Source organism: Corella eumyota, chromosome 6, assembly GCF_963082875.1.
Source record: "Corella eumyota chromosome 6, kaCorEumy4.1, whole genome shotgun sequence".
Lineage (NCBI taxonomy): Eukaryota > Metazoa > Chordata > Ascidiacea > Phlebobranchia > Corellidae > Corella > Corella eumyota.
Genome location: NC_137495.1, coordinates 12568810 through 12804840, shown reverse-complemented (window position 1 = coordinate 12804840; position 236031 = coordinate 12568810). Strand labels below are relative to the sequence as shown.

Sequence of the window (236031 nt, the reverse complement as noted above, 5' to 3'; positions counted from 1 at the left end):
ATTAATTTCAAACAACTATTTATCCGATACATATTGAATCAATAAATTTAATTGTTGTAGTTATTTTTAGTAAGTGAAGTTAAACTTTAAGTTTAAATAAAATAACTTAAACTACTAATTAACATAAATTAAAAATAATATTAATAAAATAAATTCATTAATACTCTTAAATTATACCAGAAATTTGATAATAAAACATTTTATTAATTTTAATTATTTCAAAATAGGAAAAATACAAAAAATAATTAAAAAAAAAATATTAATGGATTGTAACTTAACAATGACACATTGTTAAAGTTAATGGGCATTGTGACAATTTTTACTTCTTGTTACAAAATTGAAAATAAATTTGTGTTTATATTTTTATAAACTAAATAAAAAAGTTTTGTTTTTACATAAAGTAATTTTAATAATAAATGTTATTTAAATCTAGTGCTTGTTTAAATAATTAATCTTTAAATACCAAGCAATAAAGTAATATACTTACATTATTCGTTAGTTTTGAACAAGCTCTAGCAATGGCCAATCCACCAACTTCTGTGATGTTACAATTCCAAATATCAAGTTCCTCAAACTTGTCAATAACCTCACCCAGTAATGTTGCAGTTTCATCACTAATTTCGTTCGATGATAAGTCCAACTTTATCTAAAACAAAATTTATATTTTACTTAATTTAAAGATTACTTTAATTTAATTACCTAAGAAAAAGTTTTAAAAAATATATTCTTTATAAAATAGTAATTATTAGCATTTTGAATTTAAATAATAATTACCAACATTTTAATCCTTATTTAAAGCTAGTTCAAATAAATTTAAAATTTAGTTTTGATAACTTTCAGTAATTTAAGCCCAGATATTTATATAATAATACTTCGCAATTAACCCAGTGAGTACAAAAATATTTAGGGGTAATAATAAAACCCCCAGCAATAATATGGGGGTAAATATTATTTTAACCCAATTTTTTAGTTTATGAAACAAATTATTTTAAGCTTTGTTTGGATCAATATTTTATGAGAGTTTTTTTATGTGAAACAAATTTAAAGTTAACATCGATTTCTGTTTTCTTTGTTATAATTGTAAATAATAAGACTTGTTACGTAAACCTAAAATATTTGTTGCTATCGACTGTGTTAATCAATACAAAAAAAAATTAAGGATGTAATTTTATACATTTCCCCCCTCTTGTTAATTTAACCCCAGTTGTTTTGTAACCTACCTTTATAGTAATATAAAGCTGCCCGCTTTAAGTAGGCATACTAAATACTAAAAGTTTAAGTTTTTACATTATTTTTTATTTAATATTCCAAATTTATTTTGTATTCAGGTAAAGAATGTTGAGTTTTGCTTTCAAAAATTAATTTAAACTTTTATTTATTGAATAATGTAATTTAGAGAAAGTACAAAATGGGGGATTGTATCTCACCAATGGACCATTGTTAAACAATATGAGCATTGTTATAATTTTACTTTTTACAAAATTGCAAATTACTTATTCAAACAAAAAGTTTTATTATAACTACAGAATTATTAAAATTATATTGAATACAAATCTATAAATTTTGGTGATTTTATCAACTTTAGTAAATAAATTTCCTGTGTAAATTAAACCTGGGCATCATATTCAAAATACCAATAATGTTTTTGCTTACCTTCACTTTTAAACCTTTAAAGATACTAAGTAGTTGAGATATGTCATTTGCATAAAAATCAATCCTTAAAGAAAGGGGTTTGGTCAAGTGTTCAAACAAGTAGCCAAGATGGATGTAGTCACTCGGCAACAAAGTTTCCTCAAACTTAAGTTCTAAATAATCAGGTAGAAGACTTAGAACAGACTGGTTGAGGTCATCATCGTTGGATTCATACAAATAACTGCTAAGTTCAATAATAGTTGATGAAGAATTAACATTTTTACACAAATCTTTAGCATATGTTTTTAGAACAGCTTGTTTCTCATCATAAGCTGTTGAAGAACCAGATTGAAATTCAGACAAATCCTTGGAACTGTAAAACTCAAACAGAAATTTTGTGACTACTTCCCATCGACTAGTGGAAAACTTAGGAACACATTTTTGAAATTTATCCAGACTTGCCCATAAGAATAAATACATGGCAGCAAACAGTTCTTGCCAGGTGAGATGACTGAAGTTGCTTCGTTTGTCTCCTTCTAATATTTTGACTTTCATGTTTGAAGAATCATAAACAAAAGTGTCAAGAAAAGTTTTAAGCATTTCTTTTGTAATTCCAGCCTTTTTAATGTCTTTTTGATCAAAAATAATTTTTTTCTTCTCAAACCCATTCCAGGCAAGATAAGCAAGACATTTAAATTCGTTCTCAGGAACTTCTGTGTTGTCAGGAAAATGATCTAACCTCATATAATGCAATAAAGAAGCAAGCATAACATTTGTCATAGTTTTTAGATTAACCTCTGAACCAGACAAAATTGCTTGATTAATGCATTGCATGGATAGGATACAGTTGACAGGAACATAATTGTAAGCATCAATATCTGGATGATCTTGTAAGAAGGTTAAGACTTTAGGTGAATTTTCCCCACATATTTGCACGCAAATGTTTTCTTGTGCTTTCTTATTGAAACCAAGTAGTTTTAACACTAAGATAGGTCTGCAAGAAGGATGCCACTCATACATTTGCCTTGGTCGAGAAGTAATAAACTTATAAGCATTAGGAAATAACTTTCCATTAAAAATGTTTTTTATAATTTCTTCAGGAAAGCCTTTTGTAGATGCCAAGTTTTTGGGTGCTTTCCGTAAGGTAGTACTATCAGCTTCATCCAGTCCATCAAAGATGAGGATAGTGTCAGAACTGTTTTTAATGCAATTAAATGATTCTACATCAGTAGACTCTGGTTGATTCCAATCTATAGATGAATTTGCAACAAGAAACCTGAAAATTGACATTTCCCTACGAAAATCAACTGATCGCAAAATAATGCAGAATATAAATTTTATTTTCTGAAGAAACTTGTTATTATTAGAAAAAATGTCCTGAATCAGAATTTTAATAAAAGTTGATTTGCCAGTCCCTGCGTGCCCAACAAAAGCCACGACTTTAGAATGTATTTTAGTAAAGTCTCTTTTTTTCTTGTCTAATTCAAGTCGTTCAGCTTCATTTTCTGTCGTTTTAATGAATTTTCGTTTAGCTGCTGCTTCAGCATTTCTTTTTGCTAATTTAAATACCTCATTCACCTTAATCTTTGTGCCAGGGTGAAAGTCAGGTTCAGTTAACTTGGACATTCTTTCAAATTGTTCATTTCTGGTATGAAAGTGATCAACTGAATCTAAATCTTTAATATCAGTGGAAGAATATTCAGCAAGTTCTAACTCAACAAATTCTAATTGTTTGTCTAACTGGACAGGAGAGCAAAATTCATTGGCAAAACTACTAGCTTGCTCAAAACACTTAATGGAAAGTTGTTTACATAAAGAATTATCTAAAACGATAAAGTATTAAATGTAATATATTCATATGAAATATTCATATTATGTATATATTATAGAGTAGTGAACTTCTTTGTTAAAGCCCATCACAAAATAAAAATCTGCCCAAGATTCTATATTAACTGTACTGATAAAAATTACTCAGTTTTGTTACAAAGTTATCAAAATTAAAACCTCAAATTAAATAATAACATATAAATTTACTAAGAATATTTTTTCTTTTACCTTTTTCTGTTAGTTTTGAAAAAAAATTTCGAAAACGTTCGACAAAAGATTTGGATTTTTTAGGAGTTAGCTGAAAACATAAATTTAATTTTCAAAATGTTTAAAAATAAGTAAACATTTATATCTAAAACTTTAAAATTCTTGCAATAAAGCTTAAATAATTTTTGAAACATCTCTTATAACTTTAATTAGTTAATTAATTATACTTAAACTGTGTCTCTAATGTAAATATGACACAACTTTGTAAATATTTATTTTTTTGACAAATTTAAAGTTAAAACCTGATTTGAAGCAGAGTATCTCGGCTGTACATTTTCATTCAAACTGGTACCTTTAAAGTTAATAAAGTTCGTTTTTAGGATATTGAGATTTAAAGGTAAATATTGTGTATAGAGAAAATCCCTACGCTCGCGTTTTAATGGTAAACTTTGCTTCAATAACACTTAGATGTTTGTGTATTTTTGTAAGTGTTTGTAACCGTTTCTGACTGGTAAACTTTTAAAACTAACAACATAACCTTAAATTGTTAGAATATTTCAAATACAGCCTACCTAATTAAAATACTTTAAAGGTAAAAAATGTCTTATATAATATTGCTAAATATTGCTTTTTATGTTAAGTTTGTTTCCTGCGAAAAAATTTAAAAAGATACAACAAAGAGTTAAAAAAGGGTAAAATAAAAATATTTCCCTATGTCTGCCAGCATATGAGCTAACGACAATGATGTCGTGCGTCATGTGACTCGCAAGCACAGGGACTTTTTCTATAGACAATATTCTTGAAAACTGCGCGACCAGTTTTCAAAATAATGTTTCCTCGTGCAAGTTGGAAAAATTCGAACATAATTTAAAAAAACCTGCAACTACATAATCTCTTAAAACAATCAGCGAAATAAACTTTACTAAAATAAAAAAAGGAAATTAAACTGAAGTCAAGTAACAACAGCCTTACTATACTAAAAGTAAAAATAACAAAGACAAACACCACCACATTTTTGTTTGTAAAAGTTAGTTAAACTTACTTTCATTTTGCCTTCTTCTTAGTACTGGAAACTCCTTTTTGTAAGTTTTTGCTGCAGTTAGTGAATTATCAGCATGTTCCTTTAAAACAAATATTTAAGTTTAGATTGATTTTATTAGACAAATTTCTTTAAAAAAATATTAAAACTGTGTTTTTCAATTTGAACAAGCTTAAATTTATTGACAACTTTATAATTAAACCTGATTTAAAGCAGAAGATCTCGGTGGTACACTCTCAGTTAAAGTAGAACCTTTATTGTAAATGAAAATGAGTTAGATACAGGTTTGCTATATACTTCTTGTATTACATATTAATAAATATAAATATCAAGGGTCCCATACAATAAACATAATTTAATTTTGTTAAATTTACCTTCATTTCGTGTTTTTCTTGGTTCTGGATCAACCTGATGTGAAAGTTTTACTGGAGTTTGTGATTCTTTAGGTTGTTCCTTTAAACAAATTTTTTTGTAAAATTAAAATTTAATTCAATAATTTTTAAAAACAGTATTAAAACTTTTTTATTTATTGTACTTATAATAAAACTTTATTGATATTTCTAATGTTAAAACCTGATTTAAAGCAGAGGGTCTCAGTGGTACACTTTCCCTGGAAGTAGAACCTTTAATGTAAACACTTATGTTAATATAGAGTATGATTTCAATTTTTAAACTTATTTTGTTACATTTAAAAAAAAAATTTAAAGTATAAAGGAAGTTAGCAAAGAAAAAACTAAATTCATGATGTTCTATTCAACTGGCAGTTAAATCCAGATAGCATAAAAATTAACAAAAAAGTAACTTTTAAAAGTATTTTAACATTTATAATGCAGCATTAAACTTTGCATAACAAACAAATATCTGAGATTAAGTAAAACACAATAAATTAAAAAGGCAATATTCAGTAAGAACCATAACAGTTGACTATGCATTTATAATAAAAAAAGTCATATGATCGCCCGACTTATTTTAAGTCAGGCTATACTTCTAACTTGTTTAAAGGTAAAAAAATTAGAAAAAATATCTGTAAATAATATTGTGTTAAAATACAGTAATTTTTACTGCTAGGATTACAGTACAAAAATATAAAATATAGAACTGAAAAGTCTGAGAGTTTTTTTAAATACTGTAAAGTACAAGTAATTCTAAATTTATTCTTATATGAACACAACAAAGCCCATCACAAAATAAAAAACAAAGCCCATCACAAAATAAAAATCCGCCCAAGATTCTATATTAACTGTACTGATAAAAATTACTCAGTTTTGTTACAAAGTTATCAAAATTAAAACCTCAAATTAAATAATAACATATAAATTTACTAAGAATTTTTTTTTCTTTTACCTTTTTCTGTTGGTTTTGAAAAAAATTTTCGAAAACGTTCGACAAAAGATTTGGATTTTTTAGGAGTTAGCTGAAAGCATAAATTTAATTTTCAAAATGTTTGAAAATAAGTAAACATTTATTTCAAAAACTTTACAATTCTTGCAATAGAGCTTAAATAATTTTTGAAACATCTCTAATAACTTTAATTAGTTAATTAATTATATTTAAACTGTGTCTCTAATGTAAATATGACACAACTTTGTAAATATTTATTTTTTTGACAAATTTAAAGTTAAAACCTGATTTGAAGCAGAGGATCTCAGCTGTACATTTTCATTCAAACTGGTACCTTTAATGTTAATAAAGTTTGTTTTCAGAATATTGAGATTTAAAGGTAAATATTGTATATAGAGAAAATCCCTACGCTCGCGTTTTAGTGGTAAACTTTGCTTCAATAACACTTAGTTTTTGTGTATTTTTGTAAGTGTTTGTAACCGTTTCTGACTGGTAAATTTTTAAAACTAACAACATACCCTTAACTTGTAAGAATTTTTCAAATACGGCCTACTTAATTGAAATACTTTAAAAGTAAGAAATGTCTTACATAGTATTGCTAAATATTGCTTTTTATGTTAAGTTTGTTTCCTGCGAAAAAATTTAAAAAAGTACAACAAATGGTTAAAAGGGTAAAATAAAAATAATTCTCTATGTCTGCCAGCATATGAGCTAACGACAATGATGTCGTGCGTCATGTGACTCGCAAGCACAGGGACTTTTTCTATTGACAATATTCTCAAAAACTACGCGACCAATTTTCAAAATAATGTTTCCTCGTGCAAGTTGGAAAAAAATCAGCAAAATAAACTTTACTAAAATAAAAAAGGGAAATTAAACTGAAGTCAAGTAACAAAAGTTGCTTTGACAAAAACGCGACAAAAGCCTTACTATATTAAAAGTAAAAATAACAAAAACAAACACCACCACATTTTTGTTTGTAAAAGGTACTTAAACTTACTTTCATTCTGCCTTCTTCTTGGTACTGGAAACTCCTTTTTGTAAGTTTTTGCTGCAGTTAGTGAATTATCAGCATGTTCCTTTAAAACAAATATCGAAGTTTAGATTGATTTTATTAGACAAATTTCTTTAAACAAATATTAAAACTGTGTTTTTCAATTTGAACAAGCTTAAATTTATTGAAAACTTTATAATTAAACCTGATTTAAAGCAGAAGATCTCGGTTGTACACTCTCAGTTAAAGTAGAACCTTTATTGTAAATAAAAATGAGTTAGATACAGGTTTGCTATATACTTCTTGTATTACATATTAATAAATATAAATATCAAGGGTCCCATACAATAAACATAATTTAATTTTGTTAAATTTACCTTCATTTTGTGTTTTTCTTGGTTCTGGATCAACCTGATGTGAAAGTTTTACTGGAGTTTGTGATTCTTTAGGTTGTTCCTTTAAACAAATTTTTTTGTAAAATTAAAATTTAATTCAATAATTTTTAAAAACAGTATTAAAACTTTTTTATTTATTGTACTTATAATAAAACTTTATTGATATCCCTAATGTTAAAACCTGATTTAAAGCAGAGGGTCTCAGTGGTACACTTTCCCTGGAAGTAGAACCTTTAATGTAAACACTTATGTTAATATAGAGTATGATTTCAATTTTTAAACTTTTTTTGTTACATTTAAAAAAAAATTTAAAGTATAAAGGAAGTTAGCAAAGAAAAAACTAAATTCATGATGTTCTATTCAACTGGCAGTTAAATCCAGAGAGCATAAAAAATAACAAAAAGGTAACTTTTAAAAGTATTTTAACATTTATAATGCAGCATTAAACTTTGCATAACAAACAAATATCTGAGATTAACTAAAACACAATAAATTAAAAAAGCAATATTCAGTAAGAACCATAACAGTTGACTAATTTTAAGTCAGGCCATATTTCTAACTTGTTTAAAGGTAAAAAAATTAGAAAAAATATCTGTAAATAATATTGTGTTAAAATACAGTAATTTTAACTGCTAGGATTACATTACAATAATATAAAATATAGAACCGTAAAGTCTGAGAGTTTTTTTAAATACTGTAAAGTACAAGTAATTCTAAATTTATTCTTATATAGACAGTTTTATATTTACAGCCTAATTATATAGTTACTTTTGTCAGTAAATATTTAAAATCTTTTTTTCAAAAAATCAGCCTCCTTATTAAGCAAATAAGTAAATATTAAAAACACTTTCATATAATAACATGATTATATTTTGTTAAATTTACCCTCATTTTGACTTTTTGGTTCTTGATCAACCTCAAGTGGAAGTTTAACTAAAGTTTTTGATTCTTCAGGTTGTTCCTTTAAACAAAACTTATTATAAAAAAAAATTTAATTTTACAACTTAGTTTCAATAATAAATGCCTAAAGGTTTAATGATAACCATTTAAATTTAAAAAAAAGTTGTCCCTTCAATTAAAAAAATCTAATTTAATATTTTTACTTTATTTGTTAATGTAAATATTTAAACATTGTATTGACAAAAATTTAAAACCTGATTTGAAGCAAAGGCCTGTAAATTTTCATTTGAAGTTAAACCTGTAAAAATGCTGGTATTATGTAACAACAATTACTATATTTATTATATTTAAAGTTAAATATAAATTGTTTTAAGTCAAGGTAAGAAGAATTTTCAATCCTCTTTACTTAACCCCTTTTATTATTGTATATTACTTCCACTAAATTTAGCGACCAGATAATATTGCGTTATAATAAACAGCTAATTAATTTTTTAGTTTAGCAGAAATAAGTATTGTAACAAATATAGACCGTTGTTATCTATTACAGCGATGACATGTTTCCACCTTTACTTGTTTGTTATCTTTATTTTAAGTTTTGTCACTTTTATGTAAGTGGCGCAGTTGTAATGAGATCTTAAGTGTTATGTTAAGTTTTATTTGGATAAGATTGTTTTTGTAAAATATAAGCAAAAAAACTTAATTTTGAATATAGAAAAGAATTGCTTGTAGCATCTTATTCAATAACACTTCGACATGTAAACAGTAAAAATCAAACACAAGACTTTATGTAGTGATATAACCAGTAGTTATCTTATCAGGTATTACCGCACAAGGTTTAAGGTTTAATTCCATCTGCATCTATCTTAAAGTGTTATTTTGTTGGTGACAAACTTAGTCAAAATTACCAAACTTAATAAAGACATTTACATTCGATGCAAGATTAGACTGTGAAGTCAGTCTACTTATATCAAAGATAAACATAATTCTTACCAAAAACACTTCCATATTATAAACAAGATTTAAACTTACCTTCATTTTGTCTTCTTCTTGGTTCTGGATCAACCTCATGTGGATCTAAAGTTTGTGATTCTTCAGGTTGCTCCTTTAAAAACATTTAAACTTTGGTAACTACCAACATTTCTAATGATTACCAGTCATATTTTTGTTAAACAAGGTCTTATGACCCAATCAATATCAGTGTTTAATTTTTATTCTTTAGAGTAAATATCCCAAAATCTTAAGAACAATTTTAAAGTTAAAACCTGATTTGAAGCAGATGATCTCAGCTGTACATTTTCATTTGAAGTAGAACCTTTTAAAGTAAATAATATTGGATTAAAATATTGTTTCTTACAGGGGGTATTATATTGCAATAATATAATACATCTATATATATATATGGATTTCTAAATTTTGTGCGTTCCATTACGGAATAACTACAATTAATTGTGGCTCGAGTTTTTGCCTATAGCTGGGATATATGTTCTTCTGTGGAATTGGCTTATCACTTTTTTAATGTCTTATGATAGTTAGCCATAATAAGCAAAACTATATTTTAATTTGCCGCTACGTTTCTTTCTATTATCTTAAAGAGAACGAGAAAAATGTAAAAAAACGATCGCCTGCGCTATTCTTCGATCGCATGCACTAAAGTGAATGTAATTTTTCTCTTTAAAATTTCGCACCATTTTTTTTTAATATCACGATAGAGAAGAAAAAATCGCCTGCAAATAAATGCAAAAAAGGAAAATTAAAAATTTGAAATTTTTGACTTAAAAAACATGTGGAATGTGCTCTGGTGCAATTTAACAATTTTTAAGTGCGCATTTATTCCATTATGCTAAGTACAGACTGAGTGAACAGTTAAATGAACAAATGGGACTGTCGTTGAACAATTTTATAATTACTTGCATAAAGAATAATATTAAATAAACGTGAATAAAAGTATACAGTATTTGGGCATAAAACATGTATACATTTTGTATAGTTTTAAGATTTTGTTCTAATAAAAAAAAATTAAGATCTTTGCTCTAATAAAGCAATTTTATAAACTTTTTTACACATTGCCTATAGCTTTTAAATCGGACTTATACATGACAAAAAAAAAGTTTTACATTGCCGTTAAATGTTATCTTAATTTTGTTATTTAGTTTTAATTTAGGTTTCGCACGTTTATGACGTAACACTTCTCTTGTTCACGATAATTAACCGCCAAATGTCAGCTGGTTTAAATGTATGTAGTAATGAACTAATAGCAGCAGTGGAGTAGTGTCGTATGTTTAATGATATTTTAATCATATTGAAATATTGCAATAACTAAATTTTGTTCAATTTAACTATTGGGAACATGTCTAAACGAAAGTACAGTCCAGCCTACATGAAGTACGGGTTCATAGCTATTGAACACAATAAAGAATCCCTGCTGCAATGTGTAGTTTGCATCAAGACCCTTGCTAATTCAGCTATGAAACCAAGCTTACTTCAACGGCATCTTATCACAAATCATCCCGGCAAAAAATCAAAATGAGAGTTTCTTTCAGCGACTCGGCGAGCATGTGAAGAGACAGCGCTTGGACAAGACTGGCACAATTTACCAGAGAAAGAAGGGCGCTGTCAAGGCATCCCATGAAGTCGCTCTCCTGATAGCCAAAAATCTAAAAGCACGCACAGTTACTTGTGCATGTTCGTTATACACAAGACAATTCTGTAAAAACTGAGTTACTGATGAACAAGGAACTCTGCGGTACCACAAAAGGAAAGGATATTTTCGAAGCTTTGGACAATTTTTTGGAACTAAATAAACTGGACTGGGGAAAGTTGATTGGCTGTACAACAGATGGAGCTCCATCAATGTTAGGACATAAATCGGGCTTCAAAGCTCATGTAACAGCTGTGGCACCAAACGTGATTTTTGTTCATTGTTATATTCATAGATTCGCCCTTTGCGCAAAAGTGCTACCACAGATATGTTATCATGTTTGAACCGAGTGATCAAACTAGTAAATTTCGTCAAAACATCAGCCTTGAATACTCGCTTGTTTAAACTTATTTGTGAGGATCTTAGTTCCAACTACACCTGTCTTCTCTACTACACATAGGTGCGCTGGCTCTCTCGTGGCAATGCAACAAGGCGCCTGTTTGAACTGCGAGATGAGCTTCTGCATTTCTTCAAAGAGAAGAATCACTATTTTCAAAAGGACCTGGGAAGCAAAGATTTTCTTACTAGGTTGGCATATCTATCGGACATTTTTGAAGTTCTGAACACTTTCAACCTGTCGTTTTAAGGACCCAATTTAACTGTAACAGAGTTCATTTTTAAGTTGGAAGCACTTATTCGTAAGTTGGACCTCTGGACAGAGAATGTTAGCAATCAAAGCTACGGAATGTTTAAATGCCTCACTTCCATTGAGAAAAATCCTGTTAGTGACGTTTTAAAAGAAATTATTGGTCATCTTTCGCAACAAAAGACAGAGCTATTGAATTACTTTCCTGATGTTGCATGTTGTGCTTACTCCATCAACCCATTTTCTACTGATCCGAATGATGTGCCTGTAGGGACCGGTGAACAAGAAGAATTAATAGACATTCAAACTGATGAGACAGCAAAAATAAAACATGAAGAATGCTGTCCTATTAATTTCTAGTTAAAAATGGCATCATCGTATCCGAACCTAGCACGTCACGCTGTTTACCGGCTTCAAGATGTGTGTAGAAAGCTTGGTGTTTTACAGGATGACAATGAGTGGGAAAACTTACTTACTGAAGCAGAACAAACAAATATGTGTACACAAATAAGAGAACAAACCCTGCAGAACTTTTCAATAAACATTATTTATACTGGATGGACGACTTTCAGAATGGATCAAATTACTGAAAGTTTTTTAAAAGTTTTGGTCTTGCATGATCTTAAAAAAAGACTTAACAAATATGGAAAGAATTTATATGACTTTGAACTACCAATTATTACTCCGGATGAGCAAGCAAAGGCACACATTTTTAATAACACTATTACAGATTTGCAACTTCCGTTAATTATTCAACAGGAGTTAAGTTACGACTGGGACACACTTATTCGAATTGCGAATAATTGTTCAAATAGCTCACAATCTCTTACTCCAGAACAAAGCAAAATTGTTAGCAAAGTATTACAGTCGCTAAAGAAAAACGAGCCTCTTGCTATTTTTGTTGACGCTAGGGGGGGTGCAGGAAAAACATATATGCTTAATGCTTTGTTGGCAACAGTTCGCACCTCTAACAGGGAAGACAAAGTTATAGCATTAGCTGTCGCTTCTAGGCATCGCTACATTGCTTATTGGTGGCCGGACATTTCATTCCAGATTTAAAGCTCCTCTACATTGTAATCCAAATTCAACATTTTGCATTTCAAAACAAAGTTCAACAGCTAAACTAATAAACATGGCAAAGGTTATAATATGGGATGAGGCACCAATGGCAAATAAAAGTTTGCAAATAAAAGTTGCAATGGCAAATAAAAGTTGCAAGATATACAAATTCTTTTTGTAGTTGAACATGGATCACATGCAAAAATAATTAACGCCTCATTTAAAAAATCAAAATTATGGCCAAGTATCAGCGTACACCAATTATCAAAAAACATTAGAGTGTTACTTAATAGTAGTAGCACTGCTTTACTTAAATTTGACAACTGGCTGTTAAGACTAGGTAATGGTAATATAAATTACTTCAAAGACACAGATTATATAGAATTACCCCCTGAGCTTTGCTTTTTAAATGATGATAGTACAAAAACAACAATAAAAAATTCAATGCTTCAACTGATCAAATGGATTTACCCAAATTTTTTAGAACATTGCCATGATCTTAACTGGATGGCAGAAAGATCAATTTTAGCTCCCAAAAACATTGTAGTTGATAAAATAAACTTCGTCGTGTCAAATCTATTTCCTGGCAATATGTTTGTTTGTACAAGTGCAGACAGTACAGAAGAAGTAAATGATTGTACAAGATTTCCAACAGAATATCTTAATTCTTTAAATATAAGTGGACTACCACCACATCAATTACATTTAAAAATAAGTATGCCGGTTATTTTGTTACAAAATCTTAATCCCAAAGACGGTCTATGCAATGGAACAAAACTAATTGTACGGGGAGTTCAAAAAACTTATTTATTAATAGCCAAAATTGCTTCAGGGGAAAATGCTGGTAGAGAGGTTTTTATACCTAGAGTAACATTGCAACCATCAGATCACGATTTTCCTTTTCAATGGAAACGTTGTCGATTCCCAATAAGGGTTGCTTTTGCAATGAATATTAACAAAAGTCAGGGTCAAACATTAAAAAAAGTTGGTATCTGGTTAGAGGAACGAGTTTTTACGCATGGGCAGTTATATGTTGCTGCCTCAACGGTAGGTAACCCAAATAAAATAAAATTTTCTATTAAAAGCAAATCTGGGTTTCCCCCAACAGCAACACGAAACATTGTGTATCAAGAAATTTAGTAGATTAATGAATTTTTAAACAATTTTGCTGAAAATATTTAAATAAATAAACCTTCAATATGTAAAATACTTTTTAATTAGACTGTTTGATTTGACACGAATTATTGTAAATAGTGCCTAATTATTTGGTATTTATTTTTTTGCAAATAATAATAATAATAATATTTTTTATCCTTTTTTTAGTAAGTAATCAATTAACTAAAAATACTTTTATTTATGATAAGTGGTGTCTATTTGAATTATTTTTTTATAAAGAATTGCCCCTTTAGTTTCGTTTTAACTGTATCTCATTTAAATTGTAATCAGTTTTAACCGAGCTTTTTTAAAACAAAATCTTTTTTTAGTACTTTTGGGTTTAAATAGTTCATTAAATAAAAATAGCAAAAAACGCATTTTTGTGCGTTAAATTTAAATAAGGGCAAATTTATTTTTAATCAAATTTTATAAAAAAAATATTATTAGTATATAAGGGGGACTGATAAGAGCAATTTTCCAAAAAAAATATTTTATATAGGCCAAGGTAAAATTGGACTGGTCTTAGAAGATAACTGTACAACATAAGTGGGTCCACTAGTTTAATATACATAAAGATCCCAATAATCTGTTAATCGTTAATTAACAAAGTTAACTTTGAAAATTGATATTAAACTTATTAATCTCCATTGCATTACGCTTTTTTTAATATAAGTTTATTAATCTAATTTTTTTACTAATAAACTATGCTAAGATAGGGGAGGAATATATGCAAAATATCGTCGTTTATCGGCTTTAAACAGTGCCATTTTTTTAAACGATGTAACAGTGTATGTAACTGCCAATTGGTTGTTGTTATCTGACCTCCATGCCAGCTTTAAATATTTTTAAACTTACATAAACTAAGGTCTAAATTATTAAAAAAATAGGGTTGTTTTTTGTTTGTTTTAACTAAATTTTAACATTAATGGTTATCAATAACTAAGCAGTGATAACAAGTTAATATGTTGTGTAACAAATAACCATTCAACAAAGTTACTTTTTAGGTTAGCTGTGCCCACCTATAATTACATTAAAACCTGAGAAGTTAGTTTCAAATGATAATAAATATTTTACAACAACCGACATTTTTTATGTTAAGAATAAGATTAGTGACAATTAAACAATTTAATCATTGTTAAAAGTTGACTTTACAGCCTAATTCTACAGTAACTTTACCCAAACTAAATCAGTGTTTAGAATTATATAATGTTATTGACCAGATGATATATTTATATTATCATAGACAGACCATCGACAAGCAAGGATCTTAAAAAAATATTAGAAACACTTCCATAAAATAAACAAGAATAAAACTTACCTTCATTTTGTCTTCTTCTTGGTTCTGGATCAACCTCATGTGGATCTGGAGTTTGTGATTCTTCAGGTTGTTCCTAAAAAAGAATAAGAACTTGGTTTAAAAAACTACAAGCATTTCTAATGATTAACAGTCATATTAATTGTAGAACAAGGTCTTATGACACAAACAATATTAGTTTTTAAACTGGGTCCTTTAGTATAAATATAACAACATTTGGATCACGTATTTTGTCCAGCTCTAGACAAAACAAAGTGCCGTTTACCATAGGAGAGAATTCTCTCAAACCGTAATCCGTAGGAAAGAATTTAGGAGAGCCAAAGTGTAATTACATTTTGTGTTGAATTTACATGTGTTCTTTCTACTTGTAAAAGTGTACCTATTTAACATAAAATGCTATAAATAATATAAATTACTACATTCTAGTGTAATATAGTTTAATTAAACAGTTGTAAGTTCGATTAAGTCTCAAATTAGGCAGTACGTTTGTTGCTAATTAGTAGCCAACGAAGAGAAAACAACATTCCGTTCACCATAGCAAAGAATTCTGATGAACCATTCTCCATATGTAAGAATTCTCCAGCATCGTAAATCAAATGAGAGAATTTAGGAGAGCCGTAGTGTAATTATGTTTTGACTAGAACCGGACAACATACGTGACCCCAACATTTTATTAATAACTTTAAAATTCAAACCTGATTTAAAGCAGAGGATCTTTGCTGTTTATTTTCATTTGAAGTGAAACCTTTAATGTAAATAAAATTGGGTTAATATAGAGTTTATTTTTAGACTATGATTCATAATTAAAAAAACTTTATAATATAAAAATAAGTTGGGAAACCCCTAATGTTGTGTTGAAAGTAAAAATCAATTACAATTTGTTTTTGTAAACATCTTTATTCTCAATATAAGAGGGTCGAATGCGCGAGACTGGAATATTATAGATTATAATTGCCCGGTAATTATGCTGCTGATTAAGTGCTAGCTCAGCAGGAGTTCATACCGTTTATAGCGCCTTACTTAAGGGAGCTACAGCATGAGGTGAGTGGGGATTGAACCCACGACCTCATGTGTGGTGTAGCAAGAGTTCTTACCACTACACCACGCTGCCGGTCCTTTCTTAATAGTGGCAAACACATTGGGTTATAAGAGGTTGTGGTTTTTTGTTATTTAGTCCCTTTAACAATTACAATTGAAAACATTTTATTTTTACTAGTAAAAGAATATTTGTTGATGCGTTGTGTTATATATATTCTGATAAAAGTAAAAAAGTAGAGAACTGCCAAGTCAGTTTTGTAGTGGTGTGCATACTGTGTTTGCAAGCTTAGGTTGTGTTGTTTAACTATGTTATTAAAATTGTATTTTTAAGGTGATAAATTTTAATGTTGTTTTTCCATAAATTCATACTTTAAATAAATAAAAGTTTTATAAAGAAAGTTCTAAATGTCGAACATGGAATATGTAATTATAGATTGTTGTTAAATATTAAAAACAGTAAAAATCAAACACAGGACTTTATGTAGTAATATAACCAGTGGTTATATTATTAGGTATTACCGCACAAGGTTTAAGGTTTAATTTCATCTGCATCTATCTTAAAGTGTTATTTTGTTGGTGACAAACTTAGTCCCTTTTGCTATTACTAAATACATAGATTGAAATTACCAAACTTAATAAAGACATTTACATTCGATGCAAGATTAGACTGTGAAGTCAGTCTACTTATATCAAAGATAAAAATATACCAAAAACACTTCCATATTATAAATAAGAAATTTAAATTTACCTTCATTTTGTCTTCTTCTTGGTTCTGGAACAACCTTATGTGGAGATGGAGTTTGTGATTCTTCAGGTTGTTCCTTTATAAACAGTAAAACTTTGGTTAAATACAAAAACTTTTTTATAATTACCAGTTATATTTATTATTCAAACTAAGTCCAAAATCTTATTAATTATTATAAACAATATTTAAACTTTGTTATTTAGTTTAAACATGCTTATATTTATTGACAACTTTAAAGTTAAAACCTGATTTAAAGCTAAGGATCTTGGTTGTACATTTTCATTAGAAGTAGAACCTTTTAAAGTAAATAATATTGGATTAAAATAGTGTTTCTTACAGGTGGTTTTATATTGCAATAATATAATACATTTATTATACTTAAAGATCCCAATAATCTGTTAATCGTTAATTAACAAAGTTAACTTTGAAAATCAATATTAAACTTATTAATCTCCGTTGCATTACACTTTTTTTAATATAAGTTTATTAATCTAATTTTTTTACTAATAAACCATGCTAAGATAGGGGAGGAATATATGCAAAATATCGTCGTTTATCGGCTTTAAACAGTGCCATTTTTTTAAACGATGTAACAGTGTATGTAACTGCCAATTGGTTGTTGTTATCTGACCTCCATGCCAGCTTTAAATATTTTTAAACTTACATAAACTAAGGTCTAAATTATTGTATTTTTAAAAATATGGTTGTTTTTTGTTTGTTTTAACTAAATTTTAACATTAATGGTTATCAATAACTAAGCAGTGATAACAAGTTAGTATGTTGTGTAACAAATAACCATTCAACAAAGTTACTTTTTAGGTTAGCTGTGCCCACCTATAATTACATTAAAACCTGAGAAGTTAGTTTCAAATGATAATAAATATTATACAACAACCGACATTTTTTATGTTAAGAATAAGATTAGTGACAATTAAACAATTTAATCATTGTTAAAAGTTGACTTTACAGCCTAATTCTACAGTTACTATACCCAAACTATATCAGTGTTTAGAATTATATGATGTTATTGTCCAGATGATATATTTATATTATCATAGACAGACCATAGACAAGCAAGGATCTTAAAAAAATATTAGAAACACTTCCATAAAATAAACAAAAATAAAACTTACCTTCATTTTGTCTTCTTCTTGGTTCTGGATCAACCTCATGTGGATCTGGAGTTTGTGATTCTTCAGGTTGTTCCTAAAAAAGAATAAGAACTTGGTTTGAAAAACTACAAGCATTTCTAATGATTAGCAGTCATATTAATTGTAGAACAAGGTCTTATGACCCAATCAATATCAGTTTTTAAACTGGGTCCTTTAGTATAAATATAACAACATTTGGATCACATATTTTGTCCAGCTCTAGACAAAATAATGTGCCGTTTACCATAGGAGAGAATTCTCTCAAATCGTAATCAGTAGGAAAGAATTTAGGAGAGCCGTAGTGTAAATATGTTTTGTGTTGAATTTTCATGTGTTCTTTCTACTTGTAAAAGTGTAATTATTAGCATAAAATGCAATAATAATATACATACGCTATAAATAACTACATTCTAGTGTAATATAGTTTAATTAAACAGTTGTAAGTTCGATTAAGTCTCAAATTAGGCAGTACGTTTGTTGCTAATTAGTAGCCAACGAAGAGAAAACAACATTCCATTCACCATAGCAAAGAATTCTGATGAACCATTCTCCATATGTAAGAATTCTCCAGCATCGTAAATCAAATGAGAGAATTTAGGAGAGCCGTAGTGTAATTATGTTTTGACTAGAACCGGACAACATACGTGACCCCAACATTTTATTAATAACTTTAAAATTCAAACCTGATTTAAAGCGGAGGATCTTTGCTGTTTATTTTCATTTGAAGTGGAACCTTTAATGTAAATAAAATTAGGTTAATATAGAGTTTATTTTTAGACTATGATTAATACTAAAAAAACTTTATAATATAAAAAAAAGTTGGGAAACCCCTAATGTTGTGTTGAAAGTAAAAATCAATTACAATTTGTTTTTGTAAACATCTTTATTCTCAATGTAAGAGGGTCAAATGCGTTAGTTTAGAACATTATAGATTATGATTGCCCAATAATTAAGCTACTAATTAAGTGCTGGCTCAGCAGAAGTTCATACTGTTTTCAGCCCCTTAGCAGAAGTTCATATCGTTTATAGCCCCTTAATGTAAGTTTAATAATTTACTAGCACGTATAAGGTTTTTAACAATTTTCGTAAAATAATTTTGTATTGTGAAAATAACTTGAAAATACCTGTTTGAGGAAATGTAGAATCGTATATTGAAGCCCCAGGCATGAATGCTCCACCATATTGCTTATGGTGAGTGATGTTTTCATGGTGAGTGATGTTTTGAGTGATCTCGTTTTGATGAAAATCACGAATTACGTTGACTTGTGGGATATGTAAATGTACCACAGCATCTACATTAACGAAGCTACAGTTGCTAATATGTTCCATAAAATAATGTTTTGCTAGGTCTATAAATAAACTAACACTTGGCCTGGGGCGGCATTATGAAAGTCGTTAAGTTAAATTTAACGATCTATCTTGCTCGTTAACTAAATCTGTATTAAAAGCAGTGATGTTACATTTTATCCACAAGGGTGCTTTTATATTGACATTTTTATAATGAAAAGTTAAAGCTATAGTGGATAGCCCAACAATAGTCTATAAATTGTATGGTAATTCAATTCTACAATAAATGTTTAAAAAACACATTTAATTACAAAACAAAATATAGTTATTTTATATATATACTTAAAAAAAACTTTAACCGGCACAAGAAAACCACGACTAAAGATTAAACAGTTTGGTTATATTATCTATTTCAAAATAATGTTTTCCTTCGAATCCTTTATGTTTAAATGCTAAATTAAATTGAGTATGGCAGATTGTTCAGTTTAATAAAGTTTCATGGCATTATATGTTAAGCATTAATAACACCAATTGTATATGTAACAATTTATATTAATAAGTGACAGTATATTTATGAACTTAAAAATATATCTTAGATGTAAAGTGATAACCAAGACAAAATACTTTTTGCTAAGTTAATGAATAGTAAATTCTACTCGCTAAATTTTGCCCGATCTCATTTGTGAAATTTGATATTTTTTGTTTCGTAATACCCATTTTCTCTCTAAATACATTTTCGCTTGCTAATAATATATAAGTAACAAGATCGTTAACTTAACAAGTTTTGTAATGTCGGCCCTGGTTTCTATAGTCAGGCAAACCCAATCATATAAAATTAATAAACAACTTACTTGGAGGCAAATTCCTTGAAATTTCAGCAAAATCACCGCCAGAAACATTTAAACTAACTGGTCCTGCTTGCAAGTTCTGTAAAATTTATTTAAATTTTAATAAATGTAAAATCACTATAGTAACACAACCTTATCCAAACACTTAAAATAATAAAATTAAAAGGTTAATGTTATTATAACAGTCATAAAGTTTTAAGTTTGTTCCCCTTTAACCCTTTTTTTAAATATATTTAGTAACCTTGTACTATTAGATGGTTTGGGGAAAGTTTAATTAAAACCTTTATCCAGGTTTAACTAAATAAAATACCTGAGTATTTAAATTCGATTCTGGATCATTATTGTCTGGAATATCTAGGTTATTATTGTTTGGCAACTCTGGGTTATTATTGTTTGGCAACTCTGGATCATTATTGTTTGGCAACTCTGGATCATTTGATTCAGTTTTCTCCATGATAAAAACTTCCTACAAATTTTGAAAACACAGAAAATTGTTTCAATAAATAATAAGATGATGTTTAAAAGTTTATTTTAAGCAGATGACCTTTAAAAGTAAACACATAAGTTATATTTCTGGGTTAGGTGACCATGCCATAACATACTTAACCTCATGTATGGTGTAGCAAGAGTTCTTACCACTACACCACGCTGCCGGTACTTAAAATCTTTATGTTAATATTAATCTTTGTGGCATGTTTTAAATCATTAAATTGATTTTGTCATTTTATCCCGTCGCATTGATGTAATATTGATTATATATCTTATTATTCACTGTCATTAATGCGCGAAAAACCAAAATAAAAATAATAAAAAATATTCTAATCACACTAGTTTAAAGTTACATTTAATTACTTTAGCAGTGTAAAAATCTGCCCTTCCCTTCTGAATTTTTCGTGGTGTCTGGTATTATAAGGCTAACAGATTTCTTAACAAAATTTAATAAATAATAATTAAATAGTTGTTCAGTAAAAAAATTAATAAAAAAAACAAATTAATACAGCACAATAAACAATTAGTCAGACCCCAATACTTTTAATATGCTATAGCTCGAGTATTCAATCCATTGAAAATATCTTGTTGCAGCAAAAGGAAATCCTTTATAAGTAGTTGCTTTATTGTTTTGCTTCCTACATGGAAATTACTCAATACAATAAAAATAAACAGTAAGTTAGTCATAGATGATGCACAAATTTGGTTAATATATTTAGGACAAACAACTCAAAGTGAAAATATTTTCTTAAATATAGAGTAACATCAGTTACTCCGACCCAGTCTCGAGTTGCCTGTGGCAGTTTGGGATATTATACAGATTATAATTGCCCGGTAATTATGCTGCTGATTAAGTGCTAGCTCAGCAGGAGTTCATACCGTTTATAGTGCCTTACTTAAGGGTGCTACAGCATGAGGTGAGTGGGGATTGAACCCACGACCTCATGTGAGGTGTAGCAAGAGTTCTTACCACTACACCACGCTGCCGGTCCTTTCTTAATAGTGGCAAACACATTGGGTTATAAGAGGTTGTGGTTTTTTGTTATTTAGTCCCTTTAACAATTACAATTGAAAACATTTTATTTTTACTAGTAAAAGAATATTTGTTGATGCGTTGTGTTATATATATTCTGATAAAAGTAAAAAAGTAGAGAACTGCCAATTGTTGTTATTTTTGAGTTTGCCAGTTTTTTAGTGGTGTGCATACTGTGTTTGCAAGCTTAGGTTGTGTTATTTAACTACGTTATTAAAATTGTATTTTTAAGGTGATAAATTTTAATGTTGTTTTTCCATAAATTCATAATTTAAATAAAAAAAAGTTTTATAAAGACCATTGTTAAATAAAAGTTTTATAAATTATAGACCATTGTTAAATATTAAAAACAGTAAAAATCAAACACAGGACTTTATGTAGTGATATAACCAGTGGTTATATTATCAAGTATTACCGCGCAAGGTTTAAGGTTTAATTCCATCTGCATCTATCTTAAAGTGTTATTTTGTTGGTGACAAACTTAGTCCCTTTTGCTATTACTAAATACATAAGCAGATTAAAATTACCAAACTTAATAAAGACATTTACATTCGATGCAAGATTAGACTCTGGAGTCAGTCTAGTTATGTCAAAGATAAACATTAACCAAAAACACTTCATATTATAAACAAGATTGAAATTCACCTTCATTTTGTCTTCTTCTTGGTTCTGGAACAACCTCATGTGGATCTGGAGTTTGTGATTCTTCAGGTTGTTCCTTTAAAAACAGTAAAACTTTGGTTAGGTAACTACAAAAACTCTTTTATGATTACCAGTTATATTTATTATTCAAACTTAGTCCAAAATTTTATTAATTATTATAAACAATATTTAAACTTTGTTATTTAGTTTAAATATGCTTATATTTATTGACAACTTTAAGTTAAAACCTGATTTGAAGCGGAGGATCTCGGTTGTACATTTTCATTAGTAGTAGAACCTTTTAAAGTAAATAATATTAGATCAAAATTGTGTTTCTTACAGGTGGTATTATATTGCAATAATTTAAAATATTAGTTAATTTAAATATTGCCATTTATCGGGTTTAAATGATGTCAGTTTTAAACAGCATATGTAACTGCCAACTGGCCGTTGTCATTAGCCAATTTAGTCAGCTCTAGAAATTTTAAAAATTTGATTGTTTAGTTAAAATATAAACTAAGGTCTAAAATTTAGACCTTAGTTTATATTTTAACTAAACAATCAAATTTTTAAAATTTTAGACTCTAAATTATTGTATTTAAAAAATAAGATTGTTTTTGTTTGTTTTAATTAAATTTTAAGTTAATGGTTATCAATAACTAAGCAATGATAATAAACATTTTACAACAACCGACATTTTTTATGTTAAGAATAAGATTAGTGACAATTAAACATTTTAATCATTGTTAAAAGTTGACTTTACAGCCTAATTCTACAGTTACTTTACCCAAACTAAATCAGTGTTTAGAATTATATGATGTTATTGACCAGATGTTATATTTATATTATCATAGACAGATCATAGACAAGCAAGGATCTTTAAAAAAATATTACAAACACTTCCATAAAATAAACAAAAATAAAATTTACCTTCATTTCGAATTCTTCTTGGTTCTGGATCAACCTCACATGGATCTAAAGTTTGTGATTCTTCAGGTTGTTCCTAAAAAAGAATAAGAACTTAGTTTGAAAAACTACAAGCACTTGAACAAGGTCTTATGACCCAATCAATATCAGTTTTTAAAATGGGTCCTTTAGTATAAATATAACAACATTTGGATCACATATTTTGTCCGGCTCTAGACAAAACAAAGTGCCGTTTACCATAAGAGAGAATTCTCTCAAACCGTAATCAGTAGGAAAGAATTTAGGAGGGCCGTAGTGTAATTATATTTTGTGTTGAATTTTTATATGTTCTTTCTACTTGTAAAAGTGTAAATATTTAACATAAAATGCAATAATAATATACATCCACTATAAATAACTACATTCTAGTGTAATATAATTTAATTAAACAGTTGTAAGTTCGATTAAGTCTCAAATTTGGCAGTACGTTTGTTGCTAATTAGTAGCCAACGAAGAGAAAACAACATTCCGTTCACCATAGCAAAGAATTGTGCTGAACCATTCTCCATACGTAAGAATTCTCCAGCATCGTGAATCAAATGAGAGAATTTAAAAGAGCCGTAGTGTAATTATGTTTTGTCTAGAACCGGACAACATACGTGACCCCAACATTTTATTAATAACTTTAAAATTCAAACCTGATTTAAAGCAGAGGATCTTTGCTGTTTATTTTCATTTGGGGTGGAACCTTCAATGTAAATAAAATTGAGTTAATATAGAGTTTATTTTTAGACTATGATTCATAATAAAAAAACTTTATAATATAAAAATAAGTTGGGAAACTCCTAATGTTGTGTTAAAAGTAAAAATCAATTACAATTTTTTTTGTAAATATCTTTATTTTTAATGTGGGAAGGTCGAATGCGCGAGTTTGGAATATTATAGATTATGATTGCCCAATAATTAAGCTGCTGATTAAGTGCTGGCTCAGCAGAAGTTTAATAATTTACTAGCACGAATAAGGGGTTTAACTTTCCTATCAGATCAAAAATGCAATTTTCAGAATATAATTTTGTATTGTGAAAATAACTTAAAAATACCTGTTTGAGGAAATGTAGAATTGTATATTGAAGATCCAAGCATGAATGCTCCACCATATTGCTTATGGTGAGTGATGTTTTCATGTTGGGTGATGTTTTGAGTGATCTCGTTTTGATGAAAATCACGAATTACGTTGACTTGAGGGTTAATAAAGTTTATCACAGAATCTATAAAAAAAATAATTTAATATTAATAATAAAATTTGCATTGCTAATATGTTGCATAGAATATCGTTTTGTTAAGTCTATAAATAAACTAAGACTTGGCCTGGGGTGGCATTATAAAACTCGTTAGGTTAAATTTAACGATCTTGCTAATGTGTCAAAATTTAACGAGCTATCTTGCTCGTTAACTAAATCGGTATTACAAAACCACCTAGTTCATTGAAAATAAAAGAGTACAAAAGAAAGGATTTTATGCTACGCAAAAGGACAATTTTTACATTTTTATTGGATATCTCGGGATTACATCAGAGCGGTGATGTTAAAATTTTATCCACAAGGGTGCTTTTATATTGGCATTTTTATAATGAAAAGTTAAAGCTATAGTGGATAGCCCAGCAATAGTCCATAAATTGTATGGTAATTCAATTCTACGATATATGTTTAAAAAACACATTTATTTACAAAACAAAGTATAGTTATTTTATATATATACTTAAAAAAAACTTTAACCCGCACAAGAAAACCATGACTAAAGATTAAACAGTTTGGTTATATCATCTATTTCAAAATAATGTTTTCCTTTGAATCCTTAAGTTTAAATGCTAAATTAAATTGAGTATGGCGGATTGTTAGTTTTTTTTTGTATATGTTTATCCTCGATGTGGGTAAGTGCTGGCTCAGCAGGAGTTCATACCGTTTATAGTGCCTTACTCAAGGGCACTACAGCATGAGATCAGTGGGGATTGAACCTACGACCTCATGTGTGGTCTTGAGTAAGGCGCTATAAACGGTATGAACTCCTGCTGAGCCAGCACTTAATCAGCAGAATAATTATCAGGCAATTATAATCTATAATGTTCCAAACTGCTAAAAGCAACTCGAGACTGGGTAATTGATGTTACCTTGGAGTAACTGATGTTAGTTTAATAGAGTTTCATGGCAATATATGTTAAGCATTTATTACACCAATTGTATATGTTACAATTTATATTAATAAGTGCCAGTATATTTATGAACTCCAAAAAATATATCTTAGATGTAAAGTGATAACCAAGACAAAATACTTCTTGCTAAGTTAATGAATAGTAAATTCTACTTGCTAAATTTTGCACGATCTCATTTGTGAAATTTGATATTTTTTGTTTCGTAATACCCATTTTCTCTTTAAATACATTTTCGCTTGCTAATAATGTATAAGTAACAAGATCGTTAACTTAACAAGTTTTTTAATGTCGGCCCTGGTTTCTATAGTCAGGCAAACCCAATCATATAAAATTAATAAACAACTTACTTGGAGGCAAATTCCTTGAAATTTCAGCGAAATCGCCGCCAGAAACATTTAAACTAACTGGTCCTGCTTGCAAGTTCTGTAAAATTTATTTAAATTTTAATAAATGTAAAATCACTATAGTAACACAACCTTATCCAAACACTTAAAATAATAAAATTAAAAGGTTAATGTTATTATAACAGTCATAAAGTTTTAAGTTTGTTCCCCTTTAACCCTTTTTTTAAATATATTTAGTAACCTTGTACTATTAGATGGTTTGGGAAAATTATTAATTATAAACCTTTATCTAGGTTTAACTAAATAAAATACCTGAGTATTTAAATTCGATTCTGGATCATTATTGTCTGGAATATCTAGGTTATTATTGTTTGGCAACTCTGGATCATTTGATTCAGTTTTCTCCATGATAAAAACTTCCTACAAATTTTGAAAACACAGAAAATTGTTTCAATAAATAATAAGATGATGTTTAAAAGTTTATTTTAAGCAGATGACCTTTAAAAGTAAACACATAAGTTATATTTCTGGGTTAGGTGACCATGCCATAACATACTTAAAATCTTTATGTTAATATTAATCTTTGTGGCATGTTTTAAATCATTAAATTGATTTTGTCATTTTATCCCGTCGCATTGATGTAATATTGATTGAATATTGTATTTATTATATCTTATTATTCACTGTCATTAATGCGCGAAAAACCTCTGAATTTTTTGTGGTGTCCGGTATTATAAGGCTAACAGATTTCTTAACAAAATTTAATAAATAATAATTAAATAGTTGTTCAGTAAAAAAATTAATAAAAAAAACAAATTAATACAGCACAATAAACAATTAGTCAGACCCCAATACTTTTAATATGCTATGGCTCGAGTATTCAATCCATTGAAAATATCTTGTTGCAGCAAAAGGAAATCCTTTATAAGTAGTTGCTTTATTGTTTTGCTTCCTACATGGAAATTACTCAATACAATAAAAATAAACAGTAAGTTAGTCATATATGATGCACAAATTTGGTTAATATATTTAGAACAAACAACTCAAAGTGAAAATATTTTCCCCCCCCTTAACTGTATCAAGATACTAGAATTATTTAATCCAATAAAATTAAGCAAATTTTGCTCAATAAAATAAACAATTTTGTGTTTTGCTGAAATTAAATGGGATGGCGGTTTTTGTAGTCACACAACTAATGTTAAAGTAAAATAAACTAGTTTTACTTGCTTCACTTTTACTTACCTTTAAACTACTTTGAACCTAGTTTTTTACCAATTCTAGAAAGTATATATTGACAATTTAAACAGGAAATAATTAAAAAACATATTTAAATAATGTCATTTTACTTGAAATTTCAGCAAAGAATATCTTTCCCCCCACCATGCAAAGTATTCAGTTTCGACAACTATACAGCATATGTCTCTCTAGAAACTTTATGAAAATAATTTTCTTCCAGTCCAAAACTTCTTTTCTCCCAACCCACAGTAAACTAAGATTTTTGAAACCAATTCGGAAATTATTCACATTAAATTAACATATAATAATAATAGTTTTACACACTTAACTTTGTGCTAAATAAAAAAATTTAATTAAAATATCACAAACTAAATCATCATTTAGAAAAAAAAATGTTAAACGCATAAAAATTCAGCGGCGTGGTGTAGTGGTAAGAACACTTGCTACACCACACATTTGGTCGTGAGTTCAGTCCCCAAGCGTGCACGCGTACTAAAATTTATTTAGCAAGCGTGCACGCGTACTAAAATTTATGTTAGCGTATTTACCTATAATTTTAAATTAAGCTTTAATGCCAGGCGTGCAAAACGCCAATTTCAGGCGTGCATTTTTTTTAACGAAAAAATCTTGTGCGTGCACGCTGCCCTACTTTCCAGACTGGATCAGCAGTATAATTATCGGTTATTATAACCTATATAATATTCCAAACTGCCACAGGCAACCCAAGACTGAGTCGAAGTAACTGATGTTACTCTATATTAAAGTCGCGCATTTGACTTTCCCACATCGAGAATAAAGATATATACAAAAAAATAAAAATTTAACGTTCTAAAACGCTAAAATATTCTAATTCAATAAATCTTTAGCAAATTTGGCTTAATAAAATTAACAATTCTACATTTTCTAATCTGCTATTAAAAATCACTGCTTCTTAAATAGAAATTGAATTTCAATTTACTAAAGTAAAGTCACTCGCCAGGCAACTCGCACACAAACAAGCTTCGAACCAAAACCTTCAACTTTGAATAACGCGGCACGTGCGTCAGTTGTTTATATACAGAGAGTGGATGACGTATGTACGACCGACGTCATAACTGACTCACATATCTATATAATTTATCCTCCATTAAAAACTTCAAGTTTATTGCACGTTGTCTATATTTTAATTCACAACAAAAATTCTAATACAAACATACCAACAAAATTGAATCACATATATATAAATTAATCTATTTTTTTCAAGTTATTATTTTCTACTTCATTTACAATCTTGTTCACATATTCCTTCATTATATTCAACAATTCAGGCCAACTATACTTAGGTTTGTAGCCAAAATGTTCCACAACTTTTGATTGGAGACGGTAGATCTTGTGCAGAACAACTTGACCATGTTTGGTGTAATATTGGGCTAAAAATCACAAAATAGTTGTCATTAAAAGTATTATACATAAAATAAATGTTTAACACTTGCAATAACTTAACATTCTGACCCTCGTTACCAAAGTATTATCCAAATAGGTATGGGGTATATTTCAAAGGGATAAGTTTTAGACCACGACATTTAACCAAAATTTAGGTCGATGTTTTTGGTAAAATGGCGTTTTTGCGCATAAGTTTTTCAGTAAAACCTTTATGACAGTAACCCAGTCAAAAACTACTCAATAAACTAAATAATTACCTCTTTTTTGATCCCAAACCAACCCAGCACCTGACAACACCAAACAGCCAACGTTGAAATGAGGATAAACAACCAAAACAGCAACAATGGCTCCCTCTTGTGGATGGTGAAACCCAAATGCTTCTAGAATTTCAAGTTTAATCTCAGGTAGGATAATTCTGGGGTTTCATCACACAGAAAGTAGGTGTTTCCCCCAACCAAAGAAGGGGACTCCTGTACAATATAAGTTATAGTCAGGGTACAAGTTAATTTATTAGAATTTTTTAATATAACCAAAATATAAACCAATATTTTTCACTAAACTTAAAATCTAATCTTTCAGTAAGAACATGCAGAGACATATTAGTTACAACCGGAGCTATATACGACTGTGGTGGTGCTCGAACCAGAGACCTTTTGCATACCAACCCAATATTAAAGCAGTGAACAACTAAATTTTGTTTACCTGCATTTTTGTGGCTGCGATCATGTGACACCAAGCCACGTTTTCAACGTACATTCGAGTTTGTAGCGCCTCTGGTGGAATAGGAGACTTGATCACTTTAGTCGCAAAGTGGCGCAAAAGAACGATTTGGTGATGTTGTTATTCTCGCCATAAATACCAGAACCTCTAAGTGCACACGTAATCAGTTTCTACAAAGTATTATGACATCATTAATAAAAAGAACAGAAGCAGACAATTGTTATGACGTCACCTCTCCATTTTTCATCTTTTTTCCATTCCACTCCAGTACGAGCTCCTCTGCGTCCTTCTTTGTCCTCCCGTATGACATCACAGAAGAGTAGCAGTAAATAGTGTCTTGACTACAGCCCACTAGTGGTTACATAGTTCTGTCCAAAAGCCTCGATTGAGGTCGTGTAGAGACAATAACCGAAATTGTTTGCACAACAAGCCTTTAACACATTCATTGTTCCTGACCTATATGACATCATAATATATTTAACAACAAAAATCTGCACCATTTAAGTTCTAAAACAAATGTTGTCAGATTCTGTTATAACAATCCGATCACTTATGACATCACAATACTTACCTCCAACATTTATTTTCCCAAATTTTTGGCAAGGAACTAATTCCTTGTAAGTGACAACACTGGCCTTATGCAAAACCACATGACAACCTTGTACGACTGACATGAGACTACTATGATCTATGACATCACACTTAATTCATTAAACTTTCATGTATGCATCTAAAAAAATAAACAAAAAATTCTCTAATATTTTTACAAAAAAAAGATAATTACAAATTTTAGTAGAAAATACAGAATATAAATACTCCGCATAAAGTTAAATTATTAAAGTTTATGTGCTTTGATTAAATTTCATTGGTTCAGCAGAAGTTTATATCATTTATAGCTCCTTACTCAAGAGCACTACAGCATGAGAGCAGTATGAATTGAACCTAGGACCTCATGTAGAGAAGCCAAGTGTTTTGACCACTACCCATGTTGTCGGTTCACTGAACCAATGGGAATTGAACCCCAAACCAGAAGTTATTCATCCTAATGCTTAACAATATACCCAATACTAAAACAAAACCATCAAAATTACATTCTGTAAATAAAAACCTGTAGAAGAACATAGTTGTGCAGGAGTCGTATAATTCGTACATTTTGTTGAAGTCTGGCACCTCAGTAATGTCAACCAAGTAAACAACAGCAAAGTTCTTCACTTTGTCAGCTATACTATACAAGGTCTAAACATAATTGTTAATTTATTAAAATGTCACATACAGAATTCTAAAGCAAAATATTTGTGTTGTATAAACGTACAAATTAAATATTTCTCAGAATGATCAAAAAAAACTTAATTTTATCAATAAAACATTTTGTTTTTTTTAATCTATTTTTTTCAAATTATTATTTTCTACTTCATTTACAATCTTGTTTACATATTCCTTCATTATATTTAACGATTCAGGCCAACTATACTTTGGTTTGTAGCCAAAATGTTCCACAAACTTTTGATTGGAGACGGTGAATCTTGTGCAGGACAACTTGGCCATGTTTGGTGTAATATTGGGCTAAAAATCATGAAATAGTTGTCATTAAAAGTATTATACATGAAATAAACAATTGCAGTAACTTAACATTCTGACCCTCGTTACCAAAGTATTATCCAAATAGGTATGAGGTTTATTTCAAAGGGATAAGTTTTAGACCACGACATTTAACCAAAAATTAGGTCAATGTTTACGGTAAAATAGTGTTTTTGCGGATATGTTTTAAGTAAAACCTTTATGACAGTAACCCAGTTAAAAACTACTCAATAAACTAAATAATTACCTCTTTTTTGATCCCAAACCAACCCAGCACCTGACAACACCAAACAACCAACGTTGAAATGAGAATAAACAACCAAAACGGCAACACTGATTCCCTCTTGTGGATGGTAAAACCCATATGCTTGTAGAATTTCAAGTTCAATCTCAGCGAGGATAATTCTGGGTTTTGTCACACAGAAAGTAGGTGTTCCCCCCAACCAAGAAGGGGACTCTTTAACAATATAAGTTATAGTCAGAGTACAAGTTAATTTATTAGAATTTTTTAACATAACCAAAATATAAACCAATATTTTTCACTAAACTTAAAACCTAATCTTTCAGTAAGAACATGCTGAGACATATTAGTTACAACCGGAGCTATATATAACTGTGGTGGTGCTCGAACCAGAAACCTTTTGCACACCAACCCAATATTAAAGCAGTGAACAACTAAGTTTTGTTTACCTGCATTTTCGTGGCCGCGATCATGTGACACCAAGCCACTTTTCAACGTACATTCGAGTTTGTAGCGCCTCTGGTGGAATAGGAGAATTGATTACTTTAGTCGCAAGGTAGTGCAAAAAAATCGATTTGGTGACGTTGTCATTTTTGCCATAAATACCAGAACCTTTAAGTGCACATGTGACCAGTTTCTACAAAATATAATGACGTCAATAATAAAAAGAACAAAAGCAGACAATTATATGCCGAGTAGACCGACAGCGTGGTGTAGTAGTAAGAACACTTGGTACACCACCATAAAGTCGTGGGTTCAATACCCACTACTCTCTTGCTGTAGGGCCCTTGAGTAAGGTGTTATAAACGATATAAATTTCTGCCAAGCTAGCACTTAATCGGCAGCATAATTACCAGACAATTATTATTTATAATATCTCAAAACACCACAGGCAACTTGAGATTGGGTTAGAGTAACTATTGTTACTCTATGTTTGGGACACTTGTTCGACTTTCCCGCATCGAGGATAAAGACATGAAAAAAAATAAATGAAAATAACGTGACTTTACCTAAAATATTTCCATTTTTCATCTTTTTTTTCGTTCCACTCCAGTACGAGCTCCTTCGCGGTTTCTTTGTACTTCTGTATGATGTCACAGAAGAGTAACAGTAAATAGTGTCTTCACTACCGCCCACTAGTGGTTACATAGTTCTGTCCAAAAGCCTCGATTGAGCTCGTGTAGAGACAATATCCGAAATTGTTTGCACAACAAGCCTTTAACACATTCATTGTTCCTGACCTATATGACATCATAATATATTTAACAACAAAAATCTGCACGATTTAAGTTCTTAAACAAATGTTGTCAGATTCTGTTATAACAATCCCATCACTTATGACATCACAATACTTACCTCCAACATTTATTTTCCATAATTTTTGGCAAGGAACTAATTCCTTGTAAGTCACAACACTGGCCTTATGCAAAACCACATGACATCCTTGTACGGCAGAGATGAGACTACTATGATCTATGACATCACACTTAATCCATTCAACTTTCATGTTGGCATCTAAAATAAATTTTGTGTTGTATAAACGTCCAAATTAAATATTTCGTAGAATGATCAAAAAAAACTTAATTTTATCAATAAAACATTTTCTTTTTTAGTTTTGTTTTAAAATTATGGGACCTTAACACTACACAGCATATTATTCTATAGAAACTTAATTTTCTTTAATAAATTAATTTTAATTAAACTTTCTTTAAACGCAGAAAACAAGTCTAGTAAAGAAAATAACACAAATTCACTTTTTCAGCAAAAAATATTGGATCTCTATTACTTTCGCACGCCCGAATTTAACAAGGCGTTATAACCTAAGTATGGCAATTGTTCAACCAGACATTAAAAATTAGTTGAAATATGTTTTAATGAGTATAACTTAGTCCGCTTTACGAGTCAGATGTGTTAATGGGTAAACTGAATATATGAGGGTTAGGGTAAGGGTTTAATTTATGCAACCTTTTTGTTTAATTAAATGTGCCAAATTTGGGTTACACACCCTGTTTATGTAGGGCGAGCGAAACTAATAGAGATCCAAAATATTAAACTTATGCCTAGTTTACCTAAAATTTTGTCTAAGATATCTTTTCTTAATACGTGAAAATATTAAATTTTGACGCCGTAACAAAACTTAAACATTAATAAACTTATTTGTATTTAAAATCATTAAATACCTCGTCCATTTTCATGCAGGCCGGGTCCCAATCGTGACCGAACCGAATCACGACAACTTTTTCTTGCTCGTTTAAGATCGATTGATCGACTTGCCAGCCGTTTGTAAGATGGGGAAGCATGTACGACATGGTTACCTTTCAACTACACCAACCACTACCAAATATATCATTTAAATACAACTTTTTAAACTATTTTTATTATTTCGTGCAATTTCGTAAATTTTTCGCAAACCTAAAAATCCCAAAATTTGTACGAGCAAAAGTTTACGCTGTTTTGTGTTTATGCAATTTGTTAAAACATCTGTTGTCAAATAATTGTTTATCCTCAAAACATTTTAAGAGATAAATATTATTAAAAATAAGTGTGTAGGTGTAGGCTTGTAAAGGTAATTTATAGGATTGTAAAAAAACAGTAAATTTTTTGTTTTAAAGTTGACCCTATACACTTACTAGGAGACAAATTGTTTATGGGCAACTTTTCTTAAATTTACTGATAAGTTATTTGTCCAAGTATGGGTTTAGGTCTTTTTGTGGGAAAGGAAGAATTGTTAAGATTGTACTTGTTCCAGTAAAGTACTTTAAATAATATTTAACATTGCTGGATATTTGAACATGATCTTATAAGCATCGTTACAAATAAAATACAATATTGCTGAATAACTAGGAATTTTAATCGCTTCTACAAATTGTTTGGCAAGCGGTGAAGAATTATTATTTGCAAAACATACAAGCACTTCAAAGCACATCTATAATAACTACATAAGATTCAGGTTAACATACAACAGTGGTGGCAAGTCAAATAATGTCCTGGGTCCAAATAATAGAAAAGATTCAAAATTCCAATAAAATATTATTTGTACTAATTGACATACATCTTTAAAATTCATTTTAACTGGTTGAATACAAGAAAAAGTTTAAAGCCATGCCCTATATGCCTCTATTGTAGCACATATAAAGCAATAAAGAAGTTAAATGTTTTTATAGGTTAATAAGATACAAGTAAAATAATGTCTAATATTGTCATTTAAGCAAAAGTTTTATAATATAATAAATCTTCTGCCAACATTTAATATATATAGAAAATAACAACATTAAAACCTAAAGATCCTTACTAAAAACTACACAAAACTACATATTAGTAAAGCACATGCACACTTCCTTATTAAAATGCATTTTTTAACAATGGAATTAATCTTGAACTTAAATAAACAAACAGTTCAATAGAAGTAAATTATTCCTAATATTTCTACAAAATCAAATATAGTAAAAATTAGCACTTATCTGAGCACATTGTTTACAACATAAAAATACTAAAGACCAAATAATGAATGAAAATTATTATTTAAAATAAAACTGTAAAACGAATTAATAAAAACTAAAATAAGGACTTATACAATAAAAAGCACGTTGTAAACAACACAGAAATATTAAAGAACCAAATAATGAATGAAAATAACTTTAAAAATAACTTTTCCACTTTTCTTACAATTTACTTTTTTGCACAGAAAAGTTTTTTTTTTCAAACAAAATGAACAAAGTTTCCATGATTTCAGGGTCACAACCTAGTTAAATAAAAGTTGGTGTAATTTTAATAAAATCTAATTTAATTATTGGGTAAAATTGTCAACATTTTTAAAAATAACTTTAACAAATACTTAACAAATACAATATATTAAATCACTCTTATTTATGGTAAGGTGAAACTCACATTTTATGTTGCTTCAGTTACTTTATAGCGGGATGATGGTTGATTATATCCAACTAAATAAAACAAATTGACAGATTAAAGAAAAGTAAAAATTTAACAATAAAATATATTTTTATTGTAGACTGGAATTAATGTCATGTTTTAGGGGTTTAAAATATTGTGTTTTAGGGGTTTAAAATATAGTGTTTTGGGAGTTTAAATAATGGGTTTTGGGGGTTTAAAATATTGTGTTTTAGGGGTTTAAAATATTGTGTTTTAGGGGTTTAAAATATTGTGTTTTGGGGGTTTAAAATATCGGGTTTTGGGGGTTTAAAATATTGGGTTTTGGGGGTTTAAAATATTGTGTTTTAGAGGTTTAAAATATTGTGTTTTAGAGGTTTAAAATATCGCGTTTTAGGGGTTTAAAATATTGTGTTGTAGGGGTTTAAATATTGTGTTTTGGGGGTTTAAAATATCGTGTTTTGGGGGTTTAAAATATTGGGTTTTGGGGGTTTAAAATATCGTGTTTTAGAGGTTTAAAATATTGTGTTTTAGGGGTTTAAAATATTGTGTTGTAGGGGTTTAAAATATTGTGTTTTGGGGGTTTAAAATATCGTGTTTTGGGGATTTAAAATAACATTCTTTAGAGGTTTTTATTTGTGTTAAGTTTTAAAGTTATTTTTTTTGCTAGTAAAATGTAAATGTACGTCTTAAAAAAATATCAACAATCTAAAAAAAAAAAAATTTAAAAAAAAGAATGTTACAAAAAAAATATTTAATAACTAATCTACAAAAATAAAAGGTAGTCTTAAAAGTGTCAAAAACCTCTTTTATTAAAAGTTAGTTTTAGTTTATTCTTGTAAAGGGATTTAAATATAGTAATTATGTTTGTCCTATAGTAAATATGTTTAAATAATGTTGTATAGTAAACAAAACTTACAGTTTCATATTTGGAACTTTTTCGCCTGCCTTCCTCAATAGTTGTTTCCCATCCTCAGTAAAACCACAACGCCGTACATGTAAGCATTGAAAGTTGTGGAGGCATGATGAGAAAGCAACAGCACACACATCTCCAAGATTGTTGCCGTTAATATCCAACTTCTGCATCTGAAACATTTAAAGTTTAATTAAAATTTGTTATTAGCACACCAATAGTTTAAATAAAGTTTTATTGTTAAATTATAATTTGCTTTTTAATAACTAAAAAAAATATATTTTAAATGTTTAAAGTTTTTTTATTGGAAAATTGAATTTGTTTAAAATAATTTCAAAAAATAATAATTGTTAAATTTAAACATTTTCTAAAGATTTAAATTGTTCTTGTGGTTAGGTTACATGTTGCATTTATTAATTTTCTAAACTTTTAATTTTCAAATAATTTGATTCTGGAAAAACACTAAAACTTATTTTAGTAAATATTAATACAATGGATTGTAACTTAACAATGGACCATTGTTAAAGTTAATGGGCATTGTGACTGTTTAACTTTTTTTACAAAATTATAAATTTAATAACAATTAAAGATTTGTTTAAACAAATCAATTTTAATATCAAATGTTCAACTTTATCTTAAACAAAATTTATATTTTACTTAATTTAAAAATTACTTTAATTTAAATATGAATTTAAAACAACTATAGTTATTAAATGATAGTTATTAAATCAGTAAATTTAATTGTTGTAGTTATTTTTAGTAAATAAAGTTATACTTTAAGTTTAAATAAAATAAAGTAAACTACTAATTAACATAAATTAAAAATAATATTAATAAAATAAATTCATCAGTTTTCTTAAATTATACCAGAAATTTAATAAAAAAACATTTTATTGATTTTAATTATTTTAAAATAAAAAAATACAAAAATAATTTAAAAAAAATATTAATAGATTGTAACTTAACAATAAACCATTGTTAAAGTTAATGGGCATTGTAATCTTTTTTACTTCTTGTTATAAAATTGAAAATAAATTTATGTTTATATTTCTATAAACTAAATAAAAAAGTTTTGTTGTTACATAAAGTAATTTTATTATTAAATGTTATTTAAATATTGTGCTTGTTTAAATAATTAATCTTTAAATACCAAGCAATAAATTAAAGTACTTACAGTATTTGTTAGTTTTGAACAACCTCTAGCAATGGCCAATACACCAACTTCTGTGATGTTACACTCACTAATATTAAGTTCCTCAAACTTGTCAATAACCTCACCCAGTAATGTTGCAGCTTTATCACCGATTTCGTTATATGATAAGTTTAACTTTATCTAAAATAAAATTTATATTTTATATAAATTAAAAATTACTTTAATTAAAATGACTAGGATAAAAAACAGTTTAACAAAACATTTATAAAAATAATAATAATAACTAAAATTTTGAAGTAACACAAAAATGAACAATATTTAATTTTTAATAACATGTTATTTATTTGAAATATTCAAACTTAAAATTTACTTATTATCACACTTAGGGTAGAGTAATTAAAGTCGAGTTAACAGTAATCGCGAATTAAACTCGAGTTAAATCGCTAAAAAGTTAACCCGCAAACTAAGGTAGTTTAAACTCAGATTAACTTAAAATTAATTAGCTACTTTATCAAAAAAAATTACGGCAATAGTCTAATAGTAAAACTAGATTGGCCTAAAAGTTGTTGTGATCGTTTGGACAAAGTCAATAGTAATTCATAGGTAGCTTATGGAAAACAATATAACAGCAAAGCAAAGTTGTATAATTAGTAAGTTAGTACTGGTTGTAATGGCTTTAGTCAGTCCGTATATCATCAGTGATGTACCGGACATATCATTGTAAGGTATTTTACCTATCTTTGTCTCCTGTTAAATGCATATATAATGTGTATAGTCAATTACAACCTAAGTTTTATATGGGCTCTGCCAAATAAATTTAGTTATAAGATTTATAATTAACTATTTAAGTAGTATTTTATTAAGTTGTCACAAGGGCAATATATTTAACCTTTATTGTAGTTATTGAAATTAGAAATAATAAACATCCTGTCAATCCCTAACAATGGGCAGGTCACAAAGTTTAGAAAATACTTTTATGTCGTTGAAGTTAAAAACCGTCCACCCTGGCTTGGCTAAACAAGGAAATCACGATGATGGTTTTAAGCATTTTGCTTTGGTAAATACCTATTTTGGACAGGGTATCATATTTACAATCTAGAAAAGCTTTGGTATTATATTCATGCGAAGTGGAAAGTAAACCCTTTTATTTAAATTTTATAGATAACTATTTTTTTTAGGTAACAAAATATAAAAACATAAATAATACAATAAATAAATATGCACACTATTAAATTTCATAAAAGTTGTTTTAACATGCTGCTCGGTAATTTTTTAAATTTTTGTTTGCTCTATTTTTATTTCAAGTTCTTTCATTTTTAAATCATGTTCTTTTATTTTTATTTCTTGGTTCTTTATTAATAACTTTTTGATTAGTATATGAATTTCTTTTTTATTTTCTATTTCCTGCCTAAGTAGTAACATTTTTGCCTCCCTTACATCACCAGAATCGCTTTCTCTTTTTAAAGACTTCTTTCTCAAAACTAGATCTCTTTATTGGTAATAATATTCACAACATGAAATTTAACCTGGTTATTCTTTACATTCTATAAAAATTTCTCCATTTGAAGAACATTCAGTAACAATTTGATCATGACTGGGGTGCTACCAGTAAGATCAAGAATCAGCAAGGCATTATCATCAAAACTGTTATGCAGTGAATTGATTTCATTGGGAATTAAAGCTATATTTAAAACAAAGTTTTGCAGATTTGTAGTAAATTTATTGTTGTGTATTATTTGGTTTATCATAAAAATATAATTGTTACTCACAAATGACTTTCTGTGTAAAAGAGCTAATGGAATTAGGTGGTAGGCCACCTCCTGTTTTTCTAATTTCTCTTTTTTGTTCTGTATTAGCTGGTTTGGCTTTCTTTTTAATATTTTTGTAAAAATTTTGTAAATTTTCTGGTGTTCTATTGCATCATATATTGATTAAATTAGGTTTTTTTGTTAAATCAACCCAAACATTTTTTTTGCAGTTGTGGTAAAAGAATTTGTTAATTTTAAAGTTATAACTGGATAAGATTTTACCAATTCCAACAGTTCTCCTTTGCTTTGATCGTAGTTAAGAGTTCTAATTTTTTTTTATCCATTTTATTCCTAGCTACAAAAAGATTACATAAAACACATAAACAAACATTTTTATGCAGTCTAACTATATTAACACAAAAATTTCTTCTTAACTTTAAATATTACTGAAAATATTTATTTATTATTTGGTCTCGCACAGCTCACCCAGCCAATGAATGACAAGCTCCTCCATTTGTTTCAATTACTGGGATTTCAGCATCATAAGGTGCCAGTTTCTCTTGCCTTGTTTTTAGTGAAAAATTATGAAGACACATAATTGCAACTATTATAATTATTAAATTGTCCAGACGTGTCCGAAGTGGAATTGTAAGGGCCCGAAAGATTTGTTTTAAAATGCAAAAAGACTGTGCAATTCTTGATCTTGTTTTTATGTGAGCTTTATTGTACTTTTTTGTGGTAATGTTAAGGGATGAAGTAAAGGAGTCATTAAATATTTTTACAGGGGTAACCATTGTCACCTAACAACAGACCAGACACAAATCAATCTTTAAAATGGTCTCGAATTCTTGATTTTTCAAAAATTCAGGAGTCATAAGTTGATCCTGGCCAACGCACAACAATGTTGGTAAGTACTCGGTGAGCATCACAGATGGCCTGAACATTAACTGAAACCCTGAACCTTTTCTGTTTCTGAACACCTTAGGAGAATCACCACCAGGTGAAACAATAGGGATATGTGTGCCATCTATTGCTCCGCCTACATTGGGAAACCCTGAAACTTGCCCAAAATCATCCATGCATGTTTGCAGAGCCAATCCACTAAGAAAAGTTACAAATAAGTCTTTGCGCGAAGCTATACACTTAGAAATCCGATGTACGATAAGACACACCAAGCATCTATGTACCCCAACTAAGTCTTCATCACTACGTTGCAAATTTTCTGTTGCATAAAACCTAAGGGTTACCAAAAGCTGCAACAATGCTGGAACACCATGGCTTCTAATTTTTAAACCTAAATCTTTTTCAATAATGTTATAAAGTTGTAAAATGCTATTTTTATTAAATCTGTAACGCTGGACTATTTCTCTTTCTATATATTTTTCCAGGAAATTTGTGATATCTTTTAATCGTTTTTGGGAAATTTTGTAATTTGTATTTGTTATTTCAATGATTTCCAAAGTATCCATTTTAATAAAAAATTACTTAACAATCGTTTATTCCTATTGACAATTTTTGAGAACAATTTGTAAAAAAAGTTTCTATAGCATTCATTTTTTTATAATAGTAATCTTAAGCCTGAATAGGCTGAAGGTCTGTTTTTTCTTAACTAACAGTAACTAATCTTAACTAAGTCTAACATAATAAAGAAAGTTAAATGTTAAATTATTACTAAAACCCTTCAAATTCACGTTTAGCCTTATTATTTACAAAAACTTGAATCTCGTGCAAAAAAGTAAACAAAATGTCCTTGGTTACAGCGAAAATCAACAAAAATTTGTTGCTCGCTGTTTTGATTCGCTATAGCGATTTCAAACCGGTTTAAATCAGTTTTTCGACAAATATCGCAAGTAAAACTAGGATTAGTTAATCCGAGTTTAACTCGACATTAATAACACAAAAAAAATAAAAAGTTAATCGGAGATTAAGTTAACTCGACTTTAATAACTCCACACTTATTGTTTTAATAAAATTTTACTGTTAATTTATAAATCGTTTTTTAATAAATGAGCCAAAATATTTAAATGTTTAAAATTGAATTGGTTTAATGTCACTAAAATAATGTATTAATTGTTAAATTTAATTATTTTTGTTTATTTTAAGTTTAAAATTCTTCAAAAGTTAATAAAGTAAAATTTTGTTTTAGATATTTCTTTAAAACTTTTAATTACGAAATAATTTGATTCTTAGAAAATACAAAAAATAATTTTATTTAAATATAATACAACAAATTGTAACTTAACAATGGACCATTGTTAAAGTTAATGGGCATTGTGATCTTTTTTACTTCTTGTTATAAAATTGAAAATAAATTTGTGTTTATATTTTTATAAACTAAATAAAAAAGTTTTGTTGTTACATAAAGCAATTTTAATATTAAATGTTATTTAAATCTAGTGCTTGTTTAAATAATAAATCTTTAAATACCAAGCAATAAAGTAATACACTCACAGTATTTGTTAGTTTTGAACAACCTCTAGCAATGGCCAATCCACCAACTTCTGTGATGCGACACTCTCTAATATCAAGTTCCCCAAACTTGTCAATAACCTCACCCAGTAATGTTGCAGTTCCATCACCGATTTTGTTCCTTGATAAGTTCAACTTTATCTAAAACAAAATTTATATTTTACTTAATTTAAAGATTACTTTAATTAAAATAACTGAGATAAAAAACAGTTTAACAAAATACTTTATAAAAATAATAATAATTAAAATTTTGAAGTAACACAAAAATGAACAATATTTAATTTAATAACATGTTATTTATCTTAAATATTTAAACTTTAATTAAAATTTACTTATTATCACACATAGGGTGGAGTGATTAAAGTCGAGTTAAATCGCTAAAACGTTAACTCGCCGATTGAGGTAGTTTAAACTCAGATTAACTTAAAATTAATTAGCTACTTTATCAAAAATAAATTTTTAGTTGTTTCATGGTTCATTAGTTTTTAGGTCAATCGGTTTGGTAACTTGTTAACATGTGTGGTGCATTCTTTGCTGGAACAGCAATGTTTCATTTTGAGTTTGTAGTTTAGAAAATTACGGCAATAGTCTAATAGTAAAACTAGATTGGCCTTAAAGTTGTTGTGATCGTTTGGACAGAGTCAATAGGTAATTCATAGGTAGCCTATGGAAAACAATACAACAGCAAAGCAAAGTTGTATAATTAGTAAGTTAGTACTGGTTGTAATGACTTTAGTCAGTCCGTAAATCGTCAGTGATGTACCAGACATATCATTGTGAGGTATTTTACCTATTTTTGTCTCCTGTTTAATGCATATAAAAAGTGTATAGTCAGTTACAACCTAAGTTTTATATGGGCTCTACCAAATAAATTTGGTTAAAAGATTTATAATTAACTATTTAAGCAGTATTTTAATAAGTTGTCACAGGGGCAATATATTTAACCTTTATTGTAGTTATTGAAATTAGAAATTACAAACATCCTGTCAATCCCTAACAATGGGCAGGTCACAAAGTTTAGAGAATACTTTTATGTCGTTGAAGTTAAAAACCGTCCACCCTGGCTTGGCTAAACAAGGAAATGTGCAATGATAGTTTTAAGCATTTTGTTCTCAGTAAATACCTATTTTGGACAGGGTATCATATTTTCAATCTAGAAAAGCTTTGTTATTATATTCATGCGAAGTGGAAAGTAAACCTTTTTATTTAAATTTTATAGATAACTATTTTTTTGAATAACAAAATATAAAAACATAAATAATACAATAAATAAATATGCAAACTATAAAATTTCATAAAAGTTGTTTAAACATGCTGCTCGGTAATTTTTTTAATTTTTTGTTTGCTCTATTTTTATTTCAAGTTCTTTCATTTTTAAATCATGTTCTTTTATTTTCATTTCTTGGTTCTTTATTAGTAACTTTTTGGTTAGTATATGAATTTCTTTTTTATTTTCTATTTCCTGCCTAAGTAGTAACATTTTTGCCTCCCTTACATCACCAGAATCGCTTTTTCTTTTTAAAGACCTTTTTTTTTAAATTATTTAAATAACTTCATTACAAAAATTAATAAACTTAAAAGTAACAACAATATTTATTTTTTTGCATTGACTTACTTAGTACTTGATCGACACTATTTTTTTTGTTTTTCCTCAGGTGAATCTTGTACTACAACATCTATGAACAGACTGGTATTACTTTTTTACAACATAATTTAAAATTACATATTTGTAACTCCTTTTTCAAAACTAGATCTCTTTATTGGTAATAATATTCACAACATGAAATTTAACCTGGTTATTCTTTACATGCTATAAAAATTTCTCCATTTGAAGAACATTCAGTAACAATTTGATCATGACTGGGGTGCTACCAGTAAGATCAAGAATTGGCAAGGCATCATCATCAAAACTGTTATGCAGTGAATTGATTTCATTGACAATTAGAGCTATTATTTAAAACAAAGTTTTGCAGATTTGTAGTAAATTTATCGTTGTGTATTATTTGGTTTATCATAAAAATATAATTGTTACTCACAAATGACTTTCTGTGTAAAAGGGCTAATGGGATTAGGTGGTAGGCCACCTCCTGTTTTTCTAATTTCTCTTTTTTGTTCTGTATTAGCTAATTCGGCTTCTTTTTAACATTTTTGTATAAATTTTGTAAATTTTCTGGTGTTCTATTGCATCATATATTAATTAAATTAAATTTTTTTGTTAAATCCACCCAAACATTTTTTTGCAGTTGTGGTAGAAGAATTTGTTAATTTTGAAGTTATAACTGGATAAGATTTTACCAATTCCAACAGTACTTCTCCTTCGCTTTGATCGTAGTTAAAATTTCTAATTTTTTTTATCCATTTTATTCCTAGCTACAAAAAGATTACATAAAACACATAAACAAAAATGTTTATGAAGTCTAACTATATTAACCTAAAAATTTCTTCTTAAATTTAAATATTACTGAAAATAGTTCTATATTATTTGGTCTCCAACAGCTTGACCAGCCAATGAATGACCAGCTCCTCCGTTTGTTTCAATTACTGGGATTTCAGCATCGTAAGGTGCCAGTTCTTCTTGCCTTGTTTTTAGTGCAAAATTATGAAGACACATAATTGCAACTATTTTAATTATTAAATTGTCCAGATATTTTCAAAGTGGAATTGGAAATCCCTTAGAAATCCGATGTAAGATAAGGCACACCGTGCATCTATGTACCCCAACTAAGTCTTCATCACTGCGTTGTAAATTTTCTGTTGCATAAAACCTAAGGGTTACCGAAAGCTGCAACAATGCTGGAACACCATGGCTTCTAATTTTTAAACCTAAATCTTTTTCAATAATGTGATAAAGCTGTAAAATGCTATTTTTATTAAATCTGTAACGCTGGACTATTTCTCTTTCTGTATATTTTTCCAGGGGATTTGTGATATCTTTTAATCGTTTTTGGGGAATTTCGTAATTTGTATTTGTTATTTCAATGATTTCCAAAGTATCCATTTTAATAAAAAATTACTTAACAATCGTTTATTCCTATTGACAATATTCAAGAACAAATTGTAAAAAAAGTCCTATAGCGTACATATTTTTATAATAGTAATTTTAAGCTTGAATAGGCTGAAGTTCTGTTTTTTCTTAACAAACAGTAACTAATCTTAACTAAGGGTAACTTAATAAAACAATTTAAATGTTAAATTATTACTAAAACCCTTCAAAATCACGTTTAGCCTTATTATTTACAAAAACTTAAATCTCGTGCAAAAAAGTGAACAAACCGTCCTTGGTTACAGCGAAAATCAACAAAAATTGTTGTTCGCTGTTTTGATTCGCTATAGCGATTTTAAACCGGTTTAAACCAGTTTTTCGACAAATATCACAAGTTAAACTAGAATTAGTTAATCCAAGTTTAACTCGACTTTAATAACACAAAAAAAATAAAAAGTTAATCGGGGATTAAGTTAACTCGACTTTAATAACTCCACCCGTATTGTTTTAATAAAATTTTACTGTTAATTTATAAATAATTTTTTAATAAATGAGCCAAAATATTTAAATGTTTAAAACTAAATTTGTTTATTGTCACTAAAAAAATGTTTAAAATTAAATTTGTTTGATATAACTTTAAAAAATAATTATTGTTAAATTTAAACATTTTTGTTCTAAAGATTTAAATTGTTCTTGTGGTTAGGTTACATGTTGCATTTATTAATTTTTAAAACTTTTAATTTTCAAATAATTTGATTCTGGAAAAACACTAAAACTTATTTTAGCAAACATTAATACAATGGATTGTAACTTAACAATGGAGCATTGTTAATGTTAATGGGCATTGTGACTGTTTAACTTTTTTTACAAAATTATAAATTTAATAAAAATTAAAGTTTTGTTTAAACAAATCAATTTTAATTTTAAATGTTTAACTTTATCGTAAACAAAATTTATATTTAACTTAATTTAAAAATTATTCTAATTCATATAATTAATTTTAAAACAACTATTAGTCCGATAATTATTGAATCAGTAAATTTAATTGTTGTAGTTAATTTTAGTAAGTGAAGTTAAACTTTAAGTTAAAATAAAATAACTTAAACTACTAATTAACATAAATTAAAAATAATATTAATAACTAAATTTATCAATACTCTTAAATTATACCAGAAATTTAATCATAACCATTTTATTAATTTTAATTATTTCAAAATAGGAAAAATACAAAACTTAATATTATTTAAATATAATACAATAAATTGTAACTTAACAATGACCCATTGTTAAAGTTAATGGGCATTGTGACCGTTTTTACTTCTTGTTATAAAATTGAAAATAAGTTTGTGTTTATATTTCTATAAACTAAATAAAAAAGTTTTGTTGTTACATAAAGTAATTTTAATATTAAATGTTATTTAAATCTAGTGCTTGTTTAAATAAATAATCTTTAAATACCAAGCAATAAAGTAAAGTACTTACAGTATTTGTTAGTTTTGAACAACCTCTAGCAATGGCCAATCCACCAACTTTTGTGATGTTACACCTCCAAATATTAAGTTCCTCAAACTTGTCAATAACCTCACCCAGTAATGTTGCAGCTTTATCACCGATTTCGTTATATGATAAGTTTAACTTTATCTAAAATAAAATTTATAATTTACTTAAATAAAAGTTACTTTAATTAAAATAACTAGGATAAAAACTGTTTAACAAAATACTTTATAAAAATAATAATAATTAAAATTTTGATAATAATAACTAAAAAAAAGTAACACAAAAATGAACAATATTTAATTTTTAATAACTTGTTATTTATCTGAAATATTCAAACTTAAAATTTACTTATTATCATACTTAGGGTGGAGTGATTAAAGTCGAGTTAAATCGCTAAAAAATTAACCTGCCAATTGAGATGGTTTAAACTCAGGTTAAATTAAAATTAATTAGCTACTTTTTCAAAAAAAAATTACGGCAATAGTCCAATAGTAAAACTAGATAGGCCTAAAAGTTGTTGTGATCGTTTGGACAGAGTCAATAGGTAATTCATAGGTAGCTTATTGAAAACAATACAACAGCAAAGCAAAGTTGTATAATTAGTAAGTTAGTACTGGTTGTAATGGCTTTAGTCAGTTCGTAAATCGTCAGTGATGTACCGGACATATCATTGTAAGGTATTTTACCTATTTTTGTCTCCTGTTAAATGCATATATAATGTGTATAGTCAATTATAACCTAAGTTTTATATGGGCTCTGCCAAATAAATTTGGTTAAAAGATTTATAATTAACTATTTAAGCAGTAATTTATTAAGTTGTCACAAGGGCAATATATTTAACCTTTATTGTAGCTATTTAAAATTAGAAATTACAAACATCCTGTCAATCCCTAACAATGGGCAGGTCACAAAGTTTAGAGAATACTTTTATGTCGTTGAAGTTAAAAACTGTCCACCTTGCCTTGGCTAAACAAGGAAATGCGCGATGATGGTTTTAAACATTTTGTTCTCAGTAAATACCTATTTTGGACAGGGTATCATATTTTCAATCTAGTAAAGCTTTGTTATATTCATGCGAAGTGGAAAGTAAACCCTTTTATTTAAATTTTATTGATACCTATTTTTTTGAGTAACAAAATTCAAAAACATAAATAATACAATAATTAAATATGCAAACTATTAAATTTCATAAAAGTTGTTTAAACATGCTGCTCGGTAATTTTTTAAATTTTTTGTTTGCTCTATTTTTATTTCAAGTTCTTTTATTTTTAAATCGTGTTCTTTACGTTTCATTTCTTGGTCCTTTATTAGTAACTTTTTTGTTAGTACATTTTTGCCTCCCTTACATCACCAGAATCGCTTTTTCTTTCTAAAGACTTTTTTTTCTTTAAAATTATTTTAAATAATTTCATTACAAAAATTAATAAACTTAAAAAGAACAACAATATTTATTTTTTTGCATTGACTTACTTAGTACTTGATTAACACTATTTTTTTTGTTTTTCCTCAGGTGTCTCTTGTACTACAACATCTATGAACAGACTGGTATTACTTTTTTTACAACATAATTTAAAATTACATATTTGTAACTCCTTTTTTAAACTAGAACTCTTCATTGGTAATAATATTCACAACATAAAATTTAACCTGGTAGTTCTTTACAGGCTATAAAAATGTCTCCATTTGAAGAACATTCAGTAACAATTTGATCATGACTGGGGTGCTACCAGTAAGATCAAGAATCAGCAAGGCATCATCATCAAAACTGTTATGCAGTGAATTGATTTCATTGGAAATTAGAGCTATTATTTAAAACAAAGTTTTGCAGGTTTGTAGTAAATTTATCGTTGTGTGTTATTTGGTTTATCATAAAAATATAATTGTTACTCACAAATGACTTTCTGTGTAAAAGGGCTAATGGGATTAGATGGTAGGCCACCTCCTGTTTTTTTAATTTCTCTTTTTTGTTATGTATTAGCTGATTCGGCTTTCTTTTTAATATTTTTGTATGAATTTTGTAAATTTTCTGGTGTTCTATTGCATCACATATTGATTAAATTAAATTTTTTTGCTAAATCAACTCAAGCTTTTTTTGCAGTTGTGGTAGAAGAATTTGTTAATTTTGAAGTTATAACTGGATAAGATTTTACCAATTCCAACAGTACTTCTCCTTCGCTTTGAAGTAGTTAAGAGTTCTAATTTTTTTTATCCATTTTATTCCTAGCTACAAAAAGATTACATAAAACACATAAACAAAAATGTTTATGCAGTCTAACTATATTAACCTAAAAATTTCTTCTTAAATTTAAATATTACTGAAAATAGTTATTTATTATTTGGTCTCGCACAGCTTGACCAACCAATAAATGACCAGCTTCTCCATTTGTTTCAATAACTGGGATTTCAGCATCATAAGGTGCCAGTTCTTCTTTCCTTGTTTTTAGTGCAAAATTATGAATACACACTTAATTGCAACTATTATAATTATTATAATTATTGAACTATTATAATTATTAAATTGTCCAGATGTGTCCGAAGTGGAATTGTAAGGGCCCAAAACCTTTGTTTTAAAATACCGAAAGACTGTGCAATCCTTGATCTTGTTTTTATGTGAGCTTTATTGTACTTTTTTGTGGTAATGTTAAGTGATGAAGTAAAGGAGTCATTAAATATTTTTACAGGGGTAACCATTGTCACCTAACAACAGACCAGACACAAATCAATCTTCAAAATGGTCACGAATTCTAGAATTTTCAAAAATTCGGGAGTCATAAGTCAATCCTGGCCAACGCACAACAATGTTGGTAAATACTCGGTGAGCATCACAGATGGCCTGAACATTAACTGAAAAAAAAATCCTTTTCCGTTTCTGAACACCTCAGGAAAATCACCACCAGGTGAAACAATGGGGATATGTGTGCCATCTATTGCTCCAACTACGTTGGGAAACCCTGAAACTTGCCCGAAATCATCCATGCATGTTTGCAGAGCCAATCCATAAGGAAATGTTACAAATAAGTGTTTGTACGAAGCTATACACTTAGAAATCCAACGTACGATAAGGCACACTGTGCATTTATGTACCCCAACTAAGTCTCCATCACTACGTTGCAAATTTTCTGTTGCATAATACCTAAGAGTTACCAAAAGCTGCAACAATGCTGGAACACCATGGCTTCTAATTTTTAAACTTAAATCTTTTTCAATAATGTTATAGAGCTGTAAAATGCTATTTTTATTAAATCTGTAACGCTGGACTATTTCTCTTTCTGTATATTTTTCCAGGGGATTTGTGATATCTTTTAATCGTTTTTTTGGAATTTCGTATTTTGTATTTGTTATTTCAATGATTTCCAAAGTATCCATCTTAACAAAAAATTACTTAACAATCGTTTATTACTATTGAAAATACTCAAGAACAATTTGTAAAAAAAGTTTCTATAGCGTACATTTTTTTATAATAGTAATCTTAAGCCTGAATAGGCTGAAGTTCTGTTTTTTGTTTACTAACAGTAACTAATCTTAACTAAGTTTAACTTAATAAAGAAAGTTAAATGTTAAATTTCTACTAAAACCCTTCAAAATCACATTTAGCATTAATATTTACAAAAACTTAAATCTCGTGCAAAAAAAGTAAACAAAACGTCCTTGGTTACAGCGAAAATCAACAAAAATTGTCGTTTGCTGTTTTGATTCGCTATAGCGATTTCAAACCAGTTTAAATCAGTTTTTCGACAAATATCGCAAATTAAACTAGGATTAGTTAATCCGAGTTTAACTCGACTTTAATAACACAAAAAAAAATAAAAAGTTAACTGAGGATCAAGCTAACTCGACTTTAATAACTCCACACTTATTGTTTTAATAAAATTTTACTGTTAATTTATAAATTGTTTTTTAATAAATGAGCCAAAATATTTAAATGTTTAAAACTGAATTTGTTTAATGTCACTAAAAAAAATGTATTAATTGTTAAACTTAATTATTTTTGTTTATTTTAAGTTGAAAATTCTCTAAAAGTTTATAAAGTAATTTTGTTTTAAATATTTCTTTAAAACTTTTAATTTTTAAATAATTTAATGCTGAGGAAATACAAAAAATAATTTTATTTAAATTTAATACAATAAATTGTAACTTAACAATGACCCATTATTAAAGTTAATGGGCATTGTAATCTTTTCTACTTCTTGTTATAAAAATAGAAATAAAATTGTGTTTATATTTTTATAAACTAAATAAAAAAGTTTTGTTGTTACATAAAGTAATTTTAATAATAATTGTTATTTAAATCTAGTGCTTGTTTAAATAATTAATCTTTAAATACCAAGCAATAAAGTAATATACTTACAGGATGTGTTAGTTTTAAACAACTTCTAGCAATGGCCAATCCACCAACTTTTGTGATGTGACAATAATTAATATTAAGTTCCTCAAACTTGTCAATAACCTCACCCAGTAATGTTGCAGTTCCATCACTAACATAGTTCTCTGATAAGTCCCACTTTATCTAAAACAAAATTTATATTTTACTTAATTTAAAGATTACTTTAATTTAATTAACTAAAAAAAGTTTTAAAAAATATATTCTTTATAAAATAGTAATTATGAGCATTTTGAATTAAAATAATAATTACCAACATTTTAATTCTTCTTTAAAGCTAGTTTAAATAAATTTAAAATTTAGTTTTGATAACTTTAATAAGTTTAAGCCCAGATATTTATAAAACAATACTTTGTAATTAACCCAGTGAGTACAAAAATATTTAAGACAATTTTGTTTTAAATAAGTTCAATAAGTAATTAGTAACATTTAACTTAATATTTGGACGAAAGTTTAAACTTTAAGACAGACTAACTACACCACAAAAATTGATAAAATTTTAAATATAATTTAACAACAACAACAACATATACGTTAATATAGAACTAAGTTGTATAATCCAACTTGTTATTAAAATAAGTAATTAAGAAAAATTCAACAGACATATTGGATCTATTTCATTTCATCTACATGTTATTGTGCCAAACTTAACCGTTACTTTAAAGAAACATTACTTGTTAAACTTAAAGTTTAATTATTGAACATTTTTTATTTTTTATTTTAAATTTATTTTGTATTCAGGTAAAGAATGTTTTGCTTTCAAAATTTATTAAAATCTTTTATTTATTGAATAATGTAACTTGGGGAAAGTACAAAATAGGGGATTGTATCTCAACAATGAACCATTGTTAAACAATATGAGCATTGTTATCATTTTACTTTTGACAAAATTGCAAATAACTTATTCAAACAAAAAGTTTTATTATATCAATAGAGTTATTAAAATATAATTGAAAACAAATTTATAATTTTTGGTAATTTTATCTACTTTAGTAAATAAATTTCCTGTGTAAATTTACCTGGGCATCATATTCAAAATAACAATAATGTTTTGGCTTACCTTCACTTTTAAACCTTTAAAGATACTAGGCAGTTGAGAATGGTCACCTACTCCTTCTTCAAACTCCATCCTTAAAGAAAGAGGTTTGGTCAATTGTTCAAACAAGTAGCCAAGATGGATGTAGTCACTCGGCAACAAAGATTCCTCAAACTTAAGTTCTAAATGATCAGGTAGAAGACTTAGAACAGACTGGTTGAGGTCATCAATGCCAGATTCATACAAATAACTGCTAAGTTCAATAATATTTGATGAAGAATTAACATTTTTACATAAATCTTTTGCATATGTTTCTAGAACAGCTTGTTTCTCATTATAAGCTGTTGAAGAACCAGATTGAAATTCAGACAAATCCTTGGAACTGTAAAACCCAAACAGAAATTTTGTGACTACTTCCCATCGACTAGTGGAAAACTGTGGAACACATTTTTGAAATTCATCCAGACTTGCCCATAATAATAAATACATGGCAGCAAACAGTTCTTGCCAGGTGAGATGACTGAAGTTGCTTCGCTTGTCTCCTTCTAATATCTTGACTTTCATGTTTGACGAATCATAAACAAAAGTGTCAAGAAAGGTTTTAAGCATTTTTTCGGTAATTCCAGCCTTTTTAATGTCTTTTTGATCAAAAATAATTTTTTTCTTCTCAAACCCATTCCATGCAAGATAAGCTAGACATTTAAATTCGTTCTCAGGAACTTCTGTGTTGTCAGGAAAATGATCTGACCTCATATAATGCTTTAAAGAAGTAAGCATAACATTTGTCATAGTTTTTAGATTAACCTCTGAACCAGACAAAATTGCTTGATTGATGCAGTGCATGGATAGAATGCAGTTGACAGGAACGTAATTGTAAGCATCAATATCTGGATGATCTTGTAAGAAGGTTAAGACTTTAGGTGAATTTTCCCCACATATTTGCCTGCAAATGTTTTCTTGTGCTTCCTTATTGAAACCAAGTAGTTTTAACACTAAGATAGGTCTGCAAGAAGGATGCCACTCATACATTTGCCTTGGTCGAGAAGTGATAAACTTATAAGCATTGGGAAATAACTTTCCATTGAAAATGTTTTTTAGAAAATCTTCAGCAGAGCCATTTGTAGATACCAAGTTTTTGGGTGCTTTCCTTAAGGTAGTACTATCAGCTTCATCTAGTCCATCAAAGATGAGGATAGTGTCAGAACTGTTTTTAATGCAATTAAATGATTCTACATCAGTAGACTCTGGTTGATTCCAATCTATAGATGAATTTGCAACAAGAAACCTGAAAGTCGACATTTCCCTACGAAAATCAACTGATCGTAAAATAATGCAGAATATAAATTTTATATTCTGAAGAAACTTGTTATTATTAGAAAAAATTTCCTGAATTAGAATTTTAATAAAAGTTGATTTACCAGTCCCTGCGTGCCCAACAAGTGCCACGATTTTAGAATGTATTTTAATAAAGTCTCTTTTTTCCTTGTCTAATTTAAGTCGGTCAGCTTCATTTTTTGTCGTTTTATTGAATTTTCGTTTAGCTGCTGCTTCAGCATTTCTTTTTGCTAATTCAAATACCTCATTCACCTTAATCTTTGTACCAGAGTGATAGCCTGGTTGAGTTAACTTGGACATTCTTTCAAATTGTTCCTTTCTGGTATGAAAGTGATCAACTGAATCTAAATCTTTAATATCAGTGGAAGAATATTGAGCAAGTTCTAACTTAACAAATTCTAATTGTTTGTCTAACTGGACAGGAGAGCAGAACTCATGGGCAAAATTTCTAGCTTGCTCAAAACACTTGATGGAAAGTTGTTTACATAAAGAATTATCTAAAACAAAAAATTATTAATTGTCATATATTTATATTGTATATATTATAGAGTAGTTAACTTCTTTGTTAACATTTTACAATATTTTGCTTCACTTTTATTTTCTGGCCTTGGTTCTGGATCAAGATAAATTACTTTAAAGTTTATACAACAAAGCCCATCACAAAATAAAAATCCGCCCAAGATTCTATATTAACTGTACTGATAAAAATTACTCAGTTTTGTTACAAAGTTATCAAAATTAAAACCTCAAATTAAATAATAACATATAAATTTACTAAGAATTTTTTTTTCTTTTACCTTTTTCTGTTAGTTTTGAAAAAAATTTTCGAAAACGTTCGACAAAAGATTTGGATTTTTTAGGAGTTGGCTGAAAACATAAATTTAATTTTCAAAATGTTTAAAAATAAGTAAACATTTATTTCAAAAACTTTACAATTCTTGCAATAGAGCTTAAATAATTTTTGAAACATCTCTTATAACTTTAATTAGTTAATTAATTATATTTAAACTGTGTCTCTAATGTAAATATGACACAACTTTGTAAATATTTATTTTTTTGACAAATTTAAAGTTAAAACCTGATTTGAAGCAGAGGATCTCAGCTGTACATTTTCACTAAAACTGGTACCTTTAAAGTTAATAAAGTTTGTTTTTAGGATATTGAGATTTAAAGGTAAATATTGTATATAGAGAAAATCCCTACGCTCGCGTTTTAATGGTAAACTTTGCTTCAATAACACTTAGTTTTTGTGTATTTTTGTAAGTGTTTGTAACCGTTTCTGACTGGTAAATTTTTAAAACTAACAACATACCCTTAACTTGTTAGAATTTTTCAAATACGGCCTACCTTATTAAAATACTTTGAAAGTAAGAAATGTCTTACATAGTATTGCTAATTTTTGTATTTCATGCGAAGTTTGTTTTCCGCAAAAAAATTTCAAAAAGTGCAACAAAGGGTTAAAAGGGTAAAATAAAAATAATTCTCTATGTCTGCCAGCATATGAGCTAACGACAATGATGTCGTGCGTCATGTGACTCGCAAGCACAGGGACTTTTTCTATTGACAATATTCTCAAAAACTAAGCGACCAATTTTCAAAATAATGTTTCCTCGTGCAAGTTGGAAAAATTCGAACATAATTTAAAAAAACCTGCAACTACACAATCTCTTAAAAAAATCAGCAAAATAAACTTTACTAAAATAAAAAAGGAAAATTAAATTGAAGTCAAGTAACAAAAGTTGCTTTGACAAAAACGCGACAAAAGCCTTACTATACTAAAAGTAAAAATAACAAAGACAAACACCACCACATTTTTGTTTGTAAAAGTTACTTAAACTTACTTTCATTCTGCCTTCTTCTTGGTACTGGAAACTCCTTTTTGTAAGTTTTCGCTGCAGTTAGTGAATTATCAGCATGTTCCTTTAAAACAAATATCGAAGTTTAGATTGATTTTATTAGACAAATTTCTTTAAAAAAATATTAAAACTGTGTTTTTCAATTTGAACAAGCTTAAATTTATTGTCAACTTTATAATTAAACCTGATTTAAAGCAGAAGATCTCGGTTGTACACTCTCAGTTAAAGTAGAACCTTTATTGTAAATGAAAATGAGTTAGATACAGGTTTGCTATATACTTCTTGTATTAAATATTAATAAATATAAATATCAAGGGTCCCATACAATAAACATAATTTAATTTTGTTAAATTTACCTTCATTTTGTGTTTTTCTTGGTTCTGGATCAACCTGATGTGAAAGTTTTACTGGAGTTTGTGATTCTTTAGGTTGTTCCTTTAAACAAATTTTTTTGTAAAATTAAAATTTAATTCAATAATTTTTAAAAACAGTATTAAAACTTTTTTATTTATTGTACTTATAATAAAACTTTATTGATATCCCTAATGTTAAAACCTGATTTAAAGCAGAGGGTCTCAGTGGTACACTTTCCCTGGAAGTAGAACCTTTAATGTAAACACTTATGTTAATATAGGGTATGATTTCAATTTTTAAACTTTTTTTGTTACATTTAAAAAAAAAATTTAAAGTATAAAGGAAGTTAGCAAAGAAAAAACTAAATTCATGATGTTCTATTCAACTGGTAGTTAAATCCAGATAGCATAAAAAATAACAAAAAAGTAACTTTTAAAAGTATTTTAACATTTATAATGCAGCATTAAACTTTGCATAACAAACAAATATCTGAGATTAAGTAAAACACAATAAATTAAAAATGCAATATTCAGTAAGAACCATAACAGTTGACTAAGCATTTATAATAAAAAAGTCATATGATCGCCCGACTTATTTTAAGTCAGGCTATACTTCTAACTTGTTTAAAGGTAAAAAAATTAGAAAAAATATCTGTAAATAATATTGTGTTAAAATACAGTAATTTTAACTGCTAGGATTACATTACAATAATATAAAATATAGAACCGTAAAGTCTGAGAGTTTTTTTAAATACTGTAAAGTACAAGTAATTCTAAATTTATTCTTATATAGACAGTTTTATATTTACAGCCTAATTATATAGATACTTTTGTCAGTAAATATTTAAAATCTTTTTTTCAAAAAATCAGCCTCCTTATTATGCAAATAAGTAAATATTAAAAACACTTTCATATAATAACATGATTATATTTTGTTAAATTTACCCTCATTTTGACTTTTTGGTTCTGGATCAACCTCAAGTGGAAGTTTAACTAAAGTTTTTGATTCTTCAGGTTGTTCCTTTAAACAAAACTTATTATAAAAAAAAATTTAATTTTACAACTTAGTTTCAATCATAAATGCCTAAAGGTTTAATGATAACCATTTAAATTAAAAAAAAAGTTGTCCCTTCAATTAAAAAAATACAATTTAATATTTTTACTTTATTTGTTAATGTAAATATTTAAACATTGTATTGACAACAATTTAAAACCTGATTTGAAGCAAAGGCCTGTAAATTTTCATTTGAAGTAAAACCTGTAAAAATGCTGGTATTATGTAACAACAATTACTAGATATATTATATTTAAGGTTAAATATAAATTGTTTTAAGTCAAGGTAAGAAGAATTTTCAATCCTCTTTACTTAAGCCCTTTTATTATTGTATATTACTTCCACTAAATTTAGCGACCAGATAATATTGCGTTATAATAAACAGCTAATTAATTTTTTAGTTTAGCAGAAATAAGTATTGTAACAAATATAGACCGTTGTTATCTATTACAGCGATGACATGTTTCCACCTTTACTTGTTTGTTATCTTTATTTTAAGTTTCGTCACTTTTATGTAAGTGGCGCAGTTGTAATGAGATCTTAAGTGTTATGTTAAGTTTTATTTCAACATATTTTTGTTTTTTGATTCTATTTGGATAAGATTGTTTTTGTAAAATATAAGCAAAAAAACTTAATTTTGAATATAGAAAAGAATTGCTTGTAGCATCTTATTCAATAACACTTCGACATGTAAACAGTAAAAATCAAACAGTGATATAACCAGCGGTTACATTATTAGGTATTACCGCACAAGGTTTAAGGTTTAATACCAACTGCATCTATCTTAAAGTGTTATTTTGTTGATGACAAACTTAATAAAGACATTTACATCCGATGCAAGATTAGACTGTGATGTCAGTCTACTTATATCAAAGATAAACATATACCAAAAACACTTCCATATTATAAACAAGATTTAAACTTACCTTCATTTTGTCTTCTTCTTGGTTCTGGATCAACCTCATGTGGATCTAAAGTTTGTGATTCTTCAGGTTGCTCCTTTAAAAACATTTAAACTTTGGTAACTACTAACATTTCTAATGATTACCAGTCATATTTATTGTTGAACAAGATCTTATGACCCAATCAATATCAGTGTTTAATTTTTATTCTTTAGAGTATATATCCCAAAATCTTAAGAACAATTTTAAAGTTAAAACCTGATTTGAAGCAGATGATCTCAGCTGTACATTTTCATTTGAAGCAGAACCTTTAATGTAAATAATATCAAGTTAAAATACAGTGCTATGTTATATTAAAGATGGAAAATGCCAAAGTATAAGCTCATACAATAAAAATAAATTTGTTTGGATAATTGCTTAAACTTACGCTCATTCTGCCTTCTTCTTGGTACTGGAAACTCTTTTTTGTAAGTTTTCGCCAGGGTTCGTGATTTTCCAGAATATTCCTTTAAAACAAAAATGATTTAAAAGTTAATTTAATTTATTATTAAACTTAACTATTTAAAAATATTAAACTTTATAAATTCAAAGTTTAGATAATTAAACAATCTTTAAAAGTAAATATTTAAACAATCTTTAAACTCCATCCTCTAACATAAATATAACAACATTTTATTAATAACTTTAAAGTTAAAACCTGATTGAAAGCATAGGATCTCGGCCGTACATTTTCACTAAAAGTGGAACCTATAATTTAAATGTGTAAATTAATATGGCGCTAATTTTTAAGAAACTCAAACTACAACAAAGGAAATTAAACAAACTAAACGCTGATGCCTTTATTGCTTGTGATTTAATGACCAAAGTGTTAATTACTTAAAATATATTTAACGATATATTTAACATAGCATGCATAAGTTGTATATGTCATATTATTCACTTGTTTTCTGTAACAAGGGACCTTTGGCCAATGTTAAAATCAATCATAAGCAAATTTAAGTTTATACTCAGTCATTTTTGCCTTAAAACAGTTTTTATCATTATTTTAAATTATCATATTTATGGGCTTTAGAGTAATGTGGTTCAAAGTTAAATGGGCATAACTTTAGATTGGATAATAATTATTAAGTTTAATGTGAATGTCATTTATTTATGTTATATTTCTATTTGAATAAAGAAACTTAAATAATAATATTTTAAATTTGTAGCTGGTGTGATTGACTGTTTTTTTACACTATTTGAATAATTTTCAACTTTCTTAATAGTGGCAAACACATTGGGTTATAAGAGGTTGTGGTTTTTTGTTATTTAGTCCCTTTAACAATTACAATTTAAAACATTTTATTTTTACTAGTAAAAGAATATTTGTTGATGCTTTGTGTTATATATATTCTGATAAAAGTAAAAAAGTAGAGAACTGCCAAGTCAGTTTTTTAGTGGTGTGCATACTGTGTTTGCAAGCTTAGGTTGTGTTGTTTAACTACGTTATTAAAATTATATTTTTAAGGTGATAAATTTTAATGTCGTTTTTCTATAAATTCATACTTTAAATAAAAAAAGTTTTATAAAGAAAGTTCTAAATGTCGAACATGGAATATGTAATTATAGACCGTTGTTAAATATTAAAAACAGTAAAAATCAAACACAGGATTTTATGTAGTAACATAACTAGTAGTTATATTATTAGGTATTACCACGCAAGGTTTAAGGTTTAATTCCATCTGCATCTATCTTAAAGTGTTATTTTGTTGGTGACAAACTTAGTCACTTTTGCTATTACTAAATACATAAGCAGATTAAAATTACCAAACTTAATAAAGACATTTACATTCGATGCAAGATTAAACTGTAAAGTCAGTCTAGTTATGTCAAAGATAAACATATACCAAAAACACTTCCATATTATAAACAAGAAATTTAAATTTACCTTCATTTTGTCTTCTTCTTGGTTCTGGATCAACCTCATGTGGATCTGGAGTTTGTGATTCTTCAGGTTGTTCCTTTAAAAACAGTAAAACTTTGGTTAAGTAACTACAAAAACTCTTTTATGATTGCCAGTTATATTTATTATTCAAACTTAGTCCAAAATTTTATTAATTATTATAAACAATATTTAAACTTTGTTATTTAGTTTAAATATGCTTATATTTATTGACAACTTTAAAATTCAAGCCTGATTTAAAGCAGAGGATCTTTGCTGTTTATTTTCATTTGGGGTGGAACCTTCAATGTAAATAAAATTGGGTTAATATAGAGTTTATTTTTAGACTATGATTAATACTACAAAAAACTTTATAATATAAAAAAAAGTTGGAAAACCCCTAATGTTGTGTTGAAAGTAAATATCAATTACAATTTTTTTTGTAAATATCTTTATTTTAAATGTGGAAATGTCGAATGCGCGAGATTGGAACATTATAGATTATGATTGCCCAATAATTAAGTTGCTGATTTAGTGCTGGCTCAGCAGAAGTTCATACCGTTTATAGCCCCTTACTTAACAACGCTACAGTATGAGAACATTGAGGACCAAACCAAGGACCTCATGTAGTGTAGGAAGTGTTTTGACCAGTACACCATGTTGCCGATTTAAAATAAAGCCAGACATCGTAAAAGAAAACAAACTGACTCTAACTGCACATTTTTACAGTCCTGATTGTGGGTATTAAAAAAATGCAATTTTCGAAATATAATTTTGTATTGTGAAAATAACTTGAAAATACCTGTTTGGGGAAATGTAGAATCGTATATTGAAGCCCCAGGCATGAATACTCCACCATAATGCTTATGGTGAGTGATGTTTTCATGGTGAGTGATGTTTTGAGTGATCTCGTTTTGATGAAAATCACGAATTACGTTGACTTGTGGGACATGTAAATGTACCACAGCATCTACATTAACGAAGCTACAGTTGCTAATATGTTGCATAAAATAATTTTTTTTTAAGTCTATAAATAAAGCAAGCTTTGGCCTAGAACAGCATTATGAAACTCGTTAAGTTAAATTTAACGATCTCGCTAATGCGTCAAAATTTAACAAAATATCTTGCTCGTTAACTAAATCGGTATTAAAAGCGGTGATGTTACATTTTATCCATTACAAAACCAATTACAAAACCACCTAGTTTATTGAAAATGAGAGAGTACAAAAGAAAGGATTTTATGCTACGCAAAGGGACAATTTTTACATTTTTTATTCGGTATCTCGGGGCTACATCAAAGCGGTGATGTTAAAATTTTATCCACAAGGGTGCTTTTATATTGTCATTTTTATAATGAAAAGTTAAAGCTCTAGCGGATAGCCCAGCAATAGTCCATAAATTGTATGGTAATTCAATTCTACGATAAATGTTTAAAAAACACATTTAATTACAAAACAAAGTATAGTTATTTTATATATATACTTAAAAAAAACTTAAACCCACATAAGAAAACCATGACTAAAGATTAAACAGTTTGGTTATATCATCTATTTCGAAATAGTGTTTTCCTTCGAATCCTTTATGTTTAAATGCTAAATTAAATTGAGTATAGCGGATTGTTCAGTTTAATAGAGTTTCATGGCATTATATGTTAAGCATTTATTACACCAATTGTATATGTAACAATTTATATTAATAAGTGACAGTATATTTATGAACTCCAAAAAATATTTTCGATGTAAAGTGATAACCAAGACAAAATACTTCTTGCTAAGTTAATGAATAGTAAATTCTACTCGCTAAATTTTGTTCGATCTCATTTGTGAAATTTGATATTTTTTTTTTCGTAATACCCATTTTTTCTTTAACTACATTTTCGCTTGCTAATAAAAATATAAGTAACAAGATTGTTAACTTAACAAGTTTCGTAATGTCGGCCCTGGTTTCTATTGTCAGGCAAACCCAATCATATAAAATTAATAAACAACTTACTTGGAGGCAAATTCCTTGAAATTTCAGCAAAATCGCCGCCAGAAATATTTAAACTAACTGGTCCTGCTTGCAAGTTCTGTAAAATTTATGTTAATTTTAATAAATGTAAAATCACTATAGTAACACAACCTTATCCAATCCCCTTTAAATATCAAAATTAAAGGATTAATATTCTTATAACTGACAAAAAGTTTAAAATTTGTTCTCCCTTTAACCCTTTTTTAAATATATTTAGTAACCTTGTACCAACAGATGGTTTGGAAAAATTTTTAATTATAAACCTTTATCTAGAAAGTTTAAAGTAAATAAAATACCCGAGTATTTAAATTTGATTCTGGATCATTATTGTCTGGAAAATCTGGGTTATTGTTGTTTGGCAACTCTGGGTTATTATTGTTTGGCAACTCTGGATCATTATTGTTTGGCAACTCTGGATCATTTGATTCAGTTTCCTCCATGATAAAAACTTCCTACAAATTTTGTAAAAACAGAAAATTGTTTCAATAAATAATAAGATGATGTTTAAAAGTTTATTTTAAGCAGATGACCTTGACCTTCAAAAGTAAACACATAAGTTGTATTTCTGGGTTAGGTGACCATGCCATAACATACTTAAAATTTTTATGTTAATATTAATATTTGTGGCATGTTTTAAATCATTAAATTGATTTTGTCATTTTATCCCGTCGCATTGATGTAATATTGATTATATATCTTATTATTCACTGTCATTAATGCGCAAAAAACCTCTGAATTTTTTGTGGTGTCTGGTATTATAAGGCTAACAGATTTTTTAACAAAATTTAATAAATAATAATTAAATAGTTGTTCAGTAAAAAAATTTAATAATAAAAACAAATTAATACAGCACAATAAACAATTAGTCAGACCCCAATACTTTTAATATGCTATAGCTCGAGTATTCAAGCCATTGAAAATATCCTGTTGCAGCAAAAGGAAATCCTTATAAGTAGTTGCTCTATTGTTTTGCTTCCTATATGGAAATTACTCAATACAATAAAAATAAACAGTAAGTTAGTCATAGATGATGCACAAATTTGGTTAATATATTTAGGACAAACAACTCAAAGTGAAAATATTTTCCCCAACACATTTAACTGTATCAAGATACTAGAATTATTTAATCCAATAAAATTAAGCAAATTTTGCTCAATAAAATAAACAATTTTGTGTTTTGCTGAAATTAAATGGGATGGCGGTTTTTGTAGTCACACAACTAATGTTAAAGTGAAATTGCAATAATCTACATATAGCAGATAACCAAAAACCATAAATAACTACAAACAAACTTTATTTAAAAATTACAAACTGCCTGCCAAATAATATGCCCGGTATTATATATAAATGACAACAATTTTATATAAAGTACTTAAGCACAGAGCATGTATGTATTATAAAAACCATATATAACCTTTTTTGGTTTACCTTTGTCCCAAATTTGGGGACACATTATACCAGACAACCCAAACTTGCCCCACTATAATTTTTGTAATAAATTAAGATTTTAAAAATAGCCTGAAGAGTGTCAAGTGTCTGGTTTTACTAAAGTTAAAAGGTTTGATCACAATATTAGTTTTAAACATAGTTCACGAAATGCGTGGTGTTTAGCAGCTATATAAAATATATCACAAAGCAATAGAGAATATTTTAAATAAAATTTTAAGTAAAATTAAAATTATACTGTTATTACATGCTTAATTTTTAGAATTATTATAAATTGTTAAACAATATAAGTTTAGCAACAAAAAAATAAATTTTTATGTTAAGTCATGTGAAAGCTATTATTTAAAGCAATATTTACAAAATTCCACCTAAATCTATTAATTTTATACTAAAGTGCAAAACTATATTAATATTCAATAACTAGTGTCCACTCTTAATTTTCATGTTTACTTATTTTGTTGATTATTATAAAATTGCTGCATTGCGTGATTACAGCAAATCTTTGCTATAGTAATTTAAATATGCACACTATTAACCACAGTTTTCTTAAAAATCAAACATTTGTATAAAGCCCCATTATGTAATGTTTGTCTGTGTAAATTGTATTAATTCGCATCTAAAAACTAATAAAATAATTTAATTAAATTCATATACTTTTATGCGACAAGAGTAGGACTTGATTTTAAAAATTACCAATTTTAACATCAGTACATCGTAACATCAACAGCGGCCTTTAATATTGGTCAAATTTAAAAACGAATTTAGTTTAAAATAATAGGAAGTTAACAAAAAATACAGCAAATCAAAATATCACCCCTCTTTGCTACTTAAAGCACTAACTTAAAATCAACTAGTTTCAGAAATTATAAGTTTATAACTTAATAGTTAACAAACTGTTTTTTTAATATTTATTGTATGCTTATTAACTTGAAATTTCAGCAAAGAATATTCCTATCACCACAAGAAACAATGAATTTGTCAGCCATACACCTGTCCTACTAATAATCTTTTAGGACCTCGCAGGACATGACCACACAGGCCATACAAGTCAATACATTTACTACACAAGAAAAAAAATAAAACAAAAAAATTGCCTTTTGTCTTTAGGGCAACTAAAGGCATTTCCAAGAAGAAGGTAAGGGCTGGGGTTAATAAAAAGTATCCCATCATAAGTATTTTGTTTTTAATCAAATGACAGTATCACAAATAAACAGTTTACGCATCCTGTGTGATCTTGTACGGTAATGTGTGGTCCTGTGTGATCCTGTGTGATCTTGTACGGTAACTAGTAAAACTGTTTTTTTTACAAACTAATCAACTAAGTTTTGTAAAACCGAATTTAGAAGTAACTCACACTAGATTTGCATAAAATAAACTAGTTTTACTTGCTTCACTTTTACTTGCCTTTAAACTACTTTGAACCAAGTTTTTTACTAATTCTAGAAAGTATATATTGACAATTTAAACAGGAAATAATTAAAAAACATCTAAATAATGTCATTTTACTTGAAATTTCAGCAAAGAATATCCTTGACACCACTATGAAAGTATTCAGTTTCGACAACTATACAGCATATGTCTCTCTAAAAACTTTATGAAAATAATTTTCTTCCAGTCCAAACTTCTTTTCTCCCAACCCACAGCAAACTAAGATTTTTGAAACCAAATCGGAAATTATTCATATTAAATTAACATATAATAATAATAGTTTTACATACTTAACTTTGTGCTAAATAAAAAAATTTAATTAAAATATCACAAACTAAATCATCATTTAAAAAAAAAAAGTTAAACGCATATAATGTTCGGCGGCGTGGTGTAGTGGTAAGAACACTTGCTACACCACACATGGGGTCGTTGGTTCAGTCCCCACTGATCTCATGCTGTAGCGCCCTTGAGTAAGGCGCTATAAACGGTATGAACTCCTGTTGAGCCAGCAATTAATCAGCAGTCAGTCTGGAAAGTAGGGCAGTTTTCGACGAGATCTTGTGCGTGCACGCGTACTAAAATTTATGTTAGCGTATTTACCTTTAATTTTAAATTAACCTTTAATGCCAGGCGTGCAAAACATCAATTTCAGGCGTGCATTTTTTTTAACGAAAAAATCTTGTGCGTGCACGCTGCCCTACTTTTACAGACTGGATCAGCAGTATAATTATCGGGTAATTGTAACCTATATAATATTCCAAACTGCCACAGGCAACTCAAGACTGGGTTGGAGTAACTAATGTTACTCTATATTTAAGTGGCGCATTCGACTTTCCCACATCGAGAATAAAAATATATACAAAAAAAAATAAAAATTTAACGTTCTAAAACGCTAAAATATTCTAATTCGATAAATCTTTAGCAAATTTAGCTTAATAAAATAACAATTCTACGTTTTCTAATCTGCTATTAAAAATAACTATTTCTTAAATAGAAATTGAATTTCAATTTACTAAAGTAAAGCCACTAACCACGAACTTACACACAAACAACCTTCAAACCAAAACCTCCAACTTTAAATAACGCGGCACGTGCGTCACCTGTTTATATACAGAGTGGATGACGTATTTACGACCGACGTCATAACTGGCAAAACATATTTCTATAATTTATCCTCCACTAAAAAAGTTTATTGCACGTTGTCTTTATTTTATTACACAACAAAATTCTAATACAAACATTCCAACGAAATTAAATCACATATATATAAATTAATCTATTTTTTTCAAATTATTATTTTCTACTTCATTTACAATCTTGTTCACATATTCCTTCATTATATTCAACGATTCAGGCCAACTATACTTTGGTTTGTAGCCAAAATGTTTCACGAACTTTTGATCGGAGACAGTGAATCTTGTGCAGGACAACTTGGCCATGTTTGGTGTAATATTGGGCTAAAAATCACGAAATAGTTGTCATTAAAAGTATTATACATGAAATAAATGTTTAACACTTGCAATAACTTAACATACTGACCCTCGTTACCAAAGTATTATTCAAATAGGTATGAGGTTTATTTCAAAGGGATAAGTTTTAGACCACGACATTTAACCAAAATTTAGGTCGATGTTTATTGTAAAATGGCGTTTTTGCGAATATGTTTTAAGTAAAACCTTTATGACAGTAACCCAGCTAAAAACTACTCAATAAACAAAATATTTACCTATTTTTTGACCCCAAACCAACCCAGCACCTGACAACACCAAACAACCAACGTTGAAATAAGGATAAACAACCAAAACAGCAACACTGGCTCCCTCTTGTGGATGGTGAAACCCAAATGCTCGTAAAATTTCAAGTTCAATCTCAGGTAAGATAATTCTGGGGTTTCGTCACACAGAAAGTAGGTGTTTCCCCCAACCAAAGAAGGGGACTCCTGTACAATATAAGTTATAGTCAGAGTACAAGTTAATTTCTTTGAAATTAATAAACTTAAATTAAACATAAACCAATATTTTTCACTAAACTTAAAACTCAATCTTTCAGTAAGATCATGATGAGACATATTAGTTACAACCGGAGCTATATACGGCTGTGGTAGTGCTCGAACCAGAAACCTTTTGCACACCAACCCAATATTAAAGCAGTGAACAACTAAGTTTTGTTTACCTGCATTTTTGTGGCCGCGATCATGTGACACCAAGTCACGTTTTCAACGTACATTCGAGTTTGTAGTGCCTCTGGTGAAATAAGAGACTTGATTACTTTAGTCGCAAGATGGCGCAAAAGAATCGATTTGGTAAAGTTGTCATCTTCGCAATAAATACGAGAACCTCTAAGTGCACATGTGACCAGTTTCTACAAAGTATTATGACGTCATTAATAAAAAGAACAAAAGCAGACAATTATATGCCGAGTAGACCGACAGCGTGGTGTAGTAGTAAGAACACTTGGTACACCACCATAAGGTCGTGGATTCAATCCCCCTTACTCTCATGCTGTAGCGCCCTTGAGTAAAGCGCTATAAACAGTATAAATTTCTGTTGAGCCAGCACTTAATCAGCAGCATAATTATCGGACAATTATTATTTATAATATCTCAAACTACCACAGGTAACTTGAGACTGGGTTGAACTAACTATTGTTACTCTATGTTTGGGACACTTGTTCGACTTTCCCACATCGAGGATAAAGACATAAAAAAAAATAAAAATAATGTGACTTTACCTAAAATATTTCCATTTTTCATCTTTTTTTTCGTTTCACTCCAGCACAAGCTCCTTCGCGGTTATTAAAGTTTATGTGCTTTGATTAAATTTCGTTGGTTCAGCAGAAGTTTATATCATTTATAGCTCCTTACTCAGGGGCACCACAGCGTGAGAGCAGTATGAATTGAACCTAGGACCTCATGTAGGAAAGCCAAGTGTTTTGACCACTACCCATGTTGTCGGTTTACAGAACCAATGGGAATTGAACCCCAAACCAGAAGTTAGTTATCCTAATGCTTAACAATATACCCAATACAAAAACAAAACCATCAAAATTAAATTCTGTAAATAACAACCTGTAGAAGAACATAGTTGTGCAGGGGTCGTATAATTCGTACATTTTGTTGAAGTCTGGCACCTCAGTAATGTCAACCAAGTAAACAACAGCAAAGTTCTTCACTTTATCAGCTATACTATACAAGGTCTAAACATAATTGTTGATTTATTAAAACGTCACATACAGAATTCTAAAGCAAAATGTTTGTGTTGTATAAACGTCAAAATTAAATATTTCGCAGAATGATCAAAAAAAACTTAATTTTATAATAAAACATATTCTTTTTTAGTTTTGTTTTAAAATTATGGCACCTTAACACTACACAGCATATTATTTTATAGAAACTTAATTTTCTTTAATAAATTAAACTTTCTTTAAACTTTCTTTAAACGCAGAAAACAAGTCTAGTAAAGAAAATAACACAAATCCACTTTTTCAGCAAAAAATATTAAACTTATGCCTAGTTTACCTAAAATTTTGTCTAAAATATCGTTTCTTAATTCGTGAAAATATTAAAATTCGACGCGGTGACAAAACTTAAACATTATTGAACTTATTTATATTTAAAATCATTAAATACCTCGTCCATTTTCATGCAGGCCGGGTCCCAATCGTGACCGAACCGAATCACGACAACTTTTTCTTGCTCGTTTAAGATCGATTGATCGACTTGCCAGCTGTTTGTAAGATGGGGAAGCATGTACGACATGGTTACCTTTCAACTACACCAACCACTACCAAATATATAATTTAAATACAACTTTTTAAATTGGTTTTATTATTTCGTGCAATTTCGTAAAATTTTTCGCAAAACTAAAAATCGAAAAATTTGTACGAGCAAAAGTTTACGCTGTTTTGTGTTTATCCAATTTGTTAAAACATCTGTTGTTGCGTAAACGTTTATCCTTAAACAATTTTTAGAGATAAATATTATTAAAAATAAGTGTGTAGGTGTAGGCTTGTAAAGGTAATTTATGGGATTGTCAAGAAAACAGTAAATTTTTTGTTTTAAAGATGACCCTATACACTTACTAGAAGACAAGTTGTTTATGGGCAACTTTTCTTAAATTTAAGTTATTTGTCCAAGTATGGGTCTAAGTCATTTTGTGGGAGAATTATTAATAGGGGGAAAATAAAGAGGTTGTTAAGACTGTACTTGTTCCAGTAAAGTACTTTAAATAATATTTAACATTGCTGGATATTTAAACATGATCTTATAAGCATCGTTACAAATAAAACACAATATTGCTGAATAACTAGGAATTTTAATCGCTTCTACAAAGTGTTTGGCAAGCGGTGAAGAATTATTATTTGCATAACATACAAGCACATACAAGCACTTAAAAGCACATCTACAATAACTACACAAGATTTAGGTTAACATACAACAGTGGTTGCAAGTCCTATGGTTGCAAAAAATAATGTCCTGGGTTCAAATAATAGAAAAGATTCAAAAATTCATTAAAATATTATTTGTACTAATTGACATACATCTTTAAAATTCATTTTAACTGGTTGAATACAAGAAAAAGTTTCAAGCCATGCCCTTTATGCCTCTATTGTAGCACATATAAAGCAATAAATACAAAGTTAAAATGTTTTTATAGGTTAATAAGATACAAGTAGAATAATGTCTAATATTGTCATTTATGCAAAAGTTTTATATTAGGAGAGGTTCTCTGCCAACATTCAATATATATAGAAAATAACAACATTAAAACCTAAAAATCCTTCTTAAAAACTACACAAAACTACATATTAGTAAAGCACATGCACACTTCCTTAATAAAATGCATATTTTAACAATGGAATTAATCTTAATCTTTAATAAACAAACAGTTCAATAGAAGTAAATTATTCCCAAAATTTCCACAAAATCAAATATAGTATAAATTAGCACTTATCTGAGCACATTGTTTACAACATAAAAATACTAAAGACCAAATAATGAATGAAAATTAATAATTGAAAATAAAACTGTAAAATGAATTAATAAAAACTAAAATTAGCACTTATACAATAAAGAGCACGTTGTATACAACACAAAATACTAAAGACCAAATAATGAATGAAAATAACTTTAAAAATAGCTTTTCTAACTTTTCCATTTTCTTACAATTTCCTTTTTTGCACAGAAAAGTTTTTTTTCAAACAAAATGAAAAAAGTTTCCATGATTTCAGGGCCACAACCTAGTTAAATATAAGTGAGTGTAATTTTGATAAAATCTAATTTAATTATTGAGTAAAATTATCAACATTTTTAAAAATAATTTTAACAAATACTTAAAATTTATTAAATCACTAATATTTATGGTAAGGTGAAAACTCACAATATTTGTTGCTTTAATTACATTGTCACTGGAAGATGGTTGATTATAAATACCTAAATAAAACAAATCGACTGTTGAAATAACATGTTTTAGAGGGTTTAAACTAACGTGTTTTAGGGGTTTGTATTTGTGTTTAAATTTGAAGTTATTCTTCTTGCCTAGTAAAATGTAAATGTATGCCTTAAAAATTATCAACCATTTAAAAAAAAAATTTGAAAATAGAATGTAACAAATCAAAATATGTAATAACTAATCTACAAAAATAAAAGGTAGTCTTAAAAGTGTCAAAAACCTCTTTTATTAAAAGTTAGTTTTAGTTTATTCTTGTAAAGGGATTTAAATATAGTAAATATGTTTGTCCTATAGTAAATATATTTAAATAATGTTGTATAGTAAACAAAACTTACAGATCCATATTTGGAACTTTTTCGCTTGCTTTCCTCAATAGTTGTTTCCCATCCCAAGTAAAATCACAATCCTGTAAACCTAAGCATTGAAAGTTGTGGAGACATGATGAGAAATCAACAGCACACTCATCTCCAAGCTTGTTGCCGCTAATACTCAACCATTTCATCTAAAACATTTAAACTTTAATTAAAATCTGTTATTAGCACACCAATAGTTTAAATGAAGTTTTATTGTTAAATTATAATTTGCTTTTTTAACTTAAAAAAAAATATTTTAAATGTTTAAAATTGAATTTGTTTAATATAACTATAAAAAATAATTATTGTTAAATTTAAACGTTTTCTAAAGATTTAAATTGTTCTTGTGGTTAGGTTACATGTTGCATTTATTAATTTTTAAAACTTTTAATTTTCAAATAATTTGATTCTTAAAAAACACTAAAACTTATTTTAGTAAATATTAATAGAATGGATTGTAACTTAACAATGGACCATTGTTAAAGTTAATGGGCATTGTGACTGTTTAACTTTTTTTACAAAATTATAAATTTAATAAAAATTAAAGTTTTGTTTAAACAAATCAATTTTAATATTAAATGTTTAACTTTATCTTAAACAAAATTTATATTTTACTTAATTTAAAAATTACTCTAATTCAAATAATTAATTTAAAATAACTATTAGTCCGATAATTATTGAATCAGTAAATTTAATTGTTGTAGTTATTTTTAGTAAGTGAAGTTAAACTTTAAGTTTAAATAAAATAAAATTAAACTACTAATTAACATAAATTAAAAATAATATTAATAAAATAAATTCATCAATTTTCTTAAATTATACCAGAAATTTGATAAAAAACATTTTATTAATTTTAATTATTTCAAAATAGGAAAAATACAAAAATTTTATTTTATTTAAATATAATACAATAAATTGTAACTTAACAATGGCCCATTGTTAAAGTTAATGGGCATTGTGATCGTTTCTACTTCTTGTTATAAAATTGAAAATAAAATTGTGTTTATATTTCTATAAACTAAATAAAAAAGTTTTGTTGTTACATAAAGTAATTTTAATATTAAATGTTATTTAAATCTAGTGCTTGTTTAAATAATAATTTTAAAAATACCAAGCAATAAAGTAATATACTCACAGTATTCGTTAGTTTTGAACAACCTCTAGCAATGGCCAATCCACCAACTTCTGTGATGTTACACTCACTAATATTAAGTTCCTCAAACTTGTCAATAACCTCACCCAGTAATGTTACAGCTTCATCACCAATTTCGTTCCTTGATAAGTTCAACTTTATCTAAAACAAAATTTATATTTTACTTAATTTAAAGATTACTTTAATTAAAATAACTGAGATAAAAACTGTTTAACAAAACACTTTATAAAAATAATAATAACTAAAATTTTGAAGTAACATAAAAATGACCAATATTTAATTTTTACCAACTTGTTATATATTTAGAATATTTAAACTTTAATTAAAATTTACTTATTATCACACTTATTGTTTTAATAAAATTTTATTGTTAATTAATAATTTTTTTTTAATAAATGAGCCAAAATATTTAAATGTTTAAAATTGAATTTGTTTAATGTCACTAAAATAATGTATTAATTGTTAAATTTAATTATTTTTGTTCATTTTAAGTTTAAAATTCTTCAAAAGTTTATAAAGTAATTTTGTTTTAAATATTTCTTTAAAACTTTTAATTTTTAAATAATTTGATCCTGAGGAAATACAAAAAATAATTTTATTTAAATATAATACAATAAATTGTAACTTAACAATGACCCATTGTTAAAGTTAATGGGCATTGCAATCTTTTCCACTTCTTGTTTTAAAATTGAAAATAAATTTGTGTTTATATTTCTATAAACTAAATAAAAAAGTTTTGTTGTTACATAAAGTAATTTTAATATAAATGTTATTTAAATCTAGTGCTTGTTTAAATAATTAATCTTTAAATACCAAGCAATAAAGTAATATACTTACAGTATTTGTTAGTTTTGAACAACCTCTAGCAATGGCCAATCCACCAACTTTTGTGATGCGACAATCCCTAATATCAAGTTCCTCAAACTTGTCAATAACCTCACCCAGTAATGTTGCAGTTTCATCACCGATTTTGTTCCCTGTTAAGTCCAACTTTATCTAAAACAAAATTTATATTTTACTTTAATTAAAGGTTACTTGAATTAAAATAACTGGGATAAAAACTGTTTAACAAAACACTTCATAAAAATAATAATAACTAAATTTTTGAAGTAACACAAAAATGAACAATATTTAATTTTTACCAACTTGTTATTTATCTGAAATATTCAAACTTAAAATTTACTTATTATCACACTTAGGGTAAAGTAATTAAAGTCGAGTTAACGATAATCGCGAAATAAACTCGAGTTAAATTGCTAAAAAGTTAACCGGCGATTTAAGGTAGTTTAAACTCAGATTAACTTAAAATTAATTAGCTACTTCATCAAAAAAAAATTACGGCAATAGTCCAATAGTAAAACTAGATTAGCCTAAAAGTTGTTGTGATCGTTTGGACAGAGTTAATAGTAATTCATGGGTAGCTTATGGAAAACAATACAACAGCAAAGCAAAGTTGTATAATTAGTAAGTTAGTACTGGTTGTAATGGCTTTAGTCAGTCCGTAAATCGTCAGTGATGTACCGGACATATCATTGTAAGGTATTTTACCTATTTTTGTCTCCTGTTAAATGCATATATAATGTGTAAAGTCAGTTACAACCTAAGTTTTATATGGGCTCTGCCAAATAAATTTGGTTAAAAGATTTATAATTAACTATTTAAGTAGTATTTTATTAAGTTGTCACAAGGGCAATATATTTAACCTTTATTGTAGTTATTGAAATTAGAAATTACAAACATCCTGTCAATCCCTAACAATGGGCAGGTCACAAAGTTTAGAGAATACTTTTATGTCGTTGAAGTTAAAAACTGTCCACCCTGGCTTGGCTAAACAAGGAAATGCGCGATGATGGTTTTAAGCATTTTGCTCTCGGTAAATACCTATTTTGGACAGGGTATCATATTTTCAATCTAGTAAAGCTTTGGTATTATATTCATGCGAAGTGGAAAGTAAACCCCTTTATTTAAATTTTATAGATAACTATTTTTTTGAGTAACAAAATTCAAAAACATAAATAATACAATAAATAAATATGCAAACTATTAAATTTCATAAAAGTTGTTTAAACATGCTGCTCGGTAATTTTTTAAATTTTTTGTTTGCTCTATTTTTATTTCAAGTTCTTTCATTTTTAAATCGTGTTCTTTAATTTTCATTTCTTGGTCCTTTATTAGTAACTTTTTGGTTAGTACATTTTTGCCCCCTTACGTCACCAGAATCGCTTTTTCTTTTTAAAGACCTTTTTTTCTTTAAAATTTTTTAAATAATTTCATTACAAAAATTAATAAACTTAAAGGTGACAACAATATTTATTTTTTTGCATTAACTTAGTTAGTACTTGATCGACACTATTTTTTTTGTTTTTCCTCAGGTGTCTCTTGTACTACAACATCTATGAACAGACTGGTATTACTTTTTTTACAACATAAATTAAAATTAAATTTTTGTAACTTCTTTTTTAAACTAGAACTCTTCATTGGTAATAATATTCACAACATAAAATTTAACCTGGTAATTCTTTACATGCTATAAAAATTTCTCCATTTGAAGAACATTCAGTAACAGTTTGATCATGACTGGGGTGCTACCAGTAAGATCAAGAATCAGCAAGGCATCATCATCAAAACTGTTATGCAGTGAATTGATTTCATTGGGAATTAAAGCTATTATTTAAAACAAAGTTTGGCAGGTTTGTAGTAAATTTATCGTTGTGTGTTATTTGGTTTATCATAAAATATAATTGTTACTCACAAATGACTTTCTGTGTAAAAGAGCTAATGGAATTAGGTGGTGGCCACCTCCTGTTTTTCTAATTTCTCTTTTTTGTTCTGTATTAGCTGATTTGGCTTTCTTTTTAACATTTTTGTATAAATTTTGTAAATTTTCTGGTGTTCTATTGCATCATATATTAATTAAATTAAATTTTTTGTTAAATCAACCCAAGCTTTTTTTTGCAGTTGTGGTAGAAGAATTTGTTAATTTTGAAGTTATAACTGGATAAGATTTTACCAATTCCAACAGTACTTCTCCTTCGCTTTGATCAGAGTTAAGAGTTCTAATTTTTTTCATCCATTTTATTCCTAGCTACAAAAAGATACAAAAAGAACAAAAATTTTTATGCAGTCTAACTATATTAAAGTAAAAATTTCTTCTTAAATTTAAATATTACTGAAAATAGTTATTTATTATTTGGTCTCGCACAGCTCAACCAGCCAATGAATGACCAGCTCCTCTATTTGTTTCAATTACTGGAATTTCAGCATCGTAAGGTGCCAGTTTCTCTTGCCTTGTTTTTAGTGCAAAATTATGAAGACACATAATTGCAACTATTATAATTATTAAATTGTTCAGACGTGTCCGAAGTGGAATTGTAAGGGCCCGAAAGATTTGTTTTAAAATGCCAAAAGACTGTGCAATTCTTGATCTTGTTTTTATGTGAGTTTTATTGTACTTTTTCGTGGTAATGTGAAGGGATGAAGTAAAGGAGTCATCAAATATTTTTTACAGGGGTAACCATTGTCACCTAACAACAGACCAGACACAAATCAATCTTTAAAATGATCACAAATTCTGGAATTTTCAAAAAATCGGGAGTCATGAGTCGATCCTGGCCAACGCACAACAATGTTGGTAAATACTCGTTGAGCATCACAGATGGCCTAAACATTATAGGAAAAAAATCCTTTTCTGTTTCTGAACACCTCAGAAGAATCACCACCAGGTTAAACAATAGGAATATGTGTGCCATCTATTGCTCCAACTATGTTGGGAAACCCTGAAACTTGCCCGAAATCATCCATGCATGTTTGCAGAGCCAATCCACTAGGAAAAGTTACAAATAAGTGTTTGCGCGAAGCTATACACTTAGAAATCCGATGTACTAAATAAATTTATATTTTACCTAATTTAAAGATTACTTTAATTGAATTACCTAAGAAAAAGTTTAAAAAATATATTCTTTATAAAATAGTAATTATGAGCATTTTGAATTAAAATAATAATTACCAACATTTTAATTCTTATTTAAAGCCAGTTTAAATAAATTTAAAATTTAGTTTTGATAACTTTAATTACTTTAAGCCCAGATATTTATATAACAATATTTTGCAATTAACCCAATGAGTACAAAAATATTTAAGGATAATAATAAAAACCCCAGCAATAATATGGGGGTAAATATTATTTTAACCCAACTTTTTAGTTTATAAAACAAATTATTTTAAGCTTTGTTTAGATCAATATTTTATGAGAGTTTTTTTATGCGAAACAAATTTAAAGTTAACATCGATTTCTGTTTTCTTTGTTATAATTGTAAATAATAAGACTTGTTACGTAAACCTAAAATGTTTGTTGCTATCAACTGTGTTAATCAATACAAAAAAAAATTAAGGATGTAATTTTATACATTTCCCCCTCTTGTTAATTTAACCCCAGTAGTTTTGTAACCTACCTTTATGGTAATATAAAGCTGCCCATTTTAAGTAGGCATACTAAATACTAAAAGTTTAAGTTTTTACATTATTTTTTATTTATTATTATTAATTTATTTTGTATTCAGGTAAAGAATGTTAAGTTTTGCTTTCAAAAATTTATTAAAACTTTTATTTATTGAATAATGTAATTTGGGGAAAGTACAAAATGGGGGATTGTATCTCAACAATGAACCATTGTTAAACAATATGAGCATTGTTATCATTTTACTTTTTACAAAATTGCAAATTACTTATTCAAACAAAAAGTTTTATTATAACTACAGAATTATTAAAATAATATTGAATACAAATCTATGAATTTTGGTAATTTTATCTACTTTAGTAAATAAATTTCCTGTGTAAATTTAACCTGGGCATTATATTTAAAATAACAATAATGTTTTTGCTTACCTTTACTAAACCTTTACAGATACTAGGCAGTTAAGATATGTCATTTCTACCAAACTCCATCTTTAAAGAAAGAGGTTTGGTCAGTTGTTCAAACAAGTAGCCAAGATTGATGTAGTCACTCGGCAACAACATTTTCTCAAACTCAAGTTTCAAATGATCAGGTAGAAGACTTAGAACAGACTGGTTGAGGTCATCATCGTTGGATTCATACAAATAACTGCTGAGTTCAATAATAGTTGATGAAGAATCAACATTTTTACACAAATCTTTAGCATATGTTTCTAGAACAGCTCGTTTCTTATCATAAGCTGTTGAAGAACCAGATTGAAATTCAGACAAATCCTTGGAACTGTAAAACCCAAACAGAAATTTTGTGACTACTTCCCATCGACTAGTGGAAAACTTAGAAACACATTTTTGAAATTTATCCAGACTTGCCCATAAGAATAAATACATGGCAGCAAACAGTTCTTGCCAGGTGAGATGACTGAAGTTGCTTCGCTTGTCTCCTTCTAATATCTTGACTTTCATGTTTGAAGAATCATAAACAAAAGTGTCAAGAAAAGTTTTAAACATTTTTTCAGTAATTCCAGCTTTTTTAATGTCTTTTTGATTAAAACAAATTTTTTTCTTTTTAAACCCATTCCAGGCAAGATAAGCTAGACCTTTAAATTCGTTCTCAAGAATGTCTGTGTTTTCAGGAAAATGATCCGATCTCATATAATGCTTTAAAGAAGCAAGCATAACATTTGTCATAGTTTTTAGATTAACTTCAGAGCCAGACAAAATTGCTTGATTGATGCAGTGCATGGATAGAATGCAGTTGACAGGAACATAATTGTAAGCATCAATATCTGGATGATCTTGTAAGTAGGTTAAGACTTTAGGTGAATTTTCCCCACTTATTTGCACACAAATGTTTTCTTGTGCTTCCTTATTGAAACCAAGTAGTTTTAACACTAAGATAGGTCTGCAAGAAGGATGCCACTCATACATTTGCCTTGGTCGAGAAGTGATAAACTTATAAGCATTGGGAAATAACTTTCCAGTAAAAATGTTTTTTAGAAAATCTTCAGCATAGCCATTTGTAGATACCAAGTTTTTGGGTGCTTTCCCTAAGGTAGTACTATCAGCCTCATCCAGTCCATCAAAGATGAGGATAGTGTCAGAACTGTTTTTAATACAATTTAATGATTCTACATCAGTAGACTCTGGTTGATTCCAATCTATAGATGAATTTGCAACAAGAAACCTGAAAATCGACATTTCCCTACGAAAATTAAAATCAACTGATCGCAAAATAATGCTGAATATAAATTTTATATTCTGAAGAAAGTCGCTATTTTCTGAAAAAATTTCCTGAATCAAAATTTTAATAAAAGTTGATTTACCAGTCCCTGCGTGCCCAACAAGTGCCACGACTTTAGAATGTATTTTAGTAAAGTCTCTTTTTTTTGTCTAATTCAAGTCGTTTAGCTTCATTTTTTGTCGTTTTATTGAATTTTCGTTCAGCTGCTGCTTTAGCATTTCTTTTTGCTAATTCAAATACCTCATTCACCTTAATCTTTGTACCAGAGTGATAGCCAGGTTGAGTTAACTTGGACATTCTTTCAAATTGTTCTTTTCTGGTATGAAAGTGATCAACTGAATCTAAATCTTTAACATCAGTGGAAGAATATTCAGCAAGTTCTAACTCAACAAATTCTAATTGTTTGTCTAACTGGACAGGAGAGCAAAATTCATTGGCAAAACTTCTAGCTTGCTCAAAACACTTTGTGGAAAGTTGTTCACATAAAGAATTATCTAAAATAATAAAGTCTCAAATTATTATTTGTTTTTTATATTTGATAAAATATTTATTGTCAACAGTACATATATTAATGCAAAAATATATTTTTTTAATATTTTTTTAAATAATAAATTGTAAAACCTAACTAATATTGATATAATGGAATTATATAACAGGTAATAAATGTCATAAAAGCAATCATAAATATTTACATTTACTTTTTTTTGGTTAAGAGCGCTACAGCATAAGATCACCGGGAATCGAACCCAGGATCTGGTGTATGGTAAGAAAGTGTTTGGACCACTACCATACACAAACAAACCGATGATAAATACTTGAAGACGATTTTTTCTTAAATGCGTCACTCTTTTTTTAGTAGTGCTGATTTTTTTGTCAGCATAGCATGGAGGTAATTATGTCACTATTACTATGTAACAAATAGCGTAAGCTGGCAACCATAAAAGTTAATTGCTGTGTAACAATAACTTTAAAAAATAAGTCAACTGATAAAAAAAGATGTCAACAACACAATAATTTATCACTCTATATAACACATTTAATAATGCATATATCCAATATTTATTTGTTAAAAAATAGGCATAGATAATATTTAGTGACACAAGATATTCACAAATAACTCGAGTAGAATCGCTCGTTGATACAGCAGCCTGCGAGACGGTTTGCAAGGTGCAAAACTCTCGCAAAAAATTTTTTTAAATTCTTGTTGTTTCGAGTATGAATTGCTAGGTCGCATAAACCCGAGTATGGTTTGACTAGCAACCATATATAATAACCAGTATTATTCTTGTTCTTTCATTGTTATTCTTTATGGCCCAAGGCGCTGTAAATTATAAGCATTTGAAGAGTGTGCTCCTAAAGCAAAACAACTTAACTGAAGATAGAGATCAGAAAAAAGTGCGACAAGCAAAACCCAAAACCAATAAGAGTTCGGAGCAGTTTAAACCAAAAAACTTGAAAAGGGGTTTTAAACCTTAGAGTAAAAAACAATTTGTGGCAGCAAGTGTTTCTTTATTTGAAATTCTGTTTAAACTTGCAACACTAGACTTAATAGGGCTGATACATCCTTCTAGTTACAAGGAACACAAGTACATCTTGACACTTGAAGATTACGCAACATGGTACTCAGGAGAGTTGTTGATTTAAATCCACAGAAAGAGTTGCTGAAGCTTTAGTAAATACGTAGTGTAGACTTGACATACCTAAAGAGTTATTAAGTGACATGGAAACCAAAGTTTTTTTGAAATGCATGAAGAAACAGAATCCTTATCATTCCATGAGCCATAACCTTGTGGAGAGATTTAATGGTTCGGTAAAGTCCATGCTAAAGCGACTTTGTTGTAGAAGTCAAACAAATGGCATCGTTAAATTTTACACATTACCTTTCGCATTTCAGGAGGTGCTGAGTTTACCGGATTTTATCGTTTGAGCAGCTGTATGAAAGATAGGTGCGGGGGCCAATGCACATCTTAAAGGGGAACTAAAGGCAAAACTAGGCCTATTTTATAAAAATAAGTATATTTTTTAAAATTTAATTTCAAAAAACAGATTTTCTAGGGGTTCTGGTTTAAAAGTTATAGGGGGTTACCTTTTTCACAAAAAAAAGTGTTTACCGACGTGACGTCATCGTAAGGGAAGACGATTTTTATTATCGTTGTTTCTTATGGCTATAAATTTTTAATTAGTGAAATGTCAAGTTCAACTTAATTTTTTTGGGTAGAAACGTGAAAAATGTTATCTTATATACCTGTTACTAATACTGGTATAGTATGGGAACCAAAAGTTTAAAACTTTAGGCGAATGTTAGCTTTTAATTTCATGGCAAATATCACCCGTCTGCCTGTTTTTAAGCTAGTAGTCAGGTGGTGAAACAGCGATATAGTGTCCATTTACAGTTGCGGAAACCAATATGATAAACTAACTTTACAGTTTAGTTTTATGTAAAGAAACTAATAGTTTTTGTAATGTATTTTTAATTGGTCTCTTTCAATAAAAAGCAGTTTTTCTAACCCCTGCTGTGAGACTGTTAAAACGTTAATTTTGGTTTCAGACTGTCAGCAATATCTCTAGATTAACTTACTGCATAGTGAAACAGTGTAGAAGGTTAAAATTTAAGTAATATGATAAAGTCCAGATTGCAATGTAACAGATTACTATGCATATTCAAAAAATAGCCCATATAATCTTAGCTGCATAGGCTGATAGGCAGATGGCCTGATAGTAATATTGTAGGCTTAATTTCATATTTGTATAATTTTTAATTATGGTGGTTATTTGAATATATACCCAAACCTGATATGTATCAATTTAAACTATAACATTGATCTCACAATATTATTTTGTTTACTTAATTAGATTTATATTGTAAAAAAAAAGGAATTTAGTGGCGAAATTTTAGCTAAGAAATCAAAATTAACAAAAAGTGGCAATTTCTCTGAGGCTCGAGGGTGTTCAAACTCCTTTTATAATACCAAAAATCATGAACAACCTGTCCATTTTCATAGATTTCCACAAAACAATAAACCTTTGTTAAAGGCTTGGCTGCACAAAATAAAAAGATCAAAAACCCTTGGGGAAAATTCTTTGATTTGCAGTGAGCATTTTGTGCAAGAGGATTATGTGTCAAAACTAAAATTTAACTCAGAAGGCAAGGCTGTCATTCAATATACAAACAGGTTAAAGCCTGAGTATATACCCTCAATATTTAATTTTTCTTCATACAACTATAAAATATCTGATTGACCGTCAACTTCTAAAGAGCTTGGGAAATCTTCTCGAAGTACACGTTATAAATCGAGGCAAACAAAATCAACAGTAGGAACTTTTTTAATTAAATACCAATCCTTTTTTAAATGTATTCATTTATCGGCAATTACATAAAAATTTATGAAAAATTTTGTTTTTAGAAATTAAAGAAGTCAACTGTACACTATTCAGATATTTTTGATGCGCCACAGGTACTTTAACTCAACTCGTAGAAATTCCTTTTTCCGTATTTTTTAAACTAGCCAAGAAGGTAAATTTTTTTTTGGAATTTTAGGAGGATGAGGAAATATCAACTCCTGCCTTTAGTAATGCATCAACACAAACTTTATCAACTGGGCAAATACCCACTATTCCTCAAATTCATGCTTCAACAAATACTGATTTGGTTACATGTGTTGAAACAGCAATAAACACAAACCATCAATCTTATACTCAACCTAAGGTTTCAAAAGAATAAAAAACAGTTTAAAGAAAATATTCAGATGGAAATCCTGGTTCCTTCGCCCTCAAGCAGTAGTCAAAATGATTCCTCCCCATCAGATCACAGTGATTACATACCGTCAGAAGCATCAGCATCCACCACATCTTCAGCTGGATCTTGGGAATGGAGTAAGACTGTAGATGTTTTTCTGGCGTGAAAGTGCTTGTATATTTGCAACTGCTTTTAGATTTTTTCAGAACCTGCCACTTTCAAGGTTATGGTAAAGCTCTACATGAAATTCCGAAAGTAACAAATAGTGGGTTTGCTGTGACAGTAATAATCGAATGCGTTGATAGACATTTGTACAAATGGCGATCACAACCTCTTACAAATAAACGTTTTTCTTGTAATTTACTTATACCTTCATCTTTGCTTGGAAACAGCTATTCTGCATTTATGAACATTTTCCAAACTCTAAAAATTCAATGTGAGTCTATAACAAACTGCTACAATCTACAGCGATTATACATTATACCTGTTGTTAAACGAATGTGGACAAAGCACAATATGGACCTTCTGGCAATGATAGCTTTTAAAGTGAGGGTAGTGTCGGGAGATTGCAGATTTGATAGCCCGGGCCATAGTGCTACATTTGGGACATACACCCTTCTTGATCAAGAAACCCGTTTAATATTGGTACAAAAAACTATTCATGTGGCAGAGGTAAAAAATAGGTATTGGCTTGAGATCGAAAGATTAAAGCAAGCACTAAATTATCTCAAAGTAAGTAAACATATTGCCCCTTTACTAGTACAAATATTAATTTAACTTTTTTTGTACTAGGAATCTTGTTTACAAATTAATTGCATTGCTACTGATATGTATCCTGGAATACAAAAGATGCTCAGAGATAAGTTTCCCCATATAAACCATCAGTTTGACCTATGGCATATTGCAAAAAATTTAAAAAAGCGACTACTGAAATCTAAAAATCCTATGGTTATTAAGTGGACAAAGGCAATTATAAATCACCTATGGTATTCAGTTTCTACATGTAATAAAGATGCAATCTTATTAAAAGAAAAGTGGTGTTCTTTGGTGTATCACATCCAAAATAAACATAGTTGGATATCTTATGAAAAATTCCATGCCTGTGAGCACCCACCATTGATTACTTTTGAACAAAGAAATAAAGAGTGGGTAAACTCACAAAGCCCGGCTTTGGAAATTATAAAAACAGCAGTACTAAGGCCAGCTTTTTTGAAGTCTCTTGAAAGGGTATTTATTTTTTCTATACTGTTTAAAAAAATCATTTTATTTTAAAACAAACTTAAGATGTTATATATATTATAATATCAACTACTGAACTAGCCTTTCACATATATAGTGCTATTTTGATGGTGACAAATTTAGTCACTTTTGCTTTTACTAAATACATAAGCAGATTAAAATTACCAAACTTAATAAAGACATTTACATTCGATGCAAGATTAGACTGTGGAGTCAGTCTACTTATATTAAAAATAAACATATACTAAAAACACTTCCATATTATAAACAAGATTTAAACTTACCTTCATTTTGTCTTCTTCTTGGTTCTGGAACAACCTCATGTGGATCTGGAGTTTGTGATTCTTCAGGTTGTTCCTTTATAAACAGTAAAATTGTGGTTAGGTAACTAAAAAGATTTTTTTATGATTACCAGTTATATTTATTATTCAAACTATGTCCAAAATCTTATTATTTATTATAAACAATATTTAAACTTGTTATTTAGTTTAAACATGTTTATATTTATTGACAACTTTAAAGTTAAAACCTGATTTGAAGCTAAGGATCTCGGTTGTACATTTTCATTAGTAGTAGAACCTTTTAAAGTAAATAATATTGGATTAAAATAGTATTTCTTACAGGTGGTATTATATAGCAATAATATAATACATTCATTATACTTAAAGATCCCAATAATCTGTTAATCGTTAATTAACAAAGTTAACTTTGAAAATCGATATTAAACTTATTAATCTCCATTGCATTACGCTTTTTTTAATATAAGTTCATTAATCTAATTTTTTTACTAGTAAACCATGCTAAGAAGGGGTAGAATATATGAAAAATATCGTCGTTTATCGGGTTTAAACAGTGTCATTTTTTAAATGATGTAACAGTGTATGTAACTGCCAACTGGCTGCCGTTTTCTGAATACCATGCCAGCTTTAAATATTTTTAAACTTACATTTGTTTAGTTAAAATATCAACTATGGTCTAAATTATTGTATTTATAAAAATAGGATTGTTTTTTGTTTGTTTTAATTAAATTTTAAGGTTATGGTTATCAATAACTAAGCAGTAATAACAAGTTAATATATTGTGTAACAAATAACCATTCAACAAAGTTACTTTTTAGGTTGGCTGTGCCCACCTATAATTACATTAAAACCTGAAAAGTTAGTTTCGAATGGTAATAAATATTTTACAACAACCAACATTTGTTTATGTTAATAATAAGATTAGTGACAATTAAACATTTTAATTATTGTTAAAAGTTTACTTTACAGCCTAATTCTACAGTTACTTTACCCAAACTAAATCAGTGTTTAGAATTATATAATGTTATTGACCAGATGATATATTTATATTATTATAGACAGATCATAGACAAGCAAGGATCTTAAAAAAATATTAGAAACACTTCCATAAAATAAACAAGAATAAAACTTACCTTCATTTTGTCTTCTTCTTGGTTCTGGAACAACCTCACATGGATCTAAAGTTTGTGATTCTTCCGGTTGTTCCTAAAAAAGAATAAGAACTTGGTTTGAAAAACTACAAGCATTTTTAATGATTACCAGTCATGTTAATTGTTAAACAAAGTCTTATGACCCAATTAATATCAGTTTATAAACTGGGTCCTTTAGTATAAATATAACAACATTTGGATCACATATTTTGTCCGGCTCTAGACAAAACAAAGTGCCGTTTACCATAGGAAAGAATTTAGGAGGACCGTATACCGTAGGAAAGAATTTAGGAGAGCTGTAGTGTAATTATGTTTTGTCTAGAACCGCACAACATACGTGACCCCAACATTTTATTAATAACTTTAAAATTCAAACCTGATTTAAAGCGGAGGATCTTTGCTGTTTATTTTCATTTGAAGTGGAACCTTCAATGTAAATAAAATTGAGTTAATATAGAGTTTATTTTTAGACTATGATCAATCCTAAAAAAACTTTATAATATAAAAATAAGTTGGGAAACCCCTAATGTTGTGTTGAAAGTAAAAATCAATTACAATTTGTTTTTGTAAACATCTTTATTTTTAATGTGGGAAGGTCGAATGCGCGAGTTTGGAATATTATAGATTATGATTGCCTGATAATTAAGCTGCTGATTAAGTGCAGGCTCAGCAGAAGTTCATACTGTTTATAGCATAGAGATACTAATATATAAACATTATATAATAGTATCTCTATGGTTTATAGCCCCTTACTTAACAACGCTACAGTATGAGAACGTTAAGGACCAAACCAAGGACCTCATGTAGTGTAGGAAGTGTTTTGAAGTGTAGGAAGTGTTTTGAAGTGTAGGAAGTGTTTTGACCAGTACACCATGTTGCCGATTTAAAATAAAGCCAGACATTGTAAAAGGAAACAAAGTGACTCTAACTGCACATTCTAACTGTCCTGATTGTGGGTATTAAAAAAAATGCAATTTTCGGAATATAATTTTGTATTGTAAAAATAACTTGAAAATACCTGTTTGAGGAAATGTAGAATTGTATATTGAAGCCTCGGGCATGAATGCTCCACCATATTGCTCATGGTGAGTGATGTTTTCATGGTGAGTGATGTTTTGAGTGATCTCGTTTTGATGAAAATCATGAATTACGTTGACTTGTGGGACATGTAAATGTACCACAGCATCTACATTAACGAAGCTACAGTTGCTAATATGTTGCATAAAACAATGTTTTGCTAGGTCTATAAATAAACTAAGACTTGGCCTAGGGCGGCATTATGAAACTCGTTAAATTTAACAATCTTGCTAATGCGTCAAAATTTAACGAGCTATCTTGCTCGTTAAATAAATCGGTATTACAATATCACCTAGTTCATTAAAATTAAAAGAGTACAAAAGAAAGGATTTTATACTATTTTATAATAAAAAGTTAAAACTATAGTGGATGCCTAACAATAGTCCATAAAAAATTTTGAGTATGGTGGTTTGTTTAGTTTAAGGTTTCATGGCATTATATGTTAAGCATTTATTACACCAATTGTATATGTAACAATTTATATTAATAAGTGACAGTATATTTATAAACTTAAAAATATATCTTAGATGTAAAGTGATAACCAAGACAAAATACTTCTTGCTAAGTTAATGAATAGTAAATTCTACTCGCTAAATTTTGCCCCATCTCGTTCGTGAAATTTGATATTTTTTGTTTCGTAATACCCATTTTCTCACTTGCCAATAATAACAAGATCGTTAACTTAACAAGTTTCGTAATGTCGGCCCTGGTTTCTATTGTCAGGCAAACCCAATCATATAAAATTTACAAACAACTCACTTGGAGGCAAATTCCTTGAAATTTCAGCAAAATCGCCGCCAGTAATATTTAAACTAACTAGTCCTGCTTGCAAGTTCTGTAAAATTTATGTTAATTCAAATTTTAATAAATGTAACATCACTATAGTAACACAACCTTATCCAAACACTTAAAATAATAAAATTTAAGGATTAATATTCTTATAACAGTCATAAAGTTTTAAATTCGTTCCCCTTTAGCCCTTTTTTAAATATATTTAGCAACCTTGTACTATTAGATGGTTTTGGGAAAGTTTAATTAAAACCTTTATCTAGGTTTAAGTAAATAAAATACCTGAGTATTTAAATTCGATTCTGGATCATTATTGTCTGGAAACTCTGGATCATTATTGTTTGGCAACTCTGGATCATTATTGGCTGGCAACTCTGGATCACTATTGTTTGGAAACTCTGGATCATTATTGTCTGGCAACACTGGATCATTATTGTCTGGCAATTCTGGATCATTATTGTCTGGAAACTCTGGGTTATTATTGTCTGGCAACTCTGGATCATTATTGTCTGGAAACTCTGGATCACTATTGTTTGGCAACTCTGGATCATTATTGTCTGTCAACTCTAGATCACTATTGTTTGGCAACTCTGGGTTATTATTGGCTGGTAACTCTGGATCATTATTGTTTGGCAACACTGGGTCATCCGATTCAGTTTCCTCCATAATAAAAACTTCGAACAACTTTTAAAGTTAGAAAGCACAAAAATTCATTTAATAACAAGATAGTGTTTAGAAATTTATTAAGCAGATTACCTTAAAAATAAACACAAAATTTATATTTTGGTTAACTAATTTAAAATTTTTTAATAATTAGTGCAAATAGAACAAAACTAAAATACAAAAATAAATAATTACAAAATTATTTTTTGTATTTATTTTTTACAAAGTGTTACAAATACATTTAATGCTTTTAACTCACATAGTTCCAGCAAAATTTAAATATTTTAGTAGTTGCAATTTTATATTCGGGTTTTGAAAATTGTTAATATATAATGCCTTAATAATAGTCTTTAAATATAATGCTTAGTAATAATCTTCTATTGCACAAAATAAAAATTTGGTTTTGTCTATTTTGTTGCATTAATTTAATATTCATTAATTAACTTTTTATAACTTTATTAATGCGCTAAAAATCATAAAAGTTTAATATACAAGTTTTACTAAAACATAGTCATTAACTCATGTTAGAATAACTTTTAGACTAGAGCAAAACATTAACGAATATGCTTGGTTGGTTTTAGTGTTATTATAATGCCATCGTGTATGTATGGCTGAAGTTACAAGTTTTTGTTTAATTTAAAGTTGGGGTTTAATCTTCCTCTAAAAAATAAATTGCTATGGACAAAAAAAAATATTTTCCCGCTTCTGTTTTACTAAAACAAAAACAAAACCATTAACAACAATAAAAAATATTAACCTTGTGTTTTCTATGCTGCAATTTAGATGATGTGGCTGTTTTCAAAAGTCACGTAGTCACAGAAAATGTTTGTTAACACAGAAAAGTGATTGGTGCTGAAACCTAAATAAAAATAAAATATCAAAATACGTTAATCTCACAAATAACTGCACTCTTTCTATTAGCACAAAAGTGAAAAAAAAATTTTGTAACAAAAAAACTATTAATTATTGCCAGCAAACTAATTTCTGTTTTTTTTAAAAGACAAACACAATCCTTAACATTTATTCTTAACAATTAAGTTAATATTACAAATAAATACCAGCCACCAAGCTCACTACTTGATTATTGAATGATACCAATAAACATATTTTAAAGTTAATTACTTTTTGGTTAATGGGCCTACAAGTAACAACAAATTTAAAAATTTCTTTATATAACTAATCATTTCAGATTGCCAATTTATATTTAAGCATAAAAAAAATAAAAAAACAATTTATTTTACTATGTTAGAGTTTTAAGTAGACAACATAAATTTTTATATTTTTTAATATTTACACTTCATTTTTTTTATAAAATTAAATAAAATGCTACAAAGCGTGTATGTATAATTAAAGTTTAAAAGTTAATGGTCACGCATTCGAATCTCTCTTAAACTTTGTATTTACTGCTAGCTTAAGTAAATAAGTCAAACATGAAGAGTAAATGACTACAATATTATAAAAACTACCCAAGCTTGAAGCTTGTAGTATAATTTTAGCCATTCCAACCCTCCTGTTAAAATTACTTTTGGTGCCAGATTGAAACTTTGTTTATACTGCCAGCTTTAGTAAATAAGCCAAACTTGAAGAATAAATTACTACAATTTTATCACAACTACACAAAGCATGTCTGCACTATTCAAGCCATTTGTGTAAAAATATTTAAGCCATTTGTATAAACCTTTTGTATAGAAATTTTTTTTTTCCAGATTAGGGGTGGTTTATACTAAGCCAGACATGAGGGAAATTTTTTAGCAATATTTTAAAAACACATTAAGCTACGCCAACTAAAATGACTTTATATTAAGCCTTTTACAAGCTTCAACAAACTTTTGTAATTTAAACATGAAATAAATGACCAACAAAACTTAGACGCCATTACAATCTGATCATTTAAAAATCATTTTATAATTTACAAAAAAAAAGTTAAATTAATATTGTAATTGAAAACATATTATGTTATTAGCTTTATGTTAATAAATTGTTTAAAAAAGTTTTACTGTTAAGTTACAGCATTAAGTTTAAAACAAAACCATGTTAAATTTAAGTAACGCTTTTTCTTAAATATTTTCTTTTATAGCAAGAAACTATTTTTTCCCATGAGCAGAAATATAGTTAGATAGTTATGTCACTTCTCTTTAGTAAAGTAACAAAATACAGACGTTACCCTTATTATAAATTATAAAGGCCAATCACTATGCTTGCTCTAGTTACAAAGACTTTAAAAGAATAAATCAACTAATAAACATTGCTATAACATCAAAGCTACCACTTATACTTTATGTACAGTGCGACACCGACAACAGTAACTTAAAAAACAACTGATGAAAATTTATCAGAAACGCAATTTTTGTTGTATATAAATTTTATTTCCATTACTACAAATGTTTAAAACCGTGTTTTTAAATATTTTAAGTTTTACATACATCGAATGTCTATTTGTTTAAAGAAAAATATATACACATAGTCGTGGGCGTTAATCCAAAAAAAAAAAAAATAAATTTAGGGGTGCCAAAAAATAGTAAAATCTTCGCTAAAAAATCCTGTTTTGAAGTGCTCATTAAACTTAACTCTTAACAGTCTTAAATTTAATATTCGCAAAGATAGCAGACAACATTAGTCTTTAACCAACTGAAGTACAATTATTACGTAAAATAAGGCACTGGACAATCGGTATTTGTTTCGCAACAATGCCAGTTTTAGACAATCTACAACGTGGCACGCAAAATATGCCGTTTTTTGGCAACATATCAAAAAAAAATCGCTTAAATAGCTATTAATTTTACGCAAAAAATGCAACATTTGCAAACAACCTAGGGGTGCCACATATATTCAGCACTTATTAAAATTATAAATGGGGGTAAATGGACCCCCTGCACCCCCAGGATCGACGCCAGTGCACATAGTAGCTAGCGACCACCAATATTCACAATTTATTTAAAAACCCCCGAGTACGAATTACCCATTGATATAGCGGCCTACAAGATTGTCTACAAGGCAAAAATTCCTGTAGTTTTAAGTATGGATCAACATAAACTTAAGTAAGGATTAACCCATAATCTTTAACAAAATACTTAAGAATAATTCATGTTATTTTGAAATTTTCAGCCCGAAGATTTTTTTAAAATAGCGGGGCGTTAGCATTTCAATTACCGCGAAATATTTTGTTCTCGCGTATTCATGGAAAGTTGTCTTTTGTATTTGAAATAAAATAAGCATTGAATCGATAATTTGTTTAATAAATAATGTGAAAAAATATGTTGTCTTTCATTTCCTGCGTCAATTTTTCGTTTACACAAACTAAATCCTATAAAAAAGTTAGTTTAAAAGCAAGTGGTTTTCAGAAGCAAATGCGTAATACCATAACGTATTTTGTGGAATAAAGCCGTTTTTCTGAACAATATTTAAAGGAAATAAAACATCAATTTATAATTTATTTACTAATTAATGTGTATAAATATGTTATTAGTTATTTGCCCGTGTCAAGTTATATCAAAGTATAAACTAAAACAAGGAAATGTCGAACGCTTTCAAGCGATAAAAAGAAGAGAAACAGCGAGTCTCGTATTTCGTGTTTTAAGACTAATATTTAAAGAAAATAAATTATCACATAACTATTTTTTGCTACAAAATTAGCAAAACATTCTTGTTATTTATTTCCTTTGTTAACTTTATAACTTAATAACACAAAATTATTAAAAAAAAACGATTTAAAGTAGCATACTTTAAAGTGACAAAAGCAATGCAAGTTTTGATTATTTTTTAAATGTCGTTATTTAAAACAATATTTGATAAAAATTAATTATATTATAAAAATGTTTTCACTAAATAATTTGCAAATATAAATTGTTTTTTTTTTGCGTGTTTAATATTTAAATATATCCCTTAAAACTTGTAAAAAATGTAATTTAAATTGGCGGGTTTTTGTTAACTATCCTGAATCAGTGAGATTAAGTCAGGATGTACTGAACGACCTTCTGACTTAATTTAAAGAATTTCGCGTTATAACACCTGCTCATAGCAACGTTTTCGGCAGAAATGCTTTGATGTTGTCCAAAAATGCAAGAAAGTGCGAGTGTCGCTTAAAAGCGCCTAAAATTTTAAAATTTAACACGGGAATTGGACGACAACATATTTTTGATCAATAATAAATAAAAAAATATCAATTTATGCTCCGTTAGCTTGAATTATTGCATTGAATAAGAGCATTTTTGCGTAATACGACCAATTGACAACTCACGTTTCGCATTGTTGCCTAACTCTATACATTTTATCTTAAGTTTTTGAGTGTAAATTAACACGGTAACTAAATAACAACATGTTTTTACACAAATTTTGTTTAAGGGAAATGTTTTTTTGCCCTTTTTTTGTAACAATATCGTCTGTTACTACGCGAAAAATATTTTTTTTGACGGGCTTCTGTCTATTTCTTTGCATTAATTTAATATTCATTAATTAACTTTTAATGACTTTATTAATGCGCTAAAAATCATAAAAGTTTAATATACAAGTTTTACTTAAACATAGTCACCAACTCATGTTAGAATAACTTTTACACTAGAGCAAAACGTTAACAAATATGCTTGGTTGGTTTTAGTGCTATTATAATGCCATCGTGTATGTATGGCTAAAGTTACAAGTTTTTGTTTAATCTAAAGTTGGGGTTTAATCTTCCTTTAAAAAATAAATTGCTATGGACAAAAAAAAATATTTTCCCTTTTTTTAACGCTTCTGTTTTACTAAAACAAAGACAAAACCATTAAGAACAATAAAAAATATTAACCTTGTGTTGTCTATGCTGCAATTTAGATGATGTGGCTGTTTTCTAAAGTCACGTAGTCACAGAAAATGTTTGTTAACACAGAAAAGTGATTGGTGCTGAATCCTAAATAAAAATAAAATATCAAAATACGTTAATCTCACAAATAACTGCACTCTTTCTATTAGCAGAAAAGTGAAAAAAAAAAATTGTAACAAAAAAAATATTAATTATTGCCAGCAAACTAATTTCTGTTTTTTTAAAAGACAAACACAATCCTTAACATTTATAAACCTTTAACAATTAAGTTAATATTACAAATAGATACCAGGCACCAAGCTCACTACTTGATTATTGAATGTACCAATAAACATATTTTAAAGTTAATTACTTTTTGGTTAATGGGCGTACAAGTAACAACAAATTTAAAAATTTCTTTATATAACTAATAATTTCAGATTGCCAATTTATATTCAAGCATAAAAAAAATAAAAAAAACAATTTATTTTACTTTGTTAGAGTTTTAAGAAGACAACATAAATTTTTATATTTTTTAATATTTATACTTCATTTTTTTATAAAATTTAACTAAAATGCTACAAAGCGTGTATGTATAATTAAAGTTATATAAACAGGTCCACATAACTTTGTTTCAACAGCTTAAGTTAATGATAGGCAAAGACTAATCCATCTTTTTACAATAAGAAAATCTATAACCACTTTTTACTATTTATAGCATTATCTAGTTCAACGCTATAAACTGTATGAACTTCTGCTGAGCCAGCACCTAATCTGTTAATCACCAGCATAATTATCGGGCAATTATAAATCTATATTATTCCGAACTGCCACAGGCAAGTTGAGATTAGATTGGGGTAACAAATGGTCACGCATTCGACCTTCCTACATTGAGGATAAAGATATATCGCCACTATATACCCAAAACAAGGATGTTATTTTATACAACAAAAACTTTTATTCAAAGCCACTGCTCTTATACAAGATGGCATACAGAAAATAATATTAAAATCATAAAATAACAACCTTGTGTTTTCTATGCTGCAATTAGTTGGTGTGGCTGTTTTTTAAAGTCAAACAGTAACATAGGCAAAACATAAGTGATATTAAAAGGCCAGTTCGAAATACGAATAAAATTTATATGTAAATTTAAAAAAAAACGTAAATAATAACAAAAATATGAATTACTTTGAATAAAACTCTTTTAAACTTTGTATTTACTGCCGGCTTTAGTTAATAAGTCAGGCATGAAAAGTAAATGACTACAATATTATAAAAACTACCCAAGCTTGAAGCTTGTAGTATAATTTTAGCCATTCTAACCCTCTTGTTTAAATTACTTTTGGTACCAGATTGAAACGTGGTTTATACTGCCGGCTTTAGTAAATAAGCCAAACTTGAAGAATAAATTACTACAATTTTATCACAACTACACAAAGCATGTCTGCACTATTCAAGCCAGAGATTAAGTCAGGATGTACTGAACGACCTTCAGACTTAATTTAAACAATTTCGCGTTATAACACCTGCTCATAGCAACGTTTTTGGCAGAAATGCTTTGATGTTGCCCGAAAGTGCGAGAAAGTGCGAGTGTCGTTTAAAAGCGCCTAAAATTTTAAAATTTAACACGGGAATTGGACGACAACATATTTTTGATCAATAATAAATAAAAAAATATCAATTTATTCTTCGTTAGCTTAAATTATTGCATTAAATAAGTGCATTTTTGCAAAATACGATCAATCGACAACTCACGTTTCGCATTGTTGCCTAACTCTATACATTTTATCGGTTGCCAGAAGCTTCGGCCGTGAGAAGCTTCGGCCAGAAGGTTCGGCCTGCAAAAAACGCGGGGGGTCGGTGACGAAATTGCCGCGTAAAATGTCAGTTTAAGACCATATTTTACCGATATTCAAAACAAAATTTGACAAAAAGTATTATACATAAAAAAAATTTAAAAAGTTGTTACGAAAAATGTATATGTTAGTTTTTAGAATATTTATTTTTTTTAAATTTTTGTTTCACAAATGTCTTTTTAAAACGGATTGATGACGGGCGCTTATGGCCAGCACAATTTTTCATTTAACTGCGGGAAGTCCACGGCTTAAAGCCCGCGTTTGATGTTAACGTAAGGCCGTATTTTATCAAAACTGAAAATAAAATTTGACAAAAAGGATAGTATATAAAAAAAATTTAATTGGTTGGCACGATAAAATTTGACAAAAAGGATAGTATATAAAAAAAATTTAATTGGTTGGCACGATTTTTTTCTCAAAAACGTATTTTTAAAATAGATTAAAGACGGGCGCTTTTATGGCTTGCAAAATTTACATTCGACCTGTAAAATCTTCGATCGAATTGCGGGAAGTCCGCGGCATAAAGCCCGCATATACCTTTAACGCAAGACCATATTTTACCAATATTTAAAATAAAATTTGGCAAAAAGTACAATAGGTAAAAAAATTTGAACTAATTGTTAAGATAAATATATATGTTAGTTTTTAGAATATTTATTTTTTTTAAGATTTTTTTTTTCGAAAACGTAATTTTAAAACGGATTAAAGACGGACGCTTTTGAGGTAAAAAATTCGTCCTAGCGTACATCACATTGATTTTAAATTTTAAAACTAAATTACGAAAAAGTATTTCAAACAAAATTATGAAAAAGTTAAATTATAATTTCAATCCTACTGGAATAAAAAGCATTTCTAAAAAAAAAAAAAAACTTAACAAACACATAAGCATAAAATTTTAGGAAAAAAGGGAAATTGCTTTAAAACAATTATTTAAAAGATAAACTTTATTTTTTTGTACCAAATCCACCATATAAAAAAATCCATGTTTATTTAATATACAATCCCAGATTTAATATGCAAAGCAATATTAACCCCCGGATTCAAACTATTGTTTATTAATTACCCCCAGTTTAAAACTTTTGTTTATTATTTAGCCCCAACAACATAAAAAATGTTATCAAATCCCAAGTTTTTTCAATTAACAGCTCCAAATTTAAAATACAATTCATTATTTACCCCCAGATTCAAATTTTAGTTTATTATTTACCCACAGATTCAATCTTTAGTTTATTAATTAACACCAGCTATAAACTTTAATTTATTTTTAACCACTAGTTTTAAACTTCAGTTTTTAATTTAAAATAGACTAAATATTCAGTTTATACCAGCTTTACTTTTTAAATTTGGTGCCAAATAGCAAACCGAAAACTCTTAAACCATTAAAACTAAAAACAAACAAAAAATCCTAAATTTGTTTTATATAAACCAAAATTTAATTTAAAAAAATTACAATTACTTAACAAAAAACAAAATTTATTTACAAAAAAACAACTTTGTTTTAAAAAAACCTAAAACTTAAAATTTTATAAAAAAAAAACTAATTTACAAATACCAAAATTTGATTTATTGAAAACAATTTTTACATGTTGAAAACTAATAACTTAGGGCAAAATCTTCTCCGTTCTAAATTTAGTTTTTGATATATAAATCATCAAAGGAACAGTTAAACTAAGATAAATCTTAAGTTTTAAAACCACACAAAATTTCTTTATAGATTGTACTTATTGCAAAATTATATTTTAAATATCTGTAAAATATTGTAAATCAGTAAAATTAAAATTTCGCAACCCAAGAGCGTGTTAAATTTTGAAGGTCTTAAGAACTTGTCTTTAATCCGGTTTAAAATTAGTTTTTAAAACATCAGCCTTAAACAAATATTCTTAAAACTAACATATGTCATTAAGGTAACAACCAATTAAAATTTTTACATATATTATACTTTGTTTTGAATATCGGTAAAATATGGTCTTAAACTGACATTTTAGGCGGCAATTTCGTCACCGACCCCCCGCGTTTTTTGCAGGCCGAACCTTCTGGCCGAAGCTTCTGGTCCCCCATTTTATCTCAAATGTTTGAGTGTAAATTAACACGGTAACTAAATAACAACATGATTTTAAATAAATTTTGTTTAAGAAAAATGTTTTTTTGCATTTTTTAGTTAATAAAATCGTCTACAATATCGTCTGTTACTACGCGAAAAATAAAATTTTTGACGGACTTCTGCCCCGCTGTTTTAGACAAAAATTTACGGTCCGAGCTGTTTGGGCCGAAGTGTCTTGCATTACAATTTTTTGAGGTTTACGAAATACTTTTTTAAATTTAATAATTAGCAACATATTTTTTATAAATGTTTATTTTATTTTACTTGAAAAATCGGCAAAGAATATCCACACCACCATCAAGAAGCAATAAAAATTCGAATGTCTAAAAACTCCACACAAACAATATTCTTCCAGCTGACCCACAGATCAAGTTTAGAAAACTGAATCCAAAAATTACTCACATTAGAATTGCACATAAAATACCCTACACTCTTCACTTTATGCTAAAACATAAAAATTAAATAAACTATCAAAAGTTTAACCATTTATTTAAAAAAATCATGTTAAACGAATATTAAATTTTTAAAAATGCCAAAATATTCTAATTCAATAAATCTTTAGCAATATAAGCTTAATGAAATTACCAATCGTGTGTTTTCTAATCTGCTATTAAAGATAACTGCTTCAAATTTACCAATTTAAAGTCACTAGCCACGAACTCACACAAGAACAACCTTCAAAACAAAACCTCCAACTTTAAATAACGCGGCACGTGTGTCAGTTGTTTATATACAGAGAGTGGATGACGTATTTACGACCGACGTCATAACTGGCAAAACATATTTCTGTAATTTATCCTCCACTAAAAAAGTTTATTGCACGTTGTCTTTATTTTAATTCACAACAAAAATTCTAATACAAACATACCAACAAAATTGAATCAAATATATATAAATTAATCTATTTTTTTCAAGTTATTATTTTCTGCTTCATTTACAATCTTGTTCACATATTCCTTTATTATATTCAACGATTCAGGCCAACTATACTTTGGTTTGTAGCCAAAATGTTCCACAAACTTTTGATTGGAGACGGTGAATCTTGTGCAGGACAACTTGGCCATGTTTGGTGTAATATTGGGCTAAAAATCACAAAATAGTTGAATTTAGGTCGATGTTTATGGTAAAATAGTGTTTTTGCAAAAATGTTTTAAGTAAACCCTTTATGACAGTAACCCAGCTGAAAATTACTCAATAAACTAAATAATTACCTCTTTTTTGATCCCAAACCAACCCAGCACCTGACAACACCAAACAACCAACGTCGAAATGAGGATAAACAACCAAAACAGCAACACTGGCTCCCTCATGTGGATAGGGAACGTTCGTAAAATTTCAAGTTCAATCTCAGTTAGAATAATTCTGGGGTTTCATCACACAGAAAGTAGGTGTTTCCCCCAACCAAAGAAGGGGACTCCTGTACAATATAAGTTATAGTCAGAGTACAAGTTAATTTATTAGAATTTTTTAACATAACCAAAATATAAACCAATATTTTTCACTAAACTTAAAACCTAATCTTTCAGTCAGATCATGCAGAGACATATTAGTTACAACCGGAACTATATACGGCTGTGGTGGTGCTCGAACCAGTAACCTTTTGCACACTAACCCAATATTAAAGCAGTGTACAACTAAGTTTTGTTTACCTGCATTTTTGTGGCCGCGATCATGTGACACCAAGTCTTTTTTTTTTTTATTCGACACACAGTACAACACAGGAAAGAATAGCGTAGCACGTAGTAGTACATATCAAAAAACAAATATTAAAAATTTTAAATAGCTAAATACAAACATAAACATAGTTTAAGGCAAAGTTGACCATTTTGTAAAAAATTTTTCCATTTTTTAAAATTTTTTATAACGATACAAATCACAATCTCTTAAGTTGGTTACAAAAAAAATAAGTTCCCTAATTGTTGGTGTGCGTTCAGCATATTTACAAATTTAAACAATATATCTAGAGCATAATAATAATAATAATAAATTAATTAACGAATGAGAGTGATCATGCGAGACCACTCCAAACAAACGTTCGCTGTTAGAAATAATTAAAGAAAGTCTTAATGTGGCCGCAATCCAGTATATGGCATCTTCCCAGAACACGTTGGTTACTGGGCATTTACAAAAAATATGGTAAATGGTCTCACTTTCGGCTTTACAAAAGGAACATACAGGCGTGGTCTTCACCCCAAACGCAAAGAGAGCATCGTTAGTAACTATGGCCCTAAGGTTTAATTTAATTTGAAAAGATCGCAATCTAGTCGTCAAACTTGTGTCCGCAGTTAGTTTATAGACTGATTTCCATACGTGTTCGTTTAAACTCGGGTCGTTAATAGTAGATTGCCATTTTAATTTTTGTTTTATCGGAGTTTTTGTATTATTTAATTGGTAATTGTAAATAGACTTAACTGTACCGCCGTATGTTTTAAGAAAAAGTAAAATATCATCTATGTATTTTAAACCTGAGCGCGTGTTATTGTTAAAATAAGAGTCGTCAACATATGGTAGCTTGGATTTTAGTTTTATATAAAAAATGTAATCGTCATTTGTATTTCCAATGTTATATTTTGAAACTAGGTCGCTAAATTCAATGTGTTCGCCATTGTTTGTATATAGTTGTGAGAGGTCGGTCAATCCACATTGTAGCCAGTTGGGGTTAAAGAGATATTTTCCTCGATATTTAGTGGTCATATTAAGAAATATTGGTTCGGCGACATCGTCAGGTGGTAACATTATTTTTAATAGTTGTGCTGTTGTTCGTAAGTTACGAAGCGGTAAAATCCTCGTTATGTCTTTATGGTTGTAAATCAGTTTGGAACACATCACATTCGCAATTGTTTGCAGGTTTCCTGACGCACTTTCTATGTTTTTCCATTGAGACTTAAAGTTCTTATCAAAGAGTTTTGCTGCCCAACGTGTGTATAAGGCTAAGATGTAACTTTCTATATCAATCATATTAATTCCTCCCTCTTTATAATGAAGATGTAGTGTTTCGCGTTTCACACGTTCCCATTTGGAACCCCAAATAAAAACAAACAATTTTCTTTTTAATTTTGCCAAAAAAACCTTTGGTGGCAACACTGGTACAACGCTAAGTTTATATATTAAAGTAGGTATAACTAGGCTTTTGATTATTGTTGTTTTTCCGATTAAAGTAAGGCCCCGAGAGGACCAGATTTGGAGTATGTTTGCAATTTTGTTAAGTGTTTCGCTAAAGTTTAAGTTGAAGAATTGTTTATCACTAATGTATTTGGAAATCGGTATGCAAACGCCCAAATATTTAATGTTATCCGACGGCCATTGAAGGCCAGCGGAGGCGAAGGGATGATCTTGGTTATTTCTACTTGCGCCAATATAAAAGGCTTGGCATTTTTCTATGTTCATCTTACACCCGGAGATGTCCCCGAAAAGATTTACAGTTTCAAAGACTTTATCAAATTCATCCGAGTCACCGTTGAGAAACACCAAAGTGTCATCAGCTAAGAGCGATACTTTAAGCCGGTCTTCAGTTATTTTAATACCTTGAATAGATTTGTTGATTCGTATTGCCGTTGCCAGACATTCTATGCAAAGAACAAACAGCGTTGGTGATAACGGATCGCCCTGGCGCACGCCCCTCTGTATAGAAAAATAGCTGGATAGAAAATTATTATTGATAACTGAGCATTTAGGCCATCTATAAAATGTATTTAAACATGATAGTACATATGGGCCAAATCCAAATTGTATTAGAACCTCTTTCATGAAGACCCAGTCTAAGGTATCAAAAGCTTTATATATATCTAGGGCAATAATCGCCCCAGGAAGATTTAAATTATCCACATAATCAATAACATTGAATATAAGTCTTAGATTTTCCCCTATATATCTGCCCGGTATAAACCCAGTCTGGTCTCGAGAGACTAGATCATCAATGTGCTGTTTAATTCTAGAGTTAATTAATTTAGCTAGTATTTTATAGTCTGCATTTAGTAGGGTTATAGGTCTATAGTTTATGGCAAAAAGAGTATCTTTGTTCGGTTTAGCTATTAAGGTAACCACACCTTGGCATTGAGATTCACTTAAAGTGCCGGTGGCCTGCGAATATTTATAACATTTAAGTAATGGGTCCTGCAACTCTGACCAAAATTTTGAATAAAATTCAATAGGAAACCCATCAGGGCCAGGAGATTTGTTTGTTTTCATACTTTTCATGCTTTTATGGCACTCATTTTTACTTATAAGAGACTCGGTTGCAGTTCTTTGGGGCTCTGATAGCTTCGGCAGGTTAAGGTTTGTTAGAAAGTGTCGGATTTTATCCAACGGATATATATCTTTTTTTCGAGCAAACAAGTTTTTATAAAATATCGAGAGCTCTTTTAAAATAGAATGTTGGTCCGTCAAAATGGAATTTTGAACTTTTAATCGGTTAATAATTTTTTTATCTCCGTGGCGCTTTTCTAAATTTAAAAAATATTTCGTGTTCTTTTCACCTTCTTCCGCCCACTTTGCTCTAGACCGAACAATCGCGGCCTTTGTACGATTCATTGCTAGATTGTTAATTTTTTGTTTACAATTGTTAATTAGGCGCCATTGATTTTCGTTTTTTAAGGTTCCATCGTTAAGAAAGGAATTTTCCAGTTTAATTAATTCCGCTTCAAGGCGAATTTCCTGTTTAATAAATTGTTTACTTTTATATGAGGAATATGCGATAGACACACCTCGCAGTACGCATTTCAGGGCATCCCATCTAATATGTGGCGTTGTATCGAGTTCCTGATTTTGTTTAAGATAGTTTTGAATTTCATTTTTAATTAGGTTTATGTAATTTTCGTCTTCCAACAAGGATATATTAAGTTTCCAATACCCTTTACCCCGTGGTGTTGGGTCAAGCAACAGCGTTAATTTTACTATTTTATGATCTGATCTGACACTAGGTATGATATTAGCTTTAAGCGTTTTGTTTATTAAATTTGAAGAGGTTAGAAAGAAATCTATTCGACTTGCGACTTTTGGGTTATTTTGAATACGAGAAAAATTTAATAAATTGGGATGTTTTACTCTAAATATGTCATTAAGATTATATATTTGCATCAGCGAAATAAGTTTAGCACGCGCTTGTTCGTTTGAGTGGGCTAAAGCGCCACCACGTTTATCCAGGTCGTTATTTAGTGTTAGGTTGAAATCTCCCGCAATTATCATATCATAACATGTTAGTTTATCAATATTCGAAAATAAATTTGCAAAAAAATTTGGCTCGTCACTGTTTGGAGCATATATGCTAGCCAAGGTCAATCGTTCGTCATTAATTTTAATGTTTAGAATAATAAATCTACCGTCCGTATCCTTGATAACGTCATATATTTTGTAATTTATAGTCCTAGACAAACAGATCGCAACGCCCTTGCTCCTACTTGTGCCGTGCGACCATTCTATTTCGCCCCCAAATTCCATTTGCCATAGTTTTTGATCTTGCATAGTCCAGTGAGTTTCTTGCAAACAAGCGATATGGATTTTTTTATGTTTCAGAAAATTAAATACCGTTTTTCTTTTAAGTTTATCTTGGAGACCGGCCACATTATACGATACAATTGTTAACACCATACTTATAAAATAAAAAATCAATAAATAAACCTATAATACAATCATGTTTTACTACCTTCTATTTTCCCGGCATCCGTATCCCTTTCAAACGTCATTCCACAGGGACATGTGTACGGCTTCTCCGAAGTGACGGTTACGGAGTAAATCTTGCCGCATTCACAATGTATGGTTTTTCCTGCACAGATGTTATTAGTGCAGGCGCGACTTCTTGACTTCGGGGGCACAATGTTCATGTTGTTGCATATATCAGATGCACATCTAAATGATCGCTTGTCACAGGTTACACAATCGTAAACCTGCTCATTGTTCACAGCTTCTCTTGAGTACTGCCTGCAGCAACGGAGTTTTCTCATTGTACGATTGCATCTTACACATCCTATGATAGTTTTTTTAATTGGGACCAAAAACCTTTCGTCGTCCGCGCAACACGCAGTCACTACATCATAATTCAAGATGCAATTCCAGCAATGGAACTTATCGTTGAACTCCAGTATCCACGCCTCTCTTTTGCAACCAGGGCAATCCACATTTATTTTGTTTTCGCTTAGGCTCGAAGCCTTGGGCTTTTTTCCTGTTTGAGGGGAGATGGTATCACGCCTACGTTTGTAGGTTACCTGTGTAAAAGTGTCGTCTGCTTCGTTATCAGTGATGTTTATGTCAGTCTCGCACTCGTTCGGTTGTGATTCCTTATCGGCTTCTATTTTATCTTTATTATTACCGTCTGTAGAGTCTCGAGATAAAACTGATACGGACTGGCTTGCGCTTAATTTAGGGAACTCTCCTAACTTTTTAGGGCAATTAGCGAATTTGTGTCCTTTTTCGTTGCAATTTTTACAAGTAAAAATTTGATTTTCATATGCCACAAACATCTCGTACCTCTCTATTTCGATATAGCTCGGAATTGTATCTGGTTTTAAATCTTCTTTGTTCATCAGAATTGTACGAACTCCAGTTATAAGGTTTTTGCTGTCTTTACGAAAATAAACTTTGTGGACTTCCCCGAATCTTTCCGAGAATACTTCTTGGATTTTTTCGTTACTTAGCGGGATTGGCACCCATCCTAATGTAACTTTTATTTTGTCTGTATTGTAAAGTTTTATTCTGTATATGCTGGCGTTGCATTTTTCGTTCAAATCTTCCGCTAAATCCACCACTAGTTTTCTTGTTTTGCAAGTTACATCTACCAAATTCCCTTTTCTTATCGAAATTCCAACAAAGTTTTCTAGCGAGATGCTACTTTCTATCAAATAGTTTAGAAGGTCTTCCCTTGTGGTTCTTTTGACTGTTCTAAAGCTTAGACAGTTGGGCCTTTCTAGCCCATTGCTTGTCTCTTTTGCTAAGGCTTTAGCGTAGCTCATAACCATTTTTACTGTAAACCAAAACACGACCGCACGCGACGCGTCCAATCGTGGTATATGATGTGACACCAAGTCACGTTTTCAACGTACATTCGAGTTTGTAGTGCCTTTGGTGGAATAAGAGACTTGATCACTTTAGTCGCAAGATTGCGCAAAAGAATCGATTTGGTAAAGTTGTCATCTTTGCCATAAATACCAGAACCTCAAGTGCACACGTGACCAGTTTCTACAAAATATTATGACGTCAATAATAAAAAAGAACAAAAGCAAACAATTATATGCTGAGTAGACCGACAGCGTGGTGTAGTAGTAAAAACACTTGGTACACCACCATAAGGTCGTGGGTTTGATCCCCACTACTCTCATGCTGTAGAGATTTTGAGTAAGGTGTTATAAACAATATAAATTTCTGCCAAGCCAGCACTTAATCAGCAGCATAATTACTGTGCAATTATTATTTATAATATCTCAAACTGCCACAGGCAACTTGAGACTGGGTTGGAGTACCTATTGTTCATCTATGTTTGATACATTTTTTTGACTTTCCCGCATCAAGGATAAAGATATATTTAAAAAAATATATTAAAAATAAATGAAAATAACGTGACTTCACCTAAAATGTTTACATTTTTCATCTTTTTTTTCGTTCCACTCCAGAACAAGCTCCTTCCCGGTTTCTTTGTACTTCTGTATGACGTCACAGAAGAGTAACAGTAAATAGTATCTTCACTAACACCCACTAGTGGTTCCATGGTTCGATTTAGTCCAAAAGCCTCGATTAAGCTCGTGTAGAGACAATAACCGACATTGTTTGCACAACAAGCCTCCAGCACGTTCATTGTTCCTATATGACGTCATAATATTTTAAATAACGACCAGTAGTAATCTACATCAATTAAGTTTTAAAATAAATAAACTATGTTGTCTAATTCTAATAACAATGACGTCACTTATGACATCACAATACCTACTTCCAACATTTATTTTCCATAATTTTTGACAAGGGATTAATTCCTTGTAATCGATGACACTGGCCATATGCAAAACTACATGACATCCTTGTACGACTGACATGAGACTACTACAATCTATGACGTCACGCTTAATCCATTAAACTTCCATGTGGCATCTGAAAAAATTAATAAAATAAGATTTTAAAAAAAATTTTTTTTAAATTTTCGAGTTCTTATGAAAAAAATAATTTATAAAAAAAACGAATATAAATACTTAATAACAAGCATAAAATTAAGATATTAAAATTTTGTGTTTTAAATAAACTTTACTTTTATAAACTGACAAATAACCTTCAAATAAATTTTAGAATATTCCTACTCGTTAATATCGATATTTTGTTCAGTAATCCTTTGGGGAAACAACCAAATCCTTCCCCTTTCTTCCCCCCCAAATATTGTCTCTGGAATGTCGATCATTTCTTGTTTATCCTCCATCGGCCAGTTAATCTTGTTGTTGTTTTCCGTCCCAAAATCGATCATTATGTACTTGTTTCTGAAAACATTTTTAATCAGGTAATAATTTGTAAATATTTTAAACCTAATTTTAATACTTAAATAAGCTTAATTTAAAGTTTTTCCATGTATTTATTTATTCTTGATGTGGGAAGGTTGACTTCATGACCTAAACATAGAGTAACAACAGTTACTCTGATCCAGTCTTAAGTTGACTTTAGCAGTTCGATATATATTACATTATTATTGCCTGATAATTCGCCTGCTAAAAAAAGGTTTGCTTAGCAGGAATTCATATCATTTATTGTGCCTTACTGAATGGTGCTACAGCATAAAAGCAATGGGGATTGAACCCAGGACCTCATGTAATGAAGTCAAGTGTTTTGACCACTACATCATGTTGTCGGTTTATTGAACTAATGGAAGTCGAACCCAAACCAACAGTTGGTTTTTCTAATGCTTAATACTTGTGCCGACAAAATTACATTCTTAATGTGAACAACAACTTGTAGAAGAACATAGTTGTGCAGGGGTTGTATAATTCGTACATTTTCTTGAAGTCTGGCACCTCAGTAATGTCAACCAAGTAAACAACAGCAAAGTTCTTCACTTTGTCAGCTATACTAAACAAGGTCTAAACATTAAAAATTGTTGATTTATTAAAATGTCACATACAGAATTGTAAAGCAAAATATTTGTGTTGTATAAATGTTAAAAATAAATATTTCTCAGAATGATAAAAAAAAACTTAATTTTATCAATAAAACATTTTTTTTTTGAAATTTGTTTTAAAATTATGGCACCTTAACACTACACAGCATATTATTCTATAGAAACTTAATTTTCTTTAATATTTTAAGTCTTAATTAAACTTTTTTTAAACGTTGAAAACAGTTTCTAAAAAGTCTAAGAAAATAACACAAATCCACTTTTTCAGCAAAAATATTAAACTTATGCCTAGTTTACCTAAAATTTTGTCTAAAATATCGTTTCTTAATACGTGAAAATATTAAATACATTGTCGATTTTCATGCAGGCCGGGGCCCAATCGTGACCGAACCGAATCACGACAACTTTTTCTGGATAGTACTAAAATACGGGATACGAAAGGTTGTGGGGTGCGGGAAATACTAAAGCCTTATGTAAACGTTAACAAAAAGACGCTGAATGCGGAAAAGGACGGGATTTTTATACCCTTCCCCAATCTTCCCTTGCACTTTATAGTCGTTTTAGCATCATTCTATTCATTCAGTCATTCCTATGCCGTTAAAGTCGATCCCGCATTATTCCTAAGACCTTGGAGTAAATACTGCATTTATTCCGCAGTAAAGTACAAAAATGCCGTTCCGTCCCGCATTCCGCGAATTTTTATTAACGTTTACATACGGTCCCGCATCCCGTAATTAGTATAGTTCCTTTTTTAAGATCGATTGATCGACTTGCCAGCCGTTTGTAAGATGGGGAAGCATGTACGACATGGTTACTTTTTATCTACACCAACCACTTCCAAATATATCATTTAAATACAATTTTTTAAACTGTTTTTATTATTTTGTGCAATTTCGTAAAATTTTCGAAAAACTAAAAATCGAAAAATTTTTACGAGCAAAATATCGAATTTGTTAAAACATCTGTTGTTGCGTAAACGTTTATCCTCAAAACATTTTAAGAGATAAATATTATTAAAAAGAAAGGGTGTAGGTGTAGGCTTGTAAAGGTAATTTATACGATTGTCAAGATTTTAAAGATAACCCTATACACTTACTATAAGACAAATTGTTTATGGGCAACTTTTCTTAAATTAACTGAAAAGTTATTTGTCCAAGTATAGGCTTAAGTAATTTTGTGGGAAAGGAAGAATTATTAAGATTGTACATGTTCCAGTAAAGTACTTAAAATAATATTTAACATTGCTGGATGTTTAAACATGATCTTATAAGCATCGTTACAAATAAAACACAATATTGCTGAATAACTAGGAATTTTAATCGCTTCTACAAAGTGTTTGGCAAGCGGTAAAGAACTATTACTTGCATAACATGCAAGCACTAAAAACACATCTACAATAACTACATAAGACTCAGGTTAACATACAACAGTGGTGACAAGTCAAATAATGTCCTGGGTCCAAATAATAGAAAAGATTCAAAATTTCATAAAAATATTATTTGTACTAATTGACATACATCTTTAAAATTTATTTTAACTGGTTGAATACATGACTAAAAAAAGTTTAAAGCCATGCCTAGATGCCTCTATTGTAGCACATATAAAGCAATAAAAACAAAGGAAAAATCTTGTTATAGGTTAATTAGGCACAAGTAAAACAATATCTAATTTTGTCTTTATGCAAAAGTTTTATATTAGGAGAGGTTTCCCACTCATATAGTTGCAAATTAAGTTGACCATTTAATATTTGACCAATGATGATATTTTTCAAAATTAAACAGTTAAAAAAACAACACTAACACATATGGAACCTTACTAAAAACAACACAAAACTACATATTAGTAAAGCACGTGCTTACTTTCCTAATAAAAATGCCTTAATTAACATTAAAAAAAAAGTTTTCCAAACATCAAACTAAACAGTTCAAAAAAACTAAATTATTCTTGAAACTAAAAATATTGCCACAAAATCGAATGTAAAAATTGTGAAGTAAGCACAAAAACATAAAAATATTTATAAATTTATTTTGTAATTTACTTCTATATATTCAAAAAGTTATTTCTTTTTAACCAAAGTGAACAAAGTTTTTCATGATTTCAGGACCACAACCTAGTTAAATATAAATGGGTGTAAATGAACCACATCTAAGTATGCAGTTAAATTATCAACATCTTTAAATATAACTTTACCAAGTACCTAAAATCTATAAAATTACTAATATTTCTGGTAGAGTAAAAACTTACATTATTCGTCGCTTGAGTCAAAGTAAATGCCCCCTAAATCACTAAACAAAAACAAACAAAAGCTTTTATAGAAGAAAATTTTAACATAAATCAACAATCAAAATTTGTTTAATAACGTAAACTAGGATCTATTTAAAATATCATGTTTTATATCTGGAATCTGTTTAAAATAACTTGTTTTAAGGGTTTAAATTATCGTGTTTTAAGGGTTTAAATAATCATGGTTAAAATATTGTGTTTTGGGAGATAGAAGTGTTTTATTGTGTTAAACCCCACTTTACTGTCAACTTAGTTTTAAAAATGTTTTAATTGCAAACCATTAAAAAAAAACAACCAATTAGAAACCAACAAATTTGATAAATAATTTACAAAATATAAGGTGGTCTTGAAATAGTCGAGTAAGGCCTTAAAAAAGATCCAAAACCACTTTTGTTAATTTTCAGTTTTTTTTTACCTAAAGTAAATGTGTTTAAATAATGTTTTATGTTAAATAAAACTTACAGTTCCATATTTGGAACTTTTTTGCTTGCCTTCCTCAATAGTTTTTTCCCAACCTCAGTAAAACCACAATCCCATACATATAAGCATTGAAAGTTGTGGAGGCATGATGAGAAAGCAAAAGCACACCCATCTCCAAGATTGTTGTTGCCAATATCCAACTTTTTTATCTGAAACATTTAAACTTTAATTAAAATTTATTATTAGCACACCAATAGTTTAAATAAAGTTTTATTGTTAAATTATAATTTTTTTTTTAATAAGTTAAAAAATATTTTAAATGTTTAAAATTAAATTTGTTTGATATAACTTCAAAAACTAATAATTGTTAAATTTAATTAAACATTTTCGAAAGAATAAAATTGTTCTTGTGGTTAGGTTACATGTTTTATTTATTAATACTTTAAAACTTTTAATTTTTAAATAATTTGATTTTGGAAAAATACTAAAATCATTTTTTTAATTATTACTAAAATAGATTGTAACTTAACTATAGACCATTGTTAAAGTTAATGGGCATTGTGACTGTTCTTAATTTTTTTTGCAAAATTTAAAATTTATATTTGGCAGAAAATAAATTAAAAATTTAATCAAAATTAAAATTTTGTTTGAACAAATTAATTTTAATATTAAATGCCCAACTTTAACTAAAACAAAATTTTTATTTTACTTAATTTAAAAATCACTCTAATTTAAATAATTAATTTAAAACAACTATTAATCCGATTGAATTATTGATTTAAAATAAAATAAATTTTAACTACTAATTAACACAAATTAAAGATAATATTAATAAAGTAAATTCATCAATATTCTTAAATTAACAAGAAATTTAATAATAAGACATTCTATTAATTACTATTTTAAAATAGAAAAAATGCTAAAGTTAAACTTTATAATAGATTGTAACTCAACAATAGACCATTGTTAAGGCTACAAGGCATTGTTAACTTTTCACTTGTTTAATAAAATATAAAGAAAAAATTATGTTTCTATAAAATTAAACAAAAAATTAAAATTTTGTTTTCACATAAAGCAATTGCAAATAATAAATGTTACTTAAATCTTGTACTTGTTTAAATAGTTTAAAAATACCAAACAATAAAGTAATATATTTACAGAAGATGTTAGTTTTGAACAACCTCTAGCAATGGCCAATCCACCAACATCTGTGATGTTACAATAACTGATATTAAGTTCCTCAAACTTGTCAATAGCCTCACCCAGTAAAGTTGCAGTTTTATCACCAATTTCGTTCCCTAATAATTTCAACTTTATCTAAAAAAAAAATATTTTTAACTTAATTTAAAAATGAGTTTATTTAAAATAAATAACATTAAATAACTTTTAATGGTTTTTAATAAAACAGTAAAATTAAATGATGTAGTTATTTTTAGTAAGTATATTCAAACTTTAAATTAAAAAAATTAAGTAACACAAATTTAAAGATGATATTAATAAAAACTAGTTCATCAATATTCTTAATTATACAAAATATTTAATCATAAAACATTTTATTGATTTCATTATTTTAAATTTAAAAAAATACAAAAATTAATTTAAAAAAATATTCATAAATTGTAACTTAACAATGAACCATTGTTAAAGTTTACGGGCATTTTAATAAAGATTTACTGTTAATTTATAAATCATTTTTTATTAAATGAGCCTAAATATTTAAATGTTGTTACATTTTGAGTTTGATACAACCTAATTTAGTGTTCGGTGCCAACATACTTGTAACGCATCTGGATAATTTGTGACGCGGGGCATTGATTGACTTAATTGTGCTTACGCACTAATTAATGGCGCACAAGTAGCTTTATGTTGATCATTCTACTTCGAAACGTTGTAACTATACACTGCTTTTATTTTATCGCAAGTAACCTGTTTTTAATAAAGAGTAAGCCAAAAAGAACGCCTGTTTAAATCTAGCAAAAGCAAACCTTGAACCTTTTTATAACAATAGTGACCACAGAATTTTCTGCTTTCCAAAAGATTTTAGCGATTTTAGAAGAAAATGGCAAATTTTTATTGTTTACCACCTTTATATCGACAAGGTGATGATTTTAAAGTTTTTATAAAAGAATTTGCATCGTTCTGTGAAAGCATTGGTGCTAATGATGCTATGAAAAAACACAGTCTGTTACAAAGTCTACCCGAAGACCTAAAGTTTGATATTTTGAAGGACATAAGAGACTTGCATGATTTAACTTATAAGGAAATTGCCGAAGCCGTTCAAACCGTGACGTCAAATAAAGATAAGCAGGCAGCCAAGCAACAGATTTTTGAAAATGTTTAACATGTTACCAAAACAACTAGAGAGTTTGTTCTTTCTCTAGACAAACTTGGTCGTATGGCGTGACCAGATAAAGAAGATCGGGAATTAAAGAACACCGTCTTGTACAATATTCTTGTCAAAGGCCTCCAAGAACAGGCAGTTGCAACGGCGATTTAAAAAGGAAATGATGACAAGAATAACCTGGAGTTTAAAACAGTTGCAAAGCGAATTAGTATGTTGGGAACAAATAGCCATCAATATCAACAACGGATACTTCGCATTCAGCAAACAAAGTAACCAGAAGTGCGCCAGTTGTACTTGGATCTTAAACTGAAAATGGATCGATTGTTTTTTTAATAATGTAAAAAATATTTTAAATGTTTAAAATTAAATTTGTTTGATATAACTTCAAAAAGTAATAATTTTTAAATTTAAACATTTTCGAAAGATTAAAATTGTTCTTGTGGTTAGGTTACATGTTGTATTTATGAATACTTTAAAACTTTTAATATTTAAATTATTTGATTCTGGAAAAATACTAAAATTCTTTTTTTTAAATATTACAATAATAGATTGTAACTTAACAACAAACAATTGTTGAAGTTTTTGGGCATTGTGACTGTTTAACTGTTTTTACAAAATTAAAATTTATATTTTTACAGAAAATAAAATAAACTAAAAATTTAATCAAAATTAAAGTTTTGTTTGAACAAATTAATTTTAATATTAAATGCTTAACTTTACCTAAAACAGAATTTATATTTTACTTTATTTAAAAATCACTTTAATTTAAAATAGGGATGGGGACAAAATCAAAATTACTCGGACTTGTCGAATCCAAGTAATTAAAAATAAGATTTGATCAAATCCGAGTACTCGACAATGACATCATCAATTAAAATGTCAATAAGCGTAAGCCAAATATAAGAGAGCTATTTTGTTATTTATATTTACCACAACTTTAAACGACTTTGCAATCACGAAACTATCTCTGACGAAATAAAAAGCTAAAATAAAACACAAAATAAAATAGCGAAGTTACACAACGCATGACGCTCATTGCGATGATTTGCCCAAAGTTGGACATTTGTTAGGTTTAATTCACATTTGTTAGATTTAATTCGCGATTAATTAAGCGACGTAAATTTTCACATGCTGCTCATATAATTCCCTACGTACGATGTTGTAGATGCCATTTTTAATAAATATAAAAAACGGCACACCGTCAACTCTTATCTTATAAGTTTTGTATCGTTGCGCAATTATTACAATTACGACAAACGTTGCTACGGCAACAAAAACAAACCTGTCCAGACATGTTTACCTTTAAAAAAATAAAAAAATCATCTCTCTTAAATTGTTGCAAATAATTAAATGTGCATGCGTAAGATTCGGCAGCCGAGTCCAAAAAATTATTCGACGAGCCTGAATCTTAAAAAAACTTAATACTCGGGTCAAGTACTTAGACTCGGATTCGCCCCGGCCCATTCCTAAATTAAAACAACTTCTAATCCGATAATTGTTGAATTATTGGTTTAAAAGAAAATAAATTTTAACTACTAATTAACATAAATTAAAGATAATATTAATAAAATAAATTCATCAATATTCTTAAATTAATAAGAAATTTAATAATAAGACATTCTATTAATTTTTAACTTTTTCAAAATAGAAAAATGCTAAAGTTAAATTTTATAATAGATTGTAACTTAGCGATAGACCATTGTTAATGCTACAAGGCATTGTTACCTTTTTATTTGTTTTATAAAATATAAAGAAAAAATTATATTTCTATAAAATTAAACAAAAAAATTTAAGTTTTATTTTTACATAAAGCAATTGCAAAAATCCATTTAAAAATACCAATTAATAAAGTAATATACTTACAGAAGATTTAAACTTTAAACAACCTCTAGCAATGGCCAATCCACCAACTTCTGTGATGTTACAATACGCAATATCAAGTTCCTCAAACTTGTCAATAACCTCACCCAGTAATGTTGCAGCTTCATCACCGACTTTGTTCCATGATAAGTTTAACTTTATCTAAAACAAAATAGATATTTTACTTATTTAAAAAATAATTTATTCAAAATAAATAATATAAAACAACTATTAATCAGGGTTTTAATAAAACAGTAAATCCAAATGCTGTAGTTATTTTTAGTAATTATATTGAAACATTTGTTACATTTGGGGTTTAATAAAACCTAATTTAGTGTTTGGTGCCGCTGGGGATTAATTAATTAATGGCGCGCATGTATTTCTCTTTGATAGAGCGTGGTAGCTTTATGTTGATCATTCTACTTAGAAACATTAAGTAACCTGTTTTTTAATAAAAAGTAAGCCAATAAGAATGCCTGTTTAAATCTAGCAGAAAGCGAACCTTAAGCTATTTTGTAACACTAATAACCACAGGAGTTTCAGCTTTCCAATAGATTTTAGCGTTCTTAGAAAAAAATGGAAAATTTTTATTATTCACCCCCTTTATATGGACAAGCTAATGATTTTAATTTTTAAAAAAGAATTTGCACTGTTTGTGAAAGCATTAGTGCTATTGATGCTATGAAAAGGACATAAGAGACTTGCATGATTTAACTTATGAGGAGATTGCCGAAGCCGTTTAAACCGTGACGTCAAATAAGGATAAGCAAGCAGACAAGCGACAGATTTTTGCAAAAGTTCAACATGTTCCCGAAATAACTAAAAAGTTTGTTTTTTCTCTAGACAAACTTGGTCGTATGGCGTAGCCAAATAAAAAAGATCAGAATTTGAAGAACACAGTTTTATATAATATTCTTGTCAAAGGCCTCCAAGAACAGGCAGTTGCAACGGCTATTTAAAAAGGAAATGAAGGCAAGAATAAGCCGGACTTTAAAACAGTTGCAAAGTGAATTAGTATGTTGGTAACAAACAGCCATCAATACCAACAACAGATACTTCCCATACAGCAAACAAAGGAACCAGAAGTGTGCCAGTTGTACTTGGAGCTTAAACTTAAATAAACATACGAGCGGCTAAATGAGCGTTTCCATTGGCCAAAATCAAAATCAGCTGCAGAAGATTATTGCTGAACTTGCCCCATGTGCGATATGCGGAAGCACCCGCAGAAAACAGTGCAAGCACCTCTGGTATATTTTGGTGGCTTGCGATACTTAACTAATTATATGCAAGCCTGGTCCATGTCATCGCAAAATGCTCATAAAACAGTATACAAGTTTTTTCACAACTGGATTACAATTCACGACGTGCCAGATTGGCATTCATTGTGATCAGGGGCAAAATTTTGAAAGCCATTTGTTTAAAAAATTATTACAAGTATTGGGCTGTAAAAAATCTAGAATTAGCCCTTATCACCCTGAAGGTAATGCGTCAATAGAAAGAAATAATCGTACAATTTTATTCATGTCAAAAAATTATGTGCAATGCTACCCCTTTCGTTGGGAAGATGCAATTAGTTTAATCAGAGCCACTTATAACGCTAGCATTCACGAAGAAACGAACATGTCCCGCATTTTCTTCTCACAGTCTTCCGGCTGATTTAAAGTGTGGGTTTTACGTCTTCTGGCTGATTTAAAGTGTGGGTCGCCTCCTAGTATATTGCACCTAAAACCGCAATGATGGCCGAAGTTCAAAATAAAATTAGGCTGGTTCAAAAGATTGTTAAATCAAGACTTAAAATAAGACGCCAGGCTATGAAAGCCCGCTATGATCGAAACTCCGATTGCAGTGTTTTTATTGTTGGCGATGCCGCTTTGTTTAAGAACTCGGCACTAAATGTGGCCGAAAATAAAAAGAAAAAGTTTCATTTGCCATTTTCTGGGCAATCTACAAGTTATTTCCCCTGTAAACTAAACTTTGTAATTTGCGATGCAGCACAAACAAAATTTATGACAATTTATTGCAATCGACCTTAGGCAACTACTGTTGTTTTGACGATAACGACGACAACCATGGTGAAATTGTTCAGAATGCAGAAAACTTCGACATTCCTTTATCCGCACCTTGTGTTCAATATTTTTCCTACGCCCACGAAACTCAACCACAACAGCAGACTTCAGCGACAAAGGTTAGTGCTACCCCAAATCCTGCCCCAACATCTACTGAACTTTCACAGAAATCAGATAACACAATACCTGACTTTGATCATGACAGCGTTCAAACACGCTTTTTAAGGCCTCGACGACAGGTTCGGAACCCCGTTTTTTTCAGCAACATTTACGATTTACATACACATTTACGATTTACATACACATTTAGTTATATATAAGATTTTTTAAGTTGTGTGAAATTATTATTTACATGTTACTTGTATTTTTTGCATTCTGTATTGTTTTGTTTTCTCCTATTAAATTAAGTTTTTTTTTTCACTGTTTTAATTCTGTTTTTTTTCTTTGCACTTAAATATTTACATTTTGGCGACTTTTTTTTTGTGTGAGTGGAAGTGTGTTACATATGAGGTTTGATAGAACCTAATTTAGTGTTTGGTGCCAGCGTGCTTGTAGAGCATCTGGATAATTTGTGACGCGGGGCATTGATTGACTTAATTGTGTTTATGCACTAACTAATTAACGACGCGCAATTATTTCTCTCTGATAGAGCGTGGTAGCTTTATGTTGATAAATCTACTTCAGAACGTTTTAACTGTGCACTGCTTTTGTTTTATCGCAAGTAACCTGTTTTTAATAAAAATTAAATAATAAAAACTTTTTTTTTAAATAAAATTAAATTCTAAAAAATTAAAGTTTTGTTTTTACATAAAGCAAATTTCAAATAAATGTTATTTAAATCTTGTACTTGTTTAAAAAATAAATTAAGTAAAAAATACACAGTAATAAAGTAAGATACTTACAGAAGTTTCTAATTTTGAACAAGCTCTAGCAATGGCCAATCCACCAACTTGTGTGATGCTACACTGACTAATATCAAGTTTCTCAAACTTGTCGATAACCTCACCCAGTAACGTTGCAGTTCCATCACCAATTCTGTTCTTTGAAAAGTCCAACTTTATCTAAAACAAAACTGATATTTAACTCGATTAAAAAATTACTATAATTTAAATAACTAAGAAAAAGAATACTTTAACAAAATAATTTATAAAAATACTAATAACTAAAATATTGAAGTAACATGAAAATGACCAATAATAAACTTTTACTAACTTGATTCTTATCTGAAATATTTAAACTTTAACTAAAATTTACTTATTATCACATTTACTGTTTTAATAAAATTTTACTGTTAATTTATAAATCGTTTTTGGTGAATAAGTCAAATTATTTAAATGTTTAAAATTAATCTGTTTAATATCACATAAAAATAATGCATTGATTGTCAAACTTAAATATTTTTGTTTATTTTAAGTTTAAATTGCTCTTAAAGTTATTAAAGTAATTTTGTTTTAAATATTTCTTTAAAATTTTAAATTTTTAAATAATTTAATCCTGGGAAAATACAAAAAATCATTTTATTTTAATATAATACAATAGACTGTAACTTAACAATAACCCATTGTTAAAGTTAATGGAAATTGTGACCTTTTTCACTTCTTGTTAACAAAATTAAAAATAAATTTGTGTTTATATTTCTATAAACTAAAAGTTTTGTTGTTACATAAAGTTATTTTAATAATAAATGTTATTAAAATCTAGTGCTTGTTTAAATAAATTCAAAAATACCAAGCAATAAAGAAATATACTTACAGGAGATGTTAATTTTGAAAAAGCTCTAGCAATGTCCAATCCACCAACTTCTGTGATGTCACAAGCCCTAATATTAAGTTCCTCAAACTTGTCAATAACCTCACCCAGTAATGTTGCAGCTTTATCACCAATTATGTTCCCTAATAAGTTCAACTTTATCTAAAACAAAATTAATTTTTTACTTAATTTAAAGATTATTTTAATTTAATTACCTAAGAAAATCTTTCATAAAATATATTCTTTATAAAAATAGTAATTATTAGCATTTTGAATTAAAATAATAATTACCAACATTTTTTCTTTTTTAAAGCTAGTTTAAATAAATTTAAAATTTAGTTTTGATAACTTTAAGTAATATAAGCCCAGATATTTATATAATAATTTGCAATTAACCCAGTGAGTACAAAAATATTTAGAGGTAATAATAAAACCCCAGCAATAATATATGGATAAATATTATTTTAACCCAATGTTTTAGTTTATAAAACAAATTATTTTAAGCTTTGTTTGAATCAAAATTTGATGGGAGTTTTTTTTATGTGAAAAAAATTTAGTTAACATTGATTTCTGTTTTCTTTGTTATAATTGTGAATAATAAGACTTGTTACGTAAACCTAAAATGCTTGTTGCTATCGACTGTGTTAATCAATACATAAGAATTTAAATACATTTTTGTAGATTTTAAAAAACAACAATATAAGACACCTTAACATTTATAACAGAGTTCAAGATAATAAACCATATATTTTACAAAGTATGAAAATGTAATTTTATACATTTACCCCCTGCTGTTAATTTTACCCCAATAGTTTTGTAATTTACTTTATAATTTTATAAAGCTGCCCTGTTTTAAGCAGTTTTTGTATTGGATTGATATGACATCAACCTGCCAATGCATATTCACTTAATAATCAACTTTTTTTACCAGCGCCCAACTTATATCATTTTCATTTTGTGTGTGTAAATACATTTATATCTATATGTTTTATTATGAAATTTTTACTAATTTTTATACAATTTTGTTTTAAATAAGTTCAATAAGTAATTAATAACATTTAACTTAATATTTGGACAAAAGTTTAAACTTTTAAGACAGACTAACTACACCACCAAAATTAATAAAAATTTAAATATAATTTAACAACAACAACAAAATATACGTTAATTTAGAACCAAGTTATATAATCCAACTTGTTGATAAAATAAGCAATTAAGTGAGTTTCAACCGACATATTAGATCTATTTCATTTCATCTACATGTTATTGTGCCAAACTTAATTGTTTACTGTTACTTAAAGAAACATTACTTGTTGAATTTAATTATTAAACATTTTTTATTTATTATTTTAAATTTATTCTGTATTAAGGTAAAACATGTTGAGTTTTGCTTTCAAAAATTTATTAAAACTTTTATTTATTGAATAATGTAATTAGGAGAAAGTTCAAAATGAGGGATTGTATCTCAACAATGGACCATTGTTAAACAATATGAGCATTGTTATCATTTTACTTTTTACAAAATTGCAAATTACTAATTCAAACAAAAAGTTTTATTATAACAATAGAATTATTAAAATAATATTGAATACAAATCTATAAATTTTGGTGATTTTATCTACTTTGTGTAAATTCCTGTTTAAATTTCACCTGGGCATTATATTCAAAATAACAATAATGTTTTTGCTTACCTTAACTTTTAAACCTTTAAAGATACTAGGCAGTTGAGAGTGGTCACCTACTCCTAACTTCATCTTTAAAGAAAGAGGTTTGGTCAGTTGTTCAAACAAGTATTCAAGATGGATGTAGTCACTCGGCAACAAAGTTTGTTGAAACTTAAGATCTAAATGATCAGGTAAAAGACTTAGAACAGACTGGTTGAGGTCATCATGGTTGGATTCATACAAATAACTGCTAAGTTCAACCAGGGTTGAAGAATCAATTTTTTTACACAAATTTTGAGCATATGTTTTCAGAACACCTTGTTTTTCATCATAAGTTGTTGAAGAACCAGATTGAAATGCAGACAAATCCTTGGAACTGTAAAACCCAAACAGAAATTTTGTGACTACTTCCCATCGACTCGTGGAAAACTTAGGAACACATTCTTGAAATTTATCCAGACTTGCCCATAAGAATAAATACATAGCAGCAAACAGTTCTTGCCAGGTTAGATGACTGAAGTTGCTTCGTTTGTCTCCTTCTAAAATCTTGACTTTCATGTTTGAAGAATCATAAACAAAAGTGTTAAGAAAGGTTTTAAGCATTTCATTGGTAATTCCAGCCTTTTTAATGTCTTTTTGATCAAAAATAATTTTTTTCTGCTCAAACCCATTCCATGCAAGACAAGCTAGACCTTTAAATTCGTTCTCAAGAATGTCTGTGTTGTCAGGAAAATGATCTGACCTCATATAATGCAATAAAGAAGCGAGCATAACATTTGTCATAGTTTTTAGATTAACCTTAGAGCCGGACAAAATTGCTTGATTAATGCAGTGCATGGATAGAATGCAGTTGACAGGAACATAATTGTAAGCATCAATATCTGGATGATCTTGTAAGTAGGCCAAGACTTTAGATGAATTTTCCCCACATATTTGCCTGCAAATGTTTTCTTGTGCTTCCTTATTGAAACCAAGTAGTTTTAACAATGAGATAGGTCTGCAAGAAAGATGCCACTCATACATTTGCCTTGGTCGAGAAGTGATAAACTTATAAGCATTGGGAAATAACTTTCCATTAAAAATGTTTTTTAAAAAATCTTCAGCAGAGCCATTTTTAGATACCAAGTTTTTGGGTGCTTTCCATAAAGTAGTACTATCAGCTTCATCGAGTCCATCAAAGATGAGGATAGTGTCAGAACTGTTTTTAATGCAATTAAATGATTCTACTTCAGTAGACTCTGGCTTATCCCAAACTATAGATGAATTTGCAACAAGAAACCTGAAAATTGACATTTCCCTACGAAAATCAACTGATCGCAAAATAATGCTGAATATAAATTTTATATTTTGAAGAAAGTCGCTATTTTCAGAAAAAATTTCCTGGATCAGAATTTTAATAAAAGTTGATTTGCCAGTCCCTGCGTGCCCAATAAGAGCCACGACTTTAGAATGTATTTTAGTAAAGTCTATTTTTTTCTTGTCTAATTCCAGTCGTTCAGCTTCATTTCTTGGCTCTTTGTTGAATTTTCGTTCAGCTGCTGCTTCAGCATTTCTTTTTGCTAATTCATATACTTCATTCACCTTAATCTTTGTGCCATAGTGTTTGCCAGGTTGAGTTAACTTGGACATTCTTTCAAATTGTTCCTTTCTGGTATGAAAGTGATCAACTGAATCTAAATCTTTAATATCAGTGGAAGGATATTCAGCAAGTTCTAACTCAACAAATTCTAATTGTTTGTCTAACTGGATGGGAGAGCAGAATTCATAGGCAAAACTACTAGCTTGCTCAAAACATAGTTCAGAAAGTTGTTCACATAAAGAATAACCTAGAACAACACAGTTTTAGATTATTATTCGTTTTAAATATTTATTATAGAATAACTATTGTGGTTGCCAATCGATCCGTACTCAGGGCAATGCACAAAAGTCAAACCGTACTCGCATTGCGTAACTCTTTATACAATTCAGGTGCACACATGTGCTGAATCAGTTTATTTAATATAATTTATTGTAGTAGTAATAGGTGATTAGTTCTTACGTATAGTGTTTATCCAGGATTTGGCCCATTTAAAAGAGGTTTGTATGGTGTAGAATTTACATTAAAATTGAACCACTAGCCCTTGGTTTATAAAGAGTGTGAACAATTAATTAATGACTGTGTTATGCGATGGGCAAAGTTTTCACAAAGTATATAAAGGATTTTGTTAACGTTGAGGCTGATTACAAAAGTCAAATTTATAAACAGTATTTTTGTGTTTATACCAATTTGTGTTGTTTGAAATTAACAAATTTGTTTAAAAGAGGAAAGGGGCTGTGACACAAATTTTAAATTTTTATTTTTCACAGCGAGTAATACTCGGTGTCTTGTTTGTTCCTTGTTTCTTTTTTGATAATCTGTTATATTTTATATTTGTGCTTTTTAATTTGTTTAAAAAAGATTGGCAGCGTGGTGTAGTGGTCAGAACATTTCCTACACCACATAAGGTTCTGGGTTCAATCCCCATGTCTCCCTTGCCGATGTGCCCTTGAGTAAGACGCTATAAACAGTGTGAACTTCTGCTGAGCCAATACTTAATCAGCAGCTTAATTAACGGGCAATTATATTATTATATGCATTAAATTGATATGTTACAGTATTGCTTGTAACATCTTATTTAAAAACTTTTTGACATGGAAACAGTAGGAATCAAACACGAGACTTTATGTATTGATACCAGTGGTTATATTATTAGGTTTTATTTTTTGCCACACTTAATTGAGACATTTGCATTTAATGCAAGATTAAACATATACCAAAAACACTTTCATATAACAAACAAGATTTAAATTTACCTTCATTTTGTCTTCTTCTTGGTTTTGGATCAACCTCATGTGGATCTAGAGTTTGTATTTCTTCAGGTTGCTTCTTTATAAACAGTAAAACTTTGGTTATGTAACTATAAAGATTTTGTAATGATTACCAGTTATATTTATTATTCAAACTAAGTCCAAAATCTTATTAATTATCACAAACAATATTTAAACACTGTTATTTAGTTTAAACATGTTTATATTTATTGACAACTTTAAACTTAAAACCTGATTTGAAGCGGAGGATCTCGGTTGTACATTTTCATTAGAAGTAGAACCTTTTAAAGTAAATTATTTTAAACTAAAACAATGTTTCTTACAGGTGGTATTATATCGCGGTAACCAGACACTTCGGCCCCCGGACACTCCGGCCAAAATTTTTTTTCAAAACAGCGGGGATTTTGCATTTTAATTACCGTGAAAAATTTTATTTTCGCGTAGTTATATACAGTTTTTTAGACAGTATTTGAAACAAAATAAGCGGTAAATTAATCTTTTTTTTAATAATCATGTGCAACAACATGTTATCTTTCTAACTAAAACCTTTAAAAAACTAATTTTAAAAGCGCGCTTTTAGGTGACACAAGACGATGCATTATGATATCACGTATTTTGCGAAATGGGGGTCGTCTTTTTAAACGATATTTGAAGAAAATAAATCAATAATTAATCATTTTTTACACTAAGGAATATGCATAAATATGCTATTAGTTATTGCCCGTGTTAATGTATATAAATTTATATACTTAAACACAAAGAATAAAACGTTTAAAGAGTTGCCATAAAATTTGTCCTGCAAAAAAAACGGCGGGGAGTCGGCGATGAAATTCCCGTGTATAAACTCAGCATAAGACCATATTTTACCGATATTCAAAAAAAAATTTTGCACAAAGTACCTTATATATAAAAGTTTTTATTGGTTGTTACGTTAATGACATATGTTGGTTTTTGGAATATTTATTTTTTTTCAAATTTTGTTTTAAAAACCTTTTTTTAAAACGAAATTAAAGACGGGTGCTTTTGGCCTGCAAAACTTTACGATGAATCGCTTTTGGCCCGCGAAATTTTTCACTAAACTGAGGGGAACCTGCAGCGTGAAGCTCGCGTATACCTTTAACGCAGGATCATGCTTTACCGATATTTTAAAAAAAGTACAATAGTTAAAAAAGTTTTAACCGGTTGTTAAAATAAATATATATGTTAGTTTTTAGAATTATTTAATTTTTAAAGATTTTTATCTTGAAAACGTAATTTTAAAAGGCGTAATTTTTAAAATAACTAATAGCATATTTATGCACATTCCTTAGTGTAAAAAATGATTAATTATTGATCTATTTTCTTCAAATATCGTTTAGAAAGACGACCCTCATTTCGCAAAAGACGTGATATCATAATGCATTGTCTTGTGTCACCTAAAAGCGCGCGCTTTCAAAATTAGTTTTTTTAGGTTTTAGTTTGTAAAATTAAAAAATTGACACACGTAAAGAAAGATAACATGTTCTTGCATATTATTATTAAAAAAAATATTAACTTACTGCTTATTTTGTTTCAAATACTGTCTAAAAAAGTTTATATAACTACGCGAAAATAAAATTTCTCTCAATAATTAAAATGCAAAATCCCCGCTGTTTTGAAAAAAAAAATATTGGCCGAAGGGTCCGAAGTGTCTGGCATTCTTATATGAAGGTGGTTGTACATTGCAATAATTTGATACTAGTTAATTTAAATATTGCCATTTATTGGGTTTAAACGATGTCATTTTTAAACAACAGATGTAACTGCCAACTGGCCGTCAGCATTAGCCAATCAAGTCAGCTTTAGAAATTTTTAAAATTTCGATTGTTTAGTTAAAATTTCAACTATGGTCTAAATTATTGTATTTATAAAAATAAAGATGTTTTTTGTTTGTTTTAATTAAATTTTAACATTAATGGTTATTGAAAAACCAGATTATTTATTTCTTATTACTTATTCCTTATTCAAATAGAATTTAAATAACATGCATTAATTAAATAACAAAACATATAAGGTTGCATGCACTAATAAAAATAGGTCTAACCCCTAGCAAGCACAAACTACAATGAACTAATTGTTAAACACAAAACACAAAAGAGAACCTAATAGAGAAAGGGAAAAAATCACTGAACCAAATAAGAGAACTACAATAGCATACATAACCAAAGGCATAACTTAACATTAAGTTACTACAAAAAAAACTTTCAATCTACAAAAGATAACACAAAATAAACATACAAAATATATTCTTAACAAACTCACTATTTTTTTTTTTAAATAAAAGAAAGCATTCCCTTTTGTATCACTGAACTTAATAGCATGCCATGCACCCCATGCTTTGTCAAACAGTCAGCAAGTTGGTCTTTGGTATTAACCCACTTGATTTCGTTAACTTCTTTTCTTGCAATCATTTCTCGAAGTGATCCAACATCAATACGAAGTCTTTTATCAATAACACTTTTTGTGGAATAAACAGCATCATATAATGAATGATTATCTGTAATTCCTACAATCGGTAATTTGTCAAACTTAACTTCTCCAAAATATAATTCAGAAAACAAAGCATTTATAAATAATGCTGCTTCAATTCCATCTGAAAGAGCTAGGGTTTCTGCAGCCAGAGTATTTCTTGTAACACACCGAATTCTTTTCGATTGCCAGCTCAACAGATTACAAGCATGGTCTTTACCAACAAGAAAAATCAAATAACCTCATTGACTTCCTCCATTTCTTAGGTTTGCAAAAGCTGCATCTGTATACACCACAATTTTAAGATCTTTAGTATCTCTCAAATTCCTAAAGGTTAAAAACAGTTCTTTAGATTGAACATTTCTTATAACTTTGTTGCAAGCAATTAAATCTTTGATTTTTGCATCTTCAAAATTAGTCGACAACATACAGACGTCAAAACTAACATCAGGTCTAGTCTGTCCACTTAACCATAGAAGTTGTCCTATCTTTGAACGCAATTCATCCCTTTCTGCTGATGTTATTGTGTCCTCATTTGTGGTTAAATGGTTTAAATTAATCTGTATTTGTTTGAGACTATCGACATATGATTTCTGTGTCAAAGTTATACCTTGGTTACTTTGAAAGATAATTTCGATTTCGAAATCTTTCTTTAGAGTAAAAGGCTTCTTGCTTTATTGCCATAGTAGAAGTAGATTGATATAAATTTTCGAATATTCATTTCAGTGCAGACTTAATACTAACAAATTTCAGATCGCTAGCCATTGTTAAAACCAACCTTCGTTCATTGTCATTTAAATTGGCTCCATCAATTAATTTAAATCCTAACACAGAATCAGGTAAAACCATTTCATTTGAAGACATTTTATGGTACAAATGTTCGAATTCCAGAATGTAATCACTCATAGATAAATGTTCAGGTTTTACGTAATCATTAAATGCCTGATAAGAACCATACGCATCATCTACTTTTTCACTTTTGAAAGCAGAATCTAATTTAACAAGAATTTTTTCTCGACCATCGGTTGCATGTAACTGTATAGTACTAAGTTCTTTCTCATCTTTTTCAGCCTTTTGATTCCCCTCTTAGGCTTCCAAAAGAACAACTATTCCTTGTTCTTTTTTATCTACTGGAGTAATTAGCTGCCACATGTCAATCTTTTTCCTCCATGCACTATAGCTGGTTTCCTCCCCAAACTTGGGAGGAGATTTTCTGGATACTGATGACATTTCTATATTTCAGTAACCATCCTCTGCTACCATTGAAAAACCAGATTATTTATTTCTTATTACTTATTCCTTATTCAAATAGAATTTAAATAACATGCATTAGTTAAATAACAAAACATATTTGCATGCACTAATAAAAATAGGTCTAACCCCTAGCAAGCACAAACTACAATGAACTAATTGTTAAACACAAAACACAAAAGAGAACCTAATAGAGAAAGGAAAAAAATCACTGAACCAAATAGAAGAGAACTACAATAGCATACATAACCAAAGGCATAACTTAACATAAAGTTACTACAAGAAAAACTTTTAATCCACAAAAGATAACACAAAATAAACATACAAAATATATTCTTAACAGTTATCAATAACTAAGCAGTGATAACAAGTTAATAAGTTTTGTAACAAATAACCATTTAGCAAAGTTACTTTTTAGGTTAGCTGTGCCTACCTATAATTACATTAAAACCTGAAAAGTTAGTTTCAAATGGTAATAAATATTTTACAACAACCAACATTTTTTATGTTAATAATAAGATTAGTGACAATTAAACATTATAATCATTGTTAAAAGTTAACTTTACAGCCTAATTCTACAGTTACTATACCCAAACTAAATCAGTGTTTAGAATTATATAATGTTATTGACCAGATGATATATTTATATTATCATAGATAGATCATACCAAGCAAGGATCTTTAAAAAATATCACAAACACTTCCATAAAATAAACAAAACTTACCTTCATTTTGTCTTCTTCTTGGTTCTGGATCAACCTCATGTGGATCTGGAGTTTGTGATTTTTCAGGTTGCTTCTTTAAAAACAGTAAAACTTTGGTAACTCCAAAGATTTCTAATAATTACCAGTCATATTTATTGTTGAACAAGGTCTTATAACCCAATCAATATCAGTGTTTAATTTTTACTTGAGTAAATATCCCAAAATCTTAAGAACAATTTTAAAGTCAAAACCTGATTTGAAGAAGATGATCTTGTTTGTTCATTTTCATTTGAACCTTTAATTTAAATAACATTGGGTTAAAACACAATTTTTCTATAGACTGCTTGTGTTACAACACAATAATATAATACATTTATTATATTAAAAGTTGAATACAAAATACCGGCATAACCATAAACAGCATAATCTTTATTAACTATAACAAAATAAACATTAATGAACAGATAATACTACCAGATAAGTGACCTGCTGATTATTTTTTAGTTTAGCAGAAATAACTATTGTAACAAATATAGACCGTTGTTATCTATTACAGCGATCACATGTTTCCACCTTTACTTGTTTGTTATCTTTGTTTTTAGGAAGTTTTGTAACTTTAATGTAAGTGTAACGAATCCGCCATAATGTTGTTTACTCTTAAGTCTTATCTATTCTATGTCACGTGTTTACACCTGAAGTCTCTTCTTTACACCTTATCATTATCATGTGGTCTGTATCACGTGACGTGTTGCTTTAACTGTTTTATTGTATTGTATTAAGATAGTATTCGTGTTACGAGTTTGTGGATGGTTGTTTGTAATCTACCGCAATAAAATACTATAAAATATAAATACGGCTTTTCATACAAAAGAATATTAGGCAAAATCGTTACAATTGGAGATCCTGCCGGGATCCCGAACTTTTGAAGCTAAAGTGAATTTAATAGAGAAATTGCAGAAAGAAGAAAAACAATCGTTAGACCCATGTTGTTGAGTATTATTCAACAAAATGGACCATTATCTAAGATCATCTTTGTCTATTGAAATAGAGCACATAGTTGAAAACGAATTACAAGCAATCAAAAAAGAACTGGCCTCCCTAAAAAAAGAACTTTGTTTAAAAACTATGTGCCAATCAACAGAGCTTTTAACATCTAGTCAAGATTTAGAGAAATACACCGGCGACACCGACATCGAAGAATATCTTATAAAATTTGATCTTATATCCAAGGCCTATAATTGGAATGCCAGAGAAAGCCGATATAGACTTGCACTTAGTTTGTACGGTAAAGCTGCAAGCATTGTAACCAATTTATCTGGAAGCGATCGTACATTGGTGGTAGTATTAAAAGACAAATTGCAAAAAAGGTTTTGCCCCAAAGTTAAACCGATTAACGGAGCTTCACAGCAGAAAAAGAAAAGATAGCGAGTCCTTAGAAGCACTCGCAAGCGACATTTCCGATATGATTCGGCAATGTCCAATATATTACAACTCTAGTATTGAAGAACTTAAAAAACTTAAATTAAATTGTTTCTTGAATGCAATTAAATACAACAATGAATTGCATTCTGCAATCTTTTACACGCCCCCAACAACAACCGAAAAGGCGTTAGAAACGGGACAACTTTATGAACAACTGTACCGAGCGGAAATAAGCATAAACAAGTTATCAAACGATATTTCAAGCTCGGGTCTTTCTAAATTGCCTTGCGCTTTTGATCCAATTCCCATTCCCAGTCTAACAAAACTCAATTTTTCTGCTGATTTAAATGCAACTCAACAGCCTAAAGCTGTCACTCCTAAAAAGAATCTTGTAAAAGATAAAGAAATTGTTCATGTTTGTTCGTTGTCAGAGTCAAAAAACAATGATTTTATTGAAGAGAAAATTGCCCAGGCTCAATTAAAAGACCCTGAAATAGTACAGGTGAAACGTTTTCTTTGTTCTGATCGAACCTTAAAGTAGGTTCAACAAAATATGATGAACAACTATTTTCGTTAGTGATCGAGAATGACATACTGTTTAGAAAATGGGAATCAGTTTCCGGTTCTAAGTCCCACTTACAAATGGTGGTTCCAACATCATTGCAGGAAACCATTTTAACAGATGCACACAAAGGCCATAAAGATGTTATGTCTACACTTAAGATATTAAGACACCGTTTTTATTGAATATCTTTAAAATCTGACGTCATCAAACTCAGTAAGAGATGTATGGGTTGCAAAGAAAAAAGAAATAAAAAAATGAAGAATTAAGGTATCCATTTCCAGGAGAGAGGGTTTGTCTTTGCAAAGTCAATGGGAATAAACTATCACAAAGAGATACTTGTAATGCCTTTGTTATTATGAAAAAACTTAATGACCATACATATCGTACTAGAAAACCAAAGTGTCAATATATATCGATGGTTGTGAGCATATCACGTTTGTGTGAACTTAGTTAATATATCGTGTATTCGGTATTTCTTTTTATTACATGTTTTCTTTCTATTGGGAGGGGAAGAATGTAACAAATCCGCCGTATTGATGTTTACTCTTAAGTCTTATGTATTCTATGTCACGTGTTTACACCTGGAGTCTTATCTTTACACATTATCATTATCATGTGTTCTGTATCACGTGACTTGTTGGTTTAACTGTTCAATTGGAATGTATTGAGTAGTATTCGTGTTACGAGTTTGTGGACGGTTGTTTGTAGTCTTACGCAATAAAATACAATAAAATATAAATACGGCTTTTTATACAAAAGAATATCAGGCAAAAATCGTTACAGTTCTTATCTTAATTTTCGTATTGGTGCAATGTGGTGTAAGTCTTGTAGCCTTGCTTTTTACTTGTGTTCTGTATTTAAGTTGTTCACCTTTTCCTTTTGTTTTAGTTAAATACTTGATTTGACTATGTAGTTTTAGACTGGATTATTACCTATTGTAATATTTAATGCTGGATCTGGATTGTTACTTATTGTATTATTTAAAGTTTTCGACTCGAACTTTGTTCCAAATATGCTATCCTGAAAGATAAGTTAAAGCAGAAATTTGAATTAAAGATTCCTGACTCTGTTTCGGCATTGCATACCAGAGTTCGTCGTAGAAAAGAAAGTTTGGTAAATTTGGCAGAGGAAATTAATTCATTGGTTAGACAGTGTCGAGCGGACAATGACGCAAAAGAATATGATTTGGAGGCACTTAAAGTAAACGTGTTTATAAATGCTTTAAAGAAAAATTGAAATATTTACTTGTCTCAAAAACTTGTTCGTACATCACATGCCAACCAATTCATAAAACTAGGTGAAAGTAGTTATGGAAATGAAAGATGCCAATACTACAAAGGTCAAAACAACCTGACCGTAAATCGTAACGCGCAACAAGCGGAAAACAGACAGTAGTCAAATTGAGGAGGAAAAATTCAACTACCAACAACTACGCTTCGAACATTGCCAATATTAACGTCAACACAATGCTTAAATGGAATGTATTGTAATGTTAAATGCAAAGATGTGCTTTTAAAAAAGCTGCTAGATACAGGAGCTTATGTGACATTGCTAAATAAAAGGGTATTTGAAAAACTTGATAAAGATGAACTAGAACTTTCAAAATTTGCGTTGCATGGAGTTGGAAATCATAAAATTTCTATGTATGGTAGCTGTAATGTAAATTTTCAACTCGGTAATAGATTTTACAAATAAAATGTCCCTATTTGCGACATTGGCAAGGATGGTATATTTGGCTTGGACTTCTTGGCAAGATATTGTTGTGGCATTGATATGATTACCCTGCAGCTTAATAATGATTCAGTGCAGTTAAATTTGCCAAATAAGAAGAAAGCTCAACTGGCGCAACCCATTATTATATCGTCCGATGGGGTGTTTCCAGACTCAAAAAAGACTTATAAAATGATTAAGATTTGTACAATGGAATTAAATCACGCCCGAAAACAAATATGCGTAAATTTAATATAAGATTTAATATAAGAAAATACAACTATTCAGCAATTACTGATATGACAAAGCATGGGATTAACAATGGAGGCGCTAGGCCTATAAAACAAAGACCAAGGCAACTGCCGCATGCTCAACAACTGGAATCTGATAGACTGATCAAACAAAAGCTTAAGGAAAAAATTATTTTACAGTCAAACAGTGGTGCTCAACTATAGTGCTGGTACATAAGAAGATGGTTCTACTCGTTTTTGTGTAGATTACAGAAAACTAAATTCTGTGACAAAAAAGGATTTCTACCCCTTACCGGGAATCGACAGCATATTAGATTCGGTAAAAAGTTCATGTTGTATTTCGACACTTGATTTACAAGTGGTTACTGGCAAGTAATTGTTAAGCCTGAAGACAAAGAAAAAACAGCATTTCTAACAGGCAAGGGACTGTATCACTTTAACGATATGCCATTTGAGTTGTGTGGCAGCCCTAGCACTTTTGAACGTTTAATAGATCAGGTGCTTTTAGATGTACCTCATGGTAAATGCATCATGTATTTAGATGACATCTTAGTTCATGGTCGCACTTTTGAAAGCCTCTGTGATAGTATAAAGAAAATTTCTAATTGTTTAGCAGCAACATTCTAATTGTTTGGCAGCAAACCCCAAGAAATGTGCACTTTTACGACAAAATGTGAAGTATCTGGGCATGTGATATCAAGAAAAGGAGTTTCAATGGCAACCAAGAAAATAGAAGCAATCAAGAAATGGCCCCAACCAAAGACTGTTAATAAAATTCAAAGTTTTATAGGTTTATGCTCCTACTACTGAAAGTTTATTCTTGGATTTGCAGATATTTTCTCTACATGAGTTATTAGAAAAAAATGCAAGGTATATATGGTAAAGCGATTGTGGGCAAGCTTTTCGTGATTTAAACATTAATTAATTTCCGCACCCATATTGCAATTTTCATCAGAAAAGGGTCAATATATCATAGATGCCGATGCAAGTAACTACACCATGGGTACCGTATTGAGTCAGCCCCAAGCTGATAGAACTTAGGGTGTTATAAAATATTTTACCGAGACGTTTTCAAAAGCAGAACAGAATTATTGTACGACACGAAAAGGCAATGGAAAAATTTAATTTTTATGTTTTTGTAACACCTGTGACGATTCGTACAGATCACGGATCTTTACAGTGGCTACTTAATTTAAAAATTTTGATAAATCAATTTCCACCAAGACGTGTTTTATTTTAACAAACAAACACATTTTAGAATTGATCACCACTATAACCAACCTAAGTATGAATAGACAAGATGGTCTGATATTGTATTTTTAATAGTGTTTAATAATTAACCTGTTAATAGAAAAAGTATTGCTTGTAGCATCTTTTTTAATAAAATTGAAATTAACTAAAATGAAAAATTAATTTAAACTGGAGACAAGTAACAAAAGTTGCTTTAACAAATACGCGACAACGTGACAAGTAACAAAAGTTGCTTAACAAAAACGCGACAAGTATCAAAAGTTGCTTTAACAAATACGCGACAACACAACAAGTAACAAAAGTTGCTTAACAAATGCGCGACAAGTAACAAAAGTTGCTTAACAAATACGCGACAAGTAACAAAAGTTGCTTTAACAAATACATGACAACGCAACAAGTAACAAAAGTTGCTTAACAAATACGCGACAAGTAACAAAAGTTGCTTTAACAAATATACGACAAGTAATAAAAGTTGCTTTAACAAATACGCGACAACGCTGCAAGTAACAAAAGTTGCTTTAACAAATACGCGACAACGCAACAAGTAACAAAAGTTGCTTAACAAATACGCGACAAGTAACAAAAGTTGCTTAACAAATACGCGACAAGTGATAAAAGTTGCTTTAACAAATACGCGACAACGCGACAAGTAACTAAAGTTGCTTTAACAAATACGCAACAATGCGACAAGTAACAAAAGTTGCTTTAACAAATTCGCGACAACAGCCTTAATGTATTTAAATTAAGAAATAACCAACACCTGCACTTCAAAGTTATTTAGATTGTGTAAAAATTGCTTAAACTTACTCTCTTTTTGTCTTCCTATTGGTTCTGGAAATTCTTTTTGGTAAGTTTTTGCTGGAGTTTGCAATACCTCAAAATGTTCCTTTAAAACAAACAGTTATTAAATGTTAAAATTATTAATAAACAAATATTAAAACTTTTATCAACTTCATGTATTTTATTGAAAACACGCTTATATTTATTCATACATTTAAATTTAAAACCTTATTTAAAGCAGAGGATCTTGGTTGTACATTTTCATTTGAAGTGAAACCTTCAATGCAAATTAAACTGGGTTATAGTTCTGTGTCATATATACTACTGATATTATGAAGCAATAATATAAACAGGGAACAAAGTAACAGGGGTACTATTCGCTAAAAGCAAATCATTTTTTTAAATTAGCGAATCGTTTTTTACAAATATATTAAAAAAAGAAAATCAATCGAAAATGGTTTAGGTGATAATAAAACACTCGTGTATATTTTATATATGTATTATTAACAAAGCTAATTTTAAACCAGTTTTATACTAATTAAATCACATCAACATGACCCTAGGTAAATGTAGGTTACTATAGGACATTTAATAACAATAACTTTTAGGATCTTATAATGAGTAAATTTCATTCGCGCATTTCATTAGCTGTTGCGCAAAAAAGTTGAATTTCAGTATGCATAGTAGTAGTAGTACATATTAAAAATGCAAGGCGGTAGTACATAAAATAGTAGTATATAAAATGTAAATATTAACACATAAAGGTTAAATTTACCCTCATTTTGTCTTCTTCTAGGTTCTGGATCAACTTCATGTAGAAGTTTTACTGAAGTTTGTGATTCTTCAAGTTGTTCCTTTAAACAAAACTTATTACAAAATAAAAATTAAGTATTAGAAATTACCATAAACAGTATTTATTCTTTGTTCTTGTTTGTTTATATAACAAAATTTTTATTAATAATTTTAGTGTTAAAACCTGATTTGAAGCAGAGGATCTTGACTGTACATTTTCGTTCAAAGTAGAACCTTTAATGTAAAAAATATTGAAATAAAATACCAAGTTTTTATATAAACCACGAAATTGCTGGTATTACAAAACAATATTACAAATAAAACTTAGACTTTAGGTTAAGTGAGTATTGTTTAAGGCATCTTTAACCGGCAGCGTGGTGTAGTGGTAAAAACACTTTCTACACCACAATGAGGTTGTGGGCTCAATCCTCACTGCTCTCATCCAGTGCAATTGAGTAAGGAGTTATAAACAGTATAAACTCCTGCTGAGCCATCACTTAAATCAGCAGCATAATTACCGTGCAATTTTAATCTATATTATATCTCAAACTGCTAAAGGCAACTCAAGACTAGGTCTGAGTAACTGATGTTACTTTATAGTTAGGTTGCGCATTCGACCCTCCTACATCGAGGATAAAGATATATACAAAAAAAAATCTTACTCAAAAACAATTAACATAGAAATCAGACAGGAAACTTTAGGTTGTGATACCAAGTGCCTGAACTACTGCACAAACTGGTTTAACACGCTTTGTTTACTAATCCAATAACAAAGTTCGGTGGTTATGATATTGGACATTACAACATGAGGTTCTGGGTTAAATCCCAACTGCCTTTATCTCAAAGTGTAATTAAGTTGGTGCTAATGATACTGACTTTTAAATAAACCCAATACATTATTATTCTATGTTAAAGTTTATTTAAATATTAAAGTCAGCCTTCTTATATCTAATATAAATATTTAATACACTTACATATAATAAACATGATTTAATTTTATTAAATCTACCCCTATTTAATCAAAAACACTCCCATACAATAAACACAATTTTGTTTTATTAAATTTACCCCTATTTTGTCTTCTTCTTGGTTCTGGATCAACCTCATGTGGAAGTTTAACTGGTGTTTCTGATTCTCCAGGTTGTTCCTATGAACAAAATTAAAAACAAAATAAAAATTAAGTATTACAACTTAATTCCTGTATTAAGTGGTTAAAATTTTAATACTTTGCACTTTTATTTTACAAAAATCCATAAATAAAAATTAATCCATAAATAAAAGTGAAAACCTGATTTGATGCAGTGGATCTTGGCTGTACATTTTCATTCGAAGTCAAACCTTCAATGGTAATACTTTTGTTAATATGGGATTTAGTTTTAATTTTTAAATACTTCGTAAAATATCAAAACAATAAACTTAAAGGTTTTAAAGTTAGTGGCTCAGCTTTTTGATCTGTGCTAGCATTCTTATATTAAAACACGCAGACTGTTATGATGAACAAAAAAATTGGCTGTAATTCAAGATTAAAAACCACTTTTTAAAAAACCCTTTTGAAACGCAAATTGTTATGTCGGATGCAGATAGCTAGAACTCATCAGGAGTAATATCGTTTAAACCTCACAAGAAATGGGGAAAAGAAATCGCATTCCTTGTGAAAGAATAAGTTAATAAAACTACACAGCGGCGATGAATTTCAAAAAGAGACTGAATAACAGATATTGAAATAAATAGTAGTTGCGGATCCCACCATCGCTGATGAAATAAATGAAGTAAAAATGAAGATTTCATGGCTAACTTTACAGCCTTTAGCGTGGTGACAACTCGAACTTCAAACCCAATACACTATCTTAAAAGAAAAGTTAAAGCAGAAATTTGGAATAAAGATACCTGACTAAAACCGATACAGCCTTTAGCGTGGTGACAACTCGAACTTCAAACCCAATACACTATCTTAAAAGAAAAGTTAAAGCAGAAATTTGAAATAAAGATACCTGACTCTGTTTCGACATTGCATACCAGAGTTCATCTAGAAAAGAAAGTTTGATAAATTTGGCAGAGAAAATTAATTCATTGGTTGGACGGTGTTGAGTGTACGATGACTGAAAAGAATATGACTGGGAGGCACTTAAAGTAAGCGTGTTTATAAATGCTTTAAGGAAAATTTGGGATATTTACTCATCAGACTGTAAATTGTAACGCGCAACAAGCGGAAAACAGACGGTAGTCGAATTGAGAAGACAAAATTCAACTACCACCAACTACGCTTCGAACATTGCCAATATTAGTTTAACGTCAACACAATGCTTAAATGAACTGTATTGTAATGTCAAATGCAAAGACATGCTTTTAAAAATGCTGCTAGATACAGGAGCTGATGTGACATTGCTAAATAAAAGGGTATTTGACAAACTTGATAAAGTTGAACTAGAAACTTTAAAATTTGCGTTGCGTGGAGTTAAAAATCATAAAATTTCTGTGTATGGTTGCTGCAACGTAAATTTTTAACTCAGTAGTAGATTTTACAAATAAAATGTCCTTATTTGCAACACTGGGTTTGGTGACCATGCCATAACATACTTAAAATCTTTATGTTAATATTAAACTTTGTGGCATGTTTTGAGTCATTAAATTGATTTTGTCATTTTTTCCCGTTGCATTGATGTAATATTTGTTATATATCTTATTATTCACTGTCGTTAATGCACGAAAAACCAAAATAAAAAAAAATTAAAAAATTGGCGACTTGACCTGGACTTCTTGGCAAGATATGACTACCCTGCAGATAATAATAACAATGATTTAGTGCAGTTAAATTTGCTAAATACAAAGAAAGCTCAACTGGCGCAACCCGTTTTTATATCATCCCATGGGATGTTTTCAGACTCGGAAGAGACTTATAAAATAAATGAGATTTGTACATTGGAATTAAATTAGGCCCAAAAACAAATATGCAGAAATTTAATACAAGATTACATAAGAAAATACAACTATCTAGCAATAACTGATATGACCAAGCATGGGATTAAAAATTTAAGCCTGAAGCAAAAAAACAGCATTTTTGAATGTTTAGTGGCCGGGTGCTTTTAAAATGTAGTGAATGAATCGTGTATTTAGATGACATCTTAGTTCATGGTCGCACTTTTAAAAGCCTCTATGATAATATGAAAGAAGTTTTTAATTGTTTATCAAACGCCAATCTGTTATTGAACCCCAAGAAGAATGCACTTTTACGACAAAATGTGAAGTATCTGGCTATGTGATATCAAGAAAAGGAGTTTCAACGCCAACCAAGAAAATAGAAGCAATCAAGGAATGGCCGCAACCAAAGACTGTTAAAGAAATTCAAAGTTGTATGGGTTTATGCTCCTACTACTGAAAGTTTATTTGTGGATTTGCCGATATTGTCTCTACATAAGTTATTAGAAAAAAATGTGAGGTATATATGGTAAAGCAATTGTAAGCAAGCTTTTTCGTGATTTAAAAACTTTATTGATTTTCGCACCCATATTGCAATTTTAATCAAAAAAGGGTCAATATATCATAGATGCCAATGCAAGTAACTACGCAATGGGTACCGAGTCAGTTTCAAGATGATGGAACTTAGGGTGTTATAGAATATTTCACCGAGCCGTTTTCAAAAGCAGAACAGAATTATTGTACGACACGAAAAGAATTAGCTGCAATTGTAAAGGCAATGAAAAAATTTCATTTTTATGTTTTTGTAACACCTGTGACGATTCGTACAGATCACAGATCTTTACAGGAGTTACTTAACTTTAAAAAACTTAACTGCTAAATGGCTCGCAGGAAGGGCCTTTATAGCAGTATGATTTTAAAATTGTTCACCATGTAGGTCTAAAACATAACAATACTGATGCGTTATCACGGCGTCCTTGTGGTGAATCATGGTAAATCGTGTAGTAAAGTTGAAAAAAATCAGGAAGAAATAATCAAGGTTAACGTGGCAACAACGACGGAACCTGATTCGGAATCAACACCAACAGTGCAACAAGAATTGTTGAAGGCACAACAGAACATAATTTCACCATAAGGTCAAGTGGCTATATCATATTACTTTCAATAAGAATCGCTAGTTTTGCAAAATAAAGAATTATGTCAGAAATAAGAAAGTGCAGATGTAAGAAACTGTCATTTTTAATTACTTGTACCAAAAAAAATGTGCCAAGCAATTAATAAATTAATGCATGAGGCGCCTTCTACCGGACATTTTAGCATAAATAAAACATTTGACGGACATAGTCGCAATTACTACTGGTGTGGCGGTAAAACAGATATTAGCACATTGTGCAAAACTTGTGAACTGTGTGCTTCTCGAAAGGGTCCAATAAAAAAAACGAAATTTCCACTGAAGATACACACGGTTGGATATCCAATGAACCAGTTGCAATCGACGTGCCATTGCTTTGTACCACAAAAGGGAATCGCTACATACTTGCTATGGACTTTTTTTCTAGCTATGGACTTTTTTTCTAAGTGGCCAGAGGCTAATTCCATACCTGACCAGAAAGCAAAAACTGTGGCGGAATGTTTTAACTTTGCAACTTTTTACATGACTTGGAGGTCTTTGCGAACTCTTTTCTGATCAAGGCTCCTACTTCAAGTATTTTTTATTTAAAGAAATTTTAAAATCAATTAGCGTAGTTAAAACAAAGACAACACCCACTACTCAATAATTGAATACGTTAAACAACACCAAATAGCAGTGGATTCTGCTCACGACTTTGCCAGCCAAAAATTGCAAATTTCAACATATCACAAAAACGGTTTTACAACCGTAAGCCATAGCTGATCCCCTAAATGAAGGCGATTTAGTTTGGCTTTATCAGCCTATACAAAAAAAGAAATATCGTTATCCAAACCCTGGCAAGGCCCATTTACAGTTATCCAGCGAATAAACGATTTAGTGTATAAAATTAGATTGTCGCAAAAACACAAACTAAAAGTGGATAATCGCAGTCGCCTTATGAGGTAAACTCTCCTCCCACATGGTTTAATAAACCTAACAAACCAAACATGGGTTAACTGCATGAACCTATGCCCACTGCTTCTCCAAGTGACGACAATAAGCCCTTTTACATGGAGCGTTAATTGCATTCCGAAACAGGTTGCGAACCAACTCTCTTCTATTTTCGCTAACTCACGTATTTGAAAGAATTAAACTGAACGCAACAGTTTTAATGTGGTAGATAAATTTTTTTCGATTACTTAAAAAAAAATTAAAATATTTTTTTAACTTTATAAGTTTCTGTACTTAACCTTTCATTTAGAATTAATCTTTCTTAATTGTTACATGACCCTGATATATCAAAGGTGACAGGTAGACCAGTGCTACTTTAAGTGTGGTGCCGGTGTGCAAACCATGGTCTGCTGGTACGCGAAGAGATCCAAGAAAAAAATAAACAGTAATAAAATTTCATGCCACGGGAGATTGGTAGGATATCTGACTCAGATTTTTTTGGTTTTATTTTTCTAATAAGGATACAGCTTGATAGTGCGGGTTGTTTTGAAGCATAAAAAAAGAAATAATAAACAGCAACAACTATTTCCTGGTGAAATGGTTTGGCTTCACAACAAAATTGGGGTTTAAAATTCTTGCTTAGCCTTTGTAATAACAAAAAAACTTAATTACAAGACTTACCGTATTAAAAGACCGAAGTATCATACCAAACCGATGGTATTCATGGCTGTATAAACACAGGTTTGCTAAATGGTGTGGAGTTTGTATTTGTTTATTATGGTAATTTTTTGGCCATAAAATACTATAAAATATTAATACGCCTTTCGTACAAAAAAATATAAGTAAAATACATTACATTTAATAGGCAACATCTTATTACCATTATAATAGTTAACTGCACGCTTACCTGTTAAACACAGGCTTTGCAAACCATAGGTAATCTTAGATCACATTAAATATTGATTTATAAATAAATGAACAGAAATAAAACATAGTTTAACAATGTTAGGTTAATAACTTGTTAAAGAGTAATTTAACTTATGATAAAACTAACTGTTTTATTATGCCAACTTAACAAGATTTATTTATTCAATATTTGAGCTATACTACTAACTTGTTTAAAGGTAAAAGGATTTGGTAAAAATACCTGTTTTATAAAATTCAGAATCATATACTGAAGCCCCAGGCATTAGTACTCCACCATATTGCTTATTTTCATGGTAAGTGATATTTTTGGTGATCTCATTTTGGTGAAAATCACGAATTATGTTGATTTGTGGGCTATGTAAGTGTACCACTGCATCTTTAATAAAATAAATTTCAATGATAAAAAGCTACAGTTGTATTATATTTATTCTCAATGTGAGAAGGTTAAATGCGCAACCTAAACATAAACTAACATCAGTTACTCTAACCCGGTCTCGAGTTATCTTTACCAGTTTGGGATATAATATAGATTATAATTGCCCAGTAATTAAGCTGCTGATTAAGTGCTGGCTCAGCAAAAGTTCATAAAAAGTTCATACCGTTCATATCGCCTGACTCAAAGGCGCTACATCATGAAATCAGTGGGAAATGAACCCACAACCTAATGGTGGTGTAGCAAGTGTTCTTACCACTACGCCATGCTGCCGGTTTTGCTAATACGTTGCGCAAAATAATGTTTTGTTAAGTCTATATATAAATTAGGACTTGGTCTGGTTTCTATAGTCGGGCAAACCCACTCACATTAAACTAACAAACAACTTACTTGGAGGCAAATTCCTCGAAATTTCAGCAAATTCACCGCCAGAAACATTTAAACTAAAAGGTTCCGCTTGCAAGTTCTGTAAAGTTGAAGTTAATACAAAATGTCGTTAACAATTTATTCTAAGTAAACCAGTAAATTATTGTTACATTAGGGAATTCACTTATACGTTGCGGTTTTCAGAAAAACTTTCTTATTGTACAGTATTAGCGAATTTTCTCCGGTAGTTTGCAGTCCTAAGTTGTTTTATCAAGTACCTTGTGGTCCTAGCTAACTCACTCAAGTACCTTGCAAATGTAGCTATTCTCTCTTATACTTTACAGTCTTAGGTGACTTTTTTTTATACTTTAGAGCCCTCACTAATTCTATCTTGTATTTCCAGTTTAAATTTTTTTTGAGAACCGTAAAGTACCAGTGATCCATTAAAATTAAAAGATGTACCCAGAGTTATACAAGATAAAACAATTTTTTGAGTGGTATTAGGTTAGTAATAAAATTTCATAGTGTTAAAAAAGATGACACAATTTTTTACTAACAATAAAATACCTGGGAAATTAAATTTGATTGTGAATCATTATTGTTTGGCAACTCTGGATTATTATTGTATGGAAACTCTGGATCATTATTGTTTGGAAACTCTGGATCATTATTGTTTGGCAACACTGAATCATTTAACTCAACGGTTTCTTCCATGATAAAAATTTCCTAACTAAAAGTTAGAAAGCACAGAAAACCATTCAATAACAAGATGATGTTTCAAACCTCATTTCAGTAGATCACCTAAAAAATAAACACATAATTTTTATTGTAATTACATTAGTTTTAAAATTTTTTTTTAATTTTAAAATTATTCCTAGGGTTTTAAATGTTAGAGGTTTAAATGCAAGAATTAAAAATATTAAGGGTATAAATATTAAGAGTTTAAAAAGAAGAAGATTAAATGTAAGTTATTCAAATGTAAAGGGTTTAAACGTAAGGTATTAAAATATAAAGGGATTAAATGCAAGAGGTTTAAATGTAATAGCTTTAAATGTAAATGGTGTAAAGGGTTTAAATATAAGATGTTTAAATAAAAGGGGTTTAAATATAAGTGGTAAAAATGTAAAGAGTTTAAATGTACGAAATTAAAATGTAAAGGGTTTAAATGTAGAGAGATTAAATGTAGGGGGTTTCAATGTTGGAGGTTTAAATGCAGGGGGTTAAAATGTAAGAGGTTTAAATATAAGGGGTTTAAATGTAAAGGGTTTAAATGTAAAAGGTTTAAATGTAAAGTATTTAAATGTAAAAGGTTGAAATTTAAAGGGTTATAATGTAAAAAGTTTAAATGTAGGGAGTTTAAATGTAAGGGGTTAAAATGTGAAAGGTTTAAATGTAAAGAGTTGAAATGTAATGGGTTTGAATGCAAGGAGTTTAAATGTAAAGAGTTATTAATGTAAGAGGTTTAAATGTAAGGGGTTGAAATGTCAGAGAGTTAAATGTATAGGGTTAAAATGTGATAGGTTTAAATGTAAAAAGTTTAAATGCAAGGAGTTTAAATGTAAGGAGTTAAAATGTAAGAGGTTTAAATGTAAGAGGTTAAAATGTAAGAAGTTAAAATGTAAGAGGTTTAAATGTAAGGGATTTAAATGTAAGGGGTTTAAATGTAAAGGATTAAAGTGTAAGGGGTTCAAATGTAGGAAGTTACAATGTTAGGAGTTTAAATGTAAAAGGTTTAAATGTAAGGGGTTTAAATGTAAGGAGTTTAAATATAAGATGTTTAAATAAAAGAGGTTTAAATATAAGTGGTTAAAATGTGAAGAGTTAATATGTAACGGATTTAAATGTAAAGAGTTTAAATGTAAGAAACTAAAATGTAAAGGGTTTAAATGTAGGTAGATTAAATGTAGGGTGTTTCAACGTTGGAAGTTTAAATGTAGGGGGTTAAAATTTAAGGGGTAAAAATATAAAAAGTTTAAATGTAAAGAATTTAATTTTAAAGGATTTAAATGTAAGGGGTTTAAATGTAAAGGATTAAAGTGTAAGGTGTTTAAATGTAGGAGGTTAAAATGTAAAGGTTTAAATATAAGAGGTTTAAATGTAAAGGATTTAAATTCAAAGGGTTAAAATTTAAGGCGTTATAATGTAAGAGTTTAAAATGTATGGAGTTTAAATAAAAACTGTTTAAATGTTTGGGATCAAAATGTAAAAGTTAAAATGTAGGAAGTAAAAATGTAACAGATTAAAATGTGAGGGGTTCAAATGTAAGAAGTTTAAATGTAAAGGAGTTAAATGTGGGGGGTTCAAATGTAAGGGGTTTAAATGTAAGAGGTTAAAATGTAAAGGGTTAAAATTTAAAAGGTTTAATTGTAAGGTTTAAAATGTAAGGAGTTAAAATGTAGGAAGTTAAAATGTAAAGGGTTTAAATGTAAGAGGTTTAATTGTAAGGGTTAAAGTGTAAGGGGTTTAAATGTAAGAGTTTCAAATGTGATGGGTTTAAATGTAAGGGGTTTAATTGTTAAAGGATTAAATGCAGGGAGTTAAAATGTAAAAGGTTGATTAAAATGTGAGAAGTTTAAATGTAAGGGTTTAAAGGAGTTATATTGTAATAACCGAGTACAAAGTTCTTAATATTAATTCACAATTTCACAATATTCAACAGTTTATTAATTTAGTCACGGTAAACCTTATTCAAATAGAATCCCATTAATATTTACATAAACAATAACATAATAAATCTAAAGCAACCTTAAATCTCAAGTCAACCTTTAACTAACATAAGAAGTGGCGGTAAGCTAAAAGGGGAAGTGACGTAAGGGTGAAGGCGTCAGACCAGAAAGATAACAGCGAGGATAATAAAACACAGTACGTTACAATGCCCCTCCCCCGATAACAGTATTCTCCAAATACGATTCTAGCATACACAGAAAATCACAAAAACAGTATTTACAACTAAAAATTTACACGATAAATGAAATTGTTAACAATAGCTTAATGGGCGGCGAATAAAACGTCCACCACGAGAATGTGAAGGCATATTTGTTTCCCGTCAGATATATCAGATTCGTATAAATTAATAATATTATTATTACTTTGATCAAACACATTATTACTATTATTGTTATTATTATGATAATTTTCATTAGAAATATCAGAGTTAAACCAATTGGGCAAGTTTTGGCCACTGTAACGCCACAACCTGTTGCGATTTACCACTTTTGGTTTGTTTTTACGAGATTTTTGTATACGATACACTAAGTCATTTATACGTTTTGTAATGACAAACGGTCCTTTCCATGGCAGGAACAGTTTTGGACTCTTTCCCTTTTTTCTTTGAGGGCAAAAAAGCCACACAGCCTGACCCACCCCAAAAATGTCTTTAGCCGAATTCCGATCGTAGTATTTTTTCATTCGTTTTCCTGTAAAGTTAAGCCTTTTTCTTGCAAACTCATGTACATTATCCAATGTTTTTTGGTTCATCTTTACGTAATCAATCGGTGAATATGTTGTTTTCTCAGGGCGACCAAACAAAAAGTCTGTCGGTAAGTTTATTTCTCGGCCAAACATAATCATGGCCGGGGTTAATTCAGTGCTGTCATGCACTGCGGTTCGATAAGCCATCAAAAGGTAAGGTAGTTGTAGATCCCAGTCTTGTTGATTTTCGTTTATAAACATCAATAATTGTGCTAATATAGTTCTGTTAAACCTTTCGACCATACCATCGCTTTGTGGGTAATATGGTGTAGGACGGGTTTTTGTTATACCAAATGTTTTTACAATCTCTTTAAACAAATGAGATTCAAAATTTGAACCCTGGTCTGTAAACAGTTCGCATGGTACACCAAATCTTGTGAACAGTTGTTCTATTAAAGTTTTTGCCACTGTTTTTGCTTCTTGGTTTGGTACTGGGTATGCTTCTGGCCATTTGCTAAAATAGTCCATGGCAATTATTATGTATTTATTCCCAGAACTTGATGTTGGTAAAGGACCAAGTACGTCAATTGCTATTCTTTTAAACGGATATCCTACGTTGTATAGCTTCAGTGGTTCTCTTAGTTTTGTAGCGGGACCTTTTCTTGCCGCACATTTGTCGCAGGCTTTGCAAAATATAGCTACATCCGTCCTGCATTTATACCAATGGTACTGTGAACTAATTTTCTCCAATGTTTTTTTCAACCCAAAGTGTCCTGCGGCAACTTGTCCATGCATGCGTTTGATGATTTGTTGCTGAAAAGGTTTTGGGACAATAATTTGATGTTTTATTATGAGACCATCATCTTGTTCCCATTTGGGCACAAAACATCGTTTTGAATAACTAACGAATCCCATTGTAAGTAGTAATACTTTGCCGCTTGACTGAGTGGTGCAATCTCATCCCAGGCAGGTCGATTTTTTCCTGAATGAAGGCAGCTTGCAATTGTTTTTGTATCAGGGTCTAATAATTGAGCTTCTTTTAGTTGTTGCGGAGACAAAAGGAAAACATCCGTTGTTGCGTTTATTATTTTTACATCCACAGTTTTTTCATTTTTATTTAAACCAGGTACTTTTTTACAATATTTACAATTTCGGTTACATGGCCATCTTGAAAGCGCGTCGGCGTTGTTGTGTTTTAATCCTTTTCTGTACACAATCTCAAAGTCGTATTCATTTAAACGTTCAATCCATCTTGCCATTTGGCCCTCTGGTTTAAGAAAGTTCAAAAGCCAACTTAACGAGCCATGGTCGCTTCGAATTTTAATTTTTCGTCCGTATATATAACAACAAAAGTGTTCCACTGCATCCACAATAGGAAGAAGTTCCTTCCGTGTGGTACAATAATTTTTTTCTGCGCTAGACAATGATTTGGTAAAATATTCAATTACGTGTTCTAGGCCATCTTCTTGTCGTTGTGACAGAACAGCTCCTATTGCATAATTGCTAGCGTCGGCATCAATAATAAATTGTCCTGTTTCATTTGCAAATTTTAAAACTGGTGCTTCAGTTAATGCCCTTTTTAGAGATTGAAACGATTTTTCACAGTCGGCACTCCAATTAAAGCGAACATCTTTTCCCAATAAACGGTGCAAAGGCTGTGCCATATAAGCAAAATTACGTATAAACTTTCGGTAATATGAACAGAGTCCCAAAAAACTTTGTAGCTCCTTAAGTTTACTTGGTGTCGGCCATTCTTGAATTGCCTTTATTTTTTCTTGTGATGTCTTAATTCCATCTTCAGTAATTACATGTCCTAAGTATTCGACTGATTTTGCAAAAAGTTTACATTTCGAGGCATTAAGTAGCAAGTTTGCATCGATTAATCGTTGAAACACTTCTTCCATATTTAGGCACAATTTGTCAAAAGTTTCTGCGTGGACAAGTACATCGTCTAAATATACTAAGCATTTTTTGTTTGAAATCCCAGACAACACCCGATCCATTAACCTTTCAAATGTACTAGGGCTACCACACAAACCAAAAGGCATAACATTAAAGTGAAACAACCCTTTACCAGATGAAAAGGCGATTTTTTCTTTATCTTTCGGATCTACTAAAACTTGCCAGTAGCCACTTTTAAGGTCCAGTGTAGAAAACCATTTGGAGCCCTTAATGCAATCTAAAAGTGTGTCAATTCTTGGCAGTGGGTAGGCATCTTTTTTAGTAATTGCATTTAGTTTTCTGTAGTCGACACAAAAGCGTTTTGAGCCATCTTTCTTTTTTACCAAAACTACAGGCGAACACCATGGGCTATAAGACGGAGATATTATTTTATCTTTAAGCATTTCTTCTATTAATTTGTCCATTTCTTGTTGTTGACTTATTGGCAACCTCCGAGGTCGTTGTTTAATAGGCATTGCGTCGCCAGTTTCAATGCGATGAAGGGTTTTGTCGGTTGCCGTTGGTGTTAACGAACTTCTTACGTAACTTTTTATTAAGTCCTCGCATCGTTTACATTGTGTGGGTTTCAAGTTTATTTTTGCTCTCGTAATAAGGTCTTTTGTGGCATCGTCATCTTGAAATATGCCTTCTAATTGTTCGTTTCTAGATGATGGGGCTAACTGTAGTTGTGCATCAACTTTTTGAACATAATTTAATTTAATTTTTTCAGTCGCAGTTTTCAGCAAGCTTGCATTAGCATCAATGGTAAACTTGAATTTGTTTAAAAAATCCAGGCCTAAAATACCATCTTCTTCGATTTCGCATATCAAAGTTTGATGTTTGTACATAGTTTTTCCTAAAATAAAGTTCAATTCACACGTACCATCAACAGCGATTCTATTATTTCCCACCCCTCGCAAAGTAATGGGTGTCGGACAAAAACGGTTTTGATTATGGTGCTTGAATATTTTTCTGCTTATAATTGTTACGTCGGCTCCTGTATCAACCAACATAGAAATGTGTAAATAGCCATAAATAACTTTACAATATAAACCATTAAGATGACCTGATAAAGTTAAGCCGACGTTTCTAGAGGCACCTTTAAATCTAACCGAACGAGGCCTCAGTTGTTCGGTTATTGATAGTTTCCCGGCCCGGGACGATTATAGTTTCTATTTCGTTGTGGTCTGTTATAGTTAGGATAACGGTTTCCATTAGGCATTTTAAATTGCTTCGTCAAGTCTACAATAGCTTGACTCATTTTTTCAAATTTACTTGCTACAGATACATCGACTTGGGCGTTGGTCGCATTCGCTGTTCGCACTGGCCTTATTTGACGATTGTTTTGCTCTTCTTCAAGACGCATTGCCCAATCCAAAGCTTCATCTAAGAAACGCGGATCTTTTAGCCTTAAGCCTAAAATAATAGAGGGGTAGTCTTTAAGGGCGTTGAGAAAACAGTTCACCTTGACGGTTTCCAAGTCGGATTCTTTTGATTGTTCGTATACCTTACAGTGTCGTGCCATCGAGTTTATATCTTCGGAAAGGTCAACAAGACTTTCATTATGCCAGCGACACGGGATCACGTATCTTTATTCCAAATTTTTGAATCAGCTTGTTTTTAACTACAATAAATTGTCGTCTTTTTTCAGGGTCCAGGCTCGTTATAACGCTTAAGGCGGAATCTTTTAAATGAAGAGCAAGTTGCGTGCCTTTGGTATATTGCGACCACTGATTGTATTCTGCCGCAATCTCAAATCGAGCCAAAAAATCTTCAACAGAACCTTTACCATCGAATCGATCAAGTGTTACAGGCGATACCTTTTCTTTATTTGGAGTACCAATTGGTAAGGCAAATCTAACCCTTGTTGGCGTCAGAAGTTCAATGTTTTCATTTAGTTCTTCTTGATTAGCCCGGGTTGAACTCATGAAGTCTTTGACCTTGGTATCAGCGTCTTCTTTAATATTTATCAATTTTTGTGAAACTTCCCTTTTACTTGCATTAAACGTTTCGTACTGCTCAAATTTCATTTTTAGGTCATTTATTGCAGTCACTGTTGTTTTTTGAGCTTTTTCAATATTGCTGTAAAGGCTCACATATTTTTGTTGCATCGACGTTACCGCGGCATTTAGCTGTTGTTGCATCTCAACCCTGATTTCGGTAACTCGGTGGTTGACTGTTTCTTCTAGTTCTCTCATTAGTAATGTTTCCATATCCTGCATTTTTTTTCCATAACATTTTCCCAATTTTCGGGTAGTGGGGTTTTAATAAAAACCTCACTTTCCGAATCAGACATTCTGGATCTCGACAGGACCTCCAATGTAATAACCGAGTACAAAGTTCTTAATATTAATTCACAATTTCACGATATTCAACAGTTTATTAATTTAGTCACGGTAAACCTTATTCAAATAGAATCCCATTAATATTTACATAAACAATAACATAATAAATGTAAAGCAACCTTAAATCTCAAGTCAACCTTTAACTAACATAAGAAGTGGCGGTAAGCTAAAAGGGGAAGTGACGTAAGGGTGAAGGCGTCAGACCAGAAAGATAACGGCGAGGATAATAAAACACAGTACGTTACAATATGTCTGGCCATCTAAACCAACATTATTATTAACTAACATTTTCAATGTAAAAAATTGAAAAAGGAAATCATACATTAAAAATATTAAACATTATTTTACTATCGAAACAGAAAAATTGTCTTTTGAAAACAAAAAAAACTTTTAATGCTTAAACAGCTATATTGATGAGTTTTACAATTTTGTAAGTGATGTATATAGCACGTTAGTATGGTTGACACTGAATCAAAAAATGAATTTATAACACCTAAAAATGTCTGTGGTAGGTACTTACAATTTACGTTTTAAAAATACTGGAAAATGATCAACGTTAAAACCAGGTTATTATATTTTTCGTGTGACGTAGAAAGTACTAAATTAGCGCAACAGACCGACTGTCTACATAAGGCAATAAAGTAGGCAGATCGTCGATATAACTGAAAAAATTAAAACCGACAGCGTAGATTAGTGGGTGGAACACTTTTTTACCATACACAAGATCCTGGGTTTGAGCCACAGTAATGTCATGCTGTAGCGCCCTTGAGAAAGGCGCAATAAACTGTAGGAGCTTCCGCTTAATCTGTATATCAGCAGCGTGATTATCGGGCAATTATAAATCTATAATATCCCAAACTGCCACAGGCAACTTGAGATTGGGTCAGAATAACAAATGGTCACGCATTTGACCTTTCCACATCGAGTATAAAAATATGTACACAAAAAAAGAATATCGCCACTCTATAACCCAAAACAAGGATGTTATTTTATGCTAGAAAAACTTTTAACCAAAGCCACTGCTCTTATACATGGTGGCACAAGGAAAATAGAATTAAAATCAAAAAATAATAACCTTGTGTTTTCTACAAATAGAATATATATGTCAATTTAAAAAAAAAATAACACTTTCTTAACATTTGTATTTATTGCCGAGTCAATAAGCCAGGCATAAAGAGTAAATGACTACAATATTACGAAAACTACCCAAGCTTAAAGCTTGTAGTATAATTTCAGCCATTCCAACCCTCTTGTTAAAATTACTTTTGGTGCCAGATTGAAACTTGGTTTATACTGCCGGCTTTAGTAAATAAGCCAAACTTAAAGAATAAATTGCTACAATTTTATCACAACTACACAAATCTTGTCTGCACTATTCAAGCCATTTGTGTAGAAATATTTAATCCATTTGTAAACCTTTTGTATAGAAAGTTCTTTCCCCAGATTAGGGGTGATTTATACTAAGCCAGACATAAGGGAAATTTTTTAGCAATATTTTAAAAACACATTTAGCTATGCCATTTAAAATGACTTTATTTTAAGCTTTTACAAGCTTTAACAAACTTTTGTAATTTAAACATGAAATAAAAAACCAACAAAAACTTAGATAAACTTACTATCTGATTATTTATAAATCATTTTATAATTTACAAAAAAACAGCTAAATTAATATTGTAATTAAAATCATATTGTGTTATTAACTTTATGTCAATAAATTGTTTAAAAAAGTTTTACTGTTAAGTTACAGAATTAAGTTTAAAACAAAACCATATGAAATTTAAGTAACGCTTTATTTTTAAATATATTCTTTTATAGCAAGAAACTATTTTTTCCCATGAGCAGAAATATAGTTAGATAGTTATGTCACTTCTCTTTAGTAAAGTAACAAAATACAGACGTTACCTTTATTATAAATTATAAAAGCCAGCCACTATGCTTACCCTAGTTACAAAAACTTTAAAGGAATAAATCAACTAATAAAAATTGCAGTAACTTAAAAAGCAACTGATAAAAATTTATCAGAAATGCAATTTTTGTTGTATATAAATTTCATTTTCCATTACTACAAATGTTTAAAAACCTTGTTTTTAAATATATTAAGTTTTGCATACATCTAATGTCTATTTGTTAAAAGAAAAATATATACACATAGAGTAGCTAGCGACCACCAGTATTCACAATTTATGTAAAAACCCCAAGTACGAATTACCCATTGATATAGCGGCCTACAAGATTGTTTACAAGGCAAAAATTCCTGTAGTTTTAAGTATGGATCAACATAAACCTAAGAAAGATTAACCTATAATCTTTAACAAATTACTTAATAAATAATTTATGTTATTTTGAAATTTTAACATAACAATATTTCAAACATCATTTTACCAAAAAAATGCAACAAAAATATTAAAAACTCTTCAATCTTGGCCACTTCCAAGCAAATAAGTGTAAATTAAATTTTTAGTAACCAGACATTTTGATCAGCCTGAAGATTTTTTTTAAACAGCGGGCGTTTGCATTTCAATTACCGCAAAATATTTTGTTCTCGCGTATTCATGGAAAGTTGTCTATTGTATTTGAAATAAAATAAGCATGAGATCAATAATTATTTCAATGAATAATGTGCAAAAATATGTTGTCTTTCATCTCCTGTGTCATTTTATTAAATACACAAACTAAATCCTATAAAAAAGTTAGTCTAAAAGCACGTGGTATTTGGCAGCAAAAAAATGAGTTAAGGTATTACGTATTTTGTGAAATAAATCCGTCTTTTTGAACAATATTTAAAGAAAAAAAAACACCAATTCATGATTTTTTTACCAAATAATGTGTATAAATATGTTATTAGTTATTTGCCCGTGTCAAATTATATCAAAGTATAAACTAAAACAAGGAAATGTCGAACGCTTTCAAGCGATAAAAAGAAGAGAAACAGCGGGTCTCGTTTTTCGTGTTTTATGACCAATATTTAGAGAAATAAATCATCATATAACTACTTATTGCTACAAAATTAGAAAAACATTCTTGTTATTTATTTCCTATGTGAACTTTTTAAATTAATAACACAAAATTATTTAAAAAAAAACGATTTAAAGTAGCACACTTTAAAGTGACAAAGCAATGCAAGTTCGGATCATTTTTTAAATGTTGTTATTTAAAACAATATTTAATTAAAATCAATTATATTATAAAAATGTTTGCACTAAATAATTTGTAAATATAAATTGTTTTTTTTTGCGTGTTTACTATTTAAATATATCCCTTAAACTTTAAAAAAATTTAATTTAAATTCGACTTTTGTTAACTTTTCCGAATCAGTGAGATAAAGTCAGGGTATACTGAATGACCTTCTGACTTAATTTAAAGAATTTCGCGTTATAACACCTGCTCATAGCAACGTTTTCGGCAAAAATGCTTTGATGTTGTCCGAAAGTGCGAGTGTCGCTTAAAAGCGGCTAAAATTTTAAAATTTAACACGGAAATTGGACGACAACATATTTTAGATCGATAATAAATAAAAAAAATATTAATTTATTCTTCGTCAGCTTAAATTATTGCATTGAATAAGAGCATTTTTTGCGAAATACGACCAATCCACAACTCACGTTTCGCATTGTTGCCTAACTTTACACATTTTATCTTAAGTTTTTGAGTGTAAATTAACACGGTAACTAAATAACAACATGTTTTTAAACAAATTTTGTTTAAGAAAAATGTTTTTTTGCATTTTTTTAGTTAAAAGAATCGTCCACAATTTCGTTTGTTACTATGCGAAAAATATTTTTTGACGGCCTTCTGCGCCACTTTATTAAAATCAAAAAATATTGACCTTGTGTTTTCTATGCTGCAATTAGTTGGTGTGGCTGTTTTTTAAAGTCAAACAGTAACGTAGGCAAAACATATGTGATATTAAAATGCCAGTTCGAAATACGAATAAAATTTATATGTGAATTTAAAATAAAACGTAAATAATAACAAAAATATGAATTACTTCAAATAAAACTCTTTTAAACTTTGTATTTACTGCTGGCTTAAGTAAATAAGTCAGGCATGAAGAGGAAATGACTACAATATTAAAAAAACTACCCAAGCTTGAAGCTTGTAGTATAATTTAAGCCATTCCAACCCTCTTGTTAAAATTACTTTTGGTGCCAGATTGAAACTTGGTTTATACTGCCGGCTTTAGTAAATAAGCCAAACTTGAAGAATAAATTACTACAATTTTATCACAACTACACAAAGCATGTCTGCACTATTCAAGCCATTTGTGTAGAAATATTTAATTCATTTGTATAAACCTTTTGTATAGAAAATTTTTTCTTTAGATTAGAGGTGGTTATACTAAGCCAGACATGAAGGAAATTTTTTACCAATATTTTAAAAACGCATTTACCTATGCCAACTAAAATGACTTTATTTTAAGCCTTTTACAAGCTTCAACAAACTTTTGTAATTTAAACATGAAATAAATAACCAACAAAATTTTAGACGCACTTACAATCTGATCATTTTTTATTCATTTTATAATTTATAAAAAAACAGTTAAATTAATATTGTAATTGAAAACATATTGTGTTATTTATATATATAAATTTTATTTCCATTACTAAAAATGTTTAAAAACCGTGTTTTTAAATATGATAAGTTTTGCATACATCTAATGTCTATTTGTTTAAAGAAAAATATATACCCATAGTCATGGTCATCAATCCAAAAAAAAAGTAAATAAATAAATTTAGGGGTGCCAAAAAATAGTAAAATCTTCGCTAAAAAATCCCGTTTTAAAATGCTCATTAAATTTAACTCTTAACAGTCTTAAATTTAATATTCGCAAAGACAGCAGACAACATTAGTCTTTCTTTAACCAACTGAAGTACAATTATTACGTAAAATAAGGCACTGGACAATCGGTATTTGTTTCGCAATAATGCCAGTTTTAGACAATCTACAACGTGGTACGCAGAATATGCCGTGTTTTGGCAACATATAAAAAAAAATCGCTTATATAACTATCAATTATACGCAAAAAATGCAACATTTGCAAACAACCTAGGGGTGCCACATATATTCAGCACTTATTAAAATTATAAATGGGGGTGCATGAACCCCCTGCACCCCCAGGATCGACGTCAGTGCACATAGTAGCTAGCGACCACCAATATTCACAATTTATTTAAAACCCCAAGTACGAATTACCCATTGATATAGCGGCCTACAAGATTGTCTACAAGGCAAAAATTCCTGTAGTTTTAAGTATGGATCAACATAAACCTGAGTAAGGATTAACCCATAATCTTAACAAATACTTATAATTAATTTATGTTATTTTGAAATTTTAACATAAAAATATTTCAAACACCATTTTACCAAAAAAAATGCAACAAAAATATTAAAAACTCTCCAATCTTGGCCACTCACAAGCAAATGAGTGTAAATTAAATTTTTTGGTAACCAGACATTTTGATCAGCCCGAATATTTTTTTTTAAACAGCAAAGCGTTCGCATTTTAATTACCGCAAAATATTTTGTTCTCGCGTATTCATGGAAAGTTGTCTATTGTATTTGAAATAAAATAAGCATGAAATCAATAAATGTGTCATTTTTTAAGTACACAAACTAAATCCTATAAAAAAGTTAGTTTAAAAGCAAGTGGTTTTTGGCAACAAAAAATGCGTTAAGGTATCACGTATTTTGTGAAATAAATCCGTTTTTCTAAACAATATTTAAAGGAAAAAAACATCAATTCATGATTTTTTTACTAAATAATGTGTATAAATATGTTATTAGTTATTTGCCCGTGTTAAGTTATAAAAATGTGTAACCTAAAACACCAAAATAATGTTTAAAGTCGAACGCTTTCAAACGATAAAAAGAAAAGAAACAGCGAGTCTCGTTTTTCGTGTTTTATGACCAACATTTAGAGAAATAAATCATCATATAACTATTTATTGCTACAAAATTAGAAAAACATTCTTGTTATTTATTTCCTATGTGAACTTTTTAAATTAATAACACAAAATTATTTAAAAAAAAACGATTTAAAGTAGCACACTTTAAAGTGACAAAGCAATGCAAGTTTTGATCATTTTTTAAATGTTGTTATTTAAAACAATATTTAATTAAAATCAATTATATTATAAAAATGTTTGCACTAAATAATTTGTAAATATAAATTGTTTTTTTTTGCGTGTTTACTATTTAAATATATCCCTTAAAACTTTAAAAAAATTTAATTTAAATTCGACTTTTGTTAACTTTTCCGAATCAGTGAGATAAAGTCAGGATATACTGAATGACCTTCTGACTTAATTTAAAGAATTTCGCGTTATAACACCTGCTCATAGCAACGTTTTCGGCAAAAATGCTTTGATGTTGTCCGAAAGTGCGAGTGTCGCTTAAAAGCGGCTAAAATTTTAAAATTTAACACGGAAATTGGACGACAACATATTTTAGATCGATAATAAATAAAAAAATATTAATTTATTCTTCGTCAGCTTAAATTATTGCATTGAATAAGAGCATTTTTTGCGAAATACGACCAATCCACAACTCACGTTTCGCATTGTTGCCTAACTTTACACATTTTATCTTAAGTTTTTGAGTGTAAATTAACACGGTAACTAAATAACAACATGTTTTTAAACAAATTTTGTTTAAGAAAAATGTTTTTTTGCATTTTTTTAGTTAAAAAAATCGTCCACAATTTCGTTTGTTACTATGCGAAAAATATTTTTTGACGGCCTTCTGCGCCACTTTATTAAAATCAAAAAATATTGACCTTGTGTTTTCTATGCTGCAATTAGTTGGTGTGGCTGTTTTTTAAAGTCAAACAGTAACGTAGGCAAAACATATGTGATATTAAAATGCCAGTTCGAAATACGAATAAAATTTATATGTGAATTTAAAATAAAACGTAAATAATAACAAAAATATGAATTACTTCAAATAAAACTCTTTTAAACTTTGTATTTACTGCTGGCTTAAGTAAATAAGTCAGGCATGAAGAGGAAATGACTACAATATTAAAAAAACTACCCAAGCGTGAAGCTTGTAGTATAATTTAAGCCATTCCAACCCTCTTGTTAAAATTACTTTTGGTGCCAGATTGAAGCGTGGTTTATACTGCCGGCTTTAGTAAATATGCCAAACTCGAAGAATAAATTACTACAATTTTATCACAACTACACAAAGCTTGTCTGCACTATTCAAGCCATTTGTGTAAAAATATTTAAGCCATTTGTATAAACCTTTTGTATAGAAATTTTATCCTCCAGATTAGGGGTGGTTTATACTAAGCCAGACATGAGGGAAATTTTTTAGCAATATTTTAAAAACACATTTAGCTATGCCAACTAAAATGACTTTATATTAAGCCTTTTACAAGCTTCAACAAACTTTTGTAATTTAAACATGAAATAAATAACCAACAAAATTTTAGATGCACTTACAATCTGATCATTTAAAAATCATTTTATAATTTACAAAAAAAAAACGTTAAATTAATATTGTAATTGAAAACATATTGTGTTATTAGCTTTATGTTAATAAATTGTTTAAAAAGGTTTTACTGTTAAGTTACAGCATTGAGTTTAAAACAAAACAATATTAAATTTAAGTAACGCTTTTTCTTAAATATTTTCTTTTATAGCAAGAAACTATTTTTTCCCATGAGCAGAAATATAGTTAGATAGTTATGTCACTTCTCCTTAGTAAAGTAACAAAATACAGACGTTACCTTTATTATAAATTATAAAGGCCAACCAATATGCTTGCCCTAGTTACAAAGACTTTAAAAGAATAAATCAACTAATAAACATTGCTATAACATCAAAGCTACCACTTATACTTTATGTACAGTGCGACGCCGACAACAGTAAATTAAAAAACAACTGATAAAAATTTATTATTTTTGTTGTATACAAATTTTATTTCCATTACTACAAATGTTTAAAACCTGTGTTTTTAAATATATTGAGTTTTGCATACATCTAATGTCTATTTGTTTAAAGAAAAATATATACACATAGTCGTGGGCGTCAATCCAAAAAAATAAATAAATAAATTTATGGGGTGCCAAAAAATAGTAAAATCTTCGCTAAAAATCCTGTTTTGAAGTGCTCATTAAACTTAACTCTTAACAGTCTTAAATTTAATATTCGCAAAGATAGCAGACAACATTAGTCTTTAACCAACTGAAGTACAATTATTACGTAAAATAAGGCACTGGACAATCGGTATTTGTTTCGCAATAATGCCAGTTTTAGACAATCTACAACGTGGCACGCAGAATACGCCGTTTTTGGCAACATATCAACAAAAAATCGCTTATATAACTATCAATTATACGCAAAAATTCAACATTTGCAAACAACCTAGGGGTACCACATATATTCAGCACTTATTAAAATTATAAATGAGGGTAAATGAACCCCCTGCACCCCCAGGATCGACGCCAGTGCACATAGTAGCTAGCGACCACCAATATTCACAATTTATTTAAAAACCCCCGAGTACGAATTACCCATTGATATAGCGGCCTACAAGATTGTCTACAAGGCAAAAATACGTGTAGTTTTAAGAATGGATTAACATAAACTTAAGTAAGAATTAACCCATAATCTTTAACAAAATACTTTTAAATAATTCATGTTATTTTGAAATTTTAACATAAAAATATTTCAAACACCATTTTACCAAAAAAATGCAACAAAAATATTAAAAACTCTTTAATCTTGGCCACTTAGAAGGAAATGAGTGTAAATAAAATTGTTGGTAACCAAACATTTTGATCAGCCCGAAGATTTGTTTTAAAAAGCGGGGCGTTTGCATTTCAATTACCGCGAAATATTTTGTTTTCGCGTATTCATGGAAAGTTGTCTATTGTATTTGAAATAAAATAAGCATTGACTCAATAATTTGTTTAATAAATAATGTGAAAAAATATGTTGTCTTTCATTTCCTACGTCAATTTTTCATTTACACAAACTAAATCCTATAAATAAGTTAGTTTAAAAGCAAGTGGTTTTCAGAAGCAAATGCGTAATACCATAACGTATTTTGTGGAATAAAGCCGTTTTTCTGAACAATATTTAAAGGAAATAAAACATCAATTTATAATTTATTTACTAAATAATGTGTATAAATATGTTATTAGTTATTTGCCCGTGTCAAATTATATCAAAGTATAAACTAAAACAAGGAAATGTCGAACGCTTTCAACCGATAAAAAGAAGAGAAACAGCGAGTCTCGTATTCCGTGTTTTAAGACCAATATTTAAAGAAAATAAATCATCATAGAACTATTTTTTGCTACAAAATTAGCAAAACATTATTGTTATTTATTTCCTATGTTAACTTTTTAACTTTATAACACAAAATTATTAAAAAAAACGATTTAAAATAGCGCACTTTAAAATGACAAAAACAATGCAAGTTTTAAATCATTTTTTAAATCTCGTTATTTAAAACAATATTTGATAAAAATTAAATATATTATAAAAATGTTTTCACTAAATAATTTGCAAATATAAATTGTTTTTTTTTTTTGCGTGTTTAATATTTAAAAATATTCCTTAAAACTTGTAAAAAAATGTAATTTAAATTGGCGTGTTTTTGTTAACTATACTGAATCAGTGAGATTAAGTCAGGATGTACTGAACGACCTTCTGACTTAATTTAAAGAATTTCGCGTTATAACACCTGCTCATAGCAACGTTTTCGGCAGAAATGCTTTGATGTCAACTCGAAAATGCGAGAAAGTGCGAGTGTCGCTTAAAAGCGCCTAAAATTTTTAAATTTAACACCGAAATTGGACGACAACATATTTTTGATCAATAATAAATAAAAAAATATCAATTTATGCTCCGTTAACTTGAAATATTGCATTGAATAAGAGCATTTTTTGCGTAATACGATCAATCGACAACTCACGTTTCGCATTGTTGCCTAACTCTATACATTTTATCTTAAGTTTTTGAGTGTAAATTAACACGGTAACTAAATAACAACATGTTTTTACACAAATTTTGTTTAAGGGAAATGTTTTTTTGCATTTTTTTGTAACAATATCGTCTGTTACTACGCGAAAAATATTTTTTTTGACGGGCTTCTGTCTATTTCTTTGCATTAATTTAATATTCATTAATTAACTTTTAATGACTTTATTAATGCGCTAAAAATCATAAAAGTTTAATATACAAGTTTTACTAAAACATAGTCATTAACTCATGTTAGAATAACTTTTAGACTAGAGCAAAACGTTAACGAATATGCTTGGTTGGTTTTAGTGCTATTATAATGCCATCGTGTATGTATGGCTAAAGTTACAAGTTTTTGTTTAATTTAAAATTGGGGTCTAATCTTCCTCTAAAAAATAAATTGCTAGGGACAAAAAATAACATTTTCCATTTTTTAAAGCTTCTGTTTTACTAAAACAAAGACAAAACCATTAACAACAATAAAAAATATTAACCTTGTGTTTTCTATGCTGCAATTTAGATGATGTGGCTGTTTTCCGAAGTCACGTAGTTACAGAAAATATTTGTTAACACAAAAAAGTGATTGGTGCTGAAATCTAAATAAAAATAAAATATCAAAATACGTTAATCTCACAAATAACTGCACTCTTTCTATTAGCACAAAAAAAAAATTTTGTAACAAAAAAACTATTAATTATTGCCAGCAAACTAATTTCTGTTTTTTTAAAAGACAAACACAATCCTTAACATTTATAAACCTTTAACAATTAAGTTAATATTACAAATAGATACCAGGCACCAAGCTTACTACTTGATTATTGAATGTACCAATAAACATATTTTAAAGTTAATTACTTTTTGGTTAATGGGCCTACAAGTAACAACAAATTTAAATTTTTCTTTATATAACTAATAATTTCAGATTGCCAATTTATATTTAAGCATAAAAAAATAAAAAAACAATTTATTTTACTTTGTTAGAGTTTTAAGAAGACAACATAAATTTTTATATTTTTTAATATTTATACTTCATTTTTTTATAAAATTTAACTGTAATGCTACAAAGCGTGCATGTATAATTAAAGTTATATAAACGGGTCCACATAACTTTGTTTCAACAGCTTAAGTTAATGATAGGCAAAGACTAATCCATATTTTTACAATAAGAAAATCTATAACCACTTTATACTATTTATAGCATTATCTAGTTCAACGCTATAAACTGTATGAACTTCTGCTGAACCAGCACTTAATCTGTTAATCACCAGCATAATTATCGGGCAATTATAAATCTATATTATTCCAAACTGCCACATCCAAGTTGAGATTAGATCGGGTTAACAAATGGTCAAGCATTCGACCTTCCCACATTGAGGATAAAGATATTTACAAAAACAGATATATCGCCACTATATAACCAAAACAAGGATGTTATTTTATGCTAGAAAAACTTTTAACCAAGGCCACTGCTCTTATACAAGGTGGCACACAAATTATTTATAAAATCAAAAAATAACAACCTTGTGTTTTCTATGCTGCAATTAGTTGGCATGGCTGTTTTTTAAAGTCAAACAGTAACGTAGGCAAAACATAACTGATATTAAAAGGCCAGTTCGAAATACGAATAAAACTTATATGTGAATTTAAAAAAAACGTAAATAATAACAAAAATATGAATTACTTCGAATAAAACTCTCTTAAACTTTGTATTTACTGCTGGCTTTAGTCAATAAGTCAGGCATGAAGAGTAAATGACTACAATTTTAACACAACTACAAAGCATGTCTGCACTATTCAAGCCATTTGTGTAGAAATATTTAAGCCATTTGTATAAACCTTTTGTATAGAAAAATTTTTCTCCAGATTAGGGATGGTTTATACTAAGCCAGACATGAGGGAAATTGTTTAGCAATATTTTAAAAACACATTTAGCTATGCCAACTAAAATGACTTTATATTAAGTCTTTTACAAGCTTCAACAAACTTTTGTAATTTAAACATGAAATAAATAACCAACAAAACTTAGACGAACTTACAATCTGATCATTTAATAATCATTTTATAATTTACAAAAAAAAAGTTAAAATAATATTGTAATTGAAAACATATTGTGTTATTAGCTTTATGTTAATAAATTGTTTAAAACAGTTTTGCTGTTAAGTTACAGCATTAAGTTTAAAACAAAACCATGTTAAATTTAAGTAACGCTTTTTCTTAAAAATATTCTTTTATAGCAAGAAACTATTTTTCCCATGAGCAGAAATATAGTTAGATAGTTATGTCACTTCTCTTTAGTAAAGTAACAAAATACAGACGTTACCCTTATTATAAATTATAAAGACCAACCCCTATGCTTGCTCTAGTTACAAAAATTTTAAAAGAATAAATCAATTAATAAACATTGCTATAACATCAAAGCTACCACTTATACTTTATGTACAGTGCGACACCGACAACAGTAACTTAAAAAACAACTGATAAAAATTTATCAGAAACGCAATTTTTGTTGTATATAAATTTTATTTCCATTACTACAAATGTTTAAAACCGTGTTTTTAAATATATAAAGTTTTGCATACATCTAATGTCTATTTGTTTAAAGAAAAATATATACACATAGTCATGGGCGTCAATCCAAAAAAAAAAATAAATAAATTTAGGGGTGCCAAAAAATAGTAAAATCTTCGCTAAAAAATTCCGTTTTGAAGTGCTCATTAAACTTAACTCTTAACAGTCTTAAATTTAACATTCGCAAAGATAGCAGACAACATTAGTCTTTAACCAACTGAAGTACAATTATTACGTAAAATAAGGCACTGGACAACCGTTATTTGTTTTGCAATAATGCCAGTTTTAGACAATCTACAACGTGGCACGCAGAATATGCCGTTTTTTGGCAACATATCAACAAAAAAGCGCTTATATAACTATAATTATACGCAAAAAATGCAACGTTTGCAAACAACCCAGGGGTGCCACATATATTCAGCACTTATTAAAATTATAAATGGGGGTAAATGGACCCCCTGCACCCCCAGGATCGACGTCAGTGCACATAGTAGCTAGCGACCACCAATATTCACAATTTATTTAAAAACCCCCGAGTACGAATTACCCATTGATATAGCGGCCTACAAGATTGTCTACAAGGCAAAAATTCCTGTAGTTTTAAGTATGGATCAACATAAACTTAAGTAAGGATTAACCCATAATCTTTAACAAAATACTTAAGAATAATTCATGTTATTTTGAAATTTTCAGCCCGAAGATTTTTTTAAAATAGCGGGGCGTTAGCATTTCAATTACCGCGAAATATTTTGTTCTCGCGTATTCATGGAAAGTTGTCTTTTGTATTTGAAATAAAATAAGCATTGAATCGATAATTTGTTTAATAAATAATGTGAAAAATAATGTGAAAAAATATGTTGTCTTTCATTTCCTGCGTCAATTTTTCGTTTACACAAACTAAATCCTATAAAAAAGTTAGTTTAAAAGCAAGTGGTTTTCAGAAGCAAATGCGTAATACCATAACGTATTTTGTGGAATAAAGCCGTTTTTCTGAACAATATTTAAAGGAAATAAAACATCAATTTATAATTTATGTGTATAAATATGTTATTAGTTATTTGCCCGTGTCAAGTTATATCAAAGTATAAACTAAAACAAGGAAATGTCGAACGCTTTCAAGCGATAAAAAGAAGAGAAACAGCGAGTCTCGTATTTCGTGTTTTAAGACCAATATTTAAAGAAAATAAATTATCACATAACTATTTTTTGCTACAAAATTAGCAAAACATTCTTGTTATTTATTTCCTTTGTTAACTTTATAACTTAATAACACAAAATTATTAAAAAAAAAACGATTTAAAGTAGCATACTTTAAAGTGACAAAAGCAATGCAAGTTTTGATTATTTTTTAAATGTCGTTATTTAAAACAATATTTGATAAAAATTAATTATATTATAAAAATGTTTTCACTAAATAATTTGCAAATATAAATTGTTTTTTTTTTGCGTGTTTACTATTTAAATATATCCCTTAAAACTTGTAAAAAATGTAATTTAAATTGGCGTGTTTTTGTTAACTATCCTGAATCAGTGAGATTAAGTCAGGATGTACTGAACGACCTTCTGACTTAATTTAAACAATTTCGCGTTATAACACCTGCTCATAGCAACGTTTTCGGCAGAAATGCTTTGATGTTGTCCGAAAATGCGAGAAAGTGCGAGTGTCGCTTAAAAGCGCCTAAAATTTTAAAATTTAACACGGGAATTGGACGACAACATATTTTTGATCAATAATAAATAAAAAAATATCAATTTATGCTCCGTTAGCTTGAATTATTGCATTGAATAAGAGCATTTTTGCGTAATACGACCAATTGACAACTCACGTTTCGCATTGTTGCCTAACTCTATACATTTTATCTTAAGTTTTTGAGTGTAAATTAACACGGTAACTAAATAACAACATGTTTTTACACAAATTTTGTTTAAGGGAAATGTTTTTTTGCATTTTTTTGTAACAATATCGTCTGTTACTACGCGAAAAATATTTTTTTTGACGGGCTTCTGTCTATTTCGTTGCATTAATTCAATATTCATTAATTAGCTTTTAATGACTTTATTAATGCGCTAAAAATTATAAATGTTTAATATACAAGTTTTACTAAAACATAGTCATCAACTTATGTTAGAATAACTTTTAGACTAGAGCAAAACGTTAACAAATATGCTTGGTTGGTTTTAGTGTTATTATAATGCCATCGTGTATGTATGGCTAAAGTTACAAGTTTTTGTTTAATTTAAAATTGGGGTCTAATCTTCCTCTAAAAAATAAATTGCTAGGGACAAAAAAAAATATTTTTCCTTTTTTTTAACGCTTCTGTTTTACTAAAACAAAGACAAAATCATTAACAACTATAAAAAATATTAACCTTGTGTTTTCTATGCTGCAATTTAGATGATGTGGCTGTTTTCCAAAGTCACGTAGTCACAGAAAATATTTGTTAACAAGTGATTGGTGCTGAAACCTAAATAAAAATAAAATATCAAAATCTGTAATCTCACAAATAACTGCACTTTTTCTATTAGCACAAAAGTGAAAAATAAATTTTGTAACAAAAAAATATTAATTATTGCCAGCAAACTAATTTCTGTTTTTTTTCGACCTTCTCACATTGAGGATAAAGATATGTACAAAAAAAGAATATCGCCACTATATACCCAAAACAAGGATGTTATTTTATGCTAGAAAAACTTTTAACCAAGGCCACTGCTCTTATACATTAAGCCACCGCTCTTATACAAGGTGGCACATGGAAAATAATATTAAAATCAAAAAATAACAACCTTGTGTTTTCTATGCTGCAATTAGTTGGTGTGGCTGTTTTTTAAAGTCAAACAGTAACATAGGCAAAACATAAGTGATATTAAAAAGCCAGTTCGAAATACGAATAAAACTTATATGTGAATTTAAAAAAAAACGTAAATAATAACAAAAATATGAATTACTTCGAATAAAACTCTCTTAAACTTTGTATTTACTGCTGGCTTTAGTCAATAAGTCAGGCATGAAGAGTAAATAACTACAATATTATAAAAACTACCCAAGCTTAAAGCTTGTAGTATAGTTTTAGCCATTCCAACCCTCTTGTTAAAATTACTTTTGGTGCCAGATTGAAACTTGGTTTATGCTGCCGGCTTTAGTAAATAAGCCAAACTTGAAGAATAAATTACTACAATTTTATCACAACTACACAAAGCATGTCTGCGCTATTTAAGCCATTTGTGTAGAAATATTTAATCCATTTGTATAAACCTTTTGTATAGAAAAATTTTTCCCTAGATTAGGGGTGGTTTATACTAAGCCAAACATGAGGGAAATTTTTAGCAATATTTTAAAAACACATTTAGCTATGCCAACTAAAATGACTTTATATTAAGCCTTTTACAAGCTTCAACAAACTTTTGTAATTTAAACATGAAATAAAATAAATAACCAACAAAAACTTAGACGCACTTACAATCTGATCATTTAAAAATCATTTTATAAATTATAAAAAAACAGTTAAATTAATATTGTAATTGAAAACATATTGTGTTATTAGCTTTATGTTAATAAATTGTTTAAAAAAGTTTAACTGTTAAGTTACAGCATTAAGTTTAAAACAAAACCATGTTAAATTTAAGTAACGCTTTTTCTTAAATGTATTCTTTTATAGCAAGAAACTATTTTTTCCCATGAGCAGAAATATAGTTAGATAGTTATGTCACTTCTCTTTAGTAAAGTAACAAAATACAGACGTTACCCTTATTATAAATTATAAAGGCCAACCACTATGCTTGCTCTAGTTACAAAGACTTTAAAAGAATAAATCAACTAATAAACATTGCTATAACATCAAAGCTACCACTTATACTTTATGTACAGTGCGACGCCGACAACAGTAAATTAAAAAGCAACTGATAAAAATTTATCAGAAACGCAATTTTTGTTGTATATAAATTTTATTTCCATTCTTACCAATGTTTAAAACCGTGTTTTTAAATATATTGAGTGTTGCATACATCTTATGTCTATTTGTTTAAAGAAAAATATATACACATAGTCGTGGGCGTCAATCCAAAAATAAATAAATAAATAAATTTAGGGGTACCAAAAAATAGTAAAATCTTTGCTAAAAAATTCCGTTTTAAAGTGCTCATTAAACTTAACTCTTAACAGTCTTAAATTTAATATTCGCAAAGATAGCAGACAACATTAGTCTTTAACCAACTGAAGTACAATTATTACGTAAAATAAGGCACTGGACAATCGTTATTTGTTTCGCAATAATGCCAGTTTTAAACAATCTACAACGTGGCACGCAGAATATGCTGTTTTTTGGCAACATATCAAAAAAAAATCGCTTATATAACTATAATTATACGCAAAAAATGCAACATTTGCAAACAACCTAGGGGTGCCACATATATTCAGCACTTATTAAAATTATAAATGGGGGTAAATGGACCCCCTGCACCCCCAGGATCGACGCCAGTGCACATAGTAGCTAGCGACCACCAATAATCACAATTTATTTAAAACCCCCCGAGTACGAATTACCCATTGATATAGCGGCCTACAAGATTGTCTACAAGGCAAAAATTCCTGTAGTTTTGAAAATGGATCAACATAAATGTAACATATATGTTTTGTCATGCGTCGGTGGCTCCTGACACCTGACAGTCTGTATATGCCCTAGTATATCTAATTAATTAACCTTATCGGGATTTCCTGCCCTAAACGTAAATGTAGCGCCGAATGTTGTATGTAGCGCCTACCAAAAGGTTAGTTCTGACTTGGGTGCGGTTAGGTGTAGTCGTATTGTTTTTATACTGTTTTATTACTCTTATGTTTTTATTGCAAGTATTGTTTTAGTAGTTTTTATTGATTATTAAAAGTAAGCTTACACACCCACCGTACATGTTAATATAAATAACAGAGTTAGCCAACTTGGTTTTTACGATGAACCGTTAAAGCGGAGTATCCTAGGTTTTACTAAATTAGGGAGATCGTCTTGTCCTAATAAACAGTTCAGGGTGAGGGTTATATATTATTAGGACCTTTATTATATCGCCACCTAAACATTAGGCTAAATTACGAGACGATCAAACTTATCTTGTAACAAATTGGCGAGCGCGCCAGGACCCCGCCACCGTGCTAGCTCTGTTAGATATAGTCAGGACTCTAGTTAAATATAGTAGCTATTTTAATATTGCAAATTGTTCTTACCTTTTAAAATTTAACTATGTCTTTTAATTTATATACAACACCGCCTCGATTTATTATGGGCGAGGATTTTAAAGAATTTTTAAATGTGTTTAACTCTTACTGTAAGAGCGCTGGTGCTACGGACGATCAAAAAAAACATATTTTTTTAAGCTGTATTGATCAAGATCTCAAATGGATAATCCAGGAAAAAGATGCGAGTTTATATCCACTTGAATTCGACGAACTAATCAGTAGGGGAATAAAAGCAACAGTGAACGACCAACATGCCTTTAAGATACGAACACAACTTAGCGAACGTATACAAATGCCTGAAGAGGATGTACGCACTTTTGTTTATGCGATTAGAAATTTGGGGGATAGGGCTTACCCTAAGGCGGCTGAATGCAATTTAAAAAATGAAATCATGTACATTTCCCTACTACGCGGTCTTAGGAATCAAAATCTTCGTAACCTAATTCAAAACAATCAAGAAAATAAACGAGATTTTTTATTAGCTGCTAACCAGGCCATGGAAGCCAATAACTCCACATCGTCACATTCATTGGTGCTTGCGAACGTTGAGAAACAATCTTCCAAAAATGACCTGGCACTAATTCTTGAAAAAATCGAAAACATGCAAACTGTTGCAAAAACGAAAACTGAGGAGATAACAACAACCATTTCGACAATGCAGACCGAAATGAATTTGATAAAATCACAAATGGCTGGGCCGTCACGTAGACAGCCATACAAGGAAAGGCCCGATTCCTGGGTGCCCTATAGAAACCGTGAGTGTTTTTATTGTTTTGACTATTGACATATAAGACAAAATTGTCCCAGGTATATATAAGTAAAAATATACCGTATAACGTTCGTAACACTTATAGAAGACCACACCAGCAGACTGGGACGACGCCCACAATACCAACCACGACCCGACCCGAGGTTTTAGTTACAATAAAAAGACCCCGTAAAAAAATATTCAACCCGAACAACCTGCTCTACCTATAACTAAAAATGCGGCACAAGGTAACTCGTTACGTCGTTTTGTAAATTTATTAGTTGAAAATTTACCTGTTTGCGCTTTGTTGGATACTGGTGCCAGTGTTACCTTAGTGCACCAGCGTGTTTGGGATAAACTAAGAAAAGGCACTAAAAATGTTACTAAACCCCCTGAGTCCTCCCCTAATTTAGTGGGCGCTAATGGTAGTCCTCTAATTATAACTGACATGGCATCACTACCAGTTACCTTGGGGAATGTAACGTCATGGTTACAAATGTTTATAAGCCCAGATATTTCCCACGGCTTCATTCTGGGACTGGACTTTTTACAAAGGGAAAATGTCAAATATGTTATAAATCCAATTATTTAACCCTGGGTCGTACGTCAGTGCCCATTATAAGTAAACCTTATATATTTCAACGCCATGAGGCATTTTTAATAGAGGAAGTTTCCGTTCCAGCTTTCACGGAGTTAAGGCTGTTAGCAAAGTGTAATAATAATTTAATAGCAGCTTCAATACCTAACATGTCTGTTTTGGTGGAGCGAAATATAGAATTTGGTGAACGTTATGGCCTTCTTGTTGCTTCGGCAATAACCAACATAAAATCGAATTTAGTTGAAGTAAGAATAGCTAACCTGACCGATGATAGCGTCACTTTACACAACGGTGTGCGATTAGCAACAGTATCCCCCGTTTCAGCCATAGGTTCCGATAGTTGCCGAATACCTGGTACCTGTGCTATCATCAATCAAGCATCGCATAAATGTACATGCAAAAATTCGTCCTGTTTTAAGTTACTTGAACATGATCATTCGGTTGAAGAAATACAGCCTACCTCGAGCCAACATCAAGTAGATCACGCAGAAGATAGCGTCAATATAAGCAAAACTCTGACAGAAAGTCAACGCCAGATTGTAATAAAAATGGTAAAGCAATATAAATGTGTCTTCTCCACCTCGCCTTATGAAATAGGAAGGACGAATCTTGTCAAACATGAAATAGACACGGGCAGTAGTAAACCTGTTCGACAAGCGCCAAGGCGTGTTTCCCATAAATATAAAGACAACGTTGAACAAATTATTAAAGAAATGCGTAAACAGGATCTAATTCAACCCTCTCAGTCCCCCTGGTCAAGTTCTGTGGTTCTAGTAAAAAAGAAATCAGGAGAAACTAGGTTTTGTGTAGACTATCGGCTGGTCAACGCCATCACTAAGAAAAACAGCTATCCAATACCCAGAGTCGATGAAAGCCTAGACGAAATGTCTCAGTCTGTTTATTTTTCCACACTAGACCTTCGGTCTGTTTATTACCAGATTCCAATGGACAAAGCCTCAAGGGAGAAAACTGCCTTTGCTAGCCACATGGGTTTATATGAATTCAAGGTCATGCCTATGGGTTTGCGTAATTCAGCAGCGAGTTTCCAGCGTCTTATGCGTATTGTACTGAACGGGATTGAATGGCAGGGAGCATTAGCCTATTTGGATGACATCATTGTGTACTCGAAAACCTTTGAAGAACATGTAAGGCGCCTTAGAGTAGTTTTCGCTCGCCTACAATCGGCTGGGTTAACTTTAAAACCATCAAAGTGTTCATTTTTTAAACATAAAGGAAGTTTTTTGGGGCATATTGTGTCGCGCGATGGAATTAAATGTGACCCTGACAAAATAAAAGCAGTCAAAAAATGGCCAATTCCAAAAAATGTAAAACATGTACGTCAATTTGTTGGTTTAACATCGTATTACCGGAAATTCATTAAAGGCTATGCCAACATTGCCGGGCCATTACATAAGCTAACAGAAAAGGGGAAAAAGTTTAACTGGACTGATGAATGTCAGGAATCATTTATTTCTTTAAAACATCGACTAACAGAAACTCCAATTCTTCAATACCCTAATTTTGACAAGCCTTTTATATTGGACACCGATGCATCTAATCACGCCATCGGGTGTGTTCTATCCCAAGAACAAAATGGAAAAGAACACGTGGTTGCCTATGGTAGTAGAACTTTGTCAAAAGCCGAAAGAAATTATTCTACCACAAGAAAAGAATTGCTGGCCATCGTATTTGCCACGAAACTATTTCGATGTTATCTGATAGGAGATAAATTTACCATTCGCACCGACCATTCTTCGCTTCGGTGGTTATGGAAATCAAAAGAGTTGTATGGTCGATGCGCTAGATGGGTGGAACATCTAGCTGGGTACAATTTCGAACTAATTCACCGGCCAGGAAATAAACATGGAAATGCCGACTCCCTTAGCAGACTGGAGCCAATTCCCAATGATTTTCACTACAACATACAACAAAATAAACAACCTTGCAACGCAATTGAAAGTTTGGAATTCAGCCTCGAGCCAGAGATATCAAAAACAAAAATCGCGGAATTACAACAGGCTGATAAAAACATAGCCCCCATTTTTGATTGGTTAAAAAAGGGAATAAGACCAAACCAAAAAACGGTAAAGAAATTACCTCCAGCCAGTAAACACTACTGGAACAAATTCGACCACTTGGTGTGTAGAAATAATATTGTTTACTTTGGGGAAAAATGTTCGTCCTTGTCAGCGGAAATGGTCTACAAAGTTGCCGGATTCTTTAATAGATACGGTCCTAATAAAATTTCACGATAGTCCACATGGTGGCGGACATCTTGGAATTAGCAAAACCTGAGCCAAAATAAATGAAAGATTTTATTGGCATCAGTGGAGAAGTCACACAGAAGCATATTGCAAACGATGCAACGACTGTAATATGAATAAAAGAGCGACTCAAAACCCACGAGCGCCATTAATACCATCGTCAGAAGATCGACTAATGCAACGCATTCAAATAGATGTGATGGGTCCACTACCCATAACCAAATCCGGAAACCGTTTCATTTTCGTAGCGTGTGACATTTTTACAAAGTATGTACGCGCATGGCCTATGCGACACCAGACAACAACTGAAACGGCTTCGATACTTTTCAGCAACTGGTTTATGGTACACGGGGTGCCTGAAATAGTTCATTCTGACCGTGGAACAAACTTTGAAAGTCAACTTTTCCAGGAGCTGCTCAAGCTTATAGGTAGTAAAAAATCAAGAACAACTGCATATCATCCAGCCGGAAATGGAGGCGTAGAGCGAAACAATCGAACTATCGCGTCCATGCTACGTAATTACGTTCAAAGCGATGAAACGGGTTGGGATATCACTCTACCCGCAGTGGTAGCCTCCTATAACGCTAGTATTCATGAAAGCACCGGGTATTCCCCGCACTACTTGCTGACCGGCCACAAGTTACGTCTGCCAGGCGACGCAGGAACGGGCTGTCCGACAGAAGCAACGCCATACAAGACACTAGTCGAGGACTTAAGCAAACGCCTAAAGTCAGCCCAAGACACTGCCCGTAAAACCTTGGAAAAACAACGAGAACGTATGAAAAGAAATTACGACAAGAAACAACATGGCGTCCCATTTAAAATTGGCGATAATGTACTTTTAACAAACCCAGCCATACCTCTAAATAAATCGAAGAAGTTCCATTTACCTTATAAGGGACCTTTTATTGTAGAAAAGATATTAAATAACGTTAATTATGTCATAAAAAATAAAGAAGGTAAATCCCAAATGGTACATTTTAACCGGTTAAAATTATTTACAGGGACCTCAACAGAGGCAACATCATATACTTTTAACGAGCCAACCTGTGTGAGGCCACCTATTCTAGGGAACATGCTTAATGCAAGGCACACTGAACCCACATTAACCCCAGACAGTGAAGCAACGCATGTGGGACGACCAATGGAAAATAGTGACAATTTGGTGTTAACTGAACCAACAACTTCACGTCCCTAACGCATTAGAAAGCGGACCCACTTCTATCCGGACATTGAGGTTATTGACATCTAGTTAACATTGACTGTTTTTTTACTGTTATTTTTTTATTACCTCACTAAATTGCCCTCGTTTTTGTTTACTTGCACATTATTTTCATTTTAGACTTGCGTTGATCATAACCAACAGTATTGTTTTTTTCTTTCACTTAAACATGTTTTGTAATTTATAATGCGTTTCTTGTTTTCTTTTACACTTAATTGTATTTGTTATTTAAAACACTATTAACGCTTACACTTAAATAGTTTGTTGTTGTATTGAATTTTCCTGTAACGTAAAAGTTCAGATTTTGTTGTTGTCGTGCCTTTAGTAGTATTTAAATGTTTGTTTCACTTTTTGTATCACAATGTTATTGCAGGCCTACGTTTTTTTTACCTCTAAGTATTGTACATGTTGATGTTTTCTTTATGTCACAAGGAATCTGTTTTTTGTAGTATTTCAACCACAGGAGTTGGTTGTATTTAAGTAGGGGGGTGTAACATATATGTTTTGTCATGCGTCGGTGGCTCCTGACACCTGATAGTCTGTATATGCCCTAGTATATCTAATTAATTAACCTTATCGGGATTTCTTGCCCTAAACGTAAATGTAGCGCCGAATGTTGTATGTAGCGCCTACCAAAAGGTTAGTTCTGACTTGGGTGCGGTTAGGTGTAGTCGTATTGTTTTTATACTGTTTTATTACTCTTATGTTTTTATTGCAAGTATTGTTTTAGTAGTTTTTATTGATTATTAAAAGTAAGCTTACACACCTACCGTACATGTTAATATAAATACCAGAGTTAGCCAACTTGGTTTTTACGGTGGACCGTTAAAGCGGGGTATCCTAGGTTTTACTAAATTAGGGAGATCGTCTTGTCCTAATAAACAGTTAAGGGTGAGGGTTTAATACAATTAGGACCTTTATTATATCGCCACCTAAACGTTAGGCTAAATTACGAGACGATCAACCTTTCGTTGTAACATAAACCTAAGTAAGAATTAACCCATAATCTTTAACAAAATACTTATGAATAATTTATGTTATTTTAAAATTTTAACATAAAAATATTTCAAACAGCATTTTACCAAAAAAATGCAACAAAAATATTAAAAACTTTCCAATTTTGGCCACTTACAAGCAAATAAGTGTAAATTAAATTGTTGGTAACCAGACATTTTGATCAGCCCGAAGATTTTATTTAAAAAGCGGGGCGTTCGCATTTCAATTACCGCAAAATATTTTGTTCTCGCGTATTCATGGAAAGTTGTCTATTGTATTTAAAATAAAATAAGCATTGAATCGATAATTTGTTTAATAAATAATGTGAAAAAATATGTTGTTTTTCATTTCCTGCGTCAATTTTACAACTACACTAACTAAATCCTATTAAAAAGTTAGTTTAAAAGCAAGTGGTTTTCAGAAGCAAATACGTAATACCATAACGTATTTTGTGGAATAAAGCCGTTTTTCTGAACAATATTTAAAGGAAATAAAACAACAATTTATAATTTATTAACTAAATAATGTGTATAAATATGTTATTAGTTATTTGCCCGTGTCAAGTTATATCAAAGTATAAACTAAAACAAGGAAATGTCGAACGCTTTCAAGCGATAAAAAGAAGAGAAACAGCGAGTCTCGTATTTTGTGTTTTAAGACCAATATTTAAAGAAAATAAATCATCATATAACTATTTATTGCTTCAAAATTAGCAAAACATTATTGTTATTTATTTCCTATGTTAACTTTTTAAATTAATAACATAAAATTATTAAAAAAAACGATTTAAAGTAGCACACTTTAAAGTGACAAAAGCAATGCAAGTTTTGATTATTTTTTAAATGTTGTTATTTAAAACAATATTTAATTAAAATTAATCATATTATAAAAATGTTTACACTAAATAATTTGCAAATATAAATTGTTTTTTTTTGCGTGTGTTTAATATTTAAATATATCCCTTAAAACTTGAAAAAAAAGGAATTTAAATTGGCGTGTTTTTGTTAACTATACTGAATCAGCGATATTAAGTCAGGATGTACTGAACGACCTTCTGACTTAATTTAAAGAATTTCGCGTTATAACACCTGCTCATAGCAACGTTTTCGGCAAAAATGCTTTGATGTTGCCCGAAAATGCGAGAAAGGGCGAGTGTCGCTTAAAAGCGCCTAAAATTTTTATATTTAACACGGGAATTGGACGACAACATATTTTTGATCAATAATAAATAAAAAAATATCAATTTATTCTTCGTTAGCTTGAATTATTGCATTGAATAAGGGCATTTTTGCGAAAGACGACCAATCGACAACTCAGGTTTTGCATTGTTGCCTGTTTTTGAGTGTAAATTAACACGGTAACTAATTAACAACATGTTTTTACATAAATTTTGTTTAAGGAAAATGTTTTTTTGCATTTTTTTGTTACAATATCGTCTGTTACTACGCGAAAAATATTTTTTTTTCTTTGCATTAATTTAATATTCATTAATTAACTTTTAATGACTTTATTGATGCGCTATAAATCATAAAAGTTTAATATACAAGTTTTACTAAAACATAGTCATCAACTTATGTTAGAATAACTTTTAGACTAGAGCAAAACATTAACGAATATGCTTGGTTGGTTTTAGTGTTATTATAATGCCATCGTGTATGTATGGCTAAAGTTACAAGTTTTTGTTTAATTTAAAGTTGGGGTTTAATCTTTCTCTAAAAAATAAATTGCTAGGGACAAAAAAAAATTTTCCCTTTTTTTTAACGCTTCTGTTTTACTAAAACAAAGACTAAACCATTAACAACAATAAAAAACATTAACCTTGTGTTGTCTATGCTGCAATTTAGATGATGTGGCTGTTTTCTAAAATCACCACAGAAAATATTTATTAACACAGAAAAGTGATTGGTGCTGAAACCTAAATAAAAATAAAATATCAAAATAAGTTAATCTCACAAATAACTGCACTCTTTCTATTAGCACAAAAGTGAAAAAAAAATTTTGTAACAAAAAAATATTAATTATTGCCAGCAAACTAATTTCTGTTTTTTTAAAAGACAAACACAATCCTTAACATTTATTCTTAACAATTAAGTTAATATTACAAATAGATACCAGGAACCAAGCTCACTACTTGATTATTGAATGTACCAATAAACATATTTTAAACTTAATTACTTTTTGGTTAATTGGCCTACAAGTAACAACAAATTTAAAAATTTTTTTATATAACTAATAATTTCAGATTGCCAATTTATATTTAAGCATAAAAAAATAAAAAAACAATTTATTTTACTTTGTTAGAGTTTTAAGTAGACAACATAAATTTATATATTTTTTAATATTTACACTTCATTTTTTTATAAAATTTAACTAAAATGCTACAAAGCGTGTATGTATAATTAAAGTTATATAAACAGGTCCACATAACTTTGTTTCAACAGCTTAAGTTAATGATAGGCAAAGACTAATCCATATTTTTAGAATAAGAAAATCTATAACCACTTTTTACTATTTATAGCATTATCTAGTTCAACGCTATAAACTGTATGAACTTCTGCTGAGCCAGCACTTAATCTTTTAATCACCAGCATAATTATCGGACAATTATAAATCTCTATTATTTCAAACTGCCACATCCAAGTTGAGATTAGATCGGGTTAACAAATGGTCATGCATTCGACCTTTCCACATCGAGAATAAAGATATGTACAAAAAAAGATATATCGCCACTCTATAACCAAAAAAAAACTTTTATTTAAAGCCACTGCTCTTATACAAGGTGGCACACAGAAAATAATATTAAAATCAAAAAATATTAACCTTGTGTTTTCTATGCTGCAATTAGTTGGTGTGGCTGTTTTTTAAAGTCAAACAGTAATGTAGGCAAAACATAAGTGATATTAAAAAGCCAGTTCGAAATACGAATAAAACTTATATGTGAATTTAAAAACAACGTAAATAATAACAAAAATATGAATTACTTCGAATAAAACTCTCTTAAACTTTGTATTTACTGCCGGCTTAAGTAAATAAGTCAGGCATAAAAAGTAAATGACTACAATAGTATAAAAACTACCCAAGCTTGAAGCTTGTAGTATAATTTAAGCCATTCCAACCCTCTTGTTAAAATTACTTTTGGTGCCAGATTGCAACTTGGTTTATACTGCCAACTTTAGTAAATAAGCCAAACTTGAAGAATAAATTACTACAATTTTATCACAACTACACAAAGCATGTCTGCACTGTTCAAGCCATTTGTGTAGAAATATTTAAGCTTGCATAAACCTTTTGTATAGAAAAATTTTTCTCCAGATTAGGGGTGGTTTATACTAAGCCAGACATGAGGGAAATTTTTAGCAATATTTTAAAAACACATTTAGCTATGCCAACTAAAATGACTTTATATTAAGCCTTTTACAAGCTTCAACAAACTTTTGTAATTTAAACATGAAATAAATAACCAACAAAACTTAGACGAACTTACAATCTGATCATTTTTTAATCATTTTATAATTTACAAAAAAAACGTTAAATTAATATTGTAATTGAAAACATATTGTGTTATTAGCTTTATGTCAATAAATTGTTTAAAAAAGTTTTACTGTTAAGTTACAGCATTAAGTTTAAAACAAAACCATGTTAAATTTAGTAACGCTTTTTCTTAAATATATTTTTTCCCATGAGCAGAAATATAGTTAGATAGTTATGTCACTTCTCTTTAGTAAAGTAACAAAATACAGACGTTACCCTTATTATAAATTATAAAGGCCAACCACTATGCTTGCCCTAGTTACAAAGTCTTTAAAAGAATAAATCAACTAATAAACATTGCTATAACATCAAAGCTACCACTTATACTTTATGTACAGTGCGACGCCGACAACAGTAACTTAAAAAACAACTGATAAAAATTTATCAGAAACGCAATTTTTGTTGTATATAAATTTTACTTCCATTACTACAAATGTTTAAAACCGTGTTTTTAAATATATTAAGTTTTGCATACATCTAATGTCTTTTTGTTTAAAGAAAAATATATACACATAGTCGTGGGCGTCAATCCAAAAATAAAAAAATTTAGGGGTGCCAAAAAATAGTAAAATCTTCGCTAAAAAATTCCGTTTTGAAGTGCTCATTAAACTTAACTCTTAACAGTCTTGAATTTAATATTCGCAAAAATAGCAGACAACATTAGTCTTTAACCAACTGAAGTACAATTATTACGTAAAATAAGGCACTGGACAATCGGTATTTGTTTCGCAATAATGCCAGTTTTAGACAATCTACAACGTGGCACGCAGAATATGCCGTTTTTTGGCAACATATCAAAAAAAAAATCGCTTATATAACTATCAATTATACGCAAAAAATGCAACATTTGCAAACAACCTAGGGGTGCCACATATATTTAGCACTTATTAAAATTATAAATGGGGGTAAATGGGCCCCCTGCACCCCCAGGATCGACGCCAGTGCACATAGTAGCTAGCGACCACCAATATTCACAATTTATTTAAAACCCCCGAGTACGAATTACCCATTAATATAGCGGCCTACAAGATTGTCTGCAAGGCAAAAATTCCTGTAGTTTTGAAAATGGATCAACATAAATGTAACATATATGTTTTGTCATGCGTCGGTGGCTCCTGACACCTGATAGTCTGTATATGCCCTAGTATATCTAATTAATTAACCTTATCGGGATTTCTTGCCCTAAACCTGATTGTAGCGTTTACTGTTGTATGTGGCGCCTACCAAAAGTAGTTTTGACTTGATTGCGGTTAGGTGTAGTCGTATTGTTTTTATACTGTTTTATTACTCTTATGTTTTTATTGCAAGTATTGTTTTAGTAGTTTTTATTGATTATTAAAAGTAAGTTTACACACCTACCTTACGTGTTAATATAAATAACAGAGTTAGCCAACTTGGTTTTTACGGTGAAGCGGAGTATCCTAGGTTTTACTAAATTAGGGAGATCGTCTCGTCCCAATAAACAGTTCAGGGTGAGGGTTTAATACAATTGGGACCTTTATTATATCTCCACCTAAACGTTAGGCTAAATTACGAGACGATCAAACTTATCTTGTAACAAATTGGCGAGCGCGCCAGGACCCCGCCACCGTGCTAGCTCTGTTAGATATAGTCAGGACTTTAGTTAAATATAGTAGCTATTTTAATATTACAAATTGTTCTCACCTTTTAAAATTTAACTATGTCTTTTAATTTATATACAACACCGCCCTGATTTATTATGGGCGAGGATTTTAATGAATTTTTAAATGTGTTTAACTCTTACTGTAAGAGCGCTGGTGCTACGGACGATCAAAAAAAACATATTTTTTTAAGCTGTATTGATCAAGATCTCGAATGGATAATCCAGGAAAAAGATGCGAGTTTATATCCACTTGAATTCGACGAACTAATCAGTAGGGCAATAAAAGCAACAGTGAACGACCAACATGCCTTTAAGATACGAACACAACTTAGCGAACGTATACAAATGCCTGAAGAGGATGTACGCACTTTTGTTTATGCGATTAGAAATTTGGGGGATAGGGCTTACCCTAAGGCGGCTGAATGCAATTTAAAAAATGAAATCATGTACATTTTCCTACTACGCGGTCTTAGGTATCAAAATCTTCGTAACCTAATTCAAAACAATCAAGAAAATAAACGAGATTTTTTATTAGCTGCTAACCAAGCCGTGGAGGCCAATAACTCCACATCGTCACATTCATTGGTACTTGCGAACGTTGAGAAACAATCTTCCAAAAATGACCTGGCACTAATTCTTAAAAAAATCGAAAACATGCAAACTGTTGCACAAACGAAAACTGAGGAGATAACAACAACCATTTCGACAATGCAGACCGAAATGAATTTGATAAAATCACAAATGGCTGGGCCGTCACGTAGACAGCCATACAAGGAAAGGCCCGATTCCTGGGTGCCCTATAGAAACCGTGAGTGTTTTTATTGTTTTGACTATGGACATATAAGACAAAATTGTCCCAGGTATATAAGCAAAAATATACCGTATAACGTTCGTAACACTTATAGAAGACCACACCAGCAGACTGGGACGACGCCCACAATACCAACCCCGACCCGACCCGAGGTTTTAGTTACAACAAAAAGACCCCGTAAAAAAAGTATTCAACCCGAACAACCACTACCAGTTACCTTGGGGAATGTAACGTGATGGTTACAAATGTTTATAAGCCCAGATATTTCCCACGACTTCATTCTGGGACTGGACTTTTTACAAAGGGAAAATGTCAAATATGTTATAAATCCAATTATTTAACCCTGGGTCGTACGTCAGTGCCCATTATAAGTAAACCTTATATATTTCAACGCCATGAGGCATTTTTAATAGAGGAAGTTTCCGTTCCAGCTTTCACGGAGTTAAGGCTGTTAGCAAAGTGTAATATTAATTTAATAGCAGCTTAAATACCTAACATGTCTGTTTTGGTGGAGCGAAATATAGAATTTGGTGAACGTTATGGCCTTTTTGTTGCTTCGGCAATAACCAACATAAAATCGAATTTAGTTGAAGTAAGAATAGCTAACCTGACCGATGATAGCGTCACTTTACACAACGGTGTGCGAGTAGCAACAGTATCCCCCGTTTCAGCCATAGGTTCCGATAGTTGCCGAATACCTGGTACCTGTGCTATCATCAATCAAGCATCGCATAAATGTACACGCAAAAATTCGTCCTGTTTTAAGTTACTTGAACATGATCATTCGGTTGAAGAAATACAGCCTACCTCGAGCCAACATCAAGTAGATCACGCAGAAGATAGCGTCAATATAAGCAAAACTTTGACAGAAAGTCAACGCCAGATTGTAATAAAAATGGTAAAGCAATATAAATGTGTCTTCTTCACCTAGCCTTATGAAATAGGAAGGACGAATCTTGTCAAACATGAAATAGACACGGGCAGTAGTAAACCTGTTCGACAAGCGCCAAGGCGTGTTCCCCATAAATATAAAGACAACGTTGAACAATAGAAAAGGGGAAAAAGTTTAACTGGACTGATGAATGTCAGGAATCATTTATTTCTTTAAAACATCGACTAACAGAAACTCCAATTCCTCGATACCCTAATTTTGACAAGCCTTTTATATTGGACACCGATGCATCTAATCACGCCATCGGGTGTGTTCTATCCCAAGAACAAAATGAAAAAGAACACGTGGTTGCCTATGGTAGTAGAACTTTGTCAAAAGCCGAAAGAAATTATTCTACTACAAGAAAAGAATTGCTGGCTATCGTATTTGCCACGAAACTATTTCGATGTTATCTGATAGGAGATAAATTTACCATTCGCACGGACCATTCTTCGCTTCGATGGTTATGGAAATCAAAAGAGTTGTATGGTCAATGCGCTAGATGGGTGGAACATCTAGCTGGGTACAATTTCAAACTAATTCACCGGCCGAGAAATAAACATGGAAATGCCGACTCCCTTAGCAGACTGGAGCCAATTCCCGATGATTTTCCCCACAATATACAACAAAATAAACAACCTTGCAACGCAATTGAAAGTTTGGAATTCAGCCTCGAGCCAGAGATATCAAAAACAAAAATCGCGGAATTACAACAGGCTGATAAAAACATAGCTCCCATTTTTGATTGGTTAAAAAGGGGAATAAGACCAAACCAAAAAACGGTAAAGAAATTACCTCCAGCCAGTAAACACTACTGGAACAAATTCGACCACTTGGTGTGTAGAAATAATATTGTTTACTTTGGTGAAAAATGTTCGTCCTTGTCAGCGGAAATGATCTACAAAGTTGCCGGATTCTTTAATAGATACGGTCCTAATAAAATTTCACGATAGTCCACATGGTGGCGGACATCTTGGAATTAGCAAAACCTGCGCCAAAATAAATGAAAGATTTTATTGGCATCAGTGGAGAAGTCACACAGAAGCATATTGCAAACGATGCAACGACTGTAATATGAATAAAAGAGCGACTCAAAACCCACGAGCGCCATTAATACCATCGTCAGAAGATCGACCAATGCAACGCATTCAAATAGATGTGATGGGTCCACTACCCATAACCAAATCCGGAAACCGTTTCATTTTCGTAGCGTGTGACATTTTTACAAAGTATGTACGCGCATGGCCTATGCGACACCAGACAACAACTGAAACGGCTTTGATACTTTTCAGCAACTGGTTTACGGTACACGGGGTGCCTGAAATAGTTCATTCTGACCGTGGAACAAACTTTGAAAGTCAACTTTTCCAGGAGCTGCTCAAGCTTATGGGTAGTAAAAAATCAAGAACAACTGCATATCATCCAGCCGGAAATGGAGGCGTAGAGCGAAACAATCGAACTATCGCGTCCATGCTACGTAATTACGTTCAAAGCGATGAAACGGGTTGGGATATCACTCTACCCGCAGTGGTAGCCTCCTATAACGCTAGTATTCATGAAAGCACCGGGTATTCCCCGCACTACTTGCTGACCGGCCACAAGTTACGTCTGCCAGGCGACGCAGGAACGGGCTGTCCGACAGAAGCAACGCCATACAAGACACTAGTCGAGGACTTAAGCAAACGCCTAAAGTCAGCCCAAGACACTGCCCGTAAAACCTTGGAAAAACAACGAGAACGTATGAAAAGAAATTACGACAAGAAACAACATGGCGTCCCATTTAAAATTGGTGATAATGTACTTTTAACAAACCCAGCCATACCTCTAAATAAATCGAAGAAGTTCCATTTACCTTATAAGGGAACTTTTATTGTAGAAAAGATATTAAATAACGTTAATTATGTCATAAAAAATAAAGAAGGTAAATCCCAAATGGTACATTTTAACCGGTTAAAATTATTTACAGGGACCTCAACAGAGGCAACATCATATACTTTTAACGAGCCAACCTGTGTGAGGCCACCTATTCTAGGGAACATGCTTAATGCAAGGCACACTGAACCCACATTAACCCCAGATAGTGAGGCAACGCATGTGGGACTACCAATGGAAAATAGTGACAATTTGGTGTTAACTGAACCAACAACTTCACGTCCCCAACGCATTAGAAAGCGGACCCACTTCTATCCGGACATTGAGGTTATTGACATCTAGTTTACATTGACTGTTTTTTTTACTGTTATTTTTTTATTACCTTACTAAATTGCCCCTTGTTTTTGTTTACTTGCACATTATTTTCATCGTTTTTGTTTACTTGCACATTATTTTCATTTCCTGCGTCAATTTTTCGTTTACACAAACTAAATCCTATAAAAAAGTTAGTTCAAAAGCAAGTGGTTTTCAAGAGCAAATGCGTAATACCATAACGTATTTTGTGGAATAAAGCCGTTTTTCTGAACAATATTTAAAGGAAATAAAACATAAATTTATAATTTATTAACTAAATAATGTGTATAAATATGTTATTAGTTATTTGCCCGTGTCAAATTATATCAAAGTATAAACTAAAACAAGGAAATGTCGAACGCTTTCAAGCGATAAAAAGAAGAGAAGCAGCGAGTCTCGTATTTCGTGTTTTAAGGCCAATATTTAAAGAAAATAAATCATCATATAACTATTTATTGGTACAAAATTAGCAAAACATTATTGTTGTTTATTTCCTATGTCAACTTTTTAACTTAATAATACAAAATTATTAAAAAAAAACGATTTAAAGTAGCGCACTTTAAAGTGACAAAAGCAATGCAAGTTTTGATTATTTTTTAAATGTTGTTATTTAAAACAATTTTTAATAAAAATTAATTATATTATAAAAATGTTTTCACTAAATAGTTTGCGAATATAAATTGTTTTTTTTTGCGTGTTTAATATTTAAATATATCCCTTAAAACTTGTAAAAAATGTAATTTAAATTCGCGTGTTTTTGTTAACTATACTGAATCAGTGAGATTAAGTCAGGATGTACTGAACGACCTTCTGACTTAATTTAAAGAATTTCGCGTTATAACACCTGCTCATAGCAACGTTTTCGGTAAAAATTCTTTGATGTTGCCCGAAAATGCGAGAAAGTGCGAGTGTCGCTTAAAAGCGACTAAAATTTTAAAATTTAACACGGGAATTGGACGACAACATATTTTTGATCAATAATAAATAAAAAAAATATCAATTTATTCTTCGTTAGCTTGAATTATTGCATTGAATAAGGGCATTTTTGCGAAAGACGACCAATCGACAACTCACGTTTTGCATTGTTGCCTAACTCTATACATTTTATCATAAGTTTTTGAGTGTAAATTAACATGGTCACTAATTAACAATATGTTTTTAAACAAATTTTGTTTAAGGAAAATGTTTTTTTTGCGTTTTTTTTGTTACAATATCGTCTGTTACTACGCGAAAAATATTTTTTTTGACGGGCTTCTGTCTATTTCGTTGCATTAATTTAATATTTATTAATTAACTTTTAATGACTTTATTAATGCGCTAAAAATTATAAAAGTTTAATATACAAGTTTTACTAAAACATAGTCATCAACTCATGTTAGAATAACTTTTAGACTAGAGCAAAACGTTAACGAATATGCTTGGTTGGTTTTAGTGCTATTATAATGCCATCGTGTATGTATGGCTAAAGTTACAAGTTTTTGTTTAATTTAAAGTTGGGGTCTAATCTTCCTCTAAAAAATAAATTGCTGGGAACAAAAAAAAAAATTTTCCCTTTTTTTTAATGCTTCTGTTTTACTAAAACAAAGACAAAACCATTAACAACAATAAAAAATATTAACCTTGTATCGTCTATGCTGCAATTTAGATGATGTGGCTGTTTTCCGAAGTCACGTAGTCACAGAAAATATTTGTTAACACAGAAAAGTGATTAGTGCTGAAACCTAAATAAAAATAAAATATCAAAATACGTTAATCTCACAAATAACTGCACTCTTTCTATTAGCACAAAAGTGAAAAAAAATTTTGTAACAAAAAAATATTAATTATTGCCAGCAAACTAATTTCTGTTTTTTTTAAAGACAAACACAATCCTTAACATTTATAAACCTTTAACAATTAAGTTAATATTACAAATAGATACCAGCCACCAAGCTTACTACTTGTTTATTGAATGATACCAATAAACATATTTTAAAGTTAATTACTTTTTGGTTAATGGGCCTACAAGTAATAACAAATTTAAAATTTTCTTTATATAACTAATAATTTCAGATTGCCAATTTATATTTAAGCATAATAAAAATAAAAAAACAATTTATTTTACTTAGTTAGAGTTTTAAGTAGACAACATAAATTTTTATATTTTTTAATATTTACACTTCATTTTTTTTATAAAATTTAACTGTAATGCTACAAAGCGTGTATGTATAATTAAAGTTATGTAAACAGGTCCACATAACTTTGATTCAACAGCTTAAGTTAATGATAGGCAAAGACTAATCCATCTTTTTACAATAAGAAAATCTATAACCACTTTTTACTATTTATAGCATTATCTAGTTCAACGCTATAAACTGTATGAACTTCTGCTGAGCCAGCACTTAATCTTTTAATCACCAGCATAATTATCGGGCAATTATAAATCTATATTATTCCAAACTGCCACAGGCAAGTTGAGATTAGATCGGGGAACAAATGGTCACGCATTCGACCTTCCCACATTGAGGATAAAGATATGTACAAAAAAATATATATCACCACTATATACCCAAAACAAGGATGTTATTTTATACAACAAAAACTTTTATTTAAAGCCACTGCTCCTACACAAGGTGGCAGACGGAAAATAATATTAAAATCAAAAAATAACAATCTTGTGTTTTATATGCTGCAATTAGTTGGTGTGGCTGTTTTTTAAAGTCAAGCAGTAATGTAGGCAAAACATAAGTGATATTAAAAAGCCAGTTCGAAATACGAATAAAACTTATATGTGAATTTTAAAAAAAACGTAAATAATAACAAAAATATGAATTACTTTGAATAAAACTCTCTTAAACTTTGTATTTACTGCTGGCTTTAGTCAATAAGTCAGGCATGAAAAGTAAATGACTACAATATTATAAAAACTACCCAAGCTTAAAGCTTGTAGTATAATTTTAGCCATTCCAACCCTCTTGTTAAAATTACTTTTGGTGCCAGATTGCAACTTGGTTTATGCTGCCGGCTTTAGTAAATAAGCCAAATTTGAAGAATAAATTACTACAATTTTATCACAACTACACAAAGCTTGTCTGCACTATTCAAGCCATTTGTGTAGAAATATTTAACCCATTTGTATAAACCTTTTGTAAAGAAAACTTTTCTCCAGATTAGGGGTGGTTTATACTAAGCCAGACATGAGGGAAATTTTTAGCAATATTTTAAAAACACATTTAGCTATGCCAACTAAAATGACTTTATATTAAGTCTTTTACAAGCTTCAACAAACTTTTGTAATTTAAACATGAAATAAATAACCAACAAAAACTTAGACGCACTTACAATCTAATCATTTAAAAATCATTTTATAATTTACTAAAACCGTTAAATTAATATTGTAATTGAAAACATATTGTGTTATTAGTTTTATGTCAATAAATTGTTTATTTTTCCCATGAGCAGAAATATAGTTAGATAGTTATGTCACTTCTCTTTAGTAAAGTAACAAAATACAGACGTTACCCTTATTATAATTTAAAGGCCAACCACTATGCTTGCCCTAGTTATAAAGACTTTAAAAGAATAAATCAACTAATAAACATTGCTATAACATCAAATCTACCACTAATACTTTATGTACAGTGCGACGCCGACAACAGTAACTTAAAAAACAACTGATAAAAATTTATTATTTTTGTTGTATATAAATTTTATTTCCATTACTACAAATGTTTAAAACCGTGTTTTTAAATATATTAAGTTTTACATACATCTAATGTCTATTTGTTTAAAGAAAAATATATACACATAGTCGTGAGCGTCAATCCAAAAAAATAAATAAATAAATTTAGGGGTGCCAAAAAATAGTAAAATCTTCGCTAAAAAATTCCGTTTTAAAGTGCTCATTAAACTTAACTCTTAACAGTCTTAAATTTAATATTCGCAAAGATAACAGACAACATTAGTCTTTAACCAACTGAAGTACAATTATTACATGAAATAAGGTACTGGACAATCGGTATTTGTTTCGCAACAATGCCAGTTTTAGACAATCTACAACGTGGCACGCAGAATATGCCGTTTTTTGGCAACATATCAACAACAAAAATCGCTTATATAACTATCAATTATACGCAAAAAATGCAACATTTGCAAACAACCTCGGGGCCACATATTCAACACTTATTAAAATTATAAATGGGGGTAAATGGACCCCCTGCACCCCCAGGATCGACGCCAGTGCACATAGTAGCTAGCGACCACCAATATTCACAATTTATTTAAAAACCCCCGAGTACGAATTACCCATTGATATAGCGGCCTACAAGATTGTCTACAAGGCAAAAATTCCTGTAGTTTAAAGTATGGATCAACATAAACTTAAGTAAGGATTAACCCATAATCTTTAACAAAATACTTATAAATAATTTATGTTATTTTGAAATTTTAACATAAAAATATTTCAAACACCATTTTACCAAAAAAAATGCAACAAAAATATTAAAAACTCTTTAATCTTGGCCACTTACAAGCAAATAAGTGTAAATAAAATTGTTGGTAACCAGACATTTTGATCAGCCCGAAGATTTTTTTTAAAACAGCGGGGCGTTCGCATTTCAATTACCGCGAAATATTTTGTTCTCGCGTATTCATGGAAAGTTGTCTTTTGTATTTAAAATAAAATAAGCATTGAATCGATAATTTGTTTAATAAATAATGTGAAAAAATATGTTGTCTTTCATTTCCTGCGTCAATTTTACAATTACGATAACTAAATCCTATAAAAAAGTTAGTTTAAAAGCAAGTGGTTTTCAGAAGCAAATGCGTAATACCATAACGTATTTTGTGGAATAAAGCCGTTTTTCTGAACAATATTTAAAAGAAATAAAACATCAATTTATAATTTATATACTAAATAATGTGTATAAATATGTTATTAGTTATTTGCCCGTGTCAAGTTATATCAAAGTATAAACTAAAACAAGGAAATGTCGAACGCTTTCAAGCGATAAAAAGAAGAGAAACAGCGAGTCTCGTTTTTCGTGTTTTAAGACCAATATTTAAAGAAAATAAATCATCATATAACCATTTATTGCTACAAAATTAGCAAAACATTATTGTTGTTTATTTCCTATGTCAACTTTCTAAATTAATAACACAAAATTATTTAAAAAAAAAACGATTTAAAGTAGCACACTTTAAAGTGACAAAAGCAATGCAAGTTTTGATTATTTTTTAAATGTTGTTATTTAAAACAATATTTAATAAAAATTAATCATATTATAAAAATGTTTTCACTAAATAGTTTGCAAATATAAATTGTTTTTTTTTTGCATGTTTAATATTTAAATATATCCCTTAAAACTTGAAAAAATGTAATTTAAATTGGCGTGTTTTTGTTAACTATACTGAATCAGTGAGATTAAGTCAGGATGTACTAAACGACCTTCTGACTTAATTTAAAGAATTTCGCGTTATAACACCTGCTCATAGCAACGTTTTCGGCAGAAATGCTTTGATGTCGCCCGAAAGTGCGAGTGTCGCTTAAAAGCGCCTAAAATTTTAAAATTTAACACCGAAATTGGACGACAACATATTTTTGATCAATAATAAATAAAAAAATATCAATTTATGCTTCGTAAGCTTGAAATATTGCATTGAATAAGGGCATTTTTTGCGAAATACGACCAATCGACAAATCACGTTTCGCATTGTTGCCTAACTTTATACATTTTATCAAAAGTTTTTGAGTGTAAATTAACACGGTAACTAAATAACAACATGTTTTTACACAAATTTTGTTTGCGAAAAATGTTTTTTGCACTTTTAAGTTAAAAAAATCGTCTACAATATCGTTTGTTAATACGCGAAAAATGTTTTTGACGGCCTTCTGCACCACTTTAATAAAATCAAAAAATATTGACCTTGTGTTTTCTATGCTGCAATTAGTTGGTGTGGCTGTTTTTTAAAGTCAAACAGTAACATAGGCAAAATATAAGTGATATTAAAAAGCCAGTTCGAAATACGAATAGAATTTATATGTGAATTAAAAAAAAACGTAAATAATAACAAAAATATGAATTACTTCGAATAAAACTCTCTTAAACTTTGTATTTACTGCTGGCTTAAGTAAATAAGTTAGGCATGAAGAGGAAATGACTACAATATTATAAAAACTACCCAAGCTTAAAGCTTTTTGAGCCGGCAGCGTGGTGTAGTGGTAAGAACACTTGCTACACCACACATGAGGTCGTGGGTTCAATCCCCACTGATCTCATGCTGTAGCGCCCTTGAGTAAGGCGCTATAAACGGTATAAACTCCTGCTGAGCCAGCACTTAATCAGCAGCATAATTACCGGGCAATTATAGTCTCTATAATATCCCAAGCTGCCACAGGCAACTCGAGACTGGGTAGGAGTAACTTATGTTACTCTATGTTTAAGTCGCGCATTCGACTTTCCCACATCGAGGATAAAGATATATACAAAAAAAAAAAAAAAAAAAAAAGAAAGCTTGTAGTATAATTTTAGCCATTCCAACCCTCTTGTTTAAATTACTTTTGGTGCCAGATTGAAACTTGGTTTATACTGCCGGCTTTAGTAAATAAGCCAAACTTGAAGAATAAATTACTACAATTTTATCACAACTACACAAAGCATGTCTGCACTATTCAAGCCATTTGTGTAGAAATATTTAATCCATTTGTATAAACCTTTTGTATAGAAATTTTTTCTCCAGATTAGGGGTGGTTTATACTAAGCCAGACATGAGGGAAATTTTTTAGCAATATTTTAAAAACACATTTAGCTATGCCACCTAAAATGACTTTATATTAAGCCTTTTACAAGCTTTAACAAACTTTTGTAATTTAAACATAAAATAAATAACCAACAAAACTTAGACGAACTTACAATCTGATCATTTAAAAATCATTTTATAATTTACTAAAAAAAAGTTAAATTAATATTGTAATTGAAAACATATTGTGTTATTGGCTTTATGTTAATAAATTGTTTAAAAAAGTTTAACTGTTAAGTTACAGCATTAAGTTTAAAACAAAACCATGTTAAATTTAAGTAACGCTTTTTCTTAAATATTTTCTTTTATAGCAAGAAACTATTTTTTCCCATGAGCAGAAATATAGTTAGTTAGTTATGTTACTTCTCTCCTGTTTTAAAGTGCTCATTAAACTTAACTCTTAACAGTCTTAAATTTAATATTCGCAAAGATAGCAGACAACATTAGTCTTTAACCAACTGAAGTACAATTATTACGTGAAATAAGGCTCTGGACAATCGGTATTTGTTTCGCAATAATGCCAGTTTTAGACAATCTACAACGTGGCCCGCAGAATATGCCGTTTTTTGGCAACATATCAACAAAAATCGCTTATATAACTATCAATTATACTTAAAAAATGCAACATTTGCAAACAACTAGGGGTGCCACATATATTCAGCACTTATTAAAATCATAAATGGGGGTAAATGGACCCCCTGCACCCCCAGGATCGACACCAGTGCACATAGTAGCTAGCGACCACCAATATTCACAATTTATTTAAAAACCCCGAGTACGAATTACCCATTGATATAGCGGCCTACAAGATTGTCTAAAAGGCAAAAATTCCTGTAGTTTTAAGAATGAATCAACATTAACTTAAGTAAGAATTAACCCATAATCTTTAACAAAATACTTTAAATAATTTATGTTATTTTGAAATTTTCCGCCCGAAGATTTTTTTTAAAACAGCGGGGCGTTTGCAGTTTAATTACCGCGAAATATTTTGTTCTCGCGTATTCATGGAAAGTTGTCTATTGTATTTAAAATAAAATAAGCATTAAATCGATAATTTGTTTAATAAATAATGTGAAAAAATATTTTGTCTTTCATTTCCTGCGTCAATTTTTCGTTTACACAAACTAAATCCTATAAAAAAGTTAGTTTAAAAGCAAGTGGTTTTCAGAAGCAAATGCGTAATACCATAACGTATTTTGTGGAATAAAGCCGCTTTTCTGAACAATATTTAAAGGAAATAAAACATCAATTTATAATTTATTAACTAAATAATGTGTATAAATATGTTATTAGTTATTTGCCCGTGTCAAGTTATATCAAAGTATAAACTAAAACAAGGAAATGTCGAACGCTTTCAAGCGATAAAAAGAAGAGAAACAGCGAGTCTCGTATTTCGTGTTTTAAGGCCAATATTTAAAGAAAATAAATCATCATATAACTATTTATTGCTACAAAATTAGCAAAACATTATTGTTGTTTATTTCCTATGTCAACTTTTTAACTTAATAACACAAAATTATTAAAAAAAAAAAAAAACGATTTAAAGTAGCGCACTTTAAAGTGACAAAAAGCAATGCAAGTTTTGATTATTTTTTAAATGTTGTTATTTAAAACAATATTTGATAAAAATTAATCATAAAAAATTTTCACTAAATAATTTGTAAATATAATTTTTTGTTTTTTTGTATGTTTAATATTTAAATATATCCCTTAAAACTTGTAAAAAATGTAATTTAAATTCGCGTGTTTTTGTTAACTATACTGAATCAGTGAGATTAAGTCAGGATGTACTGAACGACCTTCTGACTTAATTTAAAGAATTTCGCGTTATAACACCTGCTCATAGCAACGTTTTCGGTAAAAATGCTAAAAACATTAAAAACATAGTCATCAACTCATGTTAGAATAACTTTTAGACTAGAGCAAAACGTTAACGAATATGCTTGGTTGGTTTTAGTGTTATTATAATGCCATCGTGTATGTATGGCTAAAGTTACAAGTTTTTGTTTAATTTAAAATTGGGGTCTAATCTTCCTCTAAAAAATAAATTGCTATGGACAAAAAAAAATATTTTCCCTTTTTTTAACGCTTCTGTTTTACTAAAACAAAGACTAAACCATTAACAACAATAAAAAATATTAACCTTATGTTGTCTATGCTGCAATTTAGATGATGTGGCTGTTTTCCGAAGTCACGTAGTCACAGAAAATATTTGTTAACACAGAAAAGTGATTGGTGCTGAAACCAAAATAAAAATAAAATATCAAAATACGTTAATCTCACAAATAACTGCACTCTTTCTATTAGCACAAAAGTGAAAACAAATTTTGTAACAAAAAAATATTAATTATTGCCAGCAAACTAATTTCTGTTTTTTTTTAAAGACAAACATAATACTTAACATTTATAAACCTTTAACAATTAAGTTAATATTACAAATAGATACCAGGCACCAAGCTCACTACTTGATTATTGAATGCTACCAATAAACATATTTTAAAGTTATTTACTTTTTGGTTAATGGGCCTACAAGTAACAACAAATTTAAAAGTTTCTTTATATAACTAATAATTTCAGATTGCCAATTTAGATTTAAGCATAAAAAAATAACAAAACAATTTATTTTACTTTGTTAGAGTTTTAAGTAGACAACATAAATTTTTATATTTTTTAATATTTACATTCGACCTTCCCACATTGAGGATAAAGATATTTACAAAAAAAGAATTATCGCCACTATATACCCAAAACAAGGATGTTATTCTATACAACAAAAACTTTTATTCAAAGCCACTGCTCTTATACAAGATGGCATACAGAAAATAATATTAAAATCAAAAAATAAGAACCTTGTGTTTTCTATGCTGCAATTAGTTGGTGTGGCTGTTTTTTAAAGTCAAACAGTAACATAGGCAAAACATAAGTGATATTAAAAGACCAGTTCGAAATACGAATAGAATTTATATGTGAATTTAAAAACAACGTAAATAATAACAAAAATATGAATTACTTCGAATAAAACTCTCTTAAACTTTGTATTTACTGCTGGCTTTAGTCAATAAGTCAGGCATGAAGAGTAAATGACTACAATATTATAAAAACTACCCAAGCTTGAAGCTTGTAGTATAATTTTAGCCATTCCAACCCTCTTGTTAAAATTACTTTTGGTGCCAGATTGAAACTTGGTTTATGCTGCCGGCTTTAGTAAATAAGCCAAATTTGAAGAATAAATTACTACAATTTTAACACAACTACACAAAGCTTGTCTGCATTATTTAAGCCATTTGTGTAGAAATATTTAAGCCATTTGTATAAACCTTTTGTATAGAAAAATTTTTCTCCAGATTAGAGGTGGTTTATACTAAGCCAGACATGAGGGAAATTTTTTAGCAATATTTTAAAAACACATTTAGCTATGCCAACTAAAATGACTTTATATTAAGCCTTTTACAAGCTTCAACAAACTTTTGTAATTTAAACATGAAATAAATAATCAACGAAAACTTAGACGACCTTACGATCTGATCATTTAAAAATCATTTTATAATTTACAAAAAAACAGTTAAATTAATATTGTAATTGAAAACATATTGTGTTATTAGCTTTATGTCAATAAATTGTTTAAAAAAGTTTTACTTTTAAGTTACAGCATTAAGTTTAAAACAAAACCATGTTAAATTTAAGTAACGCTTTTTCTTAAATATATTCTTTTATAGCAAGAAACTATTTTTTCCCATGAGCAGAAATATAGTTAGATAGTTATGTCACTTATCTTTAGTAAAGTAACAAAATACAGACGTTACCCTTATTATAAATTATAAAGGCCAACCACTATGCTTGCCCTAGTTACAAAGACTTGAATAAATCAACTAATAAACATTGCTATAACATCAAAGCTACCACTTATACTTTATGACGTCGACAACAGTAACTTAAAAAGCAACTGACAAAAATTTATCAGAAACGCAATTTTTGTTGTATAAAAATTGTATTTCCATTACTATAAATGTTTAAAACCGTGTTTTTAAATATATTAAGTGTTGCATACATATAATGTCTATTTGTTTAAAGAAAAATATATACACATAGTCGTGGGCGTCAATCCAAAAATAAATAAATAAATAAATTTAGAGGTGCCAAAATATAATAAAATCTTCGCTAAAAAATTCCGTTTTAAAGTGCTCATTAAACTTAACTCTTAACAGTCTTAAATTTAATATTCGCAAAGATAGCAGACAACATTAGTCTTTAACCAACTGAAGTACAATTATTACGTAAAATAAGGCACTGGACAATCGGTATTTGTTTCGCAACAATGCCAGTTTTAGACAATCTACAACGTGGCACGCAGAATATGCCGTTTTTTGGCAACATATCAACAACAAAAATCGCTTATATAACTATCAATTTTACGCAAAAAATGCAACATTTGCAAACAACCTAGGGGTGCCACATATATTCAGCAATTATTAAAATTATAAATGGGGGTAAATGGACCCCCTGCACCCCCAGGATCGACTCCAGTGCACATAGTAGCTAGCGACCACCAGTATTTACAATTTATGTAAAAGCCCCGAGTACGAATTACTTATTGATATAGCGGCCTACAAGATTGTCTACAAGGCAAAAATTTCTGTAGTTTTAAGTATGGATCAACATAAACTTAAGTAAGGATTAACCCATAATCTTTAACAAAATACTTATAAATAATTTATGTTATTTTAAAATTTTAACATAAAAATATTTCCAACACCATTTTATCGATAAAATGCAACAAAAATATTAAAAACTCTTCGATCTTGGCCACTCACAAGCAAATAAGTGTAAATAAAATTTTTAGTAACCAGACATTTTGATCAGCCCAAAGATTTGTTTTAAAATAGCGGGGCGTTTGCATTTCAATTACTGCGAAATATTTTGTTCTCGCGTATTCATGGAAAGTTGTCTATTGTATTTAAAATAAGTATTAAATCAATAATTTTTTTAAAGAATAATGTGCATAATATGTTAAATTTATTTCCTGTATCAATTTTTCATTTACACAAACTAAATCCTATAAAAAAGATATCACGTATTTTGTGAAATAAAAATGTTTTTTTTAAACAATATTTACAGGAAATAAAACATCAATTTATAATTTATTTACTAAATAATGTGTATAAATATGTTATTAGTTATTTGCCCGTGTCAAGTTATATCAAAGTATAAACTAAAACAAGGAAATGTCGAACGCTTTCAAGCGATAAAAAGAAGAGAAACAGCGAGTCTCATATTTCGTGTTTTAAGACCAATATTTAAAGAAAATAAATCATCATATAACTATTTATTGCTACAAAATTAGCAAAACATTATTGTTGTTTATTTCCTATGTCAACTTTTTAACTTAATAACACAAAATTATTGAAAAAAAACGATTTAAAAGAGCGCACTTTAAAGTGACAAAAAGCAATGCAAGTTTTGATTATTTTTTAAATGTTGTTATTTAAAACAATTTTTAATAAAAATCAATTATATTATAAAAAATTTTCACGAAATAATTTGCAAATATAAACAGGGAACGAAATAACGGGTCGCTATTCGCCAAAAGCGAATCGTTTTGTAAAATTAGCGAATCATTTTATACAAATATATTAGAAATAGCGAATCAACCAAAAAAGGTTAAGGCGATAATAAAACACTTGTGTATACTCATGTATTTTTTACGAAGCTATTTTAAACCGGTTTCGAACTAATTTAATCATATTAACATATTTCTGCGTAAAGTAGGTTACTATAGAGCATTTAGTAACAATAACTTTCCATGTTTTGGCAATGCGTGAACTTCACTCTTGCAGTTTGTTTAGTTGTTGCGCAATTTTTTAAATACGTAACACAGCCTTAAAGTAATCATAAATGACGCGTTTTTTGTGCAAAAAGTTAATTGTTTAACAATACGTTTAGCGAATCGTTTTTTAAACGTTAATTCGTACGCTGATAAATTATTATTTTTTTTGCGTGTTTAATATTTAACTATATCCCTTAAAACTTTTAAAAAATGTAATTTAAATTGACGTGTTTTTGTTAACTATTCCGAATCAGTGAGATTAAGTCAGGATGTACTGAACGACCTTCTGACTTAATTTAAAGAATTTCGCGTTATAACACCTGCTCATAGCAACGTTTTCGGCAGAAATGCTTTGATGTTGCCCGAAAATGCGAGAAAGTGCGAGTGTCGCTTAAAAGCGCCTAAAATTTTAAAATTTAACACCGAAATTGGACGACAACATATTTTTGATCAATAATAAATAAAAAAATGTCAATTTATTCTTCGTTAGCTTGAATTATTGCATTGAATAAAGGCATTTTTTTGCGTAATACGACCAATCGACAACTCACGTTTCGCATTGTTGCCTAACTCTATACATTTTATCTTAAGTTTTTGAGTGTAAATTAACACGGTATCTAAATAACAACATGTTTTTAAACAAATTTTGTTTAAGAAAAATGTTTTTTTGCATTTTTTAGTTTAAAAAAATCGTCTACAATATCTTACGTTAGTACGCGAAAAATTTTTTTTTCTGACGGGCTTCTGTCCCGCTGTTTTAGACAAAAATCAACGGTCGGAGCTGTTTCGGCCGAAGTGTTTTGTATGAAAATTTTTTAAGGTTTACGAAATACTTTTTATAATTTAATAATTAGCAACATATTTTTATAAATGTTTATTTTATTTTACTTGAAATATCGGCAAAGAATATCCACACCACCATCAAGAAGCAATAAAAATTCGAATGTCTAAAAACTCCACACAAACAATATTCTTCCAGCTGACCCACAGATCAAGTTTGGAAACTGAATCCAAAAATTACTCACATTAGATTTGCACATAAAATACCCTACACTCTTCACTTTATGCTAAAACATAAAAATTAAATAAAATACAACAAATTTAACCATTTATTTAAAAAAATCACGTTAAACGAATATTAATTTTTCAAAAATGCCAAAATATTCTAATTCAATAAATCTTTAGCAATATAAGCTTAATAAAAACGTTTTCTAATCTGCTATTAAAGATGACTGCTTCAAATTGCACTAAATTAAAGTTACTATCCACGAACTTACGCAAGAACAAGCTTCGAAACAAAACCTCCAACTTTAAATAACGCACGTGCGTCAGCTGTTTATATACAGAGAGTGGATGACGTATTTACGACCGACGTCATAACTGGCAAAACATATTTCTATAATTTATCCTCGACTAAAAACTTCAAGTTTATTGCACGTTGTCTTTATTTTATTTCACAATAAAAATTCTAATACAAACATTCCAACAAAATTGAATCACATATATATAAATTAATTTATTTTTTTCAAGTTATTATTTTCTACTTCATTTACAATCTTGTTCACATATTCCTTCATTATATTCAACGATTCAGGCCAACTATACTTTGGTTTGTAGCCAAAATGTTCCACAAACTTTTGATTGGAGACGGTGAATCTTGTGCAGGAAAACTTGGCCATGTTTGGTGTAATATTGGGCTAAAAATCACAAAATAGTTGTCATTAAAAGTATTATACATAAAATAAATGTTTAACACTTGCAATAACTTAACATACTGACCCTCGTCGTCACAGTATTATCCAAATAGGTATGGGGTTTATTTCAAAGAGATAAGTTTTAGACCACGACATTTAACCAAAATTCGGGTTAAAGTTTTCGGTAAAATGGTGTTTTTGCGAATATGTTTTTAAGTAAAACCTTTATGACAGTAACCCAGCTAAAACTCCTCAATAAACTAAACATTTACCTCTTTTTTGATCCCAAACCAACCCAGCACCTGACAACCCCAAACAACCAACGTTGAAATGAGGATAAACAACCAAAACGCCAACACTGGCCCCCTCTTGTGGATGGTGAAACCCAAATGCTCGTAGAATTTCAAGTTTAATCTCAGGTAAGATAATTCTGGGGTTTCGTCACACAGAAAGAAGGTGTTTCCCCCAACCAAAGAAGGGGACTCCTGTACAATATAAGTTATAGTCAGAGTACAAGTTAATTTCTAAGAATTTTTTAATATAACCAAAATATAAACCAATATTTTTCACTAAACTTAAAACCTAATCTTTCAGTAAGATCATACAGAGACATATTAGTTACAACCGGAGCTATATACGGCTGTGGTGGTGCTCAAACCAGAAACCTTTTGCACACTAACCCAATATTAAAGCAGTGAACAACTAAGTTTTGTTTACCTGCATTTTTGTGGCCGCGATCATGTGACACCAAGTCACGTTTTCAACATACATTCGAGTTTGTAGCGCCTCTGGTGGAATAAGAGACTTGATTACTTTAGTCGCAAGATGGCGCAAAAGAATCGATTTGGTAAAGTTGTCATCTTCGCCATAAATACGAGAACCTCTAAGTGCACATGTGACCAGTTTCTACAAAACATTATGACGTCAATAATAAAAAAAAAGTAGTAAGAACACTTGCTACATTACCATGCGGTTGTGGATTCAATCCCTACCGCCCTTGAGTAAGGTGCTATCACTTAATCAGCAACATAAATACTGGACAACTATTATTTATAATATCTCAAACTGCTACAGGCAACTCAAGACTGGGTTGGTAAATTTTGTTACTCTATGTTTGGGTCGCTTATACGACTTTTCCACATCGAGGATAAAAATGTGAAAAAAAAACAAATATAAAAACGTGACTTTACCTAAAATGTTTCCATTTTTCATCTTTTTTTTCGTTCCACTCCAGTACGAGCTCCTCCGCGTCCTTCTTTGTCCTCCCGTATGACGTCACAGAAGAGTAACAGTAAATAGTGTCTTCACTAGCACCCACTAGTGGTTCCATGGTTCGGTCCGAAAGCCTCGATTGAGCTTGTGTAGAGACAATAACCGAGATTCTTTGCACAATAAGCCTTTAACACATTCATTGTTCCTGACCTATATGACATCATAATATATTTAACAACAAAAATCTGCACCATTTAAGTTCTAAAACAAATGTTGTCAGATTCTGTTATAACAATCCCATCACTTATGACATCACAATGCCTACCTCCAACATTTATTTTCCATAATTTTTGGCAACGAACTAATTCCTTGTAAGTGACAACACTGGCCTTATGCAAAACCACATAACATCCTTGTACGGCAGAGATGAGACTACTATGATCCATGACACCACACTTAATCCATTCAACTTTCATGTTGGCATCTAAAAAAATAAACAAAATAAGATTTAAAAAATTTTCTAATATTTATACAAAAAAAAAGATAATTACAAATTTTAGTAGAAAATACCGAATATAAATACTTTGCATAAAGTTAAATTATTAAAGTTTATGTGCTTTGATTAAATTTCGTTGGTTCAGCAGAAGTTTATATCATTTATAGCTCCTTACTCAGGGGCGCTACAGCATGAGAGCAGTATGAATTGAACCTAGGACCTCATGTAGTGTAGCCAAGTGTTTTGACCACCACCCATGTTGTCGGTTCACAGAACCAATGGGAATTGAACCCCAAACCAGAAGTTAGTTATCCTAATGCTTACCAATATACCCAATACTAAAACAAAATCATCAAAATTAAATTCTGTAAATAACAACCTGTAGAAGAACATAGTTGTGCAGGGGTCGTATAATTCGTACATTTTGTTGAAGTCTGGCACCTCAGTAATGTCAACCAAGTAAACAACAGCAAAGTTCTTCACTTTGTCAGCTATACTATACAAGGTCTAAACATAATTGTTGATTTATTAAAATGTCACATACAGAATTCAAAGAATTCTAAAGCAAAATATTTGTGTTGTATAAACGTCCAAATTAAATATTTCGCAGAATAAACAAAAAAAACTTAATTTTATCAATAAAACATTTTGTTTTTTAATTTTTGTTTTAAAATTATGGGACCTTAACACTACACAGCATATTATTCTATAGAAACTTAATTTTCTTTAATAAATTAATTTTAATTAAACTTTCTTTAAACGCAAAAAATAAATCTAGTAAAGAAAATAACACAAATCCACTTTTTCAGAAAAAAATATTAAACTTATGCCTAGTTTACCTAAAATTTTGTCTAAAATATGGTTTCTTAATACGTGAAAATATTAAAATTCGACGCCGGTACCAACTTAAACATTATTGAACTTATTTATATTTAAAATCATTAAATACCTCGTCTATTTTCATGCAGGCCGGGTTCCAATCGTGACCGAACCGAATCACGACAACTTTTTCTTGCTCGTTTAAGATCGATTGATCGACTTGCCAGCCGTTTGTAAGATGGGGAAGCATGTACGACATGGTTACCTTTCACCTACACCAATCACTACCAAATATATCATTTAAATACAACTTTTTAAACTGGTCCTATTATTTCGAATGCCAGACACTTCGGCCCCCGGACACTTCGGCCAAAATTTTTTTTTCAAAACAGCGGGGATTTTGCATTTTAATTACCGCGAGAAATTTTATTTTCGCGTAGTTATATACAGTTTTTTAGACAATATTTGAAACAAAATAAGCAGTAAATTAATATTTTTTTTTAATAATAATATGCAAGAACATGTTATCTTTCTTTTGGTGTGTCAATTTTTTAATTATACAAACTAAAACCTATAAAAAATTAATTTTGAAAGCGCGCGCTTTTAGGTGACGGAGGATAATGCATAATGATATCTCGTATTTTGCCAAATAGTGCCGCCTTTCCAAACAATATTTGAAGAAAATAGAGCGTTAATTTTTTATTTTTTACACTGAGGATTATGCATAAATATGTTATCTTTCTTTTCCCGTGTCAATTTTTTAATTTTACAAACTAAAACCTATAAAAAACTAATTTTGAAAGCGCGCGCTTTTAGGTGACACAAGACGATGCATTATGATATCACGTATTTTGCGAAATAGGGCCGTCTTTCTAAACGATATTTGAAGAAAATAGATCATTAATTAATCATTTTTTACACTGAGGAATGTGTATAAATATGTTATTAGTTATTGCCTGTGTTAATATATATAAATTTATATATACTAAAACACAAAGAATAAAATGTTTAAAGAGTTGCCAGAAGATTTGTCCTGCAAAAAACGGCGGGAAGTCGGTGATGAAATTCCCGTGTATAAAGTCAGCGTAAGACCATATTTTACCGATATTTAAAATAAAAATTTTGCATAAAGTACAGTATATATAAAAGTTTTTATTGGTTGTTACGTTAATGACATATGTTAGTTTTAAGAATATTATTTTTTTTTTAATTTTTGTTTCAAAAACCCTTTTTTAAAACGAATTAAAGACGGGTGCTTTTGGCCTTCAAAATTTTATGACCAATCGCTTTCGGCCTGCGAAATTTTTCATTAAACTGCGGGGAGCCTGCAGCGTTAAGCCTTGCGTATGCGCTTTCAAAATTAGTTTTTTATAGGTTTTAGTTTGTATAATTAAAAAATTGACACACCAAAAGAAAGATAACATGCTCTTGCATATTATTATTAAAAAAAAATATTAATTTACTGCTTATTTTGTTTCAAATATTGTCTAAAAAACTGTATATATCTACGCGAAAATAAAATTTCTCGCGGTAATTAAAATGCAAAATCCCCGCTGTTTTGAAAAAAAAATTTTGGCCGAGGTGTCTTGGCCGAAGTGTCCGGGGGCCGAAGTGTCTGGTTACCATTATTTCGTGCAATTTCGTAAAATTTTTCGCAAACCTAAAAATGTACGAGCAAAAGTTTACGCTGTTTTGTGTTTATCAAATTTGTTAAAACATCTGTTGTTGCGTAAACGTTTATCCTCAAAAATTTTTTAGAGATAAATATTATTAAAAAATAAGTGTGTACCTGTAGGCTTGTAAAGGTAATTTATAGGATTGTCAAAAAAACAGTAAATTTTTTTAAAGATGACCCTATACACTTACTGAAAGAAAAGTTGTTTATGGGCAACTTTTCTTAAATTTACTGAAAAGTTATTTGTCCAAGTATGGGCTCAAGTTTTTTTGTGGGAAAGGAAGAATTGTTAAGATTGTACTTGTTCCAGTAAAGTACTTTAAATAGTATTTAACATTGCTGGATATTTAAACATGATCTTATAAGCATCGTTACAAATAAAACACAATTTTGCTGAATAACTAGGAATTTTATTCGCTTCTACAAAGTGTTTGGCAAGCGGTGAAGAATTAATATTTGCATAACATACAAGCACTTAAAAGCACATCTACAATAACTACACAAGACTCAGGTTAACATACAACGGTGGTGGCAAGTCCAATAATGTCCTGGGTCCAAATAATAGAAAAGATTCAAAATTTCATTAAAATATTATTTGTACTAATTGACATACATCTTTAAAATTCATTTTAACTGGTTGAATACAAAAAAAGTTTAAAGCCATGCCCTTTATGCCTCTATTGTAGCACATATAAAGCATTAAAGAAGTTAAAATGTTGTTATAGGTTAATAATATACAAGTAAAATAATGTCTAATATTGTCATTTAATAGTTTTATATTAGGAGAAGTTTCCTGCCAACATTTAATATATATAGAAAATAACATTAAAACCTAAAGATACTTACTAAAAACTACACAAAACTACATATTAGTAAAGCACATGCACACTTCCTCATTAAAATGCATTTTTTAACAATGGAATTAATCTTGAACTTAAATAAACAAACAGTTCAATAGAAGTAAATTATTCCCAATATTTCCACAAAATCAAATATAGTAAAAATTAGCACTTATCTGAGCACATTGTTTACAACATAAAAATACTAAAGATCAAATAATGAATGAAAATTAATATTTAAAATAAAACTGTAAAATGAATTAATAAAAACTAAAATTAGCACTTATACAATAAAGAGCACGTTGTATACAATACAGACATACTAAAGAACCAAATAATGAATGAAAATAACTTTAAAAATAACTCTTCTAACTTTTCCATTTTCTTACAATTTTCTTTTTTGCACAGAAAAGTTTTTTTTCAAACAAAATGAACAAAGTTTCCATGATTTCAGGACCACAACCTAGTTAAATATAAGTGAGTGTAATTTTGATAAAATCTAATTTAATTATTGAGTAAAATTATCAACATTTTTAAATATAATTTTAACAAATACTTAAACTATATAAGATGACTAATATTTATGTAAACTAAAAACTTACTTTATTGGTTGCTTCAGTCACTTTGTTACTGGTAAACCCAACTAAATAAAACAAATCGACAGATTGAAATAACTTGTTTGTTTTAGGGGTTTAAAATATCGTGTTTTGGAGGTTTAAAATATTGTGTTTTAGGGGGTTAAAATAACGTTCTTTAGGGGTTTGTATTTGTGTTTAAATTTTAAAGTTATTCTTTTTGCCTAATAAAATGTAAATGTACGTCTTAAAAAATATCAACAATCTAAAAAAAATAAAATTTAAAAAAAAGAATGTTACAAAAAAAATTTAATAACTAATCTATAAAAATAAAGGTAGTCTTAAAAGTGTTAAAAACCTCTTTTATAAAAAGTTAGTTTTAGTTTATTCTAGTAAAGGGATTTAAATATAGTCAATATGTTTGTCCTATAGTAAATATGTTTAAATAATGTTGTATATTAAACAAAACTTACAGTTTCATATTTGGAACTTTTTTGCTTGCTTTCCTCAATAGTTGTTCCCCATCCTCAGTAAAACCACAAAACATTACATCTAAGCATTGAAAGTTGTGGAGGCATGATGAGAAAGCAACAGCACACTCATCTCCAAGATTGTTTTGGTTAATATCCAACCTTTTCATCTAAAACATTTAAACTTTAATTAAAATTTATCATTCGCACACCAATAGTTTAAATAAAGTTTTATTGTTAAATTATAATTTGCTTTTGATAACTTTAATGAAATATTTTAAATGTTGAAAATTAAATTTGCTTAATATAACTTCAAAAAATTATTATTGTTAAATTTAAACATTTTCTAAAGATTTAAATTGTTCTTGTGGTTAGGTTAAATGTTGCATTTATTAATTTTTAAAACTTTTAATTTTCAAATAATTTGATTCTGGAAAAATACTAAAACTTATTTTAGTAAACATTAATACAATGAATTGTAACTTAACAATGGAGCATTGTTAAAGTTAATGGGCATTGTGACTGTTTAACTTTTTTTACAAAATTATAATTTTAATAAAAATTAAAGTTTTGTTTAAATAAATCATTTTTAATATCAAATGTTCAACTTTATCTTAAACAAAATTCATATTTAACTTAATTTAAAAATTATTTTAATTCAAATAATTAATTTAAAACAACTATTAGTCCAATAATTATTGAATCAGTAAATGTAATTGTTGTAGTTAACTTTAGTAAGTAAAGTTAAACTTTAAGTTTAAATAAAATAAATAAAACTACTAATTAACATAAATTAAAATTAATATTAATAAAATAAATTCATCAATTTTCTTAAATTATACCAGAAATTTAATAATAAAACATTTTATTGATTTTTAATTATTTCAACATAGGAAAAATACAAAAAAAATTAAAAAAAAATATTAATAGATTGTAACTTAACAATGACCCATTGTTAAAGTTTAATGGGCATTGTGATCGGATTTTACTTCTTGTTAATAAAATTGAAAATAAATTTGTGTTTATATTTTTATAAACTAAATAAAAAAGTTTTGTTATTACATAAAGTAATTTTAATAATAAATGTTATTTAAATCTAGTGCTTGTTTAAATAAAAAAAATTGTAAAATACCAAGCAATAAAGTAATGTACTCACAGTATTCGTTAGTTTTGAACAAGCTCTAGCAATGGCCAATCCACCAACTTCTGTGATGTAACAATTACTAATATTAAGTTCCTCAAACTTGTCAATAACCTCACCCAGTAATGTTACAGCTTCATCACCGATTTTGTTCCCTGTTAAGTTCAACTTTATCTAAAACCAAATTTATATTTTACTTAATTTGAAGATTACTTTAATTAAAATAACTAGGATAAAAACTGTTTAACAAAATATTTTATAAAAATAATAATAACTAAAATTTTGAAGTAAAACAAAAATTAACAACATTTAATTTTTGCTAACTTGTTATATATTAAAAATATTTAAGTAACACAGAAATGAACAATTTTAATTTTTACCAACTTGTTATTTATCTGAAATATTCAAACTTAAAATTTACTTATTATCACACTTAGGGTGGAGTGATTAAAGTCGAGTTAAATCGCTAAAAAGTTAACCTGCCAATTGAGATGGTTTAAACTCAAGTGAACTTAAAATTAATTAGCTACTTTATCAAAAAAAAATTACGGCAATAGTCCAATAGTAAAACTAGATTGGCCTAAAAGTTGTTGTGATCGTTTGGACAGAGTCAATAGTAATTCATAGGTAGCCTATGGAAAACAATACAACAGCAAAGCAAAGTTGTATTATTAGTTAGTACTGGTTGTAATGGCTTTAGTCAGTCCGTAAATCATCAGTGATGTACCGGACATATCATTGTGAGGTATTTTACCTATTTTTGTCTCCTGTTAAATGCATATAAAATGTGTATAGTCAGTTACAACCTAAGTTTTATATGGGTTCTGCCAAATAAATTTAGTTAAAAGATTTATAATTAACTATTTAAGCAGTATTTTATTAAGTTGTCACAAGGGCAATATATTTAACCTTTATTGTAGTTATTGAAATTAGAAATAACAAACATCCTGTCAATCCCTAACAATGAGCAAGTCACAAAGTTTAGAGAATACTTTTATGTCGTTGAAGTTAATAACTGTCCACCCTGGCTTGGCTAAACAAGGAAATGTGCGATGATGGTTTTAAGCATTTTGCTCTCAGTAAATACCTATTTTGGACAGGGAATCATATTTTCAATCTAGTAAAGCTTTGGTATTATATTTATGCGAAGTGGAAAGTAAACCCTTTTATTTAAATTTTAAACTATTTTTTTTGAGTAACAAAATATAAAAACATAAATAATACAATAAATAAATATGCAAACTATTAAATTTCATAAAAGTTGTTTAAACATGCTGCTCGGTAATTTTTTAAATTTTTTGTTTGCTCTATTTTTATTTCAAGTTCTTTCATTTTTAAATCGTGTTCTTTACGTTTCATTTCTTGGTCCTTTATTAGTAACTTTTTGGTTAGTACATTTTTGCCTCCCTTACATCACCAGAATCGCTTTTTCTTTTTTTAAAGACTTTTTTTCTTTAAAATTATTTAAATAACTTCATTACAAAAATTAATAAACTTAAAGGTGACAACAATATTTATTTTTTTGCATTGACTTACTTAGTACTTGATCGACACTATTTTTTTGTTTTTCTCAGGTGAATCTTGTACTACAACATCTATGAACAGACTGGTATTACTTTTTTACAACATAATTTAAAATTAAATTTTTGTAACTTCTTTTTTAAAACTAGAACTCTTCATTGGTAATAATATTCACAACATGAAATTTAACCTGGTAATTCTTTACATTCTATAAAAATTTCTCCATTTGAAGAACATTCAGTAACAATTTGATCATGGCTGAGGTGCTACCAGTAAGATCAAGAATCGGCAAGGCATCATCATCAAAACTGTTATGCAGTGAATTGATTTCATTGGGAATTAAAGCTATTATTTAAAACAAAGTTTTGCAGGTTTGTAGTAAATTTATCGTTGTGTGTTATTTGGTTTATTAAAAAATATAATTGTTACTCACAAATGACTTTCTGTGTAAAAGAGCTAATGGGGTTAGGTGGTAGGCCACCTCCTGTTTTTCTAAATTCTCTTTTTTATTCTGTATTAGCTGATTTGGCTTTCTTTTTAATATTTTTGTATAAATTTTGTAAATTTTCTGGTGTTCTATTGCATCGTATATTGATTAAATTAATTTTTTTGTTAAATCAACCCAAGCATTTTTTTTGCAGTTGTGGTAGAAAAATTTGTTAATTTTGAAGTTATAACTGGATAAGATTTTACCAATTCCAACAGTACTTCTCCTTCGCTTTGATCGTAGTTAAGAGTTCTAATTTTATTATCCATTTTATTCCCAGCTACAAAAAGATTACATAAAACACATAAACAAAATTGTTTATGCAGTCTAACTATATTAACGTAAAAATTTCTTCTTAAATTTAAATATTACTGAAAATAGTTATTTATTATTTGGTCTCGCACAGCTCACCCAGCCAATGAATGACCAGCTCCTCCATTTGTTTCAATTACTGGGATTTCAGCATCGTAAGGTGCCAGTTTCTCTTGCCTTGTTTTCAGTGCAAAATTATGAAGACACATAATTGCAACTATTATAATTATTGAATTGTCCGGACGTGTCCGAAGTGGAATTGTAAGGGCCCGAAACCTTTGTTTTAAAATGCCAAAAGACTGTTCAATTCTTGATCTTGTTTTTATGTGAGCTTTATTGTACTTTTTTGTGGTAATGTTAAGGGATGAAGTAATAGAGTAATTAAATATTTTTTACAGGGGTAACCATTGTCACCTAACAACAGACCAGACACAAATCAATCTTCAAAATGGTCACGAATTCTTGAATTTTCAAAAATTCGGGAGTGATAAGTCGATCCTGGCCAACGCACAACAATGTTGGTAAATACTCGATGAGTATCACAGATGGCCTAAACATTAACTAAAAAAAATCCTTTTTTGTTTCTGAACACCTTAGGAGAATCACCACCAGGTGAAACAATGGGGATATGTGTGCCATCTATTGCTCCAACTACGTTGGGAAACCCTGAAACTTGCCCAAAATCATCCATGCATGTTTGCAGAGCCAATCCACTAGGAAAAGTTACAAATAAATGTTTGCGTGAAGCTATACACTTAGAAATCCAATGTACGATAAGGCACACCGTGCATCTATGTACCCCAACTAAGTCCCCATCACTACGTTGCAAATTTTCTGTTGCATAAAACCTAAGGGTTATCAAAAGCTGCAACAATGCTGAAACACCATGGCTTCTAATTTTTAAACTTAAATCTTTTTCAGTAATGTTATAAAGTTGTACAATGCTATTTTTATTAAATCTGTAACGCTGGACTATTTCTCTTTCTGTATATTTTTCCAGAGATTTGTGATATCTTTTAATCGTTTTTTTGGAATTTCGTATTTTGTATTTGTTATTTCAACAATTTCCAAAGTATCCATTTTAATAAAAAATTACTTAACAATCGTTTATTCCTATTGACAATATTTAAGAACAATTTGTAAAAAAAGTTTCTATAGCATTCATTTTTTTTATGATAGTAATCTTAAGCCTAAATAGGCTGAAGTTCTGTTTTTTGTTTACTAACAGTAACTTATCTTAACTAAGTCTAACTTAATAAAGAAATTTAAATGTTTAATTATTACTAAAACCCTTCAAAATCATGTTTAGCCTTATTATTTACAAAAACTTAAATCTCGTGCAAAAAAGTGAACAAAACATCCTTGGTTACAGCGAAAATCAACAAAAATTGTCGTTCGCTGTTTTGATTCGCTATAGCGATTTCAAACCGGTTTAAACCAGTTTTTCGACAAATATCACAAGTTAAACTAGGATTAGTTAATCCTAGTTTAACTCAACTTTAATAACACAAAAAAAATAAAAAGTTAATCAGGGATTAAGTTAACTCGACTTTAATAACTCCACCCTTATTGTTTTAATAAAATTTTACTGTTAATTTATAAATCGTTTTTTAATAAATGAGCCAAAATATTTAAATGTTTAAAACTAAATTTGTTTAATGTCACTAAAAAAATGTTTTAAATGTTTAAAATTAAATTTGTTTGATATAACTTCAAAAAATAATAATTGTTAAATTTAAACATTTTCTAAAGATTTAAATTGTTCTTGTGGTTAGGTTACATGTTGCATTTATTAATTTTTAAAACTTTTAATTTTCAAATAATTTGATTCTGGAAAAATACTAAAACTTATTTTAGCAAACATTAGTACAATGGATTGTAACTTAACAATGGAGCATTGTTAATGTTAATGGGCATTGTGACTGTTTAACTTTTTTTACAAAATTATAAATTTAATAAAAATTAAAGTTTTGTTTAAACAAATCAATTTTAATTTTAAATGTTCAACTTTATCTAAAACAAAATTTATATTTTACTTAATTTAAAAATTACTCTAATTCAAATAATTAATTTAAAACAACTATTAATCCGATAATTATTGAATCAGTAAATTTAATTGTTGTAGTTAATTTTAGTAAGTGAAGTTAAACTTTAAGTTTAAATAAAATAACTTAAACTACTAATTAACATAAATTAAAAATAATATTAATGACTAAATTTATCAATACTCTTAAATTATACCAGAAATTTAATAAAAAACATTTTATTAATTTTTAATTATTTCAAAATAGGAAAAATACCAAAATAATTTTATTTAAATATAATACAATAAATTGTAACTTAATAATGACCCATTGTTAAAGTTAATGGGCATTGTGACCGTTTTTACTTCTTGTTATAAAATTGAAAATAAAATTGTGTTTATATTTCTATAAACTAAATAAAAAAGTTTTGTTGTTACATAAAGTAATTTTAATATTAAATGTTATTTAAATCTAGTGCTTGTTTAAATAAATAATCTTTAAATACCAAGCAATAAAGTAATATACTCACAGTATTCGTTAGTTTTGAACAAGCTCTAGCAATGGCCAATCCACCAACTTCTGTGATGTAACAATTACTAATATTAAGTTCCTCAAACTTGTCAATAACCTCACCCAGTAATGTTACAGCTTCATCACCGATTTTGTTCCCTGTTAAGTTCAACTTTATCTAAAACCAAATTTATATTTTACTTAATTTGAAGATTACTTTAATTAAAATAACTAGGATAAAAACTGTTTAACAAAATATTTTATAAAAATAATAATAACTAAAATTTTGAAGTAAAACAAAAATTAACAACATTTAATTTTTGCTAACTTGTTATATATTAAAAATATTTAAGTAACACAGAAATGAACAATTTTAATTTTTACCAACTTGTTATTTATCTGAAATATTCAAACTTAAAATTTACTTATTATCACACTTAGGGTGGAGTGATTAAAGTCGAGTTAAATCGCTAAAAAGTTAACCTGCCAATTGAGATGGTTTAAACTCAAGTGAACTTAAAATTAATTAGCTACTTTATCAAAAAAAAATTACGGCAATAGTCCAATAGTAAAACTAGATTGGCCTAAAAGTTGTTGTGATCGTTTGGACAGAGTCAATAGTAATTCATAGGTAGCCTATGGAAAACAATACAACAGCAAAGCAAAGTTGTATTATTAGTTAGTACTGGTTGTAATGGCTTTAGTCAGTCCGTAAATCATCAGTGATGTACCGGACATATCATTGTGAGGTATTTTACCTATTTTTGTCTCCTGTTAAATGCATATAAAATGTGTATAGTCAGTTACAACCTAAGTTTTATATGGGCTCTGCCAAATAAATTTAGTTAAAAGATTTATAATTAACTATTTAAGCAGTATTTTATTAAGTTGTCACAAGGGCAATATATTTAACCTTTATTGTAGTTATTGAAATTAGAAATAACAAACATCCTGTCAATCCCTAACAATGAGCAAGTCACAAAGTTTAGAGAATACTTTTATGTCGTTGAAGTTAATAACTGTCCACCCTGGCTTGGCTAAACAAGGAAATGTGCGATGATGGTTTTAAGCATTTTGCTCTCAGTAAATACCTATTTTGGACAGGGAATCATATTTTCAATCTAGTAAAGCTTTGGTATTATATTTATGCGAAGTGGAAAGTAAACCCTTTTATTTAAATTTTAAACTATTTTTTTTGAGTAACAAAATATAAAAACATAAATAATACAATAAATAAATATGCAAACTATTAAATTTCATAAAAGTTGTTTAAACATGCTGCTCGGTAATTTTTTAAATTTTTTGTTTGCTCTATTTTTATTTCAAGTTCTTTCATTTTTAAATCGTGTTCTTTACGTTTCATTTCTTGGTCCTTTATTAGTAACTTTTTGGTTAGTACATTTTTGCCTCCCTTACATCACCAGAATCGCTTTTTCTTTTTTTAAAGACTTTTTTTCTTCAAAATTATTTAAATAACTTCATTACAAAAATTAATAAACTTAAAGGTGACAACAATATTTATTTTTTTGCATTGACTTACTTAGTACTTGATCGACACTATTTTTTTGTTTTTCTCAGGTGAATCTTGTACTACAACATCTATGAACAGACTGGTATTACTTTTTTACAACATAATTTAAAATTAAATTTTTGTAACTTCTTTTTTAAAACTAGAACTCTTCATTGGTAATAATATTCACAACATGAAATTTAACCTGGTAATTCTTTACATTCTATAAAAATTTCTCCATTTGAAGAACATTCAGTAACAATTTGATCATGGCTGAGGTGCTACCAGTAAGATCAAGAATCGGCAAGGCATCATCATCAAAACTGTTATGCAGTGAATTGATTTCATTGGGAATTAAAGCTATTATTTAAAACAAAGTTTTGCAGGTTTGTAGTAAATTTATCGTTGTGTGTTATTTGGTTTATTAAAAAATATAATTGTTACTCACAAATGACTTTCTGTGTAAAAGAGCTAATGGGGTTAGGTGGTAGGCCACCTCCTGTTTTTCTAAATTCTCTTTTTTATTCTGTATTAGCTGATTTGGCTTTCTTTTTAATATTTTTGTATAAATTTTGTAAATTTTCTGGTGTTCTATTGCATCGTATATTGATTAAATTAATTTTTTTGTTAAATCAACCCAAGCATTTTTTTTGCAGTTGTGGTAGAAAAATTTGTTAATTTTGAAGTTATAACTGGATAAGATTTTACCAATTCCAACAGTACTTCTCCTTCGCTTTGATCGTAGTTAAGAGTTCTAATTTTATTATCCATTTTATTCCCAGCTACAAAAAGATTACATAAAACACATAAACAAAATTGTTTATGCAGTCTAACTATATTAACGTAAAAATTTCTTCTTAAATTTAAATATTACTGAAAATAGTTATTTATTATTTGGTCTCGCACAGCTCACCCAGCCAATGAATGACCAGCTCCTCCATTTGTTTCAATTACTGGGATTTCAGCATCGTAAGGTGCCAGTTTCTCTTGCCTTGTTTTCAGTGCAAAATTATGAAGACACATAATTGCAACTATTATAATTATTGAATTGTCCGGACGTGTCCGAAGTGGAATTGTAAGGGCCCGAAACCTTTGTTTTAAAATGCCAAAAGACTGTTCAATTCTTGATCTTGTTTTTATGTGAGCTTTATTGTACTTTTTTGTGGTAATGTTAAGGGATGAAGTAATAGAGTAATTAAATATTTTTTACAGGGGTAACCATTGTCACCTAACAACAGACCAGACACAAATCAATCTTCAAAATGGTCACGAATTCTTGAATTTTCAAAAATTCGGGAGTGATAAGTCGATCCTGGCCAACGCACAACAATGTTGGTAAATACTCGATGAGTATCACAGATGGCCTAAACATTAACTAAAAAAAATCCTTTTTTGTTTCTGAACACCTTAGGAGAATCACCACCAGGTGAAACAATGGGGATATGTGTGCCATCTATTGCTCCAACTACGTTGGGAAACCCTGAAACTTGCCCAAAATCATCCATGCATGTTTGCAGAGCCAATCCACTAGGAAAAGTTACAAATAAATGTTTGCGTGAAGCTATTCACTTAGAAATCCAATGTACGATAAGGCACACCGTGCATCTATGTACCCCAACTAAGTCCCCATCACTACGTTGCAAATTTTCTGTTGCATAAAACCTAAGGGTTATCAAAAGCTGCAACAATGCTGAAACACCATGGCTTCTAATTTTTAAACTTAAATCTTTTTCAGTAATGTTATAAAGTTGTACAATGCTATTTTTATTAAATCTGTAACGCTGGACTATTTCTCTTTCTGTATATTTTTCCAGAGATTTGTGATATCTTTTAATCGTTTTTTTGGAATTTCGTATTTTGTATTTGTTATTTCAACAATTTCCAAAGTATCCATTTTAATAAAAAATTACTTAACAATCGTTTATTCCTATTGACAATATTTAAGAACAATTTGTAAAAAAAGTTTCTATAGCATTCATTTTTTTTATGATAGTAATCTTAAGCCTAAATAGGCTGAAGTTCTGTTTTTTGTTTACTAACAGTAACTTATCTTAACTAAGTCTAACTTAATAAAGAAATTTAAATGTTTAATTATTACTAAAACCCTTCAAAATCATGTTTAGCCTTATTATTTACAAAAACTTAAATCTCGTGCAAAAAAGTGAACAAAACATCCTTGGTTACAGCGAAAATCAACAAAAATTGTCGTTCGCTGTTTTGATTCGCTATAGCGATTTCAAACCGGTTTAAACCAGTTTTTCGACAAATATCACAAGTTAAACTAGGATTAGTTAATCCTAGTTTAACTCAACTTTAATAACACAAAAAAAATAAAAAGTTAATCAGGGATTAAGTTAACTCGACTTTAATAACTCCACCCTTATTGTTTTAATAAAATTTTACTGTTAATTTATAAATCGTTTTTTAATAAATGAGCCAAAATATTTAAATGTTTAAAACTAAATTTGTTTAATGTCACTAAAAAAATGTTTTAAATGTTTAAAATTAAATTTGTTTGATATAACTTCAAAAAATAATAATTGTTAAATTTAAACATTTTCTAAAGATTTAAATTGTTCTTGTGGTTAGGTTACATGTTGCATTTATTAATTTTTAAAACTTTTAATTTTCAAATAATTTGATTCTGGAAAAATACTAAAACTTATTTTAGCAAACATTAGTACAATGGATTGTAACTTAACAATGGAGCATTGTTAATGTTAATGGGCATTGTGACTGTTTAACTTTTTTTACAAAATTATAAATTTAATAAAAATTAAAGTTTTGTTTAAACAAATCAATTTTAATTTTAAATGTTCAACTTTATCTAAAACAAAATTTATATTTTACTTAATTTAAAAATTACTCTAATTCAAATAATTAATTTAAAACAACTATTAATCCGATAATTATTGAATCAGTAAATTTAATTGTTGTAGTTAATTTTAGTAAGTGAAGTTAAACTTTAAGTTTAAATAAAATAACTTAAACTACTAATTAACATAAATTAAAAATAATATTAATGACTAAATTTATCAATACTCTTAAATTATACCAGAAATTTAATAAAAAACATTTTATTAATTTTTAATTATTTCAAAATAGGAAAAATACCAAAATAATTTTATTTAAATATAATACAATAAATTGTAACTTAATAATGACCCATTGTTAAAGTTAATGGGCATTGTGACCGTTTTTACTTCTTGTTATAAAATTGAAAATAAAATTGTGTTTATATTTCTATAAACTAAATAAAAAAGTTTTGTTGTTACATAAAGTAATTTTAATATTAAATGTTATTTAAATCTAGTGCTTGTTTAAATAAATAATCTTTAAATACCAAGCAATAAAGTAATATACTCACAGTATTCGTTAGTTTTGAACAACCTCTAGCAATGGCCAATCCACCAACTTCGGTGATGTGACACCAACTAATATTAAGTTCCTTAAACTTGTCAATAACCTTACCCAGTAATGTTGCAGTTCCATCACCGATTTTGTTAAATGATAAGTTCAACTTTATCTAAAACAAAATTTATATTTTATTTAATTAAAGGTTACTTGAATTAAAATAACTGAGATAAAAACTGTTTAACAAAATACTTTATAAAAATAATAATAACTAAAATTTTGAAGTAACACAAAAATGAACAATATTTAATTTTTAATAACTTGTTATTTATCTGAAATATTCAAACTTAAAATTTACTTATTATCACACTTAGGGTGGAGTAATTAAAGTCGAGTTAACGATAATTGCGAAATAAACTCGAGTTAAATTGCTAAAAAGTTAACCCGCAAACTAAGGTAGTTTAAACTCAGATTAACTTAAAATTAATTAGCTACTTTATCAAAAAAAAATTACGGCAATAGTCTAACAGTAAAACTAGATTGGCCTAAAAGTTGTTGTGATCGTTTGGACAGAGTCAATAGGTAATTCATAGGTAGCTTATGGAAAACAATATAACAGCAAAGCAAAGTTGTTTAATTAGTAAGTTAGTACTGGTTGTAATGGCTTTAGTCAGTTTGTAAATCGACAGTGATGTACCGGACATATCATTGTAAGGTATTTTACCTATTTTTTGTTTCCTGTTAAATGCATATATAATGTGTATAGTCAATTACAACCTAAGTTTTATATGGGCTCTGCCAAATAAATTTAGTTAAAAGATTTATAATTAACTATTTAAGTAATAATTTATTAAGTTGTCACAAGGGCAATATATTTAACCTTTATTGTAGTTGTTGAAATTAGAAACTACAAACATCCTGTCAATCCCTAACAATGGGCAGGTCACAAAGTTTAGAGAATACTTTTATGTCGTTGAAGTTAAAAACCGTCCACCCTGGCTTGGCTAAACAAGGAAATGCGCGATGATGGTTTTAAGCATTTTGCTCTCGGTAAATACCTATTTTGGACAGGGTATCATATTTTCAATCTAGTAAAGCTTTGTTATTATATTCATGCGAAGTGGAAAGTAAACCCTTTTATTTAAATTTTATTGATACCTATTTTTTTGAGTAACAAAATTCAAAAATATAAATAATACAATAAATAAATATGCAAACTATTAAATTTCATAAAAGTTGTTTAAACATGCTGCTCGGTAATTTTTTAAATTTTTTGTTTGCTCTATTTTTATTTCAAGTTCTTTCATTTTTAAATCGTGTTCTTTACGTTTCATTTCTTGGTCCTTTATTAGTAACTTTTTGGTTAGTACATTTTTGCCTCCCTTACATCACCAGAATCGCTTTTTCTTTCTAAAGACTTTTTTTTCTTTAAAATTATTTTAAATAATTTTATTACAAATATTAATAAACTTAAAAGTAACAACTATATTTATTTTTTTGCATTGACTTACTTAGTACTTGATTGACACTATTTTTTTTTTCTCAGGTGAATCTTGTACTACAACATCTATGAACAGACTGGTATTACCTTTTTTACAACATAATTTAAAATTAAATATTTGTAACTCCTTTTTTAAACTAGAACTCTTCATTGGTAATAATATTCACAACATAAAATTTAACCTGGTTATTCTTTACATGCTATAAAAATTTCTCCATTTGAAGAACATTCAGTAACAATTTGATCATGACTGGGGTGCTACCAGTAAGATCAAGAATCAGCAAGGCATCATCATCAAAACTGTTATGCAGTGAATTGATTTCATTGGGAATTAAAGCTATTATTTAAAACAAAGTTTTGCAGGTTTGTAGTAAATTTATCGTTGTGTGTTATTTAGTTTATCATAAAAATATAATTGTTACTCACAAATGACTTTCTGTGTAAAAGAGCTAATGGGATTAGGTGGTGGCCACCTCCTGTTTTTCTAAATTCTCTTTTTTGTTCTGTATTAGCTGATTTGGCTTTCTTTTTAATATTTTTGTATAAATTTTGTAAATTTTCTGGTGTTCCATTGCATCATATATTGATTAAATTAAGTTTTTTTGTTAAATCAACCCAAACATTTTTTTTGCAGTTGTGGTAGAAGAATTTGTTAATATTGAAGTTATAACTGGATAAGATTTTACCAATTCCAACAGTTCTCCTTCGCTTTGATCGTAGTTAAGAGTTCTAATTTTATTATCCATTTTATTTCTAGCTACAAAAAGATTACATAAAACACATAAACAATAATTTTTATGCAGTTTAACTATATTAACGTAAAAATTTCTTCTTAAATTTAAATATTACTGAAAGTAGTTATTTATTATTTGGTCTTGCACAGCTCACCCAGCCAATGAATGACCAGCTCCTCCATTTGTTTCAATAACTGGGATTTCAGCATCATAAGGTGCCAGTTTCTCTTGCCTTGTTTTAGTGCAAAATTATGAAGACACATAATTGCAACTATTTTAATTATTAAATTGTCCAGATGTGTCCGAAGTGGAATTGTTAGGGCCTGAAACCTTTGTTTGAAAATGCCAAAAAACTGTGCAATTCTTGATCTTGTTTTTATGTGAGCTTTATTGTATTTTTTCGTGGTAATGTTAAGGGATGAAGTAAAGGAGTAATTAAATATTTTTTACAGGGGTAACCATTGTCACCTAACAACAGACCAGACACAAATCAATCTTTAAAATGGTCACGTATTCTGGAATTTTCAAAAATTCGGGAGTCATAAGTCGATCCTGGCCAACGCACAACAATGTTGGTAAATACTCGGGGAGTATCACAGATGGCCTGAACATTAACAAAAAAATCCTTTTCTGTTTCTGAACACCTTAGGAGAATCACCACCAGGTGAAACAATAGGGATATGTGTGCCATCTATTGCTCCAACTACATTGGGAAACCCTGAAACTTGCCCAAAATCCTCCATGCATGTTTGCAGAGCCAATCCATAAGAAAATGTTACAAATAAGTGTTTGCGCAAAGCTATACACTTAGAAATCCAATGTACGATAAGGCACACTGTGCATCTATGTACCCCAACTAAGTTTCCATCACTGCATTGCAAATTCACTGTTGCAAAAAACCTAAGAGTTACCAAAAGCTGCAACAATGCTGAAACACCATGGCTTCTAATTTTTAAACTTAAATCTTTTTTAGTAATGTTATAAAGTTGTAAAATGCTATTTTTATTAAATCTGTAACGCTGGACTATTTCTCTTTCTGTATATTTTTCCAGGGATTTGTGATATCTTTTAATCTTTTTTTTAGGAATTTTGTATTTTGTATTTGTTATTTCAATGATTTCCAAAGTATCCATTTTAATAAAAAATTACTTAACAATCGTTTATTCCTATTGACAATATTTAAGAACAATTTGTAAAAAAAGTTTCTATAGCGTACATTAATAAAGAAAATTAAATGTTAAATTATTACTAAAACCCTTCAAAATCATGTTTAGCCTTATTATTTACAAAAACTTAAATCTCGTGCAAAAAAGTGAACAAAGCGTCCTTGGTTTCAGCGAAAATCAACAAAAATTGTCGTTTGCTGTTTTGATTCGCTATAGCGATTTCAAACCGGTTTAAACCAGTTTTTCGACAAATATCACAAGTTCGACTTTAACAACAACTAAAAAATAAAAAACTCGACTTTAACAACAACTAAAAAATAAAAAGTTAATCGGAGATTAAGTTAACTCGACTTTACTAACTCCACACTTATTGTTTTAATAAAATTTTACTGTTAATTTATAAATCGATTTTTAATAAATAAGCCAAAATATTTAAATGTTTAAAACTAAATTTGTTGAATGTCACTAAAAATAATGTATTAATTGTTGAATTTAATTATTTTTGTTTATTTTAAGTTTAAAATTCTCCAAAAGTTAATAAAGCAATTTTTTCCTAAAAAAATACAAAAAATAATTTTATTTAAATATAATACAATAAATTGTAACGTAATAATGACCCATTGTTAAAGTTAATGGACATCGTGACCGTTTTTACTTCTTATTATAAAATTGAAAATAAGTTTGTGTTTATATTTTTATAAACTAAATAAAAAAGTTTTGTTTTTACATAAAGTAATTTTAATAATAAATGTTATTTAAATCTAGTTCTTGTTTAAATAAATAACTTCAAAAATACCAAGCAATAAAGTAAAATACTCACAGTATTCGTTAGTTTTAAACAACCTCTAGCAATGGCCAATCCACCAACTTCTGTGATGTGACAATTCTTAATATCAAGTTCCTCAAATTTGTCAATAACCTCACCCAGTAATGTTGCAGTTTCATCCCCAATTCTGTCCTCTGATAAGTCCAACTTTATCTAAAACAAAATTTATATTTTACTTAATTTAAAGATTACATCAATTTAATTACCTAAGAAAAAGTTTTAAAAAATATATTCTTTATAAAATAGTAATTATTAGCATTTTGAATTAAAATAATAATTACCAACATTTTAATTCTTATTTAAAGCCAGTTTAAATAAATTCAAAATTTAGTTTTGATAACTGTAAGTAATTTAAGCCCAGATATTTATATAACAATACTTTGCAATTAACCCAGTGAGTACAAAAATATTTAGGGGTAATAATAAAAACCCCAGCAATAATATGGGGGTAAATATTATTTTAACCCAATGTTTTAGTTTATGAAACAAATTATTTTAAGCTTTGTTTGGATCAATATTTTATGAGAGTTTTTTTTATGTGAAGCAAATTTAAAGTTAACATCGATTTCTGTTTTCTTTGTTATACTTGTAAATAATAAGACTTGTTACGTAAACCTAAAATGTTTGTTGCTATCGACTGTGTTAATCAATACAAAAAAAAAATTAAGGATGTAATTTTATACATTTAAACCCTCTTGTTAATTTAACCCCAGTAGTTTTGTAACCTACCTTTATAGTAACATAAAGCTGCCCGCTTTAAGTAGGCATACTAAATACTAAAAGTTTGAGTTTTTACATTATTTTTTATTTATTATTCTAAATTTATTTTGTATTCAGGTAAAGAATGTTAAGTTTTGCTTTCAAAAATTTATTAAAACTTTTATTTATTGAATACAGTAATTTGGGGAAAGTACAAAATGGGGAATTGTATCTCAACAATGGACCATTGTTAAACAATATGAGCATTGTTATCATTTTACTTTTTACAAAATTGCAAATTACTAATTCAAACAAAAAGTTTTATTATAACTACAGAATTATTAAAATAATATTGAATACAAATCTATAAATTTTGGTGATTTTATCTACTTTAGTAAATAAATTTCCTGTTTAAATTAAACCTGGGCATCATATTCAAAATAACAATAATATTTTCGCTTACCTTCACTAAACCTTTACAGATACTAGGCAGTTGAGATATGTCATTTGCACCAAAATCAAAAAATAACGATAATGTTTTTGCTTACCTTTACTTTTAAACCTTTGAAGATACTAAGCAGTTGAGAATGGTCACCTACTCCTATTCCAAACCACATCTTTAAAGAAAGAGGTTTGGTCAGTTGTTCAAACAAGTAGCCAAAATGGATGTAGTCACTCGGCAACATCGTTTCCTTAAACTCAAGGTATAAATGATCAGGTAGAAGACTTAGAACAGACTGGTTGAGGTCATCATCGTTGGATTCATACAAATAACTGCTAAGTTCAGTAATAGTTAATGAAAAATCATCATTTTTACACAAATCTTTAGCATATGTTTCTAGAACAGCTCGTTTCTCATCATAAGCTGTTAAAGAACCAGATTGAAATTCAGACAAATCCTTGGAACTGTAAAACCCAAACAGAAATTTTGTGACTACTTCCCACCGACTAGTGGAAAACTGTGGAACACATTTTTGAAATTCATCCAGACTTGCCCATAAGAATAAATACATGGCAGCAAACAGTTCTTGCCAGGTGAGATGACTAAAGTTGCTTCGTTTGTCTCCTTCTAATATCTTGACTTTCATGTTTGAAGATTCATAAACAAAAGTGTCAAGAAAAGTTTTAAGCATTTTTTCAGTAATTCCAGCCTTTTTAATGTCTTTTTGATTAAAACAAATTTTTTTTTGCCTAAACCCATTCCAGGCAAGATAAGCTAGACTTTTAAATTCGTTCTCAAGAATGTCTGTGTTGTCAGGAAAATGATCCGATCTCATATAATGCTTTAAAGAAGCAAGCATAACATTTGTCATAGTTTTTAGATTAACCTCTGAACCAGACAAAATTGCTTGATTGATGCAGTGCATGGATAGGATACAGTTGACAGGAACATAATTGTAAGCATCAATATCTGGATGATCTTGTAAGTAGGTTAAGACTTTAGATGAATTTTCCCCACATATTTGCACGCAAATGTTTTCTTGTGCTTCCTTATTGAAACCAAGTAGTTTTAACACTAAGATAGGTCTGCAAGAAGGATGCTACTCATACATTTGCCTTGGTCGAGAAGTAATAAACTTATAAGCATTGGGAAATAACTTTCCATTAAAAATGTTTTTTAGAAAATCTTCAGCAGAGCCATTTGTAGATACCAAGTTTTTGGGTGCTTTCCCTAAGGTAGTACTATCAGCCTCATCCAGTCCATCAAAGATGAGGATAGTGTCAGAACTGTTTTTAATACAATTTAATGATTCTACATCAGTAGACTCTGGTTGATTCCAATCTATAGATGAATTTGCAACAAGAAACCTGAAAATCGACATTTCCCTACGAAAATTAAAATCAACTGATCGCAAAATAATGCTGAATATAAATTTTATATTCTGAAGAAAGTTGCTATTTTCAGAAAAAATTTCCTGAATCAGAATTTTAATAAAAGTTGATTTACCAGTCCCTGCGTGCCCAACAAGTGCCACGACTTTAGAATGTATTTTAGTAAAGTCTCTTTTTTTTTTGTCTAATTCAAGTCGTCTTGCTTCATTTTTTGTCGTTTTATTGAATTTTCGTTCAGCTGCTGCTTTAGCATTTCTTTTTGCTAATTCAAATACCTCATTCACCTTAATCTTTGTGCCAGGGTGATAGTCAGGTTCAGTTAACTTGGACATTCTTTCAAATTGTTCTTTTCTGGTATGAAAGTGATCAACTGAATCTAAATCTTTAATATCAGTGGAAGAATATTCAGCAAGTTCTAACTCAACAAATTCTAATTGTTTGTCTAACTGGACAGGAGAGCAAAATTCATTGGCAAAACTTCTAGCTTGCTCAAAACACTTTGTGGAAAGTTGTTCACATAAAGAATTATCTAAAATAATAAAGTCTCAAATTATTATTTGTTTTTTATATTTGATAAAATATTTATTGTCAACAGTACATATATTAATGCAAAAATATATTTTTTTAATATTTTTTTAAATAATAAATTGTAAAACCTAACTAATAATGCTATAATGGAATTATATAACAGGTAATAAATGTCATAAAAGCAATCATAAATATTTACATTTACTTTTTTTTGGATAAGAGCGCTACAGCATAAGATCACCGGGAATCGAACCCAGGATCTGGTGTATGGTAAGAAAGTGTTTGGACCACTACCATACACAAACAAACCGATGATAAATACTTGAAGCCGATTTTTTCTTAAATGCATTACTCTTTTTTTAGTAGTGCTGATTTTTTTGTCAGCATAGCAGGGAGGTAATTATGTCACTATTACTATGTAACAAATAGCGTAAGCTGGCAACCATAAAAGTTAATTGCTGTGTAACAATAACTTTAAAAAATAAGTCAACTGATAAAAAAAGATGTCAACAACACAATAATTTATCACTCTATATAACACATTTAATAATGCATATATCCAATATTTATTTGTTGAAAAATAGGCATAGATAATATTTAGTGACACAAGATATTCACAAATAACTTGAGTAGAATCGCTCGTTGATACAGCAGCCTGCGAGACAAGTTTGCAAGGTGAAAAACTCCCGCAAAAAAATTTTTTAAATTCTTGTTGTTTCGAGTATGAATTGCTAGGTCGCATAAACTGGAGTATGGTTTGACTAGCAACCATATATAATAACCAGTATTATTCTTGTTCTTTCATTGTTATTCTTTATGGCCCAAGGCGCTGTAAATTATAAGCATTTGAAGAGTGTGCTCCTAAAGCAAAACAACTTAACTGAAGATAGAGATCAGAAAAAAGTGCGACAAGCAAAACCCAAAACCAATAAGAGTTCGGAGCAGTTTAAACCAAAAAACTTGAAAAGGGGTTTTAAACCTTAGAGTAAAAAACAATTTGTGGCAGCAAGTGTTTCTTTATTTGAAATTCTGTTTAAAATTGCAACACTAGACTTAATAGGGCTGATACACCCTTCTAGTTACAAGGAACACAAGTACATCTTGACACTTGAAGATTAAGCAACATGGTACTCAGGAGAGTTGTTGATTAAAATCCACAGAAAGAGTTCCTGAAGCTTTAGTAAATACGTAGTGTAGACTTGACATACCTAAAGAGTTATTAAGTGACATGGAAACCAAAGTTTTTTCGAAATGCATGAAGAAACAGAATCCTTATCATTCCATGAGCCATAACCTTGTGGAGAGATTTAATGGTTCGGTAAAGTCCATGCTAAAGCAACTTTGTTGTAGAAGTCAAACAAATGGCATCGTTAAATTTTACACATTACCTTTTGCATTTCAAGAGGTGCTGCAAGAGTTTACCGGGTTTTATCGTTTGAGCAGCTGTATGAAAGAAAGGTGCGGGGGCCAATGCACATCTTAAAAGAAGATGTGGACGAACTTTGTTTCAGAGCTGGAAGTTAGGAACAAGAAAGGCCATAAGGAATGCGCTACAAAAATACTTTGATTGCAAAACAAAACAACAATTTACGAATTGGTTCTGGTGTTGTTACCTACATTAATAAATTATTGAATCAAAGTTTTTAGGTAGTTAGGAAAGTTGGTAGTAGTGATTATAAACTGGACATCAATGAATAAAACAAAATTATTGCAGGTAAATATGATTTAAAATATCTAAACAGAAAAGATGCTTTTAAAGTTTAAAGTAGATGATTGGCAAAGTGTCGTGGCTCATTTCACTGCCATAGGACAATATAGAAACAAAATGAACTATAATAGCCTGTTGTTGAGGAACAGTTACCAGAGTTAAAAGCAACAAAGTGTGATAACGGGGTACAATGAACTGTGTGGAGCAAAATAAATTTGATTTTGGATCCAGTCTAAACCTTGTTCAATACTAAATGGGTTTTGATTTAAATTAAAGCTGATTTGAGCTTAATTTAGAGATCTAAATGGCCATTTGAGATGCTAGTAGTGATCATAAAAAAAGAAAGAAACGAATCCGACTTGTATAAACTTAAGAAAATTAAATAAAGTGACAATGTTTGATCCTGAACCTATGGTGACAGCGGAGAAAATATTTCAAGAATTCATGAAGATAAATATTTAATGAAATTGGATATAAAATGGTTACTGGGAAGTACCATTGCAAATAAAATATATTTTCAAGACAACCAGCTCTTTGTGATGCCTGAAGGCACCATTTGGGAAGCTTATTTTAGATGCAACCTTTGTCCAAAGTACCAGGCCTATGCTAATGAGGTTAGAAAATGTTGAAAGTTTTTTTAGATGACAAATGTACAAACAAATTAAGTAAAAATCATGCAGGAGTGCTAAAGAAACTGTTTTAGTGTTTAAGCCAAGCCATCGTCAACTTTCTAGAACACATAATTTATGTGCAAACTAATATTAAAACCTCCTGACCGTTTGTGCTACAAACGAATGAGGTGCAATGTTACTTTATGAAGAGCAGCATTTTTCTGTCAGTTTTGCGAGCAAAAACTTGCAATCGCTGAGACTAAATATTCGACGATTGAACGGGATTGTTTAGACATGATTTTGTGCATTTTTATTAAGCATGCTTAATTAATTAACAACCATGTTATCAGATGGGCAAAGTTTTTACAAAGTTAACATATTAAGTACAATATATAAAGGGTTCTGTTAATGTTGGAACAGATAACATGAAGCTTTTTTTTATTAATTATATTTTCCTGTAAATATCAATTTGTGTTGTTGCTTAAAATCTTAATATATTAAACTAACTTACGGTCCCAAATATTTATTTTTAAACATGACATATGCGTGATAATGTTAAATAAAAGTTATGATTATTTTATAAATTTACCTTCATTTTGTCTTCTTCTTAGTTCTGAATTAACTTCATGTGAAACTAAAGTTTGTATTTCTATAGATTTTCTCCTTAACTGAAAAATATAATTTAATAAATACCATAAACAATATTAATCTTGGTCCTTCAAGGTTCATAGAATAACATTTTATTGACGTCTTTAAAGTTAAAACCTTTGAAGCAGATGATCTCAGCTGTACATTTTCATTTGAAGCGGAACCTTTAATGTAAATAATATCAAGTTAAAATACAGTGCTATGTTATATTAAAGATGCCAAAGTATAAGCTCATACAATAAAAATAAATTTGTTTGGATAATTGCTTAAACTTACGCTCATTCTGTCTTCTTCTTGGTACTGGAAACTCTTTTTTGTAAGTTTTCGCCGGAGTATGTGACTTTCCAGAATGTTCCTTTAAAACAAAAATGATTTAAAAGTTAATTAAATTTATTATTAAAATTAATTATTTAAAAATATTTAACTTTATAAATTCAAAGTTTAAATATTTAAACAATCTTTAAACTCCATCCTCTAACATAAATATAACAACATTTTATTAATAAATTTAAAGTTAAAACCTGATTTGAAGCAGAGGATCTCGGCTGTACATTTTCACTAAAAGTGAAACCTATAATTTAAATGCTTAAATTAATATGACGTTAATTTTTAAAATCAAGCTCTAAGTACAACAAAAGAAATTAAACAAACTTAATGCAGATGCCTTGATTGCTTGCGCTTTAATGACCAAAGTGTTAATTGCTTGAAATATGTTTAACAATATATTTAACATAGCATGCATGTATTTTTAAGGTGATGAACTTTAATGTTGTTTTTCCATAAATTCTGACTTTAAATAAAAAAAAATTTTATGAAGAAACTTCTCATTGTCGACTATAAAATATATGTGGGATTTGTGTCATATTGCTTTTGTTTATTAAAAGATTATGTTAGTAAAGTAGTGGAAATTTTTAATCTAGAAGGGGGTATTGTTCTGTTACTTGGACTATAAAGGATTTGGTGACCATGTTATAATATAAAGTATAAATTTTAAATGAGTTTTAATTGGTTGGTTCTTTGATATTTTATATAAACTTTAAGTTAAGTAAAAACGTATGATTTTGGGGTAAAGAAATGCGCTAAGTTACTTTCAGCGTGTTTTAATATAAAAACATTAGCATAAAAACTTCTATTTAAAAAAGCTAAACAACAATTTTTTTCGTAAATTTACCCTCATTTTGTATTTTTCTTGGTTCTGAAATATCTTTTTTACATTTTTTGCTGGAGTTGGTGATTCTTCAGGTTGTTCCTTTAAAACAAAACTTGGCTTCACTTAAAACTAATTATTTTAAAATTATAAGTAATTAAGTTTTTGAGTGACGTTAATACTATAAAAATATTTAAACATTATTCATTAACGTAAATAAAACAAAATATAAAAGCAAATTAAGGTCAAAACCTGATTTGAGGCAGAAGATCTCGGATGTACATTTTCATAAGAAGTAGCCCCTTTTAAAAAAAAAAAAAAAAATTAATATAGCATTAGTTTTAAAACTTTTTGCAAAATAATTAAACAAAAATTATACTAAATATATAAAAATACATTGATAAAAGAATGAACTTAATGCTAATGCCTTTTTCAATATTTTGGTTATTTCAATATTCTCCATTAATCAACTGCTTTACCATATATTAATAAAAGCGTTTGAGCATTATTTTATTATTTTATAAATTTTACGTAAAAGTGGCTTAAAGAAAAATCAGTTTAAACTTTAAATAATAATTGTTCAGAATGATATATATGTGTTTAATTTAATGTTATTTTAACAAGGTGCTGTTTAAATTTATTATAAAAGCATAAAAGATAAAAATTTAATTTAATCCATCTTAAAGTGCAATTTTGTTGGTGACATCTGTGTTATATTTTATATTTTGTGATTTTTATTCTATTTAAAAAAGATTGGCAGCGTGGTGTAGTAGTCAGAACATTTTCTACACTACATGAGATTCCTGGTTCAAACCCTAATGCTTCCATGCTGTGGCGCCCTTAAGTAAGGCGGTGTGAACAATACAAATTTCTATTAGGCCCCAAAAAAGCAATTAGCAGATAAATTATTAGGCAATTACAAGCAATAGTATTTCTCTATTAACTCATGACTAGGTTGGAGTAACTGATGCTACTCTCTGTTTCGGTTGTAAAGTCAACCTTCCCACATCAACAATAAAGATATATACAAAAGAAAAATTGTTATTGTAAAATATATGCATTGAATTGATATGTTACAGTATTGCTTGTAGCATCTTATATAAAAACTTTTTGACATGGAAACAGTAGGAATCAAACACAGGACTTTATGACGTCATACCAGTGGTTATATTATTAGGTGTTGTTGCCTAAGGTCTCAGGTTTAATATCAACTGCATCTATCTTAAAGTGTTATTTTGTTGGTGCAAAAATGAGTCATTTTTGCTATTACTTAATACATAAGCAGATTAAAATTACCAAACCTAATAAAGACATTTACATTCGATGCAAGATTAGACTGTGAAGTCAGTCTACTTATATCAAAGATAAACATATACCAAAAACACTTCCATATTATAAACAAGATTTAAACTTACCTTCATTTTGTCTTCTTCTTGGTTCTGGAACAACCTCATGATTTGAAGCAGAGGATCTTGGTTGTACATTTTCATTAGAAGTAGAACCTTTTAAAGTAAATAATATTGGATTAAAATAGTGTTTCTTACAGGTGGTATTTTTTTGCAATAATATAATACATCTATATATATATAGGGATTTCTAAATTTTGGGCATTCCATTACGGAATAACTACAATTAATTGGGGCTCGAGTTTTTGACTCTAGCTGGGATATGTGTTACCATCGAATTTCAAAAAAGAGGTCTTTCACATAGTCACATTTTGCTTATACTCGAACAAGATAGATTAAGGATATGTGACGATGTCGATAATGTAATTTCTGCAGAACTTCCTCCAGATCCCAATTCTTTTCCTAATGAATCTTGTGAGCAAAAACAAGCTGAACGTTTGCAAAATATGATTCATGGCCCATGTGGCTCTATTAGAACCAATTTGCCGTGTATGAGAAATGGTGCATGTAGTAAAGGATTTCTGAAACCGTTTATACAACAATCAGTTTGGAATGAGAATACAATCTACCCTTCGTATATGAGACGGTCTTCAAAGAATTTGGACAACAGGTTGAATACAAAAGGCAAATCATTAACAATAGCTGGGTGGTCCCTTTTAATCCATACTGCACTTTGCGTTATAAAGCCCATATTAACGTTAAATCTTGCTCTTCTTCCCTTGCTGTTAAGTATCTTTTTAAATACATTCATAAAGAATCTGATAAAGCGATGGTAAAAATAACACAAGAAAACTTGACACACACAAAAAACGAAATCGATGAATATCAATATATGCGGTCAATTGGGTCGAGCGAGGCATGTTGGCGACTTTTTTCTTTTCACATGAGTAAGCGTTTTCCTGCTGTACAAGCGCTCCAAGTTCATTTACCAAATCAGCAACTAATATATTAAGAGGGCAATGAAAAGGAAACTGTTGAAAAAGGGCCAAAAACTACAGAATTAGTCATGTTTTTTGAATAAAATAAATTCTAATACTTCTATTACATACTGCAATTTCCTAGAATACTTTACTTATACCAAAAATGTTTGGACAAAAAGAAAAAATCGTTCTTCAACCATAGGCAGAATATATACTATCCACCCACTCGCAGGGGATGTATTTTACCTAATAGTTTTATTGCATCATAGCCATTGGAAGGGTAAATCATTATTTGATGCTTTGAAAATAGTTAACTTTTATAAATGTGATACTTTTCAAGATGTGTGTAGAAAGCTTTGTGTATTACAGGATGACAATGAACGGGAAAACTTACTTACTGAAGCAGAACAAACAAATATGTGTCCGCAATTAAGAGAACTTTTTGTTACGATTTTGTTGTTTTGTAACCCTGCAAACCCTGCAGAACTTTTCAATAAACATTATTTATACTAGATGGACGACTTTCAGAATGGATCAGATCAAATTACTGAAAGTTTTTTAAAAGTTTTGGTCTTGCATGATCTTGAAAAAAGAGTTAACAATTATGGAAAGAATTTATATGACTTTGAACTACCAATTATTACTCCGGATGAGCGAGCAAAGGCACACATTTTTAATAACACTATTACAGAGTTGCAACTTCCGTTAATTATTCAACAGAAGTTAAGTTACGACTGGAAAACACTTATTCGAATTGCGAATAATTGTTCAAATAGCTCACAATCTCTTACTCCAGAACAAAGCAAAATTGTTAGCAAAGTATCACAGTCGCTAAAGAAAAACGAGTCTCTCGCTATTTTTGTTGACGCTAGGGGAGGTGCAGGAAAAACATATATGCTTAATGCTTTGTTGGCAACAGTTCGCACCTCTAACAGGGAAGACAAAGTTATAGCATTAGCTGTTGCTTCTAGCGGCATGGCTACTTCGTTGCTTATTGGTGGCCGGACATTTCATTCCAGATTTAAAGGTCCTCTACATTGTAATCCAAATTCAACATTTTGCATTTCAAAACAAAGTTCAACAGCTAAACTAATAAACATGGCAAAGGTTATTATATGGGATGAGGCACCAATGGCAAATAAAAGTTTGCTAGAGGCACTTGATCGCACATTGCAAGATATACAAATTCTTTCTGTAGTTGAACATGGATCACATGCAAAAATAATTAACGCCTCATTTAAAAAATCAAAATTATGGCCAAGTATCAGCGTACACCAATTATCAAAAAACATGAGAGTGTTACTTAATAGTAGTAGCAGTGCTTTACTTAAATTTGACAACTGGCTGTTAAGACTAGGTAATGGTAATATAAATTACTTCAAAGACACAGATTATATAGAATTACCCCCTGAGCTTTGCTTTTTAAATGATGATAGTACGAAAACAACAATAAAAAATTCAATGCTTCAACTGATCAAATGGATTATCCAAATTTTTTAGAACATTGCCATGATCTTAACTGGATGGCAGAAAGATCAATTTTAGCTCCCAAATACACTGTAGTTGATGAAATAAACTTCGTCGCGTCAAATCTATTTCCTGGCAACATGTTTGTTTGTACAAGTGCAGACAGTACAGAAGAAGTAAATCATTGTACAAGATTTCCAACAGAATATCTTAATTCTTTAAATATAAGTGGACTACCACCACATCAATTACATTTAAAAATAGGTATGCCGGTTATTTTGTTACAAAATCTTAATCCCAAAGACGGTCTATGCATTAGAACAAAACTAATCGTACGGGGAGTTCAAAAAACTTATTTATTAATAGCCAAAATTGCTTCAGGGAAAAATGCTGCTAGAGAGGTTTTTATACCTAGAGTAACATTGCAACCATCAGATCACGATTTTTCTTTTCAATGGAAACGTCGTCAATTCCCAATAAGGGTTGCTTTTGCAATGACTATTAACAAAAGTCAGGGTCAAACATTAAAAAAAGTTGGTATCTGGTTGGAGGAACCAGTTTTTACGCATGGGCAGGTATTTGTTGCTGCCTCAAGGGTAGGTAACCCAAATAAAATTAAATTTTCCATTAAAAGCAAATCTGGGTTTCCCCCAACAGCAACACAAAACATTGTGTATCGAGAAATTTAGTAGATTAATGAATTTTTAAACAATTTTGCTGAAAATATATAAATAAATAAACCTTCAATATGTAAAATACTTTTTAATTGGGCTGTTTGATTTGACACGAATTATTGTAAATAGTGCCTAATTATTTGGTATTTATTTTTTTGAAAATAATAATAATAATATTGTTTATCCTTTTTTTAGTAAGTAATCAATTAACAAATAATTTACATTCAAAATATTGTTGAATATGGAAGAAATGCCTCAGAGGATTAATCAAACAAAGAATAAGTTAGAACTCGATATAAACAGAGCCATGATTGCGTTTTTAACAAATAAAAACAAAACAGGCAGACAAATTTCAAACAAAATTTTGCAAACCGTTATGGAAGAATTTGAATCAATTAAAAGATTTATAGCATCTCAGTATAATCAAAATCAAGCCATCATCACTGAATTAAATAAAGAATTAAAAAATTTAAATAAAAAAAAAAAAATGGAAATAGATATTAAAGACAAAGATGAAAACTTGCTGGTACTTTCTCAAGAATTAGCAAATTCAATGTCGGAAGAACTTTTAGGGGATCTAACCCAAGAAATTTCGAATGCCTGATTGAAATACTTTTATTTATGATAAGTGGTGTCTATTTGAATTACTTTTTTTTAAAGAATTGCCCCTTTAGTTTTGTTTTAACTGTATCTCATTTAAATTGTAGTCGGTTTTAAACGAGCTTTTTTAAAACAAAATCTTTTTTTAGTACTTTCGGGTTTGAATAGTTACTTAAATAAAGATAGCAAAAACCTCATTTTTTAAACATTTAAATTTATTTAAAGCAGACTTTTACCAGGTGAAAGCAGGCCACGTTCGATAAGTGACGACTTGTGCGTTAAATTTAAATAAGGGCAAATTTATTTTTAATCAAATTTTATAATAAAAATATTATTAGTATATAAGGGGGACTGATAAGAGCAAGTTTCCAAAAAGAATATTTTATATAGGCCAAGGTAAAATTGGACTGGTCTTAGTAGATAACTGTACAACATAAGTGCCACACGAAGTGTGGCAGGTCCACTAGTTTAATATACATAAAGATCCCAATAATCTGTTAATCGTTAATTAACAAAGTTAACTTTGAAAATTGATATTAAACTTATTAATCTCCATTGCATTACACTTTTTTTTAAATAAGTTTATTAATCTATTTTTTTTACTAATAAACCATGCTAAGATAGGGGAGGAATGTATATGCAAAATATCGTCGTTTATCGGGTTTAAACAGTGCCATTTTTTAAACAATGTAACAGTGTATGTAACTGCCAATTGGTTGTTGTTATCTGACCTCCATGCCAGCTTTAAATATTTTTAAACTTACATAAACTAAGGTCTAAATTAATGTATTTTTAAAAATAGGGTTGTTTTTTGTTTGTTTTAACTACATTTTAACATTAATGGTTATCAATAACTAAGCAGTGATAACAAGTTAGTATGTTGTGTAACAAATAACCATTCAACAAAGTTACTTTTTAGGTTAGCTGTGCCCACTTATAATTACATTAAAACCTGAAAAGTTAGTTTCAAATGAAGATTAGTGACAATTAAACAATTTAATCATTGTTAAAAGTTGACTTTACAGCCTAATTCTACAGTTACTTTACCCAAACTAAATCAGTGTTTAGAATTATATGATGTTATTGACCAGATGATATATTTGTATTATCATAGACAGACCATAGACAAGCAAGAATCTTTAAAAAATATCACAAACACTTCCATAAAATAAACAAGAATAAAACTTACCTTCATTTTGTCTTCTTCTTGGTTCTGGATCAACCCCATGTGGATCTGGAGTTTGTGATTCTTCAGGTTGTTCCTAAAAAAGAATAAGAACTTGGTTTGAAAAACTACAAGCATTTCTAATGATTAACAGTCATATTAATTGTTAAACAAGGTCTTATGACCCAATCAATATCAGTTTTTAAACTGAGTCCTTTAGTATAAATATAACAACAATTGGACCACATAGTTTGTCCGGCTCTAGAAAAAACAAAGTGCCGTTTACCTTAAGAGAGAATACTCTCAAACTGTATTCAGTAGGAAAGAATTTAGAAGGGCTGTAGTGTAATTACATTTTGTGTTGAATGTACATGTGTTCTTTCTACTTGTAAAAGTGTAACTATTTAACATAAAATGCTATAATAATATACATCCACTATAAATAACTACATTCTAGTGTAATATAGTTTAATTAAACAGATGTAAGTTCGATTAAGTCTCAAATTAGGCAGTACGTTTGTTGCTAATTAGTAGCCAACGAAGAGAAAACAACATTCCGTTAACCATAGCAAAGAATTCTGATGAACCATTCTCTATATGTAAGAATTCTCCAGCATCGTAAATCAGATGAGAGAATTCAGGATAGCCGTAGTGTAATTATGTTTTGTCTAGAACCGGACAACATACGTGACCCCAACATTTTATTAATAACTTTAAAATTCAAACCTGATTTAAAGCGGAGTTCCTTTGCTGTTTATTTTCATTTGAAGTGGAACCTTTAATGTAAACAAAATTGGGTTAATATAGAGTTTATTTTTAGACTATGATTCATAATAAAAAAACTTTATAATTTAAAAATAAGTTGGGAAAACCCTAATGTTGTGTTGAAAGTAAAAATCAATTACAATTTGTTTTTGTAAACATCTTTATTTTTAATGTGGGAAGGTCGAATGCGCGAGATTGAAATATTATAGATTATGATTGCCTGATAATTAAGCTGCTGATTAAGTGCTGGCTTAGCAGAAGTTCATACCGTTTATAGCCCCTTACTTAACAGCGCTACAGCATGAGAACATCGAGGACCGAAACCAGGACCTCATGTAGTGTAGGAAGTGTTTTGACCAGTACACCATGTTGCCATTTTAAAATAAAGCCAGACATTGTAAAAGGAAATTAACTGACTCTAACTGCACATTCTAACAGTCCTGATTGTAAGTATCATTAAATTTTGCATCACAAACAACTTAAATTTCTTGGGTTATTTTTTACCTATCTAAAAGACAGTATAACAGTTAACACTTCGTTTATATTTTAATCGTTTTATATTTGCTTAAACTATTATACACAACCCCATTTACATATTTAATGTAGTATTTTAGTAATGTAGTATTTTTTGAACCGGCAGCGTGGTGTAGTGGTAAGAACTCTTGCTTCACCACACATGAGGTCGTGGGTTCAATCCCCACTGATCTCATGCTGTAGCGCCCTTGAGTAAGGCGCTATAAACGGTATGAACTCCTGCTGAGCCAGCACTTAATCAGCAGCATAATTACCGGGCAATTATAGTCTCTATAATATCCCAAACTGCTAACTCGAGACTGGGTCGGGGTAACTTATGTTACTCTATGTTTAAGTCGCGCATTCAACTTTCCCACATCGAGGATAAAGATATATACAAAAAAAATTAAAAAAAAATTTTGTACATCATTATTATATAAGCCATCATCTTTTAATTCTGATTATTGAATAAATTTATAAAAATCAAACATAATTTAACAATATAAGGTTAATAATTTACTAGCACAGTTTTTTTAACTCTCCTATCAGATCAAAAATGCAATTTTCAAAAAAAAATACCTGTTTGAGGAAATGTAGAATCGTATATTGAAGCCCCAGGCATGAATGCTCCTCCATATTGCTTATGGTGAGTGATGTTTTGAGTGATCTCGTTTTGATGAAAATCACGAATTACGTTGACTTGTGGGATATGTAAATGTACCACAGCATCTATAATAAAATTAATTTAATATTATTAATAAAATTTGCATTGCTTATACGTTGCATAAAATAATGTTTTGTTAAGTCTATAAATAAATTAGTCTATAAATAGACTTGGTCTGGTTTTTATAATTAGGCAAACCCAATCATATAAAAATAATAAACAACTTACTTGGAGGCAAATTCTTTGAAATTTCAGCAAAATCGCCGCCAGAAACATTTACACTAACTGGTCCTCCTCGCAAGGGCTGCAAAATAAATATTAGAAAAAAATTAAATAAACATAACGTTTTAAAATGAGTAAATCAGTAATTTTGATCTCGTAGACATTTGTACTAAAAATCACTGTATTTATGACCGCCTAAATTGTTAAAAAGAATATATAATTTAGAAGATGAGTAAATAAAAGTTTTATATTTTACACAGGTAGTTTTACTGATGTAATATTATATAATACACAACATTATTTACAACCTTTAAAGTTTATAATAAAAAAGATAATATTTTTCATGTTTATATACACCACTTTTAAAACAATAATTTATTGTACAAGTTGTTTTTAAAAATGATTTAGATAATGCACAAAGTGTCTTTAAAATTCGAATTTTTCCTCAATTTTTTAAAATTCTATAAATTTTAAATTAAAGACAAGCACTTTTCGACTACAAAATTTAAATAATTGAATATAAAGTTGATTTATAGTGTAAATGTAAGACTATATTTTATCAATATTAAAATAAAATTTTGCAAAAAATACAATGCATATAAAAGTTTTGATCGGTTGTTAAAATAAAGAAATATATAAGTTTTTTAAGTTTAGATCGGAAATAAAAACTAGCACTTTGAAAAAAAAAAAGCCCGCTAGCATTACTTAGGTTGACACTAAGAAGCGCAGTCTAAAAATTTTGCAAGCTAAAAACAATTAGTTGCAAATTTTTACTGAAAGCACCGGTCTTTTTTCCTTAAATTTTGATTTTGAGGCGTAAATCAAAGTAAATTTATATATTTTAAAAACCAGCATATATAGATCAAAACTTATTTATAGATTAAACAATTTTTTTTTAAATATTAATAAAATATGGTATTACACTTTGGCAATACGACCCAAACTTCCCGGGTTAAACACTGTCCAAAACTTCTGGTATATATACGATGATCACCACAAGATCAATGTTTATTTAATAGTTTTATGTAAAGAGGTTAAACATTTTTAAAATGTATTTAGTAGGGATGTGTCGAGCCGAGTGCTCGGGCTCGTACTCGTGTACGAGCCTAGGCATTTTTTTATGGCTCGGTTTTTGCCAAGCTTTCACGTTAAATTATCCGAGCATTATCAACTAAATTAATTTTTTTTTTGGTAAATTATAATGCAAATCAAACGCCGTGCAGTGTTATAACTTTTTAAATACAATAGTGTTATAATTCACACTGCGAAAATTCATCGGTTTACCGATAAATATACTAATATATACATATTAGTATCTCTATGGTTTTATTATATCACACGAGATATGACAGTGTTATTCAATTGTTGTCACGCCGCCAACAAGGGTTTTTATTGAAAGACTTTTTAGTACAGCGGGCGCTATTACTAGCCCGCTTCGTAACCGGTTAACTCCTGAACATGTCGAAATGCTTACATTTCTTCATGTGAATTTACGTAAGCTTAAGTAAATTTTTGCATTTTAATACAAAGTACAACACTAACCCAAGTTCAGTCTATTTCAATTTTCTTAAAACCAGTAAACTTTGTTCGGCGTTTCACTGCACGTTTTAACGATTTTAAATCGCTTCTTTAAATAAAGCAATATAATCTTAAATTATTTATCTATAGCAAGCTTGCAGCGATATAACATTTAATTCAAATAATTAAAAAAAAAACTTGTAAAAAATCGTGTCCACAACAAAAATTTATGTATTTTTTTCGGGCATACATTTTGCGTTACGTATCGAAAGGTCACTTAGGTATTTATTTTCGCTATTCAAAAGCTCGTATTGCTCGGCCGAGCTTTTTTAAAATTAAGATGCTCGTACGAGCCGAGCTTTTTACAATTTGGCACATTCCTAGTATTTAGGTTCTAAACCCACTTACTAAATTTAAAGTTTAAACTAAAAAGAATTTTTTTTTAAATAAAATACCTGGAAACTGAAACCTGGCTCTTGATCATTAACATCTGGCTGCTCTGGATCATTAACATCTGGCTGCTCTGAAACATTAACATCTGGCAACTCTGGATCATTAACATCTGGCAACTCTGGATCATTAACATCTGGCTGCTCTGGAACATTAACATCTGGCAACTCTGGATCATTAACATCTGGCAACTCTGGATCATTATTAATTGGCAACCCTAGATCATTAAGATTTGGCAACTCTGGATTACTGTTGTCTAGCAACTCTGGATCATTTGATTCAACAGTTTCTTCCATGATAAAAGTTTAAAAAATTCGAAAACACAGAAAATCATTTCACTAAAACAAGCAGATGTTTAAAGGGGATTTAAAGTGGATTCCCTAAAAGATAAATAAAAAAGGATTTAGACTACATTACATCACTTTAATATTACATTCATTTTTTTTAAAATTTATCTCCTTGCTTTTTCTGTTATTCTTAAATTATTTTAAACATTTATTTTCACTTATTCCATATATATATGTAAACTTTCACTAGTTAATGTGAAATACTTTTAAAAGGCCATTCTGGGACAGTCTTTCTTTAGGTAGGTTTATTTCGGTTAGTCCCTTTATAACATCCAATTTACTTTCCTACTAGAGCCATACTGGTTTATATGAAATGTAGTTATTTTTTCAATTTTTTTTTACACTGTAACTACTACCAACAGCAATAGAATTTTATTTTTATTGTAAGTAAAATGTGTCAAAATTTTCCTTTTTTCCAGACACTTTTGTTTTTTTTTTGGTTTTGTCAGGGAGATCAGAAGATTTAGCAATAAGATTCAGCCTGCAAAAACTGAAATTTCATGTTTTTTTTATTTTTTTTTATTTTTTGTATATATCTTTATCCTCGATGTGGGAAAGTATAATGTCAGCGTAAAAAAATAAAAGTATATACTGTTTATATATGAGTTTTGATAAATTGTTACGATAAATACATATGTTAGTTTTTAGAATGTCTTTTTTTTACAATTTAAATTTTTTTTCCTGATAGACAGGTTACAGATATATTAAACTGTGGTGTGTTGTAGCTTATTTTGGATAAATCCGCATAAGCTAACTTTAAATTTCATAAACAAAAATTTTTTTGATGTTAATTTAAAATGGAATTGTTATTTATTTGCTGACAAACTTTGATGTATTTTTCCTCCCTATTTTAATAATAAGTTTCGAATGATTTTAACTTTAACTTGTTTATTGAACTTTAACTCTTTTTACCTGGAAACTCTAATCTCATTTTTCTGGTATTAAATTATTTTTTCAACGATTTATATCCGTTTTTATTAAGTGCAAATGTTCGTTTTCAAAAACAGTTAAGCAATTTCGTTCTGCTGAACGGACGCCACCCAATAAATATTGATTTCGACTTAACTTAAATTCAGAGTTTATTTCCGTAAGAATTAGCCGGAATTTTAAATTCTTGTAAACAACCAACGACTTAAGACAGTTCTTAAAATTAACAAATTCGCTACAGTAGCAATACTCAAACTTAAATAAAAAATACTTAATATTTTAACATTAGCTTATGACATTAAATTTTCTGTCCATTCTTGTTGATTCCTAACTTTGGCAGTTTAACCTTCAAAGGTTCCTCTGAGGACGTTTTACATAAATAGCGTTGTTTTTAAAAGTGGTAACCGTTTTGTGACGCATTCCTATGTTAAATATTTAAATTGGTAGCACTTTTTATTATTTTATAAAATTTAAGTAATGTAACAAAATCAACATATTTAAAACAATAAAAAATGTATTAACTTTCTAATTAAATAAATTTCAATATCTGTTTTTTCTTAGGACGTTTTACGATACTGTTTTAGGACGTTTTACGATATTGTATTCTCGACCAACGTCATAACTGGCAAAACATATCTATATAATTTATCCTCGACTCAAAACTTTAAGTTTATTGCACGTTGTCTTTATTTTATTTTACAACAAAATTCGAATACAAACATACCAACAAAATTGAATCACATAAATATAAATTAATCTATTTTTTTCAAGTTATTATTTTCTACTTCATTTACAATCTTGTTCACATATTCCTTCATTATATTTAACATTCAGGCCAACTATACTTTGGTTTGTAGCCAAAATGTTCCACAAACTTTTGATTGGAGACGGTGAATCTTGTGCAGAACAACTTGGCCATGTTTGGTTTAATATTGGGCTAAAAATCACAAAATTGTTGTCATTAAAAGTATTATACATGAAATAAATGTTTAACACTTGCAATAACTTAACATTCTGACCCTCGTTACCAAAGTATTATCCAAATAGGTATGAGGTTTATTTCAAAGGGATAAGTTTTGGACCACAACATTTAACCAAAATTTAGGTCGATGTTTATGGTAAAATGGCGTTTTTGCGAATATGTTTTTAAGTAAAACCTTTATGACAGTAACCCAGCTAAAAATTACTCAATAAACTAAATATTTACCTCTTTTTTGATCCCAAACCAACCCAGCACCTGACAACACCAAACAACCAACGTTGAAATGAGGATAAACAACCAAAACGGCAACACTGGCTCCCTCTTGTGGATGGTGAAACCCAAATGCTTCTAAAATTTCAAGTTAAATCTCAGGTAAGATAATTCTGGGGTTTCGTCACACAGAAAGTAAGTGTTTTCCCCAACCAAAGAAGGTGACTCCTGTACAATATAAGTTATAGTCAGAGTACAAGTTAACTTCTTTGAAATTAATAAACTTAAATTGAACATAAACCAATATTTTTCCCTAAACTTTAAACCTAATCTTTCAGTAAGATCATGCTGAGACATATTAGTTACAATCTGAGCTATATACGGCTGTGGTGGTGCTAGAACTAGAAACCTTTTGCACACCAACCCAATATTAAAGCAGTGAACAACTAAGTTTTGTTTACCTGCATTTTTGTGGCCGCGATCATGTGACACCAAGTCACTTTTTCAACGTACATTCGAGTATGTAGCGCCTCTGGTGGAATAAGAGACTTGATTACTTTAGTCGCAAGATGGCGCAAAAGAATCGATTTGTTAAAGTTGTCATCTTCGCTATAAATACGAGCACATGTGACCAGTTTCTACAAAATATTATGCTGTCAATAATAAAAAGAACAAAAGCAGACAATTATATGCCGAGTAGACCGACAGCGTGGTGTAGTAGTAAGAACACTTGGTACACCACCATAAGGTCGTGGATTCAATCCCCCTTACTCTCATGCTGTAGCGCCCTTGAGTAAGGTGTTATAAACAATATAAATTTCTGTTGAGCCAGCACTTAATCAGCAGCATAATTATCGGACAATTATTATTTATAATATTTAAAAATACCACAGGCAATTTGAGACTGGGTTGAACTAACTATTGTTACTCTATGTTTGGGACACTTGTTCGACTTTCCCGCATCGAGGATAAAGACATAAAAAAAAATAAAAATAATGTGACTTTACCTAAAATATTTTCATTTTTCATCTTTTTTTTCGTTCCACTCCAGCACAAGCTTCTTCGCGGTGTCTTCATTAGCACCCACTAGTAGTTCCATGGTTCAATTTGGTCCGAAAGCCTCGATTGAGCTCGTGTAGAGACAATAACCGACATTGTTTGCACAACAAGCCTCCAGCACGTTCATTGTTTCTATATGATGTCATAATATATTAAAGAATAGGCTGTAGTAATCTGCACCATTTAAGTTCTAGAATAAATAAACTATGTTGTCAAATTCTAAAATAACAACGACGTCACTTATGACATCACAATGCCTACCTCCAACATTTATTTTCCATAATTTTTGATGGGGGATTAATTCCTTGTAATCGATGACACTGGCCATATGCAAAACCACATGACATCCTTGTACGACTGACATGAGACTACTATGATCCATGACGTCACACTTAATCCATTAAACTTTCATGTTGGCACCAAAAAAAGTAAATCAAATAGAAATTGAAAAAAAAAATTAAAATTTTATAAAAAATATCGAATATAAATACTTAATACCACGCATAAAATTAAATTAATAAAATTTTGTGTTTTAAATAAACTTCATTTTTTTAAACTGACAACAAACCAATAAATTTTAGAATATTCCTACTCGTTAATATTGATATTTTGTTTAGTAATCCTTTGAGGAAACCACCAACCCCGTCCCCTTTCTTGCCCCCCTAAATATTGTCTCTAGAATGTCAATCATTTCTTGTTTATCCTCCATCGGCCAGTTAATCTTGTTATTGTTTCCCGTCCCAAGATCGATCATTATGTGCTTGTTCCTGAAAACAATTTTATTCAGTTAATAATTTGTTAATATTTTAAACCTAATTTTAATATTTGATTTGTTAAACTTTCATGTATTTATTTGTTTTTGATATGGGAAGATTGACTTCATGACCTAAACTATGAGCAACATCAGTTACCCCGACCCAGTCTTTAGTTGCCTTTGGTAGTTCGGGATATTTTTTTTTGTATATATCTTTATCCTCGATGTGGGAAAGTCTAAAGCGCGACTTAAACATACAGTAACATCAGTTACTTCGACCCAGTCTCAAGTTGCCTGTGGCAGTTTGAGATATTATAGATTATAATTGCCTGATAATTATGCTGGTAATTAAGTGCTGGCTCAGCAGGAGTTTATACCGTTTATAGCGCCTTACTCAAAAGCGCAACAACATACGAGTAGTTGGGATTGAACCCAGAACCTTATGTAGTGTAGCCAAGTGTTCTGACCACTATCCCTTATTGCTAGCTCACTGAACCAATAAGATTCAAACCGCAAACTGCGGGTTAGTCTTTCTAATGCTTAATTATTGTGCCGACAAAATTACATTCTTAATGTGAACAACAACCTGTAAAAGAACATAGTTGTGCAGGGGTCGTATAATTCGTACATTTTCTTGAAGTCTGGCACCTCAGTAATGTCAACCAAGTAAACAACAGCAAAGTTCTTCACTTTGTCAGCTATACTATACAAGGTCTAAACATTAAAAATTGTTGATTTATTAAAATGTCACATAAAGAATTCTAAAGCAAAATATTTGTGTTGTATAAACGTCCAAATTAAATATTTCTCAGAATGATCAAAAAAAACTTAATTTTATCAAGAAAACATTTTGTTTTTTTTTAATCTATTTTTTTCAAATTATTATATTCTACTTCATTTACAATCTTGTTCACATATTCCTTTATTATATTCAACGATTCAGGCCAACTATACTTCGGTTTGTAGCCAAAATGTTCCACAAACTTTTGATTGGAGACGGTGAATCTTGTGCAGGACAACTTGGCCATGTTTGGTGTAATGTTGGGCTGAAAATCACAAAATAGTTGTTATTAAAAGTATTATACATGAAATAAATGTTTAACCCTTGCAATAACTTAACATACTGACCCTCCTAACCAAAGTATTATTCAAATGTGTATGAGGTTTATTTCAAAGGGATAAGTTTTAGACCACGACATTTAACCAGAATTCGGGTTAAAGTTTTCGGTAAAATAGTGTTTTGCGCATATGTTTTTCAGTAAAACCTTTATGACAGTAACCCAGCTGAAATTACTCAATAAACTAAATATTTACCTCTTTTTTGATCCCAAACCAACCCAGCACCTGACAACACCAAACAACAAACGTCGAAATGAGGATAAACAACCAAAACAGCAACACTGGCTCCCTCATGTGGATAGTAAACCCCAAATGTTCGTAAAATTTCAAGTTCAATCTCAGGTAGGATAATTCCGGGGTTTCATCACACAGAAAGTAGGTGTTTCCCCCAACCAAAGAAGGGGACTCCTGTACAATAAGTTATAGTCAGAGTACAAGTTAATTTCTTAGAATTTTTTAATATAACCAAAATATAAACCAATATTTTTCACTAAACTTAAAACCTAATCTTTCAGTAAGAACATGCAGAGACATATTAGTTACAACCGGAGCTATATATGGCTGTGGTGGTGCTCAAACCAGACACCTTTTGCACACCAACCCAATATTAAAGCAGTGAACAACTAAGTTTTGTTTACCTGCATTTTTGTGGCTGCGATCACGTGACACCAAGTCACGTTTTCAACGTACATTCGAGTTTGTAGCGCCTCTGGTGGAATAAGAGACTTGATTACTTTAGTCGCA

At 29.5% G+C, this 236031-nt stretch overlaps 8 protein-coding genes, 1 long non-coding RNA gene and 1 pseudogene across 16 annotated transcripts in view; 2 read left to right on the top strand and 8 right to left on the bottom strand.

Annotated features, from left to right (window-relative positions):
- The first annotated feature begins 13122 nt into the window (after positions 1–13122).
- Positions 13123–13818, top strand: LOC145755869 (ATP-dependent DNA helicase Pif1-like). The gene has a single exon (XM_082572103.1). The coding sequence runs from the start codon at positions 13123–13125 to the stop codon at positions 13816–13818; it is 696 nt and encodes a 231-aa protein (XP_082428229.1).
- Positions 13819–31122: 17304 nt separating this feature from the next.
- On the bottom strand, positions 31123–32185 carry LOC145755573 (uncharacterized). The gene is made up of 3 exons (XR_014284220.1): positions 32048–32185; positions 31487–31674; positions 31123–31253 (listed from the first exon to the last, which is right to left on the bottom strand). It is a non-coding gene; the product is annotated as an uncharacterized LOC145755573 (long non-coding RNA).
- Positions 32186–33920: 1735 nt separating this feature from the next.
- On the bottom strand, positions 33921–54356 carry LOC145755004 (NACHT, LRR and PYD domains-containing protein 12-like). The gene is made up of 11 exons (XM_082571198.1): positions 54282–54356; positions 53519–53568; positions 53238–53307; positions 51130–52937; positions 50037–50195; positions 45674–45832; positions 41191–41349; positions 37013–37171; positions 35845–36011; positions 34926–34978; positions 33921–34779 (listed from the first exon to the last, which is right to left on the bottom strand). The coding sequence occupies exons 4-10, from the start codon at positions 52738–52740 to the stop codon at positions 34969–34971; spliced, it is 2424 nt and encodes an 807-aa protein (XP_082427324.1). The 5' UTR covers positions 52741–52937; positions 53238–53307; positions 53519–53568; positions 54282–54356; the 3' UTR covers positions 33921–34779; positions 34926–34968.
- An 11245-nt stretch (positions 54357–65601) lies between these two features.
- On the bottom strand, positions 65602–67226 carry LOC145755371 (thioredoxin-like protein 4A). The gene is made up of 3 exons (XM_082571596.1): positions 67039–67226; positions 66141–66605; positions 65602–65771 (listed from the first exon to the last, which is right to left on the bottom strand). The coding sequence occupies exons 1-2, from the start codon at positions 67165–67167 to the stop codon at positions 66366–66368; spliced, it is 369 nt and encodes a 122-aa protein (XP_082427722.1). The 5' UTR covers positions 67168–67226; the 3' UTR covers positions 65602–65771; positions 66141–66365.
- An 8054-nt stretch (positions 67227–75280) lies between these two features.
- On the bottom strand, positions 75281–76516 carry LOC145755867 (NACHT, LRR and PYD domains-containing protein 12-like). Its single transcript, XM_082572102.1, has one exon. The coding sequence runs from the start codon at positions 76514–76516 to the stop codon at positions 75281–75283; it is 1236 nt and encodes a 411-aa protein (XP_082428228.1).
- A 26007-nt stretch (positions 76517–102523) lies between these two features.
- Positions 102524–104132, bottom strand: LOC145755414 (thioredoxin-like protein 4A; annotated as a pseudogene).
- LOC145755412 (NACHT, LRR and PYD domains-containing protein 3-like) lies at positions 104116–190548 on the bottom strand. Of its 8 annotated transcripts, none has more exons than XM_082571647.1 (27): positions 190374–190548; positions 178504–178605; positions 169580–169676; positions 159082–159177; positions 154639–154740; positions 137041–137274; positions 136498–136573; positions 135895–136050; positions 131058–131107; positions 130838–130916; positions 129954–130003; positions 129753–129831; positions 129205–129254; positions 129005–129083; positions 123250–123293; positions 123020–123092; positions 118788–118837; positions 118542–118614; positions 116027–117535; positions 115737–115888; positions 114049–114207; positions 113199–113357; positions 110234–110392; positions 107185–107343; positions 106069–106235; positions 105568–105608; positions 104117–105433 (listed from the first exon to the last, which is right to left on the bottom strand). In XM_082571647.1, the coding sequence occupies exons 6-26, from the start codon at positions 137185–137187 to the stop codon at positions 105569–105571; spliced, it is 3510 nt and encodes a 1169-aa protein (XP_082427773.1). In that variant the 5' UTR covers positions 137188–137274; positions 154639–154740; positions 159082–159177; positions 169580–169676; positions 178504–178605; positions 190374–190548; the 3' UTR covers positions 104117–105433; position 105568. The 8 variants fall into 8 exon arrangements, 7 of the variants coding, with proteins under 7 accessions (XP_082427773.1, XP_082427772.1, XP_082427769.1 ...); XM_082571643.1 differs by adding an exon at positions 185805–185899 and having other exon boundaries at positions 104119–105433; positions 115737–117535; XR_014284200.1 differs by having other exon boundaries at positions 104116–105433; positions 107208–107343; positions 115737–117535.
- On the bottom strand, positions 190433–193965 carry LOC145755866 (3 beta-hydroxysteroid dehydrogenase type 7-like). Its single transcript, XM_082572101.1, has 9 exons — positions 193837–193965; positions 193267–193394; positions 193212–193225; positions 192717–192875; positions 192417–192535; positions 191897–192085; positions 191452–191664; positions 191039–191182; positions 190433–190552 (listed from the first exon to the last, which is right to left on the bottom strand). Exons 1-9 carry the CDS (start codon positions 193963–193965, stop codon positions 190433–190435), a joined length of 1215 nt encoding a protein of 404 aa, XP_082428227.1.
- Positions 193966–222364: 28399 nt separating this feature from the next.
- LOC145755865 (ATP-dependent DNA helicase Pif1-like) lies at positions 222365–224007 on the top strand. Its single transcript, XM_082572099.1, has 2 exons — positions 222365–223208; positions 223352–224007. The coding sequence occupies exons 1-2, from the start codon at positions 222365–222367 to the stop codon at positions 224005–224007; spliced, it is 1500 nt and encodes a 499-aa protein (XP_082428225.1).
- Positions 224008–234027: 10020 nt separating this feature from the next.
- The window catches only part of LOC145754602 (thioredoxin-like protein 4A), a 3843-nt gene continuing 1839 nt past the window's right edge, over positions 234028–236031 (bottom strand). The window contains exons 2-3 of the mRNA XM_082570680.1: positions 234755–234882; positions 234028–234181 (exon numbers count right to left, since the gene is read on the bottom strand). Coding sequence (XP_082426806.1) covers positions 234028–234181; positions 234755–234882 — 282 coding nt within the window. The remainder of the gene's footprint in view (positions 234182–234754; positions 234883–236031) is intronic.

Bases quoted from the DNA above. Each gene is read 5' to 3' on its own strand.
- LOC145755869 (XM_082572103.1), top strand. From the start codon at position 13,123: ATGCTTCAACTGATCAAATGGATTTACCCAAATTTTTTAGAACATTGC.
- LOC145755004 (XM_082571198.1), bottom strand. From the start codon at position 52,740: ATGTCCAAGTTAACTCAACCAGGCTATCACTCTGGTACAAAGATTAAG. The intron at 50,196-51,129 runs GTAAGCCAAAAC...ATTTTGTTTTAG, and splicing joins TTAAAGGTTTAAAAGTGAAG to ATAAAGTGGGACTTATCAGA. The intron at 36,012-37,012 runs GTAAGTACTTTA...TAAATGTTTCAG, and splicing joins GTTCAAAACTAACAAATACT to ATGCAGAAGTTGGATATTAA.
- LOC145755371 (XM_082571596.1), bottom strand. From the start codon at position 67,167: ATGTCGTACATGCTTCCCCATCTTACAAACAGCTGGCAAGTCGATCAA. The intron at 66,606-67,038 runs GTATTTAATGAT...AATTATGTTTAG, and splicing joins CCTGCATGAAAATGGACGAG to ACCTTGTATAGTATAGCTGA.
- LOC145755867 (XM_082572102.1), bottom strand. From the start codon at position 76,516: ATGTCGATTTTCAGGTTTCTTGTTGCAAATTCATCTATAGATTGGAAT.
- LOC145755412 (XM_082571643.1), bottom strand. From the start codon at position 137,187: ATGGAAGAAACCGTTGAGTTAAATGATTCAGTGTTGCCAAACAATAAT. The intron at 123,294-129,004 runs GTAAGTTTAAGC...TTTAAATTAAAG, and splicing joins AATAGGAAGACAAAAAGAGA to GTTCAAATGAAAATGAACAA. The intron at 123,093-123,249 runs GTTTTGACTTTA...CTGTTTTTAAAG, and splicing joins GATCATCTTCTTCAAATCAG to AAGCAACCTGAAAAATCACA.
- LOC145755866 (XM_082572101.1), bottom strand. From the start codon at position 193,965: ATGTCGTACATGCTTCCCCATCTTACAAACGGCTGGCAAGTCGATCAA. The intron at 192,536-192,716 runs GTAGGCATTGTG...TCTCTACACAAG, and splicing joins ATGGAAAATAAATGTTGGAG to CTCAATCGAGGCTTTCGGAC. The intron at 192,086-192,416 runs GTACTGGAGTGG...AATGTTTTGTAG, and splicing joins AGAAGGACGCGGAGGAGCTC to AAACTGGTCACATGTGCACT.
- LOC145755865 (XM_082572099.1), top strand. From the start codon at position 222,365: ATGGACGACTTTCAGAATGGATCAGATCAAATTACTGAAAGTTTTTTA. The intron at 223,209-223,351 runs GTAATGGTAATA...CAAATTTTTTAG, and splicing joins CAACTGGCTGTTAAGACTAG to AACATTGCCATGATCTTAAC.